Here is a 288,358-nt window from a genome sequence, read left to right on the forward strand (position 1 = left end):
GGTCCCTCATTGAAGCTGCCTCAGCGTTCCTGCAGGCGTTCCTGGGCCCATAACCTGTTGTAATAAAACGACTACAAAACACAAGGCTATTCCTCCATACCGCAGGCTACTGAGTGATATCGCTACCAGCCAGCTCCTCTCATTTATTTCATGTCTGGGTAAAGATATCTACAATTCATTCGTTTAAAATACTACCTCTACAATTCTTACCCATCGACATCTCCACTGCAGGCTGTGTGATGTACCTGTTTTCCAACAAATTAAAACGAAGCCCACCCAAAGATAGCGCAACAAACGAAATTCGACTGTAATTAGCTTTCAGAAGTTCCTCCCCAAAGAATATTGTAATATTCCTTCAGAAATTCTTCAAAGATTTCTCCAATGATATCCCAGAAGATTCCTCCAAAAAATCATCAAAGATTTTTGTCAGATATTCCTATCGAGACTCTTCCAGAAACTCCCCCAAGGCACTCGTCCAGAGATTCCTCTTAAAATTCCACCTGGAATTCCTCCGGAAATCTCTCCAAAAACTTTCCAGGATTTTCTCCAAGGATTCCTTTTGACGTTCCTTGCCTACAGAAATTCGTCAATGGATACCACAAGAATGTTTTTCAGGGATTTATTCAGATTTTACCAAGAATTACCACTTAAACTACTCAAAAATTCATCCAGGGATATCACCAGTTTCTTCAAGGGTTCCATTAGTATTTCCTTTAGTGATTCTTCCGGAGAATTCCCCAATGATCTCACTATAAAGTCTAACAGGAACCTCATAAGGAGTTTCGCCAGGAATTTCACAAGTTTTTGAATGTAGGATTCCATCAGCAAATCCATCTGAGATTTCACTGGGAATACTCACAGCGATTGAACCCGGAGAGATTCTACCGGGAATTCCAGGCGTCACACTACTATTTTCTCCAGAGAAACCCCCTGGTATTCTTACACAGATTATACCAGGAGTTTCCGCAACCACCGGGAACTTATCCAGAGAATCAATTGTTCCATAGATTCTGCCTCGGGAATTTCTCCAGAGATTCTACCAGTGGAATTTCTCCACAAAAAAATATTCCACCTTCAAGAGTTCTTCAAAAAATTTCACCAAGAAATCTTCCAGAGACTCCTCCAAGCATTAAACATTAAACAAGTTTTGCCTCAAGGGATTCAACTAGCAAATCCATCAGAATTTCCACGAAAAAAATCTTTCAGGGATTCCGTAAGTATTCACGGTAGTTGAAATGGCGTTTACGTCACTCTGTTTTCATTAGTCTATTAAGTTTTTTAGGGAAGACCTAAATTTAATCAAATTATTTCTAGTGGAATTCCTTGTCAAAATTCTGAAGAAATTCCTGAAACTAGTTCTGGTGTAATCCCTATTATTTGTTTTGTGCAATCTTTTCGCACTTCCAGGGGGAAATTTCTGGTGGAATTCCACATGAAATCCTTGAAGAACAGTTTTCCTATCAAATATCTTGATGAACTCCGAATGTGAACGTTGAACAATTTCCTGGGTAAAATTATCGGAGTTTTCCTGGTGCAATATCTAGCAAAATTCCTGCTTGAATCCCTTGTGAAATCTTTGGAAGAATTCATTTCAAAAACCCAAAAATAATCATGATTGAATCCATGTCGGTACTCCTGACGAAATCTCTGGAGGAATCCCCGGAGGAAATACAGTTTTCTTGTAGAATTTCTGGTTGTACATCTGTAAAAAATCTGATAGATTTTCAAATGAAATAGTTTGATGATGGATAAATTCAGACGAAATCGTTGGTGGAATATACGGAAATGACTCAAAAGCGCGCATTCTCTACATTCCCACGGCGACAACGCTGCATAAATTTACGCAATGTGGATGTTAAACCCATGCGCATCGGTAGTTGATGAGCCGACAATTTGACTAGATGACGCCGGTGTTTGTACAACTGCCCCACAGACAGTACGAGCAGTTCGTCAAACACTTGGCTCCGCCCACCAGCGGTTTGAGTGAAACCAAACTCGTTTGATTTTGACCGCCCGATTCGTCAACCGTCAAACATGTTTTACAACAAACTGTCAAATTGGTTCGTCAAGCAGCATCTCACACGGTCAAACATAGCACCAACATGAGCACCAACCCTGGGGGGCGGAGTCAATGTTGGTCAAACCGTCTGAGCGTCTGTGGGCTGCATTAAGAAGTAGAGCTGATTTCATAACGTCTGTAACGCCCGACATGCAAATCAAATGGAGCTGTCACTTTTCCGTACGGAAAAATGTGCCGCTTATTTTTTGATAAGTAACATTTCACTCATACCGGATCAGCTGTCAAAACTACTTTGCAAAATACCATGGTAAAGCCTGGTATCCACATCCTAAGTAGAGCGGTCAAGTACAATTTGTTGCTAATTACCAAAGTAATTTTGACAGCTGATTCAGAACGAGCAAAGTGTCACTTTTACTTACGGAATAATTGAGCGGCACATTTTTCCGTACGGAATAGTGACAGCTCCATTTGATTTGTAAGACAGGCGTTATCAATGTTACGGAATCAGCTCTACATGTCAACTGGATATCAAGTAATTTGGACAACTGAAGTATTTCTTGGCCATTACTTGTCCTATCCTTTTGCACAGTACTTACGAAATGGATACTACCCATAAAAAGGATAAATTATACCTGAGTGCTTTACTTTTCAAGTCCGTACTTGGCTTAAATGATTAATTGTGTATCCACAGACAAACAGACGTAACACTTACCTACCATATTTTTGTATCGACCGTTAAAAAGGTGGTCGATGGACAATGGTGAGAGTGTGACGTCTGTTTGTCTGTGGTGTATCTATAGTTTTATCACAGATAAATAGACGTAACAACTAGAAGTTTTTTTATTTTTATCCAAAAATTGTAAAAAAACCTAATTTACAAACTTTGTTTTGAGATGAAAAATAAAGTAAAACATTTATCTACAATTCCAGATAGTAAAGAAGACTAGAGGATTTAATAACAAAAATATTATTTATATGTTTGGATGCTAAAAAGCTGCACATGCTCAAATAACTTATTTTTTGTTTCTAAACTCTACTAATTCAGCTTCACCTAAACCCGTAACGCAGGTAGATCACCTTTACTTGGTGCGTTACGAGGTAAGATCTACCGAATTGAACCCTAGCATCACCCTCCTTTTCCTCCTAAGTAATTTTAGGTTCTGATGATTTTAGGGTTAGCAATATTTAGTCCTTCTACCGGTAACAGTTTTCGCACAGACAAACATACATCACACCTTCAACATTCTCCATCGACCACATTTTTAACGGTCGATTTAAATGTATGGTAAGGACGAGCTGTCAAATCAGCACCAAATTTTTAGCTTCACTCCGAATTCGCTCGTGGACGACAGCCGTTTCAGTCCTGTGGATAAAAAATGGCCATTTTTGACACCCACCCATCCCATCGTGACGCTTTTTGTATTAATGTTAAACTAATTTCTTATTTGCCGTAAAATCATGAAGACACCTGCCAAACAATCCATTCTAGCATTTGGAAATAAACCCTTATTCAGCAGGTCGTCCGTTGTTTTTCGAAAACACGAAATATTATAAGTTCACCATTCTCGTTTTAGTGAGAAAAAATATCAGGTGAATATTTGAGGTCTAGTAAGTAAGTAAGTAGTAAGTAAGTAAGTAAGTAAGTAAGTAAGTAAGTAAGTAAGTAAGTAAGTAAGTAAGTAAGTAAGTAAGTAAGTAAGTAAGTAAGTAAGTAAGTAAGTAAGTAAGTAAGTAAGTAAGTAAGTAAGTAAGTAAGTAAGTAAGTAAGTAAGTAAGTAAGTAAGTAAGTAAGTAAGTAAGTAAGTAAGTAAGTAAAGTAAGTAAGTAAGTAAGTAAGTAAGTAAGTAAGTAAGTAAGTAAGTAAGTAAGTAAGTAAGTAAGTAAGTAAGTAAGTAAGTAAGTAAGTAAGTAAGTAAGTAAGTAAGTAAGTAAGTAAGTAAGTAAGTAAGTAAGTAAGTAAGTAAGTAAGTAAGTAAGTAAGTAAGTAAGTAAGTAAGTAAGTAAGTAAGTAAGTAAGTAAGTAAGTAAGTAAGTAAGTAAGTAAGTAAGTAAGTAAGTAAGTAAGTAAGTAAGTAAGTAAGTAAGTAAGTAAGTAAGTAAGTAAGTAAGTAAGTAAGTAAGTAAGTAAGTAAGTAAGTAAGTAAGTAAGTAAGTAAGTAAGTAAGTAAGTAAGTAAGTAAGTAAGTAAGTAAGTAAGTAAGTAAGTAAGTAAGTAAGTAAGTAAGTAAGTAAGTAAGTAAGTAAGTAAGTAAGTAAGTAAGTAAGTAAGTAAGTAAGTAAGTAAGTAAGTAAGTAAAGTAAGTAAGTAAGTAAGTAAGTAAGTAAGTAAGTAAGTAAGTAAGTAAGTAAGTAAGTAAGTAAGTAAAGTAAGTAAGTAAGTAAGTAAGTAAAGTAAGTAAGTAAGTAAGTAAGTAAAGTAAAGTAAGTAAGTAAGTAAGTAATAGTAAGTAAGTAAGTAAAGTAAGTAAGTAAGTAAGTAAGTAAGTAAGTAAGTAAGTAAGTAAGTAAGTAATAAGTAAGTAGTAAGTAAGTAAGTAAGTAAGTAAGTAAGGGGGGGGGGGGGGAGAGTAAGTAAGTAAGTAAGTAAGTAAGTAAGTAAGTAAGTAAGTAAGTAAGTAAGTAAAGTAAGTAAGTAAGTAAGTAAGTAAGTAAGTAAGTAAGTAAGTAAGTAAGTAAGTAAGTAAGTAAGTAAGTAAGTAAGTAAGTAAGTAAGTAAGTAAGTAAGTAAGTAAGTAAGTAAGTAAGTAAGTAAGTAAGTAAGTAAGTAAGTAAGTAAGTAAGTAAGTAAGTAAGTAAGTAAGTAAGTAAGTATAAGTAAGTAAGTAAGTAAGTAAGTAAGTAAGTAAGTAAGTAAGTAAGTAAGTAAGTAAGTAAGTAAGTAAGTAAGTAAGTAAGTAAGTAAGTAAGTAAGTAAGTAAGTAAGTAAGTAAGTAAGTAAGTAAGTAAGTAAGTAAGTAAGTAAGTAAGTAAGTAAGTAAGTAAGTAAGTAAGTAAGTAAGTAAGTAAGTAAGTAAGTAAGTAAGTAAGTAAGTAAGTAAGTAAGTAAGTAAGTAAGTAAGTAAGTAAGTAAGTAAGTAAGTAAGTAAGTAAGTAAGTAAGTAAGTAAGTAAGTAAGTAAGTAAGTAAGTAAGTAAGTAAGTAAGTAAGTAAGTAAGTAAGTAAGTAAGTAAGTAAGTAAGTAAGTAAGTAAGTAAGTAAGTAAGTAAGTAAGTAAGTAAGTAAGTAAGTAAGTAAGTAAGTAAGTAAGTAAGTAAGTAAGTAAGTAAGTAAGTAAGTAAGGTAAGTAAGTAAGTAAGTAAGTAAGTAAGTAAGTAAGTAAGTAAGTAAGTAAGTAAGTAAGTAAGTAAGTAAGTAAGTAAGTAAGTAAGTAAGTAAGTAAGTAAGTAAGTAAGTAAGTAAGTAAGTAAGTAAGTAAGTAAGTAAGTAAGTAAGTAAGTAAGTAAGTAAGTAAGTAAGTAAGTAAGTAAGTAAGTAAGTAAGTAAGTAAGTAAGTAAGTAAGTAAGTAAGTATGCGCACAGACCACTAAGAATGTTAGACGAGCTCGCATCGAGTATTTTAAATTTTAGTGTTTCCATCCAATTTAAAGCTTCGGATGCTATATTTGACCATTATCAATATGGTTCAAGCACGCGTGATTCTTCAAAAATTTGCATCAGTCTACCCAAGAGTGTCCTCTTCGTGCAATGATAATGATGTCCTCGACCTTGAAAATCAAACACTACCACGGACCTCAAATGTTGTGGTGTGCAATGCGTTTTCCGACACAACTCTGCATTTCTCACCCAGTAAAGTAATGCAAACACACTCTCGGTGAACATGGCGTTGAACCATCACCGTCAGATTTTGAGTTGGTACTTTATGTATGTACAGCGGTGTAACCGATTCAGAATCACTTGTGTGTATGCCAAAGAGCACGGGAGGATTTCGAATTACCCACCCGATTAGAAGATGAATTCGCTCTCGTTGGTTTGCTGATACAGTCTCTCGCTAAAAAACGACCGGTCTGCTATGTCTGATAACACATGTGGGCCCTGTGGTGAAATTAGTATGGATCCATCCTTTGATGGGGCTAGAGTGCAATCGCCATCCGAGTTGGCTATCATTTGTTGAGAGGTGTTATTCTGAAGGTGCACAAAAGTCGTCATCTAGTGACCAGTGCGTTCTGCGGAATGCTTGAATGCAAAGTGGACTAAATGGTTAAGTAGGCTAAATTAACACAGATTTTCATCAGAAGGTTTGTGAAAAGTGTGAAACGTTTGAATTAGTAGGGTGAGTTGAAGAAGTTTTAGGTTCTATTATCTACGGTTCAACGGTGGCATTGTCAACATGACTAACAATGTGTATACTCTGAATCGTTATCCCGGTATATCTCCTATAAGTTCATAATGTGAGAGAGCCATGAGCACGAGAGGGATTTTACAGAGAGAGAGAGAGTTGGGGAAAAACGGAAAAACAGACGGTAAAGAGCGATTGGATACTGAAATAGCACTTTAGTATCGACGAACATGCAAAGTAAGAGGATATGGTCCGAGCTATCGCCAAGACCAATTTGTCGTAACCAGGCAGAGGAAGGTGTTGTATAATCGGTTTTCCTGACGGTGGTGTGCTCCCGGGTGATAGAACGAATGCTGCCCCAGTGACCCTGATGCGTGTATCGATTTTCCACAAGTTACCTATCAAACGACCGATCGTCTACATTGTTCGAGCGGAACTCCGAAAAAAAAGTGTATCTGTGCGGACAAAGTCCTATGAGATGCTGATTGTTTTGTATTAATCATCTGCCTGCTTATCAGACACATCATCCCCCTCTTACCAAAGCACACAGCTCGCGAAATTAATCATTGTATTCAATCAATAATAGCAAAAGTACAGAGTGCTGTATGTAGGCATAAATAATCTAAAAGTAGTGCAAATTGTCGACTCAGGAGTATTTCATACCGAAGCGAGACTTGGAAAGTGGAGCATCCTGCCTATTGATTATCACATAACCGTCGAAACGATCAGAGATTGTTCTGGTAAAGATTCCACCTCTCCCGAGTCCCCCTCCGCCCCTTTCGAAGCTAGTTGTAGTGAGAACGAGAAAGTAGGAAAAGTTCAGTTGCATTTTCTGAGTTATATAACAGCTGATTGAAGCAAAGGCAAAAAAGAACCCTCTTGTGACCGAGTCGAAAGAGGCCAAAAGGCAAAATACCAACGCGGTGGGGAAAAACGCATATCCCGATCGGGTGGTGCCAACGTAAATCACTCTATACAATAGTGGAGAACCAGTGGAAAATTTCCACCATAAGAAATTAATACAAAAGGTACAATTTTGGCAATGTGCTTGGAGCTAAGCCATGTGAAGTGACGGCGATTAGATGTAGAAAAGCGTGGTACAAAAAAAACATCACGAGGCACGTGAGTTCTCATAACACAGACATACGCGCGCGAAGGCGACAACGGTAGCGGAGGCGACACCGATTATGCAACGGCGGCGAAGACAGGAGTGCAGAAGCTTCTTTAAATAAGGAAACATTCGAACATCGGGCCGCCTGAATAATCGGACGTGTGTGGTTGTATGTGTGGTTCAGGGAAAAAATAGTTGTTCAGACTAAGTGGCTCGTAATACTTGTGTTTTCGCTAGCCGAATGTTTTTCTTCGATTGAATAGGTCAAAGAAGATTTGTCGCGCCCTTAGTGGACAGTTTGGTGAATACCAGCCAATTGATCGGCTAGGAAGAAGATCCATCGCAGCCGAAAGTGCGTTCAAGTGATCCAGTTCCAACGACGGCAGCGGTAAAATTATCTCCAACAATCACTCCCAATGGCGAAGGGAGCCAAGAAGAAAACGAAATGGGTGTCCCTTTCGCTAGCTAGTGCCACCGCCAGCGTTCCACCCTCCGAACACGAAGCCGGTAAGTACTTACAGGAAAATTTAAATTTAAACCGCCGTTCAACTCTCCGGCTCCAAAGTCTGGTTCTCTCCCATTGAACGAGTGTCAATCAAACTGCAAGACGTATACTCATGGGCGTACCCAAGGGGCAGGGTCGTAGGGGTCTGTGACCCCCCCCCCTCCCCCCGGCAGACCATAATAAAAATCAACACTCAAGCTATCAGTACAATCTTTGCCAAATGTCCATATATTTAGAAAGGCATAAATCAACGAACAAACATCGTTATTTTTTAATTCCTTTCATGTTTTTGCACTGAGTCTTTCACCGATTTCTTCATATGTTACTTCTAGAAGATTTACCACATATCCTACTCTCAGAGCTCTCCCACAAAGGATTTTTCAGAGTTTTTGATGAAAAATCGTTTCGACATTTTGACAAGAAACCCTACAAAAGTTCCTACGCCGATTTTTTTAAATTTATTCTGGGCATTTTCATTAGGATTCTTTTCCAAAATTCAACCACTTTGTATACACCTGAAAATTTCACAGAACACTATTTTTATGGTAAGGATAGTAAAAACATATGGGAGATTGGATTCACAAACATTATTAAATTTTGAACCGCCCTATAACCCCCTACTTGTTTCAGAGATCCTTGTAGAAATACACTAGGATATTCTTTCGAAATTCTTCGCTAATGTTTTTAACAATTTTCTTCATAACAATCTAAAAAATATCATTTGCATTTCCCTGGAGACATTCCTGTATGAATGACCGGAAATTTTTTTTAAATTCCTTGAGTAATTTATCAAAACAAAAAAATGTAGGAATTCCTCACGGAATTTTGAATTCTTGAAGGTGTTCAAACGGGAATGTTTGGAATCAATGGAATTTGAATGGAGAATTTGAAACTTAATTGAAAAATGTCTGAAACGATCTTTGGAGGGGGGGGGGGTGGCGGTGTGGCATCAAGAATCTCAATTCTGTAAAATATTCCTGATTGAATTTTATTTGAATACCTCAATTTGGTTTTTGACAATTAAATTTGTATCTAGCTTGAGTCCTAGATACTTACGTGTCCACTTGAGTAGGGGTCTGTGACCCCCCCCCCCCCTCCCCCCGGCAGACCATAATAAAAATCAACACTCAAGCTATCAGTACAATCTTTGCCAAATGTCCATATATTTAGAAAGGCATAAATCAACGAACAAACATCGTTATTTTTTAATTCCTTTCATGTTTTTGCACTGAGTCTTTCACCGATTTCTTCATATGTTACTTCTAGAAGATTTACCACATATCCTACTCTCAGAGCTCTCTCACAAAGGATTTTTCAGAGTTTTTGATGAAAAATCGTTTCGACATTTTGACAAGAAACCCTACAAAAGTTCCTACGCCGATTTTTTTAAATTTATTCTGGGCATTTTCATTAGGATTCTTTTCCAAAATTCAACCACTTTGTATACACCTGAAAATTTCACACTATTTTTATGGTAAGGATAGTAAAGAACATATGGGAGATTAGATTCACAAACATTTTTCAATTTTGAACCGCCCTATAACCCCCTACTTGTTTCAGAGATCCTTGTAGAATTACACTAGGATATTCTTTCGAAATTCTTCGCTAATGTTTTTAACAATTTTCTTCATAACAATCTAAAATAATTCATTGGCATTTCCCTGGAGACCTTCCTGCATGAATGACTGGGATTTTTTTTTAAATTCCTTGAGTAATTTATCAAAACAAAAAAATGTAGGGATTCCTCAAGGAAATTTGGATTCTTGAAGTTGTTCTAAACGGGAATGTTTGGAATCAATGGAATATTTTTTGGAGAATTGGAAACTTCATTGAAAAATGTCTGAAACGATCTTTGGAGGGGGGGGGGGTGGCGGTGTGGCATCAAGAATCTCAATTCTGTAAAATATTCCTGATTGAATTTTATTTGAATACCTCAATTTGGTTTTTGACAATTAAATTTGTATCTAGCTTGAGTCCTAGATACTTACGTGTCCACTTGAAGGTTCAAATAAAGAGCTTTCAGTTTTTGACGGAATATTATAAGTTGAGTTTCGCAAGTATTTACAAGTGCGAAAACGCTAGCGCGATTGCATCCAATCCAGTCGGTGTCTTCAGTGAACTTATTCTTCGCAGATTAAAGAATAAGCGCTCTGAAGACACCAAACCAACATAACTCATTGCAATTCCGCACTTGTATTCACATTTATGGGGGATGGCCCTGGCGTAGTAGTAAGAACTCACGCTTCTCACGCCGAGGACCTGGGATCGAATCCCATCCCCGAGATAGTCACTTACAGTCAGTGATAAAGTTAGTAACCAAATGCTGTTTTTCCATACAAAATGCCCAAGTTTGAGGTGCTGTATCTCAGCTTCTGGTAGGCCGAATTGGCTGAAATTTAGATGACGAACTACAAATAACTTGAAATTTTGCCTGAAAGGAAATTATTACATTGCAGTCATTTTACATAGAGTTTCAGAGGGTTGTTCAAAGACAAAAGTTAGTAACCGAGAGACTTTTCAATTTATTTCGAAAACGGTAAGTTGTGGAAAGTTGGTATGTTCTGCAAACTTGTGTGACTTCTGAAATTGAACAACTTTGTGGAACAGACCAACTTTTCACGACTTACCGTTTTTGAATTAAATTACAAAGCCCCTCGGTTACTTACTTTTGTCTTTGAACAACCCTCTGAAACTTTATGTAAAATGACTGCAATGTAATAATTTCCTTACATGCAAAATTTCAAGTTATTTGTAGTTCGTCATCCAAATTTCAGCCAATTCGGCCTACCAGAAGCTAAGATACAGCACCTCAAACTTGGGCATTTTGTATGGAAAAACAGCATTTGGTTACTAACTTATGTCACTGACTGTATGGTGTTAAACCTATAGAGACGATGAAAAAAACCGAATTTAGTCTACTTATAGGTATTCTACTAAACAGCTCGAAGATTTATTACTGTAGTGACGAGTTCCTTCGGAAGGGAAGTAAAGCCGTTGGTCCCGAGATGAACTAGCCCTGGGCTAAAAATCTCGTTAATAAAGACATAAAAATAAGAATTATTCACATTTTCGCATTTATGAAGTAGCCATAACGCTACAACTTTAAATCTCGAATCCCAGTCAGTAGAGAGAAGCGTCTTGAAATTTAAAATTCATCAAATCCTTGAAAAGAAATGTTGACAACATTCTTTGTCATTAAAGCTAAGTATGCTGATTCGCTCAAGAAAAGTAAAGAAATTCCTTGACTGAAAGGGTCAAGAAATTTCCTACAGAGCCCCCTTTGAAGTGACATTTCTTCTCAACTGCGTACTGCGATCAGAAAAAAAGTGATTTTCTTCACCATCTCTTGGGAGAAATTTTCCACGCATCGAGATAGGCGATTCCTTTTCTTGTCAGTAACAAACCGACCTTAATGGTGAACTTAACTCATTAAAACTTTTGCAGAGTTACGAAAAGAATTTCTGAAAAAAAAAATGATTCATGCGTTTCTGGGAAAATTTCAGGAAGAGTTCGGGAGTAAATTTACAATGATAGATTGTTTAGCGAAATTCTTACAAAAATTGTACATAAATTTCTAGAGGCTCTCGCGGGGTTCCTCGCAAATAAAAGAGGAATAAATCCCTGTAAGAATTAATATAAAATTTTGCCCTCACTTTTCAAAGCATTATCTATATTCGAAGGAGATTCGTGGAGAACTAAAGGAGGAGATTATTGTGCCATGGTAGTTGGAGAATGATTTTATACGTAATACAATATTACAGATATTATTCAGTACTCGAAGTATCGAAGTACTCGAAATATCTCAGTACCTCAGTATTCGCCCAAGCAATAGAAAAAATGAATCGAAATCGCGGGTTAAGAGGGGTTTGGCTTAATCCTTGAATTAACGTCTGAGACATTTGTTAAAATTTAAAAAAAATCTTGCATCCATTTCTTAATAATTTTTTTAAACTACAATGGGCCTAAGTCCTTAACATATTTCTGACAAACACAATAAAAAATTTTGGTAGAATTTTCAGGTTTCTTTATTTGTGGAAACTCAAAAGGTCGATCAAAGATCCCTTCAGATTATTTTCCGATGATTTTTTAGAAAAATTTACTCGAAATAAACTCAGCAGATCTATAAGGAATTATGTCGATATTAAGATTTCAAAATTAAACTAGAACTTTTATCACAAAACCAAACAATAATTTTCAATTATTCTGTCAGAAAGTTTTGCGCATTATTCACCTTAATTCTTCCAGAAAGTAATCTCAGAATCCCTTGCTTTCTAGACACTTTAATATGCTGATCGATAGAAATAGGTTTCAAATTAAGAAAAAAGTGACTTTTTAAGTGACCAGTTTTATGAAAAAAGTGACTTTTTGTTGCAAATAGTGACTTTTTAGTGACCAAGTCACTTAAAAGAGACTCGCTACCAGGCCTGATATCTGGTGATTCAATCAATCATAAAAAAGAGAGATCGAAAGACATTGGAGGTGATCAATCGATCATTTTTTCAGTTCTGAACAATGTTTGGTTTTCTAGATTTGTGCCTTTGGTGGTTGTATTTTCGGTTGAATGTTTGGGACAGTTTCACTCTTGTTATATTTGATGTAAAATTGCAGCATGAGAAACTAAACAAAAAATCAAAAATTTTGTCGAAAATACGTATTTTTAAGGCGAAGTAGGCCGTCATTGAAATTTGTACGCTTCGGTGATGATTGTTGCTAATTCATCTAACGATTTCGAATCATAGAAAATCTGTTGGTTTTGCACTGACACAGCTGAAAAAAGTATTAGCATACTTCATGCATGTTAGCGCGTACAGTGATACATTTTCAAGTCAATATAAGCTATCAAGGCTTAGTTTTATCACTTTGAAATGCAAGCTGAAAAGACATCATTGTTGCCGAAAAGAATGACGGACTACTTAGCCTTAATGGACAGGATATCTCCTGATTTTTTTCAGGTTATTTCTGAAAACAGTTTATTCAGATAATAGCACCATTCTTCAGGATTTTTACCAGGATCTTTCTTATAGGTCCGCCTAGTTTTTTTTTTTTTCTAAAAATATACTTAGGAAATTCTCTAGAAATTCTGAGGATGCCTCTCAAAATTCCTCAATTATTTTTTGGGAGTCCAGAACATCATTAGGAAGCAGAAATTTCAGGAATATTATTATTAAGAATCTGATTGATAATCTATCGACAATTTGTAAGATTACTTGGAGATACTCATAGAAGATTTCTTGGAGGATTTCCTTGGAGCATTCTACGACAAGTTCAAGAGAAACATCAGAAAACTTATTATTAGCACATTATTCAATCCCTGATTGCTTTCCGTCAAGAATATTTAGATAAATTCCTCGGGGAGGAAAGCTAAGCGTAATTAATTTCGGAATCCTAAAATATCAACTAAAAAAATACCTGTGACGCGTCATCGTGAAAAATTATTAAAAAGAAATGAAAGCATTTTGGGAAAAAAATCTATGCGATAATGGAACATATTTTTATATGTATTCCTAAAATGATCCTAGGAATTCCAAAAGGAAAGGAGAGGAATTTCTGGAAATTTCTGGAAATCTATGTGGGATTTCTTGGAGCAACTCTCCTAGAAAGTTCTTTAGCAATGGCTAGTATTTTACCTGGACAAAGAAATCAAACTTTAGGATAACTTTGTTTCGCTAAAAAAAGGATGGTGGACGATCTTAATAGTGTTGCGTCTTGTACAAAAAAGTTATAATTAGGTTTAATCAGGAAGAAGTTCAACATTGTCGTTTATGTCTGAAATTTGTGGAATTAGATCTAAGAACATCTTTGTTCATACGGATTTTCAAGTTTGAAAAGTAAATAGGTTCGCATTTGTTCAGTTTTATCATAGTAACTTGAATAAACGCTTAAGAATGTTATCTGACAGATACAAGTAGTAATCTTGATTATTTCACTTCACTTTTCAACCTGGAAATAGGGGAATACGCGTTCTGGACGATAACTTCGGATATCGCAATTTCTTTTAGATTAACTTCTTGATTGAATTAAAATATATTACTCATAAGCGAACACGACCGAACGATTGTTCTCACTGTTCAATACTGACACTGTCGTCGCAGCCTAGCTGCCTGCTGGATTTGATGGTGATTGTGTTGCAGTGCGTAGTTAGGAGGGCACCTAGGGTTGTCTTTGATGCTACTCCCACATACATATATCTCAGTAAAGTAAAAGCTTTCGCTCAGTTTATTCATACGGTATATAACATGAACATCATGTAAATCGCCCAATATGTATCTTCTTGTACAAATCGTACTTATTTCGGTTCAAATAAACCAACTCAGTGGTCTGGAATTTCTCTGGAAACCGACTGGAAGGTCAGGGAAAGTCAGGGAATTTTATTTTCAAAATTGAGTCGACACCCATTCTCCAAGCTGGGATTCCGCAAGAAATCAATCTAGGGATTCTTCCAGTAAATTACCTTCAGTAGTTATTAGATTATATTCTAGTGATTTCTCCAGAACTACTTTTTGGGCTTCTCCAACCCGACCAGAATCACATAACAAGATTATAACACATTCCTATCAGCAGCAGTTAAAAATGACAGAAGTTGATATAATTTTGTTATCAAGGTGGCTTTGTTGTCAACTTGTTATGTTTTTAGTAGCACATTTATAACAACATTTGTTATATTTTTGACATCGCATTTATAAGTTTGTTGCAAACAACATGCCATGACCAGTACCATGAATTGCAATAATTTTGTTATCTTGTAACATCCTTGCAACACATTCTGTAATAATTTTGGTATAATTATAATATAATATAATAATAAGATTTGTTATATTTTCGTGCTAGTTTTGTTAGAATTTTTGTTATTTTAGCTACTAACGATACATGTTTTATAACAACTGGTGATATAAAAAAATCATATCAGAATAACACATTCTGTTATAATCTTGTTTCTTTCATCTGGTCGGGAATGCAGCTTCCAGAATACCTTAGATAATTTGAATTGGTTCTGTACTTTCCCTGTATCTTTTAAGCAATTTTTCTCGCATCATTCTACGAAATACTCTAGGTATTTCGCCATCAAAAATTTTCCAAAGATTTAAACTAGGATTTCGTTCTGAAGTTCTCTCAAAGACTTTCCAAAAAAAATCTTCAAAACTGATTAGGGGAAGATCCCCCAGTACCGGCCAGCACCTAATGCCGGACACCGTCGAAAAATTTAGAAATCATGGTCCAATCAAGATGGTGTAGTAGAAGAAAAGGAAGCTACTTTAGAGAGGGATGGTTGCGCAGAATAACACATCCTTGAAATATGCACGCTTTTTTGGAAAAAGAGTGATGTGTGAGACCCGATAAAAAGTTGACGTTTCGCCTTCAATTTGAACTTATTTCATAATGATTTTGAATATGAAAAGATAATTTTGATCTCGCAGGAATAATGGATAACCATTATAATTTAAAAGTGAGAATGTGTTCTGTACGATATTTGAACTAAATATAGTTAAACTACAAACTAGCACCTCCTGTCCCCCAGTTTCGGAAAGCTTTATTTGTTACATGATATCATTGTAATTGCACCAATGTCTTCAAATATATTATTTTTTCTATTGGTATATAAGATGCCATGTGTTAAATATTTTGCATGCATATGAAAAAGGTTTTTTGATGAACCACTTGCACACTAAGTAAAACTCAAATTTTTCTAATGAATGTTGCAATGAATTATTGAATTTGCAGTAAAATACGAAACCTAGAGTAAAAACATTCAATGATGTACACATTTACATAATTCGAGGCATTTCGAGATCGTGTTCGGTATTGGGAGCCGCCTTTTAATATTGGTCAATTTGGTACTGAAATACGTCATCAAAATGCAATGTCAAAATTTATATTTATAGGTATTTTCAAATTTATTTTTGTGCGCTACAAAAACGATAACATTTATCATAAATAGGTACCAACGGCTTATAAAATAAATAGTTTTTGAATTACGAATTCAGCGGCTTAGGTGTCCGATACTGGGGGATCTCCCCCTATAGTGATCGCGGAAATGTTTCAATTCCTCAAATAAATATTCTTATGAAGATGTCGAAAATCTTCAGGAGTTCCTCCGAAAAAAATCGAAGGGTTCAATTACAAGTTCGTCAAGTGTTATACTTTAATTTCCCCCAGGATTTACGGCAAAGATTATCTAAACATTACGCATCTTTCAAATTTTGTCACCCCAAATGCTCGTCTACAGCACTCAAAGAAAATTTATCAAAATATTATTTCTTAGACTTCTTCTTCTTCTTCTTTTTGGCATTACGTCCTCACTGGGACAGAGCCTGCTTCTCAGCTTACTGTTCATATGAGCACTTCCACAGTTATTAACTGAGAGCTTTCTTTGCCAAATTTGCCATTTTCGCATTCGTATAATCGTGTGGCAGGTACGATTATACTCTATGCCCTGGGAAGTCAAGGAAATTTCCATTACGAAAAGATCCTGGACCGACCGGGATTCGAACCCAGACACCTTCAGCATGGCTTTGCTTTGTAGCCGCGGACTCTAACCACTCGAATAAGGAAGGCCCCATTTCTTAAATTTCACAAATTTCTAATATTCTTAAAAAAAATCATAGACACATTCTTGGATGAGTTCCTGAAACAATTTCTGGAGTATTTCTGGAATAAATTCCTTAAGAAACTCCTGGATGAATTTTAGAGGCATCCTGCTGACGGAATTTAAGAATTTAGTTATTATGAGGAGTTTAGTGTAACTATTTTGGAGGGGTTTCTTAACTCTGATATGCATTTCTGTAAGAATGTTTAGTGATCTGGACGAAATTGCTAGATTCTAGGAGTAGAACTTGGTGCACATTGTGAGAGAATCCTATAAGCTGTACCAGGAAGAACTTGTGGAAGAAAGTTTTATAGTTATAGTCTATCACATAGATTCTATTCAGAGATGTTTCAGAAAAAAAAAACTTCAAGAGAAATCCTTTAAGGTGAAGATGAATCGAAGCCAAACTTCAAATTTTCAAGAGCACGAATGTAGAGAATCGACCAGCCGTTTGAGCCTAAAACTTAATCGATTGATCACCACCAGCGCTCGTGTATAATTGATAAATTTTTTAGCTTAAACGGATGTTCGGTTCTTCAGATTCGTGCTTTTGAAAATAGGATGTTTGGCTTCGATTCATCTTCACCTTAATACATTTCATTAAGAATCTTCAGAGAAATTCCTCCAGAAAAAAAAGATGGATGGAAGGATCTTCGATGGCATTTATGGAAAATTCATGATGAGGTTTCAGAAAAAATACCAGGAGTGATGTCATAAAAACATCTTGAGAATATTCGAAGAAAAAAATTAGCTGAAATTTGGAAGACATCCTTGGGAAAATCATGAATTGATTCCTGAAAAAATAAAAATAGTATCCAAAAAAAAACAATCTTCAGAGGATTTTTGAGTATAATTCTTGGAAGAAATCAGGGGGTATATTAGGATGTATTCTCATATGAACTCTCCAAATTCTCTGTTAGTATAAAACTCATGGACTCATGGACCTCGTGTTTTTTAATCAATACAGGAAGTTAATGTTTCCTTGAAGGAATAATTCGAAAAACTATTCAAGAAAAAACTTGGAAGTTATTCCTGGAAAAAATGCTGATGGAATCTATCTTATGGAATTCTTAGAGAATTAAATTCCTATATCCCGTGTCAAAAATTGGCCAAAAAATACTTTTCCAATCAAACCCTGTGCAGCAGGGGTTGTGTATAGACCCAATTAACCACTAGCCCGCTAATTCGCCTTTTCGGGCTTATAGGGCTGTTATACAGCTAATATAGTGCATGTAAGCCGTACAATAGCTCTATATTGGCATGGAGGGCGAATTAAAGTGCTATTTGGTTACTTGGGGAGTGTCCATTATGGGACAAAAGTTCAGGATTCGGCAAATCCCGGGAATCCCGAGATTCCAGAAATAAAAATGGATGGAAACCACTAAATTTCAATGCAAAACAATGAAATTTTTCTCAGCCTTATTCGATAATTTCTGAATAAGATTGTTGCAACAAGATTGACAATTGGTTCACTGGTTATAATTGACATTTTATCTTGGAAAGTTAAATTCTCTTCTACTTCTATCTCATCAAAAATACTAGTTTATTTGAAATCTAAGAATTCCCGACATTTCTTGGGATAAGTTTATATTTTTACCCCGAATCTCAGGCCAAGCAAAATGGCCGGGAAATGGATACTTATGTATACAGTAAACTCTCCATAACTTGATATTGAAGGGATAATCGAGTTATAGATCACAGGGGACCATCGAGGTAGCCATGAAAATCAACGTTTACTATGGTTCTCGTACTTGACATGAAGATAAGGAATATCGAGCTAGCGAGAGTTGACTGTAATCATTATTTTTGAGGGAAATTGCTGAATGAACTTTTGAAGACACTCGAGCACCACCTCACTTCCATTCCAAACCAGACTCCCACCCCCCCTGATACAAAACTTGACTACGCTCATGTGTATTATACTACCTACTTCCACTCGAAGAAAGCACATGTAACTCAGTGGACAGAAATCACAAAAAATCACATGGGTCGTCTCGCGGTAATTTCTCTCTCCGTTATCCAACCTCTCCGCTAAGCCAACCAAATGGTGTTCCAGAAGCGCAAGCTAAGCGTGGCACCGGGTATATTTTTTTGTTGATTTTTCTCATTAGGCACCATGAAACCTTTCTTTCGGTGCTATATGTGATCTTGAAAGTCACGACTTAGTCATGCTGATTATTAGAAGTTAAATGCTTCTTTCTAAGTGTTAGCTATGCGAATGCATTTTCTTAATGAAACAGTCACGAAATATGTAGTTTCTACTGCATTATCGAAACCAATACACTTTCAGCGTGACAGAACCCTGAGATGGTAACTAGTATGGGGATGCAACACCAACGATCCATTAAAACTAGCCTATTTTTCATAATGGAATTCAAACGCTTATTTCCGCAGGGGTTAGCTAATCAGAAAAATTAAGTTCTGCCAAGAACAAATTCGTTCAGATATTTTTTTCTAGGAAACCTAGACCGATTTTCAAGTAATTCTTCCATCCATTTTCATGTGAACTCACTCAATAATTCATCCTCGTTTTATCCCAGGCAGGGTCTATTGAAGCTCTTCCAGGAATTCATTAATAAATTCGATTGAGCAATTTCTGCTCATGAAGTTCCTTCTTTTGTCCAGGAATTACTTTTGTTTTAAAAACAACAATTAATTCAGAAAATGTCTTAAAAAAATTGGATGTTTTCTACTATTGCTTGGAGACATTGATAAACTCTTTCAGTCTGGAACAGAATATAACAAAGATTGCTCACCACGTGCGTAGCGATTTTTTATACTTTGCATTGTATTTTTTTTTATTTTTTGAATTTTTTTATTAGTATCATTTTAAACATTACATTCATTTCTTATATCTAGGTGTTCTGTGTTATTGGACAACACTATCATCCTAATTTGGTAAAACAAATTGAAGTATTTAAGTTTAATTAACTTAACCTAAATACATAACGCATTAAACGTGGTAATAGAAGATTGCAACTACGTTTGTTTAAAATTATTCCTAATATCATTTGTCATTTGTTCCAATGTTTCAACATTGGATATCCTATGTAACTCATTGGTACTATACCAAGGAGGAAGCTTCAGAATCATTTTCAAAATTTTATTTATACTTTGCATTGCAATTTTCGAGAACTTTCTTCGTGTTTGTAAACATGGTTACATTCTCGAAAAACAAAAATAAGGAATATTTGAGTTCGTCTTTAAAATAACTGACTAATCACGAGTGGAAAAGTGCGCAACATTGTTGTCCGATGCATTCATCATGACATTTTTTTTTTTTTTGAGATTGTATTTTAGCCCATAAAAGTTTAGACAAAGGGTTATAAGCGTGCTTGCATTGTTTTTTTTTTGTCTGTTTCAATGACAATATAATTTGCAATACTGATGAGAAATTTCTTGTTTAAAATCTTAAAAAAAATCCTGAGAAAATAGTGGAAGCATTTTTGAGCAATTTACTAGTTGAATTCTCTAAGATTTCTTAAGGCTAAGTAGCCCGCCATTTGTTTTGGAATTTCAGCTCGCAATTTGAAAGTAATAAAACTCAGTCCTCATAGTTCAGATGGTTTCGAAAAAGTATCACTAGATGCGCTTACATGCCGAATGTATGGTGATACTTTTTCAGCAATATCAGTGCATAACCAACTGAGTTTCTTTAATTTGAATCCGTGGCATAAATTAGCAACAATCATCAACGACGTGTGTAAATTTCAATGACGGCCTACTCAGAGTTTGCTTAAAATCAATCATATCAACCGTTGACTAATGCTCTAAAACTATCAATATCACTTTGATTTGACAACCAACAGCAGTGATGCGACATCGCACTCTAGATCATAATCACTGCCGAATCAGTGATCACGTGGTAATTATCCATGCTATTAATATTGTTCAGTGACCAACACATAATTTCAAGCTATCTGCAGCACTGTCAAAAATAGCGTACTGATAAATTGCCATTTTATTAGTTTAATTTAAGGCTAAACTTAACCCATCAGTGAAAACATAGCCCAAGTAACCATGGAGCATTATATCATTGCATATATAATGTAGCTGCATTGCCGTAAGCCTACCATTGAAGTAGTTTAAAAGTGGAAAAGGGCCCTTTTACAGTTGCACTAATGCAAAAACGACGATAAAGCAATGAAGCAATTTATAAAGTAACAATAGTGCAGCAGTGCAATTTATAAAGTGATATTAGTGCATAGATACATTTGTAATGTAGAGTTAATGCTATATTGCTTGTCAGCTCTTGAAATATGTCGAATAAAGGCAATGTTACATCAATGTTGTTGATGTATGTTGTAGAATACGTGCAATGTTATAATGCTTGTGGTTACTTGGGAGTCTATCGCCATCAATTCACTGGTGATGGAGTAGACAGCATAATGTTGATGTGATATAGATTGATCCGAATTGTATCGCAGTGATAGTGACAGCGAACAACTCTGGGCCTACTTCGCCTTGAACGAAAATCTTAGACGAAACCCTTGAGAAATCAATGCAAATATCACTGGATAAATCCCTAAAAGACTTAGGATTTTCTTGAAAAATTTATGAAAAAAATATTTATAGGAGATCCTGAATAAAACTTGGTGAAAGAGTTAGAGCAATTTCTGGGGTTATCGTTGGAAATATTTCAGGTTAAATTCTTGAAAGTATTTTGACCGTAAAATTTTAGACAGTCCTTGATAAGTCGTTATAAGAACTGAACAATCTTCGAAGTAATACTTTAGAAAAACTTAAGGCAAATACCTGAAATGATTTCTAAAAAATTCTGGGGAAATCAATACAAAAGAAATACATAAAGTAATACGATCAGTAATTCTTGTCAGAATTTTACGAAGAATTCCCATAAAAAAAAACAGAGAGAATGTATGCACGGACCGGATTGATTGATTTTGAAACGACTTTCATAACTTGACTTGAAATGTTCTTCTAAATATAAGAATAGGTCTGTGGATAAACCAAATGTTCAACGTATATTCAAAATTTGTTAATTTTTCATTGCATTAGAAACGTATGAAAATTAGCCCATTCTCTCGTTATGCCAAATGCCCTTCATTCCAAGACTTATGTTAATTGACTTTATGCTAAGTGACCCAGACTCATCTTGAAACCAACACCAACAGTTTTAGTGTATCATTACCCCAATTTTACATTTCCCTTCTACGACCGTGATTGTAATTTTTATCTTGCAAAGTTTGAACTGGAGAAAATAATGATGGATTGAACTATGGCAAATTGAGAGAATCTCTTAGGGCCCATTCACAAATTTCGTAACGCGGAAGGGGTGGGTGGGTGTCCTTGGCGTGTTACAGTCTATCCGTGTCTGCATATTTTAATATACAGTCAACCACGCCGACCCTCAGTATGATCCGTCATCGTTGATTTCTTCTTCGTGTGAATGTTTTTTGACAATGCATCCACGAATCTGGTAGAGCATGCATTCAGTTTTTCAATCACTTTTTCTTCACTGATTCTCATCCACCTATTGACATTCAGTGACAGCAAATTCACTTTCGCTTGTGAAAAAAAAATTCCATCAGAATATTGTGGGGTAAATTTCAAAAGTTGTATATTTTTCTTGAAAGACAGTTATGATTGATCAACTGAAGGCATCACATTTTTTTATACCAGTAATATAAAATTCATTTGTATATTTTTATATTCAATTCTCAATGTCAGTGCCTCTATAGGTGAAAAAGAATATTGAAATGACACCAACAGTGGGTGAAACAGAATATGTGAGTGTGTTGCACCCACTCTCATTCTCGTCGCTCGCTCACTAAAGCTTCGTGCTAGCGGAGTTTGTTTTTGTTCGTTTTCGCACTGATACAATACTGCAGTTCATACAAAATGTGTTGAACACTCATGTAAAAAGCGTTATGAGGGAGTGAGTAGGTGTCTAAAATGGTTGTTTTTGGCGTTTTCAAATGTGTGAATAAACCCTTACTTATGCTTTCTGTAACAATTATGATCTGCTACACAATCATCTTCTGAAACAGCTCTGCCCAAGTAATCAGATAGCACTTTAATTCGCCCTCCGTGCTAAAGAGCTGACAAGCCCTATATTAGCCGTATAACAGCCCTATAAGGCCAAAAAGGCGAATTAGCGGGCTATTGGTTACTTGGGTGATTAGCTCGGGGGGACAACAGTGCATGATGAAACATAGAGTTTCCAATTCCGGGAACATTTCCCGGGAAACGTGATTTCCCGGAATTCCCATTTCCCGGGAAATGATTTTCTGTTTCCCGGGATTCTCGTATTTAAACGAATTTGAAACAAAAACCATCGCAAAATTTACTTTTCATATAATTTTAACCAATGACCTCATCAGATCACTAGTTATATTTCGATGATGATATGTTGCTTTGGTAATCAAATAGTTGTTGATGAAAAAAGATATATTTTTGACTGCATAGTTTTACAAAAAATATTGTGTGCTACCGTCGATTGGGGTGACAATGGGTCTAGGGGTGAAATTGGGTCAAAACGGAAAAATATGATTTATGAAATATTTCATCTAATAACGCTGATCTTACTAAAAATTTCTTCTGTGCAAAGTATCACGTATGTACTTTAACCTCTATCGTTATATTAGTAGAAGGTTGAAAGTCTTTTCATTACACTTCACGCGTATTTTCCGGAATCTATTTGATTTTTATACAAAAAAATCATTTTTTTTTTCGGTTCGGTGTCTGAAACATTAAAAATGGGGGTGAGATTGGGTCAAGCAAGATCGATAGTAAATGAAATTGCAAATCCACTTTTTTGACATTTGAACGGTGCCGGGTGTTCTCTTTTTTCATTAAGATGTGTTTATTCTTTCTAAATACAGCATCTCTGAAACATCAAACAAATCAACTTGAGGATTCGATGCATTGAATAACAATGCAACGCATTTCGACAACTTCTCAAACCAGTAACTGTGTTTCGTGCCCAGCAACATCGTAAAATTTTATCAAATGGATTCTTTTTTTAATTTATTTTTTTATCAGTGTTTTCATATTATAGAAACATCTCACGGAAGTACACATGAGTTATATGGCTGAAATACCGGGATTATGACGTCAACATCTACCTGAGATGTATTGATCGTGGAATGTCGCACCGAAATTTAACTATTTGCGAAGGTTTAAAATAAATACTATTTCAGTGCACCTTTGGGGAATCTGAATAGGCTTTATGGCAATGGGGGTGAGACTTTGAAGGCAATTTGAGGAAAAAAACAAGACAATTTATGTAAACTTCATGATAAATTGTGTTTACAAATTTTTTCTCATAGCTCTTCAATTTTTTGGTATAATCGTTCTTTTAAGTGGGTTTATCATTCTTGTGAAATATTATAGATATCTTTTCGTCTTGTTTGCATCGTATTTCGTCAATATTTTTCAGCTGCGTATGGTTTTGCAATCATATTCTCAAAAACAAGTTATTTCAATTAAAGTGACCCAATGGGAGTGATATTGGGTAATTTTTCACTCGCTTGTGGTGCCGCTGTGAATAAATATTTTTCTTTAATTTTAATGTACCATCAATGTACATGCACACTAAATTTGAAGTTTATTGGAGTTAAATTGCGATAGTTATTCAATAAATAAATCGTACATATCCCTTTTTGACCCATTCTCACCCTCAACGCCGGTATACAAAATAATGTATTTTTGGGGAATCTATTCCATGAATTGAGTAGGCTAATAATATATTCATGGACGTAACATACACAATTTTCAACATATAATCCTTTTTTATTAAAATGCTTGAAAAGATTGATTTAATGTTGGTATATATTATTTGAACTTTATACGATTTGTCAAGAATTAGCTGAACATGAACTTTTGCTTAATGTTATAAACTTCCTTGTTTTAAAGCCTTACGTTTAAAACAAAACGGAACGATTTTTTTTTTGAGAAACATCAATAAATTACTCAAAAAAAAAAGAGAAATAACCGTTCAAATTTGCTGGTATAAAATAAATATACATGAAATACGAATAAATTGAAAAAGAAAATTACATCGAATTTGCTTTATTTTCACGTTTATTAGTATTTCCCGGAAAATGGCAATTTTATTTCCCGTTTCCCGGGAAGTGAAATCCCGGAAAAATTGGAACCTCTAGAAACCCTTCTACACAAGCTCGGAACCTGTAGGGCACTTTTGCTATCAGATGTTTGGGAATTGTTTATCATGCCAGTAAATACTTTCAAAGGTAAAAAAGGGAGGGGGTGGGTTTTATCGTCGATCTCTCTTTGGGGCTTTCTTTCGCTACTATTATTTATCAAGCTTGTTACAACTAGCGAAACATTGCTGATCATGAGCCGATACATGTGAGATGTTTTTCTTTGCTTGATTTGATCGTGCGTCTGCAATTCATGTAATCAACTGATTCAGAAATTGAAATATAAATTGTAATATACATATTTTTCTCAGTACTGCTCTTAAAAATCTTATGTCTTACTTCAACTATGTGTCATATTATTTATAAAAAGTCATACACTGATACACAAGTACCTAGCGATTAGTTAACAAATGCTTGTTATTTCAGGCATGTCCAAAAGATGACATGTTTTTTATAACATGTGTTCCCAACCTTGGAAGCTGAGCAGATCTTCTAGTGATTGTTATGGAAATTATTTCATTTTATTTTTTCAAATTATGATACCTAGATAATAAAAAGATTTTCTTTTTGGAACTTATGATCTCATTTTCCATCACTTAATTGTACAAAAAGATAATGATAATTTTTCCTGCAATGTTGATCTTGGATGTTTCCAAAGGTGAAATAAAATAGGAATTTGACTGATTGATGGCTGGAACCATTGTTTTTTTAGATGTACATATTTTCACTCCCCTTCGCCCTTAAGATCCTTTGTTCCTTGCTACGAATGAGCCGGATATTTCGAAATATCAATTAAAGAGTTTAGGTTTACGGCTGTAGAACAAAATCAGAAATCGGAGGACTTGTTTTAGAATAATGATCTGGTTTGAGAAGAGTCTGAAAACAAATAAATTCACAGAAGCACATGTATAAAAGTTGAAAACATGGTTTTCTTATTTCCCAATTTAGTTTTACAATTAATTTCTAAAGTTTCTTTACGATGACATTAGTACAAAAGGCCAATTATGATTACAAGTACATGTAGATTAATGGATATATCTGTTTATTTTCCGCTTCATTCCACAGCATCTGAATCATCTCGAGGGACCAAAAAACCTACTTACAGTAGGGTAAACTCGTGTTCGGAGAGCACTGTTTCCAATATAGAACGGAAATCGGCATGGAACACCAACGGATATTCCCGAAGTCAGAGTACGGAGGGGTACAATGGTCAAACTTACCCCAACGGATATCAAACTCACCCTTCGAGAAACTATCCGGCTCATTTTAAAAGTCATTATAATAGGAGTAGTTATTATCACAACGGTTGTAGGAGGCCCCATTATAATAGCTATCATGATAGAAATAGATCCAATAACGCTAACGAACCCTATAGCGAACAAAATAGTGCTGTGATCATTAACGATGGTATGGAAGCTTGGTTGTGTACTTTGTCAAGGACTTGCTTAATTAACTTTCCGTTTTCCTTACGCCGTAGAAGAATATACGAAAATTACTACTCCACGACAAGATGTTTTGTTTAAAAAAGGTTACCTATCCAGACCGAAAAAGTACACAACGACACCAACGAACACGAATGAGAGTGGAACCGCAACGGGAAACAGTTCCGTGAACGGTGCAACGACTGATGGAAGTGAGGCAGCTATTGGAAGTGGAACGGTGTCCACCGCCGAATCGGTTACGTCCGATTCAACCTATCTCACCGATGGCCACCTGCTCGACTATCCCGCACCGTTGCCGTACTTTGGCTACATTGACCAGAGTGGAGTGCTAGTCATGAATGGTAAGTAAGCGTACCTACATGCTACTGGAGTGATGGCAAACACGTGTTTCGTTTGAAGAGTGGGTAAATAATAGATAAGAGACGTCGTATCACGAAAGATGTATAATTGTAGTTTATCTTGCCACACCTCTGGTGATGGAATACACTAGATTGCACTATGGTTTGAATCAACAATTTAGCAGGGAAAGTTTTCTGAAGCTTATTTTTCATGTTTATGAATTATAACACTTACAAAATATGGTCCTAAAGAAAAATGAGTAAACGTTTCAACTCATGAATTACTCAAAAATATATTTTGAAATTCAAGTTTTGTCTGACGGTGTGAACCACATTCATTCAAATCTGTCGTTTGACCATCCACAGTTGAACGTTTTGTAGGAAACTTTAGTTGCAGATGTATTGTGTAATATTTAGGGACGATGGAAATTTGCGATTTCGCGAAAGCCTCGAAGTCCGCGATATTGTTATCTCATACAAAACAGTTTGATTCGCAATTTAAACCTAAATTCTAGAAGATGAAAACTCAAATACGAATAAATTCTCTAAAGAAATTACAATCAACGAGACAAGATGAAAAAAATGCTTCTAAATTGCCGATTTTGACCATCGTGGATTGTATGCTCAAAATTTATGGAAAAGAGCTCACCATTCTGTATCTCTCTCGTAGGCTTCGCCGTAGATAACAGCGGATTCTCTTATATGAATGGCGGGCAGACGTACATCTATCCTCCGAATTACCACTGCCCCTCTTCGTCGTTCAACGAGGGTGGCCCAACTGAGAACGCCGATGAACTGGACCCTGCAGCGTCGATCTGCGACCCAAACCAAGCCACTGAATTACTGGACGGTGTCTCGGAAACCGCACCCACTATCAATGGGCTGGAAGCTTTGGAATCTGATGCTAGGTTTAACGGAATTCCCGAGGAGACAGTCGAAGGGTTGGTGAACGGGAATGATGGCGAGGATTCGAACCAACAAGTGCCACAGCAGCAGTCGATGCTTTCGCCACTAGACGGCAGTTACGATTATGCTCAATTTTATAATGCTTTATACTATCCTGGCTGCATGGTGGCTCCGTTCCCGGTGTTAGGAAATGGTAAGGATGATGAAGTGGTTTTTCGTAATTTGTACAGTCATTTGAAGGTTCTGATAATTGCAGAAATGTATTACGATCAGTTCGGTGGAGTGAGCGAGGAAGAGCAGGCCAGACAGCAGAGCTTCAGGAAACGGAAGAAACGCTACAGAAATTGGGATGAGGTAAATTACTGTGTTTTCATAAAGAATGTTTTATTTGGAGCTTGGCAGCACAAATTGGGTGATTTCTTCTAAGAGAAACGACGCACAGTTAACTCTCTTACTTTATCTCGATATCGAGTTACAGAACCATAGTAAAAGTTGGTTTTCATGGCTACCTCGATGGTCCCTTGTATCACCAATGCAACTGGTTTTGTGTTCTATAACTCGATACCTCCCTAACTCGATGATCCGTTCAATATCAAGTTATTGGGAGTTGGCTGTTTAATGAATCTAGAGTATTCGTGGACTTTATTTAGTATTATTTAATGAGAGAATATACCAAATTCGTCAACTTTTGTGGATGGATGAAGTTTTGACTTTTTTCTTGAATTCCATCCATTATTTCTTGCAAAGTTCTCTTTCCACATCATTTTCCAGAAGTCTCCAAAATAAGACTTTTTTTTTTTTTTTTTCGCTTTAACGAATTAGTTTAACGTTAAATCCTCTAATAACTCCAATTGAAATTTTTTATGCATGAGTTGTCAATCACGTATCTCATCAGTCAAAAAATAATGGATGAATTGGCTCATCTGTTTAATGAGTCTCGTTTTTTTTTTCTCACAGTTTACTCACACAAATTTTCACAATGATTTCTCTTTAGTCTGGTAGAGTTATAGGAATCTTCTCTAACGTAAACAACAGCATTCGGTTTTCACGAGTTATTGGCTGGCTTTATGACTGAATCATTTTTGATGGCTTGAGTGTGATCGAGTGATTTTGCACGAAAAACTCAAGAAATCATGAGGAAATTCCTGAAGAAAATCATTCATCTTGGATAAATTCATTACGCTTTTTTCTGAAGGTAAATCCATTAAAAGAACTCTCCTGCCGAAGACCTCGAATCCCATTATCAATATAGTCACTTGTGACGTTAAGGTTGACGATATTCTTCGGAAGGGAAGTACACTTGTTGGCCCCGAAATGAACTACACTCAAAAAAATCCAAACGCCATTGCTACGTGAAAAATCACGTAGACCATTCGAAATTCATTTTACCTCCACTTCACCTGACTAAGGTAATGCTTACTATGCCATACATAACCACCAAATGGAGATTGATGATTATCACTGGGGTTACCTATCACACTTACATGAAAATCACGTAGGCACCCAAGTTCATTTTGACATTTGCATATCGCAACACTGAATGTAGTGTTGACCTCGAATGCTAAGATGGCGTCCGCCAGACTTTCGAAGAACGTGAGGAGTTGCTGAACTCCATTTAAACATCATTTAAGATTGATTTAAAGCAGGCCTGCCCAACGTACGGCCCGCGCCTTCGTTTTGTACGGCCCGCGAAGAGTTTGAAGATTCTTCTCATAGCTGGCCCGTTGAATGAACTATCCACTTTCAATCAATCTCAAAATTTCCTCAATAAGGCAATTCTGTATTTTTTCTAAAGTTAAAAATAACCTTTAAAGTTTTGAATGAGTTAATTTGGAATAGTGAAAATATGTTAATGTTCAGCAGCTTAATTCTCAGCATTTTTTTTAGTTTGAATAACCATGAGAACTATTTTACACATAACTCTTGGGGGTCATGCACAAATTACGTCACGCTCCAAGGGGGGGGGGGGAGTCGAGCCAAGCGTGACAAGCCTTACAAAATTTTCGAAGGACTCATACAAAAAGTGTGACAAAGGGGGGGAGGGGGTTGAAAAAGTTGAAATTTAGCGTGACATAATTTGTGTACCATCCCTTGCTAGAGATGATTGATTTGGGGTTCATTATTAGAATTTTTCTGAGTATTTTATTTCTATCAGGTTTTCATTACTCTTATCACTATTTGATAGAAAAGACTAAAATTCTATCGAGTTTGAAAGAAGGCAAGTCACAAAATCATTGAATCGTAGGTTAAATTCTCTCAAAATTCTGTTCATGAGTTTCAAATAACCTTTTACCAAATTTCACAAAATTCTAATCAGGTTTGAAAAAGTCACGTTATGTTTTTCAGATTCTGTGCAGGATTTTTATGAAATTCTGGAAAGTATTTTAGAAGAATCCAGTTCATTTTTTGAATTGAGGGTTTTCACAAATATACGAGCTGCATTCTCACATAATCCTAGACAGGATTTTCAAATAACAATATGTGGAATTCTGACAGTAAATCAATGCAAATTTTTGAATATGTTTTCTAAGTAGGATTCAAACAAAATCTTGGTCATTATTCTCACAGCGCCCACATCAGTATTTTTACGAAGAATCTAATACCAGATCTCGCATAATTCTCATTTATTCCTGGGTTAGATTAAAACAGAATCCAAAACTAAATTTTAGATAATCCTGCATAAGAATGATCCTTACAATGAAAAACGTTCGATATTGGAAAAAATGTTAAAATTATTTGCGAGCAAAATTTTGGCGAACAAAGTTTGGCCCGCCGTACAATGTTATTTCACCAATTTAACCCGCAGTTCAAAAAAGATTATGCAGGCCTGATTTAAAGGTATGTACTCGTTGAACTCCGAAGCAATGTTGCTGAACAACGATCGGAAACGCGAGGCACGATGAATTTTCGTAGGCATCAAAACAGAATCTGCGAATAAACACAAACAACCGTTCGGGCTCTTCATTCGTTCGTGTTTCATTTTCGGATCGATGTTTCTCCCGACGCTATCATCAGGTGATTTTCCATCGCTCGGTAATGTGAACGGTACGCTGCCTGCTCTTCGCGAAGAGCAGGAAAATATTCATTTCGATCATCTTCATGCGGGCTCGAAACAATCATGCTAAACTTGCTCCGCTCAAAAATGAGTGCCGAGCGCACTCTTTTCGTGCAGCACAGATTCTGTGCAAAGGGGCTGTACACAGTTTTGTGCAAACGGTGGTAAATAAAATTGAGTGAGTGAAATGCGCACAGAGGAGGAACGCTTGGAATGCGGAATTCGCTTCCATTTTTGTTTTTCTGTTATTTTTTCATTTGTATAGCCGAAGCGGAAGCAAATTGGGAAAAAAACTTTCGCATTTGCGACCATCTTCCGGTTTTTTGCTAGAAAACTCCCTATCTCACCAACGGTCAACTGTTTGCTGCCGCGAAATCATTGACAGTTCCGTTTCCATCGATCCTCGCACAGCCGAAGGCCAACATGTCGGCAACTCACATAATGAGTGCGACCTACACAGAATTTTCACTCAGTCAGCCAGTTCTGCATTGGTTGCCTCATTCTGTGTAGTTTTAACACATGCGCTGCGTGGAGCTGGCTTAGCGTGGAGTGTTTGCTTGACTTTACGAGAAGAAGCAACCTTGCAATGAATCACGAGAATGAAAAGCGCGTGGATAAATGAATCCTACAAGTGGAATGGCTTCGCGAACCACTTAGGGACGATTCAAATATGACGTCCATCGTTTTTTGAGATTTCTAGACCCCCCCTCCCCCCTCTGTCACGCTTTTTCCAATACCTTCTACACGTGCTGTCACACTTTCGTAGACCCCCCCCCCCTCCCCCTAATGATGGACGTCATTTTTGGATGATCCCTTATCGGTGTGTTCATTTTGCTTCTTCGGTGTTGCATCCGTTCGCTTTTTGCGATGCTCTTCGTGACCCAAAAATGAAAAATGAATTTTGGCGAATTTTGAATCGCGAAGATGCGTCGATCATTGTTCACGAAGAAGATCCATCGCAACACTGCACCGAAGAATCCTGAATTAATTCATATTTTATACCTGATTTCATTCATATTATAGCATGTAAAGGCTACAGCAGAATCGACCAAAGAATATGGTACCAACATTGGATATCTCGCTGGATTTTTTATTCGAAAAGCTTAGTTTGAATAAAATAAATATCTCAATCTTTAAAGTTGGTTTACATTTTTTGAATTGGGAAATAGTTTACTTCAGAAGTTTATTGAAAATAAGGTGGGCTTCCATTTCAATAAATTTGAAGGGAAAACAATGTAGGACATATTGAAACACTTCCTAAAAGCTACGGGAAAATCCACGTAGCTCGTACGTGTAACGTTGGTGGATCAAACGGAGTTCAATAGTTCATGGTGCTGTGTGTGTGTGTGTGTGTGTGTGTGTGTGTACAATCCATCTCCCACTGACCGGCAGTGCTTTTATGGAAGAAAATTGTATGCATGTATTTTTGATACCCTTCGATATCTTTATATCTGCAGACAATTTTAGCCCGGGAGATGAAAGGTGATAGCTCTACTGAAATTCCAACGACCCATTTCAAGAATGGCAGTAAATACACACACATTCTGAGGTCATTTTCATATACAGTAAGCCCCGCATAAAAACACCCAGATATCAAATGGATATATGAAATGTTTTTACACTTCCCGAATCGAAAATTAAATTTTCGACCCTGGCACGTATTTAGTTTCAAATGGTAATAGGTGAGTAAATAATAATAATGAACGATTTTACCTGGATGTAATGCTCTTTTTTTTTTTCGTCGCCACACTGAGCTATACACTAAAGCTATACGCCAAATGCTATACACTTTTTCACTGCACTGCGCGCATAACATGATCGCTTCACCCGCCCCTGCAGGAGCAAGCGTCACGGTCAAAGGATCACACACTCTAGTGGATCACGCCACTTTTCTTCCCCCCACTGCACTGCGCGCGTAACAAGATTGATCCTGTCTGACCGCTTCACTCACCCCCGCAGGAGCAAGCGTCACGGTCAAAGGATCACACACTACTAAATGATCTCGTGGATCACGCCACTTTTCTTCCCCCCACTGCACTGCGCGCGTAACAAGATTGATCCTGTCTGACCGCTTCACCCGCCCCCGCAGGAGCAAGCGTCACGGTCAAAGGATCACACACTACTAAATGATCTCGTGGATCACGCCACTTTTCTTCCCCCCACTGCACTGCGCGCGTAACAAGATTGATCCTGTCTGACCGCTTCACCCGCCCCCGCAGGAGCAAGCGTCACGGTCAAAGGATCACACACTACTAAATGATCTCGCGGATCAAGCCACTTTTCTTCCCCCCACTGCACTGCGCGCGTAACAAGATTGATCCTGTCTGACCGCTTCACTCACCCCCGCAGGAGCAAGCGTCACGGTCAAAGGATCACACACTACTAAATGATCTCGCGGATCAAGCCACTTTTCTTCCCCCCACTGCACTGCGCGCGTAACAAGATTGATCCTGTCTGACCGCTTCACTCACCCCCGCAGGAGCAAGCGTCACGAAATAAAAGATTTTTTTTTTGTTATAGAAATAGCGAAGAAAATCAATATTTTAGAGACAAATTGACAGTGGCAAAATTTTATACGTCCGTCCATTTTCGCGCACCGCCTACTCCCAATTCTTTTGCATGTTTTTTAGGGGGTGAACCCAAACTTATGCACGGGAGTGTACTTACATTTTGGTTGTCTGGGAAAGGGACGCAATTATTTACAATATTTCATAATACGTCTTTAAATTGCCTTTAAATTTTTTATATATATTTTTCTTGGTTTCTGGAGTTGAATATGAGCAAGTATCCTGGATACAATTTATTGGACCTATCGGAAAGTAACAATCAGGAAAGAAAATAGACAACGATTATTACGACTGAAAGAAAAAAAAATCGATCGGCAATTAAATATTTGGACCCTAAGAGTAAGTCACTAATTTTTCATTAAAAAAAAGGAGAAAGTGAAATAGGACTAAGATAAGTATACAATCAATCGTTATTACCTATATTTTATCAGTGCTATATTGTTCATAAACAATTTCTAATAAATAATTCCATATACATCTAGAGATCAAAACAACACCGTGAATCATTACACTTCAAGATGGAAGAAAAGTGCTATTGTGGAAGGCAGATACGTTTGAAATGTGCCTACAAAAAGATTAAATTCAATATAAGAATATCTTGACAGCGCATGTTACCCCATCGGATCACCTGGAACCTCCACAAACTTAAAAGAAGCCGGATGATATCGATCACTATGCAAATAACATTACAGTTTTTATAAGTACTATTATTTCGATATAATGTATAAAACTTAGGAGAATGTGATTCGTGATTTATTGTGCAAAAATTTAATAATGCTTTTAGGTTCACACAACAAAGTACAATCTAATCAATTTAGAGAAAAGGAGAGATGTAGTAGGCTGATATTGACAAAATCATGTAAAGTAGGCTAGTCTTAGATTGGGGGAATAAATGCCATTCTTGTTTGTGCACCCAGTATGTAAAGACCTCTTTTCATAGAATACTTCAGCAATATACAATATGAATGGTTTTGCAGTTTAGAACGTATTTAAGAGAAGGGGTATTGAAAGTGTTTTTTTTTTTGTATAAGCCGGTCAAAAAATTTTTTTCTTGTAGGGACCCCTACTCTATCTCGAAAAAAAAAAAAAAAAAAATCTGGCTACACCACCACATTATATAAATAAAATAACGAAAAAAGATAATATTTAAGTTCTTTTATCATAGAAACAATTTTTTTTCTTGGTGATTCGATTATCCGGAGTGAAAAAAAAAATCGATACTCCCGGATAATCGAGTTACGGTCGGAAGGGTATAAGAGAATGACAAGCCACTCAAACCCATTTATTTGTCATAGATTATGAGGAGGTCGAAGTGAAAATAATGATTCAACCAGCTTCTGAGAGTTTCTATTTTTGAGACAAGTTCTTTCCGAGTGCACTAGACAAAGGACAAGGGCATACCGCAAAAATCAAAGAAAATTTTTTGTTGTGATTCATCCCGAACAGAAACAACCTTCCAATGGGCTCCAGAAAGCACTTGACTGAATATTATTTAGAAACCAAACCAATAATATTGTTCCATATTGGATTCGAAAGTCTTAAAACATGTACACATCAAACATCAGTTTAATTGAAAATTAAAAAATTGCAAGCCTAAGGAAAAGTATACGGATGAAAACTCGCTTAACTAAACAATGGTTTTATATTATAAACTCATTCATCCTCATTCAAGAGTTTCTAACGAAAAAGTGGATATGATTTTCAATGTTCAATTACTTTGAAAAAGATAACATATTCATCCCAAATGAGGGCGGGAGGACATATGATCAAAAATGCTGCTCCTCCTAAAGGATACTATTTGGTAAGCCTAACTGAGAACCAAGATTCTCAGTACTGTACTTTCAATTTGTCAGCACATTGCTAGACTGATAGTACAACGTTTGAAAAATTGATTCCGCGAACCCTACCCGCGACGTTATGAGTCGTATGTACCCGGCAAATCCTCCACTCCGGCACCGGCAGTTCAATAGTTCATGGTGCTACGTGAAAAGTGCGATGGAAAAAAATCACGTATGTTTCCACGTAACAATGACGTTTGGATTATTTTGAGTGTATATCTCAGAATTGGCTTGTTTAGGGTATCCAGTTTATTACACATTATATCATTCTACGTTAAGCATTGAACCAGAACCCAAAATTTCATAATTTTCTGTGCCCTGGAATTATTTTTAAAACACGTTTGAAGTTATTATGGAAATTACTTTCGAATCACTGAGAGTAAGTGAAAAGTGCCGCGATCGGTTAGTTCTGTTTGATCTTTCGACCTTGACGCTTGCTCCTACGGGGGCGAGCGACGAAGGCAGGATCAAACATGTCGCGCGTCGGTCTAGTAAGTGAAAAAGTGGCGTGATCGGTTAGTTCTTTTTGATCCTTTGACCTTGACGCTTGCTGCTGGGCAGTGCGTCAAGAAAGCCAAGTTTTTTTTCCTTTTTGGGTCGCGCGCCTTTTTTTTTCTGAGTGCTTTTATATAGCCGAGCAAACGAGTGAGGCTGAGAGTGGATTGTGGCTGCACAGTGAAGGATAAAGGATCAATTGGTGAGCTCGTTTCATGCTACTATTTCTAATCTATAAAATATGTATGACTGCACATTTAATCGTTACAATTTTGGGACGTCAATATGAATTTTCAACAAACTATGAATTGTTCGTCACTGTGAGTGTCGACACAAACTCTGATTCATGAATTATTTATGTTTCACATTTTTTATTATTTTCAGAACACCCCTTTTTACCTTTATTTTTGTGATTAAAAAAAAAAAAAAAACTATGAATGGTTCGACACTACAAGGGTAGACTTGCGAAAATGTTCACTTTATTCAAAAAACTTTGGATGGTTCGCCACTGTAAGTGTCTGCATAAGAATAAGAGTGTTCTACCAATCAAGTTTTTTGTTTCTTTTCAAATAAGTAAAATATAATAACACATGCTTTCGTCCTGACAGCTGTAGGAATGTTACATTTAGGTATTTGTTCAACAAACTTTGAATGGTTCGTCACCTCAAGTGTCGGCATAATTTTCCACTACATAGAAATTGTTCATATCATATGAAAATATTATATTTACAAATAAGCATGTATATATCTCACAAATCATTATTTATCATGGTCTAATCGCTTATCAAAGTGAATCCTGTGACCCAACGATCCTTCCCATTAACAAACATCCCTCCCAGTAACCTTTGTGGAGATGCAGAGGCAAACACGGTCTCCAAATAGCAAAGGTTACACACTAACATTCCTTCCCCCAATCCCACCTGACTGCAAATAAATAGAGGCACTGAATTATGCACATTGAAGAAGATTATGGCCAATTCCAGCCAAACTTCTAGTTGATTCTTTGTGCATTGTCACTGACTTCGGTCAATCACGGAATAGCAACAATTGATATGTGTAGTCAGTCTAAGCTAAGCTAAGCTAAGTATGGAAATTACTTTTGAATCACTCCTCGATAAATTTTACTACGGGACGAGCTGCCATTATGTAAATTGAAATGTCATTCACTCTGCAGACTGAAATCTTCATTAATCATTTATAATGTCATGATATTGAAGCGCAATAAAATTATGTTATACTTAGAAAAATGTGTTCTTTCGGTCAAACTACGAAAAACAATCACTTTTTCATCGTTAAACAACCCAATTTAAAATCTTATAAGCGTGCCTACGAATAACAGTCTGGGCATATAAGAGAGCCGAAGGAGATGAAGCGTTGTGAAGGATAATGTGGGGTCGTGACGGACATCTATTTCAGGTTGGCCGATTGCGCTGCAGAATCGTTACCCGTTCTGTGGCGTAGTTGGTTGACGCGCCCATACTAGCGTATTGGGAGTTGTGGGTTCGAAGCCCACCAGAACAATTCCATTATTTTTCACAATTTTTCATCTCAATTTGTCCAAATTGACCTTCGTGTCTACGAACCTTCAGGTTTAAAAAAAAAACAATTTAACTCGTAACAGAATCTTCTGAATCAATGTACCTGACTCATGTTCTTAACAAAAAACTTTGCAGTAGTTACGTTATTTTAAGTTGTACAGCTATAGTTAGAAAACCTCGCTTGTCTTACACAGCATCAGCGTGGTGATTCTGACTTCGGCGAAACGTGCGGCAATCGAAATCTTAACCGTTCGGCTGGTTACTGCTAGAACTAGCTTTTTTTTTGTACGTGATAAGCGCAATTTGTCTAAATCTCCGTAGTAAAAATAGCGTCACTTTCAGGATAGTTTGATTCCGAAAACTCGTTTTTATTCTGAATTATCCAAATAATGCTGTTTCATAAAGCAGCATATTCACTGCATACTGATTTCTCATGTTTTTAGAGGATAACCTGCTCGAGGTATCCGGTGTTGATGATTTCCCTTATGAGAATTCACTAAAGAAATCCATACATTAACTTCAAATCTTATAATGTCCGAAAAAATAAATGAGAAAGTAGACTAAATTACTAAAGGGTTTTTTTTTCAGAAAATACATAGCGGGAATTTCGGCATGGCAAGCAGTTTTGGCATGGCCAAGGCAGAAATTTTACCTGGTGTGAAAAAATGTAACAAAATTGACCATAGTGTTTTATTCCAACAGTAAATTCTCTCTTTGTTTTTAATTTTTTTTTAAGTATTTTCGCTGGAATAAATTTATTGCTGGAACTATATTTTTACAATAAAATTTATTATTTCATAAAATAATTGATCAATTTCCAACAGATTTGTAGCCAAATTTTCTAAAAAACAACTTTATAAGATAGTGAAATCAAATTCCTCAAGGAAGGATGAAGGATGGCTCAAAAACTTTTGCAAATCTTTTGGAAATTAGTCAAATAATGCTGTGGGACTTGTTCATACTTTTAAAGCGTTATCATATTCATATTTACAATCTATTTTGACTACCTTTACAATTGTTACCCAAGACATCTCCACTGCAGGATAGCAGCATGAAATCTCGGAGTTCAGACAAAGTTTTTTCTTAGATTATATTTTCAAATACTTTTTGTAGAAATTCTATCCGTTTTTAACACCAATAATTTTCTATCATAAGAGACTAAGAAAAAAGAACAAGATTTTTCGTAGTAAATACCACAAAAACTACTTAAGCTTTGCTGTGAGGTACAATGTAAACAAGTTTCAGAAATTTTACGGTTTAATTCTTGAGTTTTACGACTGGAATTTAGAATTTCTTTTACAAAATATATTTAAGATGCAATTTTTTCAAAATAAAAACAATGTTCTTTCATACCTGCTTTTGTATGTGTTTCTCTAGAAATCTGATATGGAGTGATTCGTAAAGGAATTTGTGAAGCAATTTAAACAATAATGAGATATTCATGGAACAGTTTTTAAACCAAAAATGAAGAACGGATAACAGGGTGTCTACTACCTGGAAAAACCTGGAAAACCTGGAATTATCAGGGAATTTTATTCAACCTGGAAAAAACCTGGCATTCTCAGGGAATTTGAATTACAATCAGGGAAAATATTTTGAGGCAGTAATTCATGGTAGAATATGTTCACTTCAAAGGATTTTTGCGTCAAAATCCAGAGATTACCATTACTTTCCAAAATACTCTCTTCAATAAAAAAAATCGGCTACGCCATCTATCATAACGTTACTTAAGTTACTTAAGTTATTCAGTGAGGATCTTTTCAGATATGGAACTTTATCGCCTTATCTAAACATCAAATATCTTCAGATATATTTGATCAGTATTGGATTCACATATCAAGGGCTGGGGGTAGGGTTTTTTTCAGAGACTTGGTCTCTATTTTTATTAAAATCTCTTATAAGTCTCTATTTATGATGAAAGGTCCCTATTTTAACCAATATGGTCTCTAAAGGATCTTTTTCCCTAACTTGCTTGTTGTGAATTCTGATGCAATATTCTATAAGGCCTCGAGAAACTTTCAGAGCTTGTTACGAGACTATTCAACTAATTCTTTCAGAATTTTTTCACATATTTCTAGAGAAAATATTCCAAGAATTTTCCTTGTGTTTTCTCCAGATATTTCATCTAGAATACTTTCAAGGACTAATGCAGAATTCTCTCCAGGAATCTCTACCAATTCTACCAGCAATTTTTAAGGGAATGTCACCAGAATTTGATTCAAGACATCCTCGAGCAATTCAACGTTACTACCTCCAGTCATTTCCTTAGAGATTACTTCAATTTTTTTTCCAAAGACTATTCTAGGACTTCCTCGAGATATTTTTTTCAATAATTCTTCAACCGAATTTTCCAGCCGTAACTCTATCAGATCTTCCAAAGATTCCCACAGAATATCTTCCAAGAAGCCCGCAAAGGTTGATTCATAAGCTTTCAGGTTTTTTTTAAAGAATTTCTACGCCATTATGCCCACATTCACTTCAAAGAATTGTTACAAAAAATCCTCGAGTTATTAATCAGTAAATCTATTAGGAACATTTCATATTCGACCTGTGTTTCGTGGTTCAGTTACTCTATTATTTATTTTTGGAATTTCCTCTGCATTTCAACCAAGGATTACAGTTGTCCCAAACATTCCTCAATGAATCAAATAAAAAAATACCATAGAATTCTCAAAAGTTCATCTAAGATTCCACATTAGTTACTACTACAACTATTTTTCCAAGAAATCCTTCGATCATTCCTACCAATTTCTTAGCGATTTCGTTCTTCAAGGAGTTGCTTCACAGAGATTCAATATTGATCTGTTTTTTTTTTCAATAATTTTAGCAATTACTCTTAAGTTTTGTCAAGAGTTTCTCTAAAAATTCCTATTTATCAAGAATGACTTAAGAACTTGCACAAGTTTTTTTTAGAGGTTACTCTAATATTTGCTTTGGAAATTCATCACGAAAAACTTATGGAAGAATACTGGGCAAACTTCATTGAGAAATTTCTTAATTTTACAGAAGGAGTTACTGATACTAGAATTTCCTGGATTTCTTGTTACTGTACTTTCCAAAGAAATTATAGAAGCTTTCTCTGGAGTAATTTCTCAATATATCCTTAGAGAAATTCGTAGTCAAAATCTTAAAAAAAATCTGAAGGACAATTATGTAGGAAATCCTGAGAAATCCCTGAAGGCATTTCAGGTTGTATATTGCAACATGTTTAAAACGGGAGCCTTGGACGATGTTCTAGGAAACTGATGGGAAAATCGCCGAAAAAAAAACCTTGAGGACTAGAGATTTTCTTGAAAAATATCTGAAATTATATATGAAGTAAATCCTGATGAAATCTTCGAGGTAATTCCTGTGATTTTTTTTGGAAAAATTCAGGTTGTTATTTAAGATATCCAAAATAAAATTCTTAGCGAAATACTTTAGGAAAATTCTTGAAGTGATTTTATGGGAAATAATTACTAAATGAACTCCTGGAGAAAAAATCAAATATCTCAAATTAAAATATGTGTCCATTTATCTAATTTGAAGAAATCTTCAGAGTTATATCTGGATGTTTGGCCAAATACCTGAGACTATTTCTGATGAAATTCTTTGGAAAAATCATTGAAAAAGCAGTAATACAAACACTATTATTTGTCGTAATATCTCAAGGAAGTTCAAACAAAAAATTATTCTCAGAGAAATATCAGGTCTGATTCCACAAAAAATCAAACTCTTTTCTCCTGGTTCCCGTTGGGTTCGATTTGTTTTTTGATTACTGTTAGGTCTCTTTTTTCAAGCAAGAGGTTTCTGAATTTTCTATTTTCAAAACACTCAGTCCCTACCAGCCATGCTTCATGAACGAATTCTAAAATTATTGGAAAATATTCATTTTCGGAAAAACCGATTCCGGATAAGTTATCTGGAATTTAAACAACTTCGAATTATTTTTTTACAATCATGATTCATTCAGAGCTCTTGAAAGTTTTCATTTCATTCGAACTAATTCGAACATTCAACTAATCATTTACCTAAATTACCACATTTGTAAATGATATACTGGTCAGATTCGATTAAACGGGAACTTTATTATCCGTTTTCTGAACACGATAATAGACAGAACTTTTACAAACAAAATAAAAAAAAAACACCATCATTATTTATTACAATTCACATGAATATTCGAATTAAGCTTTAATATTGTTAGCACATTCTTTTATAATGTCTAGAAGAGTGAATACACTTTAAAACATTTTTTAAAATTATCATTAGTTTGTTTTGGTCATATAAAATTAGAGTATTTGTTGAACCTGGAACTAATTTATAAAACCTGGAAAAAACCTGGAAATATCAGGGAATTTCATTTCGGTAAACGAGTAGACACCCTGGATAAATTTTTAGATGTTATTTATGGAAGAATCCTAAGATTATCATTCGCAAAAATATTGAGTTATTTATACAACCTAAAAGAATACTTCATGGATCTTCTGGAATTTTTTTTTTTTGAGAAATTGAAGAATGAATTGCAAAATTTTAGTAAATTTGGTGAAAAATTTCTTCAAACATTTCCCAAGAGAATCGTTAGTGCGGTTTAAAGAAAAAAATACTGAGAAATCTCTGGTAATTTTTTTTTAAGAATCTAAGGGAAACAAAGTTATAATTCTCTAAAAAATCCCTGAACAAATTACTCGGGAAATCTTTGAGTATTTTCGTGGAAGAGTTTTTGAAAGAACAATTTGGTTTGTTAAGTGATGAAAAATTCACAATTTTTTGTAGCTTGATCGAAAGAGCACATTTTTCTTAGTGTAACACGAGTTTATTGCGCTTTAATATCATAATTTTGATATAGTAAATGATTAAAAAAGATTTCATTCAGTCGACTCAATAACGCTTCAATTTACATAATGACAGCTCGTCCCGAAGTAAAATTTGCCGAGGGGTGATTCAAACGCGGTTTCCATTTTAAATTCAAACGTGTTTTAAAAATAGTTCCAGGGCACGGAAAATTATGAAACTTTGGGTTCTGGCTCAGTTTCTAACGTAGAATCAGAATATGTAAAAAAAAACAGGATACCCCTAAACAAGCCAATTGGACGTATACCGCTAGGAACTTTATAAATATTTTAGAATTCTTTAGACATTTGTTAATTAGGCAGTTTTGAAAAATTAAAATGAGAATTATTTTCGAGCGTGTTTTGAAGGAATGCGAGATGTGGTTCCTTGATTTTGAAGAAATCTAAAAATAATGACCTGGAAAATATATAGATAGATCTGCGGAGAACTTATCTGAGAATCCATCAATAACATTTTCCAAATTGAATTCTTTATATTTGCTCATGAAATTCTTGTGGAATATTACGAGGAATCCTTACAGTAACACTTTGAACAATCATTTAATTGTTTTGCAGGAAATCTGGATAATTTTTGCTGCGATTTTTTCAAACAATCCTGTAGAGAAACTTTAGGAAGAACTTCAAGTGTTTAACAAAACCGGTGAGATCTTCCTTTTATGTCCGGCACTTACAACGCAAGCAGGGGTTATTAATGTAGATTCTTATGAGGTTTTCGGTGTCAGCTGAACAAAGAAGAACACGTCTATCTGCTAGCTCTGTACAAACGAAAGTGAACGATCGAATGTAGTTTATTTCCGATCTCAGCTATACTGCTCATACTTAAGTGTTGGTATTCGACCACAGTATTTTCTGGAAACAGTGAAGGCTCTGTAGAGCGGACACAACACTTCTTATGATGAATATTATTTCATTTTATATCTTTTATAGAAAAATGGGTAGGGCTGGAACAACCAGGGTACCTGAATGAAGCATATTAGACAGGGATCTTGGGACTGCTTCCTCCCTGTTGTTAACGTTTCGTGGATTGAGGGCGGTCTCTTCGACCCCATCTATTGGCAGTAACGAGTGTATCGAAAATAAGCTATCCACATATTTTTCTTTCAAATCATGTAGAAAATTGATATTTTATTCAAACAAAAAACTGATCCTGTATTGTACAAGGTTTAACTTGAACATAAAGAAGACCGGATGAAATTAAAGCTATTCTTTTACGAACTTTCGAACTTTTGATCGAACACTCTTCATCAAGTTCCGGACAAGAGTTGCATCACATATTTTGGACGCTTGAGCCCAAATATGTTTGAATTCCTGCACGTTCCCAGCTGCTTTACCAGTCTCTTCCCTCTTCACGATTGCCCAGTAACGTTCGATGGGTCGAAACTGAGGGCAATTTGGTGAATTGATGTTTTTCTCAAAAAAATCTATACCGTTTTCCGCAAGCCAATTGAGAGTAGTTTTGGAATAGTGAGCCGACGCTAAATCCGGCCAAAACAGTGGAGGGGTACTATGCTTCTTATATAAAGGCAGCTATCTCTTCTGAAGACACTCAGATCGATAGATTTCCTCATTTATAGTTCCGGTAGTGTAAAAAATTGTCGACTTCAAACCACAGGTACATATTGCTTGCCATACCAGCACTTTTGGACCAAATTTCTCCATTTGAATCGACCTGTCCGCATCGCTCACATCTTCCCCTACGACGGCAGTAAAGTATTGTGGACCCGGAAGGGTTTTTGAGTCCTCCTTTACATAGGTCTCATCGTCCATCAAAACGCATGCATTCCAAATGCGAGTAGAACTTCCGGGCCCTTGTTGCTGCTCGCTTCTTCTGTTCTGCACTTTGTTTCGAAATTTTCTGCTTCTTGTAGGTCTTCAGATGGTTCCGCTGCTTGATTCGCTGGATCATTCCGACACTTGTTCCTGCTTTTTTGGCCAAATCACGCATTGACATCGATTTGTTCTTCATGATCAGAGATACCACTTTCCGGTCCGGTTTCGGGTTGGAAGAACCGGGTTTTCTGCCTCTTCCTGGTAGCTCATCCAAAGTATAGTGCTCCCCAAACTTGTTAATGATGGTTTTAACACTTGCATGATGAATTCCAAAGCGCTTCGCCAATTTTCGCATAGTAATACCCTTCTCACTTAGCCATGTGTCCAGAACTTTTTTTTCACTTCCTTTTCAATACGCGACATTTTGGAAATCAAGAATTTGAACCGCGCAAACAAGTAAACAAACGGAAGCTGACAGGCAAACGAACAGCACGCAGTGATGACAACATAAAAAATCATCACAAATAGGGTTTCTATGCTAGTAATGGACCCCTTAGTAGCTGAAATTTATTCTAGACGCATTTCCGCAATGATATCTCAGACGCATATACGTTTTGTGGAGTCTAACAACAAATTCAATGTCTTTACTTCATAGTACGTCTATGAAACATACAAATCATTCGATTTTTCCAGCGAAATATGCATTTGAAAAACTGTTGTTCGAATGCCTATTATGGACCCTCCCGGGATCCATAATAGGATTGTTTACAAATTTGACGTTGCGTATTATGGACCCTCCATTTGATTCCCATGTAATCCGGCTCGCTGCCGACGAGCCTATTATGGACCCACCTGGAAATGCGTATTATGGACCCTCTTGTGTGGTTTCATTTACAAAACTGTTCAAATATCTGTATTTATGCGTCTCAAACCAAATATTTTGCCTGAAACTGTTGACTAACAATGTAATCGAAGTTCCCCCGGTGGATTTTCATAGGAATAAAGTTGCTTTGAGTGTTAATTTTATGTTTTTCTGTAGGGGGTCCATAATACGCAAAGGGTCCATAACCGGCATCGACTCCCTACATACGTACAACGCAAATGTATGTGGATAGCTTATTTTCGATACTCTCTATTCTGTCAATGAAGGGCTTGATTTTACAGTTGTTTTTGAAAACTTTCTTCTGGAAGGAGATTCTCTTCTCCTGACGTGGGTTTCTCTGCTTGTGGGTCCGCATATCAATTTTTGCAGGACAATCTTGATCAAATCGCTTTTCAGATTATTCCAGTGCTACAGGCAGATGCCTTGCTACAACAGATGGTAAAACCTAATCATGGTCAGCATCTATTGCTGAAGAGAACCATTGAGAAGATTCGGGAGTAATCAGCAGCTCTTGTTGGCTGAATTTCTGGATCACACTTCTAAAGAATCTGTAGATAAGAATACACCATGGGGCAGGACACTAGATCCAGTATTAAAATATTAATATTTATTAATGATATTAATATTGATATTGAGAAGATTATCAAGTATGCATGGAGTTTTGCTGTTTGCTTGTTGCCGGAGTTGCCAAGGCAAATTGATTATTTATATGACAAAACAAGTTATGTTTATCGTCAGATCGTCTGAGCAAAATATATGAGAAATCAGTCCGACGCAACATAGACCACACTGTTTGATGCCAACATCCATCTGGTAGTCTGGCTAGAAGGAGACTGACACCTGTACGATACATCACATTCAATGAAGCTCCATTGTCATCAATGCCCCACATCTTTCTACGATTTCCGGGCCATTCCGCAACTCGATTCCGATGCAATTTATCTCCTATGGTATGTCAGATCGGCAAGACATACAATCCACAATCCCTAGCATCTTGTTTATAAACCCCCACCATTGACTTAAGTTCAAGATACTTCTGTCAGATGTCTTTGAGATAATCGTAGGTAACTCGATGATATCATAAAAATAATATATATTATTCCGTATTAACGGATATTAATACCAATATTAATGAGTGTCTTACCCCATGGAATACACACTTGGAATGGAAGGGGCTTTACAGAAATCTTTGGAGGCACTTTGAAAGAACTTTTGGTCTAATTTGGTTTCAACTTTAAAGTTGCTTAAGGATTCTATAACATTCCCCAGAAAACCATTCCCCCGAAACCAGAGTGTCGTGTTTCTCATGTATACCTAAATGAGCTAGTGTGCCATGCGATAGTTCATATCTCAGCTCGCAGATTATCACCCTCATTCTTGTTTACGGCGTATCCAACTTTCGATCGAATCCTATTCCTTCGAATCCACGGTTCACTTGATTTTGCTGGCGTAAACGAGAATGCAAAACGGTTTTCGATCGAAAGAGCATTCGAACGTAAACAAGAATAGGGGTGTATGTGAGACACGAGATGCGGATACGTACAAAATATATCTTAGTGAGCGAGTCTCATGAGACATCTCGTGAGGCTCGTCACATGCGCTTACTAGGAGTACTTTTATGCAGTTATGTTTGCCTAGTACAATAACCCCACGGAAGCATACGACTTCGGTCTATGCCTATGCTTCTTCGGTGGCCAGTCCAAGTTTTTCAATTCAAATTCTAGAATCTTGCAACCACGTCAGCCCTTTGAAACTGCCTACGGGCAGTTTGATCCATAGTTTAATCCCTTTTCCTTGCTTCTGAAACCTTCGCCTGCGATGTTCAAATGCACTGTCACATTGAGATTTTCTCATGAGACGGCGCATGAGCCAGTGCAGATGTGATCGTTTGAGCTAGTACATTGCGACATGAGATCTAAAAATATGTGTCTCACCATAGCACGTGCTCAAGCGCGCGATTATTTTTGTGCGCTCATGGCAAGCTGATCTCAAGCTCTCGATATAAAGCGCGTATACATGATGTCTGCCCCGAAACCCATTCCCCAGAATTCCATTCCCCAGAATCTCATTCCCCAGAATGTATTACGCGTTGCAAGAAACGTTTTGATTCCTGGAAAATCCAGAGCTATTGATCGCCAAAATTTTCCCCCATAATGATCATAGTCACCGATGGCTTTGAAGCTGTTTATGTTGTTTCTGCTGTCACCGTGAAATGTATGATTTCAACGGATTTCGTTGAGTTCCTCGGTATTCACATGAACCTTTCCTGGAAGGCCATGGAGATCTCGCTAATTTAGAACCCTTAAATCAAATGCACTACAGCTCAATTTGCTTAATGTAGCTAAATCAAATATTTAGCTCTCATTTTTGTCAGTATTCGATTAAAAGTGTTTGAATCATAAATACAACTACATGTGAGGCACTAATTGATACAGCGTATCTACATGGAAATCATGGACAATGTGCATTGTACGTGGAGGGACCATTGGGAACCGTTCTGATAAAGTGAACACAATTACTCATGTAAAGTGCGGTTTCTAACTTAGTTGGTCTCGAACGTTGTTACCCATGGTTTAACCGTATACATATCGGACCGTAATCTACAGGATTCGAGCATCTACGAAACATGGTTCACATCCATCAAAAGTTAATTTTGTAGAATCTCTTAAAGAATACTACATTATCATTCCGTACCTCACATACCGTTTGGTGCAAATTGTTAATGAGTTGAATTTTGCTTTAAACCGCAATGCTTACTGTGGTTCATTTCCTCTATGCGAGGATTGTTCACTGCGCGTTATTTCCGCGAAGCAATCCAAATTTTTAAATTTCCCCGCAATACCATTCCCCAGAATTTCACTCCCCAGAATGAACCATTCCCCAGAATGGACCATTCCCCAGAAAATTATATACCTACTTTAAAAAACTTGAAAATTAAACTCCATACAAAGTTGTTTGCAAGTAGGGTGCCGGTACCAATGGTTGTTATGTACCAGTAGATTGGACTATGCAATAAAACGAACATTTTTTGCTAAAAACGACATATGCTATTTTTGGTGGATGGATCGTCTCTAGTTTAGTCGATTTGCCAAATTTCAGCATTTTATTTTATCAAAAAGTCATATAAATAATTAAGTTTATGCAAAAAATTTGCTCCCTTGCACCAGTAGTTGCCGTCGTGTTCCAGTAGTGGATCAACGGATGGAAGCGGTTTTTAAAATGGATGTATAAAAATGAAGAAAAACTCTAGAGATGATCTTTATGCTTCATTCAAAAGATATTATTTGCTGTTCCGAGGGAAAAATGTTAAACCTATGTAAAAATTTATCATTTTGTTTAAAATTCCTTGTATCATTCCCGAACGTCTACTACTGGAGCACTAGCGCAACTACTGGAACACGTGTACCAATAGTGGCTCAAGCGATTTTGTGTTAAAAAAAAATAGTTTTATCCCTCTTTTTATATTTTTCCCATGTAGTAGAGGTTGAAATCTTTCTGTTGACGCCAAAAGATCTCTGTTAAGGCTTTCCGTTATTTTGTTATGATTTTTTTATAGCTTAGGTAGTCCACTAATGGCACCGGCACCCTACATGAGAAGATTAGCATTGGTGCTGCTAATTATGAACACTTTACGCATAATTCAAATTTCATTTGCAAATGAACTATCACAGTAGTTTCACTTTTATTGGCACTTATAAAAACTGATAGATCAGTCTATGGGGAAACACAATATCCAATATTTATTTAAAAGAATATACAACTCATCACTACTCTGCACAAAATAGAGCTACACCCTTCTTTCGGTATAGTAGATTCCAAATGTATAATTTCACATGTATGTCCAATTTTTATCAAATGTAGTGATGTATGCAGCTTTTCATCAATATTTTAAGAAGGTGCATCATCTCTTACTTTTTAGGGCTACACCGATTAGAATAAAGACGTTCGTAGTATCATATTATACGTTTCCGATATAATAATTACGTAAACTCGGCAGAATAAAAACTTACTATTCTGCATATTAAAATGATACGCCCTTCTTTGCGTCAAGTCTAAATTACAAATGACTTGTTTAATTTTGCACAAAATAGTGATACACCCTTCTTTCAGTCTTATCCTGTTGACGATATAGACAAAATTTTCCGTAAGGATACCAAATGGCAAGAAGGCATTTGGCATGATTGATTAAATGATCAAGGACCATTTGGTATAATGGTCATTTGGCCAATGACCATTTGGCATGACATGAAGAACATCCTTTTTGAAAAGAAGGAGCATAAGTATGGCTGGATGGCAAATGGCTTTATACCAAATTATTTTATGCCAAGTGACCTTTTGCTATATGGGCTCTCCATCGATATATTTTGCCTATATCATTAATGAGATAATACTGAAAGAAGGATGCATCACTATATTGTAACCGTTTGTTACAAATTGACAGTCTTTTTTTAATTCGTACTATTTTTTATTTGTATACTGTCACGTTCCTAGTGTTCAGTGGTGTTGGATTAGTATAGGGTTAGTAGATAAATGGTTAGTAAATGTTATCAATGTTAGTAGATTGTCAAAATGTATAAAATATGATTGTTAGTAAATTAGAAGAATTGTTAAATTTGAATTATAAACATGAAAATATTGCATGCAAGCTGTGGGTACAAGTACAAACATAAACGATAAGTGGGCCAGCAGGCGTATTACACGCAACAGGTGGTAACAACCCCCCAACCCACGATTGAGGAAATTGGGGAGGGGAGGAAAACCAGATAAGAGGGTCAAGCCAAATTCAGGAATCGCCATTCCTTGATTCTGTAAAAGGCGTACGTGTGCTCAAGTATCTCTTTCAAAGTGTCCTCAAAGTTTTAAGTAAAGTGAGTGAGTGGTAATTTTCCAAATTGGGAGAAGAAGTTTATTTCATCAGGACCTTTTTCATTACCGCTAAAATATCGCCATCTTGGCTGGTGTGGCGTGGCCTACCAGCAGCACACGTTTCGGCCTAGTAGACGAAAGTCTGCTAAGCCTAACCCGTCAAGAATCATCGCTGACCTCTGGTCATTTCGGCCATAACCATAAAGGAGGTCCACAGCTCGGGGTATTCACTCCTAACCGTAAAGGAGCTTTCCCCTCTCGGCACGGTCACTCCGGTACCGTCCTGGGCCGTGTCGATTGCCGTCAAAGAGGGACGACGCCTTAGCCAAACCCTTACGGCACTACGTCTACGGTGTCGTCGTTACCACCTGTCCAGCCGCAGGATATCATCAGCCTGTTAGCAGCATCAGCGAGCGCTCGCAGGACATCAGGAGATCGTCGGCAGCAGCAAGAAGAAGCAGTAGTACCGGCACGTGAAAGTCTTGTTAACTACCCACAAAAAAACCCCCACAAAAACTAGTAGCTTGCAATAAACCAGTAAAGGATAACCCTACAACCCACAATAGTTCAGTTTGCCCAATAAAACCCTAGAGATTCCCAGCAAGTTAGAATTCTTTCAATCTACACATTACAATAGCCCTAGTCAGGTGACGGTACACTGCATACCTTGGTCGCGTAGCCCCTCAGCTTACCCAGTAGCAAGCCGACCCTGAGACCCAGCTCGAGGGGTCTCTTGTTACTGAGAGATTGCCCGGTTCAGTTAATAAGTTACAATATATGCAAAAATAAACATATAGTCTGTATATTTTATGGGAATGTATTAAAAAAAGGGTGTATTATAATAATATGCAAAATACTCATGAATAGGGGGATTAGGGGCATATTGGACACATTAGGTAAATGCTTATTTTACATAGAATGGAAATATGTTTCTTTGCCTTAAAATAAATTCACCGCTTCCTCTGTTTTGCTTATAAACTAATTTGAAGCTGAGAAAAAAATATAGGAGAATTTCAGAGGACAAATGAAGCAAAGCGTAAACTTTTATACCGTCAAAACGTTCATATACAATACAGATTTCGTACAGTTTATAAAGTTTTGCTGAAATATGCATATTCCCAGAGAGTAAGGGGGTGTCCATTTCTCCCCGTGTTTTCATTATGTCCCTAACCCTCCTACCTACATATTTGTTTTGTCATATCAAACCTTAGCCTGTCACATAAGTGACTCTTCTTCCTCTTTTCTGGCGTTACGTCCCTACTGGGACAGAGCCTGCTTCTCAGCTTAGTGTTCTTATGAGCACTTCCACAGTTATTAACTGAGAGCTTACTATGCCATGCCAATGACCATTTTTGCATGCGTATATCGTGTGGCAGGTACGAAGATACTCTATGCCCTGGGAAGTCGAGAAAATTTCCAACCCGAAAAGATCCTCGACCGGTGGGATTCGAACTCACGACCCTCATCTTAGTCTTGCTGAATAGCTGCGCGTTTACCGCTACGGCAATCTGCGCCCCCATATAAGGTGACTCACGCAAAGCAATAATTAAAAAAAGAAAAAAAAATGGATATTCATATAGCTTTCTGGGGAATGGAATTCTGGGGAATGTTACATTCTGGGGAATGTTACATTCTGGGGAACGATTTTCTGGGGAATGGTTCATTCTATTGGAAGGAGCAACGATCGAGATGCTCTTACCAACAAGGCTGTGCTGTCAACTGTGACGCACATCAGGCAACACGCGAAAGCATCACCTACTGTGATGGCGAAAAGCTTGTTAAGCGCATCCAGCGCGCCATTCATCCCCACTCTCATTCATAAGTGAAAGCGCCATTGAAGTGTGAACATCGTTTAGAATTCATTCTCGTGTTTATTTGGTTAATAAAGTTAATTTGTGTTTCTACAGTATTTCTCGTATACTTGTTTCCACTTATTGAAAGACATTTCCAATACATTCTGGGGAACGGAATTCTGGGGAATGGTTTTCTGGGGAATGTTATAGAATCTGCTTAAGATGCTCACGCTGCAGTTGTTGTGAACTTTGAAGCCGCTTAAGAGACTTATCTTGCTAGTAAACTTTTTCCGAACTTCACAGTAGAACTCTTGTTAAACTTGAAAGCTGCTTAAGATGCTCCTTGAAACTTGATCACAACTTTGAAGCTTCAACGAGTTTCGTTCGAATCTTTATGTAGAATGAAGTTTCACAACAACATACTTTAACCTCTTAAGCAGCTAGAAAGTTCTGATCGGTACTTTTGGAACTCGGAAGTTATTGGAACTTGAAAGTGTAGATTATTTTGCGAAGCCGAACTTTCGGATACTGGAATGATAGATTGAATGTATTAATAATTCTCGGAGAGCAATCAGAATAAAAAGATTTTTGTAATGATTCTTTAAGAAAAATATAATTCAATGTTTTTATCATCTCTTCTTAAACCAAATCTTGAATATTGTCCATGTTTAATAACGGTTTAATTTTTTGAAATTCTAATATAATAAATCTTGTTTTTCTTTCAGTACCCACCTACTTTTTACCCAGATGGGACAGTGGACACAGTACGTTATTGAACTCATAGAAACAACATTCACTTGTATAACTAACAAATGATCTCTTTCAGATGTATCAATACCCCCAAGTCTCATGTTTCTCGGACAATGGAATATCCGAACCCACTGAAGTGCCTGCCGACGTTTCGGTTTCCGAACCCAACCCGAGCGATAGAACGGTGACTACTCTTCCACCAATCACAGAGAATGTCGATACCACCAATCAAAATTCAAGCGAGCTTCCTTCTAGTCATCAAACAGAACCACGTGCGTCATCATCGCGATCTTCTCATCCTCCAAACACCCAAAAAGTCGAAGATAGCTCTAATTCTATTACGGTTTGCCAACCTTCGGGAAAACCGAGATCTCACGTTCAGAAAACTCGCAAAAAGGATCTTATCGAAATGACTCGCGCCTTCGCCGAGCAAAACATAGATCTCACAAGACCTGTTAGTTTATACAAATCCTCGGACGAGAAAGCTAGTGAAACCAATGAATGGAAAACTGTCCGCAATGGGAAGGAGATCACGATCAAGGAAGATCGCCAGGTCGAGTCAAAGAGCACAATCAAGAAAAACAAGGAAGAGTCGGAACCAGTTGCTAATGAAAAACTATTCTTCGACGATTGCAAGCCAGACCAAACGATTGCGACCGGGGTTTCTGACGAAACCAAGCGCGGTAAGAAAGATGTGGCTTCGAAAAAGGGTAAAAAGACTGCCAAAGCAAAGGGGAAGAAGCAAAAGAAGCCGGGATCCTCGGCCCAGCATACAGGATTCGAAGTAATCGAACCGGAATTCTTTTCCAAAACCAAAATCGAAGAACCACCTGTGTCCTACCATGAGAAAGTAGATGCAGATGATGAAGAAGATCAAGCGTCAAATAATAATGAACATGAAGCAGTACAAATTTCAAACTCGAATGAATCCGAATCGATCGATTCGATGTTGGTTATTGAGCAAAGTATGGAAGAAGATGGTGCTGATGATGATGACGAGCAATGTCTCGAAAATGATCTCCAAGGTATTCAGTTGTCCGACTTGCAAATTGAAGAGTGCTGTCCAGAAAGTGAAGAGTGCCATCAAAATGAAGAGGAAGTAAAACAAAGCATTGGTTCTGAGAGTCAAGAGTCTGAAATTTTAAGTGTTTCAGAGCAACTGATCATACAAAATTCAACACCAGACGTTGAGGCGAATGTAGAAATGCATATAAATGTTGAAGTGCATGAGGTTCCCCCCTTAGACTCGACGGAAGCCAATGAAGCGGATGGATCTGCAACAACTTCCAACCAGGCAAATACAGAAGACATAGATCTGATTGAAACAAAATTGATGGTAGATTGTAATCTTCCCTTACATCCTACAGAATCAACTTCCGTTACTCAGTTGGACGAGTTCGAAGTAGAAGTCGAAGAAGAGGAACAGAAATGCAAGCATTTTTCTAGCGATCAATACTCGGAAGATTTCGACTCTGGTGTTCAAAGCCCAGCAGCGTTCACAAATTCCAGCAGTGACAGTAAAGATCGTAAATTTTCAGCTAGTTCCACTGGCAGTCAGGACATTCATTTGACCGATGCAGTCACCAGGTGGCTCTCTGAAACTTTGAACAATAAGAAGTTGGAGGAAATGTTTGTTCTCCCTGAAAACCCGTTACTTCTGCACCGAATCTATTCGTACAATTACAATGTTCTGAACGGTGACGATACGCTTGTGTTGTCCTCGGATACTTACAGCAGCAGCAGTGAGGATGAAGTTGATGACAGTGTCGACAGTGATTATATGAGCGATGTGCAGGTGAAGAACCGAGAACAGAACGGTGGTCCCGAAGGACAGCAAAAGACAGAACTCAAGAAAGACCAGCTTGCTAAGCAGACTGCGAATGGCCACTGCCTGCTGAAGGGAGGTGACCATTCTAATCATAAGCAAAAACGCTGTATTATTATGTAATGCCTTACGCTACAAAATCATTTCACACGAATAAAAAAAACGCGCAAAAATACTACTTAAAAATATTGCATACTACTTAACATTTAGGAAAAATCTATCATATTTCGTAAGCCTGGTTAAGTTCCCATTTTCTGTTTGTATGAGTTCGTTCTACACTATTTGAATTTAAACATAATGGAATAAAGTGAAATTACAAAACTACAATACTATTATTAACTTGTTCCAAATAGAGAAAACCCTTGCAGAAGTTTATATAGCTACAGTACACTCAGGCAAATGGACTATCGATAAACATAGGAATCCCTTATGAAAATTCGCCACAAGAAATCGGATTGAAATTCATAAATTTGACTTATGAAACCAGAATTTGAAAACAAAAAACGTTATCGCGGCGACCTGGAATCGAACCAAGAACCTTGCGACCGATAGGCCCGAGCGTACACCACGCACCTATAGACGCCTTGAAGTGAGTTGATGCTAAAACGATACATAATTCTCCCGTTTTTAAGCCATTTCGTGACATGCAACCACCATTCCATTTTTATTTATACAGACGTCGTGGTTCAAATTCAAAAGTAATGGCTATTTGTTGATTTTGGACGTGAAAGTTGTAATTTTCGGTCGAACTTCCAGTGATTGGAGCAAAATGCAAAATTCGACTTTCATTGAAAGGGAGTTTCTAGGCCTTTCACAAGGATGCTTAGAGGTGTATCAGTTTTTACATAAATGCTTGCCTAAAATCCACATATTATCTACAAATTTAGCAAAATTCACGTTTGTACTCAGTTTCGCGAAAAATTGCAATTTTTGGGTATACAGTGGGATTCCGTTTTTGGCATGCTCCGTTTTTGGCATGCTCCGATTTTGGCACCCCCCGATTTTGGCAACAAAATGGATCCGTTTTTGGCAACATTTTTCAATACCATTAAAATTTGTAAATTTTTGTAAATATTATCGTGTCTGTTGCTTTAGTCACTTGAATAGCATGTCAACTCCACACCGATTACATTCCAGATCTCCATTTTCGTCGATGTTTCCCCAAATCTCATCAACTACTAAGGACTCGCGTACGCGCTTATTTACTTCAGAATGGTCATTGGTCATACATAGGCAACGTTTCATGAGACCAATAATCTCCACCAGTATCTCAACTTAAGACCATTCTTTTTTCATAGGCATTCATATTGAGTGACCAGCCCACTTGAGTCTGGCAGTACACAGTTCGAACGAAACGTGTAAATTTCTGAGACATATAATGCACATAATCGGAGCGTGGTATAAAATGGACATTTACATGGTATGTCATGTAAACTTCAATTATATGTCATGTAATCCTGCAGGATTATATGTGGTTACGTGACATATAACACAAATTTACATGATTCAAGACTTAAATTTACATGTCGTCGTGTTTACATCGCATAAATAAAGTTTACATGACGTGTAATCTTCATTATTTTTAACTGTGTAGGTGATACAATAAAAAACCACTGTTCAGATTTGGAACAGCTTGTTCGAACAAAGCACAAGCACCGACATAAGAGCAACGAAAAATCTATGACTCACACAGAGTTACAATCATAAATTTTGTCTTGCTGTCTTTATTATTATGGATTTACAGTTGTGTTCAGAATAATAGTAGTGAAAGCCGATTTTCATACAAAATGCTCAACTTTGGCATGCTGTAACTTTGTTTTCATATGAGCAATCGACATGAAATTTTGACAGTGAACTACAAATATACTCAAATTTAATATCACAAGATTTGAAAATTTTCACACTACCGGCTAAAAAGTTAAGCACCAGGTGAAATCGCTCAAAATAATAGTAGTTTTTCTTTTGCAAATTTTTGTTCAGCAACAATTTTGTAAAAAATTGGGTTGTTTATATATTCATAGCTTAGGTGGAAATGGTTGAGACGATGAATGAGGAAAAATTCAAAAAAATAAAATACAGCATATATTTGAATTATTAAAACTACTATTATTTTGAGCGATTTCACCTGGTGCTTAACTTTTTAGCCGGTAGGGTGAAAATTTTTAAATCTTGTGATATTAAATTTGAGTATATTTGTAGTTCACTGTCAAAATTTCATGTCGATTGCTCATATGAAAACAAAGTTACAGCATGCCAAAGTTGAGCATTTTGTATGAAAATCGGCTTTCACTACTATTATTCTGAACACAACTGTATATACATTGCGTATGTAAAAACACACCGCAATAATAGATACAAATATGTACAGCAAAATGTCGTGTATCATAACTTTTTTTAAATTTCATTATATAACATGACAAATGCGACTACAGTCCAAACTACAATTTATTTTCAATAATACCATTGGAGCGTGCGATAAATACGACTGAGAGCTTTTTTACTTTTTGTCTGTGGTATTGGTGTGTGTATTGATCTTTCTGCGTCAACTATTTAAAGCTACGTTCTCTCTTTTCTAAAGACTCTATAAGGCGTTAGATTTGTTAAGAGACGATCCAGAATTCTGTACAAGATTGTTAATCAAGGATACGGGCCTCAACATCATCAAAATGTTCCTTACGAGCTGAGTCTATGAGTTTCCTAACTGTACCCTGGAGAATCCTTAAGGGATTCTTCGTTCTTGTGGGACTTTTCAGAAATTTTAACGAATTCATGAGGATATCTGCAGATTCCAAGTGGACACTGAGAGCTTCTTGAGGGATCGTTAGAGTGTATAACTGGTTATGGAGGATTATGTCCAAAATCTGGTAATTTCTAATAAACTCTAGGGCGTCTTGTATATTTTAAGCGGGATAATGTAAATTTCTAGTAGTATTTTTAATATTTTCGGCGAAAGCTTGAGGATTTTGAAAAGTTTCCCAGAGGAATTTGAGGTGTGCTAGTGGTAGCCTAATAATAATAAACTTTTAATTTTTCTCATCGGAGACTTGAGAATTTACGGCAACAACACAGAGGAATTCCAAGATGTTAACTAATAGCAAACTCCTTAGCAAGATCCTGAGAACTCTATGCGAGATCCTACGGATGCTTGGCAAGATGCTTCAGTACTCAAGCGTTTTTTCTGTAGATTTCTTATGAGAACCTGAAGATTCTTATAGGGTTCTTAAACAGTTAAACTGATTTTAAATGTTTATTTAATTAGAAAAAAAAGGTCATACCGTTTTGCAATACCCAGCGCTTTTGATTCGCAAATACGTCTTCAAAAGAAAACATTTTTGTTTTGTTTTCTCTCATAGTTTTAAGAAAATGTCCAGTTCTTCAATAAAAGTCACTTATGCGATTATTGGTTTTACAAGGCCCTCTTATACAAAAATTATGCATAAAGCTTCTAAAAAATAATTGAAAACGTTGAGGCGTAAAAACGCGACCAGAAAATCGTTTGCCAGATTTAATATTACGGAGTTATAGATTCATAGCATAGTATAACCCTTCGGGAAAATGCTTCAAAGTGAACCTTTTCGAAGTCTCAACGCCTTATGATTCCATAAAAATGATGTATTAACATTGTAATGATGCTTTCAAAACCAATAGTTGAAAAATAAAATTTGAAATATGGGTTCCGATTTTGGCACGGTTCCGTTTTTGGCAACTGAAAATTTCAACTTTGTTGCCAAAAACGGAATCCCACTGTATTACAATTAACCCTATAATTTGATTAAAATTTAGTGTGTATTTTTCTGCAAACATAATTTTATTTTATGGCGGTTCCGCGACTTTTTCGGCTGGTGAAAAATATATTCCACAGATGTGATGTTCTGCGGACACTTGTTTTTTGCAAAGTGATAAAAGTGATTTTTACTTTGTGAATATTAGGCCTGTGGCAATCTGCGTGCTAGATTTGTGAATGATTTCGCTAGTAGTTCAGCCATCCGGATTGTTGTTTTTCTCGTTTGTGATAAATGTGATTTAAAACAAAATAGATCGAAAACCATATAAGTTTTGGTTGATTTCATAGCTCCAGCTAAGTGCTTTCTGATAAAAAAATATTGAAAAGTGCTATTTGAAGTGTGAAAACCGCATTCAATAATGATCATTGTGCGCATAGTTGTGTGAAATGTTGGTCCTCAAATTGTGTGTGTGTTTTTTGACGACAGAAAGTATTATTCATGCACCTATGTCGTAATTCTATTGAAATACGGAACCGTCCAGAGCATATGAATTCAATTTCTGTACAAAATGATTGAATTTGTTGTCGAAACAGCTGCTTTATTCGACCCTAAGACCAACCAACGGATTTGGTGAGTTTGTTCTGATTAAACTGCTTATTTTCTGGGCTCTTTGTATCATGGGGTAGGGTAAACATATCTCGTTTCAGAGAGCGAGTAATGGCGCTTAAACCAAAGCTTATTAGTTAGGACACAAGGTGTCAATATCTGTGCCCCATCCCTGGATGACAATCGCGCATGGCACTTTCTTAGTTGCGTCACTCGCAACGATGATAGAAATATTGCATTCTCATTCTGATCCAATTACAAAAAGAAAAACATACTACGTACATACATATACACACATACATAGATAACCATACATAAATTACACATACACTACATTTCAATCCAGTCACATCACTCGCTTATAGTGAATCCTAGACCATTAGGCCGTCAGTGAGTCGCTGGCCTCTCTTCAAGAAGGTGTCATATCATCATTATTCTTCCCTTTCCTCGTAACGGAGAAGATGGGCGTGGCCGGCAATGGAAATTGTCATATCTTTTCATCTCAGACTTCCACTTGGATAACCATTTCTTCTAAATAGTTTTCAATGATGAATTGGAATAATAGTGGTAAAGTAGCTAACATGACAGTTTTCAGTATGGAATCTACGAAATACTCCGTTACCACACAACGCAACGCAAACATTATTTTGTTTTATGCAATAAGGATACCTACTATGAAAGAATGTATATTTAGGTTTATTCATAGATTTCATAACGCTGAAATTGGCCATTTTTGACACCAACGCACCCCCGTAACACTTTTTGTATGACTATTTTACGAATTATGTATGAGCTGTAACACTTGAGAGTTAATGAAAGAACGTCTGGTTTGGTGTAAGCTTGAAGGTGTAATGAAAATTTATTATAACTGCTTATACCTGCTAAACAATCAGGTAGCTAGGGTTGACTATAGTTACACCGGGAATAGTGAACTACTTAGGTAACTTCGTTATCTCAACACTCCTCCTTAGTTTACTATTCCTAAATAACTTCGAAATACTTCATGCTTCTGCTTCGGTAGAACCTTGGTGAAGCCATCTGCGGGTTGCCTTTGTGTTGGGATGTAATACAGCTTGATATCTCCTCTCTCCAGAGTGCACGCAGAAGAATTTCTGTATGTTAAGATTACAATACTGTCAATTACTTTTACTTACGCACAAATAGTTGTTTCGAAATAAGATTAACTTACGCCAACACAAAATTAACGTCAAATCAAATACACACACTTTTTTGATTGAGCTATCCACTTGTACTTATAACAATTATAATTTTGATAATTATCACTATTCGGAAACATTCACTTCCCTAGACTTCAAGTCATGTTCACAAATCTACTTACTTCTAACTTGCAAGGAATAGTGTAGGTGCTAAGATGACCACCTCTCATGCAGGAGACCACATATCAAGTTTGTCGACTCGCACTTTGTTTTCATTTTTGCAATGTTTTTTTAGATCGATAAAGAAGCACCGAATCTTTTCAGGTATATTGATAAAGCAGAACAAAATGCTGAGTAAACATTGCAAAATATTGTAAACTCAATAAAATTCACTTTGAGTCAACTAAAATATAGTTAAATTTTGACGTTTGACGTTTGTAAATTCAATCAAAAATATAGTTGTCAACAACTATATGGTATAGTTATGTTTAACAATATATTGTCAATTCAACTATATTTTTAGTTATCTCCAAATTAACCTTAAAATATAGTTAAATTGACCGGAAAAATGATTACGAACACTATATTTTGTTCTCCGTGTGTCCTTCACAAAATGGAATCGAATCGAAATATGCTTGGTCTTGGGGTTGAATCCTTCGTTTTGAGCAATACATATCGCGGATTGATTATCGCAGAAAATAGAAATCGAACGCTGGCTTCCGATCTCCTGTAATAGCTGCTTCCACCATAGGGCCTCTTGGGTTGTGTGGGAAAGTGCCACAAATTCCGCCTCGCATGATGATAACGCAACTGATGCCTGTCGTTTTACATTCCAGGAAACTGCTCCTCCCATCATCTTGAAGATGTAACCTGTCGTTGACTTCCTGCTGGCTGGATCTCCTCCCCAATCCGCGTCTGTATAACCAGTGAATTGTGGATCGCCTTCTCTGCTGTACTCCAAGCAATAATCGATGGTTCCCTTGAGATACCACATAATTCATTTCACAGCTTCCCAGTGGCGACGGGTTGGATTACTACTGAACTGACTGACCTTGTTTACTGCTAACAAAATATCCGGCCTCGTGCCTTGAGCCAGGTAGGTCAAGCATCCCACTGCCTCCTTGTAGGGAACGTTCTGCATTTCTTGAATCTCCTCAGCCGTTTCTTCAGATGTTGAAGCTTCCAACTTGTTACCGGGATCCGCTGGGGTTGCCACAGGTCTACAGTTGTTCAAATTGAAACGCTTCAGTACTTCTTCGATGTAATGTTGCTGATCGAGCCTTAGTGTGCCTCCTTTCCGATCACGATTGATTCGTAGCCCCAAACATAACTGCGCCGTGCCAAGGTCCTTCATTTGGAAGCGATTGTTCAAGAACTCCTTCAGCCTTTTCTTCAAGTACGCGTTGTTGGTAATGATCAGCAGGTCATCCACATAAATCGTCACGAAGATCATCTCATTCTTGTGCACCTTGAAGTACAGACATGGATCCATTCTGGAACGAGTAAGTCCGAACTGCCGCATCGCTTCGTCCAGTTGCCGGTTCCACACTCTGCTCGATTGTTTCAATCCATACAAGGCTTTCTTCAATTTGCAGACCTTGGTTGGATCCTTCTCGTAACCTTCTGGCTGCTCCATAAAGATGGTTTCTTCTTTTAGGTCCGACTGCAGAAACGCTGTGATAGCGTCCATCTGCTCCACGTCCAGGTCATACTGCACTGCAAGAGCCATCATGTATCGTATGGTTGAATATCTCACCACTGGAGAATACACTTCTTCATAGTCTATCCCAGGACGTTGTGAGCAGCCTTTCACCCAGGCTTGTGGTGTGCCTTGTACCGGGAGATTTCACCTTCTGCATTTCGTTTCGTCTTGAATATCCACTTGTTGCGTATGGCCTTCCTTCCTTCGGGCAAGTCGGTCAGTTCCCACGTGTTGTTGCTGTCTAGCGCCTTGAGTTCGTTGTCCATTGCAGCAATCCATCGTTCACGATCCGGTCTGTTGATCGCCTCATTGTAACTCAGCGGGTCACTCGTAACATCGGAAGACTCGTTCTGTGGGAATTCATCAGGGCCAGCAAAAGAACTATAACAAATATAATCGTTGTACTTGCCTGGTAACCGGCGCTCCCGACCGCTGTGCCTCGACAATTGCTGCTCATCAGCTAGTCTTGTTGATTGCGGTGGGAGCGCAACGTGCGGCTGAGCATCGGCCAACTCGTCTTCACTGGAATCGGTATCCGTGAGCAAGGGACACATCTCATCGTCATCATGTGGAACGACCTCGGGAACGACAACAGAAACAGCATCATGTTGCACGATGGGCACCACTTCGGTTTGTTCAATCTGCTCGATCCACGAATGAAGCTCCATGAATTCGACTTCACCTATGTACTCTTCATCAATCGCCGAAGATTCTCCCTCATTGATAATCTTCACGTCACGACTTGTTACGATGCTGCTGTCGTTGGGCATGAAAATACGGTATCCTTTCGACTTCTCCGCATACCCGACAAAGATTCACTCAACGGTCTTCGGGTCGAACTTCTGTCTCTTCTGCTTGGGTACATGAATCATCGCCTTTGAACCAAAAATCTTGAGATGTTTCAGCACTGGTTTTCTGCCACTCCACGCCTCTTCTGGCGTTATAGATTCCAATGAACGTGAGGGACTCCGGTTGACGAGATATGCTGCGGTCGAGACTGCCTCTGCCCAGAACTTCTTGGAGACTTTCGAATCGTTCAGCATGCACCTTGCTTTTTCTACGAGCGTCCGATTCATACGCTCGGCAACTCCGTTCTGCTGAGGTGTGTACGGACAAGTTGTTTGATGTATTATACCGTCTCTTCCCATGCACGCTTCCATCGCCGAGTTGACATATTCTGAGCCATTGTCCGACCTCAAGACTTTCAAGTTTCTTCCAGTCTGCCGCTCTGCCATGGATTTGAATTCATAAACACATCCTTAACGCTGCTCTTCGACATCAAGAAGTAGACAAACACCTTGCGACTGACGTCGTCAACGAATGTTAGAAAATAACGACTACCACCAAACGAGGGCTCTTCTATTGGTCCACAAAGATCGGTGTGTACCAAATCCATCAATCCTTCTGCTCTCGTTGTGCTTGAATGGAAAGGATCTCGAGCTTGTTTTCCTGTAGCACAGGTCACACAATCGAATGTCTTCTCCGTCCGCAGTTCAATTCCATCTGCCATGGTTTCGAGTTTCTTCATGCTCTGTTGATTCAGGTGTCCTAGCCTCCTGTGCCAGACCTTCGTTTCCGTTGTCATCAGCGATGTTTCCGGTTTTTTGCAGTTGAGCCGGTACAAACCATTCATCTCGGTCCCAGAAGCAATCACATCTCCATCTTCATCACAGACTTTACAAGAATTGGAAGTGAACGTCACCGTCAAACCCTTCCGACAGATTTTGCTGACTGAAAGAAGGTTTGTTGCCAAATCTGGGACGTGTAGAACCTCCTGTACTTCGATGGGTCCTTCTTGAAGTTCAAGGTTCACCACTCCTTTCGCTGAGGACATCATACACTGGTTATTCGCCGTCTCGATGGGGTGCGCAAAGACTTCTTGCTTCGTGAAATTATCTTCGCTTTTCGTCATATGGGAGCTAGCTGCAGAGACGAAATACCATTCTTCTGCGCTGCCCTTGCCAACAGCCATCATCGCGCACAAAGCCTTGCTCTTCGGTTTTGAATTCTGCTGCTGGTCTACATCCCTCGGAATCATGGCGCTTCTTCAACGATCAAACTAATCTTGAGAACAGGGACAAACTTTACTTCAAGCTACGGCCACGTCCTGGGCCCATAACCACTTGAGAGTTAAGGCTCAAGAATCCATCATTCAATCATCAGCAATCATTGCGAATCAAAAACCAGTTTTTTTGCTCAAACTTGAAGCAATACTTATGAAAATCTATCATTGCATTACAGGTTTTAAGTGTAATGCAATGATAGATTTTCAAAAACATTGCTTTGATTTTGAGCAAAAAAACTGGTTTTGAAAATTTGTAAAACGATGATGGTTATTTTCCTCTTAATGAAAGAACGTCTGGTTTGGTGTAAGCTTGAAGGTGTAATGAAAATTTATTATAACTGCTTATACCTGCTAAACAATCAGGTTGCTAGGGTTGACTATAGTAACACCGGGAATAGTGAACTACTTAGGTAACTTCGTTATCTCAACAGTAACATCTGAAGGACACCCACCCACCCCCTTCAGCGTTATGAAATTTGTGAATGGGCCCTTTTGTGTTTCAGCTTGCGAACTTTTGCCCCACACTAGATTCGAACTCTTGCCCCACCTTTCTCTAAATTGTTAGTCGAAATTCTAGATTGCTTAGGATTTGTATTGAAAATTTGGACTTTTAAACTTAGAAACGCAATTTCTCAAGAAGGGCTCAAAACACCTCGGGGGAGTAAACATTCATTTTGCCAATTCAAAATAGCAAAATTTCACTAGCCGAATCGAATCAAATGCGGAGAACCGACGTAAAACGTGACAGAAAATTCAAAACACAGCCACATGCGTGCACAGCAGAGCCTGCTGCAATTTTCTGTGCTCTCTTTCACCTCTGTTGAGTGCTGCAAATCACACCAATGCACACTGGTTCAGAGCCCGAAAAACGTGCGTTTTTTAGTTTTCGATGTCTATGTCGATGAGAAGGTTGGTGTCTTCTGAAGAGTTGAAGGATATACCATAAGCTTTATTTTGATATAAAAATTTTAGCGATCTATCCACCTAGCAGTGCAGTGTGAAAATCATTTTTTCTATAATTGCTCAAATCGAGTAGCTGTCTTCAGCAAAGTTGTAGATAATGATAAATGAAAGTATTTCTCTTCAGACACCAACTTTGTACAAATGTCTGTTCACGAGTTACAGAGCATTTTGTATAAAATACCCCTAAAATCAGTTTTTTTAGTATAACTTTTTCTTAAATGATTTTAGCGAAAATGTTTATTCTAGAAAGTTGTCAGCAATCAAAAATTCATGGTTTTTCTCGAAGACACTAACTTTCTATCTCTTCTTCTTTTGACGTTAATTAAGATTTTTGTTAAAAAATAGTCACTTTTTGTCTTAAAATATCATGGAAAGCGGCAAAAAGCGGCAAACCAAACAACTTCCATCTGAAAGACAATCTTTTAGGCTAACGATTACGCATAGATTCATTTTGTTCCGTCGTGTTCCAATGCTACTTAGAAACTATTTTATATGGGCAAATTTAAATCATTCATACAGGAAGTTTAGAAAAACCATTGATTAGGTTCAATCATTTTCAGCTTCAATCAAAAATGATGTTTCAAACGAGCGTTTATCTAATGGTTTATTTTTATCAATCTTATTCGAGTTAATAACAGTACAAAACATAATTCATATATGGGAAATAAACATCAAAAATTGAAATCATCAAATTGTTCGAGGATACCAGATATTCAATCTTACCTGAAATTTTGAAAAGTGAAAAGTATTTGTTAGTTCAAATATGGATATATGTATTTAAGCATAGCATATATACCTCAACTGCTCACATTTCTAATCGGCGCTATCATAACCACTTTTCGTGTGGCTACTATCGCTGTCACTATCGTCTGTATCGAAGTCAACTAGAAGAGCCTTAGCATCATCGGATAAGGGCAAATTTTTCTTACCAGGATGCGTTCTTAGTGAAGAAATCAGAGGATCCGATGTTTCTAATAATCGATTCAATAAATCCGTGTTAGTTGTTGTTCGTGAAATCTTCCGAGTATGATCAATTCTGTAGCGTTTGATGTCTTTATTCCTGCTTTCCTGGGCTTCTTCCGATAGCTGTCCAATGGGTACCAAAAACGACGAAATAATAGTAGATCCATGAATAAGCACCTTGTGTACAGCAGTTGGAAGATAATACCAGGGATTACCCTGACTAATTCTTTTGCAGTCTCAAGACAATATTCTTCAAATCTTGAACAGTTGACTTCCAGTGAGACACATGAAAGAGTTTCGAGAATAATCTTGCACCTATATATGAGGTTTGCGCTTAGTCCAGTAATTTCAGCGGATGTTTCCCAATTTTCAAAAAATCGGCGTGCACTATTTCCATCGTTAGATGTGCCAGATCCTCCTGAACGGGGCTTATCTACTATCAGACCCATTTTAATACGAAACTGTTTTTGTATACATTGTTTCCTTCTCTTCATTAGGTCCGGATCGTTTCCTCTGGCTTGCCATTTCCTTATTTCCAGTCGATATGAGACGTGCAGAAAATACTCATAGAACCTGATCCATGCATGTAAGATCGATAATCCATACTGCAAACTATCTTCGTTGATAAAACGAAGAACGCACCTTTCAATATCATTCATTTGCGAGGATGTTGCTCCACAAACGTAACATTTTTGGGCAGATTTCGTCGATGTCACGGAATTGCAGACTTTACCGTCAACCATAGTCATAAGCATTTCATAGTCAACTTTAATGTTCCGTTCGTTTACCGTTATGCAAGTTGGCTTAAACTTAGCGATTTGGCGGTCAACATACTCTTTTTCAAATATCGAGTTTTCGGCACTTTCTTTTAATAGTTGTATGTGTAAGGGTCGACAATACCTTGTCGATGATGGCCTGGGATTTTGAAAAATGCACTTGTCACCACTTTGTGCACAGATAGGAACAATTGATGTTACTAGAAATCCTTTATAAGAGAGATTCGCGGAAGCTGACATTTCTGTCAAAGTGTAAGCCAATCGAGCAGCGAGAGCTGTCAAAGTGTGAGCCAAACGAACATGCGTTATGTTTGTTTTGAACTTTTCTTGAGGAGTAATGTTATCCACTTGAAATTATTTCGGTAAAAGTAATTTTGCATGAAGCAAAATAAATGAAATATTTTTCTTTTTTTATTTTTTTTCAATGCGATTTTTAGTTGTTGATTTTTTGGGCTGTTTATTAGTTTGAATGTGTAGCTCAAAGATCTATAACGAAACAAAATAATATTTTTAACGATGATGAAGTCATGTCCGTGTTACAATATTGTTCTCGACGCCGATCAAAATCAGCACTGCTGGTCTGTTGCCAAATATTTCCATTTTACTTCCGCGTATCTCTCTATATAGGATCACTAGATGTTACCAGCATGTCCGAATCCGTTTTGTTTCCGTCATCTAGATTGAATTTCTGTTTGAATTCGTTGTGGCCAGAACTACCATCGAATCCCCATTTTATGGTCAAAAATCAAATATGATTCTATGATCAACGATGTATTTGTGATAGTTCAAAGGCAAATGAAAAAAAGCGAACTGAATCAAACGTCCATGGAAAATGTGTTATGATATAAGTAAAAAAATCATCATTCCTTGTTGAGCTACCGTGCGAGACAGTCGATAGTTCTCGTGTGTCCGGGTTCACCCCCGTTCTTCCCAAATATTTGGTTGTTAGTTAGTGCAAAGTGTGTTTATTGCAGTGAAAAGCCTTAGTTCGGCTTGGAAGCGGAACACTTTCGGCGAAGCCATTGTGTTGCCGTTAAATCGAGTTTTGCGCAAAACTGTTAAACGTTTTCGCCAACGCGTGGATTTTTCCGATCACGTGCATCGTTGAAAGCAGCCTGCACCCCGTCCCGTGTGCTACCTGTGTGCAGTGCAGTGTGTTCATCGGCTATAGTGTGTGTATAGCGTAAGAGCAGAGAGAGTGAGAGACCAACCACACATCCACAAGTACCAGTGAGCGGTTCTTCGGATCACGTGTACCGTCGAGGACAGCCCGTACCTCGTCCCGTGTGCTACCTGAGTGCAACGCAGTGATCATCGTCTGTAGTGTGCGACAGCGGAGACGCGCCAGCGAACGGTCGTCCGCCATTTGCTACCTCTCCCCAAGCGTAGACGCCCATCGGTTACAGCATCATCGACGACGACGTCTGCGTGGATAGAGTAAAAGATAAGTACCTCTCGTTGTTCTTCTCCTCTTCACGACTCTTTTGATTAGTTTTTACTGTGTGTGAAAGTTTTCCCTCTTCCCATTCCCCTTTGTATGTGTGTTTTTTCAGTTTGATTCAATTTCCATTTCTGTGGCTAGTGTTAGTTTAAGTTATTCGTGCGCCCCTTTGCGGTGTTAAGCTACCGCAATGGGTGTAGATGATGATGGCGGGGGAACGTCGTATCCCCTCACTGAGTCTTCGAATGTGTTGAACCAACAAAACACAAACACCTCTATGCCCAATCCATGTGTGTCCCCTCAATTTGATGTGTCTCAAATGGACACAAATAATCTATCATCTCCGACGTCCCCCCGCCTCAAGGCCTACCCGCCCGACTCTGATGGGCCTTTTGTTGTTTTCTTTCGATCCAAAGGCAAACGGTTGAACACTATTCAGATCAGTAAGGATCTGACTAAGCGATTCTCTTCCGTTGTCGCCATTGACACAGTGGGTTCTGGTAAGCTGCGCGTCACCGTCAGTGACCGTAAACAGGCCAATGAGATTGTGGCCTGTGAGCTCTTTACTCGTGAGTACCAAACTTATCTACCGAGCCATCGGGTTGAGATTGCGGGAGTGGTCACCGAAGGCAGTATGACCTGCGAAGAATTGATGCAGGGTTGTGGTCGCTTCAAAAACCCTTCTCTCCCATCTGTCCCCATACTGGAATGCAAGCAATTGCATTCCGTATCCCTGGTGGGAGATAAGAAGATCTATTCGCATTCAGACTCCTTCTGTGTGACCTTTTCCGGATCTGCTTTGCCGAATTTTCTAGTAATCGGCAAACTTCGTTTACCTGTGCGGCTGTACGTACCGAAGGTAATGAATTGCACCAATTGCAAGCAGCTGGGCCATACTGCCCAGTATTGCTGCAATAAACCTCGCTGTGCTTCTTGCGGAGAGAGACATGTGGATGGTGCATGTAGTATACCGCCAAAATGCGTTTATTGCAACGAAAGTCCACCACATGCCCTCGAAAACTGCCCAACGTACGTACGCCGGCAGCAACATCAGCGACGATCTTTAGAGCAGCGCTCTCGGCGTAGTTTTGCCGAGATGTTGAAAAAGGCTGCTCCGTCTGCTGAATCACAAAATATCTACTCTTCTCTGTCTCTTGATGATCAGGGCTCTGACTCTGAGGTTGGTGAAGGAATTTCCTTCGTTTTCAAGGGTTCATCGAGGAAGCGTGTGAGACTCCAGAGACCCACAAAAAAGCCTCGGAATCTGCCTAGCAGTGATGACCCACCAACCATGAAAAATACTAAGCCTGTCGCGAAAGTCTCAAAGCTTTCGCCTCCTGGATTCAAACTCCAAGAGGAAAGAGACTTTCCGCCGCTACCGGGAAAATCTAAAATCCCAAATATTCCAAAATTTCAGACTGCTCAGCCAAAAGAAAGCTCGCATTCGGAGCCCCTAGGACAACCTCAGGGCGTTCCTATGTTTACGCTTTCTGGCATAATGGATATCATCCTTAACTTCTTCAATGCTTCCGACCCAGTGAAGAACATTGTCAAAGGATTGCTTCCATGTGTGACTCCTCTTTTGAAGCAGCTGGCTTCTAGAATGCCCCTCCTTGCAACGATCATATCTTTTGATGGATAAATTATCCACAGAGGTCGAAGATATGATTTCTGTTCTACACTGGAACTGTCGTAGTATTATGCCTAAATTAGATAGTTTTAAATTTTTAGTTAATAATTTACAGTGCGATGTTTTTGCGTTATCAGAAACATGGCTAACACCTGATGTGACCCTTCCTTTCCATGATTTTAATATTATTCGCCTGGATCGATCCGACTCATATGGAGGAGTGCTTTTGGGGATCAGAAAGCATCACTCGTTCTACAGAGTCGATCTGCCGCCGATGTCAGGCATTGAAGTCGTTGCATGTCAGGTGACTATCCGAGGCAAAAGCCTCAGTGTCGCCTCCATATATCTTCCTCCGAGATCGGCGATATCTCGCAGAGATCTCTCTCACATCTGCTCAGTTATGCCTGAACCACGGTTGTTCATTGGGGATTTCAACTCCCACGGAACAGGCTGGGGGGAACTGTATGACGACCACAGATCAACGTTGATATATGACCTCTGCGACGACTTCAATATGACAATTCTCAACACTGGGGAAGTTACACGAGTGGCACCTCCAGCTCAAGATGGAAGTCCTAGGGATAGCCGTTTAGACCTCTCAATATGTTCAAGCTCGTTATCGCTGGATTGTTCATGGAGGGTAATCCAGGATCCCCATGGTAGCGATCACTTGCCGATCGTAGTTTCAATTTCCAATGGAACACAACAGTCTCCATCCATCGATCTCGCCTACGACCTCACGAAACACATTGACTGGGGAAAATACGCGGAAACGATCATTGATGGAGAACAAGCGGTAGAAGTACTTCCTCCGTTGGAAGAGTATCGATTTTTATCCGAGTTGATTCTCAACAGCGCGCTTCAAGCACAACGCCGTCCTGTGCCAAGTCCGTCGGTTCGTAAGAAGCCTCCCAATCCGTGGTGGGATGACGAGTGTAAGGAACTCTATCGCGAGAAATCCGCTGCGTTTAAAGACTTTCGGAAACGCGGTTCAATTGACAACTATGAGCGCTATTCTTCCCTTGAACGCAAGTTCAAAAGCTTGGTTAAAGCGAAGAAAAGCGGTTATTGGCGTCATTTTGTGGAAGGATTATCGCGTGAGACCTCGTTAAGAACGCTTTGGACCGTCGGAAGAAGAATGCGTAATACATCGTCAGTTAATGAGGATCGAGAGAGCTCTCCTCGGTGGATTATCGATTTTGCTAAGAAAGTTTGTCCGGATTCCGTTCCTGTTGATCGCGTGCGTCGAGATATTCCGGTGGATAGGGACGCCATGGATAGACCGTTTTCGATGGTTGAATTCTCACTTGCTCTCCTTTCATGTAACAATTCCGCTCCAGGAATGGATCGAATCAAGTTCAATTTGCTTAAGGGCCTCCCTGACGTCGCAAAGAGGCGCCTATTGAACTTGTTTAATCACTTTCTGGAGTGTAACATTGTTCCGGATGACTGGAGGCAGGTGAGAGTAATAGCCATTCAAAAACCCGGGAAACCAGCGTCGAACTATAATTCGTACCGTCCAATTGCGATGTTGTCGTGTATTCGCAAGTTGTTAGAGAAGATGATTCTCTTTCGACTGGATAAATGGGTTGAATCGAATGGCATGCTGTCAGATACGCAGTTTGGTTTTCGCAAAGCCAAAGGAACGAACGACTGTCTTGCGCTGCTTTCTTCAGAAATTCAACTTGCCTTTGCCCAAAAGGAGCAGATGGGTTCAGTGTTTTTGGATATTAAGGGTGCTTTTGACTCAGTTTGTGTTGATGTCCTTTCCGACAAACTTCACGCAAGTGGCCTTTCATCAATTTTGAACAATTTTTTGTACAATTTGTTGTCCGAGAAGCATATGAGTTTTACTCATGGAAACTTGTCAGTTTCACGAATTAGCTACATGGGTCTCCCCCAGGGATCATGTCTGAGTCCCCTTCTTTATAATTTTTATGTGAGAGACATTGATGACTGTCTCATGGAAAATTGCTCGTTGAGACAGCTTGCAGACGACTGTGTTGTTTCTGTCACAGGATCAACAGCAGCTGAACTACAAGGACCCTTACAAGATACTCTGGACAATTTGTCCACTTGGGCCTTAAAGCTGGGTATCGAATTCTCTGCGGAGAAAACTGAGATGGTTGTCTTTTCAAAGAAACACAAACCTGCCAAGTTTCCGCTTACACTCATGGGTAAGACAATCACTCATAGCATGTCTTCTAAATATCTCGGGGTCTGGTTCGACGCCAAATGCACCTGGGGGAAACACATTGCGTATCTGACACAGAAATGCCAAAAACGAATCAACTTCATGCGAACTATAACCGGAACATGGTGGGGAGCCCATCCGGAAGATCTGATCAAGCTGTACCAAACAACCATCTTGTCGGTCTTAGAGTATGGTAGCTTTTGTTTTCAATCCGCGGCGAAAACACATATGCTGAAGATACAGCGGATTCAGTACCGTTGTCTTCGCATCGCGCTAGGCTGCATGAACTCGACTCACACAATGAGTTTAGAGGTACTTGCAGGAGTACAGCCCCTGACAGATCGTTTCGCGGAGTTAACACTCAGGTTCCTCATCCGTTGTGAGGTTCTAAATCCATTGGTTATTGAAAACTTCGAAAAGCTGCTTGAACATAATCCTCAAACTCGTTTCATGAGTGTGTACTACTGGTACATGACGCTGGAGGTCAGCCCATCTTCGGTTAACACCAATCGTGACAACTTCCTAGACTTCGACTGTTCCACTGTAGTATTTGATTTGTCCATGAAGCAAGATATCCATGGTATACCAGATCACTTTCGTTCAAAGTTTATCCCTCCCATGTTTGCAAGTAAATTCGGGCATGTCAGCGAGAACCGACAGTTCTTCACTGATGGGTCAAAAATGGATGACATCACTGGTTTCGGTGTTTTCAACGTTTTTCATAGCGCCTCCTTCATGCTTCAAAAGCCATGTTCTGTATATGTTGCTGAGCTAGCAGCTATACATTACACCTTAGAGTACATCAGTTCTCTCCCACCCGAGCACTTCTTCATTTTTTCCGACAGTCTAAGCTCTCTGGAGGCTGTTCGATCAATGAAGCCGGTGAAGCACTCAGCGTACTTCCTGAATAGAATACGCCAAGCATTGAGTGCTTTGTCAAATCGCTCTTACACTATTACCCTAGCTTGGGTCCCTTCCCATTGCTCCATTCCGGGCAATGAGAAAGCGGACTCTCTGGCTAAGGTAGGCGCTAAAGAAGGCGATGTTTACGAGCGTCAAATCGCCTTCGATGAATTTTTTGCATTGGCCCGTCGGGAGACCTTGATCAGCTGGCAACAGAAATGGAGAGACGGAGAAATGGGTAGATGGCTGCATTCCATATTTCCACAGGTGTCGAAAAAACCATGGTTTAAGGGGTTGGGCATGAGCCGTGATTTCATTCGTGTCATGTGTCGGCTTATGTCCAATCACTATTCGTTAAGCGCGCATACCCACCGTATTGGGCTCTCAGAAAGCAATCTCTGTGTTTGCGGCGTGGCTTACCAGGATATTGAACATGTTGTATGGGGCTGCGGTGAGCATCGTAGCATCAGATCTGATCTGACTGAAACTCTCCGGATCCGAGGAAGACAGCAGAAACCTGTTAGGGAAGTGTTGGCGGGCCTTGATTTGGAATATATGAATTTTATTTACCTGTTCTTGAAGCGTATCAATATCCGTGTTTGATTGTCGTTTGTTCCCTGCCTTTTGTTTTCCCCTTCAAATTGTCCTCTTCTCGTCGTGTCTCCCACAAACCGTTTCTGTTTAGTTTCGTTACAGATCTGGATATCCTGTCCCATGAACATAGAAATCTAGCTTAAGAAATCCCGAAAAATCCTTTCCTTTCCTGTTGTATAAATGTATTCACTAACCTTAAAACTTCCCTATACTAACATAGTTTTTAAAATAAATAAAATGTAAACAATGTAAAAAAAGAAAAGATTTCGGCTCTGTTATGCCCTACGGCACCTGAGCCTTCCAAATAAACGAGTTAAGTAAAAAAAAAAATAAGTAAAAATTATGTCTTAAATCTTTTGAACTTTTGTTGCTTAGGAAATTTTTATATTTGCAGATAAAACAATGATTCTCTTCAATTATAAACAACTTTCATGTATACACAAAGGTGTTAAGGCCGCACGGGACGTCATCATAATCACCCTATCCATTTCAAGAAGCAAATCTCAAGAACCACTCCATATATCGATGCGAAAATGTATCACTATGATTCTATATATGTAGTGCACAACCCGATAAATTTTCAGCTTCATCGGTTCACTAAAACTCGAGATTTGCTTCTACAAAGTTTTGATGATTATTGTTAGAGTGAGACGAAAGATAGGGAAAATAACACGGTCTCCCGTGTCCCCTTAATATTTTTTTTATAAAATTATTCATAAAAATGCTTCAATTGGGCCCAGAAGTAATAGTTGTTAAACAGCATTGGAACAGAACGGAACAAAATGAATCTATGCGTAATCGTTAGCCTAAAAGATTGTCTTTCAGATGGAAGTTGTTTGGTTTGCCGCTTTTTGCCGCTTTCCATGATATTTTAAGACAAAAAGTGACTATTTTTTTAACAAAAATCTTAATTAACGTCAAAAGAAGAAGAGATAGAAAGTTAGTGTTTTCGAGAAAAAACATGAATTTTTGATTGCTGACAACTTTCTAGAATAAACATTTTCGCTAAAATCATTTCAGAAAAAGTTATACTAAAAAAACTGATTTTAGGGGTATTTTATACAAAATGCTCTGTAACTCGTGAACAGACATTTGTACAAAGTTGGTGTCTGAAGAGAAAAACTTTCATTTATCATTATCTACAACTTTGCTGAAGACAGCTACTCGATTTGAGCAATTATAGAAAAAATGATTTTCACACTGCACTGCTAGGTGGATAGATCGCTAAAATTTTTATATCAAAATAAAGCTTATAGTATATCCTTCAACTCTTCAGAAGACACCAACCTTCTAAAATCACGTTTAGACATCGAAAACTAAAAAAGCACGTTTTTCGGGCTCTGAACCAGTGTGCAATGCAATGTCCAAGTGAAGTGATGCAAGTAGCCAAACACCGAAGAAACTCCAATACTGAATAAAATCTAGAAAGAAACACAAACCAAATTTCCAGAAATAACGTGAAAAACTTAGGGCAAAGTGATAACAAAACAAAACACGTCCGTTTACGAGCCGTGACTAAAGCCATTGCTTACTGCGATTCGTTCTATTTTCGCTCATGCAATGCAAAAATGGTTTTCAATTCCTTCTTTTGCAAAACTGTCAATTTATAACCTGTTTTTTTTATTAAAAAAAAGGATTAATCACTTATAAATTGATTCTTCGAGAAACTACATTTAACCCAAAACCGGTCGCATCGTGTACTACAGTACAGGCATTATAAAAAAAATCTCACTTGTTCTACACAGCTCGAGCGTGGTGGTCCCGGCAATGACCGAGGACGCGACCGCTCTTGAGTTGAAATTAATTTTACAAATGACCTTGAATGTTGCGCGTTCAATGGCGCCACATGTACGACAGAAATTTGCTCGACACTCACGTGAATTCATCCTCCCCGCAAACACCCCCCACATGAAGGGATCTGACTACAACTCCCGCCAAAATTTGGTCCCGAAATATATTCGTTCATCTGATCGAACGTCTTCAACGTGATGCCGTAGGGGGTTAATTTTTCTAAAAATATGAATAAACTGACCGACAACAAGGATCAGCTGTACGACGCTAAACAACCACGAGCTCGTAACTTACCTTTCCCTCTTACACTGGCTACTGTGGTTGGTTTAGGTTGCTTTGTTCTTGAACTAGATCGAAAGCGCCAATGATGACTAGATGAACGCGCGCGCGCATCTTACGAACACAAGTGGGAGAACCACCACGAAGATCGTGTGCCAAATTCAAACGGCGATCTTCGCAGATTTGTTGAACTAAGTAAGCAGTTTTCGTCGCCGAATGTTGACTGGGCTGGAGGCAAACTGTTCAAGCCATGAATCGAAAAGTGCTGCACTGGAGTTATCGCGACTTCAGGCAGATGCCGGAAGAACTACGCGCATGCTGCGATCAGGTCGAAGAGGTGTACCTGAAGGAAAACTTCATTCCATCCATTCCTGTGTGGTTCTGCGAGGAAATGAATGGTTTGAAATTTGTTTGCCTGGCGGGTAACATGATAGTGAATGTGCCGGAGCAGATATCGCTGTTGAAGCATTTGGAATCCCTGAATTTGTCGCAGAATTTGATTGAAGTTCTACCGAAGAGTATTGGGAAGTTACGTAATATGCTAAGCTTGAAATTGAGTGAAAACAAACTCACTCGATTGCCTAAAGGTAGGAGGAAAGTGATTTGAAAATATTTTCGACGGTTTTTTTATTGGATATTTTTGCAGAGATTGGCGCTTTGGAAAAATTAGAGATCCTAGAATTGTCCAAAAACAGGTTCAGTGAGCTTCCTGTTGAGTTGGTCAATTGCCGTAATCTGAAAGAATTGATCATGGATGACAACTATTTGCTGTGTCGTATTCCAACAAAGTTATTCCTTATGCCTCAGATGACATTTATTTCTGCAGAGAGATGTAATCTAGTGTTACTGCCCTTCGTTGTGAACACGAGTACCCTGGAGCATGTGCGAGTGTTCAACAACTATACTCTCACGCATTATCCAATAGCGCTTGAGAGGTTCATGCAACCAAGCTATGAATCTTTTACTGCTGTTGAACCGAAAAGGTAATTGCAGAGTACACTCTTCGAAAATAATCTTAACGTTTCCGTATCGCTTAGGATTCCAAAAAGCTGCTACTACCAACGGATAAGCTGTGATGCGATAGCTCATAATCTAATCTTTCCCATCGAGTTGACAACGATTCTTGATCGCCGAAAATATACGCATGGGCCGAGTTCTCTGGTCGAACTATGCATGCGAAGGTTCAACGGCACTGCAATTGTTCGTGCAGCTTGGCTGGATAGCTGGCTACCAGATGGACTGAGTAGAAGACTTCACAACGGTCCGGTAGGGATTTGCGGAAGTGTGCCTTGTTCCAAAGAAATATTCGGTGAATGTTTTCTGGGATTGGTTAGAAGGTGATGATCACTTGTACTTTTGTAATTTATCGATCAAGCTTGAAATTATAATCAATATCTTTCTTTTCAGGCGAAAACAAAGTCGTTTGGTGGTATTGAGTGTGCTCTTCTGTTCCAAATTGTGTGCAGATTTGTGGTTCCAATACAATTGCGATGTCTATGAAGAACTTAACTGGGTGTTGATTTAGATTCGTGACTACAAAGAAACATAAAACGTTAGAATTTTTAAACTTCAGCTAACTAATTTGAATAAGACTCACCTCAATGTGGAAAGCCAAAACTCCATCCTCACCATCGTAAGGAACGTGAATCGATGCTCGTCCATCAGCTAGAACCGTTACGGATTTCCCCGTACAGGAGTGGCCTACCTTTTCGCCGGAAATGACATCACAGTAAATTCCAGCGGGAAGACCAGTTTGTAGAACTTCAAGCATATCCTGCTGCTGTTGGTTATTGAAGGCCACAAATCCGCAATTACCGCGAGCAAATGCAATCTTATTTGCGCCATTTGACCACCAGTTTTGCACAGGAGTTCCCCAACAAACGTTTCTGAAGTTGATCATGTTCGCTATTTGGCGCCAACGGTGTTCACAAACCCATCCGTTTCCACAGGTTTGATCAGCATTGATCGATGGAGAAATGATGTTACCATTGCCGTCCTGTGGCGGTCCTTGATCTCTATCATCAAAGTAGAATGAACTCATGATACGAAGTTGACCGAAAGGATGGGCAGCTGCAAATGCGGTGGCCATTTTGTAAGCCTTTGGCGATTTATGGGTCAAGGCGTGATCACGTTGGTTGTCATGATTATCCACGAACACAAGTGAATCTCTCGATGGCAAAAAGCCCCAATCTTCTCCAAAGTTTTGCAGCCATACAAGCATGTCGCCACCAGTGAAAGCACGTCCGATATAGAACGAATACTGGAATTCGGTTACCGTTCCGAGATGGGTGTATTCATATTTCCTAATAGGTTCATGATCGCCCCCATCAATGACTTCTTGCATCAGGAAAGCACGTGATCCTGGCGCAAATCCAAAATTGGTATTCAGATTTTTCAAACGGTTGAAGATCACTTCCATATCCTGTGGATACATATGTTTGGCAGCATCCACTCGGAATCCAGCCACACCCAGTTCGATCAAATGATCTAAAAACTCCACGATCTTGTCGCGAACCCAGTCTTTGCTCTGATCCAAGTCCGGCAGTTCCAACAGTTCACAGTTTCTCACTTGCCAAGCATTACCCCAATCCGTAATGGCACAGGACGGGTTGAAATCAATGATGGAGTATGGAACAGCTGGATAATCACGTGTACCGGAGTTAGCGATGGAACCACCAGTTCCCGTTCCTATGGAACCATCGTTCGGATCCCTGGACATATGATTAATGATGATATCAACGTACAAACGAACGCCCACAGCATTACAACGGCGGGACATATCGAGGAAGTCCTGTTCATTTCCCGAACGCGTGATTAGTTTGTACGAAACTGGCTGATACCGTTCCCACCATGGACGATTGCTTCCTAATTGAACGATGACATTCTCATTGACCGGTGATAACTGCAAATGTTAAGGTTCAATACAATAAAATTCCAAAATTGTAAAAAGTTCATTACCTGAATGCCTCCATAACTTCGTGGCCCCAGAAACCTCTCACACTCCAGAGCAATGTCCGAAAATTTCCACTCAAACAGATGCACTATTCCACTGTGTCCATTCCAGAAATGGGGATCATGCTGACCCTGAACGTTGGAAATCGCCAGTAAAATTGCCACAACCAATAAGGCCAATCGGGAGTCCATTATTTCCCGCTGTTCAAACCAAAGTGCTGCTGCAGAGCTCCCCAAATCGTTCTCATAAAGGGAATGTTATCATAAAATTTAATAATACCTAAATTGCGATAATGATAGTATTTTCGCTCCAGATAAGAACTGGAAGCAACGAGTCGATTGTGGGGTGGTAATCTGCGCGGCTTTATAATAAGACCATTTCAAAAGCGGCTGATTTCGAATCTCGGTGTGGCCCGAAAGTTCTCAATAATAATCATAGAACACCGAGATGATTCCCGCGCGCCACTCCGAAAATACCCAACGATTTTCACTCGTCGGAAGTGGCCATCTTGATACCGTTCCGCCGTTTTGAATTCCAAAATGGCGTCGGATATCAGAACCGTCTTGAAACATTGAACAGTTTTGTCGAAGTTTCTATGTCACAAGATCAACAAGATATTTCATGTTAGAACCTATTGACCATGACCACGATATTCCATGTTGGAATCAATTAACTGGAAACCTTCGAAACTGTCCACATAGAAAGGGCTGATCAGGGATGGAAAATAATCGCTTCTAGCTACTAACAACCTAAGACAAGACGTGATAGGTCAAAGTACAAAAATGAAACCAATTGCCTGTCAAAAAAGACCACTTCCCATTGGTCGTTTTAGCAAAGGCCTATTTTCACATCGTTGAGTTAGATTGCAACAGGGCACTTTGTTGCTAGCCCGGCCGTGTTGCTAGTTCATAAATTAGAGTTTTTATCTAAAGTTTGTAATTTTTTATGAAATCTCGTTTCAAATCTTATATTTGATGTTAAGCTCAAAACATGTGTTCCTACAATGCTAAATTAAATTAAAAATACCATATTGAGACAAATTTAATGGAAATTTGACCATTCACGCTAAAAAAATACCGTCGGTTTTGAATGTTGACCTGTTTTTTTTTTAAATATAGCATTCTCTATTGCACTAAATCAATGAAGCGTACAGGAAACAATCAAATTTTGATCCTTGATATTTGAATTTGTTCACAAGATTTGCTTTAAAAGGATACTGGCAACACTGGCTTTTGTATCGTCAAGGTTATCGACTGAAAAACAACGAGGCAGTCTTAGTTGAGCTGTCACGTCCTGTCCTAGCTAACAACATAGTAGGGCCGTTGTTAATTGTACCACGATTTTCTGGTGAGTTGCAAGCTTAGTGTCAATGATGATGTCGCGCTACACGATGATTGTTCATCTGCAACAACCAGACAGCTCACCAATCCACCAGGAGGTGGATCGTGCTGAGTTGTTGAGTTGAAGGAGAGCGAAAGAAGGAAGGCACAAAAGTCTGTTTGACAGCTCTGCAGAAAGCGCGTGCGCACGGAAAGAGCGCCAGTTCGGCTCGATTTGCAATGATCGGTTATTATTATTATTTTTCCGCTATTGGATATTCTATGGTTTGGTTGATCGATGTTAAAGTTTGTTTTAAAAGCAGCTCCACTTATTTTGAAACATGTTGCCGTGTACAATAGTAGACAACACAACTAATTTAATTAAAATAATTTGAAATTATAATAAGTACATAAACAAAAGGGGAAGAACGTTTAGGCTGGTTGTGCATTACGATAAAATCTCTTAACATAAGCAATGCTCGTTGTTGGTTCTTGTGAAAGGATCAACATGTTCGGCTTAACGAATCTTATTTTAAATATCGAATAACACAACATGCAGTTGAACAAAAAGGATGTGATTACAATAGACTTTTGATATTTTCAATTCTGAACCACCGCAAAAATAAATATTGGAAATCAAAATTCTCCTGAGAGGGATGATGTGGTGGAGGCTCATTCTAATTATTATTGTCTTTCAATTATGGGGATAAATTAAAATTGTTATTGTTCTATACATACTTACTTATTATAATTACCTGTAAATATTGATACAGCACAATTCAAGTATTTAAATATCAAATAGCAAACATAGATATGGTCAGTGTTCAGACAGACTGAATCAAGTGTTTTTTTTTTAATCGAGTAAGAAAAATGTACCCCAAACATGTGAAACATCAAAATAGTATAGATATTTACTGTAATAATGAAACTTATCTATTTGATGATACATTTGTATCAAAATAACATGGAAGATTTAAAATTGATGGAGTTCTTTACGTATCCTTAGAGCTCCAAAATTCATCTAGTCTGGTCTGTCTAAACACCGACCATATGATCCTCAAAAACTCATGAGAATGGTATTTTACTCTTTGAACTGTTATTCAATTTGGAAGTTCTTAAAAGATTTAAAAATTAAATTTATTATTGATGTTACGAGCTGTGTCTGCAGTGAAACTTAATGCTTCACAAGAAATATATTTGAATCAGAGTATTTTTATATATAAATCATATGAAAAAAAAATTGTTCCAGAAATTACTCTAGAATTCTTTGGCAGCGACTCCCGGGATTCTTCCTTAAATCACTCATGAATCCTTCAAATCTTCGCTGGGATTGTTCTGAAAATCTTGAGATTATTTCCGAATTTTCTTCCAGATATCGCTTTGATATTCATCCAAAAAAAAACGTTACCATTCCGGTATTACTTCTGAGATTCTTCCGGATATCCCATTGCGATTATTCTGGACATCTTTTTGGATTTTTTTGCAGAACTCTGTATGTGATTTAGGATTACTTTTGAAATCCAGGAAATTAAATTCTATGAAATTCTTGAAAATTGTTTTCGAAATACTATGGAAGATTTTACCATAAATCCTGATGCAATTCATTTGGATATTTAAAGAGGATTTTATCAAAAAATGTACGACTCTACTAGAAATTCTTCGAGAATTCCTCCGAAAATAACTCTAGATTTTTTTTCCGGAAATACTTCTGGTATTCTTATGAGAATGCCTCTGGTATTCTTCCGAAAATGACTTGAGATGCTTTCGGAAATCTTTCTGAAATTCTTCAAGAAATTCCACTGAGATTTTTACGCCAATATCTTTGAAATACTCCTGGGACTCTTACAAAAATCCTGTTGGAGTTTTTTTTCGGATATCTTTCTATTCTAAATTTTTCAATAAATTTTGCTGGGATTGTGCTGTAAAACCTGCTAAGATTCATCCAAAAATACGACTGTCATTCTTCCGGATATCATTCAAGAATTTCACCGGAAGTTTTCGTGAGATTCAACCGTAAATCGTTCTGGTATTTTTCAGAAATTCCATTGAGATTCTTAAAAATATCCTTCTGAAAAATTTTCTGAGAATTGTTTTGGGATTATAGAAGGATTTCCAGAAGAATTCCAAGGCGATTCACAGAAACATCACTTCTGTATGAAGGATTTTCGTTAATATCTGAAATAATCCCATGAGAATCCTAAATCCAAATTACAGTGATATTCAAAAGAATCTCAGAAGTTATTTCGCAAGAATCCCTGAAAGATTTAAAGGATATTCACAGACATCCAGAAGATTTCATGAATATTTTCCAAAATAATTCCGATGTCCAGATGAACTGCAGAAAGATTCATGGAATAATTTCAAACGGGATTTTCGGAATCATTTGAAAGTAACTTTTAGAAGATCCTCAGAAAAAGAAATCAGTAATCAAAGTAATCGAAAAAATCTCGTTATTTCAAGCAATGCTCGTTGGTTCATGTCGAAGGATCAACATGTTCGGCTTAACGAATCTTATTTTAAATATTGAATGACACCACATACAATTAAACTAGTATGTGATTACAATTCTGAATCACCGCAAAAAATATTTAGAATCACAATCCTTCTGAGAGGGATGATGTGGTGGATGCACATTCTTATTAAAATTGTCGTTCAATTATGGCGATAAATTAAAATTGTTATTGTTCCATAAATACTTGTTTATTATAATTACTTGTAAATATTGATACAGCATATAAAAAGACATTGGTCCAGAAATTACTCCAGAATTCTATGGGATTTCCCTCCTGGGATTCTTCCTTAAATCACTTATGAATCCTTCAAAACCTCTCTGGGATTGTTCTGGAAATCTAAAGATCATTTCTGATTTTTCTCTAAGTTCTTCTGGACATCACAGAATACTTACAGATATCGCTTTTGAACTCATCTAAAAACATCGTTAGCATTCCGGTACTATATCTGAGATTCTTTCGGATATCCTTTGTGATTCTTCTGGACATCTTATTGGAATAGTTGCATAAATCTGTATGTGAGTTTGCGTTTATCTCCTTAAGGATTATTTTTGAAATCCTGGAAATCAAATTCGAATCGAAATTCTCGAAGATTCTTTCGGAAATTCAATGGAAGATTCTAACAAAAATTCTGATTCAATTCTTCTGGATATTTTTAGAGGATTTTGCCAAAAAATGTACTACGACTCTACTACAAATTCGTCGAGAATTCCTCCGAAAATAACTCTGGCCTTTTTCCGGAAATACTTCTGGGATTATTATGAGAATACCTCTGGTATTCTTCCGGAAATCACCTGAGATGCTTTCGGAATCCCTTAGAATACTTTCGAGGATGCTTCCGAAAATCTTTCTGAAATTATTCTAGAAATGCCACTGAGATTTTTACGTCCATATTCTTGAAATTTGTCTGGGACTCTTCCAAAAATCCTGTAGGAAATCTTCCAGATATCTTTCTAGCATTCTTTCGGGAAGCCTTCTGGGATACTTTCGAAAATCTTTCTGAGGATCCTTCAAATCCTTCTATTAAGGATTCTTGCAGAAATTATTCCCGAATTACCTCTAGACTCTGGAAGTTTCCTGAATTGTTCAAGAAAACTGTTATTATTTCGACTATCTCTCTAGGATTCTTTCGGAAATTCTTCTACAATACCCCCAGATTTCTTTCTGTTATCCTGCTGGAGGACTTCGAAACATCTTTCAAAGATTCTTCCAGAAATTTTACTGGAATTTTTCAAGAAATTCTGCAGGGATTCTTCCGTAAAACCTGCCGAAATTCATCCGGAAATACGACTGGAATTCTGCTTGAATGATAAGCATTCAAGAATTCCACCGGAAGTTTTTGTGGGATTCAACCGTAAATTGTCCTGGAATTTTGTTTAAATACATTGAGATTCTTAGGGAAAAATATACAGGATTCCTTAAAATATCCTTTTGAAAATTCTTCTGGAAATTGCTTTGGAATTAAAGGAGGATTTCCGGAAGAATCCCAGGTCGATTTACAGAAGAACCACAGAGAAATCACTAAAATATTATCAGGGAGATTTCTAAAGGAATTATTTTAAGGATTCTCGTAAATTCCTGAAACAATCTCAGGAGAATTTCGAATGGATTTTGAATGTTTTTTTACAGTGATATCCAAAAGAATCCCAGAAGTTATTTCGCAAGAACCCCTGAAGATTCAATGAAAAGTCACAGACATCCAGACGATTTCATGAATATTTTCCAGAATAATTACGATGTCCAGAAGAGCTCCAGAAAGATTTACGCAATAATTTCAAATGGAATTTCCAGAACCATTTGAAAGTCACTTTCAAAAGATGCTCAGAAAAAGAAATCAGTAATCAAAGAATCTCATAGGTATTTTTTTAAAGTCCTAGTGACTGTCCGGTAGTTTTCTTGGAGGATTTCCATTTGAAGTCAAGAGGGATTTTCAGAAAATTCTGCCAAGGATTTAAGAAAATTTTCAAGGAAAATCAATGATAAATCACGAAAAAAATCAAAAACACTTCCTTATGAATTTCCAGAAGAATCACAGATTTTTTTTTTTCTCAAAAAATCTTAGAAAAAAATTCTAAAGAATCACGAAGGAATTTTCGGAATAATTCTGGATATACAAAATTATCTCAGGCAGAAACAATAAAATCAATAGCAATACATCTGTAAGAATATAAGAAGGATTTCTGTAAGAATATAAGGAGGATTGACAAACAATTACAGAGGAATTTTCGGATGATTTCCATAAATAAATATTTAAAAAAATACCTGTCATCTGGAAGATTCTTAGCAGGATTTTCGGAAGTATTCCACAGGGATTTCTGGGAGAATTCCATTGGGATTTACAAAAGAATTCCAGAGGAATTTCCGAAAGAATCCCAAGAATTTGCACGGAAGAAAGTAAAGTGAAATAATAGATTTTTTTGACTATAGTCTCAGGCGTCTTTCCGAGAGTATTCTAGAATAATAGGTATAATCTAAGACATTTTTCGGAAAGAATCTCAAAGGGATTTTGAAGAACTTTCAAAGAGTTTCACGGAAGAAATACTGAAGAATTACGAGGAAAATATCAGAATTTAAATAATAATTTCGATTTGATTTCCAGAAGAAATCCCGAGAAATTTTGTGAGAATCCCCGAACCCAGATTTTTAAAATAGATTCCATTAAACTGGAAAGCAATCATTAAATCATTTTCGGCAGAATTCCAGAATTTTACGGCAGAATTCCAGAATTTTACAGCAGAATCCTGAAAGGATTTCCATAATAACCCAAGATGGGTTTCTGGGATAGTCCAATAGGAAGTCCCAAGGAGGTTATTGGAAAAATCAGAGCGATCAAAGTAATAATTACATATCATAATTTCAGAAGGGTTTCTGAAAGAATCTCAGTGAATTTTCAAGATGTCCTCTAGTAACACAACTAATATATACTAATATTTACAACTCAATACTTAATTATAAATTGCGTGAGGGTGATTATAGTACAAAGCCACACCTCAAATTTTCAAAAGCACAACTCAAGTCTTGTGCCAAACCAAACAGCTCTCACCGTTGAAAATTTATCCCATTAGTCACCACCAGCAAGCAAGCAGATTGATTGGTTTTCAACGCAAACTGTTGTGAGATTCTCCAGTCTTGTGCCCTTGTTTGGCTTCGTTTTATAATCACCTTAAGCTGAGTGTACGCCATCCAGTTTGGGGGTGGATTGACGGTATCGAAGTGGATTAAAAACAATTATAGGAGAACGTGTAGAAAATACATATGAACTGCGCAGAATACATCAGACCGATTTAGCATTGCTGCGCACTTCTAAAAGCATTTTATTTTTATTAAAATGTTTGATAATAGTAGAACGACAATGATCATCAGTTGATTTTCCGCTACTGTTTTTTTTTAAATCACAATTGTTATTTCTTTCCGTGCACGCGCTCGGGAAATGAATCTGGCCATGGTGCAACAACCGCGCTACATTCGATGAATCCTATGCGACAAAAATTGTCGGCGCTATCCGTCAAATTCGCTCACCAAAGCTATTTTGGTGACTTTAACATCACAGCTAACATAGTATTTGAACGGTCTAAGAGGGCCGTTGCTCTTGCAGAAGCATGATTTGAACAGCTCATCACGCGCACTTAGTAAGGATAAGGGCGCGGCCAGGGTAGACGCGAATTGCGAAGCGAAGCGAAAATTGCACGGGAAGGAATAACAATTATTAATAATGAACTGTCAAATTCCAAAGGATTTTCGTGTCGCGTGACGCGTCTACCCTGGCCGACACCTAAAAGGAGCTTCCGATGCACTGTTTGTCGCAAGACAAACTGTTTGTCGGATGTTGTATTTAACAAGTCGCGATTAACATGAATCAGAACGCGTTCACGGCATAATTTTTCACCCAAACCATACCCGATTGACTTTCAAATCTTAAATGGTATACCAGAAGGCAGACTATGACTTTGGTTTGCGAACAAGTGGATCATTAGCACACATGCCGAGCGATTCATTTTTCGCGAAGCGGAGTTTGTTATAGGACTTGACGATTAATGTTTTATCGTTGTTGCTATGCTCGCATGATAAAGAACAACCGCGATGTATCATTGATTTTGTCATTTTCACTACACTGCAAAAATTGTAATAATTTTCTATATGTGTATCGACACATTAATTTAAGAATCTATCTCACACATTGACTCCATTTAAATGAGATTGAATGAACCTTGTCATTATAAATCGAAAATATGTGTGAAACCACATAGCAAAAATCAGTGGCGCGGGAAGTGGGTAGGACAGGTAGGACATGTACTACGCACGAAAATACTTGGGTAGGACAGTCGAAGGATTGTCCTACCCACGATTTTACAAAAAAAAGTAGATCAGTGGAAAGCTTGAAAAATAAATTAAATCATTTATCATCTGCTTTTTCAAGCATATTAAGTTTGTCCAGAAAACTTTTGCGATTACCCAGGATATTTTCAGTGCATAGAAAAAAGAAACTATACTAACTCATAGAATTTTTGCTGTTAGCTAGAAATAGATGAAGACATTATAGCAACCTCAGTGGTTTTAAAGGCAAGCTTTTGACCTTGTTTTGTGGTATTTGTTTAATAAAGTTGTATTAAAAAGTATATAAATATAAAGAATATGAAAGAATGTTTTTTTTTTAATGGATGATAACGAAAGTAAAGTTTCATTGTAGACAGTTGGTCTCTATTTTAATGCAAGGTACAAAAAAGTCTCTATTTTTCAATGGAAGGTTTCAAAAGTATCTATTTTAACCAAAATGGTCTGTAAAGTCTCTGTTTCCTTATTCTGCATGCATTGAATCCTGATGTTAAATTGTACAGGCTCCAAAAACATTCGGAGATTATAACGGGTTCAACAGGAATTTCGTCTCAGATTCCCCGAAGAAAAGCATCAGGAATTGTCATAGTGATTTTATTAAGTATACTTTCAGGATCTCTTACAGGGATCTATCAAGAAATACTTTTTGAAATTTTGCTACTGATTCTCCCAGTGGTTTTTCAAAGGATGCTTAGAAAAATATCTCTAGAATTTGATCCAGAAAATCCATGAGAAATTTTTTTGCAAAACTATCCTAGAATTTCCTCCAGATATTGTTCACTAATCCTTCAACCGAATTCTCCAATTGTTACTCTAGGAGATCGTTCCAAAGATATCTACAGAATTTCTATCAAGAAAATTCATAAAGGTTTAGTCCAGAGTATTTGAAAATAAAATATCAAGGGCTTTTTACACAAGAAGCTATGCAAGAAATCATTTTGTGGATTCTTTCAAGAATTCATCTACGTTTTCTCTCAGAAATCGGAAATTCATTCGAACAGCAAGTTTTGCCAAGCATGTATAAAAAATTTTCACAGTGCACAAAATATTTGCTAACGTATGTCCTACCCATGATTTTGAACGTGGACGCGCCTCTGGCAAAAATCTATATAGTTTCACACATAACGCGTATATGGAAAATGAACTCGTGAACATCAACAACGAAAACGACGAAAACAGATTGAGAGCAGATCAACCATTTTGTAAAACCATCTTGTTTAGTCCAACAAGTAGTTTGATGAGTTTTTCGACTATTAATTGGAAACTTGAGCACTTAATTGATTGAATTATTAATGTTTGCAGATAAATCATGGGAGTTCCGTCTTCCTGGAAGCTGAAACCACAAACGTCTGAAACTAAGACGAAACCATGGACGTACACGAACTCCTCATCTTGCGGTTACATACCTGGCAGAAACTTCTCTACCAAAGATGGAAAAAAATCGCCTCTAGCGACTAACAACATAGTACCGTAATCTGGGGTAACATTGATCATTTTTTTGAATATTTCTTAAATGTTTCGTGTGACAATGCAAATGTTGACAATTTTATATTTTTAAAACAAGTACTGCCACCCATAGCTTGTGACTGTATACTAAATTTTGTTTTTTGAAAGATTTAAGCATGTTTAAAAAAATGTTTTGAGCGACTTTTTGATTTAGCTGATATGGGGTAACATTGATCACCTTTGTAAACAACGTTTGGGAATATTGAAAATGTCGTTATTTACTTAAATCATGGCCCCTGGAGCCGAATATGAAGGCCAAACGCTTACAAGTCATTTACTTTTTGAGTTATTTTAAAATTAAAAACACCTCGAACCACGGAATACGCCTAAATGTAGGCAATTGCCTAAGGGAGTTCTGCATTATTAACAGTAATTCGTTAATGTTGCCTATTTGAGCGTACTTATGAAAGTTTTGACAACGGAATCGTTTTTGGCGATGTCATTTTAAGTGAGAATCGCATTTTTGTTATTCATATCGTTTGCATAGCTTATGTGAGACATGGATCTTCGGTAGTGTAATCTTAACCATTGAAATCATTGTTTCGAAAAGTTGACAAATTTTCGCATAAGGTAAACGCAATTTTTGCAAAAATCTTCACTTTCATTAGCTCATGAATATGAGAAAGCGAAGCACCATTCATGATTTGGAAATGTTCCACCAATAAATGATGATACGAACTTTTTACGAGATAAGACATTCCGATCAATGTTACCCCGCTGATCAATGATACCCCGGATTACGGTATTTGAATGGTCTAAGAGGGCCGTTGCTCTTGCAGAAGCATGATTTGAACAGCTCATCACGCGTGCATAGTAAGGATAAATGGGGCATCCGATGCACTGTTTGTCGCGGGAAAACCGTTTGTCGGATGTTGTAACAAGTCGCGATTAATATGAATCAGAACGCGTGCACGGCATAATTTTTCACTAAAACCATACCCGATTGACATTCGAATCTTAAATGACATACCACAAGGCAGATCGCGGAATAAAAACGTAAAAATCCCCCAAAAGTTATGACTTTGGTTTGCGAACAATTGATCGTTAGCACACATGCCGAGCGATTCATTTTTCGCGGAGCGGAGTTTGTTGTTAGGACTTGGCGACTAATGGTTAATCGTTGTTGCTATGATCGCACGATAAAGAACAACCGCGATGCATCATTTATTTTGTCATGATCACTAGATTTCCATCCTTGTTCTCTACTCTATTTCAAAAGACGATACACTTGGAGCATCGCTATTGAGGGTTTTCCGGCAACAACACTCCAAAGAAGGCCGCCAGCTAAACCATCCTTAACCATTACAACGGTCATCATTCCCTCGAATAATCCCCCATCACAAGAAATTCTTCAATTTTTCTCTATTGGCTGAAACATAGTGACAAATGTATTTTTTCGGAGGAAATTATTATAATTATGAATTTCAATTATTATAATTGAAATGTTAATAAATAACTACTATATTTGTATTGTTATATGTGATCAAGAGTTTTCAATCTAAAATACGACCTAAAATTAATAATTTTATTCATAAATAATTTTCATAAATCTCATGGTTTTCAGTAATGATTACCATGTGGACTGACACATAATTTCAATATATTTTGGATGAACTCCAATTATTTGTCTCACACATAATCATCATGTTTCGACACAAATTGCAAAATACTATGTGTGAAACAAATACCAACGATATGAGGAATTTTTCTAGTGTAGATTTCCATCCTTGGGGCTGATATAAGGTTTCTTTTCAGCGAGTTGGTCTGTATTTCGGCATAACAATTTATTGGTTTGGAACTCTCGATTGAAATAAAGTGGCTGAACGGTAGCGGTTTCATTAACCCGTATAGGCCTGAGTGAAAGTAAAAATACTAAAACCCTCATCCGCTCAGCGAATACCTACCGCATTCAAATATTTTTTTGTCGGTATACTGGCCCACATATCTAGTTCCTAAAAGTGGCCAAGGGATCTCGGGAATGTTCCTGTGGTCGGAGATATTTTGGTGGGTCACTGGGTCAGGTCGGGTAAAAAAGGACTATTTTTTGGGACACGCCAAGTTGTCTTTATTTATTTGCAATGGCAATCATTTTAATTTGCATAAATCACTAAGATCTGATATTCAACATTATAAATGAAGAGGTAAGCACCGTTTAGAATGTACTGGATGTGGCCACTCGGGCTTAATTCCGTAGAGAACCGGCTATAGATTTGTTGGATACTAAACCGTTTCAATCATTGAACAGTAGAGACTAAACATAATAATTTACTGAAATACGTTCCCATGGGCTTGACACATATATTTAGATACAAATTGGCCACTTTGCCGTAAATTTGAGGCAATGGTTATTTCAAGGGTCAAACAAATGCAGGACACAAGGTTATCCAACTCAATCGTTCCTCAGAAAGTTTACGCTGATGCGTTTTTCATGAAATTCCTCGATAGAGTGGCCACATTGAAACCGACTCAGGAAATTATTTGTAACTTGAAATGTGCCTACCTCCAGGGGCACAGAAGTACAGCACCCTTTTCAGCCGACCTGACCCAGTATCCCACCTGAATAACTCCGGACACATGAACATTCGCGAAATGATTTGGCCACTTTTAGAAACCAGATATGTGTGCCAGTATACTGACAAAAAATAATTTAAATCCGTTAAGTACTCGCTGAGCGGTGAGAGTTTTAGTAGTTTTTCTTTCACTCAGGCCTATACGGGTTAACAAGAATCGTCGCTCTGAGCAGATGGAGGCTCGTATTCAACCTAAGTTGAGTAAGGTATGTGATTGTTGAATTATTTGAAGATATCACACCTCATGGTATTTAATACATTCAATGTATAATATACAAACAATTCTCAAAGAATATTTCTCCAGCTTCCATTTTTTCTAATGGAGTTTTTCATACGATTCCTTAATGTTCTACTGCAAGAAGACTCCATATCCCTATTATCCACTTCCGTATTATAGAAATTTATGTTGTAGAAAGCACAAATAAGGGCAACATCTATGTGTCATTTCTAGTGTGTTGCATAAACGTTGACGGCAAACGATCGCAGCAATCTTTTTTCTTCTACTTCCAATAAAATTCGCTCTCTTGGCGTGAAGTCTTCTAGCACGGTATACTATATTTAAGAAGGTGATATATAGGCCTATTCACATGACGTTCCAAAACAGCTGATGTGGAAGCTCTTTGACAGTTCTTCTATGAAAATGACAGCCTCGTGTATGCACCGGTCCTCCACCGATGTAAACAAATGCAAAGACGGACCTGTCACATGAAAAGGCCTATTCCGAAAACTGACAGCTACTTGGCGACGTCATTCCTATCCACCTCGAACAAATTTGCGATAAAAATGATCTAGTGGTCCGGAAGGTGTATGGTACGATAGGAGTGACGTCACGTGTTTACAATCAAACTTGATATTTACATCAGTAAAGAGCCTGCCTTGTTAATTTTTATGCCGTGGTCTTTTAGCAGTAAAGACGTGCTTTTAATATTTGTTTCTGAACCTGGTTCTGACTCTGCTAGTTCTCAAACAGGTTAAATTGCGAAGCAGATGCCGCTTCAGCAAATACAACTCAGGTGAGAAGTTCCCTGTTCTCCGGAAGCTGTCTGAAGATTGATTGGGCACGAATCGTGAAGCTGGTCAACACGAACTACTAGACGTGGTGTTTCTCGATGCAAGCAAATGTGGAAGTATGTTGACTCTGGTACTCCACTCGACCCGGCGACGGATGCATGGCGTGAACGAGATAAACGGCAAGGGACACGTGGACAGCATTGAAGGACTATCGTCAGAAGTCGTCGTTGGGACAGAGGGTAACGTTGCCGAAAAAAACTACGGACCAGAATTAGCATTTTAGGTGACGACATGGAGGCATATCTAGCTGGCATCGAAAAGTTATACGTTTGTCTCGAGGACTCTGGCTTCAAAATGAGAGAGTGTTTCAAAGTGGCATTAATATTGCGCAGCTTGCCGGATTGGTTCGATTCGCTAACTACAGCTCTGGAGGCACGAAACGAGGAGGAGCGGACTCTCGATTTGGTCAAGGTGATGCTGATAGAAAAGCAAATAAGCAGGGGAAACAGATCAGCAATTTCGACAAGTAGGTTTTGCAGACCAGCGGAACCACGCGTCGGAAGGATGTAGTTTGCTTCTTTTGTGGATAGGAAGGTCACATGCGGCGAAACCGCAAAGCGTTTCTGGAAGAAAGATGATGTTAACACACATGATGTTATGGTTAGCAGCGGTGCACGTGACGCGAACACGTGGGTGGTTGACTCCGGCGCGACGTCGCAAATGGGTAATAATTGTAAAGCGTTTTCGATGTTGGACACTATAGTGTTTGCCCGGTTTCTGACCGCGAATGGGAGAAAGATACATACCGGTGAAATTGGGGACTGTACGGTGCCCAGATAGCCGTAGCGGTAAACGCGCAACTATTCAGCAAGACCAAGCTGAGGGTCGTGGGTTCGAATCGCACCGGTCGAGGATCTTTTCAGATTGGAAATTTTCTCGACTTCCCAGGACATAGAGTATCTTCGTACCTGCCACACGATATACGCATGCAAAAATGGTCATTGGCATAGTAAGCTCTTAGTTAATAACTGTGGAAGTGCTCATAAGAACACTAATCTGAGAAGCAGGCTCTGTCCCAGTGGGGATGTAACGCCAGAAAGAAGAAGAAGAACGGTTGACTGCGGAGTTTTGTATGCACCTGCGCTGAAGGAGAACTAAAACTAGCGACAAAGATAGTTAAAGATAAATTCTAGCCAAGCTTCTAGCAATATCAGCTAGTGTTCAGTGTTGAATCCATTTCGATTGCAGATAGGTAATGTTAAGGATTGTATACTTCGAACGTTTTGAATGAGATTGCCATGATGGTTGACGTGATTGGCTCAGAGGTGATTAAGAAACGGAAGTATCGAAGACGCAAGATTCAATACGCAATGCTCTACTTTTGCCTTTCTTGGTTGGTGAAGAGTCTTCGATAGTTCACATAACCAGGGTTGCGCTACCTACATCGTGCTAGAGGGGCTGCTTCCTCGGTGCTGACACGATACAACAATGTCCGTTTGTTCTTTACATGATGACCACGGTCATAGCCATCACAACCATCCACCTTTATCAGGGCTTTGGACCTGTGGCTCTGGTTCTCAAAAGTTTCAAGTTCTTTCGGACATGCTACTAGGGTGAGCCGTCATGCGCTAGCGGAACCACTACCGTGAAAAACCAATCTACGAAACGTTGCGACGATGTAAATCATTTTGTTTCTGGTGGTTGTCGCGACCGCCGTCTGATGAGTCCATTTTGTGCCTTGTTGCTGCTGCTGATGTTGTTGTTGTCACGATCCGTTCCTTTCCGAGTCCGCCAACTGAATGACCCGACGTCGGATTGGGGCCACTATTTATAGGAGACAGCTGCAGCGAGTCAACTCTTTAAACCTCGCTACAGTCTGTCTGCTACTAGCCACTCGCCTTGCTGCTGCTGCTGATGTTGTTGTTGTTACGATCCGTTCCTTTCCGAGTCCGCCAACTGAATGACCCGACTTCGGATTGGGGCCACTATTTATAGGAGACAGCTGCAGCGAGTCAACTCTTCAAACCTCGCTACAGTCTGTCTGCTACTAGCCACTCGCCTTGCTGCTGCTGCTGATGTTGTTGTTGTCACGATCTGTTCCGTTTCGAGTCCACCAATTGAATGACATTGGTGTGGCTTAGAGGGTCGTATTTATTGCATTTTGTCTTGCGTTCGTTTCGCAATTTCCCTCCACTTTTACCCGTACAGACAGTGAGAGGGGTGGCTTCGGTTGCGTGCGAATTGAAGTATACGTGTTTTCTTTCTCGAAAGGGATACAATGGATTTGGCAATTTATGAATATGTATACACGGTAAAAAATCAGCACGTTCGATTGAATAGATTGATCACTTGACTCAATTCAAAACACCAATCACCATGATTTGAAGAGTTCTAACTTTGGATTTGCTCTGCTGTCTCTAGAACTAGACTCTGAAGTGAAAAGTCGTTGATTTTGAACATTGTGTCTATTATATGAAAGCAATCATTGACAGCTCGTTGTAGAAATTGATTGAGATCAATTCAACCTCTTTCAACAGATGCGAGTTGGTGTCGAGGTAAGACACTAGACTTGCAGTCCGAAGATTGGTGGTTCAACTCTGGGTCAGGCGGAAATGTTTATTTTAACTTTTTTTTTATTTCAAATCAAAACATGCAACGTTGAATTCAAGCGATGTTACCTTGATTTTGCCAAGATTCAACAGTAGTGCAAATCCAAGTGCAGAACTATTGATAGCATGGTGCTTATTTTTTACCGTGTATATTTTTTTTTGTTCTGCAATGTCCGCTGCTACAGTGGTCAGCGATGACGCATTGTGAGAATAAGGTGACAGTTGATGTTGAGGAGGAGTGTTGGAGAAAGCACAATTATGTGCAACATTAATGGCCGGTACGCTGATCATAAGTACTGTGCAAAAGGATAGGACAAGAAACGGTCAAGGAATGATTCCGCTACCGAAATTACTTGAGCTGTACGCTGCTGAGAAGTAGAGCTGATTTCGTAACATCGGTAACGCCTACTGTACAAATCAAATGAAGCTGTCACTTTTCCGTACGGAAAAATGTGCCGCTCAATTATTCCGCAAGTAAAAGTGACATTTCGCTCATACTGGATAAGCTGTCAAAATTACTTCGGTAATAAGGAGAAATTTTACTTGAGCGCTTTACGTTTCAGGTGCATACTACGCATAACGTGTCGTTTCTAATGTGCTGTTAGGAGCAACATGGCGGCACAAGCGTTGAAGGCGATGCCATGGGAAACGATCGCAGCAATCTTTTCTCTTATGCCTGGGAATCTATCTAAATAAAAATGGAATGGTGTTTGTATGTCACGAAATGGCTTCCTCACGGGTCAACAGATTTGAATGATTTATTCTCCGTTTTGTTCGTCAAGGGTTCCGAGGTGGCGAGTTAGCCAATTTTATTTATCTGAGTATGGTGAATTTCCAATTTTATTTGTTTGTGGAAAGTATGGTGAAATTGCCAATTTGAGTTGAACTAAATGGTTCTTTAGAGCTGACGAAATTGTCGTATTGTGAACATAGTTATTCTTTTAAGAAGCGATTGCTGTATCATGAGTTGAATGAAATTGTTCTTTAGTGTTGACGAAGTTGTCAAATGTAATGTTGAGAGTAGTATCCAAAGATTTGATTGCTTTATTGTAGCCATGAAATGAACAAAAAGGCACTTTTTGAAGATAAAATGATGGAATTTTCGGGATAAATTTCCGGTTGTTCATTGTATGAGTTGTTTTAACGTGTGACTACCTTTTTGAAGAGTTATTAGAAAGTTTCTAAAGGGGAAAGGACTGTTGTATCTACCTATCTTAAGAAAGCTGTTTACACTACTTTACTATTCTGGTACATCTTACTAGTTCGTACCTACACACAAAAAAATTGTGCGGTAGAAACTACCATTTTAGGGGGTTAACTTAAGCGCTCGCACCGGCAATTTTCAGCAGACCAGAAATGCGCTTGATTTTACCATGGCTGTAGTTGGAATCAGATTGTTGTAAATTATTTCTGTCAAATGTACCAGTAATGCGGTGGGGTGTACTGTAAACATAGTAATTTGGTCTGAATTTCCATGGTAGTTTTAAGAATGGGCGTAGTCAGCTAAAATAGTTATTCTTACCACACAATTTTTTCCCGTGTACTGGATTTCTATGCTATATATACTGGCTGCCGTAGGTGCAGAAGAGAGAGACTTCCCGGACTGTGGACTGATTAACATATTATTTTATTCTTTATTTGCAGGATATAAAAGCTCTCAGTTTATAACTGTGGAAGTGCTCATAAGAACACTAAGCTGAGAAGCATACTCTGGCTCAGTTAGGATGTAACGCTGGTCAGAAGAAAAAGAATCCAGGTGTAAATCCAAAACGTTCCAGAGATTCCCACACGACTCTGTTGGTGGGGGCGATATTTATTAACGCCACCACTGCGATATCCGATGATGAGTCGACAGAGTCGACGAACAAGAGAGAAACAGTTACGAATGTACCGCGATCGAATAAAGTTGTATTTAGACCGAGCTCCGTGTGTTAAGTTTTTTCTTTTCTTCCCTCGTTACGTGTCTCCCGTAGAGAAGACTTTTGTCGGGTATTTTCCGCTACGTTAACCTGCTGGTCGTCGGTTTGCCCACAGGTTATGAGCCCAGGAGAGGCCGAAGAAAAGTGCCAGTGAGATTTTCCCACGGAAAATTGGAAAATAGTGCGAGTTGTGCGAGGAAACAATTTGGCTTGCTTTCGGCATGGGGAAGCGGAGCGCTAGTTGAGTCGGTGACGTTGGCGTCGGTAGCGTCGGCGGCGGTACGAACAGTTGCCTGTGTGTGTGTTGCTCGATCGGTTGGGAGTCGAACCGACGCAACACGAGAAGAAAATTCGAGAACGTTAGTTGAGGTTAGAGACGAACGTGTTCGGACGTGTCGCGCGTGTGTGAAGAAATAACTTTCTGCAGTGGATTCGATTTGAATCGAAAATGGCTGAGAAACAAGTGCTATTTCCACGCCTCAACAACCAGAATTATTGTACGTGGCAGCTGCGGATGGAGATGCTGTTAAAGCGGGACGAGTTGTGGTTCGCGGTGAACGACGCGAAGCCGGAACCGGTCACCCCCGCTTGGGTGACAGCGGATCAAAAGGCGTTGGCGTCAATTGTGTTGCTGTGTGAGGATAATCAGCTCAATTTGATTAAAAACGCTGAATCGGCCAGGGATGCGTGGGCCGAACTAAAAAAGTTCCACAGCAAAGCGACAATGACATCCCGTGTGTCGCTGCTTCGGAGGATCTGCAGCCTGAATATGCCGGAAGGTGGAAATGTGGAGCGACACCTCTTCGATTTGGAGGAGCTGTTTGATCGGCTCGAATGCGCTGGTCAGAAGCTGGAGACTCCGCTAAAGGTGGCGATGATTTATCGCAGCCTTCCGGAATCATATGGCGGATTGGTGACGGCGATGGAAAGCCGTCCGGACGCGGATCAGACCATCGAATTCGTCAAGCAAAAGCTTGTTGACGAATATTTGCGCCGAGTGGAACGCTCTGGCGGGGAATCAGGTGAGAAAGTGATGAAGCTGCAGAATAAAGGGCAGAAGAAAAAAGTGTGCTATGGTTGTGGCAAGCCTGGCCATTTTCGTCGTGACTGCCAGTCGCAGCAAGAGAAGAAAGAAGAAGGTTCTCGAAGTGATAAAAAGAAAAGTGCGCGTAAAGCCAAGCAGGCTGTCGAAACGGAAATCCCGATTTGTTTCACGGTCGGAAGCAATCGGAGCAGTGGTTCGTGGTACGTCGATAGTGGCTGCTCGAGCCACATGACGAACGAGCGAGCATTTTTCCGCGAACTGAACGAAAAAGTGAAGATTGACGTTGTGTTGGCTGATGGATCGGTGACTAGATCGGCCGGTATCGGAAAAGGAATTGTGAAGTGCGTTGACAGTGACGGCCGCGCGAGAGACATTACCTTCACGGAGGTTTTGTACCTTCCGAAGCTAGACAGTAGCTTGTTGTCAGTGCGAAAATTAACGCAAAAAGGACTGAAGGTGGAATTCGGCGGGTCAAAGTGCACGATAGTGAATACGGATGGGAAAGAAGTGGCAGCGGCAGTGCTTAGTGGAAACCTGTACGAGCTGAGTGTGGCGCACGATGCCAAGCTGAGCAAGGAGGCTCGGCATTCGGATAGCTGCCAGCACACATGGCACCGGCGGTTTGGACACCGCGACCCGGCGGTGCTGCAGCGCATCGAAGCAGAGGATCTCAGCGATGGCTTCCAGGTGACAGATTGTGGAATTAGGCAAGTCTGCGAACACTGCCTGCAAGGTAAACTTTCTCGTACTCCTTTTCCTAAAATGTCAAATAACAGAGCAGGTCGTATTCTGGACCTGGTGCACACAGACGTGTGCGGCCCCATGAAGTGTGTCACGCCCGGAGGTTGTCGTTATTTGATGACCCTTATAGATGACTACAGCCGCTATACTGTGGTCTGTCTTTTGAGACAAAAGTCTGAGGCGGCCGGGTGCATCAAAAGGTTTGTGGCATACGTAAAAACGCATTTTGGAAGAGCACCTTGCGTCATTAGATCCGACGGCGGAGGCGAATACGTGAATGAAGAGCTCAAGGATTTCTATGCCTCGGAGGGAATCCAAGCTCAGTACACGGCTGCCTACTCCCCACAACAGAACGGGGTTGCAGAGCGGAAGAACCGCAGCCTCCAGGAAATGGCAACCTGCATGTTGCTGGATGCAGGCCTCGATAAGCAGTATTGGGGAGAGGCAGTCATGACGGCAGGCTACATCCAGAACCGGATGCCGTCGCGATCAGTGGACAAGACGCCGTTCGAGAGATGGTTTGGAAGGAAGCCATCGCTGAAGCATTTTCGGGTGTTCGGGAGTGCAGCATACGTGCATATCCCGGATGTCAAACGTGGCAAGTTGGACGCGAAGGCTCAGAAGTTGTTGTTTGTGGGCTACTGCGAAGACCGCAAGGCTTACAGATTCCTCGACCCGGAGACCAACAGGATTACCATTAGCCGAGACGCTCGATTCGTGGAGCTGCAGAATGGTTCCTCGACAGTGGATCGTCGGAACGCCCAGGATGGTGAAGAGTGTGTGGTACTCGACTGGGGAATGACCGAAGCTAAGGTTCAGGAGGAGCAGGCCGCACAACAGCAGGTTCAGGAGGAGCATCAAGAGTCGGACGAGGAATATCACGATTTGGAGAGCGAGGATGAAGTTCCTGTTGGCCGAGCCGTGCAAGACCGAAGTCAGAGACCTGTTCGGAGCACAAGAGGTGTGCGTCCGGAGCATCTTCGAGATTATGTGGTGGACGTTGCAATGGCTGTCGAGCAGGAACCTACTAGCTACGTGGAAGCGATTAAGAGTTCCGACCATGCGTTGTGGAAGGTCGCAATGGAAGAAGAGTATGACTCGCTCATACAGAACGGGACCTGGAAACTTGTGGAATTGCCTACCGGAAGAGAGCCCATTGGATGCAAATGGGTGTACAAACGGAAAGAGGACAGCGTCGGTAACGTGACCCGTTTTAAAGCTCGTCTTGTTGCGCAGGGGTTCTCACAACGCCCTGGTGTAGACTTCGACACGGTTTTCGCTCCGGTGGCAACCCAGAACACTCTACGGGTTCTGCTTACCGTGGCGGGGCACAAACGGATGAGCGTACACCATATCGACGTGAAGTCGGCGTATCTCAACGGGCGGTTGCAGGAAGACCTGTATATGGAGCAACCGAAAGGATTCGTACAGCCAGGCAAGGAGAAGCTAGTCTGCAAGCTTGAAAAGAGCCTATACGGTTTAAAGCAGGCGGCTAAAGTGTGGAACGAAACCATCAACGGGATACTGAAGGAGTTGGGGTTCAAGCAGTCACATACTGACCCGTGCTTGTATGTTAAGGTATTGCGAAATGGCGAGCGAATCTATTTGTTGATATATGTGGATGATATGTTGCTTGCGAGTACCGATGCTGAGGAGATACAGCGAACCCAAAGGGAACTGGCGAAGCGGATGAAACTTTCGTCACTTGGAGAGATATCTTTCTTCTTGGGGATACGCGTTACCAAGGACGCAGATGGGTTCTACAACCTGGATCAAGAAGTCTATGTGAAGAAGATTGCGAGCCGATACGGATTAAGCGAAGCCAAGGGATCGAAGCTGCCTCTAGATGTTGGTTACTACCAAAGCCGGAAAGACAGCAAGAGTTTGCGGGATAACAAGCGATACCACAGCCTAGTTGGAGCGCTGCTCTACGTTTCGATTAATACTCGGCCGGACATCGCAGCGAGCGTTGCGATTTTGGGAAGGTGTGTGAGCAATCCTCTGGAAGCTGACTGGAACGAGCTTAAGCGCGTGGTAAGGTATCTGTTGAGTACAAGCCACTACAAGCTGAAGTTGTCTACGAACAGATCTGAGCCAATCAAGCTAATCGGATATTGCGATGCGGACTGGGCTAGTGATAGTTCAGATAGGAAATCGAATACAGGATACGTGTATCAGGTCGGACAAGCTACAGTGTGCTGGGCCAGCAGGAAGCAGGCGAACGTTTCCCTATCCAGCATGGAAGCTGAATACATCGCGTTGTCCGAAGCTTGCAAGGAGGTGGTATGGCTTCGGAGACTACTGGCCGAATTCGATGCGGAACAACGTGAGCCGACTGTCGTCTACGAGGACAATACCAGTTGTATTAGTTTCGTGGAGGTCGAGCGCCAATCAAGACTATCCAAGCACATAGATACGAGAATGCACTATACCAAGGACATAGTACAGAACGGAGTGGTTACCCTGAAGTACTGCCCCACGGAGACGATGATTGCCGATGTTCTGACCAAGCCGGTCGGAGGCGTGAAGCAGAGAAAGTTTGCGACTGCTTTAGGTTTGACTGACGAGGATGGTCGAGCCGAAGGTGGTGCGTAACATCAATATCGAGGAGGAGTGTTGGTGGGGGCGATATTTATTAACGCCACCACTGCGATATCCGATGATGAGTCGACAGAGTCGACGAACAAGAGAGAAACAGTTACGAATGTACCGCGATCGAATAAAGTTGTATTTAGACCGAGCTCCGTGTGTTAAGTTTTTTCTTTTCTTCCCTCGTTACGTGTCTCCCGTAGAGAAGACTTTTGTCGGGTATTTTCCGCTACGTTAACCTGCTGGTCGTCGGTTTGCCCACAGACTCATCCACTGGTTCTTCAAGAATCCCATCACAGATTCCAGATTCCTACAGGAAAAGCTTCAGGAATTCTTTCAGCGATTGTTTCAGGAATGTCGATCCTAGGATTTTCAACGCTGATACCCTTCAATAATTTCCAGAAGTATCGTCGCAAAAATTTTCTCAAGGGTGCTCTCAAAAAAATATGTTTCATCAATTTCTCTTTTTCCCTCGAAGATTCCTACATAAACTCTTCCAACAAATCCTACAAGAACCCCCTTTGAAGATCTGACGGCGATTTTTCAAGTAAGCTAATACTTGGAGCTGACGGTCTGGCCTGTAAGTTTTCCTAATTATTGTTCCAGCAAATTATATAAGGTAATCCTCTAAAACTTTCTTAAGGGTCCGAAGTTTCATCACATATGCTTGTAGGAGTTCCTTTCAACAGAAGATATATTTTTCAAAGGCTTTAAACATAGATTGCTGTAAGTTTCCCTTTAGTAATATCTTCCGATTTTTATCTTACAATTTATAAAGGACAACTGTAAAGAATTCATAAACAATTTTTTTGAGGACTCCCATGAGAGGTTTCTAGAACAATCTATAAACGAAATCTTTGAAGAAACGCTAAAAAAAAATTTCAAAAAAATCCCAAAAAATCATGGAGGCTACTGGATGAATTTATGGAAAAATCCCAGAAATTAAACTTGTTGAAAATTACGATACGCTTTCTTTGAGAATATCTGTGGAAATTTCTGAAAGAATTGCTGGAGTACTTTCTGGAAATAACGTAGGAGAAATTACTGACTTAATTCTTGGAGAAGTCCCAAGTAAATATTTTGAACGCAATTCCTTTCAGAATAGTCCGAAAACCCACGATATGATTTCATTGAATTAAGAAACCTCTGGAGTAATTTTTAGGCATAGGTATTCTCAGAGAAACTACCAGTTAAATAATGAGAATGGAGAAATTCCTGAGGAAATCCGTAAAAGATTCAAAACTTTCTCAATCTATTGCTGATGAAATTACAGTACAAATTCATGACAAAATACCTGACTTAATTCATGAGGAATCCCCAAATAAAATAATAGAAGTGTCCTCAAAAAGTGTCGGGTTGGATTCTTGAAGAACCTTTTGAAAAACTCTTCTTCAGTAATTCTTAGTACCTGATTGGTCTAGTTTGCATTATTTCGGAGTGATCTCGTTGTGGTCTCTAAAGTTCCTATTTATAGACATTTAGGCGCTATCAGCTCTGCGTAGAAGAAGTATGTCGTAGATCAGACCATACATAGCTTAAGGTGAAACATCTCAGAATCCAAAGATGGCCGCCCCAATAGCCCATATTTGCCACTACTTTACTTACAATCATGTCTTTTATATTTTTTTCTCAAATATTGATTAAACTGTTATAACTGACCATATTCAAAACATATTGCAGCGTAATCTTCTTAGCACACTAGGAGATAACCATTATGATTAGATAACGAGTTCGGCAGATAAGTCTAATCAAATTTCACCTACGATTGCTAATTTCAGCGTGACTTTTATCACTTATTTCAGACTTTTCTATTGAACAGTTTAAAAATTATCATTTCCTGATAACGAAACATCTATAAATTAAGTACGGCTACCTAAAACAGACCGAATTGCCTGTTGGACCTCCCGCATATCGCATACGGACATTTTGGAAACGAACATGAGGAATTCTTTGCGGGCCACTTTGGCCTTGGCGATTCTTGTAGTAATCGTAGGCGTACACGGTCAACATGATCCTCATTTTTGGGGTGGACACAGCGGAATTGTGCATCTTTTCGAGTGGAAGTTCTCCGACATTGCATTGGAGTGTGAGAGATTTTTGGGACCACGTGGCTTTGGAGGAATTCAGGTAAAAAGTGATGGTTTTTCATGGCTTCAACTTTGTTTTACTCAACTCTTTTAATTGCAGCTTTCGCCAGTGAATGAGAATGTCATCATTCATTTGGGGAGTAATCGTCCATGGTGGGAACGGTACCAGCCAGTGTCGTTCAAGCTAGAAACCCGTTCAGGAAACGAGCAAGATTTCCTGGATATGTCTCGACGCTGTAACGCAGTTGGAGTTCGCCTGTATGTCGACATTATCATCAATCATATGGCTGCCCAACCAGGGGTTGGAATTGGCGGTTCTATCTCTAATCCTGGCGATCGAGATTTTCCAGCTGTCCCATTCACCGCGCTTGATTTCAACCCATCGTGTGAAATTACTGATTGGGGTAATGCTTGGCAAGTGAGAAATTGTGAGCTGGTAGGACTGCCAGATTTAGATCAAAGCCGAGAATGGGTTCGGGACAGGTTCGTAGAATTTTTGGACCATTTGATCGAGCTTGGAGTGGCTGGATTCCGAGTTGATGCTGCCAAGCATATGTACCCGCATGATATGGAAGTGATCTTCAACCGGCTGAGAAACCTCAATACGAACTTTGGATTTGCTCCAGGATCACGTGCGTTCATGATGCAAGAAGTCATTGATGGGGGTGATCATGAGCCAATTCGTAAATGGGAGTACAATCATCTCGGAACGGTAACTGAGTTCCAGTACTCGTTCTATATCGGACGTGCTTTCACTGGTGGCGACATGCTTGTTTGGCTGCAAAACTTTGGAGAAGATTGGGGCTTTTTGCCGTCCAGAGATTCACTTGTATTCGTAGATAATCATGATAACCAGCGTGATCATGCCTTAACTCATAAATCGCCAAAGGCTTACAAGATGGCTACCGCATTCGCTGCCGCTTATCCTTTTGGCCAACTTCGTATCATGAGTTCATTCTTCTTCGACGATAGAGATCAAGGACCGCCTCAGGACGGTAATGGTAACATCATTTCTCCATCGATCAATGCCGATCAATCATGTGGAAACGGATGGGTTTGTGAACACCGTTGGCGTCAAATTACTAACATGATCAACTTTAGAAACGTTTGTTGGGGAACTCCTGTGCAAAACTGGTGGTCAAATGGTGCAAATAAGATTGCATTTGCTCGTGGTAATTGCGGATTTGTGGCCTTCAATAACCAACATCAGCAGGACATGCTTGAAATCCTTCAAACTGGTCTTCCCGCTGGAGTTTATTGTGACGTTATTTCTGGTGACAAAGTAGGACATTCGTGCACAGGAAAATCTATCACGGTTCTTGCTGATGGTCGTGCTTCTATTCACATTCCTCATGATGGTGAGGATGGAGTTTTGGCCTTCCACATTGAGGTAAATCATGAATTTATTATTGATTCTAGACACCCTTTCTTAACTTTTTTTTCCCATTCCTTGCAGTCTCGCATCTAAGCCAACGTTGGATTAAGCACGATAGATGATGCCCAGAAAGATGGAAACCTAAACTTATGTAAAACACAAGCTTACTGTTGTATATATTGGTGTTGTTGTATTGATATAGATCGTATCTGCTATCATTCATTTTCATTATGGAAAGGTAGCCTGATATTCGTCAAAAATAAATTTCAAATGAATCTTACTCTTCTGGTAAATAGAATTTTATTAATTTTCTAGCAAGTAATCATGTAACAAAAGCAAAGTAAAGCAAAACAAAGCAATGCAAAGCAAAGCAAACTAAATTAAGCTGGTAGGCAGTCGTGTTACAACAAGAATAAGAATACAATACAATAAGAAGAAATGAATGGGTTTATGAAATGTGAATTTCATTAAGAGGATTTCAACTGGATTCCTCGGGATTCCGACTGGAATCCTCGGGAATCCGACTGGAATCCTCGGGAATCCGACTGGAATCCTTGGGATTCCGACTGGAATCCTTGGGATTCCGACTGGAATCCTTGGGATTCCGACTGGAATCCTTATCAATCCGACTGAAATACTTACGAGTACCACTGGAATTCAAGTCGGAGTCCCAAGGATTCCAGTCGGAATCCCAAGGATTCCAGTTGGAAATTATCAACCTGAAATGATCTCCATTATTTTAAAACCCAATTGTAGTGAACGAAAGATGATTGAATAAAATTCAAATCTGATCGCTTCTACAGTGATCAATAGAATGCCGTTCATCGCCTCACGTTCCACGCGCCACCATCATTCACAAATTTCATAACGCCAAAAATGACCATTTTTGACACCCACTCATAACGCTTTTTGTGTGAATATTTCATGAATTTTGTATGAGCTGTAACATTTCAAGGACACCCAACCACACCCTTCAGCGTTAAGAAATTTCAAGATTAACAATTCAAAAGGCCTCATCTCCAAAAAGTAAAAAATTAGAAAAATGCAATCTTGTTTTGTCAAACAATAAATCAAAATTAAATTATGAATTTAAGCATTGTATGTTATTTTATCGTCCAGAAAGTCGATCGATAAACTGATTTATAGCTATGAATATTCATTACTATCATTTCAGCAAAAAATCCTGCTAAAAAAACAAGTGAAAGGAAATGAGGCTTTTATTTCACCAAAAGCTGTGCAGCCCTTTTCATTTGTGCCCATAGACGCCGGCCGACGCTGATGAGGCCTGTGAGTTGACGCCTTTGTTTACTCTAAAATGTGTTGAGGCCTTCTAGTTGTGGCTTGTTTTTTCATCATCTTCTGATGTGGGCTTTTGAAAATCATTCAAAATTGATGATGAAATATGAAATTTGAAATGTAGAAGAGTGTTAAGTGGTGAAGTAAAGTACATGGAGATCCCTACAACAAGAGAAGATTCGTGCGGTCGATTAAATATGTGATTGATTGAACCCTTCGTCATCCATGAACATTATGTATGTGCTACGCGAGTTTGTCGTCGAGAAAATGCAGTACAGACAGAAAATGAAGTACAGACAGGCTGACACAGGTATTATTAGGTAGTATGATACAAAATACATCAGTCTATAGGAACCCGATAATGTTCGCCGTTTAGACAACCACTGTATAAAATAATACAAGGAGCAGTCGCTCCGTAGTATAACCTGCATCTTCTGAGTTAATTCGGAACGTTTTTCGCAATCTACATTGCAATTTTGATGTTTGTTTAACAGGCCTCAACTCGGTTTCCGTCAGATATAGAAATGAGGTCTTTTTGAAAAAAGGCCGCATTTGCGATGAATATCCTGATTAGCGGAAAATAAGATGGGGCCTTTTAGAAAAATGTTATTTTTTCAACTTTTATGCATATTTTTAAATGACTATTGTGACTGTTGTGACATTGCTTTTATTCGACAAATTACAAGAGCTGTCAAGCAAAAGAGCATTAACGCTACATTACAAATGTTTCAATGCACTAATATTACTTTATGAATTGCTAGGATTCTTTATAAACATTCTTGCATTAGTTCGACTACATCAGGGCCTTTTCCCACTTTTAAACTACTTCAACGGTAGGCTTACGGCTATGCAGCTGCTCTATATAAGCAATGATATTGTTCATTTTGTTGAGGAATAGATTCTCGTGCACATTTTGAACGTGGAAAAATAAATACTCACACGTCAGTTTATATGGCACCACAGACAAACAGACGTCACACTCCCATCATTGTCCATCGACCACCTTTTTAACGGTCGATTCAAAAATATGGTAGGTGGCCAATCCCCCACCCGCAGCGCTCGCATCGTTTTTGTTCGCGTTTGACGTTTACACACTACAGCCATCTGTTGGCCCGTCGACCAAACACACTAATTTTAGCATTGGGCGTACATGTCCTCGCGACTATGATTTGGATCGAGATTTGTTCTAAGTGTTACGTCTGTTTGTCTGTGATGGCACTTTAATAGAAGCACGCAACTTGCTTTCAATGTACAATCCAACATATTGCGTTACATGTGCGTTACTTGTTGGTTTTGTTAGCTACGACGCCATCCAATATATGGCAAACATGGTGGGAGAAATCCTCAATATAATGCTCCATGGTTGCTTGGGTATGGTAGCGGTGAGAATGAGTGATTAAACTAAAATGACAGCTCAGTGGGTGATCATTTTAATCACCCGAATGGATCGATGCACGAGTTCAAACGTCAAATAGTGAACTCGTGAAATGGACCAATGCATGAGTTCATTATTTGACCTTTGAGCGGTGCCGTGTGATTTATGTGACCATGGCAACGAGTGAATATGGCACCGCTGAAACGTCAAATTAGTGAACTCGTGCATTGGTCCATTGGTCCATTGATCCATGCACGAGTTCATTAATTTGAAGCTAAAATAATGAACTCGTGCATTGGTCCATAGTCGCCCCCGTTAAAGATGCTTCAACAATCCCACATCTTGTCACCTTTATTCACAGAAGAGAGGATCGATGAAGAGAAATCGATCAAGCAGCTTACGCCCTTATTCTAGCACACGCTTGGAATAACATTTTCATATGGGGCTCTGCACTGTTTTGATTTTGCATGGGATTTTGACGTTTACTGGCCTTGCTGTTTACAAATTTTGTGAAGGGCTGAAAGAGAGAGAAAGATTTTTGTGCAGAGCCCCATAAGCCATTTTACGAGACAGTCGGTTGACGTTTTCTGGCGGGCCGCTCATTGTTATTGTTTTAAAAACTAGCATGATATGTGAATGGCGCTGGCAACGTTTTTGTTGATGATGACATTTTCGCCTCTTTCTGGCTATTTTTACGCGATTACATGTCTGATGATACCAGTAAATAAAATAAATTCTTCCCTGCCTGCTGATTTTAATTTTACTGGGGAAGATTGAAAAGCTCGTTGCACGCCATTAATGAATGAGCTCCTCCCAAATGTGGCGCTAGAAAAAACGTAAATAAATGGGCCCGCCAGCAAGTTTCAAAGCTGGTAAACAAATAAAAAACATATGATTTGAAACGTCTCATAAAATGGCTTATTGTAAACTGCCGTTATACGCATAATTGTCCCATGATCCAAAATATGCAATCGAGAAAAACGCGTTTTAAGATTTTAACACATATTAGGTCATATGAATAAAACCGAGTACTTGCTCATGCTCAACCCGATTTGAACGAAGTAAAGTCTCTGAGCATTTACTCAAAACGGTATGAATAAAACGATACTTTGCTCAGAGTAAGTTCGAATTTCGAACTTAGCATTTACTCTATCAAAAATGTTGTTTTGTTTTGACCCGCGAGGAAAAAGAATCCTTGCGGTGGAACAATTTAGTGCCTTTGTGGATCTTTTCCGTCTTTTTTGTTGTTGCCGGCTGCTGGAGTCATACACAAAAACGGGAAAACACAACCGGGGAGAATTTATAGCCATCCTGTGCCACCTGTGGGGGTACAAACGGTATACCAAATGCTGCAGTGTGACGATAACTGATTCGTCCGCGCATCGATCCTACCTTGCTCCGCATAAGCCACCGATGAATGTAATCGGTCCGTACGCAACTGTAAGTATTTAACACTTAACTATTTTGTAGTTTAATTACAATAATTTGCAATATGTTCTTTCCTTCTCAAACAGCTCCCATCGATGGGTAGAGAGCCAACAGGTGTCACAAGTTTAATAAGCAACACGAGTCCCAGCGGCGCAGCAACATCAAAAAACGAAAGGGAAACCTCAGTATTGATAGCAGTTGTTTGACCAGTAGTGAAGAAGGATCCATGGGACAAAGCAATGGGCCCGTATTCAACGTTGAAATGCCGTAGAGTCCTGATTGAAATAATAAACCAAATATGCTGCAAAACTTGATCGCGTTGAATTTTCTAAAGATTTTCTCAAGTGGATAATGGATTATGGATTTGATAGTTTGATCGATTGGTCACCACAGGTCACCACCAGTGAGAGACCAAACGGTCAAGTGTTCGGCACTCTGTCTCTCTATATTTGTGCTCTTTTAGATTATTGAGGTGTGGCTTCTATGTATCTTCACCTTCATGAAACAATTCTTGTTTAATTTCCAACATTTTTCAAGAATACTCTCAGTAATCTCACCACAATTTCTTCCTTAGATTGGTTAGTTAAACACTAACCAATCTAAGGAAGAAATTGTGGTGAGATTACTGAGAGTATTCTTGAAAAATGTTGGAAATATCTAGTACAATCCCTCAAAGGTTCTTGAACGATCATTCTACAAATATTTGAAAAGAAATTTCTCAGAAGGTACTTTCCATGAATTCTTGAAAAAAAAGGATAAAAAGCTCTAAAACTACTTTGATTATAGTTAATGTAATCTCTAGTCTAAAAGTTCAATGATTCCCATGAATACGCCTTTAATAATTTAAGTTCAGTGAAGACACCAGATCGATCCGACGTAATTCCGCACTTTTATTCACAATCCTGTACTTATAATGTGCGCAATGCGCTATATTTGTAAGTATTTCAGAGTTTTTATAAATTATTTCAACAATTTCTTGAAAATTTTCTAAATAGCTCATCGGAAGATAACTCCAGAAATTTTTTAAGGTATCAAGTAAATCCCTTGAATTATTATTATTATTATTATTATTATTATAGCTTTATTAAGGAGATTTTCAGCCCTAGGCTGGTTCATCTCCAAAATCCCTTGAATGTAGAAATTCATAAAATGTGAAAAGACGATATATTTTCAAAAATCGATTAAAATCTTAAAATATTTCTTATATAAATACCTTAAAATTTCATAGCATTGAAGAATTTTCGGAAAAGTTCCTCCGAATTCCTAATTGAGTTCTGGAGGAATTCCCATAGAAACTTTCTAAGATTTTTGAGAAAAAATATTTATAAATCTGCGGATAAATTTCAAAAATATTTCCTACTTCTTCCTCTTTTAGGTGTTATGTCCCAACTGGGGCAGAGCCTGCTTCTCAGCTTAGTGTTCTTATCAGCATAACGTGTGGCAAATATTTACAAGGCTGGTAGCGAGTCACTTTTTAGTGACTTGGTAACTTTTTTGAGGCCAGTCACTTTAAAGTCTCTTTTTTGAAGCCATTTCAACTAAAGTCACTTTTTTCGTCAAAAAGTCACTTTTTTCAACTATTTTGAGCTAATTTTTCGGGAGAAAATTTTGAATCGGCCTTCTTAATTTAGGCTAAGTTTTAAGTTAGCAGGGTGTCTACTACCTACAAAATCCTGGAAAACCTGGAATTATCAGGGAATTTTATTCAACCTGGAAAAAAACTGAAATTATCAGAGGATTTCGGCTACACAGCCAATTCAGATTACCGACCCCAGTAAAATTTTACTGGGTTTTGGAACTACGGTTTTTTCGGTAATTTTTACGATTACCGAAAAAACCCAGTAAATCAAAATATGTTTTGATTGATGGAAATTACTGACTTAGTCAGTAAAATTGTAAAGCGTTTTTACTGGCTTTCCAGTTTCCCATGCTCCGATTTGCTTCTCCGGATACTGTTTTTTCAGAAATCAATTCAAATTAACACCCAATCGACATGAACATGGACATCGACATGCATTTTTCGTACGAATAAACATCTACGGTATGCTCATATCTCAGTGGAAGTAATCGAAAAATGTGTGACAAAATCATTATTTGGATGGTTTGCATACAAGAGGCAAACTCAATGATGCAGATGACTTCACCTCTTGTAAGGAAACCATCCGAATTTACCAACGTAAGCAGTCCTGAGCCTTTTTGGTTGCTTAAAATGGTTGAGTTTCTCACTAAATTTCGATTACTTACCACGGGAAAGCGCAAAATAGGTGCAGGAAAAGCTTGATTGCCAAAGCCGTGACTCCCGGCGCCGGACGATTTTACAGCAGGAGATTCTCATTTGACACTTTCCCGCATGCGCATCAGTTTGTTTTGATTTGATTTTGACGACAAGTCAGTAAAAAACATCAACTACTGAATAGTCGGTAATTGTTTTTACTGACTTTTCGGTCTGTTCGGTAATGTTGCAAAATTGGGTCTGACAGCTACCGTAGTTCAGTAAAAAGTAAAATTTATTACTGAACCTCAGAAGTTTTCAATTAAAAAGCTGAAAGTTCGGTATTTTTTATGATTTACAATTCATACCCAGTATAAAAAATTACCGAACAAGCAAATCGTGATTGAGTGTGTATACGCAGGAAAAAAACCTCGAACCAGTAATTATTATGACAGAATATGTCCTTTTTGTAATACAACATTCCTTCAATAAAAAAAAAATTCGGCTGCGCCGCTGTTACAACTTGAGGTATTCAGTCAATTCACTTTAAATTATTTTTAATATTTCAAATAACTTGTTTAAATAAGGAAGTAGGACTTACACAGTTAGATTAAATTACTGGGGTTGGTAAAATTTTACTGGGTTTTGGAACTACCGAAAAAGTCAGTAAAATGAAAACTGTCGCCACGCGCAATTGAAATGCAAATTTCACCATGCTTTATTTTTTATCGATATATGATATAAAAAGAAAGCTCTCTGCAAAATTTCAGTGGAAAATCTCTGTATTTCGATTTCTGACATTTATTTTTAGTTTACTGACTTTTTCGGTAGTTCCAAAACCCAGTTATTTTTACCGAACAGATTGAGTGTGTAGGATTGCTAAAATGGGAAAGGCAAATACGATTCCCAGTTCTAGTTGGGTATCTTTCATGAGCATATGAAATAAATAATATTTGTAGGAAAAGATGAAAGCTATTACAAATAGTATATTTTCAGGTAGGCAGATCTTTTTTAAAGGCTTGGATACTATTTCAATGCATATCTCTAAAAAGTGTTTATTTTTAGTTAAGGTCTCTAAAGACATTATAATCAATATGGTATCTAAAGTCACTTTTTTGCAATAACCCTTTCTTTCCCATGGTAGTTCCAGAGCTCAATTATTTTTGACGAACTTGAGGCAAACCGAACCAGAGGAATACTATGCATTAGTTTCTACAGTCAACTCTCCATAACTCGATATTGAAGGGGGCATCGAGTAAGGGAGGTATCGAATTATGGAACACAAAACCAGTGCAAATGCGATCCGAGGGACCATCGCAGTAGCCATGAAAACCAACTTTTACTGTGGTTCTCTAACTCGATATCGAGATACGAAATATCGAGTAAGGGAGAGTTAACAGTAGATTATGATTCTATACTTATCAAATTAATCCAAAAGTAAACTAACTTTTTGAATAGTAAAACTATTGGTAAGCAATCAGTTTACTATTGTAAAACAACCAACAAATGTTAAACTGATTTTAAAAAAAGTAGCCCCTTGAAATATTGTTTTTTGAATTACCTTTTATAAAAACGCTTTTTCATAAAGAAACTGTCGATTAAGTCGTCGGAAATAGATGGTTAATCTGTTTGCAATGAATTCTGGTGCAACATTCTAGAGGCTCAAGAGAAACTTTCAGAGACTATTACGTAACTATTTATCCAGAGATTCCTTCTGGAATACTTTCAAGAACTCCACCAGGAATGCCCCCAGCAATTTTTCAATAGAAGCTCAGAGGAATTTCTTCTCAATTTTATACTAAAAATTTTAGAGCATTCCCACGCTACTACCTCCAGTAATTTTCACAGAGATTACTCTGAAGAAAAAATCTCAGTATTTCCTCCAGATCACTGATTCTTTTACAGATTTCTTCAATCGCTACTTCTAGGATTCTTCCCGCATGCCCTACAGAAGTTTTTACCCAAAGGTTTATTATAGAGTTTTCGAAAAAAAATCAACATTTTTACAAGAAACCCTACAATAATTCCTACGCATTTTTAATCCAGGTCTTTTTATGAGGATTCTCTTAAAAATTCATCCATAATAACTCTCTGGAATTTCTCCAAACTTACTTAAGGTTTTATTGGATAAAATCTTTTCCAAGAATTGCTCGACGAATTGCATCTGGGATTCCCCATCAGATTCCTCTAGAAATTTGTCCAGCATTTCTTCAAAATATTATTACTGCGGATCAAACACTTCACTGATATTTTTTTAAATACAAGACCTGCATAGATTCTTTAAAATTTCATTCAAGGTTCCACACTAGTTAATACTACAGCAATTATTACAGTTATTGCTCCGACCATTGATGAATTAATATGCTTTTATTATCATAGCAATTTATCAACAAATATATTCATCAAGAATTTGAGAGATCTTTCAGTTATCCTTGTAGGTATTCATCATTATAACTCACACAAGCTTCATCAGAAATTATACTAGGATTTTTTTTAGAAATTCCTCGTAAATTTTTCAAAATTTCTCATAAAAAATATGATTTTTTTTAATTTTGTTTTTTTTTCGTTCGTGGTTTTTCTTTAAAAAAAAATCAGATTGAATACATGAAGGTATATAATTTACGGCAAAACGAAAAATTACTTGTCGTAATTTTACGAGGAAGTCTTAGAATGTGAATACCTTCCATTAAACTTACTGATGGCAAATTTCTTTCTTAGTCGGCGTTTAAAGGACGCGATTTAAGCAGTATTCCAATCAAATTCGATCTTCTGTCATCATTTTTTATTTGAAATATCGATTAATGCATAAAAATATTGACTTTATTAGGTAGAAGAGCTGGAGTTTAAATGGAAATGTGAAATGACAAAAAATTTAATTTTACAAATGTTCCAAATTCTTATTAAAATTTTCAATATAAAATACTTTGGTAATATAAAAGACACAACATTTTGAAAATATTGAAAATCTACTAAAAAGGATTATTTACGTAAATATAAACAACCCTGTTTGAAAAAATTCTAGGCGATATCTTGTAAATTTGGAAGCACAATAAATATGTCCAAATATGGTACTCAACTACACTCAGGCAAATTAACTATGGATAAACATAGGAACCCCTTATGAAAGTTCGCCACAAGGAATCGGGATGAAATTCATAAATTTGCCTTATGAAACCGAAATTTGAAAACAAAAATAGTTTTCGCGGCAACCTGGAATCGAATCAAGGACCTTGCGATCGATAGGCTCGTGCGTACACCCCGCGAATATCGATGCCTTGATGTTGAGTGATGCTAAAACGATACATAAAGCGTTCCTATAGCGATAATCGTTCCATCTTTCATAAGGCAAAATGTATGAATTTCGATAGTCCAGTTCGCTGCGTGTAGACCTACTACCTGCAGAAGATCATATGGAATATTTATGGAATATCATGATTGATATTGATCGTAAAACAGTATACTAGAATTGAAATAAAATTGATTACGGCTTGCTTTTCAAGTCACTTTTTCGAGAATAGAAAGTCACTTTTTAGTCACTTATTTCTCAAATTTGGTCACTAAAATAACTTTTTTCGGTACCAATTCTTGCTACCAGCCCTGAATATTTAGAAACTCTAAGCCCTGGGGGAAGTCGGAAAAATTTCCATTACGCAAAAATCCTCGACCGGTGGGATACACAACCCAAGACCCTCAGCTTGATCTTGCTGAATAGATGTGTGTTTACCGCTACGGTTATCTTTCATTCTTAGGCGAATTGAAGGCTGATGGAATTTCTTTACCATTTTTTAGAGAAATCTATGGAAATGAATAATTTAAAATGAGTAATTCAAGAACGTTACTACAAAAATCTTGGAAAAAGTTATGGAGTAATCTTTGCAAGAATTCTTTGACAGGTAATGAATTTTTGAAGGAAGTCTCAAAAACTCCCTGAAGAATTATTATTGGAATATCTGAAAATATGCCATTAAAAATATCTAGAGGAGATTTAAAAAAAAATCTTGTTTATTTCCTTAAGTTTTTTTCGGCAATTGATATTTTGTTATAGAAAAAGCCAAAAAATATATTTTTTTTTTCCACTGAAATGAGCAGGTATAATCAAAGAGACAAACAATCGTTTTTGTCATAAATTTTTGAAATTATTTCTGAAGTTGTGCGCTATTTAAAAGGAAATTCTACAGTCTTGCCAAGATAATTAATGTGCTGCGGTCAAGTTTTTAAATACTGTTGAAATTCTCATCTGGTTGATAGCTTGAATGTAGGTCCAAAGATCCGGCATTTCCAATCATATAAATAAGTACCTGATTTACTTGCAGGTACATCAACACTCTTTCCCCAGTTACAGAATCTGGAAATAAATCACCATAATCCAAACGAGGAAGATGTACTTTCAACTTTCGCGTTCGTTTGTACTGCACTGAGCATGGTCAGTAGGTGACTCAGGATTTTCTGAGCATTTACTCAGCTTTTACCGCTTTATTCATACGAATTTGGATGTTCGAAAAGTAAATGCCCAAATGCTCAGTTTTATCATACCAACTTGAGTAAATGCTCAGGAAAATGATTTGACAGGTGGATTTGAGTAAAGTAAAAGCTTTTGCTCAGTTTATTCATACGACCTATTTATGTCGGTATTCGATGATCACCTCTCCACTATACACACACCTTGGTTCGCCCCTGGTGTTGCCATACCTGACACATCGCCTCATATTGAGCGCGGGAACATAGAGGAAAAGTTCATTCCAAACCAAACTTTCAACGAAGCAAGTTCGTGCGTGTTATTTCCTTTCTTTCAATAAAAGTACAGTTACTAAAGTAATCTCGCGTGTGCAAATTCTTTCTGTACCGAATTCCTTACGCTGTTATCCACTGTGTGGTTTGCTCTGTCCGCTCGTCAATTTAGGCCTCGTATTGACCAGATATGTGGTAAATTAAATTAAAATCTTTACAATAGTACAAAGAATAGCGTGTTCATTAGAGTCAAGAGTTTGTATTGTGGGAATAAAGTAAAATTAGCTACGAAATTAAAAGTGGGACTGTTATGCGTAGGAATACGGGGCTTTTGGTGAATTTCTACGCATAACAGTCCCACTAAGTAGTAAGTAGTGACCAATTATGTGCTAAGCACACTGCTGTAGAAGACCGTTCTTACGTATAGATTGTACTGAATGTAGAGAACGTATATCCTCGAGACTATGTTGAGGCACCTAATGAAGGTTCAAGTGCCATGTGCCAAACGGAGCCACGTGCGGGGAAGTGAAGAAATACGATTTTATAGTTTGGGTGGAAATCAAAGCTTTCTGTATGTGTGATAATGAGAAAAAGTATGAGTTAGTGAAAGAAAGAGTGGATGAGTAAGTTTGAGGGTTTATCAGATGTAATTAATTCCTATATCGACTCTTCCAACTGAAGGCTTGACAGAAACTCTTCTGCAAATTCAATGTAATTCTGCGAAGAAAATATTTAACTCAAAATTCACGACACAAATCTTCCAAAGATTTGACATTTCTTTGGACTTGATTTGCAAAATCATGACATTTGATACATCACAAATTAAGTTTTGAAACCACCAACATATTTGCCACTTTCACCGAAAAACTAATTATCCGGAAAAACCCAGTATGTGGCCAGGTCAACCAAAACCTCTTGAACTATTCTTCTTTTGACTTGACTTTGACTTCTTCTTGACTTCATCAAGTTTCAAATGTTGCAAGCTAGGTCTCAGAACCGCCAATATAATGGACACTTCTTCTGGGAAACAGGGTCATTCAAATACATTTGAACAACCTTTAGACTTGATTCGCAATTTCATGAAAATTGATAGGTCGCAAGCCAGGTTTCAAATTCGCCAATATAATGGCCACGTCTACCAGTGAACCGGTATAAACAACCCAGCATGTGGCCAAGTCATCCAAGACGGTCGAACTATTTTTATTTAGACTTGGTTTGCTAAATCATGAGGTTGATGTGTCGCAAGCCATGGACTCGAAATTAAAGTGATTACTGATTCTTCAAGAGGGATTATTTCAATACTCCCCGTGATAATTCCAAAATTACGGTAAATTTCTAATCGACGACTGTGGTTCTAGAAGAATTTTGTGATCAATCCTGAAAGTTTAACTGAAATTGATTGAAAAACGGATGGAAAATAATATTTTGAAATTGAAAATTTCAATCAAATTTGACGTCAGGCTCGCATGAATGATGAATGTATCCCGATAATACAAACACATATATAGGTTATGTTCCACATGGGGTGTAAATCCAACGTAAGAAGATATTCAAAACGATTTTCCCAAACACCAGCTAATTAAAAACTGCCTACTGAATATTTTGTTCGAGATCAGCGCAGCGAATTGTATAGTGTGACAGTTATGCGTAGAAATACAGTAGTGGGACAGTTATGCGTGGAAATTCAACAATGGGACAAATTAACTTGGCTTGCTTTTCGTTGAGTTTCCGAACAAATTTAATTTTTGGTAAGTGTTTTCTAAAACTATAGGCTAATATTTTCAAAGCTGAACGATCACTTCGACATCTGGTGGCTAGTAGGAGAACCGTCATAAAAGAGGTTGGGTTGAGAACGCACCGTGTGCAGCATAGGAAGGAGCACACATATTACACTTTTTCTCGGAATAGTTATGTTGTAGACGATCAGAGAGCATTGAAAAACATGATAAACTTTTTTTCCTTCCAGAATGTACAGATCCGGTCAGTGTTCATGTACGATTTGTGGGATAAAATTGGAAAATTGGTGTTTGGCTACATAGGTTATAAACTTCCGGATTCTTTGTTTGTGGCTAAATTTGTTGTGAAATCATGCATATCGCAAGAATAAAGGGTCAAAATGATTATGCCAACGGAAAATAGTTTAATAATTAATTGATTATGAGCTAATTTTTGGGTCGAAAAATTGAATTTTGGACGTAAACAAACATTTTCAATGACATTTCTCTCCTTCTTACCTAGCGACCTCTATGCTGGTGGCGCATTAAATTTGCCTATACGTAAAAATAAACGGTTTGAAAAATCGAAATGCACAAAGAGTAACATGGGACAATTATGCGTATAACGGCAGTAAAGCCCTCGCAAATCCCTCTCGATTTTGTATGGCACAGCCCTGTTTGAAATTCGTCGCGATATTTTTCCGAATGTCGACTCAAATCCGGCAACACTGCTGTCACTATCGCGAGAAAAAAAAGAAGAAAATTAACCTCCAAAACAAACACGCAAAGTCGTCCATTTTTTCGTCACCCCCTAAAACAGTGGAAAAAGTGCCGAAAAGCTACGTTTTCATTGGAAAATCCAAACCAGCGCTGCAGAAATGGTCGCTACCAAAACGACAAAGGGAAACGAAGCGCAGGAAAAGGATGCGGACAGTGATTTGAGCAAGCAAAACCCGAAAGCCGGATTGGCGTCATCAAGTGTGAAGGAAGCGTCATCGGCTTCGGTGGAGGTAAATAGTGCTTTGTTTTGATTATGGTTTTGGGGGATGTTTGGAAGCCAAGGAAATCGAATGATTTGATTATGATTTTGCTTTCAGGGTGGAGATGGCGAAGACAAGCTAGTGATTGGAGCGGAATACCTGGTACAGCGTCAGGATGGCTCTTGGCATCCGGCTCAGCTGATTCAAAGCCGGCAAAATCCTTGCGATCCGAAACAGCAGGAGTATTACATCCATTATGAGGGATTGAACCGGAGATTGGACCAGTGGGTTAGTAGGGATCGTATTTCCAGTGCCGTTGCGGGAGGAGATAAGAAAGCGACCGGACTTTGTGCTCCGCTAGCGCAGGATTACAACGGGAAGAGTCCTTTGGTGACTAATGCCGGGAATGCAAAAGATTCTCCCAAAGTGGGAAAACCCAGTACAGAAATTGATTTGGGAGATGGAGATCCGGACAGAAAGATAACTCGGAATCAGAAAAGGCGTCACGATGAAATTAATCACGTCCAGAAGACCTACGCTGACATGGATCCGACTACGGCAGCCCTGGAGAAAGAACATGAAGCCATCACAAAAGTGAAGTACATCGATAAGCTGCGGTTTGGGAAGTTCGAAATCGATACCTGGTACTTCTCGCCATACCCGGAAGAGTACGGGAAAGTGGGAACTCTGTACGTGTGTGAGTACTGCCTTAGATATATGCGGTTGGCCAAAACGCTGCAGCATCACAAATTGACCTGCACTCGACGCCAACCTCCGGGTAACGAAATTTATCGTAAAGGAACGGTTTCTATCTTTGAAATTGATGGAAAGGATCATCGCTTCTATTGTCAGACCCTTTGCCTAATGGCAAAACTGTTTCTAGATCACAAAACTCTCTATTACGATGTCGATCCGTTCTTTTTCTATGTGCTCTGTGAGATCGATAAGGATGGCCAACACATTGTCGGGTACTTCTCCAAGGAGAAAGAATCCCCCGAAGGCAACAACGTTGCTTGCATTTTGATTCTACCTCCCTATCAACGCAAAGGATATGGAAAGCTGTTGATTGCCTTCAGCTATGAACTGTCGCGCCGCGAAGGAATCGTTGGAAGTCCGGAGAAGCCACTCTCCGATTTGGGCCGATTGAGTTATAGGAGCTTTTGGGCCTACACGCTGCTCGAGCTGATGAAGGATTACCGCACCACGACGATTAAGGAGCTTAGTGAGCTTTCCGGGATCACACAAGACGACATCATCTACACGCTGCAGTCGATGAAGATGGTCAAATACTGGAAGGGACAGCACGTGATTTGTGTTACGGGGAAAGCCGTACAAGAACATCTACAGTTGCCACAGTTTAAGAAGCCCAAGCTAATGGTAGACCCTGCCTATTTGAAGTGGATCCCTCAAAAACGAACCATTCCTGTGAAGCAAGTGAAGAAGGCGTAAAAGTTCCATTGATCAAAATCTACCATAAGTAAGTATGTTCCATGTTCTATTTTATGTGTATTTACGACTACCCATCTCGGTACGCTACGTATTGCTAGAAGCCTAGTTTATCTTCGGACTAAGCCTTTCATGATCTGTAGAATATATCTTCAATTCATTCATGACGTAACAGCAGCTCTCGTTTGTGTTTGAAAGAACCGCCTTATTCTTAGGGACCATACGCACATGACGTGACATATTTTTACTGTTTTTTAAAACATTTGGCCGCTTTTTGAGACTTGGTCTCTATTCTAATGAAAGACCCTATAAAGTCTCTAGTTTCAATGAAAGCTCTCTAAATCCTCTTATATGAACGACTTCATAGACTAAAGTCATTTTTCTTTATTCTGCTTGCAATAAATCCGGCTGCCAAATTCTAGAGGCTCAAGATAATATTACGTAACTATTTCACAGGTTCTGCAGTAATTACTTCTCAGATTTCTCTTTGAAAAGTTCAATCCTGGGCCCGCTGTTATGGAATGCGATGTACGATGACGTACTGAGGCTGCCCCTTCCGACGGGTGTTAAGATTGTTGGCTTCGCCGACGATATCACCCTAGTGGTCTATGGTGAATCGATGGAGGAAGTAGAGTTGACAGCAGCGCACTCTATTTCCCTGGTTGAGGAATGGATGAAGTCTAGGAAACTAGGACTGGCCCGTCACAAGACTGAGGTGGTGGTGGTCAACAACCGCAAGTCCGAGCAACGGGCGCTTATCTCGGTAGGTGATTGCACCATAGAGTCCAAGCGATCCCTCAGGCATCTTGGGGTAATGATCGATGACAAGCTGAGCTTCGCTAGCCACGTTGAATATGCCTGTAAAAGGGCATCTACGGCTATAGCGGCGCTTTCGAGGATGATGTCTAACAGCTCTACTGTAATTGCCAGCAAACGCAAGCTGCTGGCAAGCGTGGCGCTATCCATACTAAGGTATGGAGGACCAATCTGGTCAAAAGCGCTTAGAACGAACAGAAACCTAAAGCGGTTGGAAAGCACGTACAGGATAATGTGCTTAAGAGTAGCAAGTGCATACCGGACGGTATCTAAAGAGGCCGTGTGCATCATAGCCGGGATGACGCCCATCGGGCTCATCATCAAGGAAGATGTTCAATGCTTCAACCAAAGGGGTACCAGAGGAGTCCGCGACACGTGTAAAGAGGAAACGCTCAGAAGCTGGCAGCAGGAATGGGATAACTCCACTAAGGGTAGATGGACCCATCGACTAATACCAAATGTGTCAGATTGGTATGGTAGAAGCCATGGGGAAGTGAACTTCCACCTGACGCAGTTTCTGTCAGGACATGGTTGCTATAGACAGTACCTGCATAGGTTCGGGCACTCAGAATCTCCTGCGTGCCCCAATTGTGCTGGTGTAGAGGAAACAGCGGAGCATGTCGTGTTCGATTGCAGTAACTACGGCTGTCACTCACATTATGTTAGAATTGCAGCGTCTATGGCGCGCCGACCAAGAGTTGGCTGCAGAGGATTAGCCCTGCCGAGGCTGGTCCCTTGTAACATTGTTTAAGTCGGCTAGGAGAAGCAGTTTGCCTAGGCTACTTCTGCTACACGTGTTGTGCTATATGCACTGGTCCCTTCCCGAAGAAATACCGTAAGGTGGTTCCGGGGAGATGAGGGTCTGAGTCCAAGGGTCATGTCGATGCACTGTTCACCACTTGAGCAATTCTAAATGAATTGCTCATGCACAGTGCATAGGCTGGTTTTAGCGGGTCGTCGTTGGTGCGTCATCCCCGCATTCCCTGAGTTATCTTCTCAGGGGATCTGTTTGCAGATTTCCCCCTTGTAAAAAACAAAAAAAAAAGTTCCAGGAATTCTTCTAGTGATTTCAACAAAGATTCAATTAGTTTTACTTACTTCTGGCATACTTTCAGGGATTCATCCGGATGTCTCTCCAGAAAGTGTTTCCTTCATCAATCTCCCAGAAATTCTTTCTGCGATGCACCGCATGGGTTTCTTCAGAATTTCAGGGTCTCTTTTTAGAGACTTTGTATTTTTTCACAATTTCCAATTCTCTGAAAAGTCATTATTTTTAATAGAAGGACTCTGAAGTCTCTAAAGTCATTTTTTCTTCATCCGCTTGTATTGAATCCTGATGCAAATTCTATAGGCTTCAGAGAAACTTTCAGATACTACTACTACAGCGCGATTGTTCAATAGGTGCTTTAGGAATTTCATTTCAGATTCCTCTAGGCAAAGCTTCAAGAATTATCCTAGTGATTTATCCAGAGATTTCATCTAGAATACTTTCAGGAACGCCTTGGGGGATTTCTACAGAAATTCTTTTAGAGATTCCTCTACCCACTCCCCTAGAATTTTTTTTCAGCAATTTTCCAAAGGATGCTTGGAGGAATTTCTTCAGTATGTCCTTGAGTACTCTAGTTACTACTTCCAGTATTCTGCAGATACTATCCACTAATATTTTCCCCAGATATGTTTCCACTAATTCTTTATCCGAATTCTCCAGTTGTTACTCTAATCCACAGAAACTTATTCCTAAGTCGAAAAAAAATAAGTCAGATTTTTTCAACAACAAAAAAGTGCAATAATCCCTCTACCTGTTCATGTGTATTCCTTCAAAAATCCATCCACGTTCACTAAGGAAATTTACTAAGAACTTTTCCAGAAATGTATTCTTTAATAAATTCAACCCCTAGGTTCATCATGAAGCTCCAGTAGAATTTTTTGTAAGGGCTGGTACACAAATTATATCACGCTAAATTTCAACTTTTCTGACCTCCTCTTATCCCCTTTGTCACGTTTTTTGTATGAGTCCTCCGAAAATTTTGTAAGGCTTGTCACGCTTGCCTCCCCCTTGAAGCGTGACGTAATTTGTGCATGACCCCTAAGAGTTTCTCCAAAATTTCATTCAAGTGTTACTTCTATAGTTTTTCCAAACATATCTCAAGGAGTTTCTCAAAAAAGCCCCATGATATCCTTGAAAGTTTATTCGAGGTTCCAGTTCAACAATTTTTCCAGTACCTCCGATCATTCCTACTCAAAATTCTTTTGGGATTCCGTCCGACATTTTTCGAGGAATTCCTTTAGAAAATCCTGAGGGATATTATCTATTTTTCAATAATCTTAACAATTTATTCAGGAATTTATCTAGGAAATCTTGTAAAGCTACCTCAAGAGATCCTTGTTAATTAATGACTTTGTAACTTGCACAAGTTTCATCAGAGTTTGTTTTATGATTCTCTTGACCTTTGACTGGAGCCATTCATGGAAGAATACATGGAAAAAATCTTTGAAGTTTTTCTTGAGAATTACTGGAGGAATTTCTGAAGAAATCTTAGGATGAATCTTTGGAAGTTATTCCTGAAGGTATCCACAATAGATCAAATTAATGGTCGCAGTGGTATCATGTCCCCACAAAGGAAAAAAAATCCTTAGAGAAATTCCTAGTTAATTTTATAGGAAACCATAAGAAATCTTTGGAGGCATTTCTGAAGAAGTTATAGGTAGTTTTTTAGTGTTTATTCTTAACGGAAATCCTTGAGGATGTCGTAGGGAAATCATGGAGGACTTAGGACTTTCATAAAAATAATTTTTGAAAGAATTTTGCGGATAAATTCGCGACCATTGAAAAAATTAAGGTAGAATTCAAAACAAAGTTCGTGGATGAATTTCTAACGAAAATTCTTTGGAGAATTCCATAGGGAATAACCACTAAATGAATTCCTGAAGAAAACTTCGGAGAAATGTGTGGACTGATTCTGTAAAAAACCATACTCTTATTTCCAGGTTCCTATTAGGTTTCGTTTTGGTTTATTGGTATAAGTTTGATCTCTTTTTCGTTTTTTTTGTTCATCTTAGCTCTCTAAGGGCCGATTTCTTCACCTTAGCTTAAGCCGTAAACCACGTTTACCCATACGATTGAACCAGGCTTAAGGCCTAAGCGGTGGTGAAGAAACCGCTTATAAGTGCCTATTAGACGGGTTTAATGGTCTAATGGCTACCGCTTCTGCTTGATAAGCAGAAGGTCATGGGTTCAATCCCAGGCCCCTCCCTTACCTCGTACTTTGTAGTAGTATCTTCCACTTGCTTCTGTCGTTCACTATCTCACTCTCAAAACTATTTGTACATAGCAAACGCTAAAACCGGAGACGGACAAGAAACCGTTTCACTACGCTTCCATTCTTCTATAATTATAGCACGCCTTTCCTTTCGCCTGATACATAGGCAGTCTGCTAACCAAATAGCAAACCTCTCTGCCATACCTTTCCTTTAACCTATACACTCCCGTCTGAACTGGCGTAGTACAGTGGGCCAGTATAAGTGCAACATCATTTAATTTCCACGATGATTACTGTTAAAATTTTCCCAGGAACTATCAGTGTTTCCTCCAGATATTTTTTGACTAATTCTTCCACTGTTTTCCCCAGTTGATACTATATAAGATCTTCCAAAGATTCCTACAGGACTGCTATCAAGAAAATTTACAACGGATCATTCCAAAGTTTTTGAAGAAAACGGTTCAGGGGTTTTTTCAGGAAGACCTACGAGAATTCTTACCCAAATTATCCTTGCAGGCATTTGCACATGGATTCCTTCGCATTCCTTGTACTTACATCAGGAATTAATTCAAAAAATCCTCCAGGAATTATCAAAGTAAATATAATTAATACTCTCTCAGAATTCTTCATGAAGTTCTTCCAAAAAAATATCTGGGCATTTCTCCACCATTTCGTCCAAGGATTACTCCTGCAGTTCTTCTAAATAATTTCTCGGGTGTTTTCTGAAGTATAATCTTCATGGCTTCTGAAAAATTCACTTAAGGTTCCACACCTGCTAATAGCAACTATTTAAGCAGTTTATCTACGACAATCCTTAAGAGATCCTTGCGGGAGTTCATCAAGGGCTGATTTAGAAATAAATCATCATCAGATGATAATAAATCTTCGAGCTGTTTAGTAGAATACCTATAAGTAGATGAAAAAACCGAATTTAGTACTATACCATTTAATTCCACTAGAGTTTGTATCCTTTGACAGATACGCGTATTTCGACCTCAACTGTAAGGCCGTCTTCAGTGTCGTGTACTAGACTCGACTTGAAGAAAACCATCGTATGCACACATTATATATTAACACTAGGTATAAACGTATTTCCCTACCCATTATTATTTTTTAAACTTAAAATTTATGAGCTTTAGGTACATTCCATCCCTCTTTTGTTGAAACTTTAAATGCTGAAAGGTACATCACGGGAACGATTAGTACAACTTGGTACCTACTAATCGTTCCCGTGATGTACCTTTCAGCATTTAAAGTTTCAACAAAAGAGGGATGGAATGTACCTAAAGCTCATAAATTTTAAGTTTAAAAAATAATAATGGGTAGGGAAATACGTTTATACCTAGTGTTAATATATAATGTGTGCATACGATGGTTTTCTTCAAGTCGAGTCTAGTACACGACACTGAAGACGGCCTTACAGTTGAGGTCGAAATACGCGTATCTGTCAAAGGATACAAACTCTAGTGGAATTAAATGGTATAGTACTAAATTCGGTTTTTTCATCTACTCATCATCAGATGTTACTCTCTGTAGTGATTCCTAAAGATATTCTTAGAAAAATGTTGGTTGAATTGTTAAACAAAAACTGAACAATAATTTTGTAGGATATTCTAGCAATTCACCGGAGAAAATTCTTGGAGATGTTCTCAACATGAATTTTGGTGGAAGTCGTGAGAAAACGATTTATTGGGTAAATTCCTGGAAGACTTATGATTGTCTTTGATAAAAATCAGAAAGAATCTTCGGAAGAATTCCTGATGGATTCCCTGATATGACTTCTGTGGTTATTCTTAGAAAAATTCCAGGTGGAATTCACGAAAGTATCTCAAACGAAACTCTTGGAGCGATACCATAGACAGTTCGTAAAAATTCCAGAACAAAGTCCTGATGACATCATTGGGTATCATCTGAAGCAAACTTTGGCCAGGGCTAGTAACAGGTCTCTTTTAATGACTTGGTCGCTATTTTAATCCAAGTTTCTGAAAATCTGAAAAAAAAATTAAATTACCGGGTTTAGTACAGAGAGTTTTTTTTTCAGTAGTATTGTAGAGTTTTTTTTTGTCTTTTTTTTATTGAGGGATTTTCTACTGTAGGCAGATTCATCCCCAAACTGTAGAAGATCTTCTCTCCCTATAGCAGATCTTCCAAGGATTCCTACAGGAGTTCTTTCAAGAAAATCCTCAAAGATTCAAGGCAAAGTTCCCGAACAAAATCGTTAAGGATACGTCTTTCAGAGATTATTCCAGGAAATCTATTATGAATTCCACGAATTCCTTAATAAATTTGACCATCATTAAGTTCTTCCAGAAATTTAGTTTGAATTTTCTCGAAAATTTTATCCACGAATTACTCTTACAGTTCTAGCAAACAATTATCAAGTGAAATCTCCATTACTCATCATTTCTTACCTGTACTTCAGCAATTATTTTGACCATTCCTACACAAGTTTTATCATAGTTTCTGTTCAAAATCTTTCAGAAAATGTCACAAGAAAATACTGTTCGATGTTATCCAGGGATTCAACTGATTATTATTCAAAAATAACTATCATAATTATCTTAGCAACTTATTTAGAAAAAAATTTCTCAGGAGCTAGGGAGTTTTTTAAGAAATCCCCGCATGAGGGGACGGGCCTGGTGTAGTGGTTAGAACGCACGCCTCTCCCGCTGAGGACCTGGGATCGAATCCCATCCCCGAGATAGTCACTAAACATTTCAAAGTGACAACTTCCTTCGGAGGGGAAGTAAAGCCGTTGGTCCCGAGATGAACTAGCCCAGGACTAAAAATCTCGTAATAAAGATTGCAAAAAAAAAAAAGAATTTTTGCAAAAGTTCAGCAGGAATTTCTACAAAAATTTATCAGCGAATACTAAGTACAGGATTTGTTAAAGCAATGTTCTATGGATTTTTTTCCAGGGATTTCTCCAAAAATATCTGATATATGACAATTTCCTGGGGACATCCCTTGAAAAAATTCTGGATAATTTCTTAGAGACCTTCCGTGGGAAATTTCTCGAAGAATTTCCACAGGTCTTCCTGAAGAAATCATAGAAGGCATCTCGGGAGTAATTTCTGAAGGTATCCTCAGAAAAAAGGAAATTTTAAGTAATCACTGGGGCATTTCTGGAGAAATTATGGTTTAAGTTCTTTAAGATAACCTAAAAGTAACTCTCGAACGAAATACTATCGAAATCAATAGAAAAAAATCGCTAGATCGAATAGAATCAAAACAAAACACTACTTGAGTCGATTTTTCACTGGTACAAAAACGTCGCAAGTAACTGATTGAAACGGCATCATTTTATCATACAATTATTGTGGTAAATGATAGAAACTACCTAGTGTTTTAACGCGAGCTGATTGCATGCAAAATTTAAGCGATATACACGGTAAAAAAATGTTAAAAGGGGATTCATTTTAATTCTGTTTTACAAGAAAGGTTGTGAATCTTCTTAATTAACTTTCTCAAAACCGTATGAAAGTTACTTACGTCGATTTGAAAAAGTAATCGAGAAATATCTTTATCAATTATTTGCTTGTTCAAGAAACCGCAGATAAGAAATCTTTAAGAGCAAAATACAATATTTTTACTAAGTATGTCTTTTACTTAGGAGGATAATATTGTGTATTTCTTTCACTACTGGACTGCTAAGTGCGGCCTCATAAGTGCGAAAGTGTGAATAAAAGTGCGGGATTGCATTGAATCCTGTTGGTGTCTTCAGAGCACTTATTCTTTGATTAACGAAGAATAAGTCCCCCGAAGACACCGAAGACACACCCGATTTGATGCAATTGCGCACTTTTATTTGCGTTTCCGCATTTGCAAAAACTTCTGCGATAGACCAGTGGTGAGAGAAATGCGCAATAACCATCATCGTTTTACAAATCTTCAAAACCAGTTTTTTGCTTAAAATTGAAGCAAAATTGCACTGCACTTACTATCTGTAATCTGCCGAGAATCGCAAGTCAGTCCTATCTGCATTTTCGTAAAAATTGAGTTGAGTTCAGTTTTCAGCATATCTACCGATGCTCTTTCAGCTGCCCCCTAATGAGATAATAAGTTTTGTTCGGAAAAAGTAGGGGCCCAGGTGGGTTACTGTCTGAGTTTTCCTCATAATCTACGAGGAACAGAATATCTGTGCCTTGTGAGATGTGGTAGGATGCATTTACCTTCCTTTCGATTTCAGGGATCAAATTAAAGTTTTGAAGACCTTCCCGTTGATTGCATTGCCGGGATGGATTTCTTCTCTGCTTTCAACCTCCACATCTCACAAGGCACAGATATTCTGTTCCTCGTAGATTATGAGGAAAACTCAGACAGTAACCCACCTGACTTCGTTGAGCTCAGCTCCGAGCAGGAAGCGGCACTGGAAATTGTTAAGCAGAAATTCAAGCCAGCTATGTCAGACCAGCTCGAGGTTACCTCACTAGTCCAACATTCTATACAACTGACGGATGAATATAAAGATTCTCCACCAATACGGGTATCTCCATTCCCGTATTCACCCGCTATACACAAGGCTTTGAACGAAGAGATAGACCGTCTACTTCGCCTCGGAATTATTGAAGAGTCGTCTTCGAAATGGGCTCTCAATGCAGTTCCGATTAAAAAACCTAATGGTACTGTACGTTTATGTCTGGACGCGCGAAAGCTTAATGCTCGGACCAAACGAGACAGTTATCCGTTAGCGCACGTCGGTCGTATTTTAGGACGATTGGGCAAAACTCGATATCTGAGTACAATCGACTTGAAGGATGCATTTCTTCAAATTGCTTTGAGCGAAGAATCGAAGCCGTTAACAGCGTTCTGTATACAAGGTCGCGGAATGTTTCAATACACGCACCTCCCGTTCGGCCTCACCAATAGCCCTGCAACTTTGTCCAGACTGATGGATAAGATCCTCGGAGTTGGAGAGCTGGAGCCGTGGGTGTTTGTCTATCTAGACGACATCATTGTGGCCAGCGACAACTTCGAGGACCATATCCGTCTTTTGGAAGAAGTAGCACGAAGGTTAAGCGATGCTAATCTATCGATTAACCTCGAAAAGTCCAAGTTTTGCCGATCCGAAGTTCCGTTTCTGGGATATCTTTTGTCCTGTGATGGTCTCCGTCCTGACCCGTCAAAAGTTCAGGGCATCCTGGATTTTGAAGCTCCCCGAACCATCCGTCAAGTCCGACGCTTTCTTGGAATGGTTAATTATTACCGGCGTTTTATACCCGACTTCAGCACCCTCTCGGCGCCGATCTCGGCTCTGTTGGCCGGAAAGCCCAAGAACGTGCGTTGGTCTAAAGAAGCGGAGGAAGCCTTCCGAACGATCAAAGAGCGGTTGATCGCCGCTCCCATTCTATCAAATCCCGATTTTGAGAAGGAGTTCATAGTGCAAACGGATGCGAGTGATCGCGCCGTAGCGGGTGTACTCACTCAAATTCAGGACGGGTCGGAGAAAGTCATCAGCTTCGTTTCCCAGAAACTTAATGCGGCTCAGCAAAATTATGCGGCTACCGAAAAAGAGGCACTCGCTGTACTCATTTCGGTAGAAAAATTCAGGGGTTACATCGAAGGTAGTCACTTTACCCTAATAACAGATGCTTCGGCGCTCCAATACATCCGCAACAACAAGTGGCGTCCGTCGTCACGACTTAGTCGCTGGAGCTTGGAGTTGCAGCATCTGGATATGACCATTGTCCACCGCCGAGGTGTCGACAATATAGTGCCGGACGCATTGTCCCGCAGCATTTGCGCTATTCGAGCTTCCAAGCCAGGAATATCATCGTACGAGGACCTGATCGCTAAGGTGGAGGAAGAGCCGGATAAATACTCAGATTTCCGTTACGAGGACGGACAGTTGTGGAAGTATGTACCGGTCGATGAGGAACCTTACGATGTACGGTTTGAGTGGAAGATGATCCCGCCGCCTGGAAACCGACAGCGTATAATTGAGCAAGAACATGAGGGATGCTTTCACCTAGGAGTAGAGAAGATGCTGAACCGTCTACAACTTCGTTACTATTGGCCACATATGGCGTCCGAGGTCCGGAAATGCATTCAAAAATGCGCCATTTGTAAGGAAAGCAAACCAGCGACTGTCCCAACGATACCAGAAATGGGCAAGCAGAAGCTAGCGGACCATCCTTGGCAGATAATTGCCTTGGATTACATAGGCCCGCTGCCCAAGAGCAAATCAGGAAACATCCATCTACTGGTGATCCAGGATCTATTCAGCAAGTGGTGTCAGCTTCACCCAGTGCGAAGGATCGAGGCCGGAAACCTCTGTAAGATTCTCCGGGAAGGATGGTTTCTGAGAAACTCTATACCCGAAATCGTGTTGACCGATAATGCGTCAACATTCCTTTCGAAGGAATTTAAGGCATTATTAGAACAACACGGGATAAAGCATTGGACCACATCTCGCCACCATAGCCAAGGAAATCCGGTAGAAAGACTCAACCGGTCCATCAACGCCGCAGTGCGAACATACTGCCGGAAAGACCAGAGAGATAACACAATGCACTCAGCAACTGGATTCACTCCGTTCTTCGTAACGAGAAAGCACGAGTTCGCACGGAGCGGAGAAGACCACCTGAGAATGCGCCGAAAAGAAGAGTACTCACTCCATGATCAGCATGACAACCAATCCGATATTTGTGGAGAAATCTACGATCTCGTCCAAAAGAATCTGAATAAAGCATACGCAACCGGCGCTCAGCGCTACAACTTGCGCAAACGCGTGAGGCCGGACGACTTTCAAGTGGGTCAGCAAATGTACCGACGCAATTTCAAACAATCAAATGCTGGGGAATATTACAATGCCAAACTGGCCCCCATGTATCTACCATGCAAAGTGATTGCGAAACACGGATCTAGTTCTTACGAATTGGAGGATCTTGAAGGAAAGAATCTGGGTACATGGCCAGCAGAGCACATCAAACCTTAAATTATCCCTTCCGTTACGCTTGCAACCAATAGCTATTTCCTTTCTAAACTGTTTCCTGTTATTTCCAAACTTATGTCGAATTCGTTTTTGAACCTAGGTTGGAACTGGCGCAACCCGTTCTGAATCACGGTTTCAACCCCAACCCGATTCAGGTTCGACCGAACTACAATTTGTTTGACATTGGTTTGTTTATGTGTTGATCACCGACCCAGTTCCTAAAAACGAAAACGACATTAGATTCTTTAGCCAGAGAGTAAGTGAGCTCACTCTCCGAGTCACTCAGCAACTGCTGCTGCGCTCTCAAGTGCACTGAGAGCTTTTGCATGCTGTGAGTGGTTCAAGCCTTATATGTGACGTCTATTGTACCTCTCAGTGGGAGTAGGGTGAATAAGAGACAAGCATAGGAGATCTTTTTCCCGTCTTATCAGACGGAGATTAAAATTTTAACGGCCGGCCGATACAAAAATAAGTTTTATTCCTATTCTAACACTAACCGATCGTGAGGAAAACCTAATGTGTCTTTTGAATGAAAAGATGGGGAATTTCTGAACGATCAAAACCAAGGGGAGTATGGCTTATGAATGGTTTAAGGTTTCTATTGTGAACGGGACAGTAATAGAAGAAAAGAGCAGTTCGATCCACTTGCGGAAAGTTTTCCACCATTGCCAGTACTTGGAGGTTGCTGTAACTTATCTATTTAGGTGGGACGAAGATAAATAGTCGACCAGCACCACTCTTGCCAAAGGCAGAGTGATACGAATGTTCGAGGAGTTCGATAAACCCATCTTTATTTTGTTATCTGTTTGTTTATTTTGGTTCTTTAATATATAATCACAGACAAACAGACGTCACACTCCCATCGTTGTCCATCGACTACCTTTTTAACGGTTGATTCGAAAATATGGTAGGTGGTCAATCCGCCACCCGCAGCGCTCGCATCGTTTTTGTTCGTGTTTGACGTTTGCTCACTACCGCCATCTTTTGGCGCGTCGGCCAAACACATCGATTTTAGTATTGGGCGTACATGTCCTCGTGACTATGAATTTGATCGAGATTTGTTCTAAGTGTTACGTCTGTTTGTCTGTGATATAATTATGTCGTTTGATTATTGTGTTGATCCAAAAAAAAAAGAAATCTTTTTTTTTATTGTGCCTTGGGGGAAATGTAACATTTGTCAATGTCCCATTAAAGTAAACGAAAAAGAATTGTAAATAATTGTATTAGTTTTGCATGTTTAGGAGTTAGCTTTCTTGTATTATATAAAGTTATTCAGAATACATCCGCCCATCGACACGCCGTGCGCTACCAACATCGCTGGCTACCAGCTACCACAACCACGATATGGTTGGTATACGTGGTTAGCAGGAAATGCGAGAGAGTGGGAGAGTAAACGCCCATAGCTGGGGGTTTGTTGGAGCTCGAGCTCGATGGCTGGGGCAATTAAAATTCAGCTAGCAAGGTGTGCGGATCACAAAAAATCAGCCGAAGTGCTATAAATCGTGTCCGTGACAAAGTACCGGGTGTGCGGTCGATAACCGGGAGTATACTGTGTCCCCCGAGTGCAATAATCCTTCAGAGGATTCGAATAGTGCGACGATCGCGTGAATTATAAAACTAACTCCGAAATCAACGAACGAAGTAGTTAAACCATCAAAAACTCCGCCCCTTTAACTGTGACGCGAGTGACCCACGTTTCGCGCTAAGAATTTCCGCGAGTGCCCCTAGTGTGTGGTGGTCGCTGAGACCGCGTCCCGGTGCCCGTACCCGACGCCCATTCGTGCACCGGCGGCGGTGACATCGCTGCGAGCGGAGCGGCGGCGCGGGCGCAACGTAAATTGCTCACGAGTGGCAGAGTAGGCAGCCCCTGAGGTTAAGGTAGGTTGCATGAACCTCTAATTTGTTATAAAACAGCAAGTCAAATTGTCCCATAATGAAAAGTAACCGCATATCAGTCCCACTACAGGTTTCCGCACCGTGTAACACAAAAATGAACCGTGTTTTGATAACCTTTATATTTTTTATAGAAAGATATCGTAGTGAAAAGCAAATTGTGAAAGTTTCATTATGATTTGAACATATTCCAATCCTCTGGATTTTTTTGAATATTCATATGGAAAACGATTTTGGAAACTTCACAGCCCATTTTCTGCCCATACTCGCATAACAGTCCCATTTATATAGGAAATCCCATATAATATGGGACTGTTTTGCGAGTATGGGCAGTTTTCTCAATGCCTACTTTTTACAGATGGGACTGACTTGCGATTCACGGCAGTAATGTGATGATAGATTTTCAAGAGGATTTAATTGAAATTGAACGAAAAAACGGGTTTCTCATTCCTGCTGATTGCTGATGATTGAATGATGGATTCTTGAGCCCAAAGTGTGTAATAACCCATGGACATCCACACGTCCTGGGGTATCGACGTCCATACGCCTCGGCCAGCTATCTTTGGAAGTTACCCCAGGGTCGGCTTTAGACCCGGGAGGACTGAGAAACCCCACACTTACCTGCCAACAATCGGACGAACTAAGGGAATGCCAAATTAATTAGAGGGATAATCTCTCGCAAACAATAGTTAAGGGAACCAATCAAATTTGATCTAATAAATCTATACTCCACTGCACTGTGACGTTACGCATCAATTTTGACAGGTACTGGTCCTGTTGTTTACAGTTTGGACTTAGTACTTTTTTCGAATCATTCTTAATTTCGTGAAAGTTTGCTGCGAGGAGAGGACAAATCCACTGCAGATACCCACGGATCGTATTATTCTATCTTCCTACCGTGAAAAATCGTCACCATAAGCATGCTGGTGATAGAAAAGCGAAGATGAAAAAATGATGGAAAAAACGACTAAGTCCTAAACGTAAGCAACAGGACCAGCAGCTGTCAAATAAGTGAGGTTAGGCTCGTCATATGCAGCGCTCTATTGGTGTTTAAGGGTTAATTACAATTTCTTTGTTCGTTGGGGCCCACAGCGTCATGGTGTTTGGTGGTGGAGGAAGGGAGGAGATGATGACGTAGCTGCTGCAACACGTGCTAGACTTCGTTGGAGAGACGTCGGATTGAGTGGCGTCGGCATCGCTCGCCGGCGGAGAGTTTACTGGGTTTCGCACCGACGGCCGAATATGTCGTTTCGTTGGTCATCTTCGCACCGCCCCGCGGCTTGTTTGAGGCGGTCACTTTAGGGATGTGTATCGTACACACGAGGATACACTGGGAAAAACTATTACGATCCGAAGCGTGTTTGCAGCCCTTCTTCTGCAGGCCGTTAACACTGAAAGGGGGGGTGGGGGTCCTGGTGATGTATGAAAGCACCGTTTCTTTGGAGTCCGTGGTCTCAGCAATTACACACGAAACAGTCTTCCACACCACGAACTCAACTATCGGTCTTAGCACCTCACTTCTATTGTTCCAGAGGAACCTTCGCTTAACTTCTTGTCTGCTTCCGATCTCGGACTTAAGTGCTTGAGCTCCCCTCGATCGATCTCCACTCTCCTTTTACAAGTCCCCATCTCCATCCTCCTCCTCCCATTCCTCCCGTTGCTCCACTCCCTTCCTCATTTACAGGATTTAGGGTTGTTGTGTTTTTGAAACATTTCAAACCGAGGGGAGTACAATGATTTCTTTAACTGGGGTTTGAATCCAATTTTAGCCTATAGCAGTGGTTCTCAATTTAACTTAACATTGCTTTCTTTTATATATTTCTTTATTTACTAACAACCTTTTTAGGTCAAACACTAAGAATAGGATAAGTTTTATTTATTTAATATCATATGATAAGTTATTTTAACTAATAAGCTAAGGGAACACTTATACAATTATTTATTGAAAACTCAAATTAAGAAGACCTCTATTGTTGCCGATATCGTCGGTAACAAGTGTTGTAGCCAATAAAACAGAAAAGTAAGGTTTGTTTGGATATTTTTAAAGAAGCTTCTACCATAAGCAAGTCCGCCACTAAGATTTGTTGGCGTAGAAAGACTTTTTTTGGACTTTTGTTATTTCTCAAACATGATTCAAATATCAGTACTTTTCAACAGCATTATACGGGCTTGCTTGGGCACGTCAGGAGTTAATCATCAATATTAACCTCCTTTTCCCGAGCAGCCTAGATAGCCGCGTAGTGTCGGTAGCGGTTGTTTCAACTGGCTAAGAATTAACACTACGGACTGCCTGTTCCGATGGTAAAAGTCCACCTCACAGGTGACCCCTAATTTATGGTGTGATGCGTACCGTGCCTAAGAATGAATGGTTAGGGGGGTCTAAATAAAACCTAACCGCAAACGGAGCCTGTGGGGTACCAGGGCGCCCTCCACAGTATTGAGTCCTTCCTGTGCTACCCGGAGCAATGGTGCAGGTGACCTTGTGTTTCTCCGAGATAATCGGCTGCCCTTCTTCAGTCTCTATCCTGAGGCTTAATAAGGGTGGGATTATGAATATGTTGACATTTAATTTAAATTATCACCTATATGGATTCGCATTATGCGTTTTACACAGTGTATTCTGTGCTCTTTCGCCTTTGGCGACTTTAAATAGATACCGATCTGGTTTTTTCGTTGCTGGTCTTTTTCGTGCTGAGATTGCAAAAAGCTTAATCCTGCCTAGTTTGGGTAGTGGCTACGGTTAGGTTAGCTCAGATCAATCTTCAGCATAAAAGAACAGCAACGATCAATCTTTGCAGACTCATGCAAAATGGTGCAGCCCAAGTGGCGCTAGTTCAAGAACCCTACTTTCGTAGAGGGAACTTCTATCTAGGTAACCTTGTGGACCCAGTTTTTGCTTCTTTTAGCAAGCTTGAAATGGCTAACTCGCGCTCCATGCCCCGCGCATGCGTGCTCGTTAATAAAGCAATCGTTGCTACACTCATTTCTGAGTTAACTACCAGAGATGTATGTGCTGTCACAATCGATGTTTCTGTTGGTGACCTCAACAGGAAATACGTCTATTGTTCGGTATATTTACCACATGATGAACCATCCCCAACGGATGACTTCAAACGAGTTGTCGTACACTGCGTAACAAAAGGCCTTCCGCTGATTGTGGGTAGTGATGCCAATGCTCATCACATCATCTGGGGCAGCTCGGATATCAATTTGAGGCATGTATCAGATGAGGAATCATTATCTGATCATCGCTACATCTTCTTTGAACAGTCAAATGTAACTGCGCAGACTTTGCGTTTTAGGAATCCCCGGTCAACAAACTGGGAACTCTACATTGAATTGGTTGCGACCAAATTTCATGGATATTCTCCGTCCATTGAAAATCCAAGTGATCTGGATGATGCTGTTGATACTACAACATCCTACATTATGGAAGCTTTTGAAGAAGCATGTCCTCTGCGGTCTGTAAAGACTACAAGAGGGACCCCATGGTGGAATTCCGATCTGACTAGACTCAGGAAACAATGTAGAAGGAGTTGGAACAGACGCCGTTCAGCTGGATCAGAGTCGTTCAAGTCAGCTCGCAAGGCTTACAAGAAGGCTCTTCGTTCTGCTGAACGATCCGGCTGGAAAAACCTTTGTACTAATGTTTCCAGTTTGAGTGAAGTCAGTCGGTTGAACAAAATTCTTGCAAAATCTAAGGATTTCCAAGTGAACGAAATTCGCTTACCTAATGGTGACTTTACTTCTTCCGATGAAGAAGTTTTAGAATGTTTATTCAATACACACTTCCCCGGATGTGTGGACATAGCATCTACGGATGAACCAAATGTCTTTTCATGTAGTTACGAGTCTCTGGCCTCGGCTCGCAGTATCGTAACTACTGAATCGATTCAATGGGCACTTAATAGTTTTGCTCCTTTCAAATCTCCAGGAGCGGATGGGATTTATCCTGTTCTGCTCCAAAAGGGATTTGAGTTTATCAAACATGTTTTGAAACAGCTACTTGTAAGCAGTTTTGCTACCGGGTACATTCCCAAATCCTGGCGTGATATTACTGTAAAGTTTATCCCAAAAGGAGGACGTGCGTCGTATGAGGAAGCGAAGAGTTTTAGACCAATCAGTCTGACCTCTTTTCTTCTGAAATGTCTGGAACGCATTATCGATCATCACATCCGTGATGTTTATTTGGCAAACATGCCTCTTCATGTGAATCAACATGCTTACCAATCTGGAAAGTCCACTGTGACTCTTTTACACAAAGTTGTATACGATATCGAGAAAGCATTCGCTCAGAAGCAATCGTGCTTGGGTGTTTTCTTGGATATTGAGGGTGCCTTTGATAACGTGTCTTTCGATGCCATATTGGAAGCCGCACGAAACCATGGGCTACCTACAATGATTACCAATTGGATTCATCAAATGCTCAAAAACCGACATCTCTTCTCGACATTGCGTCAAGCAGCGATTCGAAAATTGAGTGTTTGCGGATGCCCCCAAGGGGGAGTCTTGTCACCACTTTTGTGGAATCTCGTAGCAGATACGCTATTGAGGCAACTCAATAATTGCGGTTTTCCAACTTATGGATTTGCCGACGACTATCTAGCTCTGATAGTTGGTATGTGCATAAGCACCCTATTCGACCTGATGCAAAGTGCTCTTCAGGTAGTCGAGAGTTGGTGTCGCCAATATGGCCTTTCGGTTAACCCGAATAAAACATCTATTGTTCTTTTTACGGAAAGACGAAACCGCGATGGAATTCGACCTTTACGTCTTTTTGGCACTGAGATTAATGTGACTGATCAAGTAAAGTATGTCGGAGTCATTCTAGATTCCAAACTTTTATGGACAGCTCACATTGATTTCAGAGTCAAAAAAGCTTGTATGGCCTTCGGTCAATGCCGGCGAACCTTTGGTAAGACTTGGGGCCTCAAACCCAAATATATCAAATGGATTTACATAACAGTTGTTCGACCAATATTGGCATATGGATGTCTTGTGTGGTGGCAAAAGGGCGAAGTGAGAACAATCCAATCAAAATTGGGCCATCTCCAAAGGATGTGCTTGATGGCGATGTCTGGTGCGTTCTCTACAACTCCCACAGCAGCGCTCGAGGCCCTTTTCGACGTTGCGCCACTACACATATATCTTAAACAAGAAGCACTTTCTTGCTCTTACCGTTTATGGGTACTGGATCTACTGGAGAAAAATCCAGTGAATCGTAGATCTACACACACTTCGTTGTTTCCACTTTTGGTGAATTGGGACAAAATTGTCCTTGCTCCAAGTGATCTCACAATTGCTTGTAACTTTCCTTACAGGACATTTATCACACAATTCCCTTCACGGGAAGAGTGGACGTCTGGCTATTTGGAAAGAAGTATATCAAACAATATAGTATGTTACACTGATGGCTCCCTTCTTGAAGGTAGAGCTGGTGCAGGAGTATATTCTCGTGAGCTAAGGCTGAATCAGTTTTACTCACTTGGTAGAAACTGCACCGTTTTTCAGGCGGAAATATTTGCTCTTATGTGTGGAGTGCAATCAGCACTTCAACAGCGCGTAATGGGTAAAGTCATATACTTCTGTTCAGATAGTCAGGCTGCTATAAAAGCTCTCGCTTCGGCCAACTCAAGGTCGAAGCTTGTTATCGCATGTCGAACTCAAATTGAGGAACTGAATTCAGTCAACTCTGTAAACCTTGTATGGGTACCTGGCCATTCTTCCATCGCTGGAAATGAATTGGCTGATGAGCTAGCTCGCGATGGAGCATCGCATGACTTCATTGGCCCTGAGCCGGCTATTCCAATTTCGAAGTGCTGGGTGAAACTTCAGATAGACTCTTGGGCGGCAACTCAGCACAAGCAATATTGGAATAGTTTGGAGTCGTGTCGTCAAACAAAATTGTATATTACTGAGCCATCTCCAAAGGTGGCGAAGTATTTAACAAATCTGTCAAAGCAGAATTGCAGTCTCTTGGTCAGAGCGTTGACAGGCCACTGCCGACTCAACTATCACATGGCAAATATTCAGCGTGCTGACTCATTTGTGTGTGATAGTTGTGACTCCGATTATGGAACTTCGTATCACCTGATATGTAACTGTCCAGTTTTTGCGCAAATGCGATTCCAATTACTTGGTAAACACTTATTAAGTGAAACTGAATACAGAAGCCTGAATCTTCAGGACATCCTGTTATTCTTAACCCGCTGTGGTAATGAGCTATAGGCTCTCTTTACGCTCATGCGTTTTGCAGTGCCCTTTTTAGGGCGCTGTTCGAATCCATTGTGGTATGGAGCTACATGCTCTCATTTCGCTTATGCGATCTTCCCTCTTCAAGGGACCCCACTCCTATTTCCTCCCATCTTTCCCTTCCCTTTCCTCTCCCATCGGGTAGATGATGAAATAGGCTCAAATATGGCGATGGCACAAATCTCCCAACTGGTGGGGAACGTGCCTTTGGAGCCGGCCTTCTGATACCTGATACCAGCTCCTCGCTACCAGAAGCAAGCTGTTGTACGAGATGGCTGAAGAAAATCGACCAAAGCCGCTTGTTGAAGCGCACATCGTCATGCGCATCGCAAATCTCATCGGGCGAGGAGGATTGAAACCAGTGCGCCGTCAAAATGTGTCCGTGTTACGCAAATTCAACAATTCAATCGGCCCTTTTCAGAGCCAACAAATGTGTTTTAAAGAGTTGATTGTGTAATATTCCCAAATTTGTTCGAGATGGCTGAAGAAAATCGACCAAAGCCGCTTGTTGAAGCGCACATCGTCATCCGCACCGCAAATCTCATCGGGCGAGGAGGACGCAACCAGTGCGCCGTCAAAATGTGTCCGTGTTACGCAAATTCAACAATTCAATCGGCCCTTTCCAGAGCCAACAAATGTGTTTTAAAGAGTTAATTGTGTAATATTCCCTAATGTGTTTACCACATACTTGCTATAATTTCTTAATTCATCTCATAGCAGCATACAACAATTGATTTATTACGAATAATTGACAATACGGCAATTTGAGGATGGTGGGGATTGCTCATCAAACCTTCCGGTCCGCCTCATAGTTACGTACTATTTGGTGCTGGGTGTAGTTCTTGTTTTTCCAGCTGTATTGAAAAGCATGAGCCATAGTCTTTGGCATACAATCGGATCTATCTTTAGCAGAAAAGAACCGAAATGTCTATCGACGACCGGTGATTGCTAGCAGATATAGTGGAGAGCTTGTCTTGAAACGTTCATCGCTTCAAGCTAGTTGAAAAACTGAATACACTGATTGCCTGTCGATCAGAGCCGAACTAGGCATAGATCGTATACATACATCTGAATCTACATGTCTCCGATGTATTACATCGTTCCAGGTGGGAGTTATCTGATATGTGAATATTGTACCATAACAGAATTTTCCATCTGAACGAAGTGATAAATCATAATATTCCGCAAACTGTATCACACATCTACAGAATGTATTGCGTGAAGTTAAGACACAGCAGAGTATTGGGTACATAGGACCAAGTCCCTGCCGGGTGGCGCGAAACTGATGAGCGATAGACAATAGAATCAACAACACTGCCATAAGGGATAGTAAGCATGTGACTATTGTCGAAACTATGATTAGGAGGCAAATCAACATCCCAAGATCAAATTTTTGTTACAACCCAATGTAGGTATCATTAAATTAGGCTGTAGAAAATGATAAATTTCTGATCACTTAGGAACCTTGCAACAGGTAATAAATGCTCGTAGTCTGTTTTCTTCGAATACACATGTATAAATTGTTAAAATTGCCGAATCATACGCGGAATTTATTAAACGGATCATGAAATTAGGACTGAAATCATAATAATGATAGATTATCAACTTTCCTTTCGTCTTGCTATTTGTTACCGTTAGAATCACCAAACTGATTGGTTTCCCACTACTTACACCAATACAACAGCACGAAAACTGAAGTATTATAATCGCGCGTTGGAACTTTCAATATCCATATATTACATCAATAGTGAATTCTTGTATGTAGCCAGTATAAATAACAGAATCATCAACTTCTTGAACATTCTTTAACTGAAAACAGGATGCTTGTTTTATCAAACATGCTCAATCTGCACCTAAAATCTCGGATCCAAATAGTTTTCTAAATAAAAATTGTGTCTAAATAAAACGTGTAGGCCAACAAAACGTAATTGAGTAGGAGTTTACAAGTTACTTAGCACATGAAAAGCAGTTTAAATTAATCTATTACTAGATCAACACTAATGCTCACATTTTTATATTCTCATTTCATCATGGTCCTCATTGCTCGAGCGGAGACGAACACCCTGGAGATGAAAAAATCGACAGCGCTACGATAAGGAAACGTAACAGATGAGAAACTATCGATACATTTATCAATTATAAAACCCCGTTTTAATGTTAACACTTTGTTTCTGTTTTTTCTGTTTTTTTCGTTTCAGCAATCAAATAACCGAACCAACTCTACTATCTTTTCATTTCTTCTTCGTTATACTTATAGTCCTTCTGGCACTGAACCGAGTGGTGCGCCTTCCGCTTTCTTACTGGTGCTGTTTTTCCTGTACATTTGGCATAGTGTCGGAGGTGGTGTACTGTATTTGCTATACAACGCGCTACTTTCGATATTGTGCTTGGCGTGTGGGGAAGCAGTACTAGTGGTGAAGCGGAGGGCGCCATTCGGTTTAGTGCCAGAGGGACTATATCTATTCAATGTATCTGAAGCTTGTGGGACCGCTTTAATTCCGGCGCCTGCTTGTGGAAGATCCCGGTGTGCTAAACGGTATAGGACATGTTAACGGGGGAGGCTTGGTAGGTCCTCACCCAGCCCGTGTCTAGATGGGCGGATAATTGTCTGCCAGGGTGTGGATTGAGCAATTACAATTACAATTTTCAACAGCATTATCTTTATTTTATTTTATTTTTTTCAAAAAATCACGTTTTGTTTTGGTATGACAAATTTTTGAAACTTCCTTTTTCTTTAAACCAGTAAAGCAATATCTACCTGAGAAATATTCTTCTGGTAAATAAGCATAATCTAAACACATAGGCTGAAGCATCAACATAAATCCAAAGTATAACTACGTCTTCTACTTAGGGCGACCCTTTATTAATTTAACGTTTTACTTATACATTCTACAACGGCACTAAAGTTTTTGAAGATTCCACTAACTTTCGGAAGAGCATCCTTATCGTACAACTCGTGTTGAAATTTCCCCGTTTCCACTAGGAATCCTCTCATTCCTATTGCCATGGCTCCTAGGCAGTCATCGTTCGGGTCATCGCCGATCATTACACACTCCTCTGGTTTCAACCCATCCGGCATAGCTGAACGAAAGAAGTAAGCATTCGGCTTTCCAATGCACTCACTTTTCAACCCGGTGCTGTATTCCAAGCCCTTCACGAAACATCCAGGACCTAGGCTAATCCCGTCCTTCGTTTTGTAAAACTTTCCTTCGTGAATGGCCACCAGCCGAGCTGTCCCCTTGCTGTTGTGCAAAATCCTGAAGGCCTCATTAAGGTACTCGTACGAGAATCGTTCAGGGGCCAATCCGACCACAACCGAGTCGTATTCATTGGCGGAGTCGTTTGCAGGGAAATCTTTCCTCGCGTCGTCTGTTAGGATGTAATACGGATTGAGGTTGTTACTTTGCACAAAGCGAGAGGCGGCCGTCAGCGAACTGTAGATCTCGGTTTGTTCCAGCTGGAATCCAATCTTGACCAGCCGAGCGTATAGAGATGAAACGCTTTCCTTCGTTGTGTTCGTTACGAATTTCACCGAAACTCCCAGTTGTCGCAGTCTACCAATTAGGTCAGTTAGTTCCTTATCAATGCTTAATTGTTATAGGTGTACCTTTTAAGAGCTTCTACAGCACCATCGGTAGGTTGATCTTCGACGTGAAGCGTTCCACTCAGGTCGATGAGAGCGGCCTTTATGGGGATCATTTTTGAGTTTTTTGTAGGTAACAATACTCCGAACTAATGGGCACGTTCTGACTAGCATTGATATGGGCGAATCACTCTGTTTTGGACGATTCGACCATATATGGCATGCGCAGGGCTGGTAGCGAGTCACGTTTTAGCCTTTTTAGTGACTTGGACGTTATTTTTAAGTTGATCAATAAAAAGTGTGAATTCATGATAATGAATTATAGGCTGGATCAGCTTCTTGAACTCAAACAAAAAAAAAAATGTTTCACAGATCTATGTTACTCATAAGACAAACATAATGTGATTTATAAATTTAGATTCAATAAATTAAGAATTCCTTTCTATTTTTCTGGATTAATCTACGTTAATATTCCGTATACATTTCTGATGAAATTCTTGCGAATGTGTGACAGAAGAAGATCCTCAATGGTTCATTTTATAGTTTTTTTTAAGGGATTTACCAAGTACCCTGCAAAGATTCCTTAAATCCTTAAATTCTTAACGCTGATTTTCCTGTTTTCTCAATGAATTTTATATGAATTCCATCATGAATTCATCAACGGTTTGTCTCAGGAAATGGTAAAAAATCCTACAGGTGTTATTCCTAGAAATCTATAAAGAGCTCTTCCAGGAATTCTTCCATAAAGTTCTTGCAGTTTTTTTTCTAGGAATTTCAATATTTGGAAGATAATGGGAGGTATTCGAGTAGTTCGATTCGAATGACTATTAGGGGAATTTACGTATTCTCGGCAGTCTAAGCCTGTATGTATTTATTAAATTTATCAACAGGCTTCATAGCCCCAATGATATTGTTAAAACTAAGGACAGCAATACAAATTAAAAAAAAAAACTCAATCACGAACATAATCTTGGTCACAGACTGTGCTGGGAATGGTAATAGTAGTAGGCTTGACTTTTCGCGAAAATCACGTGGCTCTCCCAGTACAGTAGTTCAAAAACGTGAATCTCATCAAGTAGCCTCTGTTGCGTGCACGAATTTTCTAAATCATGAGTGTCATTGAAGGCTCTAAATGCGGGAAATGCAGCGGGAAATAGAACATTTTTCTACAGTAATTTCGGGTTGCCCTTAGCAACGGGTGTTTTGCAATTTTCAAGGCATTTGCTTACAGCAGCGATGGGCGTGAGTTTCACTGGCTTCGCTGACTGTGATTGGCTTTGTTTGGCTACTGTAGAGTGAGTTTCAGATTTTTTCCCAACCCTGGTCACAGTCTCAAACATAATCATAATCTTTGTCAGGCAATTAAAAAAAAACACATTTAACATATAATCGTTGTCGTTATCCGCTTCTACCAGCAAAAAACTCCGAAAATCTTTGACGAAGCGATTCACGGGTGAGGTGGAAGTCAAACAGTAGGGCAATCCTGTTGAAGACGCGCTGGATACCGATGATCGCCCCATGCATTCCGTAGTTAGTTCTTCGTAATGGCAAGCGTAGCATAACATTGTTCCGGAGTGATCGTGACTGGGCGTGTAAATCATTTTTTTCCAGGATGAAGGCACAATCTATCCGTCCTTGTAGCGTGTCTGCAACCGTAAGAGCTCTGCAGACGTCCCTTCTGGTGCGAAGTAGCTCTCTAGATCAATCAGCTGGCATCGACTCTCGTAGCTTGGCAGTTGGAACGGGTTTCTCCATGGCAGTTTCCGAAGTGCAAACCGAAGAAAACGGTGCTGTACGGACTCAATCCTTTCGGAGCCGTTGTCGTAAGCGGGGCTCTAGACCGCAGAACAGTATTCCAAAGTGGAACGCACGAGCGAGCAATATAGGGACTTTAAGCAGTAGACGTATGTGAAGTTCTTTGCAATCCTGAAGATGAATCCCAATGTTCTGGATGCCTTGTCGACAATGTACGAAACATGCGGCTTGAATGTCAGCTTTGAATCCAGAATCACCCCGAGATCCTTTACTTGGTTCACACGATCGATTGTAGTTCCCAGCAGGCAGTAGTCAAATATTATCGGCCGTCTTTTCCTTGAAAACGTTATAATGGAACACTTCTTTGGGTTAACTACCATACGGTTCAGGAAACACCTATCGGCAAAGTGATCAAGCTGTTGTTGCAAAAACCCACAGTTGGCAATGGAGTGGATCTTAAGAAACATTTTGAGATCATCAGCATATGATAGCCGAGGACTTCTGATGGCCGAATGAACGTCATTAAAATAGATTAAGAAGATCAATGGCCCCAGGTGACTACCTTGGGGTATGCCAGACGTAGCATAAAAGCTGCCAGATCTGCAGTCTCCTATCGCCACCTTCAACAGGCGACCGGTTAAATAAGTTTTGAACCAACTAGAGAGACTGCCACAGACGCCGAGCCTTTCAAGCTTAGCGATCGCAATAGTATGGTTCAGCTTGTCAAATGCGGCGGACAGATCGGTGTAAATAACATCCGTTTGTGATCGTTCTACCATGCTGTCGGTTATAAACGATGTCAAACAGAGCAAATTGATGGCGGTGGAACGACCGGCAGTAAACCCGTGTTGATCAGGACAAAGATGTTGCTTGCAGTGCGACAGAAGTGGTTTCATGATAACGAGTTCGAAAAGCTTCGACACGGCACATAGCGACGTAATCCCTCTGTAATTGTCAACGTTGCGCTTGCTTCCTTTTTTGTGCACCGGAAATATGTGTGCAATCTTCCAGTTAGAAGGAAATATGCCGTTCGAAAGTGACGAACGAAATAAAAAAAGAAGGGGGCTCAGCAAGCCGCCGATGTGTTTCTTTATGAGTACAGACGTACTCCATCAGGTCCAGGATTGTTGGACGCTTTCAGTTGCTTTGCTGCTTCTGAGATCATTCCTTCGTCTATTTCGATTGCACCTAATGCTTGGTCGTTCAAAGGAACATTTCTGGCTGCAAGTGAAACTTCATGGCTGCTTAAAGTCTCGCTGCTAAAAACAATAGAAAACTTTTCTGCGAATAGCTGGCAAATTTCCTGAGTAGATGAACCCGTTCTCCCATTCAATTCCATTGAAGATGGCAGCCCGTACGTCTTCCGCTCCTCGTTAACGTATTTCCAGAAAGATTTTGGCTTCAATTTGAATTTACGTTCGATTTCACGTTGGTATCGCAAGAAACATTGACGACTTAAGCGTTGATATTCGTGGTTCAGCCTCACGTAATGGCATCTTAGAGAGGGTGTTCGAAATTTGGTATACCTGCGGAGAGCTGCTCTTTTAATTGACTTCATTTTTCGCAGTTCTGCAGTCTGCCAAGGAAGTCGCGAAACTTGATGCACTCTTTTTGGGACGTGCCTGTCAATGACGTATGCCAAGACATGTGAAAAGGTTAAAGCAGCAGTATCAACTTCGTTATGATCCAAAACATTGTCCCAGTCAATGCTACTCAACACTTCCGCAATACTATGGTGGTCGGCGTTCTGGAAATCATAAGATACAGTTGCTGGACGATCGATGCAATTGACGGGGAGGGTTCTTTCGACGGAAATATAAATAATAAAGGGAGGGTTATGAGGGACATCCTTAACTAGTGGGCATGGGGCCACCAAAATAAAGGGTGCTTCATCCTGGGTACTGACGAAGCAAAGATCCAAGCTGCATCCGTTCTCATTGACTACGTGATTTATCTGGGATATCATAGCGGCACTATAGCTGTCCAAGAGACCGGCTACACAACTATGGATTACGGAGCGTTCGGGGTCCGGATAGAAGAAACCATTGTGCGATAGTTTCCACGAGACGGTTGGTATGTTGAAGTCACCTAAAACGAGGACCTCATCGACAGGTGAAGCAGTATCGATAACAGCAAAAACTGATTGAGAGTGAGTTCCGAAGGCAGCATTGTCTCGGGTCAGATCGGGTGCAACATAAAGCGCGCATAGAAACAGTTTTCGATCGCGGAGATCAACACAAAACCAAACTTGTTCTAGGCATTTCCAGGCTTCGTTTTCGACGGCCCTCGCTTTCAGTTCTCGTCGAACGGCAACGAGTACGCCACCACCAGTAGATTTCTTGCTGTTATCTGACTCCGATCACAACGGAAAACTTCGTAATCTGGTCCAAAAATTTGGCTAGACAAAGTTCGAGAATCAAGCTACGTCTACGTCTCTCAAAACTGGAATTCGAAACAGCCAAGCGGTAGTCCTCCACACATGAGTAAATTCCACCAACATTTTGATAGTAAACTACGATGTCCTCGAATCGTTTTGGTACGGGATCGCTGATGTTCCTGAAATCTATGTAAATATCAGGCGACGACTGAGGGCGTACAGAAGGAAAATACTTGCCGTGATTGGATGCTTGGTAGACCCTCTCTCCACATCTGACTACAGGACCGGAACGACTTTGATGAACGGAGCCAGCAAAAGGCAGGACTGCGTCAGAGGGATTAAGGGCTTCCATTGGCCTTTCTCGGACATCAGCAAACAAATTACGTGTCTGTCTGTTTACGTTTATGCACTGCTCAATCCTCTATCGACTCATACCGACAGATTTGGTAAAACCTTTTTGGAAACATTTACAACACCTCGAACATCTCTGTGTGACTATCGTCGACAGCATCATTCTCTTCGGCAGCTTTCCCATAAAAACTGCAGGCAAATCTGTTCAGCAGCAGCGAACCAGTCGTATTTTCAGGCGTATTCATTTGAATTGATGACATCTATGGCGAAACTGGTTTTTCAGTCTAGCAGATCTCGTCAGCAGGAAGCTGGCAGAAGAAAGAATCATCTGAATGTTAAAGGATTTTCCAGGTATCCTACAAAAAATCCCCAAAAATTTCTCAAACGGATTTTTCCAGTTCTTTCAATCATTTTCATATTAATTCCTTCACGAATTCATCAACGGTTTGTGTCAAGATTTGCTTAAAAATCCTCCTTGCTATTCCAAGAAATCTATAAGAAGCTTTTCTAGGAATTCCGTCGCCAAGGGCTGAAAGTCTCGTTAATAAAGACAATTCATTCATTCATTCTAGGAATTCCACCATTAAGTTCCCGCAGTTTTTTTTTTTTTTTAGGAACTTCACCTACTTTTTTTCCAAACATTTCTCTAGTAATTTTTCCGATTAAATCTCCATGAATTCTTCCAAATTTTATTTAAGGTTCCAGACTAGTATTCAAATACAAATTTCTTGCGGAATTGCGTTCGAAGGTTTTCTAGATTTTTTTAGATGATTTTTCAATAATCCTTGACAATTCCATGGAGACATTCCTGGAAAAAATCTTTGATTATTTCCTTAGACAATTTCTTAAAAAATCTTGAGAGGAGTATCTGAAGGTATCCTTAGAGAAATTGAAAAATTAAATATTAAAAAAAAAATCGAGACATTCAGTTCCTACCACTCCTGAGTAAGAAATGCGTGCAGTGATTTTCACTAGAAATTTCAACAAATGAGCCAAATAATTCTCCTCTGATTAGGCCTTAACCATGTGCATTTCTATAACAAATGCTTGAACAAACTATGTTAAATGATACAAATTGTCAATCAGTTCTTCTGCTTCTTGGCATTAACGTCCTCACTAGGACAGAGCCTGCTTCTCAGCTTAGTGTTCTTATGAGCACTTCCACAGTTATTAACTAAGAGCTTTCTTTGCCAAACTTGCCATTTTCGCATTCGTATATCGTGTGGCAGGTACGATGATACTCTATGCCCAGGGAAATCAATGAAATTTCCATTACGAAAAGATCCTGGACCGACCGGGAATCGAACCCAGACACCTTCAGAATGGCTGTGCTTTGTAGCCACGGACTCTAACCACTCGGCTAAGGAAGGCCCCAATTGTCAATCAGTATTTGATTGAAATCTAGATTTTTCTATATGTTATCATAGAATCAGTTTCAGGGTTAGAAGCAAAGGGGTGTAAGTAACAAAAACCTAGTTGTGCAAAAATCGACTTAGAAGATTTTTTTTTAGCAATTTTTCATTTTATATAAATCGTGTGGGAGTCACAAAAACTAGCCAATATTCTATTAATGAAGCTATTTTTTTCTGTTATACGAAAAAATCACTCAAAATTACTGTTGGAAAGCTTGAAAACAGTATTATTTTGTAGTATACTTCACTCAAAACTGACCAAAATGTCGCTTACATCCCTTTGCAGTAGCGCAACCAGGATTTGGTTCTGGAGGGGGTTTTGATATCTTGAAGGTAATAATAAATCTTCGAGCTGTTTAGTAGAATACCTATAAGTAAATGAAAAAAAACCGAATTTAGTACTATACCATTTAATTCCACTAGAGTTTGTATCCTTTGACAGATACGCGTACTGAAGACAGGCCGTCTTCAGTGTCGTGTACTACTAAGTCGAGTCTAGTACACGACACTGAAGACGGCCTTACAGTTGAGGTCGAAATACGCGTATCTGTCAAAGGATACAAACTCTAGTGGAATTAAATGGTATAGTACTAAATTCGGTTTTTTTCATCTACTTCAAGGTAATAATTTTTGGGAAAGTAGGAAGCCAAACCCCATTCTTGGCTCACTTCGGCAGTGGTGTTTTTTTTAAAAAGCTAGAGCGCTCATATTTGGCCAAAATGTGCATCGTACTGATGCGCTTCTTACACCAAAGTTTCAGACAATTCTACCGAGAAAAACCCCTATGCCAAAGTGAATCAAGGAAGTGGGAAGTGGTTCTGCACCCTATGTTTCAACAAAAAAAAAATGGGTTGTAGAGTTTTAGTATATTTTGTTTTGAATGTGCATACTTGGTTAAACTCATTAAACAAGATTAAAATACATAACGCGTGATAATGCTCAATCAGCATTTACTTATCTGTGTTCGTTGAATAATTACCATAACATTCGTTGTCGTCCTATGTTACAGTATTCGATATGCAGAAGGAGAAAACATTATCTGCGTAATTTTTTAAAACTGATGAAACGATTCTCCGGAAATCTATAATCTGAAGGTCGGGAAAGTTTGCAATGTAATGAGCAAATTGAAAGATTATTTATGCTGTGGATGGGACCTTTTTCCCAATATATTTAAATGGATAACCAACTTCTGACACAAATGCTTCAGTTAAGTTTTCAGAAAAGGCAAAACAATATTAGGGACGAATGACCTTCGGGTTAAAGTCCCTCTCAAACAACAACAACAGCAAAACAATATTATAGCCTTACAGCACTGAACAGAACAAATTGCCCACGGGTCACTTTTCATATTAAAGGATCAAACTTGGAGACCTGGGTCTTGGCTTCTAGCGGGCTTTTTGTAATTTGCACTGAAATTCATAAATAAGCTTTCACTCACTTCACTTAATTTCACTCAGCAGAAAATTCATGATATTTCAATCACAAACTTTTTTGTCATCGTATGTTTCGAATCGTGTGAAAAATGTCTTAACTTTCACTTTGATTTTATTTGAATACAAAATTTTCACTAAATAATATAGTTCTAAAAACAAGTTTGAATTAATGATCAATTTCGCAAAATAGTGGAATGAACAGTTTTATTTTTGTGTTTTTGATAAATTTTTGTTTTGATAAAACGAACAACTTGTACTATATTTTGTTAAGTACTGTATTATAGTACAAGTTTGCAAATATTTTTGTTTTATTAACCTCTTCAGGGGTCTAAGAATTTAAAGAAAACATAGAATAAGAATGTTACTGTTAAAACCACTGAAACTCAGAGTGTTAATACGAGCCTAAATTACTGATCCATAATTGTAGAATGTTAATGAACTACAGAAATATACAAGATAAGCCTTATATTTTTTCGGCTCTGGGGGGGGGGGTTTTGACCCCCAAAACCCCCCCTTGGTTGCGCCACTGTCCCTTTGCGTTTTGGGCCCCCCAATTACAAATTCACAATTTGTAATGATTCAGTTCGTCGAAAATAAATGACACTCTCAAACTACTTATTATGGAGAAGAAGGGTTTTAACTTTATGGAAATTCTACCACAAATTAATCCTTACAAACCGTTATTTTTTTAATTTAAGATTCTGGGTTTTCACCAGAATCTTCTGAAATTTATCCACAATTATTGTTTTTTGAAAATTCCGCTATTTTTGTATAACAAATTTGTCCAGAATTGCCAGAAGCAAATCGTTTTACATCTCATCGGCATTTGAAAATCTCATCAAGTTCCACATGAAAAGCAATCTTGACACGACTTTTATACCAACTGAGATCACAGATTCGAAATAATAGCCTATGCTTAACTTATACTGGTATTGTAAAAAATGAGGAGTGTGATCTCAAACGCCCCATCTTATTGGAACGATCTTTCTCATCATGATGATTCTAACCTATTTTAATAATGTGACCCGATAACTAATAACAAACCATTTATGGCCAATAAGTCATATCTCAGACCGATAATATTATGAAATATTTCAAATTACTTTATATGAAATTTTATACAATATGAAGATTGATTGATACCCAAGCCTATAAGGAACGTATTTTCATTTCTAGAAGTTTTTTGTACTAATACTCGTTGTTTTGAAGCCGCTTTTTATTCACAGTTGTTCACTATTTTGATAATTTTAGTCACTATTATGTTACTGTATAGCCGCTACCAGCCCTGCATATGGCCGATGAACTAAACACAATAGGCCTCTGCACTGTTTTGATTTTGTATAGGATTTTGACTTTTACTGGCCTTGTTGTTTACAAAATTCATGAAGGAGTGAAAGGGAGAGGTACATTTTTGTGCAGAGCCCCATAAATTTGACGTTGACATATACACTCAAAATTATCCACACGTCAAGGCTACGTGAAAACATACGTAGTTTTTTTCCATCGCACTTTTTACGTAGCAGCTACGTGGATCATAGGTGGCACTGAATGAACTCACGAGTTAATGATTTTTTTTTTCGATCCACCGGAGTTTCACGTAGCAGTTATCAGAGTTGTGAGTACCTTTTACGGAGCGTAACATTGGATTCTAAACATTTTTCCAGTATGTAATACGGGAACTTTAGATAGGAAAGACATTAATTTCAAGTTTCTTTGTCACTGTTCTAAGTTTTTTTTTTTCAATTACTGGAAAGAAATTAAAATTGAAACTAACAAGCTATAACATTTAACCATTTATTCAAACACGAAAAAAAAACACTTTAGCTACACATTGAAAAAAAAATCCGTCTGCCATCGTGGTCCAACTCATCGTCTCCAACTCCAAATCCGATTCCAACTCTTTTGTAGACCAGTAGATCCGCTTTCAATGTTGAGTCCGGTGCATGGCTTTGCATGTCGACGATGCTGCTTTTCGTCCGAAACCGGATACATTGCAGGTGGATCATCAAAAACGCGACTGCCGTTGAAAGTACTGCTCAGCTCTATTATAAGAAATAAAAAATATAGCAATAAAGGGAAAGTCTATTTTAAACAAAGTTTACTTACCACTATTTTTCAATATTGTATGCGGTTCTGAAGTTCTTGCATTTTATTATCCATGACCGGCGTTTTTTCAACTCACCATCACGGAGACGGAATTCAACTCAATTTTGGGTTGTTTCAACGCAATTCCGAAGTTGAGCCCAATAACTTAATTTTGGCTAAATTTCCAAGGTCCCCACTAGGTAGTTTGGCATTAATTACATTAGAAAAATATACTTCATTTTGGGTTGATTTAACGCAAAATTGAGTTCTTTCGACCCAAACATAAAAAAAGTTGCATTTACCCAAATTTGGCTTATTGGGCCAAAGTACCCCCATTGGGTAGATGCAGCTCTCTCTATTTTTGACAACATTCGTGTGGGAGAAAGAGAAAACCGAGGGATTTTGGATTGAAACTATAATCGATATACTTAATTTTGGGTAAAGTAAACTTAAAAATTAGGTAAAAATATTTCTCCGTGATAACACATAATGAACTAGAAGTTGAACTGTCAAAATTTCGGTTCATTCACCCGTACGTTCCTTTCACGTAAGGGTGATGTTCTTCAATAGTAAATGTTATTGAGGGTTCATTTCATATATATCTGCGTCTAGGTGATTGTTACTGTCGTCAGGTAAACTGAAGAAAAATTCATTTTTTTTGGAATCTACGTGATTTTTCACGTAGCCTTGACGTGTGGATTTTTTTGAGTGCACAATTTTGTTTTGTTTGCTATAGGCCTATTCACAAGACGTTTGAAATCAGCTGATCGGGAAGCTCTTTGACAGTTCTTCCATGGAAATGACAGCCTCGTGTAAGCACCGATCGTCCACCGATGTAAACAAATGCATAGACGGACCTTTCACATGAAAAGGCTTATAACCCGACTTGGGGCGCATTCATAAATTACTACCGGCCTCAAAATTCGGAAGGTATCTTAAATTTTTTTAAAAGCATTTTTGCACAATTTTAGATAATTTTTGTATAAAGAGCAGGATAAAAGTGGCCATTAATGAACAATTTTTGTGTTACGTAATGTACACTGAGAAAAATCCACACGTTTGATCCGTGCGCTTAAAATTATGGATCGATTCATGAACGTCTATATCGATTTGTTGTGATTTTCTTACAAACCTCGTGTGTGTTACACATTCAATTCTTAAGTTTTGCTTCATGGACCGATTCATCAACCGAAAACATGAATTCCATAAATTTCCACATAAGTTCCTGAAGCTTTCCATTTCAAATTCGTGTGTGTCAACCTATGGGTGCATAGATCATCATCCAACACGGATTCAGTGTGTTTAACTTATGGTTATCTTGTGTCATGCTCATCATGTTCAAGTTGGTCGATTTGAAATCGATGAGCTTGCTGTCGATTTCCGTGTTCCAAATTTCTAAATTGTTAGTGATCAACCCATAGTGAACTAAATTGCGGTCGGACCTCGTGTCGAAAGACAGTCATCATCATGTTCCAAAGAAAAGAAGCAAATTCTGAAGCTGAAAGTGTTAGAGGAAAATTTTCGGATTCGTTTTTCTTTCAATTAGTGAAGATATCCGAGTGAAGATGATGAGTTCATTCTAATTTTCTATAAATGAAATGCATTACTTCCAGCATTGGATATAATGTATGGTGTTAGAGAATCGAATTCCACTAACAGATTTTCCTTGCTTTCAGCTTCGAATAAAATAAAATATGCTAATCCTGGGCTTCCCAAAATATGGATTTGCGGCGCCACGCTTGTTGCTGACTCACTTGCTTGAAAAAAAAACATTCAAGTGAGCTTGCGACAAGCAGAGGAGCCTCGAATCCATATTTTGGGGAGCAAGAGTTCTTCTACCAGATTTCTTCTTTCAGTCTCATGACATTCATGTTCTATCACACATAACTATCTAAAGCCACTACATTTCGAATTCAATAAGCAAATCAGTTGGTTTTCATGATTCAATATTTAGACATTTATGTTTGTTTCACATGACAACCTAATGTTGATACACATGTTATTATACCGTGAAGTCAATTACGAAATCCATATGGCTACCACACTCAAGTCATGTGGTTTTCCTCTTTGCGCAAATCTATTAGTAAAACACACGACCTAGACGTGTAGATTTTTCTCAGTGTATGCAAGACCCATTGTTTATAAGGGATTGCTGCCTTGAATTGACTTCCTAATGCTACCCTTAAAAATTGAAACAGATTCTTAAAAAATCATCGCGGTAAAACCACAGACAAACAGACATAACACTTTGATTTATTTCATCGTACAGTAAATTTCAACATACAGTGCTCAATTCTAACATTTGCTGTGTTCTCTCGTTCTTACAAGGGAAGGTCACGACGGTGTTACACGGGGTTTTCAACCGGACTATTTTTGTTAGGTTCTACATGTCAAAATATGAAAAACCTCAAAGCCTTTCGGGTGATGGACCAGTGGTGTAGCCAGGAGTGGATCTGAAAGGGTCGATTTTGTACGAATATAATATTATTGAGTCAATGGAAAGTTTGTCAAAAACATTTTTCTCAGTATTTATAACGATAGTAATGAACAGAATTGACACTAATATCCCTCTAATACCCAACCCCGCCTTTAGACGGGGTACACTTTGGAATTTTGTGTATTTTTTCGTAGCACGGAAATCCAAATGATTTTATTTTTGGCTTATACCTTGACTCATAACACGCATATAAGAAAAGTTTTTTATGACTTTTGAAACTTTTTTGTATTTTTAGAAGTTGTTTGAAAAATTGCATTCTTATATAACCTACAAATGCCTGGGCTTCATTTAACGTGTAATATAAAAAATCGTACCTTTTATATTTTTCTACGATTAACCTATCACAAACGAAGAGCCTGGTGGTATTAAAATCATTTCAAACCTGTTTTTTCGTTAGTTACACGGAAAATAAAATACGCTCCGAAAAAAATTAAAAATTTAATATTTTTCAAAATACTGTAACAATTAAAATTTTTATTATTGCCAAAAATCAACAACTAGAAAAGGCTTCAAGAAAAAATGAAAAAAGCTAGGGATGTTCTAAAATAAAAATTATAAAAATCAAAAACCAAAATTTAAAAATTTGTGAATAAAAATAAATAAATGCCCAAAACGTGTTTAGAACGATTTTAGATAACGAAAAATAATACTTAAATCGAAAATAAAAATTTGGGTATTAGAGGGATATATGTTTGTAATGTATTTTTATGCCATTTGGCGTAACTAACATGGAATATTGACACCAAAACGAATTTGGTTTTATTAGAATAGTATACCAACAAGAAACCCATCCCGATTGCGCCTAAGGAATGGAAAATTCATTTTACACATACATTAATGTCAATTCTGGTTTCTACCATCACAATAAATACGAAAAAAATATTTTTGCCAAATTTCCATTAAGCTTAATATTATAACATACGTACAAAAGGGGTAACCCTTTTAGAGCCCCTCCTGGCTGCACCACTGGTCCATCACCCGAAAGACTTTGGGGTTTTTCATATTTCGACATGTAGAACCTAACAAAAATAGTCCGGTTGAAAACCCCGTGTAACACCATCGTGACCTTCCCTTGTTAGTAAGAAATTCTTACTATGGTTCATTATCGTCAAGAATGAATAGCTCTATTGGCTCTAAACCAATGAATCATTACGCAACTGATATCAGTAGGCTGATAAAAGTAGGCCGATTTATTACAGTACAACGATTAATTGCAAAATAGTAGTTTACGGAACAAGTTGCAGAATGATGATTTTTACAGTAGGGGGACACGGGGCAGTATGGACACCCTAAGGAATTTGCCTATTTTGACTGTAAAAACATGAATATTATACTGTTTTTTATGTGCATTCTGCTTTTTAAAGTTCTTGAGCATTTGTTAAACATGGTTACATAATCAGGAAAAAAATATTTTGTTTTCAAAAAAAGATTTGAAAAAAACTTATATTTGGTAGTCGCCATCAAGCTAGCGGGGCAAAGTGGACACCCCCACGGGGCAGTATGGACACCTCAATGTTTATAGGAAAATTGGGTCCTAAAATTTTTAATGAAATCTTGTTTTTATTTAATAACACGAAAGAGCATCTTACTGCAACTAATTTAGCAATATTTCCCGCTCAAATAACGGCTATATCATGTTTAAACTTTAATTTAAAAATTGGGTCTTTAAATGAACCTTGACACTTAAGATCATGTTTGACGTTTGCTTATTCGACAAAAACACCACAGGGGTTTTAGTTTTACCACTGGGGTTGTTCCTATCTGACATTTCGGAAGGGACACGGAAAACAAAATACACCCAAAATTAGAGTTTAAGCCAAGGAGTGTGACAAAATCTAAAAAAATGTTTTTTGGACTCAAACCAACGGAAAACATTAGAATATTGAGTAAACATGTGTTATTGGCCTAAACTTAAGCGTTTGGCACTAAAATTGGGACAGGGCTTTAGGATCCTATTGTCCTGCGATCGTTCTCAAAACCTCGGAAAATGAAGTACATATTCAGGAAACCATAGTGACAGGTCACTGTGCCACTGAAAATATGATTAACCTTTACGTTACCGGCCTCCGACAAGGCATTTTCAAATGGCTGCCATTTCGTCAATTCCCATTCGATTTTTTTGAAACCACCGTCAGTTTACTTTAAAAAGGTTTCAGTTATTTGTCATAAATGGAGAATGCTGAATTCGGAACCATGCCGGAGATATTCCGGATTGTAGTGGGGTCACGAGGGTGCCAAATTCGGGAAATGTGATTATTTATTTATTTATTGCAGTTACAACACTAAAGTTTTTATGTAAAACGTGAGATAATGGTCGATTGTCATCATTTCAACATAATTTGAATAAGTGGACCGTTCCGGAACATCGTAGCCGGTTTCGCCAGGGCCAGTTTGGGGACATTTCCGTATCATGTCCAAAACACACTGTGCGACGTCTCAATCTTCATGAATTCGGGAGAACATGTCAATAAAGGAAGAATAAACTAAATTTTAATGGATTTGGCCACTCCAGAGCACCTGACACAGGTTCCGCCAGGGCCTCTTTGAGGACATTTCCGTTTTTTTGTCGGAAACATACCGTGCGACGTATCAATCTTCGTGAATTCAAGAGAACATGTCAATAAAAGAAGATGAAACCCGTTAAAAACAGATGTGGCCACTCCAGATCTCCTGGCACAGGTTCCACGAGGGCCTATTTGGGGACATTTCCGATTTATGTCCAAAACATACCGTGCGACGTCTCAATCTTCTTGAATTCAGAAGAACATGTCAATAAAGGAAGAGTAAACTAAATATCCATAGATTTGGCCACTCCAGAGCACCTGACACAGGTTCCGCCAGGGCCTCTTTGAGGACATTTCCGTTTTTTTGTCGGAAACATACCGTGCGACGTATCAATCTTCGTGAATTCAAGAGAACATGTCAATAAAAGAAGATGAAACCCGTTAAAAACAGATGTGGCCACTCCAGATCTCCTGGCACAGGTTCCACGAGGGCCTATTTGGGGACATTTCCGTTTTATGTCCAAAACTTACTGTGCGACGTATCAATCTTCTTGAATTTGGGAGAACATGTCAATAAAGGAAGAATTAACTAAATATCCATAGATGTGGCCACTCCACAGCACCTTACACAGGTTCCGCCAGGGCCTCTTTGAGGACATTTCCGTTTTTTGTCGGAAACATACCGTGCGACGTATCAATCTTCGTGAATTCGAGAGAACATGTCAATAAAAGAAGAAAAACTCCGGTGAAAAAAGATGTGGCCACTCCAGATCCTGGCACAGGTTCCACGAGGGCCTATTTGGGGACATTTCCGATTTATGTCCAAAACATACCGTGCGACGTCTCAATCTTCTTGAATTCAGAAGAACATGTCAATAAAGGAAGAGTAAACTAAATATCCATAGATTTGGCCACTCCACAGCACCTGACACAGGTTCCGCCAGGGCCTCTTTGAGGACATTTCCGTTTTTTGTTGGAAACATACCGTGCGACGTATCAATCTTCGTGAATTCGAGAGAACATGTCAATAAAAGAAGATGAAACCCGTTAAAAACAGATGTGGCCACTCCAGATCCTGGCACAGGTTCCACGAGGGCCTATTTGGGGACATTTCCGATTTATGTCCAAAACATACCGTGCAGCGTCTCAATCTTCTTGAATTCAGAAGAACATGTCAATAAAGGAAGAGTAAACTAAATATCCATAGATTTGGCTACTCCAGAGCACCTGACACAGGTTCCGCCAGGGCCTCTTTGAGGACATTTCCGTTTTTTTGTTGGAAACATACCGTGCGACGTATCAATCTTCGTGAATTCGAGAGAACATGTCAATAAAAGAAGAAAAAGCTCGGTACGAACAGATGTGGCCACTCCAGATCTCCTGGCACAGGTTCCACGATGGTTTCTTGGGGAACATTTCCATTTTATACCCAAAAACATACCGTGCGACATCTCAATCTTAAATAATTTTAAATAACTTGTCAATAAATAAAAAATAACACGGTAATAAAAGATTTGGCCACTCCAGAGCTTCTGGCACAGGTTCCATAAGGTTGGGGAGTTCCATTCTTTGGTGATATTTCTACTTTTGTCTCAATCTTTGTGAATTGTAAAAAAAACATGTCAATAAAGGAAGAATCAACTTATTAGCATGTGATGTGGCCACTCCATAGCTCCAAGCACAGGTTCCACCAGGGCCTCCTTGGAGATATTTCTGTTTTATATCCATAACAAACCATGTGACGTGCCAATCTTCGTGAATTGGAAAGAACATGTCAATTAATGAAGTATGAACTCGGTATCAACTAGTTAGGTCACTCCTAAGTACCTGGTACTGGTTCCGCCAAGGCTTCTTAGGGGACATTTCAGTTTCATGTCCAAAACATATTGTGTAACGTTTCAATCTTCATGAATTCGACAGAACATGTCAAATAATGAGGAATAGACCCACGGGTAAAGCATAATGAAAATTCTGAAAAGTATTCAAATAAATCTAGGATAAAATACATACATACTGATGTGGCTTCTCTGTCAGTCTTAGGCAGGATCTTTCTTAACAGATGTTTACCCACGATTTTTGGAAAACCTGTTATGCAGATCTTCATGAATACGCCATGGCAGGAATGCACTGAGCAACTAGTTAAAACTCATCAGAAATCCAACAAGAATCCTAAAAAGGTTTTAGCTAGAATGTTACCAAGAATCTATTGTAAACTTCGAAGATAATTTTCTATTAATTACTCAATAAATTTGATGATAAAAACTTAAAAAGAATTCGCTTTTAATACACCATAAAAACATTCTTATGATTTATGAAATCCCTTTGGCTTACTGACCTTTGGCATATTTACTGCCAATAATTGTTTTGACGGTATAAAAAAAGAACCAAACGTCAGTTCCGTCAATCGTACTGCTTACTAATGAATGGAGGAATTCCACGTGCAACAGAATCAAAGTTTTGCTTAGATGTATGTTAAGGATTTCATCAGAAATTAAACAATAATCTAGCCAGAAATTATCTAATTTGGAACCCTTTCGAGATTTCATCTATTACCCGCAATTCCTACAGATTAGTGTTCGGTCCATCAATTGTGTCGCTTGCCGCCCCTACGGGGGAGAGCGATGCAATAGAAATCAGACGTGTCCGGTTCGCGCAGTGCGAAGAAAAAGTGGTGTAATCCAGTCATAAATGTTTGGTCCATCGATTGTATTGCTTGCATCCGCTGGAGCGAGCGATGGGACCGACAACACCCACAAACCCAATGTACTTGTCAAGACAATTGTGGAGATGCAGAGGTATATTCAGTCTTTGAACTCTCGATTCGTGCTCCTTGAGAATGGTTCGCTAATCCCAAACCCCATTCATTAAATCTCTGTACATCTTCGACTGCTCTGGTCAATCACGGAGTGCAACTATGAAGCGGTCATCTATGCTTGAGCTCATGCTCATTAACCGCAAAGGTTTTACTTACAAATTCTTCATGCATTTTTTCTTTTTTCAATTTTTGATGCTTAAAACTCAATAAACCAGTTCATTCGCCCAAATTCAAATTGTATTGCTCTGGAGTGGACAAATATTCTTTTATTGACATGTTCTCTCGAATTCACGAAGATTGATACGTCGCACGGTATGTTTCCAACAAAAAACGAAAATGTCCTCAAAGAGGCCCTGGCGGAACCTGTGTCAGGTGCTGTGGAGTGGCCACATCTATGGATATTTAGTTTATTCTTCCTTTATTGACATGTTCTTCCAAATTCAAGAAGATTGAGACGTCGCACGGTATGTTTTGGACATAAATCGGAAATGTCCCCAAATAGGCCCTCGTGGAACCTGTGCCAGGAGATCTGGAGTAGCCACATCTGTTTTTACCGGGTTTCATCTTCTTTTATTCACATGTTCTCTCGAATTCACGAAAATTGATACATCGCACGGAATGTTTCCGACAAAAAAACGGAAATGTCCTCGAAGAGGCCCTGGCGGAACCTGTGTCAGGTGCTCTGGAGTGGCCAAATCCATTGAAATTTAGTTTATTCTTCCTTTATTGACATGTTCTCCCGAATTCATGAAGATTGAGACGTCGCACGGTATGTTTTGGACATGGAACGGAAATGTCCCCAAACTGGCCCTGACGGAACCGGATACGATGTTCCGGAACGGTTCACTTATTCAAATTATGTTGAAATGATGACAATCGACCATAATCTCACGTTTTACATAAAAACTTTAGTGTTGTAGCTGAAATAAATGAAAAAATAATCACATTTCCCGAATTTGGCACCCTCGTACAATCCGGAATATCTCCGGCATGGTTCCGAATTCAGCATCCTCCATTTATGACAAATAACTGAAACCTTTTTAAAGTAAACTGACGGTGGTTTCAAAAAAATCGAATGGGAATTGACGAAATGGCAGCCATTTGAAAATGCCTTGTCGGAGGCCGGTAACGTAAAGGTTAAAATCAATTTACGACATTTTTCGTAGAGATGCTTTCAATATTGCCTCCAGGTTATTTTTAATCAAGAATTGACCAGAAAAAAAACTACTATATTTTTGAATATAGCATAAATAATTGAAGATTCAATCAAGAGCTACATTATCGTTATCGGTCAACTTGCAGTCATTTGCTTCTGAAACCTTATTTAGTGAGGTGTGAATGTTATAATTTCCGAACCAAATAAAATCATGCTCAATTTTTCGATTTAAAATCAATGTTTTGAACATTTTTTCTGAAATTTTAGTGGATAGTTTACTCTTCCGATAGGCAACTGAAATATTGTTTGCATTGAAAGTGTAAAAGTATTCGCCTATGCAAAGATACAGGGGGTGTCCATACTGCCCCTGGTACCCCTATGAGTGGTACACTGAACCAAGTATTCATGTCAGATTTATCTGAAAACACATATAGTTTTTTTCCATGTAGCTTTTCACATAACGTTCATCAATTCGCAATATGAACTGTTGCTTTTTAATTTTAATTACATCCATCAGATAAAACACATACATTTGATTATAAATACATATGTGAGTTATTGGATTTTGTTAATGAATTCCATGTGAAATTCAGATGAGAAGTATTCCTTTTGTTCGTGATTCTTATATGATCGTTCAATAAATATGAAAAACAAAATTTCAGATTTTAGGGTTCTACTAAATAAAAAACACATGATTTTCGTTAAAATTTATTTTTCAATATAATATTTGAGTTTATCCGTATCACTATTTGCATTTGATAAAGATTAAGTTTGATATTATTTGAAGGCATCAATAATATCAACAAAGAATATTAAACTATACGATTCAAAGTTTGTTGCTTCCTGTCATGATCCATCGCCTGAAGATTGTACAATTTTGGTTGATTGGTTCCTCTATTTTTCTGTAAATTTTGGATTCAAAACGAATTATTATTTATTTATTTTGTACTTAACCCTTGCACTTACCTTTTGAGTCGTTAAACAATTAATTTGCTCACAAATTGTTGTGATTAGCATCTCAAGAATCCTAAACCTGCAAAAATCCAATACACCAAATACGCCATCTTGAAAATACTGTTTTGAAAACCTAAATTTTCATATCTGCAAATCACATGTTTATTATCGGATAACCTACATGGCTTTTGTTCATATACAATTCACAATATTGACCAATAAATATGATAAGGAATTTTAATGAGGTTTATTTACTTATCAAATGAGTGTTAATGGATGCACATAACATGGATAGGGTTTCAATGATCCTTGATGTATGTGACTTTTTTAATACTTTTTATGATATTTATTGGTTCAGTGTAAATTTATCCTGCGAGGCTTATCGAGTAGGATAATTACGACGAGTGCTGCACAAATCGAGTTCTGCAACAAGTTACGTACAACATTTTTTGCAATTTCGTAGAAGACTACTTGAGGGTATCAGAAATTATGTAGGAATGCATTCACCATTATTTTACAATTTCTGAAAAAATGTTTTGTTATGATTCATTACGCAACTCAAAAGCGAAAAACAGCCTATTACGATGAGAAATTGCAAAAATATCTGTTTTGTGCAGGTTGGAAAAATCGTGCAAATCGTGATGAAAAAATAAACTTAATTTTACACTGAATGCATTGACCTAGATCATATCTCCATAACTTCAAAATAATGAAGGGAGCATCGAGTTAGGGAGGTATCGAGTTACAGAACACAAACACGGACTATCGAATGACTGTATTTGTTCTAAATTTCAACCCTATCACAGAAATAGTTGTCAAGCAACTGTGTTCCAATAGGGCGGTTCAAAATTTAAAAATGTTTGAGAATCCAATGTCCCATATGTTCCTTGCCATCCTTACCATAAAAATAGTGTTCTGTGAAATTTTCAGCTTTCTAGGTGGTGATTTGAAGGTGGCCCAAGGCCAATATAGGTTTATATGGAAATTACTATGGAGAAAATTTGTAATATGTTCCAATCACGCTAGTACTGTAATGTAAATACAAACTTATTATCCTACAGTAAAAACTCATTCTTCAAACCATAATAAAGAAATTTGCTGAAGAGAGGATTTCAATCCGACGGACAGCAGAAGAGATATTCATGAGTTTGTTTGCTATTATTTAGCTTAATATGGGACTATAGCCCTGCAAACATGTACAAAAATCCCAAACAAAATTAGCTCAAATTGGATTTGTTTCTTCAGCAACATCCTTCATTAAGGCTTGGAGAATGAGTTTTCAATATGGGATGAAAAGTTTCTACTTACATTACAGTACCAGCGTGTTTGGAACTTTTTTCACAATTTCTCCATGGTAATTTCCATAGAAACCTACATTGTCTTTGGGCCACCTATAAATCAACACCTAGAAAGCTGAAAATTTCACAGAACACTATTTTTATGGTAAGGATGGTAAGAAGCATATGGGAGATTGGATTTTCAAACATTTCTAAAATTTGAATCGCCCTAGTGTTCCAATCGCCTTATAGGTTTGATTGAGGTAATCGTTTTTTAAGGTTCGATAGAAGGTAATAAATCTAACTGCCGATGTGCTGATAAGATTATCGAGTGCTATCCTCCCACCCAAATCTGGCCTCGTAGTACATTACCTACTTAACAGTATCGGCTGAGACAATAATTGCAGTTACTCTTAATAATTTCATCCCTTTTATGATACCAATATTCTCTTTTGTGCTCTTTTTCTTGCTTGTCTGTCCGAACAATATATCCCCAAAAGTAGTAGGTAGATATCAGTTCACTCTGAAAGAGTTGAAATTAATTTTAGAAGCGATACAACTCACGCCTAGCTGCATCACAGTCACAACACCAGAGGGTATAATGTGATAATTGCTTTCGTGCGTGTTTGTCGAATGCAACGGAGAAAAGAAGCTCACTCGAAGCCAATCATTCGGTTGTTGGATCTCGGACGCTCCGGACAAATCATCGGCGTACTCGTAGTAATTAGGAAATTGGCGCGTAACTACTTGGAGAAACAGGCGCCTGGAACGATGCCAAGCGTGGGCGTTTTGTTGATCGCTTCCGTGTTGTGGCTACCGGCGGTTCGCATGAGTGATGACGTTTCGATCTTTCCCGCGGATCGTTTGACGATCGTCGATGGTGCTGGATTTCTCGCGTATCTGATTCCCGCCAAAGTCGAGGATTACAACCGTTGGATTCACTGTTCGGTGACGGTCGGTGGATCGAGTTACAGTTTGGACAGTGATCAAATTCACGTGATTGATGGATTGACTAGAGTGCAACGCTTCAATGCCACTGTTTGCGGAATTCGGGTGCAAAAATTGTACAAATCGGTCTCATGGGTGTTATCTGCATTGGATTCAGATTCGAAGAGTGTCGAAAAAAACGTTAGTGTGGAAGTGTTCAGTAAGTATGGGTGTAATTATTTTCGAGGATATAAAACCACACGATGCCTTGGTAGACCGTTATTATGAATAAAGTCCGTATAAGCTCGATCCTTGAGGTCATTTTACACCTCTGGACCATTTCTTCCCAAAAATTGTCTAGAAGGGATCTCGAGAAATCTTGTTTTGTTATTCTAGCTAAGGGATTCCAAAATAATCCATATAAGAATGACTCAATAGCAGCAAACCCTATAAAAATAGACAACAGTTTTGTAAACTTTCCAAATATTTACAACTAACTTACCAAACTGACTTAAGCACTAATTTAAGTTCAGTGTAATGGAATTAAAGGTAAATAATTACACATTTCTTTTTTTAATTGTAAGCACTTGGTATCATCATTTCGCAGTATAAACTTCTTTCGGATTTATGAGATGTACATTTGACACTCCGTGTCCCTTCCGAAATGTGAAATAGGAAAAACACCGGTGTTATAAGGTAAAAGTACTGTGGCAATTTTATCGATTAACTCAACGTCAATCATGATCAAAAGCGTAAAAGTTAAAATTTTGATGCAGTATTAAAATTATAGTTTAAATATGGTCGGTGATAAGTCAGAATGGACCAAGTACAAAACTTAGGAAAATTAATTTATTCTTTCATTAGATTCGAAATGACCTTACCTCCATTTCACTTTGAACAGATTTGATGAATGCTGTAAAGTGCGAGAACAAAACAAAATTATTTGGATGATCAATAAAAATCGATAAACGTATCCAGTCAGAGTGGACTCATTGCTTATTAGCATAACAGCGAAAATCATAAGCGCGCTGAGGAATGCGAGTAAATGAAAGGCATTCCAAATGATTTGTAAAATTTTTCATCATCGAATGATTCTTCTTCTCATCCATCAATTAATATATATTAATATTATATAATTCGATGCATTGATTTTGAATTTTGACTATTTACCATGGAGGGGCGGTCAGAAATCACAATAACTTATGTGCAGACAGAGCGGACCAAGTGACGAAAAGCAAAAAACTGTTTGATTATTGCTTTTTTGATTCTATTTCTGAGTTCGATAGTAGTTTTTATTAGTTATATGGTGTCTATATGGAATGTCATAGAACCCGATTATTGGACCAGTATATTTTGGCCGGTACTCAAGATTTTCACTTGGTCCACTCTGACTGAACGCATATTAGAATATTTCTGGTCTTCAATGCCCTGACCCTGCAAAACCTTAATTTTCAAGTTATCGTAATGTCAATGATTTCGGGTTCGAAGGATGTTGATAATCTGCTTCTCTTAGAGACTCTTCTTGTCTTCTTGACCCAGTTTGACCATGCAGGTATTAAATGATTGTTATTTTCCTAGAAATTATTCAGTGAATCAAATCAATAAACGGTGGTCTTTAGTTCAGTCAGAGTGGACCAAGTGCACAAAGTCCATCAGACATCATTCTATTAGATGGTTTTGATTATGTGTTTTCATGATTATCACTTCACATTATATTGTTTGAAGGTATCACAAAAATGTGTAGAAATATTGAATCAAAATTTAAACGAGTGAAAAAAATAGACTTTAAGCGTAATTTTCTTAGAATATGAAAATTGTCACTTGGTCCACTCTGATATACGCCGACCATATGGTCGGTGTTCAGACAGACTGGACCAATTGTTTTTTGATGTTTCAGGAAATAAATAGATGGCGACGTGCGACTTTTACATAGATGCTTCCCTCACTGTCATCGGACGGCGAAACAATGATAGAGATTTTCTGCAAATTCTCTTTTATTTTTCCATGGCTACGGCCTGTGACGGAATCACAAACTGAACTATTTTTATTTGCTTATATGGTATCATTGTTATTTATATCGCTAGAATCAAGGAAGGATATCTACTTAACGTATCAAGTACATTTACTTCCCGAAATTCTCCAAAATTAGATAGAAATTTCAATTACAAAACCATATTAAAATTGCTCTCCTGAGAGCTCCGTTATTACGACTTGACGAAGTGAGCACATGAAATATAGCTTCGACTAGCGACAGTGAGAAGTCTCGTTTCGTCAGTGTCGCAAGACGCCCTGAACGTACCCCAGACATTCGAAATATCTAAATACTTGCATTATCTGCTGTAATAATGGAACTTATCTATTTAATGATGCATCTGCATCAAAATAGCATTGGAAAAATCAGATTTGGTGGAGTTCTTGTCGTATCTTTAGAAAGCCAAAATATCATCTAGTCCGGTCTGTCTGCACACTTAACATGTGAGTCTTTATTTATTTTATTTATTTTTTTATTTTAACAAGAATTTGGAAGAGGGAAAACCCCTTTTGAGTGATTTCTTTCTTTTAATGAAATGCTTCTCAAAAGGGCGCAAAACCTCTTCATCTTTTCGAAAAACGTTATAAAATAAGTAAAACTAATATTAAAGGCTCGACCGGAAACGATCCATAACAGAGCCAAAATCTTGAAGGGAAACATCGATGAACGAAAGCCGAGGGACAATATGTTTCTTGAACTCTGAAAAGAAAATTTGAAAGGCAGTATCAAACAGTAAATCGAATTTCATTTAAAAATCCAAAAAGAATTTTCATCATAACAAGAGATTTACTACCAAGAATATCTCGAACCGATGTAGGTACAGAATGATTTAATTTTTGAAAATTTTCAAATTTTTTTTCCTGGGCAAAACATAATTCTGACAATGAAAAACAATGTGATCGATATCTTGATAAGATGCACCACATTCACATAAATTAGAATCTACAATATTAATACGATATAAATGACTGTTGCAAATATAATGGTTGGACATGAGTCTTGAAAAAAGACAAATAAAATTTCTAACAACAGATAGATGTTTAAACCAAGGTTTTCTATCTACTTTTGGACATATGGAATGACACCAACGACCTTTATCACTAGAATTCCAATCAATTTGCCAAAAGTTGATTGAATTTCTTTTTAATTTAGTAAAATATTCTGAATAAAATATGTCACGTTTGAAAATAATGCCACTAGATGCACCTAGTTTAGCTAAGGAATCAGCTTGTTCATTACCAAATATTTGACAATGAGCTGGAACCCAGACAAATTTAATGATAAATCCTCGAGACTGCAAATCATATACTAATTTGCGTAACAATAAAATTAAATGATGTGATTTACAATTGAAACTAACGGATTTAATAGCATTCAAGCAGCTCAAGCTATCTGTACATATAACATAAATGTTTGGAGAACATTCCCTAATTAAATTACATGTAAAATATAAAGCACATAATTCAGCAACAAAAATAGAACAAGGTGATTGCAATTTAAAAAAATGTGTATTATTAACATGGTAAACACCAAACCCAGAATTATTATTAGTGAAAGATCCATCTGTATAAAATATACATTGAGGATCGAACCCATCAAATTTCCGCTCAAATAATAATTTAGCAAATCGCAAAGACTCATCAATTGGAATTTGTTTTAATTCTATTTGTAAAGATATATCAACTAACGGATGAAAAGAATGAACATTTATATCACAATTATAAAAACAGTTGGAATGAAATGGAACAATATTTTCTGTCGAACAATAATCAAATGCGTTTATCATTTTACATGTTGGATTAATTTCTTGTAAATCTTTTAATGTATTAATAATTTGATGTTTATTATTAAAGCATTGAACTAGGAATTTACAATTTAATTCATTAAAACGAATTTTGATAGGAACAACACCCGCTAAAACTTCAACAGATTTAGTATGAGTAGAATTCATTAACTTTAAACAAATCCTCAAACAACGAATTTGAATTTTTTCAAGTTTTGAAAAATTTGTTTGACTAGCGCAGCCAAAAGTAAAACATCCATACTCCAAAACTGAGCGTATTGTAGTCTTGTAAAGTGTTATCATATCAGAAGGATGGGCACCCCACCAAGTGCCCGTAATGATACGAAGAAAATTGATTCTTTTTGAACAAACTTTCTGAACATATTTGATATGTGAATTCCAGTTTAATTTAGAATCAAACCAAATACCAAGATATTTATAATAATCTACTTGTTCAATTTCAAAACCATTAAGGTATAAATTTACACTTATGGTGGAATATTTGCGTGAAAATATAATAAACTTAGTTTTTGGAATTGAAAAAGTGAAACCATTATTGAAAGCCCATAATCCAATATTATCCGAACAAATTTGCATATAATGTCGAATGATTTCTCTATTTTTACCACTAACGGAAATGACCTTATCATCGGCAAATTGATAAAAATAACATCCATTTGGAATTATTGCTGATATGTCACTAGTGAATAAATTATATAAAAAAGGGCTTAAGCAAGAACCTTGAGGTAGACCAAAATAACTATAACGGACCATTTTAGAAGATCTATTGTGATAAAAATGCATTATTTTGAAAGAAAATAATTTGTAGAGAAAATTGGATAAAATGTGAGGAATTTTATAATCATTCATTTTTTGAAAAAGTAAATCAATAAGTACGGAGTCATATGCCCCGGATACATCCAAATAAGTGGAAATAGCATCCTGTTTCCTGTTGAAACATAATTGAACTTGAGATGCTAAAAGTGCTGTGCAATCACGGGTTCCACAACCTTTTCTGAAACCAAATTGAGAAGTGGAAAAAATTTCATTCTTTCCTGACCATAATTCAAGGCGATTTAAAATCATTCTTTCCATAAGTTTTCGAAGACAAGACAATAAACTAATTGGTCTACGACTATCAGCCAGAGAGGGATCTTTACCAGGCTTTAATATACTAACTACTTTGATTGCACGCCATTCTAATGGAAATATATTTTGTGAAAGAAAACAATTATATATGGAGAGTAAATGAACTTTTCCTTCATATGGCAAACTTTTAAGAACAATAAATTTAACACTATCAATACCCGGAGCAGTATTGTTAGTAATAGATAAAGCTAAATTAAACTCATCTATTGAAAATGGAGAACAAAGCTCAGGAAAAAAATTGATGGCCTGTTTGTTTTTAAAATTTATATTATGAGGAACAAAATCAGGACAAATTTTAGATGCAAATTGATTAATCCAACTATCTGAATATTCCAATGTATTTGTAGTAGAATTATCATAATTTCTTAATTTTTTTGCAACAGTCCACAAGGTTGATAATGAAGTTTCCCTATCAAGATTTTCAATGAAATGTTTCCAATAATTCCTTTTCTTAAATTTAGTAATACGAGTAAACATAGCTTCTTCTCTACAGTATAACAAATAATTTTCTCTATTGCAAGAGCGACGAATTTTTTTAAAAGCATTCGATTTGGTTTTCAAAGCAATAGAACAATCTTCATCCCACCAAAATGTAGGACGCCTATTTTTTTGAATTTTAGAAACTGACTGTTTTTTCTGTGACTTTTGTAAACACTTTACTAAAATTTTAATGAATTGATTATAATTTTCAATTGGTGAACAAAGGTCTTCTAAATGTATCAATGAAGTGGACATCAAATCAGAAAATTTCATCCAGTCAACATTTTTTGAATAATCATGAATATGGGAATTATCTACATTTGTACTACATGTTGAACTAGCAACTTGAATCAAGATAGGAAGATGATCGCTTCCATTTGGATCATTTATTGTTTTCCAAGATGATATGAAAGCTAAATTACTAGAACATAAAGATAAATCTATACATGAATTTTGTAAAGGAGGCACAGCAAGTCTTGTAAATGAACCATCATTAAGAATATTCAAATTGCATTCATCAATAAGATCCATAATTAACAAACCACGACCATCAACTTTATCACTTCCCCAAGAATAATTGTGGGCATTAAAATCACCCAATATAAAAAAGGGAAAAGGAACATTATCAATAATCATTTTCACTTCAGATATTGAGAAAGACGAATTTGGAGGAGCATATAAACAAATAATACAAAAATTAGAATCATTTTGTTTAACGGAAATTATAATATGTTCAAGTTGTATGTTTAATGATAAATTCAAATACTTAAACTCGATGCCACTTCTAATACCAATCAGAACCCCTCCAAATGGAATATCCCTATCTTTCCGAATAATGTTGAATGATGGAAAACATAAAACTTTCGATTCAGTCAACCATGTTTCATTTAAACAAAAAACATCAATGCTGTTATTTGCAATCAGAGCTTTTAATCTATATACTTTAGGAATAATGCTTCTGCAATTCCATTGTAAAATATTCAGAGGACTTTTATTATTATTAGCCATTACGAAGAAAATAATGAAGCAATGATTGGTCCAAATGAATTCAACTTATCAAGTATTGTAACCAAAAATGGTAAAATCATCTTTATTATTTTCTTCCAAATATCACTAAAACCTAGCAGTTCTACTAACTCTTCCAAAATACCTAACATTGAATTGTTGTCTTTAACATTTTTGTTTTCATCAGAAGCATTGCTATTTGCATTAAAATCATTATTTGGTGGATCAGACTCAACACGTTGAAATCCTGGGATAGTACTAGAAGTAGAAGGAATCAAACAAGGAAAATTTTTGTCAAATGATTTTACTTTAGAATTATTACTTTCTAGAGGTTGACTAGATGATTTGAGAATTCTTTTTCTTTTAGGAGGTGGCTTGTAAACAAAATTATCTGAATTCAATGAATTATCCGGTTCATCATCTGGTAAAGACTCATAAATATTACGAGTTGAAATTTCTTTTGAATTCTTCAAAATCTCTGAATATTGAATTTCTACTTTTAAGTTTTTGATTATGTTTTGATTGATTACTAATGTATACAGGGCAATCCTTCAAGGCAATTTGTTTCTGATTACAATAAACACAACATTCTGAATGTAGGTAGGAGGTAGGAGAGAGCTCTGCTATTAGTGAGGCTAGCTGCCTGCGAAGAGGGTCAGTTTGTCTCAGTCACCATCTGATACTGACGGAGGATGGATGTGCTCCGTGAGGCGTCTTCTGGTGGCTGGACGGATTTTTGTGGAGGGGCTGGGAATCGAACCCATTACCTTCCGCTTATGAAGCGGAAGCGTAACCTCAAGGCTACAGACCCCCCTAACATTTAGGTATATTTGAGCAAAATTGTACAGTGTGTCCGAAAAGAAGACATCGTTCACAGTGCATCAATTTAGGATAATAAAGCCTAACTCGAAAAATAACTCCATCAACCTCTACAAAGTCTGGAATTACTGATCCAGCAAAAGTAATCTTAATGCAATTGGAGTGAACATATTGAGCTTCTTTGTCATTTAAAAAAAGTTTAGATAATCTGTGGCAATCTAAAACGTTAACAGCCGGAATAGCCTTATTTTTAAATATTCCAATGCCATGATTAATAATGTCATTACATTCTAAAGATTCATCGTATATAACACCACTGATTTCACAAAAATCACATGGTGCGTATACACGATAAGATCCCGCAAAAAGCTGAGATTCCAAAAGGGAGTTGGCGTCATCACGAGAACCAAAAACAACTCGTAACTTGTCAAGAGAAACCTTTTTGATTTCTTTGACAGACGAGTATTTTTCATAAACCTTAGACGAAATTAATAAAACATTAATAGGTTTATCTCTTTTGCGAAAAAATACTATAAAAGGGCCAGAAAATGATGGAGGGTAAATTTTAATGCGCAATGGCTTTGTAACAGAAGACGGTCCTGGTGGAGGATCATCTTCTTTTGAGTCAGAACCTTTATCATCCACATCCATAGCCGTGGTAGAAAAAATCCAATGAAGAAAATGAACTAAACTAAACTAATAAACTGTAACAAAAATGATACTTAGCGGAGTTTTGAAAAAAAAAACAAATTGACCTGGGAAAGCTTAAACTTTAAAATGCCAAACAAGTCCTTTGAAATTGTTTCTCCACTTGCACACAAAAAGCTTGAAACTTCGAATGGGTCCGAAACCAAAAAATCCTTCTTGAAAAATATCTTCTCCCACACCACACAGGATGTCTCCTCCTACGCGCCACACAGGAAGTCTTCTTCAATCGCTCCACAAAGGATAACTTCTTCTACGCGCCACACAGGAAATCTTCACCAATCGCACCACACAGGAATCCCAGTAGTAGGAAACTTGAAAATTTTTTCACCTGAAAAGGGAAAAAATGTCAGCCGATGCAAAACAACCTTTTACCAGTTCAAGGCCTACCACCAATAAATGTGAGTCTTTATTTGTGTGGGAAAATTTTCCAAAGTTGGGAAAAGTTCTAAGATTCACAAACTGTTGTAGGTTACTTGATGAGATTCACGATTTTAAACTATTGTAGTGAGAGAAGCAACGTGATTTTCGCGAAATTCAAGCCTACTACTATTACCATTCGCAGCCCTGGTATAAACACGCTTTTTTTAGTTTCCCAGCAAGTATTGTCCACAGTAGTTTTTCACTACGAAAAGATCCTGAACCGACTGGGAATAGAATCCACACACCTTCAGCATGGCTTTGTTTTGTAACCGCGGACTCTAACCACTCGGCTAAGGAAGGCCTTTTTGGTTTTTGTAATGATTCATTAAAACTTGAAACACGGAAGACTTTGCGGTCTGCTGATTTCAAACGAACGATCAGCGTCTTACACAGGGAAAATCTCGTTTGCAGGTGACGTAATTCGTAAAAGGTTCTATTCGCAATCAGAGCACGTGCTTTCATTTCACGTGAAACATCATTGTCACACTGTCAAGCTGGAGCGTTTCGCGGGCCAAATCACAATATTTCATCAGGGCTGCGGGCTGCATAAATATCAAACAAATGTTATAACACAGTTGTTAGAATAGAGTATAATGAGAAATAATTATTTCAGATTCACGGCAATGGAATATGGGGATTCCTAGCGAGTTTATGGGCTCACGTTTCTTAGTTATTTCGACGAGTTTTTCAAAATTGCTAGTGTAATCTTATGGATTCTCAATGAACTTTTGGAAAATTGTAATGAAATCATGAGAGCTTTCAATGGAATCTCAACGGATCTCCATTGGGATCCCGTACCCAGTGAACCACGTATCGTATAAGAATGTGCAACCAAAATCACATATTAGTACGTCAAAAATCAGAATCGCACAAGATGCCAAATTAAACGTTATCAATGTCAACACAAGTTGTATATAAATCCCCAATACGATTCATAAACGACAATCTGTGTTGACAGCAAAACATGTTGTAAATAGTGCAACATAGAATCGCGTTATGTTGTATAAATTGACAGATATATCAATACAGATAGCATCATATGAAATCGCAATAACTTAGCAAAAATTGCCACCTAAACTTGGGATCGGCTGACGATGGGTCGCAAAAAACATCACAGCAAGTGTCGCTGTCCATGCAGCATGCATTAATATTGGCAAATAATCACACTGCTGGTAAGTAACTCTTGATGGTACAGGGGTAAGGTGTCCGATTGCTAAACCAGAGGTATTGCGTTCGAGGCTTGATGAAAACTTTTTTTAATTTTCTTCCAAATTTTGTAGCATCGTATATCTGATCGCAGAAAGTCGGAAAAAGTCGTGCCAAGTACGCATATAGCCTCCACTTTGGTAGGTATATAGCCTTTTCATGCATTCTATACAAGTAAATTGATTCATATATAATGACAAAAGTTATACCGATTAAAATGTTGACTGGGTAGGTTTTAACCCTCTAATATCCAAATCGTTTTTTGCTATCTAAAATCGATCTGAACACGTTTTGAGCAACAAATTAATTTTATTCGCAAATTTGTAAATTTTAATTTTTGATTTTTCTTATTTTTATTTTTGAACATTCCTTTCCTTTTTATATTTTTTCTTAAAGCCTCTTTTGGTTACTCACTTTTGCAAAAATAAAAATGGGAGGTTTCACAGTACTTTTGAAATATGATTTTTCTAATATTTTTCTGAAACATATTTTATTTTCCGTGTAACTAACCCAAAAACTGTTTCAGAGTAAATTTAACCCTAACGGGCTCTACTTCTGTGATCGGTTTAACGTGGGAAAATAGAAGATGTACGAATTTTAAGATTACACATCAAATTAGAATCAAGTTGAAAAAAATCATTGGTATCTCGTCTAAAGATGGGTTTGGGTTAAGTGTGATCCTGATAGTTTCCAGCTAAATTGAGCTTATATTGAGGGTTATGTTTGGCTTTTCGAGGATTCCTGAAAACAACCAGAGTTATCCCTGTGGAATCTGTGGATTCAAGCTTCCGAATTCTCACTCACTCTCACGATAATGGATTTCTCCATCACCACAATTTTCAGCGAAAAGCTGCCTTGCGAAATTATCCGTCTACAAAACAAAGCGAAAATAGATAATGGCACAACTCCACAGCTGTGAGAATTTTATTTTATCATTCTCCTGTCCATGGAGAACTTTTCATGTGTCCATCGCCACAAGCAGCAGTTGCTTTTATGCATCAAATTAACTGTTGCTCTCGTCAAGTTGATGTGGTAGCATGGATAGCGTGCACGCAACGCGGCTGTTTTTAGCAATGTTGTAGGTTCGAATCCCTTCGGCGGCACCAGTTTTTGTTTATCCACATAGTGATAATTCTCGGGAAAAGTTGGTGAGCGAAAATATGATGGGGTGAAAAAGAAATTATCCCCGAAGTGGAATGATTTTCGGTTATCCTCCATCGTAACTCTAGGGAAAATAAGTGTGAGCGAAAAAAGATATTCACGTGAGGAAGCGAAAAAGCATTCTCCTTAAGTGCGAAAAATCGTAGATTTCGCATCATTGATACGATAATTTAGAACCCTGCTGTGGATTCTTAGTGGACTCCTTGAGATGTCTAGTGTAATCTTGAGGATTCTTGATGATTATTGTGGGATTCCAGTAAAATCTGAAGATTTTTAGCAAGATCCTGCAGATTCCTTAACCCTCTAATACCCAACCCCGCCTTTAGACGGGGTACACTTTGGAATTTTGTGTATTTTTTCGTAGCTCGGAAATTAAAATGATTTTATTTTTGGCTTAAACCTTGACTCATAACACGCATATAAGAAAAGTTTTTTATGATTTTTGAAACTTTTTTGTATTATTGAAAATTGTTTGAAAAATTGCATTCTTATATAACCTACAAATGCCTGGGATTCATTTAACGTATATAAAAAAATAGTACCTTTTATATTTTTCTACGATCAACCTATCACAGAAGAAGAGCCTGATGGCATTGAAATGATTTCAAATCTGTTTTTCCGTTAATTACACGGAAAATAAAAAATGTTCCAGAAAAAAAAATAAAAAAATCATATTTTCAAAAGTGTAGTAAAAACTCAAATTTTTATTATTGTCAAAAATCAGTAACCAGAAGAGGCTTCAAGAAAAAATTGAAAAGGATAGGAATGTTCAAAAATAAAAATAAAAAAAATCAAAAACCAAAATTCAAAAATTCGCGAAGAAAAATAAATCATTGCCCAAACCGTGTTTAGAATGATTTTAGATAACGAAAAATAATATTTAGATCGAAAACAAAAATTTGGGTATTAGAGGGTTAAGATTTCCAGAGAGATAATGGGGTCTGAGAGGGTCACTAGTGAAATCTGGAAATTGCTAGCGAACTAGAGAAGCTTTCAGCTCATACCTGTAGATAAATAACCGGAACCTGAAATTCAGAAGAGATTTTGCACATTTTCAGCGGGACTCCAATGGAGTCTGGCAATTCTCAGAATGATCATAATTGACGATAAGCTAAAACCAGGAGATTCCTGTCGTATTTCAGAAATTGTTGGCAGTATGCTTTAAACTTTCCGTGGAATCTACGGTTTTTCTTGAACATTTTGTGAGATTCAGAGAATTCTTAGTTTGATCCAGAAGTCTGTTCTGCAAAGGTTATCATTTCCAGGATTCTTTCAAGTACTGGCTGTGTATTAGTAGACTAGACTAGACTATAAAGAAGACACGGACACGTTAAAGCTTCCAGTGGACGGGTTATGTCCTTTGAAGGAAGCACCAACCAAGTCAACGGACTCGCATGCATCGCCCAGTGGCACAGTCGAAATACGTTCCAGACGAAAAGTTTTTCGGACTGAAGTGAGAATCGAACCTACACTCCTTGACAAGATGCGGCTAAATGCTTGGTAACACTAACCGCAAGGCCACGAAGCCCACGAAGCCTGTTCGATTTCAATAAAGTCGCAGGGTGACCACCGAACCGGGAAAAGCGGGAAAATCGTGTTGAACGAACATTTTGGAGCTATAAATCTATAAATCTGCAAACCGGAAGTTGCGTTGCGTTGCGTTGCGTTGCTTGGTAACGGAGTATTTCGAAGATTGCATAAGGTACCGTGGGGCAAGTGGGTAATGGAATTCGCATAGTTGAGATTATTCAAATTCTAGAGACTTTAAATTGAAACAAATGAGGTGGTATATATTTTTTAGCTTGACTCCCACCAAATATAAGCAGCATGCTGAAATTGATTTTTATGAAAAATTGAAGAAAAAAATACAGAAAAAGTTTTTGAAAAATGTCTCCTTACTTTTCACTTGCCCCAAAAGTGGGGCAAGTGAAAAGTTTACCGTTTTGAACAATAAATTCAAAAACAAACAGTTATATTCACGATTTCTATTAGCTTTAACATTTGTTAAGGCTTCCCAATGAACAATAACATACATAACATGTAAACAAAGAAAATTTTATTTTTTTCACTTTAATTTTCTTCTGTTCAGTTATGTTAGTTGAAATGATACGACAACATTATAACTGCAACATTTCCAATGTTAGTTCTTACATTATAGGACAGCAGTTGCATTTCTACTTTGTAGAATTTCCACCGCTCGTTATTTGTTTGTGAGGAAGTCGGATATGACGTCGGATAACTCTTCGGGAGAAATCAAACGGAATCCTTCAATAACGTATTTAGAATCTTTTTTATGTGGATAGACCTATACCCCATTTTTATGGTTTGAACTAGCTTTACATAGACATTGCAACTTTTCAGTCAAAGTCTCCTTTTAATTGGCTGCCCGAAGTAGACATATTAATATTGTAATGTTTGGCAACATATTTTAGAGAAGTTCTATGATTTCTAATAGCTTTTAACGCTTGAGTATAGTGTTTCTTGAATTATCAGCACGTTATGTTTTTCTATGATAATTGCGAACCATGTTTACTTATGGCTACTTAAAGAGAAAACACAAATTCAATCTCTAATGATAAACTTTTCACTTGCCCCACCTGATAAGAAAACTGACGGTGTTTAAATTTAGTTATTTTTAGGTCTACGTCGAATTAATTCTAAAACTTTTTTTATTGCAGTTTGAAACTGTCACAGAGGACAACTAAGAAGTGGTACAGGAAATTATTTTCCGCAACTTTTTTCCACTGAAAATATTAAAATAAGATTGTACGCCGCCAACTTGTTACGGAGTAACAGTTGACAGGTTAACAATTTTTCGCTCTATTGTGCAATAATGGCTGAAAAATCTCAGAAATTTCTTACCTATCGTAATGTTCTCAATTGCCTCGAAGGTTTACGCATGAGTTTAAAACGTTCATTCACATATTCAGTAAAATATATCAATTGTTTTCACTTACTCCATTTACCCACTTGCCCCTCGGTACCTTACTGAAAACTGTCATGTTACTTACTTTAACACTCTTATTCCAATTGCTCATGGAGAACTATTTTGGATGGAATAGCTATCCAATCGGAAGTCAGAAATGAAAAGACATGACAATGTCCATTGCCGGCCACGCCCATCTTCTCCGTTACGAGGAAAGGAAAGGAAAATGATGATATGACACCTACTTGAAGAGAGGCCAGCGACTCACCGACGCCCTCATAGATGTCAAGGAGTTGGATGAAGGGAAAGGTGATGGTCTAGGATTCACTATAAGCGAGTGATGCGACCGGATTGAAATTTAGTGTAGGTGTAGTTTAGTATATATTTTGTAATTGGGTGTAATCGTTGGGAGTGACGCAGCTAAGAAAGTTAATGTCACTCCATGCGCGTTCGTCTTCCAGGGATGGGACACAGGTATTTCCACCTAGTGCCCTAGCTAAAAAGCATTGGTTTGAGCGCCATTACTCGCTCTCTGAAACGAGAAAATAAATTGGCCCGTCCCCATGATACAGAAAGAGCCCAGATTGCATTAATATATGTGGTCTAATCGGAACAAACTCACCAAATACATTCATATGTCTAAACGCCGAGTTAAAAACCGTTTCCTCAAAAAACTTGAATGATTCTATTGGGAATTTGAATCGACATCCTCTGAATGGTTTCGTATATCAATAGAACTTAACGGCATGGCAATATACCCATCATCTTTTCGTCACACAATAAATGAAGAATGGTTTGAATATTTCTGCGTAGCACAATAATCATCATCGAATGCGGTTTTCACACTTAACACAGGTTTTTCAATATATATTCAATTTTTAAAAGTATTCAATTAAAAAAAGCATTAAAAATTATGCAAATCTCACAACCGTATGATTTTTCTTCTTAATTTGTCAGAATCACTCTTATCCCAAACGAAACAAAACCAATCCGGGTGGAGTAGCACCGACGGGATCATGTCTACACGCCACAAGCCATCTTCAAAATCTTCGCTAAAAAAATACACTTCGATTACAGCACAATCAGCCTGTTCTATTGCAGCTATTTAGCGTTGCATAAAGCATCACAATCCAGATAACATTGCATCTGCTAATATCGGCGTAATTGCGAACAACGAGAGCACGAAAAAATTTTCAGGTGGCATAGCACCATCAGCCGAATCTATTTTTCACTATCCGAAAACGCGGAACCGAGATAAACGTGACAGAAAATTCAAAATTCAGCCGCCCGCGCGCACGGCTTGCTGAGATCCTCCTATAAATCTGCAAACCGGAAGTTGTAGAAAATCGTTATGTTTGAATAACACATTGGAATGCTTAATTTTGTTTAATGATTTAATTTCTACTTTTTACACACTGTTATGAGTGTGTATCGCTAACCATATTTTGAAATCTCTCCACTGCTGTCAAGGTTCTTGACTCAGGAATAACATTTTTTTAACCTTTACTCTAACTTTTTTGACTCGATGTTTCGAATCAAGGTTCAATAATTTTTTTACAGTCATTTATTTTCGAAAGGATCTAATATTCCATTTTCCAAAAAAAATGAACAAAAATTTAAAAATGTAGAGATACATGCTTCTACACGTGTGGCTTTGTTGAATTTTCACCTTAAACTTCATGCTTAAGATTAATCCCAATTTTCTGTGTAATTTCACCGAATATTGATGTTTTATTTCACCTTGAAGCTGGAAAAAGCTCAGCTGTCAAAAATATTGAATAGTTCGGTGATATTTTACGAATTTCCGGTGATTTCTTCTTCTGAATAGCGAGAACAAAATTAGACTTGTGATGATTGAAATGAAAGGACTCAACATTGCAAGCTATTTGGAATTTCAACTTTTTTAAGACACTGATCGTTTTTTGAGCGGAATTCCATAAATCATTTATAATTACAAAAATATCTAGCGCTTTATCTTGTTTTTGAAATCCAGTATATTTATATAAATATACAAAAATATAAACTGTACCGGGAAAAAAGTGAGAATTTCAAAATGGAAATTTGGTGGCCACCCTGAAGACGACATCAACTGCATAGCCGAGTAGTATATGCGACTAAATGCATGTTGAACTGTAAATTCATCTTCTTATTTTAACTCATCTAGTTGCACAAATGAAGTTGAAACTTCGTCTGCCAGCTCCGAGTTTCCCAGTTCATATTAACATCTAGTCGGCGTGTGATTGACTACCATCAGAAGCACCGCGCTGATGCTGAATACTAAAAGCGAGGTTTTTCCAGGTGTTGTACAGAATACAACAGCGCGGCTACTGACGTGTTAATACATTACATGAAACAGCTATTTCCACTGAGTCATTAGCGAAATGAATACGGCAGACCGCAGTGGGCTGATCGTGTAGTGTAAATATGTATTCAAGAGGGAATGTTTAACAACAACAATAATTAAACTAAACTTAAACTAGTAAGCCATAGAAAAAATACTTAAGGCTACGTAGCCCGTCATTCGTTTTGGAAACCATGATGGAATTGTAGCTCGCAAGTTCAAAGTAATAAAACTCTGTTTTCAGTTCATATTGATTTGAAAAAGTATCGGCAGATGCGCTTACATGCCAAGAGTATGCTGATACTTTCTCTGGAAAGTCAGTGCAAAATCAATTGATTTTCATTAATTCGAAACCGTATGAAGAAATAGCAACAATCATCAAAGACGCGTAGGGTTTTGTTCTTCTTCGTCGTAAGCGCTACTATTCGTCGTATCAAACTTTAAATGTTCCACTACGGCGGATATTCAAACTTACCTGCAACATAGATTCATTATCCAAGTGTAATTTTGTGAAAGCTGCTATGGTTTGTAGATTTTTACACCAAAAATGCAATAAAACTACTGTATTTCGGTAAATAATTTCAGTTCAATTATCCACTTTGCACTTTTTCACCGAAATCGCATGGACGAACACGATTTGAGAGAAATGCTTAGCGATCGACTGAGCCACACCACTTTCCAACACAAGTTTCTTCCCGCCCCCGTGGGTGACTTACTTCGCCGGGCACTTATTTTCACTATGGAAAACCTTCGTACTTCTTCACTGAAGGATTTCATTCCAATCACACGCCGTAAAACTTCTAATAATCACCAAATTTTACGAAATTTCCTCAACCGCCGCGTATAATTGAGAATGTAAACAAAGTTTAATCCGTCGTACTGAGAAAAAAAAGCTTGTGCGCATCAATGTGTGCGCGACGCTCGATGTAAAAATACAGTTTCTTTGATTGTGTTGTTTCCGCTGTACTGTGAGCAAATGCCATAATTGTACGGTCAAAAGGAATTGTGTTCATATGTTTGGGCTGAATTTTGATAACGAACAATGAATTTTAAAGGAAATTAATATATTCCATCATGCTGAAGGAATGGAGGGAGATGCCAGTAGATCTATATATTCTAGTAAAACCTTTTATTATAGCGTTGATATGTTGTGTTTTAACCATTGTTTTAACAGAGTGAGCCGTAAGTTGTGAGACGAATTTGGAAACTGATTGCGACGGAGTTGAAAACGATACGACGGACTGAGAATACGGTAAGATGCATTTTCTTTGCATTATCTCCAAAAAGAGATCAAGATTTATCAAAATGTTATTGTACAATGCTAAAGCCGTTTTGAGAAAGAATTGTTTGGCATCGGTTTGTGTCAGCATCATTCACTGCAATACTGAGAAAATTGCAGTTCTCACTGATCAATGCTTAATACGATGGATACTAGCACATCACCCTACAAATTCCAATGACAACTTATTTCACTAGTTTGAAAAGTTTAGTCAGTTGTTAATATTTCTAATCATAACAACGGTAATGTGTATGATAGTTTAAAACAGCTTGGGCTACATTTTGGCGCTCTTGTAGGATTTTTTTTGCTATCGAGTAATTCTAATGTGAAATGTTTTGACATTTCTTACTCAAACATTTTAAATCGAGATTTTTTAGATTCATCATAAGGAACTAATCCAGAGGTGTAGAATAACCTCAGGAATCGAATCCTGTACTTGGTTTTGATGAGCAATGGATCATTAAAATAACCAAAACGGCCGCTATGGAAAGCATAGATAGCGCCACCGTAGCCTTGTGTGTTTGACAGAACAGCAATGCTGTCACAATGTTAAATCCCATATACAGTGGCGCCTTTGTTTTGATGCGGTGAGCACTGGCAAAAACTACCTTCAATGATCCATTATTTTCGTAATGACCGTCTAGGGGACCACGGTACTCTGTTCTAATCCGTTTAATCGCGCATTTTTTTTTTTGCAGCTCCCAAAAAGGTTGACGTGATGAATGTTACCATCAGTGATACGAGTCGATCCTACACAGTGAATTGTCCTGATGACACTTCGCGGCGATATTGTCGCATACTGGACGAGGACGACAATAGCTACGATGGATGTTCGAAGTCATTCGACATCACTTGGGATACGGCTCGGTTTCGATGTCGGATACTCTACTGGGGAGATATGGATGAAACGGAAACTGTAGTCAACGTGATAGTGGAAAGTAAGTTAGTTGCACGTTGTCATGCATCGGTTTTTTTTTTCTCAGGGAGATAAGAGATGTATCGTTTCGTTATGATTTTATCGTTGCAGAGAGTATGCGAGATGTAACTTGGTCGATCGAGGAGAATGACGCACACATTGTGCTGAACTGCCACTATCGTTCGTCAGTGAGTCCTTGTCGGGCGATATCGGCGGCCAGCAAAAGACAGATGATGCTGCTGGATGGCCATTTGGCGGAACGGTATTCTGCGTACAACACCAAGTATGTATTTTGTTGTGTCATGTTGTTTTTTACGTTAAAAAAAATATGCAAATTTTGATCAATATTAACTATTGGAGAGGGATTGGGTAAAAATGGGGCGTCAAATGCATTCTACATTACATGTTGTAAAGAGAGTATGAAAAAGATATTCGAGAACAATTAACCCTCTCTTTTACATGATAGCTCCATAGTCCACTGGTTATTTTTTATTTTTTTAAACTGATTTCGAAAAATCTAGCCCATTCCTAACATTGTTTGTTCAAGTATTTTTTATAAAGATGCTTTTTTACGCAAAGAAATAGGCGATCAAAGTCGTGGGAAAGAAAGGGTTAAATGGTCTGTAGCTCTCGTGGGTGGTCCTAGAAGAATACAGTTCACCCCTAAGTCTAAGACGATAAAACATATTGTTGCATCAGTTACACTATCTTGCGAGCACACACAGAAACGATGGAAGGTAAGGGGAACGGAAACAATCTCTAATGACGAACTACACAACCGTTGATTGTCTTCGTATAATGTTGTGCTATAAACTTCAATTTCCGGATGTAGCGAATGACTTGTTTACAATTAGGTAGTTATTGCCGAGTAAAAAAAGCGATAAAATAAGTGTATGTACCATCGTTGTGATGAATTGGCGCCAAAAAACCTTTCACGGATTATAATGAAATGAGAGAAACGGCAGGGATAGTCTGTAACGTTTTGGTCTATTTGTGCGAGATGAGAATGGACGGACTATGGAGAATTATTTAATGGGTCAAAAACGTATATATCTAAGTTTATTGTTGATTGACTCTCGTAATTTGACTTGAAATAATTTTTCAAGAATTACATTTCTTTTATGAGTTACGCATTTGAAAATGTTAACTGGAATTAACTGGAATTGGCTTTTTTTTTTTTGTTTTTTACAAGGGGGAAATCTGCAAACAGATCCCCTGAGAAGATAACTCAGGGAATGCGGGGATGATGCACCAACGACGACCCGCTAAAACCAGCCTATGCACTGTGCATGAGCAATTCATTTAGAATTGCTCAAGTGGTGAACAGTGCATCGACATGACCCTTGGACTCAGACCCTCATCTCCCCGGAACCACCTTACGGTATTTCTTCGGGAAGGGACCAGTGCATATAGCACAACACGTGTAGCAGAAGTAGCCTAGGCAAACTGCTTCTCTTAGCCGACTTAAACAATGTTACAAGGGACCAGCCTCGGCAGGGCTAATCCTCTGCAGCCAACTCTTGGTCGGCGCGCCATAGACGCTGCAATTCTAACATAATGTGAGTGACAGCCGTAGTTACTGCATTCCAGCACTCGGCATCCGCACACATTCTCTCTATAATATTGTCGGGGGACGTGTCCCCTCCGCATGTAGTGAGCATGCGACCTCTCACAACAATGAAACGGGGGCAATCGAACACGACATGCTCCGCTGTTTCCTCTACACCAGCACAATTTGGGCACGCAGGAGATTCTGAGTGCCCGAACCTATGCAGGTACTGTCTATAGCAACCATGTCCTGACAGAAACTGCGTCAGGTGGAAGTTCACTTCCCCATGGCTTCTACCATACCAATCTGACACATTTGGTATTAGTCGATGGGTCCATCTACCCTTAGTGGAGTTATCCCATTCCTGCTGCCAGCTTCTGAGCGTTTCCTCTTTACACGTGTCGCGGACTCCTCTGGTACCCCTTTGGTTGAAGCATTGAACATCTTCCTTGATGATGAGCCCGATGGGCGTCATCCCGGCTATGATGCACACGGCCTCTTTAGATACCGTCCGGTATGCACTTGCTACTCTTAAGCACATTATCCTGTACGTGCTTTCCAACCGCTTTAGGTTTCTGTTCGTTCTAAGCGCTTTTGACCAGATTGGTCCTCCATACCTTAGTATGGATAGCGCCACGCTTGCCAGCAGCTTGCGTTTGCTGGCAATTACAGCAGAGCTGTTAGACATCATCCTCGAAAGCGCCGCTATAGCCGTAGATGCCCTTTTACAGGCATATTCAACGTGGCTAGCGAAGCTCAGCTTGTCATCGATCATTACCCCAAGATGCCTAAGGGATCGCTTGGACTCTATGGTGCAATCACCTACCGAGATAAGCGCCCGTTGCTCGGACTTGCGGTTGTTGACCACCACCACCACCTCAGTCTTGTGACGGGCCAGTCCTAGTTTCCTAGACTTCATCCATTCCTCAACCAGGGAAATAGAGTGCGCTGCTGTCAACTCTACTTCCTCCATCGATTCACCATAGACCACTAGGGTGATATCGTCGGCGAAGCCAACAATCTTAACACCCGTCGGAAGGGGCAGCCTCAGTACGTCATCGTACATCGCATTCCATAACAGCGGGCCCAGGATTGAACCTTGAGGTACTCCCGCGGTAATTCGAACGCTTTTCTGCCCCTCCTCTGTGTCATACAGTAGAATCCTACCATCAAAATAGCTTTCTAGAAGCTTACACAACTGCACCGGTACCTTGAGGCGGTGAAGCGCGTGTGCTATTGCTTCCCAGCTTGCGCTGTTGAACGCATTCTTCACATCCAGAGTGACAACCGCGCAGTAACGGATGCCGCTCCTTTTATGCTCGATTGCCACCTCAGCTGTTTGAACGACCGACTGGATGGCGTCCAGAGTAGATTTACCTTTTCTGAATCCAAACTGGTTGTTGGACAGGCCGTCCGCACTCTCCGTATACGGTACTAGTCTGTTGAGAATCAACCTCTCCAATAACTTGCCCGTCGTATCTAGTAGACAGATAGGTCTATACGCCGACGGGTCACCTGGTGGTTTCCCCGCCTTTGGTAGTAGCACCAATTTCTGTCGCTTCCATACATCCGGGAAGATTCCTTGATCAATGCAGCGTTGCATCGTGGTTCTGAACATGTCCGGATCCGTGTTCACTGCCGCTTTTAAGGCAACATTCGGGATACCATCGGGTCCCGTTGCCTTGTTGGACGCGAATGATTTCACGACTTCTGCCAGCTCTTCGTTCGTCACTCTCGCCACTTCTTCTCCTTCATCTGCCGCATACGGCGCTGGGGGCCATGGGCTTATGGGATGGTGCGGGAAGAGTACATCGATTATCGATCGCAGCAACTCGGGCGATTTCTCTTGGGGCGCTATGGCTCCTTTGGTCTTAGCCATTACCACTCTGTAGGCGTCACCCCATGGACTAGAATTGGCACTCTCGCATAGACTTTCAAAGCATGCCCGTTTTCGACTTTCCTTTTTGAGAGCCAACTTTGCCTCTCTGAATGCTGCACCGCGTTCCTCTCTTTGTGCTTCTGCGCGTGCGCGTTGCATTCTTCGTCTAGCCCGAAGGCAGATTGCTCGAAGATTTGAAATTGATTCGCACCACCAATACACTGGCGGCCTGTTCTCTCTAGAAGGGGCTTTTCTCGGCATGGAAGCATCACACGCTCGTGATATCATAGCAACTAGCTCTTCACCGTTTTGGTCCAGAGTGTTTCGTTCGCGCCTCAGGGCTTCAGTGAATACTTCGCCGTCGAAGCGCGCTGTTTTCCATCCTCGGGCTTGGGTCGAGTTACCGTTTTGATTCATATTACGGACAGCTTCAAATTCCGGACACTCTCGTTTGTATGGGAAACATTTCACACGAAATGTTTCAATTTTCGCCGTCCAAAAGTTCTCATTTTCGAGGCTCATTTTGTTAGGTTTTTTCCATAAATATCTCTGCAAATTTATAATGCCCAACTACCTTAGATGTCTCTTAAGTGGTTGAACGATTTCAATTGATGATTTGACTGTTGCATTAATGATTATCATGAGCTGTCCGTAATTCGAATCAAAGCGTCCGGAAAATGAGGCAAAAATGAGGGAGCGTCCGGAATAAGAATCATGAAAAGGCCACACGTTTTGATTTATTTAAAATTATTCAAGTTGCGGACGCGTATTCTTTACCCACCATCCGAATGTTAAGGGCTTCCGACGCTCGATAACGTTAAAAAATCATACAGAATGATTAATTTTGTATGGTCCAAGCTGGGTTATACTTCACTGAGGCCTTAAGTGTCCGTAATATGAATCAAAACGGTACATCGCGCTGCCTTCTGCCCGCCTGGTATTATACTATAGCGAATCGATTGATGAGCGCTATGAGTATAACCGTCATCAACGCGCCAGTTCATGGTTCATGTTTGCCATATATTGGATGGCGTCGTAGCTAACAAAACTAACACGTAACGCACATGTAACGCATTATGTAGGATTGTACATTGAATGCAAGTTGCGTGCTTCTATGAAAGTGCCATAGAAACTGACGTGTGAGTATTTATTTTTCCACGTTCAAAATGTGCATGAGAATCTATTCCTCAACAAAACGAACAATACTCACTGTACCCACATTTGCCAGCTCTACATTTAATGCGGCCAGGGATTCCAACAATAGCTGGCCTCTTTGATTGGTGCAGCGGCTACCCCACTCCACTGCCCATGCATTAAAGTCGCCAGCTATCACTACTGGCTGCCGATTAGCTAGTTCGGCCATCATCCTGTCAACCATGTGGGAAAATTCCTCAATCGACCACCTTGGGGGCGCGTAACAACTGCAATAGAACACGCCGTTGATATTTGCTATCGCAAAACCGTCATTTGAGCTAGAGACTACTTCTTGGATTGGGTATCGTCCTGTCGTCCCTATAGCTGCTAGCTGTTGAGACCTATCCGCCACCCAGTTCCCGTTGTTGGCTGGTATGCGGTATGGGTCCGATAATAACACCACGTCAGTCTTGGTTTCCGAGACTGACTGCCAAAGCAGCTGCTGGGCTGCATCACAGTGGTTTAAATTTAACTGTGTTACTTCCGTTTTGGCTGCTTTGATACTCCGCTTGTGCCCGGACATTTGGGTCCGCCCGTTAAGTGTCCGTTGTCTGCTCTGTCGACACATATTAGGCACTTAGCGATTTGCTTACAATCGCTTGCCCTATGGCCTTCAGCGCCGCATTTTCTGCACATCTTACTTCTGTCGGGACCATTGCAATTCCACGACTTATGGCCCTTCCCGAAACACTTGAAGCAAACTTCAGGAGGCTGTTGTATGCTCAGCCGGCAAACCGACCAGCCTACCTTGAGTATGCCCAAGTTCTTCGCTTTGTTGGCCTCTGCGACCGGCAGCCTGATCGCCGCCACCTGGGTGCCCTGCGGGCCCTTTCTAAGGTGGATGGCCTTACTGGCTACGTCGATGTCACACTGCTCTTTGAGGGCAGCCGAGACCTCCGCTGCATCGGTGACCTCATCCAGATTTTTACACTGGAGAGTCGCTTCAGCAGTAAGGGATCTTACATCAACCTCGTCACCAAGTACTTCTTGTGCCAGTTGCTTATAGACTGCACCCTTTTCCTTGGCGTCCTTCTTTAAGACTAGGATCATTTCACCAATCCTAGTTCGCCTTATGCTTCGCACGTCTGCGCCCAATGGCGATAGCTTCTCTGTGCTTCGCATCGCCTTCAGAACCTCGGCGTATTTTGCTTCCTCCGTTTTGATAACGAGGGCTTCGCCTAAATTCCTACGTTTCGCTGTTTTCGGTTTAGCGCTCTCCTTGGGCTCCGTTTTCGGTTTCCTCTGTTTTTTCTTATTTCCAACTCGTATCCACGGGTTGCTGTTGCCTTGCGCCCGTGGTTCCTGTGGATGCACTGCCTGGTTCCGGTTAACCCGTGGCTCCTTTTTCTTGGCTTTCTTGGCCTTAGGATTGGTGTTGGCCTCTCCTTTGTTGCCATGTCCTCTTGATCGCGGGGCTTGGCTCGTGCCAGCTTTTCCGCTTTGGAGGACGGCCGCGTAGGTCACTTTTCCCTTAGCAACCATACGTCTTTTCGCCACGTATTCATCCCCGGAAGCTTCCCTCTTCCGCATCGCGTATCGAATAATATCATCAGATATATTCGCGTTGCCTGTGAAGGAAAACACTTCGGTCTGACACGACCTAGTGTCTTTTTGGCCTTCTACCTTGCCCAGTTGTTCCTTGGCTTTCTCGTAGTCCTGCTTTGCAGCTAGGACTGATTGTCGCAATTTCAGTAGACTTGTTTTCAAGTCTTTGCTAATATTTGTTTTGCTTTTAACATATTCGATGATGACATCAAGTTGCTCAGCAGCTACCTGCATTTTAGGGAGGTACTCCCTATTGCGATCCATGGCCTCGATTAGTCCCGGGCCATCGGTCACCACACATGTTGCACTGGAGCGGCCAGTGCCTGCCGTCGTCACAGTATCTAGGCTTTTGCCCACACTGTTTTCAATAAAGTTGGTCGCCTCCTTCCTTGGCGGGAACCTTAGCCGGTTACTGATAGGTCCAGAAGCCTCTCCTTCACATTCCGCTAGTTGTTTGTTTTGGTTGATCATCTCTTATGGGTCCCCCTAAGAGCCGCTATCCATCTCCGCTGGAATAGTCGCCTTTATAATCCCATGGTTATCTATGCAAGCAGGGAGGCCATGCTAGGGTTGACATAGTCCTTTATGGGGTACTATGTTCAGAGCCGGATCGGCGCAGGTCAGGTAATGGCATCTGAGCGCAGGTCAGGTAATGACATCCCGCCCTGTTGGAACAACCAGGCGACGGATTTGGAACGTACTCTAAGGCCTGCCACGGTTTTACGGGACGGGGGCAGCCTGCGCCAGCTATGAAAGTATATTTACCAAACTGTGTTTCAACAGAAACACCTAAAGTTTCAAAAACTTTAGTTTCAAATGACGAAAACAGTTGATTTTTTATACGCCTATGAATGATGATAGCAACTCCCCCACATGCCCCATCAAGTCGATCATTACGATAAACAAAAAAGTTAGGATCTCTTTTGAGTTTAGATCCAGGTTTTAAATACGTTTCGGTAATAACTGCTATATGCACGTTATTAACCGTAAGAAAATTAAACAGCTCGTCCTCTTTACCATTCAGAGAACGAGCATTCCAATTTAAAATATTTAAATTATTATTTGGATCCATTAGAAAAACGTAATCCAATAACAATTTGATTTGTAAATTTTACACCTACTTGGACTGCTTCAGTCATAGTGGTGGCTTTGAACATTGCATCAATCATTAGATTCAATTGCTCAGTTAGGAAATTAAAATCAGAGGCAGACATATCATCTGATGATTTCCCATTGGAATTTTCGGTAGACGAAGAAGCGGGGTAGGAGTTACCTGTGGCGGTAGGGTTTTTTCCATTTGATTTGAAACAAGTAGAATGGGTACTCATGGAACGAATAGGGGAAGAGTTCAAATTACCTGCTACGATATCGGCAAAGGATTTACCGTGGGTAGATACATTTGAAATTGAAAGATTCGAACGGCTACCCGACGGATTAAAATTTGTATGTGAATGAGCATGATTATGATCTTCCTGGTGGGTATGATTCCTAATCAAACGATCGTTAACTGAAAAATGAGCATTGTTCGATACTCTTCCAGGCAAATTCCAGAAACGACCGTTATCGTAACGGATATTACTGTTCATCTGCCTGGCACTGTAACCTCTCAAAATGGTTACATTTGTTTTTTGTAAATATTCCCTGTAAATAGTTTTTTTGTACATTATTATTATTATTATTATTATTATTATTATTCTTATTGTTCTAATTATTACTCTTATTATTATCCCTATCATCATTATTATTTTTCTTATTACTACTATTATTATTACTATTATCATTTTTATTATAATTACGGCTGCTTAAAATAATTATTTCAAAATTTAAATACTAAAGAATTATATACACTGAAATTGAATATGAAGAAATATCGAATTTATGCACTCCTACATGAACATCCCCATCCCTATTCCCATTCTACTACCATCCCTATTCCCATTCTACTACGACACACCACCGCTACCAGCGACAACTGTCACGACGTTGGTAGCAAATCGAAAGCAGCGATGAAATAAAACCGTTTGTCAACAGACAAACGGTCTCTATTAGGTGAACGAATTTGATCACGAAAAGTTGTGCGCGAATTTAACCCGTTTTGTTCCACTCCACCAGGGAACGAAAAATTGAGTGCATCAGTGAGCTGTGAGAGTCCCGGTGTGCCTTTTCCTCCATTTTGGCCCGGTCGACAAGTGAAGTTCGCCTTCGGAAGTTATCAAGAGCCGCCGTCGTCCCGGTGTGCCATCAGTGTCGTTTGGCTTGGCCTAGTGCAACGATATGCCAACCACCCCATTCTGGCCCGGACCCTAGTGTAGTGAGCGAAGAAGAAGCCGCCGGTGTGCCATCCAGGTCGTTTGGCCCGGCAGACAAGTGATTTTCTGAGACCTCTCTCCTGAAGACTGTCCCCGCCGACGTTGATTCGCCCTGTTTCCTGGTCGTCTTCGTGGATAGCGCCGAGACCGGAACAAACCAACCCTGAAGCTGTGTCGTGGTAACGTAAAAACACCCAGAATCCCTAATTTCCTTCCATTAAAAAAAAAAATGAAAATTAAATCTGTAAATAATGAAAAATTAATCTCTTTTTATAATCATTAAGCTAAGCCCTGAATATCCTCCATCTCCTGATTTCGGTTTTGTCCACCTTGGAATCGTAGATTTTGACGTAGGACTACGTTTGATTTTTTTTAAAGGGAAGTTTTTCCGCCCATATCCCCAATTTCCTCTTGGAGCAGCAAAAACGACCCTGAGGCCCAGGACAAAAGCCTGGGTGGGAACAACAGAGGTTCCCAACCTTAAGAATCACTAACAGCACGAGCCTCAACGACTCTTTTGCGTGAAATGCATTCCCAAAAGTTAGCTTTGTGAGGGCCCTTGCAATTGGCGCATTCAAACTTTCCGGTATCTTCTTTCACAGGACAGTCGTCCTTAGCGTGAGAAGAACCTCCGCAAATCATGCATTTAGCATCCATGCGACAATTTTTTGTACCATGACCCCACTTTTGGCACCGACGGCACTGAGTGGGGTTCTGGTAATTTCCTCCAGGTTTCTGGAAATGTTCCCACGTCACATGGACATCGAACATAAGTTTAGCTTTTTCTAAAGCTTTAATATTATTCAGTTCTTTTTTGTTAAAGTGAACTAAATAATATTCTTGAGAAAGCCCTTTCCGAACAATGCCAGATTGGGTTCTCTTTTTCATAATGATTACTTGGACTGGGGAAAATCCAAGTAAATCATTTATTCCATTTTTGATCTCTTCAGGTGACTTATAGTCACTTGAGAGACCTTTCAAGACGACTTTGAACAAACGTTCAGTTTTGTCGTCATAAGTAAAAAATTTGTGCTTCTTCTCTTCAAGATATCTGAGAAGAAGTTCGCGATCTTTAAGAGATTCCGGCAAAACGCGACAGTCTCCTTTCTTTGCGATTTGGAAGGAAACCTTGATTCCCCTAATGTAGTTCAAGATCTCCTGCCTAAATCCCCCAAATTCGGAACAACTGACCACGATAGGCGGTACTCTTTGCTTCCTCACTTGAATCAAAGAGCCTGGGCTAGAGGCTGCTTCGATTTGGTGTTCGGAAAATTTGTCTAGAGCATCGAACTGATTGCTCATTTCGGTACAATTATTCATTTCACCCTTGGAAGAAAGTTCGCATTCCGGGGAAGCGTCCTTTCTTCCATTCTTGCCACGTGTAGTGACAGTTTTAAAACCCACTTTTTTGGAAGGAAGTAGTGAATTCAGAGATTCACCCTTCCTTTTGTTTGTTGTTGATACCATGTTTAATTAATAAACGAAAGAAGACGTGACCTTCGAAAGGTTTTTTCCCAAGACGGTGTCCAAGAAGGATTACCACCGCTAGCTTTCGCCAACGGGTCCAACGAAAAATCGAAGGCACGGGTCCAAACAAGGATCGTAAAGGGATCAATAGTAGAAAAAATAGTACTGAAAAGTACTGTTTAAGTAGCACTGAAAAGTACCGTTTTTAATTTTAGCACTGAAAAGTACTGTTTTTGTAGCACTGAAAAGTACTGTTTTATTGCTTTAGGTAGTTTTTAAGAAAACTTCCAAGAGCAGAGAGAATTCGTGTACGCACAGCACGAAGGTACGATGCGCACTGTATGTTTGATGATTCCTTCGTACCATCGTCGTGACGTTGCTTCCCTGGTACCGATATATTACGTCCAAGCTCTGGCGCAGTTGTCTGCTCGAGTAACTCACCATGCTCTTTCTCCGCATCTTGATCAGCAGTTGAACCTTCATCAGATTCGTTACAGTGCAACTTTTTCAGGTGAGATGAATTCCGACGATATCTATCACCAGTTGGAGTTTCAACGACGATTGAGTTCCCTTCTTTTTCAATAATTTTCACCGGTTGAGGATGGAAATTTGCTGTGAGTTTATTTGCTGGGTTCATATTCTTCATAAGAACCTGATCACCGATGCGAAGGTCTGCCTCAGCCGTTCTTTTAGCTCCATCGTAGTATGCCTTAGAGTCGAATTTATAGGTCTTGTCATGATCTCGAACTTCAGCATCTATAAGTCCAGCTGGTTGGAACATGTGTGGAATCCAATCACGGAATTTTCTGCCGAATGCTATTTCCGCTGGAGAGTATCCAGTAGCGGGATGAGGAGTCAGGGCATAAACATAATTGTGCTCTTCCAGGTCTCGCTTCCAATTGGACTTGTTGAGCTCGGCGATTCTCAAAATCTTCAAAATACTTCTATTTTGGCGCTCAACTTCGCCATTGGCCTGCGGCCAATAGGGCGTTGTGTGCCGAAGGTTTACACCAAACTCTTCGCAGAAATCATCCATCACCTTGCTTGAAAAATTCCTCGCATTATCCGTCACTATCACGCTAGGGATACCCAGCCGCATGAACAAAGGACGCAATCTACTAACAATGTCAGCAGATGTAGTTTGTCTCAAGACCTCGATCACCTTATATAGTAGAAGCATTAGCCGTAGAATGCTAATGTCGCGACTGTTCGTGTGACCAACATCTAGTTTGCCACGCTCTGACAGGTTGAGTACCGGGTCTATAAGTGTCAAATCAATTTTTTCGACCAAAATAAAACATTCTCTATAACATGGCACTAAACAAGCAATCAAAAACTTCAACAGTAAGTAATAATAAAATAATGCTATTTTGGGATAGTAGCGCCACTAGCGTTCTACTACTTATATTTCTATTCCTTATATCGACTATACGCATCAATAATCACCAACAGGGACTCTCCTGACGGCAAAGGGCCTAGGATATCCAAATGCAACAATTCCCACGCTTTTTCTGGCATTTGCCTCACTTCCATTGGTTCCGGTGGTACAAATTTCCCAACGATTTGACAATCCAAGCAACTTTTGACAGTCTTTTCCACGTCTTTGTCCATGGATGGCCACCACACTTTTGATCTTAAACGCTGTTTGGATCGTTCGATTCCGGGATGCCCAATATGGGCCAAACACAACACACGCTTTTGTAGACTGAATGGAATCACCAGCCTGTCACCTCTTAGAAGTATCTGCTCACAACAATATAGTTCTTCTTTGAACGGTGCATATTTCTTAACTGAAGGATTCCAGAGGCCCGTACGAATAGCTGCTTTCACCTCCTGCAATGTTGGATCATTTTCCGTTTGCATCGACAGCTCCTCGATAGACAACGCTACAGGTTTGGCATTTTGCATGATGGCTTGTATTGTTTCTTCTCCGATGCAGTCATATGTGGTACAGTGCTTAAATTCAGGTAGTCTTGACAGGGAATCTGCAATATTCACTTTTCCCGGGATGTGGACGATTTTGAAGCGAAACGACTGCAATCTCATTGCCCACCTTTAGATTCTTGGACATGAAATGTGCCCAGGGCCAAAGATAACTTTCAGCGGCTCATGGTCCGTCAACAGCAAAAATTCCATTCCTCTGAGATAGATTTGGAGTCGTTCGGTTGCCCAAACTAACGCCAGGGCTTCCTTCTCGTTTTGAGCGTAGGATTTCTCGGCATTAGATAGGCCCTTGCTTATATAACAAATAACCCTTTTTTCTCCATATTTCTCCTGTAGAAGAACGCCACCAAGGCCCGTTGGACTGGCGTCTGCGATCAGAATGGTTCGATCATGTGGGGAATAATATCCCAATGACTTTGGATCCACTAGTATGTCCTTGATTTTCTGGAACGCTTCCTTTTGGGGCGATCCCCACTCAAACTTTGAATCTTTTCGCAAAAGCTGACGGAGTGGAGAAGTTAGCGTTGACAAATTTGGTATGAATCTTCCAAGGTAAGTGATGGTCCCCAAGAAGCTGCGTACTTCCTCAACTGAATTAGGTTCTCGAAGGCGGCGTATTGTTTCAACTTTATCCAACGTTGGTTTGATACCATTCGCCGAAAGCACGTGGCCCATGAAGGTAACTTCTGGTTTACCAAATTCACATTTCTTCAGATTGATGGTTATTCCATATTCTTCCAATCGCTGAATTACTTCTCGGAGTGTGACGTCATGCTGACGTTGCGTTGAAAAAGTGGTGATAAATCTTGATTCCTCTGCCAACGGTACTTGGTGAAATGCTTTAACAAGATCAATTTTTGAGAACCACTTGCAATCGTTCAAATGTGGCACGATGTCATCGAAGGTTGGGAGTGGATGATGTTGAGGCACTATTGCTCTGTTAGCAGCACGCATGTCGACACAGAGCCGGACAGTCGATGGATCACTTGCCTTTGGACTGACGACGAGACGAGATATCCACGGTGAATCCCTTGGAGCTGGTTCAATGATGTCTTGCTCCAATAAATGATCGATTTCCTGCTGCACCTTTTCTTGAAGTGGAATGGGAATATGGCATTTTGTGTGCTGTACAGGTTTTACGTCGTCGTTGATTTGTAGTTTCACTTCGAATCCCTTTATGATGCCGATTTTGTTGTTATCGGCATGAACTTTCCAGACATTCGTTGGTTCGGCTAGGCCGAAGTTATTTTTTTTTTTTAAAGCGATTTTCAAGAATAGAAGAACTAGCAGAGACTGGTTCCTTCTCAGTGTGAAAGGCCTGGTCAATGGTTTGTAGCAACTATTGATTTGAAAAACCGTTTGGAGTTCGGATCATTCGAACGAGTGTCGAATTAGTTGTGAGCTATTTTCCTTTATTGTCAAATGCTATATATAGTGTCCTTAAATCTAGTAGGTACAAAAAATGAAAAGAGAGTATCTGCTATTGACCGAATGGAAAGTAAACGGAAAGAACGAAAGGAAGGCGGGCGACAGAAAGTCCCGACTGAATTTGGCTAACAATACAAAAATGGTTATTAATCGCTACCTCCTATCATCGTGTCATTTAAACTGCCTGCATCCTTTGTCTATATTTTGTCTTCGATACGCATTACCTAAGTATGATGTATCGGTGCCATTGGGCGTAAACGAACATAATTATTATTGGATTCTATTACATCCCTAGAATGATGCGAAGCAAAACAAAAACAAAACATTTTCATTTGTCTTATCTGTGGCAGGCAAATTCTAGACTGTATACAAAGCAGGATCTCTAATTGCTCTTATGGATTTTTCCTATCCGATCGTAAAATAAGTTTGGCGTCGCAACATTCGTGTTGATGCTCAAAATGTTAAGTTGGGTTGCCGTTTCCCGACTGAGTAAGCTTGCCCCTCTGTCTTTCACAACAAAAACTTCCGCCACTACGCTGCAATGTTTGGTAGCGATGTCAGCCGTGAACTCCCCGACAACGTGAAGATTGTTGTTTCCGTATACCTTCAATGTTCGCTTCGATTGTCTGGTCTGAGAAAAAACGTCGATGTTCTGTTTCTTCAAATAGGACCATGTTTCGTTGTCGATCACATTGATTCCTGCTCCTGAATCGACTACCCACTTAATTTTCACGCCGCCCACGCTGCAGATGACCGTTTCTGCCAGGGTATCATTTGTTTCCGCTGCAAAAACATACTTCACGTCATGTTGGACTTCGGTGACATCGATACTGCTGTCGTCCGAATCATAAACACTTTCGCTTCCACCCGATGCTTCTTCGACAACTTGACGAACACGCCTATTTCTTTGCTTCGAACGGTGATTTTCGCTGTCGCGTTCCTTCGTCTTACAGCATCGCTTAAAATGTCCCATAAGGCCACATTTTTCGCATTTCTTGTCTTTTGCCGGGCAACGATCGTCGTTTGCATAATGTCCGACGCGACCACAACGGAAACATTCGGATTTGGATGTTGATACCTTGTTGATGTCTGCAGAGTGCTTCAGCTGTTTTCGAACCTTCTCAATCGTCTCCAACGAGCGTCCTTCGTTTATAATCTCTGCCAAAGTCATTGCTGGTTTCGTCAGTATTTTCGTTCGAAGTTCGTCCGAAGCTCCTTTCTCAAAGATTTGCTCCTTGATATTCTCATCTAGCCAATCACCGTATTCACATAAGTTACCCTGCTCCCGTAAACGAAGTACAAACTTTGAAATCTTTTCATCCGGTTCTTGCTGTAAATTTCGGAAGATGTGACGCTCCTGGGGCAAACACTTCATGGGGAGAAAATGACCATGTAACACTTTTACAGCCTCCTGATAAGCATCCAATCCTATTGGTACCACTGGTTCGCCGTCACCGACTAGACTGTCGTATATATCTTGCACACCTTCCCCAGCGAAATGCAGCAAGTAAGACTTCTTTCTCGACGGAAGGGCCACATTATTAACGCTCAAGAATATCTCAAAAGACCGCTTCCATTTCTTCCACCTCGTACTGACATTCGTCGTATCGTCCGGATCGAACGGTGGCATTCCGCCAGCTACTGGATTCATCTTCACAACTGTTTATTGTTCGTAACTTGTAAACACGTTCCGTTCCACAGTTTTCTTTCTCAAAACTCGCTCGCTGCTCTGTTTGACCTAGAAGAACCGTTTATTGTTGATCACGAATTCAATCACTGATTATACACGAACGCGACCGCGAAATCCGATCCTCGATCGCCAATGTTATATCTTTTAAATCGAGTTAAATGAAATACGAATTTAATCAGCAATGCGAAATTACGTTTTATTTAACATGGCGTTGTCAACATTCTCCTCTTGTTTGATCAGTCTCTCCTGAGGGGTCTATCAATGTTGTACACGCTAATTCAAAGGATCACAACAGCTCCCAACAGTCAGCCTCTTTAAACGTCAGAAACTTTGCTTGGAAGAACTTTCATTAATTGCATAGATTTTCCAAGCAATATATTGTATCCTCTCATCGTTCCAGCCCCCACAGCAATGGGCAAAAATCGTTGCCAGAAAGCGGCTTCCTTTGCCTCCATGAAGTACACGGCATCCTTTTTTCTACCCAGCAAAAAATAAAATGCTTCTGAGTGACCACCCCCAGGATGACCCCGATCTCCCATTTTCAAATACAAGTTGCCAAAACTTAACGACAGACAAAAGTTTTCATTTAAATCGAAACTGGCAATGGCCGTGGAACAGATTTTCTTACTTGCAAGACTGTGGAGCCCACTAAGAGGAAGTCTGTTAACATTCCAGAAATACTGCAATAAGATCACGCATATTTGTCTTTCAAGGACATGTCATGTTTCAGAGTTAGTTATTTTTAAATACATCACATGACAAAAGTTATTAATTTTTTTAGACATCAAAATCTTCGTTAACGTTGAAAATAACGAAGTCGTTGACGTTAAATCAACGCTGTACGTTAACGTTATCGTTAAATCGATTTTCGAACGAATCAACGCAAGCTTCGTTAATCGTTACTGATGAACGTTAACGAATTAGCGAAACGGCGTTAATCGTTGATTAACGTTAACAACCCTGTTCTGAATGGCCTCAAAGGTTTACAGGTTTACGCATGATTTTAAAACGTTAATTCACATATTCAGTAAAATATATCAATTGTTTTCACTTACCCCATTTACCCACTTACCCCGCGGTACCTTATTTGTAGTTTGTCATCCAAATTTCAGTCAATTCTGAAAACCAGACGCTGAGATACAGATTTCCAAACTTGGGCATTTTGTATGAAAAAATAGAATTTGGTTACTAACTTTTGTCACTGACTGTAGGTGATTCATAACTGTGTAAGTTACCCAACTTACCTTTCTTTCGGACGCATTCAACACCGTTGCTGCTTTTGTTGTTTCAAGCTTCAGGCAGATATTCTACCATCAGTGTCTATCTTATCTGCGAAGCAGACAAACTGAATGGATCTTATGAACATTATGCCTCTTACAGAACCATAATGACACGTCCCAATTACTTTCAGGATATCGCAAGGAATCTGTGCTCTGGAAATCCGCAAACCATTGCTCAAGGAAGACTACGGAGTGTGGCGTATCTATCTGCCCATAACACCGACCGACAACAGTGGATGCGTATTCAATCTGAAAGACAAGCAACACGATCAGGATGATGACGGCGACCTACACTTGATGGCGCCACAAGCAAAGCTAGTGGAAGTGTTCCATGATCCACTCTCGTCCACGACGTCGACGACCGAACTAAGCTGCGAAGCACCGTACTCGATCGAATATTGCTACCTGTCTGGGCCTCAGGGCGGAAACTATGTCCCCGACCGATTCGATCGACAGAAAACTTTGGGCATATGCAACTTCAAAGTGTCGAACATCACCAGCGGAATTTGGGCCTGCGGTTTCAACGATGCGAGTGGCGGCGAGGATCGGTTGAATTACTTCGATGTAAAAGTGTACGATAAGCCTGGAAAAGCAATTACCCCTGAAATCAAAGCCAGCAAGGGAGACGAGGATAAGCGGATGCTTTGTAGAACGATTTTGGATCTACAGATTGAGATATGCCGATTTATCAGTCCAAGTGGAGAGGTGCACGCCCTGTCGGAGAACTTCGTGCCGAGTGATGATAGTAGATTCAGATACCATGGAGCAGGTCTACGATCCGGCGAATGCGGTGTGGAAATAGTTGAGGTGGAACGAGAGGATTTCGGCCGGTGGAAATGTGCCATCAAGGTGCAGGGAAAGGACTACGCGATTGAGATGGATCTGATTGAAGAAGGTGAGGTGAGGGCGCTAACGATTTCTGGATGTTGTGGATTCAAACGATAAGTTTCTCATTTAATTTCAGTTATAAGCAACACTGCGATATTGGCCATTTCAATCAGCGCGACCGTTTTGGCGTGCGCAGTCGGGGGTTTCTTCGCCTACAAGAAACTTAACGCCAGACGACGCGTTCAATACCAAGTCAGGCTGGGCAGCTCGACTGGGGGACTTTCGACGGCATCCACCGGAGCCTAGGAGGTATGTGTTTTTTTCGGTGTTATTTGTTTGAAACGTTTTGTACATTGATAGTAGTCTTTTGTGAGAAATTGTTTGTTCATTGAAGAGTTTATTTCAGTGTAAGGTTTTATCTTTTCGTGTTCAAATAAATAATTGTAAAACGAAACTATAACTTATTTCTCCAATCAATTGCGCAATCGTCGTCATATGGTACTGTAATCGGTTCGACTGCTAAGGAACACCAGAGTTCGGGCGAATTTGCCTTTATGTCGGAAGCAGAGAATTTTAACGCAAATGAAGAAAGCTAGCAGGCAAAAAGCGTATACTCCGTTTCGGACCATTGTCTTCCGGGCAAACCAAGCCCGATAATCGTCGTAGTATTGAAATCTATTGCGATAGTTGTTTTCCAACTCAAACTGGCTTCGGACCGGAAAGAGCGAGAGGTAGAAATCTTCCAGGAGAGCTGAGATCAGTTGATTCTCCTCGGAACTGTCTTCCGAGAGGTTGTCATTGATGCAATTGAACTTCTTGGGATTCTTGCGCAGCTCATCCAAAGCATCGACGACCTGCGTGATGTTTGAAGTCAGCATCTTGAAGTTGCTGTAGATTCCCGTCTTTTGATTAACGTGATATTTGTACAGTGGAGTTTGGGCGAAATTCATCTTCATCATGTCCGTCAGCTCGCGGCATGCCAATACCAGACTTTTCGTGACCGTGGGCTGGAAAGGAAGATTAAAAAACTTACTTATCAAGGTCTGGATCATTTGGCATATTGGACATTTGGTATAATTTGGAACTATGTGAAATATAAGGATTATTTTGGCATAATATGAAATCATTTTCTCGACTTCCCAGGTCATAGAGTATGTTCGTGATTGGCACACTATATACGAGGTCAATTGACAAAGAAAGCTCTCAGTTAATAAGTGTGCGAGTGCTCGTAAGAATATTGAGGAAACAGGTTCTGTTTCAGTTGGGACGTAACTCCAGAAAGAAAAGAAGAAAATATATTCGAAAACCATCACTCCGAATGGTTGTGTAAAAAGTCCGTGTTTCCGAATACGATTTTCTCTGAGATTTTTCTAGGTTTTCTTCCAATAATACCACTACTATCTCTTTTTTCCGAAGAATTCCCACAGGATTTCTTCAAGCATTCCTCAAAGCATACCTAACTCCTGACAACTCTCCTCTTACATTCCTCTACAGATATCATTTTACGAATTATTTCAAGTAGTTGTCCAGAAACTACCAATAGAAATCCTCAATGATTTATTTTTCCAAAAATCGAGTGATTCATCGATAAATTTATTTGAATATAATAACGGTAATGCATCTTCTTGACAAACTCCTGCAGGAAAATGAAAAGATTTCTGAAAGAACTAATGAAGCCTCGGATGATTCTCTAAATAGTGACTGGAATAATTACTTGAAAATTAAACGAACGCAGTCCTGGATTTCTAGAGAAATTATTGAAAAGCCTCACAAAGAACCACTGGAGAAAGCTGTATAGGAATTACTAGAATAATTGGTGTAGCAATTTATATAAATCTCTGATTGGAATGGAATACTGGAGAAATCTCCTGAGAAAATTGCTGGAGGAACTTTATGAGTAATCTTTGGATGAATTTATTGAGAAATACTGGAGAATTTTTTGTTCAAATCCCTGGAGATTTTCCAGATATCTTTGGATGATCTTTGGAATGTTGGAACGTTTCTTTAAGAATTTCCCGCAATACTCCTTGGAGGAACTATCTAAGTCGATTTGCCTCAACAAATTCGATGAAAATCAAAGAGGCTCTAGAGCTAATATTGGAAAAGGATGGTCGAAAAAAAACTTTACAAGCCTTTCTTTTAAATATACTAGCATTGAAATAGTGCCCACGCTCTAAAGAGATCTGCTATGAGCCCTGTTACAGTCACCCCACAGTTATGGATAGCACACAGATATGGATCAGAGTTGGACTAAAACGGGAATATCTCATCAAATACAGGTGCAATTACGCAGAACACATTTTACCTACGTGAACCATAAATCTGTACAGTACCGTAATCAATCATAATATACTTAAGTAAATATTTTCCGTCCGTAGCAAATAAAATGTCAACCGTATTCCCAGAAGCGTAGATTCATATCTGTGGGGCATTGAAACCCATACCACAGTTATGAATCAAAGATAAGACGATTCCGAAAGAAACGTCAAAACGTATGCTTTCACTAACACACCATTCGTTTATTTCGCAAATAAGTTGCTGTTATAGTGTTTTGATCCATAATATGAGTCGATTTGATCCATAATAAGTGAATGATTTGATTTGTTTTTGAACACCTGAGGATAATGTTAAAATAAATCACTGTTATTAGTATCAACATTTGCCTCAGTGTAGTAAGGTAAAATAATCTTGGCACCACTGTATCGAGAAAAAGTCAGTTAATAAAAAAGCATTGTTCACGACGGTCACGTTTCATTTTCGGTCCGAAGTAAAAACTCCATTCCTCCGCGTTTTGAGCTATCGTTGAGCAGACAATAAGGATCCTCGCCTCCTACTGATCCACATCTGTGGGGTGGACATCGTTTGAAATTTCTTTTGAAATCGACACTATTTGGTAAATAACCGAGAATTTTGAGCTGTATTCTCGAAAACAACTATATTCTGCAGGGTCAGGAAGGTAATTTTAATTTGTACAGCGTCACCATGTTATTTAATCATATTTTGTTCTAAAAATGACCCTTAGTTGATCCATAACTGTGGGGTGACTGCACTAGGGAAATAAAAATACAGATAAGTAAAACTTAATGACAAAATAAATTTGATTCAATAGTTTTTCAAGATTCCAGATTTTTTTTGTAAATGCGAGTCGAAGTTATTTTAAAAAATTGAGGTATTTTATAAAGTAAATTTTGAATTGACCTCTGATGGTCACCCTTGATAAATGAGGGTTACTAGAAGAACTCATAGAGCCTTAAAATATTTTAGAAGAGTTCTTAGTTAAATTGTTAGGATGATTGAAAAAACAAACGAATCGATCGAAACTCTGGATAATGTCATGTAGGATTTTCTGAAGAAATTCCTTGAAAAACATAGATCAGTATGAAACCTTAAATAAACTTTTTTTTTAAATTCCATTAGATTTTTTTGTTTTTCATTTGAGAAGAACTGCAGCTGTAAACCTTGAATGGAATTCTGGAGAAATTCATAGAAAAAAATCTCAAGAAATTCAATTATGAAACACGGTCGAATTTGAATAATACCTCGAGGAATTTTGGGGAAATTCTTTGAAGATACCCTGGACAAAATGACGTAAAAATTCTTGTCAAGTTTCTTGGAAGAAAAAAGTCCCTGAACATTTTTCTTATTTTCAAAAACTCTAGAATCAGCCTTTGCGGGTTTTCTTGGAAGAAATTATGTCAAAATCTTTAGAAGATCTCCTAAAACCTAGAGTAACAACTAGAAAATTCGGTTGATGGATTAGTGGAAAAATATCTGAAGGAAGTCCTAGGATAGTGTTTGGGAACATTTTCAAAGTAATCCCTGAGCAAACTGCAGGAGTAACGATGAAGTGCTCGAGAATTTCCTGGATGAATTTCTCAAGATAATCGAAAAATATATGGGAGAATTGGTAGAGAAATCTCTAGAAGAATTTCTGCCTGTAGAAGTCCCTGAAAGTATTCCAGATGAAATCTCTGGAGAAAATACTAGGATAATTCCTAGAGCTTTCCTTGAAGAATCAGTTTAGTAGTTTCGTAACAATCTCTGAAGGTTTCTCTGATACCTGCAGAATTTTGCATCAGAATTCTCTGCAAGCAAGCTAAGGAAAAAAAAACAAGCCTTTAAAAAAAGAGATCTGCTACCAATCCTGAAATAGATAAATTGATAGTTTCGACTTTTTAAACTATGTTGGCATTAACGTCCCCACTGGGACAGAGCCGGCTACTCAGCGTAGTGTTCTAATGAGCACTTCCACAGTTATTAACTGAGAACTTTCTTTGCCAAAGTTGGCATTTTCGCATTCGTATATCGTGTGGAACGTACTGATGATGATACTCTATGCCCAGGGAAGTCAAGGAAATTTCCCTTACGAAAAGATCCTGGACCGACCGGGAATCGAACCCAGACACCTTCAGCATGGCTTTGCTTTGCAGCCGCGGACATTAAGGTGAAGATGAATCGAAGCCAAAGTTCAAATTGTCAACAGCACGGATCTGGAGAACCGAACATCTGTTCAAGCTGAAAACTTAATCGATTGGTCACTAGCTGGTGGTGACCAATCGATTAGGTTTTCAGCTCAAACGGATGTTTGGTTCTCCAGATCCGTGCTCTTGAAAATTTGAACTTTGGCTTCGATTCATCTTCACCTTGACCACTCGGCTAAACGCCCTATGTCCACAAATCAAATCTAAGTTAATACTTACAATAGTAGAGTCTTCGTATCGTTCATACACCAGGGTTGGGTAAACTAGCCTCTGCTCTTCCTGGTGCTCCAGCGGCACGAAGTTATTCTGCTGCAGGGAGCAATTGGTAACGACCTCCTCAAAGTACCGCACTGCCGACCAATCCAGCGGCAGGTTGTAGATTTTCGTGAGCAGTGTTCGAATCTCGCGATCTGACCAAGTGCTAGAAAATAAGTACTACACTATTGAGGACATGTTCAAAGCGTCGTCGTCGCTTAATACCTACCCAGACCCATCCGTATCGAAATCATCGAATATCTCCGAAACGCTCTTGTTCCTGCTTTCGCTCATCAGAAAATGGTAGTACGTGAAGGCGTACTGGAGATCGTTCTTCTCCCGAAATCGATGGCTTTTGGTAACGGAAAATTCCCTCCTGAATCGAATCAGCATAGCCTCTATGATGTTCACGTTTAGCAGGAATCCAACGTGAGCTAGGACTTTCCTGTTTTTGAACCCGTACACCTGGTTGAACATCTTGTTCGTATGAATCAGCGAATGCGCAAAGATATCCTGCGAATTGGACATCTTCTCTTCGCTTTTCAGCTCCCGGTCATGATCCTGAGCGGAACCTTTCTTTGCGCTCGACTTATTGCTTTTAAGCTTTTCCTTGTTGAACTTTTCGACCAGCTGCTTTGTGGAAGAACCATTGGATCGTTTAAACATCTCATAGATGTCCCTTATGTTATCCGACTTTTTCCCATTTTTGGGAAACGTCTTCGGCACATCGATAAACGTATCTTCGCCTTCCTCCGGGGACATGTTGTAGTCTTCCATCTCGTGCATATGGTTCTGATAGTCCGGATGGTCACAATCTCCGCCATCGAATTGGCACTCCTCCACATAGCAATGGCTATCGCAGGATCCATCGCCGACAAACATCCAAGGGCAATCTGGCGCACAGTCCGGAACCTGCCAAGCTGTGAAAACCTTCACCCCCTCGGAAAGCGTAATCAGATCATCTGGGAACAGCGCAGCGCCCAGAAATATATCATCATTCAGATATAGAAAGTTCTTCGAAAGTCCCGGAATTTTGTGAATGAACGTCTCAATGGTCGCGCTGGAAAACGTTGGCAGCACGGCGTCCTCATCCGCTATATCAGCATGCTGGACAATTTGCACCCTCGGATTGTCCAGATTGAGCCAAAATGGAATCTGCCCGTTGGTTACAATGTAGACTTTTCTGACCCAGGGCGCAAACTTCTCAAGCGAACGCAACGAGTATTTGAGTTCGTTTTTGTCGTCGTAGCGAGCTTTGTCCCTAACCAGAGAGTAGAGTTTCAGCTGATCCAGGAATCGCTGGTCGCTTCCATTGACCCACGTGTAAACCACGTCGATGGGTTCGTAGCATTTTGCGCATTTGGTGTTGGATGTGTGCTGTAAAGAGAGTTTTTATAATGTACCGCATTCAATCGCAAGGCTGGTAGCAGGTCTTTATTTTAAGTGGAATAATCTCAAAATGCAACTTCAATTTTGTGCAGAAGATTCAAAGGCACAAATCTCACAAAGGAAGCAACAGACAGTAGTGCAATTTTTATTTTAGTCTTATGCTCTAACAGGAAGCTTAGTAAAAGAATCTCAGCTTCGTTGGCTTACTATATCTTTGGCCTTTGAAACGCGGCCGTTTTGACGACATCTTTGGATTTAGCGTTAGCGTTAGCGTAGTTACGGTATCCTTCGTAGATTGGATACTAGCAACATTCATGTTTCTTTTTAATAATCTCATTCTGACTACTTTCAAGAACAAGGCAGGGGAGTATACCTTGTTCAAATTATAAACAAAAATACTAAAAGCATGAATATCACTAATCCCGGCCACGCCCATCTTTACCGTAACTTGGGATTGGGGAAGGAAATGTTGATGTAGCACTTACTTAATGAGATGCCACCGACTCAGCGACACACTCATAAGTGCTACGGAGTTGGAGATTGGGGAAGGTATATTGTCAGGATTCCTAGAAAGCTGGCGATAGACCATAAACATTTGTTGTTTAAGTGTTCTCAATTTGATCTTTTGAATGCCGGCAATCAAAAGAGAAAACAATAGTTTATTTATAGTATCAATAGTCTTTCGCGAAATGCTTGTCGATTGGCTCATTGCCACTCAAATTTTGTAAACAAAAGTTTTCCTCTGACAGTTGGTACAGGTGTTAACATCGAGTAGAAATTGTAACATTTCAGTTTCGTGCATTTTGTTTTTAGTTAAAAGAAGTGATAAAATCGAATTGATATGGTTTAAAAATGAAGGTAAGTTCTTCTATAGTATATTTTTTTTGGTTTACTAACATTCCATTGATTTCAGCTCGGATTTCAGGCAGCCGGCAAAAAAAATAACATTCCGCTAAGACAATAAAATATTTCAGAATGAATTAATCGCAAACCGAATCAAATCAATAAACGTGTGCTATTCTATTATGTTTCAAATCTCTTTGCTTTATTTTCCTGAATTTCTGAAAAACGAAATGAAAACCCAATATAAATCCAAACCACTATTGCATACCTATGAAAGCTATCAAAACAATAACGTAGCTGTTACGTGAAATCTTAGTCACCTCGAGCTTCGCGGAATTGAGTTCCGGCACTCACCATTCACGTAGCTGTTACCTGAAAAGTGCGATGGGAAAAAACTACGTATGTTTTCACGTAGCCTTGAGTGTAGCATACACTCAAAAAAATCCAAACGTCATTGCTACGTGAAAAATCACGTAGATCATTCCAAATTCATTTTGCCTTCACTTCACCTGACTAAGATAAAGATCACTAAGCCATTCATAACCATCAAATAGTGAATCGGTAATTGTTACTGAGGTTACCTATCGCACTTACGTGAAATTCACGTAGGTGCCTAAGTTCATTTTGACATCTGCATATTGTACGTACATTCGGTGTTGAGCGCAAATCCTAAGATGGCGCCCGCTTGATTTTTGCAGAACTTCAGAAGCTGCTGAACTTTAAACCCTGTTTAAGATTGATTTCAAGGTAAATATGCTTTGAATACCGAAGAATCCCTGCATTACTTCATATATTATACCTGATTTATAACCTCTATCAATTATAGCACGCAAAGGCTGCAACAAAACAGAACATACAACATTTGGGAAACAAGATTTAATGCTCAGATTGAACATAAAAATATCACAATCTTTTAGATTTGTTTACATTTTCCAATTAAGAATTAGTTTTCTTCCAAAGCCTATTAGAAATAAGATTGGTCTTTATTAAAATTAAATTTAATGCAAAACCATCTAGGTCCTATTGAAACGCTTCGTAAAGGCTACCGGAAAATCCACGTAGCTCTTACTTGTAGCGCCGGTGGAATGGACGAAGTTCAAAAGTTCATGCGTTCATTCTGGGCTACCTATGATTAACGTAAGAGCTACGTGATAAGTGCGATGGAAAAAAACCACGTATGTTTTCACGTAACAATGACGTTTGGATTATTTTGAGTGTATGTTAAGAGCACATTAAATTATTGAGTAAACTCCTGCAAGAAAATATGTAGGGTAATTCGCTAATTGTTGAACGCTACCCAAATGTTGAACGATCTGTACAAACCATGTTAAAACAGGAAATTGAACCATTTTCAAACAGTTTCAATAAATCATACAGATTATTTTGTAAGTTAGCTGTACTATTGGACACAATAAATTTAATTAGCACATCAATTTCTGAAACGAAATAGGGAGACTTACGGCTTCGGCGCCATTCGACTATTATCGGCAACCAAATTTCAAACGCCAAATACACAGTATTTTTCTGTCAAAACACACCAATGGAAATATTCAGATGATTCTTTGCTCTGTCAGCTTCCCGCTGACGAGATTTGCGAGACGGAACAAACAATTTTGCCAGAGATGTCATCAATTCAAATGAACACGCCTCAAAATGCGATTGATTTGGAGCTGCCGAACAGATTCGCCTGCAGCGCTTATGGGAAAGTTGCTGAAGAGAATTAGGCTGCCGACAATAGTAACACTGACAAGAGATGTTCGCAGCGTTATTCGAGTGGACGAAGGTACGGTGCTGCCATCTGGGAAAAGTTTGCTCGATGCGTGAAGCGTCGAAAATTTTACCCGGCAAGGTATAGGAAGCGAAATTTTAAATGCTCATATAAAATTAACTACAATAGTTATTTAACATCTTTTCAGTATATGTTGATATACTTTTGATGGGCTACATTATGGGCATATAATTTTGAGTTTTATATTTTTTCTCAATATACTACTGATTCTATAGTTGATCAATAGTCTAACTCCGTACACTTAACAGAATTTAATTAAGAAGTGTTTTGAATTTTTTAGAAGCATTTGAAAATTGACTTCCTATGCTTTGCCATGTAAAATAATCGGAGCTTCACGCATAGGGTCAACTGTGGTAATTACCTTCGTAGACGCGAATAGAAACGTTTCCAGAAAAATTTTAACAAGTCTGTCGGTGTGAATCGATAGAGGATTGAGCAACGGATGAATGTAAACACACAAACACGTAATTTGGCTGCTGATGTCCGAGAAAATTACAAAAGAAGCGCGACATCGGCTTAGACTGCCGAGAATACGTAAGTTCCCCTATTTATTGAAAATTTTTATCGGTAGGTGGAACGAAAACTTCAATTCTCTTAAAAAATAACTTAAGCTGGGGCTGCTATGAAATAAGCTGTGTGGTAAAGCATACTACGTATATTGGGTTAAGCACCTATTCACGATATCAGTAAAAGTCTACTTTAGTTATTTTCTAAACATCCGTACAATTTACTCGTATCTATTAATTACATAAAATCATTTGCAATTGCACTTTCGTTTCACGTACATTTTCCATTTGTTGAACACTAGCATAACATGAAAGGCTTGGTTTCATCAACAGTATTGCCAGATTTTTTATTTTCGTACCAAACACCTATATTGAAATGGAATATTACATTACACAATATAGTATTGTTTTTTGCTTTAAATATCTGTTGAATAATTATTATAAAAAATCCTATTATGGTGTATGGTGCAATGGTGAAAAAGGCGATTCAGAAAAGTATAATTAATTGCATCCCATTCCCATAGCCATTCTGATTCTTTTTTTTTCGAATTTCACTATCTTCACTATGGCATCAATGCCATCACCGTTTGTTTGTTTACACCATAGGTCGTATGAATAAACTGAGCAAAAGCTTTTACTTTACTCAAATCCACCTGTCAGATAATTTTCCTGAGCATTTACTCAAGTTGATATGATAAAACTGAGTACTTGAGCATTTACTTTTCGAACATCCATATTCGTATGAATAAAGCGGTAAAAGCTAAGTAAATGCTCAGAAAATCCTGAGTCACCTACTGACCATGCTCAGTTGAAAACTTCAATTGTGAAAGTTTAATTAAAAATTACAAAAACGGATGCACTCGGATACTGAATCAAAAATGTTTTCACTAATTTATGGGGAGCAAAGGGGGGGTGTCGAAAACAGTATTTTTTGAGAAGTGTGATCGAGGGTGGAGGTGAGGAAGTGTCGAAAATATTAATTTTTGCATGATGTAGTTAGGGCCCATTTTCATATTTCGTAACGCTGTAGGGGATGGTTGAGTGTCGTTAGGGGGTGTTCATAAACCACGTGATATTTTTTCCGATTTCAAGAGCCAACCTCCCACCCCTCCTCGTGGTCTTTTTTCCATTCACACATTTTAAAATTTGTATGGCCCATCATGGTTTTTGGGCAAAACGCGCATCCCTTCTTATATAACCACGCTACAAACAACGCTTTAGAGCCCGTCCATTAATTCCATAAAGGTTTATGGAATGAGGAAGAGTTTAAGATTTCTCATACATACATACATACACAATATTTTCAATTTTCAGGAATTGTCAAAATTGTCTTCCGTAATTAATGGACGGCCCCTTATGATATTACAGCTCATACGAAATTTGGAGAATTTTAATACAAAATGCATTACAAGGGATTGGGCGGGTGTTATAAATTTTGTGAATGAATCCTTATTGGATGCTCCATAAGATCATTCTCTTCAATAAAGAGTCTTTATTATGGATTAAACTTCGCCCAGAATTTGGTTCAGATCTAGGCATGGCCGAAGAAATTTTGCGAATGATTGCTTTAAGGAATTTAAGAGGGATTTTTTCTACAAATTCCTTTTGAGATTCTTAAACATTTTTCGGGAATAGATTCAATTTCAGTTCCCCTTCAAAAATTCTTCCATAGATTTCTTAACATGTTTCATCACATATATTTCTTAAAAATCACAAGAAATTATTTAATAAAATCATCTCAGATCTCTAACAACGATTATTCCACAGATTAAACCAAAAATCTTTCTAAGAATGATTTGACAGTTTTCATGTACCTTTTCACCTCTGCATTCCACTAATCATATCACATACATATATGTAAAACAAATCTTTCAACCATTTCGTCCTGAATCCCTTCAAGAAATTTCTCCACGAGTTTTTGTTTTCTTAGACTCCTTCCAATAATGATTGTTCATAGGAAATTTATTTTTGTTCATATTTATGTGGGTCCGATATGAATTTTCCCAAAGTTTTGTTTCCTGGGGAATTTATCTAAGAATTCATATTGAAATACATTCAGGAATTATCTATAAAAATCTTTCCAATCAATAATACCACCTCCAAGGTTGAACAAACACCTAAAAGAAAACAGCATTTCAGATAAGCTACTTGAATTCTTCTATGTATTCTCAAAAAATATTGAAGAAATTCAATAGATTCTCGATTTTTTACATTCTATCGATACTCTGGATTTCAAAAGAAATTTTTTGAGTAACTATTTCGAAAATGTTAAAGGAATTTTTGACGTTATGGGTGATCAAAATATTTTGGACAGACAGTTACGCTTATATAATTTGTCCATTAACGGAAAAATCAAATGTAAGTGGCCAAATTATATACGCATAACGCATTGTCCAAAATACATTAAACACGCTTTATCAGGTAAGTTTAGAAAGAATTACAGAAACATACTTTAGGTTTATTTTATTTTTTATTTATTAGCAGAACTTTATGAAACATCCCTAGTACAATCTTCAAAAATTATGAGGAATTTCTTGAAATGTTTGTTGAAAAACAAAAATAGATCTATCTACCGTTTTGCTTTATATTATGGACACTGGACAATGGAATATAACTTATCAAAAAATCAAATAGAAAAAAAAATCATTTTGTAGGATCCGCATCCTCACTTTGGTTTATATTCCAGACATCGCGATTCGAATTTCGGATTAATTAAAATAGTTTATACAAGATATAATTGTAATTAAATCAAACTTCGAAAGTGGAAACTTTTCTACGGGAAGTATTAAAACATTTCGTGTAAAATGTTCCCTAAACAAAGTAGAGTGTTCGGAATTTGAAGCTGTCTGTAATTCAAATTAGAACAGTAAAAGAAAGCTTTTGAAAAAAAAACTTGCTTGGACAAACGCTAGAAAAATTCGCGGAGGAAAAAACTTTCTGGAGCAACCCATTGAGGTATTCTTAAAAGCATAGCAAGGATCATTATTATATAATTATAAAACTGAGGTTATACCATCAAAGGAGCTTCTTTAGAAATCCTTCGACAAATTTTAGTATTCTTTTTTCTTCGGTGGAAAATATCTAAAAATATCAATGCTCAAATTTCCTGAAAATTTCCTAAGAGTAATCGCTTCATGAGCTCTGGAATTATTCCCTCGAAAATGATTAAGGTGCGTTAAATGGATTTTTTAAATTAATATTTACAAAATTAATATAGATTTTTTTAAAGAATGCTGGAAACAATCAATGACATAAATTTAGCGTATTTTAGGGCATTTATTTTATTTATTTATCCTTAGAGCTGCTGGATGTACTTTCTGAGAAATTTCTCTTCAAATATTTATTATGTGCGCCGACTATCTTAAAAAAACGCTTGTAGATCGCCGCAGGTACTTTAAATCGTTTCGATGTCTTCTGCGCGATCATGCCTTGGATAATCAGGAATAATCGCGCAGAAGACTCCAAAACAATAAGTACCTGCGGCGATCTACAAGCATTTTAAGAAGTTTTCAAGATCGCCGTCAAGATAAATAATCGCGCAATGCACAGTATAACAATTTCGATGATAGTAAATCTTCGAGCTGTTTTCTGGAATACCTATAAGTATATAAAAACGGATATCATATACCTTCTTCTTCTCCTCTTCTTCTTGACATTACCTTTCCCGGTCCTGGACCGACCGAGAATCAAACCCAGACACCTTCAGCATGGCTTTGCTTAGTGGCCACGGACTCTAACCACTCGGCTAAGGAAGGCCCCATCATATACCTATAATATTTAAAAAAAAAAACTCGAATTTATAGAGAGAATCTCTAGAAGAACTACCTTAAAGATTAGTGGACGATTCCTTCAAAGAATTCCGTCTCTTTTTAGAAAACTTGGACAAAGAGTTACTTGTGAAGTGCTATGATTCACTTTGGTATGTATTTTCCACATGAATTATCTTGAACTTTACAATGAGAAGCACTCTCATTGTTAATTGTGGACAATATGAGCGCTGTAGTTTTTTTTTTAATAAAAAAAAATCCCTACCGAAGTGAACCAAATAACTAGAAGGTTTAGCTGAAAAAATGTCTTATAAATCTGAGTCCCTGGGCTTGGGATTATATTTTCCAGGGAGAGATGAATTTTGATAATTGATCGCTGTTGTTAGTAGCTTTGATTAGATGTTGGGTAAATTTCAAAGCAATGGCAACCTTTTTATTACAAAATTTAGATTTTGTCTTCTGACCTAAAGATTCTGGTTAAACTACTGCATAGTACGGCTATCACTCATCAAAATTACTTTCACTTCGGGAAAATATAATTTCAAACTGGCGAGAAGATTACAAACTGAGGGTGGGTTAGGAGCACAGTCAGACCCTTGAATGTGCAATGTGGGGTAATAATTGGGAATGCCATTGACGGTTTGTAATCTTCTACGAGGTTTTCGAAAACCAACAGGGCGCGTGCACCGGGTTGCGGATAGGAGCAAAGGGAGATCAATAGCATCTACTTAAAATAATAGAGCAAAAAGCCGTTCCATGATTAGGTAATGCTTAGCGATCTTCTATGGTGTTCTAGTACTATAAAATTCTTCACTCACTGGGAATTCTGGCCTTGATAATATCAATAGTGATAAAAACACAAAATAATACCTAATACTCAATAAGTACAATGTAGCTTCATGTAGTCATAAATGAAATACAATCAATTTTCTATACTTGACAAGGTTTTGAAGACAATCAATGAGTGAAAGAACTACCTATTAGAAAAGCCACATCAGCTAAGGCTATACATATACAAATATTGGTCATAGGGTCATGGCGAACATTCGGTATGTATGTCTATGACTGATTCTGATCTAATAGGGGCACTAGAAGACCACGCGGACAATTTCGAAACAAATTATTTTTATACATCGGTCTTATGATCCGAAAGGCTCAGCTATGCTGTAATGTCATTTTTTAAGCTATTCATTAGTGCTGTTTAATTGTTTATTATTCTAACAAAACTACATAATTATTCATTACTCATCACTGTTCCTATATTCTCTCTTTCTCACCTTCTTATCTGTTGCATGATTATGATCATTACTAATATAATGCATGAGCATGCACAATAAGAATAATTTCAGAATTGTAAGCAGTCAATGGATAACTGGATAGAATGGCTTCGAAAAGGATGCTCAAAACAGAATAATTCTGGTCAGGGAAGTATTAACAACATGAGTAAGTAACACATTTCATTTTAATAATATCAAATATTTTTATATAAATCAGCACCGCCAATCAGTGAACCGAATTATAATTTTATATCTGTACATGATAAAAACAGATAAAGTTTGTAAAGTTGTCACCATCGATTGAATTGCGTTCTTTATAGTAATGCTCAATCATTATCAAAAGCTCCTAAAGCGTCGCATCGTGTCATCAGCAGTTCTTAGCATCACTCTCATATTGTTATTACTTTGTTGTTTATTAAATTTATATAAAGCGATCAGCTCATTCTTTCTTACTTGTACAATTGTTTGAAATTTTAATAAATCAAACTAAACTTCAAAACTTAAATTAAATTGCTCTCAGCACATTTACATTTTGCAGCATTAATCGCATTACTGTGTCAAGTCTTCTCCAATTTCCTATACCCTACCCCAACCCTTCCTATCATTTCCGATGGTGTTCAAGTGGTCCGCATAGACTATTACGGCCATTACCTATCCCTGCCCCCGGCTTTGGACTGACTTGCGCTCTCATTGCCCCACCAAACGCTGCAAAATGAAAATGAAAATGAAAAATGTCTTATAAATCTGAGTATTTCTTCAATTAATTTTCGCAAAATCGGCCGTCCGGTGATTGTTTTGGCAGAAACCATTTTTGAGAAACTCCAAGAATTCTCAGAGAAGTTTCTTTTGACAAAATTATTTCATCAATATGACTTCCTAAGTGAACTAAGCGGCAAACTCACCAAGGTCTATAAGCCACCTAAATAAAATAAATAAGAATAAAAATAATACGTGTTAAGAAAATCACCTATCTTAAGTTCGTACCACAATTTATTCAAATATATTTAGTAACGGCCTAGAGTGGCCGTAGCATATTCCAACCGACATGTTCACTCATCACACTGGAGCGGTTAACTTCGATGTCGCTGCCTTGTTCCGTGCCTTCTTCACCGGTCGCCTGTGGTGGTATGTCGGACCCATTTATGGCAACCGAATTGACCGCTAGTTTGGTAACTTGCCGTTGAGTGTGCGAAAAGTCTATTCAACAAATAGAAACAAATAGAGTTTTCTTCAACAATTGCAGCTGGTTTGGGTTTTGACGACGGAGCTACTGTTTTTCAACGCTTGTAATCGACTCGCAGGGACTCCGATGGTCCTTTGGTGCATATATTTATGTTTGTTCTTGGGCACCGATTCCGCTGGATAGTATGGGCACCTGTTGTTTCGATAACTGCCTGTCCACCGATGAGGGCTAATTGGGAGGAACACAAATAACTAAATTGCTAGATAACACAAGTGCAAAACACTTACCGTTACGGACGGACGAATTACCACCACGCGTGTACGTACACTGCAGCAGAATCATAACTTGGGGGTTCTGTGTATATACCGTTCCTTGGAACACGATGGTTGAGTTTCTCCGGGCAGCAAACAGAAAAAAATCGGCAAAAAAACTATCTATCTAGCACCGCGGGCATTCTATTTCCTCTCAAAACTCTGATAGTCAAAACATAAACAACATTTTTGACAGAGTAAAAGCTAAGTTCGAAATTCGAACTTACTCTGAGTAAAGTATGGTTTTATTCATACCGTTTTGAGTAAACGCTCAAAGACTTTACTTTGCTCGAATCAGCTTGAGCATGAGCAAATGCTCGGTTTTATTCATATCACCTCATGATTGAAATTACGCATCGGCAGCCGATTTATCCGGAGTATAACCTCAATCTCGCAATTGATGCTGTAATGTCGAAAATAATGTACATTAGGAGAAGCCGCTTAAGTCTATGGAGTGTCGTAGGGGACGATTCACTTCCGTTTCAGCCCAGAGTGGTCAGGGAAAGTGCTTCGCGGACCTAACCCTGGCCTCACAACCGACGAGGAGCGCGAACTTGCAAGTTGAATGAATGCGGGAGTAAAACGGTCAACATTTAGCGATAATCGTTCAACAATAGGATAAGATGGGTTATGTATGTGTTCAACAATTGGGTATAGAACTATCTTATTAAATATATATTTTTTCAATTAAAAATGGACATTACCGTGCTAAAAATGTTACAGAAATAATGTTAAACAATCGTCTACGGTGTTGAATGCTTTTTTAGCAACCTTTCTATCAAAATTTCCATGAAAATCAAATAACAAAAAAACGTCTATCTTAACCGTTCAACATTTGGCGATTTACCCTACATTGTTTTATTTTTAAGTGGAACTTGTCAGAGAACTTTTGAAAGATATTTAAAAAAAAAAACCGATGGAATTTACAGTCGATATGGCTAGAAACAAATCTACATAATGTACTGAATATTTTAAACAAAAAAATTCGTTAAAAATTTTGTTGAAATACAAATTTTCAAAGAATTTGTTTCCAGGTAGAATTTTAGATCTTTTTACCTTGACGAACGGGAAAGAAATTTAAGAGCTTACACCAGAAAAAAAAATTTGAAATCCACAGCAACTCCTTACCAAATTGAAAATGTTACCAAGATTTAGTATTGTTATTGTAAAGAGTCTCACAGAATCCTATATACAAGGTTCATTCAAAAACTTGAAAGGATTATTATATAATGTTAGTTTAACCTTTACAGTACTGTGTAAATTCTTGAGCAGTATTCTCAAAGAATCCAGCACATGATTCTGACAGAATTCCAGAAGGATTTTCAGAGGCACAATCGTATGCGAATTGGTGACAAAATTCTGAGTAGGTTTGTTATAAAATCCTGAATTCCATTTTTGTAGAGTCCAGGGCTAGATCTTCAAAAAGCTGGACTAAGGAACGAAATTCTCAAAAATTCCTCTGTAGGATGCAAATAAATTTCTTCGTTTGCTCCAAAAGAAGCTTTTTTTTATTGTCTGATTTTTGTTCTATTTTATGAAAATGGATTTTGGTGGCACCAAACACAGTTTCTAAGATTTGACCCGCGCAGGGTGTCCATTCAAAATCAGTTTTTCAATTCCCGGATTTTTCCCGGATGTTCAAGAAATTTAAAAAACAGATTGCAAAAGGATCCTGCAACATGATACTTTCGTTTTTATTTTATTTTTTTCATACAATGAACAAATTTGGAGGACTTTATGTAACTTATTTATGAATTATTTTTAATAAAATGAAAAAAAAAACGGTTTAAATTTTAGAAGAGTTTTGGACAAAATATATAAAATATTTGTTGAAATATCTAAAATACCGTTTCTCCTCGAATTCATAAGAAGTTCATGGAATAAGATTTTGGAATAATATACACAAATCGTCAACCAATTACCTTCTAAAAATGTCTTAGGAATTATGCGTTAGATATGGCTTATGCCTGGTTCATGGAGACATTGTTAATCTGATGAAACTCATGTTGGATCCAAGAAAACATCTTTTTTACAGAAACGATATTGCCAAATACATATAATTGTTCTCCTATGAAGCTGGCCAAACCCAAAACCAAGATTGCATCTTCCAAGTAATCTTCAAAAGATTTGATCAAGATATCAAAAATCTTGTAAAAACTTAACAAAAATCTGACCAAGAATACCTAAAGGGCCTCGTTATTATTCATTAATCAAAGACCTAGCCATGAAATTTGTTTTGGATTATCAGGGTGTCTACTCGATTACCGAAATGAAATTCCCTGATATTTCCAGGTTTTAGAAATTAGTTTTAGGTTAAAAAAATACTCTAATTTTATATGACCAAAACAAACTAATGACAAGTTTAAAAACATTTTAAAGTGTATTCATTCTTCTAGACATTTTAAAGCAATGTGCTAACAATATTAAAGCTTAATCCAATTATTCATATGAATTGTGTTTAATAATGATGGTGTTTTTTTTTTTATTTTGTTTGTTCTGGCCATCGTCGTTTTTAAAACATGGATAATAAAGTTCCCAGTTAATCGAATCCGACCTGTATAACATTTACAAATGTGGTAATTTAGATAAATGATTAATTGTTTGCATTTTTATTCGAAAACTTTCAGAAGCTCTGATTGAATCGTGATTGTAAAAATAATATTGAAAGTTGTTTAAATTCCAGATTACTTTTCCAGAATCAGTTTTTCCGAAATTCAATATTTCCCAATAACCTAATTTTAGAAATTGTTCATGAAGCATGCCCAAAAATAATTACAGAAATTACCTCGAATATTCCATCAGGAATTACTTCATATATAATTTCAGATATTTTTCAAGAAAATCTCTAGTCCTCAAGGTTTTTTTCGATGGTTTTCCCATCGGTTTCCTAGAACATCGTCCAAGGCTCCCGTTTTAAACATTTTGCAACATTCAACCTGAAATGCCTCCAGGGATTTCTCAGGATATCCTACATAATTGTCCTTTAGAATTTCTTTAAGATTTTGACTAGGAATTTCTCTAACGATATCTTCTAAAATTACTCCAGAGTTAGCTTCTAAGATTTCTTTAGATTTCTTTGAAAATTATAGTAACAGGAAATCCAGGAAATTCCAGTAACAGTAACTCCTCCAGTAACTTTAAGAGATTTCTCAATGAAATTTCCACAGATTTTTACAAACATTCTTCCAAGAGTTTTCGTGTCGAATTTCTAAAGCAAATATTAGAGTAAACTCTAAAAAAACTTGTATAAGTTCTTAAGTCATTCTTGATAAATAAGGATTTTCAGAGAAACAAAACTTAAGAGTAATTGCTAAGATTATTGAAAATTATTGGTATTTTTGTATTAGATTAATTGAGGAATGTTTGGAACAACTGTAATTCTTGCATGAAATGCAGAGGAAATTCCAAAAATAAATAAAAGAGAAACTGAACCACGAAACACAGGTCGAATATGAAATGTTCCTAATAGATTTACTGATTAATTTCTCGAGGAATATTTGTAACAATTCTTTGAAGTGAATGTGGACATAATGGCGTACAAATTCTTAAAAAAAATCCCTGATCGTATTTCATTAAAAGCTTATGAATTAACCTTTGCGGGCTTTTTGGAAGATATTCTGTGGGAATCTTTGGAAGATCTGATAGAAGGCGGGGTTGATGGTCTGCTGGCTACCGCTTTTGCTTCATAAGCAGAAGGTCATGGGTTCAATCCCAGGCCCGTCCCTTTCCTCGTACTTTGTAGTTGTATATCTCTCATTTGCTTTTATCTTCCATTCTAAATCTATCACACTCAAACTATTCGCTCATAGCAAACGCTAGAACCAGAGACGGACAAGAAACCGTTTCCCTAACGCTTCCATTCTTCCACACGCATGCCTTTCCTTACGCCTGATACATAGGCAGTTTGCTATCCACAAAAGCAAAGCTCTCTACCATGCCTTTCCCCCAACCCAAACACTCCCGCATAAACTGGCGTAGATGCAGTCGGAGTTACCAGACGTACTCTTTTTAGAGTACATGTACTCTTTTTTGCCTTAAAAATTTGCGTACTATTCTTTTTTGCTAAACGGGCTCAAGTGTACTCTTTTTCAGATATTACTGACGATAATTGAAGGATTTTTTTTTATATAATAACCTGTTGAAGAAACCAGATCAGTGGTGCAAACAAGAAGGGTTTTGGGGGTCATCCTTGGGGTCAACACAAGAGAGCAGAATTATTTATATGATTTACCATGTTCAGACGTAGTAGAGTACATTTGGACAATTCATTAACAGACATATATGAAACTTAGGTAAAATTAAAAGAAATACCAGTTTTTCAATGATTTTTGCAATAACATTCATAACTTTTAAACTCTTTTGAAATGTTATTTTTAAACAATGTAAACCAAATTTTCGTTCTAAACAACAGTATAAGGTTAATTTCAAACTTACCTGTAGGAAGAATTTTAACTACGAACTTCGTTTTACAACAAATTACCCTACACTAGGCTGTACATACCTTTACATAATTGTTGTTATCTCAAAATCCAATTATTTTTGAATTTATATTCAAATTATACCCAAAATAGTTCCCTATTCTGCAGTTTATTGATTTTATAATCAAAATACAAAACATCTTGAGTGTGCAGAGAGCATTGATATACTTTTGACTGGAACATATTTTATTGTTTTCATCATTTCAAAAAATGTACTCTTTTCTGTGAGAGCAAATATGGTAACCCTAAGTCGGACCCCACGGTCTACAAAGGCCAGTATAAGTGCAACATCATTTCCTCCCCCTTCCCCACATTGGTCTGCATTTTGACGTGGCAGGTACCATTGTCGCCTAAAAATAGAAGATCGCCAGCACTTATACACTGAGGATGCCTGTTAGTCCCAAGCAGTTATTCGGTTGGTTCCTTGTGCAGATGATCTGGCTATACTGGAGTAGCATCCACGGGCGGCTAATCAAGCGTAAGCGCAACCGCAAGGAATCTTTGGAAGATCAGATAGGATAACAGCTGGAAAATTCGGTTGAAGAGTGAGTAAAAAAATATCTCGAGGAAGTCCTAGAATAGTCTTTGGGAAAATCTTCAATGTAATCCCTGAGGAAATGACTGGAGGTAGTAACGTTGACGCGCTCAAGGATGTCCTGAATCAAATTCTGGTGACATTCCCTTAAGCATCCTTTGAAAAATTGCTGGTAGAATTGGTAGAGGAATCTCTTGAAGAATTCCTGGATAGAATCATATGTATCAGTCCCTGAAAGTATTCCAGATGAAATATCTGGAGAAAACACAAGTAAAATTCTTGGAACTCTCTAGAAATATGTGAAGAATTTCTGAAAGAATTAGTTGAATAGTCTCGTAACAGGCTCTGAAAGTTTCTCGAGGCCTTGTCGAATTTTGCATCAGAATTCACTACAAGCAAGATTGGGAAAACATATCCCTCAGAGACCTTTCATCATAAATAGAGACATATTAGAGATTTGAATAAAAATAGAGACCAAGTCTTTAAAAAGAAACCTGCTTCCAGCCCTAGATATGTGAATCCTATACTGATCAAATATACCTGAAGATATTTGTTTTTTTTTCGTCAGTAGCGATAGGGGTAGTACTGGCACTTTTAATCTGCTCTAAGCTCCTTCCCAGCATTTGCTTTGCGTTCATCACACAGACGTTCTTAAGCAATGTTGCTCAAATGGTCACTGAGTACCCTAACAGCAATCAGCCCTTACCGTAGTTTTGCAGTCTAGTAATTCAGACTACCTACTATCATGGCCTGAAATGCTACTAGAGTGGTTAAAGTGAAGAACGAAATAGTTTTATTAAAAGGTCCTCATTCCCCATTTTATTTTATCATTCACTGTCACATAATTGCCACATTTTTACTGTCTACACTTTTGTTTTTGACACTGTCATGAACTTTCGATATCACTTTCCGCTATCACAGCTACAAGTTTCACCAATATTACATCACGCCACTTCAATACCAATTTATTTTATTGCCAATAATTGGAGGATGTTTAATTTTATTTAATTGTTTTTGTTTTTACTATTTAAACTAACTACGAATTATCACAACGACCGTAACAAAAAATAAATTCGATCACTTCTATTGCACTCATAATCACTGTCTTTGTAAAGATGTAAAGAACTAGGCAATAGTGTTTTTGTTTGAAGAAATAAGTGCAAAATGCATACTGTTATTATAGGCTAGGGGAAGTGGTTCATCTAGCTTGAATGAGGGATGAACTTATCGCTGAGAAAAAGTAGATTTTGTATGAAATTTGACAAGTATTTGAATGACAGATTCATCCTTGTTCATCCACTTCTCCTAGCCTATTATGTTTGTGGTATTAACGTAACCATCACAATCACTTCAAATGCAATTTCAACAGTTTATCATCACTATGCAACTCTTCAAGTATTATTATCACCCTCACAATCATTAATTTTATAACGACGATTGTTACTCAGAAACTCACCGAATACTCACTTTCAAGTCACTTCATAAAAAGTTGGATCATGCGTTAGCTTCGAAGTTTATTCACCAATACCGATTAGTACAAAGGATGCTACAATTCATCTAACAAACTGGAACAACAAGCAGTGGATGGTTGTTTGGTTTAACGAGGCTTTAACCGCAAAAGCGGTCATTCGCCTCTCAGAACAAGCAGTGGAGCATAAGTAACTACTAAGCCCTGGCGGTCCTTCCATTCGAAGAGTACCTGATATTATGCAGAATCCGTTTCATGATAAATCATGATCCGTTAGAGGTGTGCCAAAGTATTGGAAAGGTGATATGTTATACAGACGGATATTATTTTACGGTGCACCTTCACTTTGGCACCGTCAATCCCCATGATCCAGGTCAGGGAAATATACCTGAAGATATTTGATGTTTAGATAAGTTGAATAAGTTCCATGCCTGAAAAGATCCTCACTGAATAGCTTAAGTAACGTTATGATAGCGGCGCAGCCGATTTTTTTTTATTGAAGAGAGTATTCTGGAAAGTTAATGGTAATCTCTGGATTTTGACGCAAAAATTCTTTGTAGTGAACATATTCTACCATGCATTATATTTTCCCTGATAGTAATTGAAATTCCCTGAGAATTCCAGGTTTTTTCCAGGTTGAATAAAATTCCCTGATAATTACAGGTTTTCAAGGCTTTTTCCAGGTAGTAGACACCCTGATTATTGAAAGAATTCGCTGTCAATCTGCAACAATCAATACAAAATCTAGTCAGAGGCCTCATCTCGATTCGATCTCCCAATAAATGCCATTTTTTTTGCTTAGCTTTTTGACAACCTCTACAAATCTACTAAGAATTTCGAGCAAAATCAGCCAACAATAACTTCAATGATCTCTCAGAACGAATTTGAAAATATTGGTCAATTATCGGTTCGATTCCCATTAGGATTCCATCAAAGATCTCATGAAAATTTGCCATGAATATGTAAATCTAACAAGTATCTCGCCAAGCACCTGACAAGGACACCTTAAGTACCCTTCTAGAAATGTTTCAAAGATCCTAATCGTTTACTATCTCTCACCAAAAATTAATCATATTGTACGAAGTACGAATAACAGACGGTGGTGCATCTCCTGGGAAAAATTCTAGTTTTACTTCATAGTACTTGAAATTTAAACAAACCGGTAGTCTTATTTTTGAAATGCATATTTTCCCGGGTTGTTCTTCAAATTCCCGGGTATTTCCCGTATTTTTCCCGGTCATTCGTAATTCCCGGGTTTTTCCCGGTTTTCCCGGATTTCCCGGATGGATGGACACCCTGCCCGCGGTTCAAACGGAAGTTTGGCAGGCCTGTTCTAGAGGATCCAAAGTTTTATCAGAGATTCTTGTACGAGTTCTCTTCTGCAGATATTTCTCATGGGCTATTATCAGAGATTACTCTAGGACAACCTTCAGAAATACTTTTCAAATGTTTTCAGTTTTCTGGTTTTTTTGGCAATTTATAAAAAAAAAACTTGAAGAATTGCCAAATAGATTTCTTGAAGAGTTCCTTGGGAATCTGGGAAGGAAATCGTTGTAGAAAAGTATACTCAGCATATTTCTTGGTTGTAATCTAAAATAAATCTTAAAACAAACAAGTTTTGAGGAAATCCCAAAAATCCGTGGATACTTGATGAATTTTTTGGAGATTGGAGATCCCAGAAATGAAACTCGGAAGGTAATTTCGGGAGATATCGTATTGGTTTTATTCTTGAAGTCCTAAATGGAAATCTTGAACTGCTAGAAAAATCTAAGGAAGCATCAGTGGATGAATTTTTGGAGAAATCCATTGAAGACTTTGAAATTTATTTCCTTGGGAAGTTCTAGAAATATTCTTAGAGGAACTCCCAATTCTATAATGCCAAAATCAACGGACGAATCATTGTTTAAGGTACCACGGGGCAAGTGGGTAAATGGGGTAAGTGAAAATAATTGGTGTATTTTACTGAATATGAGAATTAACGTTCGAAATTCATGCGTAAACCTTTGAGGCCATTCAGAACATTACGATAGGTAAGAGATTCCTGAGATGTTTCAGCCATTATCGCATAATAGAGCAAAAGATTGTTACCTGTTAGCTATCACTCCGTATTGAATTGACGGCGTGCAATCTTGTTTTAATATAATAGTGGAAAAAAGCTGCGGAAAACAATTTTCTTTACCACTTCTAAGTTGTCCCCTCTGACAAATTCAAACTGCAATAGAAAAAGTTTAAGAATTAATTCGACGTAGACCTAAAAATAACTAAATTGAAATACCATTCATTTTCACGTGGGGCAAGTGAAAAGTTTCTCATTAGAGATCGAATTTGTGTTTTCTCTTTGGGTAGCTATCAGTAAACATGGTTCGCAATTATCATAGAAGAACAGAAAGTGCTGATAATTCAAGAAACACTATCCTCAAAGCGTTAAAAGCTTTTAGAAATCATGGAACTTCTCTAAAAGATGTTGCCAAACATTACGATATTAATATGTCTACTTCGGACAGCCGATTAAAAGGAAGACGTTGATTGGAAAGTTCCAATATAAGGGAACGCACGGAAATCTGGAGGAATGTGTATGTAAAGCTAGTTTTAAATATAAAAATGGGGTATAGGTTTTTCCACATAAGAAAGATTCTAAATACTTTTTTTAAAGGATTCCGTTTGATTTCTCCGAAAAGTTATCCGATTTTTGTTTAAAAACAAATAACGAGCGGTGGAAATTCTACAGAGCAGAAATGCAATTGCTGTATCATTATGTAAGAATTAACATTGGAAATGTTGTCGAATCATTTCAGCAAACATAACTGAACAGAAGAAAATTCAAGTGACAAGAATAAAATGTTCTTTGTTTGCATGTTACTTATGTCATTGTTCATTGGAACGCCTTAACAAATGTTAAAGGTAATAGAAATCGTAAATATAACTGTTAGTTTTTGAATTGTTTAAACCATAAACTTCAACGACATTTTTCAAAAACCTTTTCTGCATTTTTTTCTTAAATTTTACAGAAAAATCAATTTCAAGGTACTTATATTTGGTGAGAGTCAAGCAAAAAAATATACACGACCTCATTTGTTTCAATTTAAAGTCTAGAATTTGAAGAATCTCAACTATGCGAATTCCATTACCCACTTGCCCCACGGTACCTTACAATTCTGGAGATCTGAAGACATTTTTTTTTTTCGAAATTTTAGGAATATTCTTTGTAGGAATCTGAAGTAGTTTCTGAGATACCCTTAAAAAACAAAATACTTTGTTGAACTGTTCATAAAGTATTCTAAAGAAAAATGTTGGAAGAATTTCAAAGGAAATCCGCGAAACATTCAATGAATGAGATTTCAAAGAAATTTCAGGCAACCGCCTATTTTATTTATGAAATTTCTAGAGAAAATAATGAAAAAATTATGAGAGTAACACTCGAAGTAATGTCACGAAGAAAATCTTAGAAGTGTCTGGTTCTCCAGATTTATGCTCTTGAACATTTGAGATGTGGCTTCGATGAATCTTCACCTTAAGTATTCCCTAAATCCTGTTTGGTTTCTTGTTTCAAACATGCGGTCTCCAAAGTTTCGTATATCCTATACCAGCCCTGCAATCATGATAATCAAAAGAAAAAAAAAACTTACCGTTAATATCAAATCTGCTATCAGATAGTAGGATAAAGTGATGAGTGCCAGGATGGTTACCAAGCAGCAACACCGAAGCCGGACTGTTCCGGTCAGTCGTGGCAGGAAGCAGAATCGCATAGCAACTGTTGGCCGCTTTCAGTGATTAGTGCGGCTTTTGGACGAACGACGATTTCGATTACAGCTCGGGCATGGAAAACTCTCGCTACTTACTGCTATCATTTTGACCGGGATGAAATCTAAGATTTACCGTTAGATTTGTATCTCGGGAAGCCCACCTAAGTTGGAGGAAATCTCATTTTCTTTTGAAGAATTTGCGATACAAAATACGATAATAACGCGATAAACACTCTGCCAAACTGGACGTGAAATCAAAACAAAAACTCAGAATGTCAGTGTCATCAAAGTGACAATCTGTAGACTTGCGAAGTAAGTAGACCGGCTACAGAGTGGATTTTGTGCTGTACTAGATTATTTCTCGCATAACAAATCGAAAATACCCCACGCTCTGCACACACATTTTCTTCTCTTTTATTGTAATTTTCACGAATGATTAGACTTTCATGATGAAATTGAGAAGCTGCCAATAATGTACTGATGGTACATTTTCAAACACCATCAACCTTTCATCCTTGATTTCAGTCACTACCAGCTAGGCAGAGACGCATTTTGAACGCTCATGTTCTGTGAGCGTTCTCAAATGATCCTTTGATTGCTCTCGTGTTCATGTTCAATTTCTTTTTTTTTTTTTTTTTACCAATTCATTTATTTAAGGCTCTATCGCGTTTAACGCTTTACGGAGCCGAGATTCATTTTTGTACTTTTTTACAATTGTTTAACTTCTTAAGTACCAAGTTTAGTCCGGGTTGGAGCCAGGGTACTCGTGGCAACTCGAGGTTAGTGGTCACAAATATTTTTAGGAAGGGCTAGGTTGGGATTGGGTTACAGGGTTCTTTGCAGCACATCCGGGTGGTATTTCATGGTTGCTCGTTTGTCGTATCATGGCGTATACCAACTTCATGTGGGTTTTCGATTGCCGGATGGCCAGGAACATCAATCCAACACAAATGGGACATAACACAGAGAGAAAAAAAAAACTGGGGAAGAGAACACAAGAGAATTAAACTTTTATACAACACAAGCGAAGATAATCGTAAATCGACAACATGTAGACGAGATCGCGGGAGCCCAACACATCTCTAACTGAAACATAGGGTTGTCTACCTCGGGCCACAAGGGTATCCATAAGTTGTGCTCTGGAGGCGTCCATATCCGGGCACTGCCAAACTACGTGATCGATGTCATCATAACCGGAACCACACCTATTACATATATTGCTCAGCGCGAGGTTGATCCTGTGCAAATGTGCGTCTAGCGAGTAATGGTTGGACATAAGTCTTGACATCACGCGAATGAAATCTCGACTTACATCCCAACCTTTCCACCACGCTCGCAAGGAAACTCTAGGGATTATGGAATGTAACCACCGTCCCAGTTGGTCATTTAGCCAGTCGCTTTGCCAACCGTGAAGAGAACTTTGACGTACTAAATGAAACAATTCATCGTGTGAAATTCTTCTATCATATATCTCACCTTCCTCAGCGCCCACCTTTGCGAGAGAGTCCGCCTTCTCATTGCCATAAATTAAGCAATGTGAGGGGACCCATACAAAGGTAATCTTATATGATCTTTCGACCAGTGCACACATCTGCTCTCTTATTTTTGTAAGAAAGTAAGATGCATGCTTTACAGGTTTCATCGATCGGAGTGCCTCAATAGAACTGAGACTATCCGAGAAGATGAAGAAGTGGTCTGCGGGCATGTTAGAGATCATCCCCAAAGCGAAGTTGATTGCTGCCAGCTCAGCAACATAAACCGTGCAAGGTTCCTGAAGTTTTCGGAAGGCGGAAGAGTTTTCATTGAAGACACCGAAGCCAGTGGATCCATTTATACGTGACCCGTCAGTGAAATATCTCCTGTAGGAATCGACATTCTGGAACTTTGCGTTGAAAATACGTGGAATAGTTATACATCGAAGTTGATCTGGAATTCCATGAATAGCTTGTTTCATGGACAGATCATATTCAACAGAGGAACTGTCATTGGTGAAGCGTACACGTGGAGGGTTATAACATGGAAGGCTAATGTCAGATGACATGTAGTAGAGATAAACTCTCATGAATTTTGACTGAGTGTTCAGTTTGAGCAATTCTTCGAAGTTTTCAATGACGAGTGTGTTGCTCACTCCACACTTAATAAGTATTCTTAGCGAGAGCTCCCAGAATCGGTTTTGTAGCGGTAAAACCCCTGCCAGAACCTCTAGGCTCGCATTATGTGTCGAGTGCATACACCCTAAGGCAATACGCAAACAACGATATTGAATTCGTTCCAATTTAATCAAGTGGCAGTTTGCTGCTGAGAGAAAACAGAAAGAGCCATACTCTAGAACAGAGAGAATGGTTGTTTTATAGAGTTTTATGAGGTCTTCCGGGTGAGCACCCCACCATGTTCCGGTAATTGTTCGTAGAAAATTGATCCTTTGTTGGCATTTTTCCGTTAAATACCTAATATGAGTTCGCCAAGTGCCTTTTGAATCAAACCAGACCCCAAGGTATTTTGAAGTCAAAGACTGGTCGATGTCTGTTCCCAAAAGCTTAAGCTTTAGTTGGGCAGGATTCCGCTTCCTTGAAAATACGACCAGTTGAGTTTTTTGCGGAGCAAACTCGATCCCTAAATTTCTAGCCCAAGTGGATAGATTATCAAGGGAATTTTGCAATGGTCTTTGGAAGATTTCCGCTCGTGGGCCCTTCATAGAAACCACAGCATCATCTGCAAGTTGTCTTAGCGTGCATGGTTCTTCCAAACAGTTGTCAATATCTTTAACATAAAAATTATAAAGCAAGGGACTCAGACATGAGCCTTGGGGAAGGCCCATATAGCTAATTCTGGAAGTTGTCAGTTGACCGAGAGTGAAGCTCATGTGTTTTTCTGACAACAGATTGTACAAGAAATTATTCAATATTCCAGGTAATCCACTATTGTGCAGGCTTTCTGACAATATTTCTATGGAAACTGAATCAAAAGCGCCCTTAATATCCAAGAAAACCGAAGCCAATTGCTCCTTGTCCGCAAGGGCTAGTTGAATATCTGATGAAAGCAACGCTAGACAATCGTTTGTTCCTTTGCCCTTGCGAAAGCCAAATTGTGTACTGGAAAGCATGTTGTTTGATTCGACCCAGTGATCGAGTCGGGATAGGATCATTTTTTCTAACAATTTCCTTAAACATGATAACATAGCGATCGGGCGGTACGAATTATGATCAGACGCTGGTTTCCCAGGCTTTTGAATAGCTATTACTTTGACCTGTCTCCATTCAGGTGGAACAATGTTGTGCTCCATGAATAAGTTGAACAGGTCAAGCAACCGTCTTTTAGCGATATCAGGGAGATTTTTAAGAAGATTGAACTTAATCATATCGCGTCCCGGAGAGGAGTTGTTTGATGAAAGAAGAGCCATAGAAAATTCCAGCATAGTGAATGGTCTGTCCAACGCATCGTCTCTCTGGGTTTCCCAGGATGGCGGTTGAGCTGGAACTGAGTCTGGACAGACCTTTTTCGCGAAGTTGAATATCCAACGATTGGAGTATTCGTCACTCTCATTTGAGGATGAGCGGTTTCGCATGTTGCGAGCCACTCTCCAAAGCGTCGTCATTGAAGTTTCTCGTGAGAGGCTATCGATGAAACGTCGCCAATAGCTACGCTTCTTCGCTTTAATAAGATTCTTCAGTCTTTTTTCGAGCTTCGAGTACTCTAAATAAAGTTCTGAGGTACCATATCTACGAAAAGCTTTAAAGGCATTGGATTTTTCTCGATACAACTGAGTGCATTCATCATCCCAACCAGGTGTGGCTGGTCGTCTTTTGAAGGATGCACTTGGAACTCGTTGCTTTTGGGATTCTAATGCACTTTTATAAATCAATTCTGTTAGGAATCGATACTCATCCAACGGTGGGAGAGTGTTGAATGATTCGATACCAAAGGTTACCGCTGATGCAAATTTTTGCCAATCGATATTCCTAGTGAGGTCAAAAGGAACCTGAATTGACTGTTCTGACCTTTCAAAATTATTTCTGATAGAAGTTATTATGGGCAAGTGATCACTACCATGGGGGTCATCGATCACCTTCCACATGCAATCGAATGATAGTGAACTTGATCCCAAAGACAGGTCAAGGCGGCTTTCTTTGCCATCGGATGAAATACGTGTCACTTCACCTGTGTTCAAAATGTTCAAGTTGAAATCGTCGCATAAGTCATAGAAAATAGCCGCTCTATAATCGTCATAAGATTCGCCCCATCCAGTACCATGTGAGTTCATATCACCCAGTATTAAAACTGGAGATGAGAGCATGGAGACTGCATTCCAGAGATGACGGCGGTTTATTGAAACTCTTGGAGGAATATAAACAGAAGCTACGCAAAGGTCTTTACCCTTTACGCTTATTTGGCAAGCAACGATTTCTATGCCTGGATGAGTCGGGATGGGGATTCTGTAGAATGAGTGGCACTTTTTGATCCCTAAAAGCACACCCCCGTAATTATCATCTCGATCCTGGCGTATAATGTTAAAATCGTAGAAGTTAAGATCATCTTCAGAAGAAAGCCATGTTTCACAGAGTGCAAATATATCACAATCGGAGTTGTGAAGCAAAAACTTAAATGTGTCTAATTTAGGTGTTAGACTATGACAGTTCCACTGTAGCACAGTGATCATATCTTGTACCTCACTCGATGAATTATCCATCGAAAGATATGATCGAAGCAAGGAGGGGCCACGAAATAGTCAATTCCCTGAGATACTCTTCTATTGCGGGGAGAAAAAGGTCGAGTATGCCTCTGAATGAGTCTGAAACTCCGAGGGCATTGCATATGCGATCCACAAGGGCCGTAAAAGTTATCAGTCCTCGCTTGGCCCCGGGGGTTTTCGAGGAAGAGCGAGGGACTTCAGTAGCTTTTTTCTTGCTATCTTGTCTAGAGCTTCTTTTTGAAGTATATTTAATCGGTGGAGGCGGGGGCGGCAGATCTTTGCTGCAACACGGAACGGAAGCATCAAAGACCTGTTTCTTCGGCAATTTCAAATTTGCCCCACCTCCTTTTGAATTAGGCAAACTTTTGAGGGAAGATTTCATTACCTTTCGGCGCAGTCCCGGAGAAGATTGAGACTTTCGTTTACCGGGTGCGTGTACCTCCGAAGAATCTCCCCCATCGGTTTCGTCGTCGTTCGCTTCATCGGAAGACAACTCTTGAAAAGAGTTACCAACTGGGATGGCTGATGAAGACTCTTTTGCGGACGGATTTAAAGATTTTACCATTTCCGCGTGTCTTCTTGGAGCGCTTCACAATTGAGCGACTCTCATTTCGAATGCGTCTTTTATAAGCCGGGCATTTCTGCAGGTCATGAAGTTCCTCGCGACAGTAGCTACATTTTTCGGCTTCCTGTGTGCAAGCATCTTCCAAGTGAGCTTGGTTGCATTTGCCACAACGGGGCTTGTTGTCGCAATAGCTAGCACTGTGGCCAAGCTGCTTGCAGTTGGTACAATTGAATACCTTCGGCACGTAAAGACGAACTGGGTAAAAAGCACTGTCAATACAAACAAATTTCGGGAGGACGGAACCGGGGAAAGTCACTCGAAACGAGGCTGACGGCGAAAACACTTTCTTATTTCCTTCCATGGAAACTGATTGTAATTGTTTACAATCCAGTATAGCCACATCAGGAATGGACCGGTTCTCAAAGACGCCTTTGCCAGTCTTAATGTCTTCGCATGTTAGACTCGCGTCGATAATTTTCCCTTCCACCTCGACTTCTCGTGCCGGCACATAGACGCAATATTCCACAGTAAAAGCCTCATGCTGAGCAATTTCATTCGCTGCTTTGTAACTAGGTGCAGTTACACGCAACTTGGATTCTTTCACTTGGTGAATAACGGTCCCAGGATATTTACGCGTCAGCTCCCGAGAAATCGAGAGCACGTTCAAAATCTTCTTTTTGCGCCGGAAATAGACAACCCAAGGCCCAGCCGAAGACGGTTGATAGAACCGCGTTCGAGCAACGAGATCTCTAGGAGGCGTATCGCCTCCATCCGATTCATCCATGCGGAAAAAAGCTTAACCGCAACCAAATGAAGAAAAAAAAAAATAATAAAAAAAAACAAAAACAAAAAAAAATATGTGTAAAAAAAATTATTAATCAGTGGACTATTTTGTACACACCTCCCCTAAATGGGTAAATCAAATTCACAAAAAAAAAAGAAAAAAAAAATAACCAATCAGTGGGCTATTTTGTACCCAACTCCCCTATACGGGCAAAATAGCACCGGGAGAGAGACAGAGGAGAAGCGAAAAACAACCTTGAACTCAACACTGTTGTTCGGAGATGCGAAAGCAATTCAATAGATAATGTATACTTATCCGTTCTACAGCAGGAGAACGTCCACGCGCCGTAGGTAGTAGACCGACCGGGTCGGCCTTCTGCCTTGTTGTTGTTCTCGGTGCGGGAGAAAAATCAATCACCGATAATTGATGATGGGCGATGATTTTATTGCGGTGGAACGATACTAGTTTCACTAGTTCGCTTCCTTCGCAAAGCGCAATCGTCTAAGCACTCACTTTGCACAAAACTGAAACTTGTTTAACTCACTAATTAAACCAAAAACCCACGCGGGCGGTGGGGAAAAAGGCCTAAATGAACTCTGCAAAAAGTGCCGTACGATGAGACCGGGATCCTGTCGACCGACTCGTTCAAGCGCTAAGCAAGGAATCATGTTCAATTTCTTGAACAGACACATGATGACTAGATTGCTCATGAAGTTGTGATCTCCAAAATTTTCGACGAACGTGCAATTACGTTTTTCGGCCTTAGAGCTCCACCATGCCATCTACGGATTTGATGTTTGATTTACGACCGGTGAATGGTAGTGGCTTGTACGATCAGGGGCAACTTACAACTGGGATAACATAGTGAGATAAAAGTCTATTCGGATAGTGTGTTGCAATAAATGACGAGTTAAATTCTTAACGGGTAGTAAAGAAATGCGATTTTCATAACTGTATAACGTTCGTTTCATTCATGAAATCATTCAAATTATCCGGATGAGATTGTAAAATTGTATTGATTATAATTTGTGCCTAAACAGGCACTGACCCGTAACCGAATACATCCAACCAAGGAAAACTGCGCATGACATCCCGGACTCTCAAGCTTAGACATGCCGTCCCAAACACCACCCTTTGTTTAACGAGTAATTTCGTTACTTTTAGATTTAAAAAAGTATGATCCTGAAACAAAAATGATAATCTAAATTACTCTTAAATTAGTAACAAGTAATGAGTTTTACTTACTAGGACTAATCCAACGATGAATCGAAATGGTTTTCTGTGTCTTCAGTACACCACATAACAAATAATGAAATTAATGACGGCAACGGTTGCCACGAGATGAACAGCGCACTGTGATCAAACATCATAAATTGTTTGAACTTGAACACGGCTCACGTGAGCACAGGCTTTGAACAGAACATGAACAGAACGCGTTCAAATGCATCTCTGCTCTAAGGTGTCCCATTATGCTCACTAATCACTCACAGTTTTGGTTATTTAAGGGCCCATTCACATATTTCATAACGCTGAAGCGGGTGGGTGGGTGTCCTCACGATATTACGGCTCATACAAAATTTGTTGAATATTCATACAAAAAGCGTTATGAGAGGCGTGGGTGGGTGTTCAAAATGATCATTTTCAGCGTTATGAAATATTGGGCCGTATGAATAAAATGTAGTAAAGTTGAGTTCACTACATTCTCGGTAGTAAACGCTATATGTGGAACACGAGTGGACCATGTTTGTGTCATTTTCCTTTCTACACCTTTCGAACATACTACAAACAACGCATTGCTATGAATAAAGGTAGCATTTACTACAAAGCTACTGGTAGTTATCTTCAGAGGTTGCTACACATGCTTTGAGTTTGCGGAATTGAATGGAATAATTTACTTTTGAGTAAAAATCATGAGAAAACGTTGAGTTTTGCAAAGGAATTCTGAGGTTACGAAAACTTTCGCTCCGCCAATTCTGAGATTCCGGTAAGATTACCGGCAGTAGCAATTTGTAATATCCGTGTGAATTCTGGCATTACGATAATTATGTTATTTTCTAGGAATTTTAGGATGTCGGTAGGAATTCAGATATTGATAAAGTAAATCTGAATTTTACGTGTAAATTCTGACATCTCAGATTTCCTTTTGAATTCCGGAATTCCTGTAGGAACTTTGAGATTCCGATAGGGATGTCGGATTTTTTATGATAATTCTGAAAATTTAAATACCATTCTAGGAATATTGCGGAAATATTAGGAATCTGGTTAAAACTCTAGAATTGGGGTGGGAATGGGATTCCGAATATTAATCTCTTGGAATTCTGTGGGTATCTTTGAGACGATATTTCTGTAAGAATCTATGAGATTGCGGTGGGATTCCTGCGAATTATTGTGTGAATATTTGTAATTCCGAAAATCAATCTTTGTAATTATTGTAAAAACCTTTAAGATTCCGTTGATCTCAACTGGTTATTTCAATTATGTGTAAAATTTATATGTTAATAATATAAACGTTTTGAATGTCGGTAAATATTTTATAGATTTCAATGGGATTTTTTTGTGGAATCGTTAAGAATTTTAATAATTTCAAAGGGAACCTGGTGTTTTAGGGGAGATCCTCATAGAAATCTAACGACTACCAATGGAATCACTACAATTCTCATAAAAATCTCTACATTCTAAGTTCTAGACATTCCAAGGATACTATCAGAAACCCCACCAAAATAACGAGAATATCACAGAAACACTTAGAACCAAGGGGGTGGTCAATCTACGCAGTGTGCCTTGCACAGCTACGGCACATTTCGGCACACTGACTGGCACAGATTTTTTATAGTGGATTGCTATAAAAATCACAGTGAACTGAAATTTTCGTCTCAGCAATCATTGAGTTTTCTGAGTTGTTTGCAATCTGACAAAAACGAATTTCGTAAAATTTTCACGTTGTTTTCGGCTTTAAAACGATCGATAACATTGAAAATGTTTATTTTACATTCATAAACCTTATTTTGATTTCAGATTGAAGCTATAGAGGAGCACCAAACCAAACTGGAGGTGAAGTAAAATCTGAGGAAGTAAAAAATATAATAATTAATGCCAATCCTTACTTGAGCAGTTAAATGACGCATCGTTTGCGCAAAACGTTTTCATAAATATCTATTCAATATCTAGTAAACAAAAATAAAAGTTTATACATGAAAGTCATGCAGTCCCCCTTATTGAAGGCCCGAGCTCAACGACTGCGAAATGCCCTTATTCCCCCTCCATTAGACAGTCTTTGGTTCAGACAAATTTTCCATTCATTAGGGTGTTTTATGTATTTTTACAGACGTACTTATATAATTCGGCTATTTTCATTTGATTTTGCCGTAAATGACCAAAATGTATACTAGTAACGATCTATCAGAAATACTTTAGTTATCCTAGTCTTAAATTTCCACGCCCTCGTACACAACAGTTGACGCTCCGTTCCGCAGTTCCAATGTTGTCTTTGCAACTAGCGTGGGCCGTTTCCTAAGCCTTACCATTGAAGGTTTACATACATGACAGGGCTTTCCCGTCAATTTCTCGTAATAATGTAAAAACCAAGTAGGAAGTAATGAAAACATCAGAGCATCTTAAATGTTTTGAACGAGAGGAAACAAGATAAATATTGCATATGTCAATGCTTGCTGAGATAGTTTTTTCGTAATTTCAGTTCATTGATCTTTTATGGCATGTAGTATTATAGCACGTTTGGAGCGCTAGGCACACCTTGGCGCTTTGAAGGCACAGCTGTGCCGAATGAAGTGCGTAGAGTGACCTTCCCCTTGCTTAGAACATCGGAATTCAACATGCTGTTAAGAAAACACACGGGGAGCATCAAAATTCTACCGCAATTTTACCAGAATCTCAGTACTGGTGCTAGAAAATATGTGGTTCCTAATTTGATGGCTTTAATCTCAAGATCTCTTCATAAATGTTAAGCTAGTATTTAAAAAATCATCGGCGTTGGTGAAGGCCGAAAACCACCCAGAAAATTCTTTGATGTACCATCATCATAAAATCATAGACAAAGACTAATCGCAAAATTACACTACAAATCTTGTCAAATAACAGCACCTTCATGATTTGTACAAATTGTCGCGTAATCGATTAGATTCCATGCATTTTCTTCATATGCATGATTGTATTAATTTTAAGCGTCACTCTGAATAGATTATTCTTTACGTGCAGAATCACTCTGCACTCTGAATGGAAATTTCTTAACGTGCAGCTTCAGTCGCTGCTCATGTTCGAAAGTAGTATTGTAAGTGCAGATAAAAGCAAGAACGAACACAAACTTCGCTCAACTACTTCGCGCGACCAAAACGTCGCTGGTCGCTGGTGACCTCCTCAAGTTAGTGCTCGAGCGAAATAGGCTATTTCAATGCTTCGCTGGAGCACTAAACTGCAAAGCGCTCAACAGTCCAGTGACGCGACAGTTGAGCGACGTTGCAGCGATTACTCGGATGCACAATATTGTCGCACCGCCACTAAACCGGATCGCGCCAGTGAGACTCGCGACGCGCCTCAACTTGCCGCATTTTGAAATTAGTTTTTTAGTTTGGCGCTACATTCTTACGATGTATATGAACACAGAGCACTATTTACATATTAGCTGCGACGCACGGGGCCCGAGAAAACAATAATTATGAGTAAATGTTGGTCTTGATTTCTACCGGATACATAATAAGGGTTCATTCACAAATTTCATAACGCTAAGAGGGGTGGGTGGGTGTCCTCAAGATGTTACGGCTCATCTTCTTCTTTTCTGGCGTTACGTCCTCACTGGGACAGAGCCTACTTCTCAGCTTAGTGTTCTTATGAGCACTTCCACAGTTATTAACTGAGAGCTTACTATGCCAATGACCATTTTTGCATGCGTATATCGTGTGGCAGGTACGAAGATACTCTATGCCCTGGGAAGTCGAGAAAATTTCCAACCCGGAAAGATCCTCGACCGGTGGGATTCGAACCCACGACCCTCAGCTTGGTCTTGCTGAATAGCTGCGCGTTTACCGCTACGGCTATTTGGGCCCCTATGTTACGGCTCATACAAAAGTTGTAGAATATTCATACAAAAAGCGTTACGAGGGGGTGGGTGGGTGTCAAAAATGGCCATTTTTGGCGTTATGAAATATGTGAATGAACCCTAAGTACTACATGTTCGAAAAGTGTAGTAAACTTTGTGGATTTTGTTTTTGAGTAGATGCTACATGTAGTAAAGTTCAAAGTTTTTTATTCATATCACCCATTGTCGGCGCGGTGAAAAGTTAGAAACAGTTTCTCATCGAAGTTGGATTTTTCTTAAAATCTTTGCGAGATACCCTTGGAGATACCTAACTTCGGAAGTTGTGCATTCGATTCGCGTCCGGATGCGCTATAATGCGCCCTACTTCCGAAGTAGGGTATCTCGTATAGACCTTCCAGATTTGTCTGGAATATTCCAGATTTTTGAGGCCCCATTTTACAAAAATCTGGAAGATCCAGATAAAATTTAATATGAATTAGTAAGGTTTTGTAAATAATTTGTATGATTCTCCATATTCGACAAAAGCAATCCAGACTTTTCCAGACAAATTTTCAAAATCTTACAGATTTTTAAAAAATTGACTTGGCATCCTCTGCGTCTACCCTGGCCGACAGCAAGCAAAAAGGAGCAATAGGGTCCTAAAGCCCTGTCCCAATTTTAGTGCCAAACGCTTAAGTTTAGGCCAAAAACACATGTTTACTCAATTTTTTAATGTTTTCCGTTGGTTTAAGCCCAAAAAACATTTTTTTAGATTTTTTCACATCCTTTGGCTTAAACTCAAATTTTGGGTGTATTTTGTTTTCCGTGTCCCTTACGAAATGTCAGATAGGAACAACCCCAGTGGTCGAACTAAAACCCCTGTGGTGTTTTCGTCGACTAAGCGAACGTCAAACATGATCAAAAGTGTCAAGGATCACTTATGGACCAAATGTTTAAATTAAAGTTTAAACATGATATAGCCATTATTTGAGCGGGAAAAATTGCTAAAGTAGTTACAGTAACATGCATTTTCGTGTTATTAAATAAAAACAAGATTTCATTAAAAATTTTAGGACCCAATTCTGGGTAGCTTTGAAACACCGTGCGCACCTGTCTGCTCTAGTACTGCATCAATTGCCGTTGCCAACCGCACGGCACCAAAAAGGCAGTCGCCAACCAATGAGAATATATACCGAGGTGTGGAAAAGGCATTTAGTATGCGTGACATCCGTGTACGGTGCAAAATGTTTCACAACTACAAGCGAGCGAGCTCCCATAAGAAGCCGTGTAAATTAATGACGTAGTTATTTTTGTTTACGTTTTTTCTCCTTACTAATACATAGCCATTGCTTCTTCTTCCACACCTTAGTATATATTCTCATTGGTCGCCAACCATCTCATGTCATGAAGGAAAGAAAAAGTTGCAGCCGTGAGCTTGTTTGTCCAAAATCCGAAAGTGAAAATTTACCCCGGAAAAGTGCCGATAATGCATCCGTGAATAACGGGAATCGTCTCTCCAGTGCATCCGGCGTTCGAATGAGATGTTTGTTGGATCCGCGCTCCGGTCAAAAGGTAAGTTTCGACCCGTTGCAACATTCGCTTCGAAGGGAAAATTTCTCCCCCATTGCTGCTGCCTGCGGTTTGGTATGCGGTAGGGCAAAAGACTGTCTTGTCGCGTTGACCTGTTGTCGCTGGGTTTTCACTTGTTTGACGGTTCGGTTGGGCTTTCCGAACATCCAAGGGAATGTGGTTTTCGGAATGTGCGTTGTGAAGGATATGTGGCAGAAGGCGACCTTCAATTTTCGACCTAGCGCTAATTTCTAACCCATTCATACGGGTTTGGCCTACTTTGTATGGAAATCCGAAAATTACCATAGACATTTTGTAGGTCCAAATTAGTGCTTTTCCACAAGTAGGTTCTAGCGAGACATTTGAAAAAGGCCTAACTGCAAAACGTTAACATTCGTGTAATTCTCGATTGCAGATTCGGTACCATTATTCACAACTATTTTGTACGTGCTATTTGCACATCCTACATAAACATTTCAAAATCAGCTTCCTTGACCTTGTAAAAAGTTTAAAACTAATAGGTTATCGTCACAAATAAATAAACATATATACACTCCCGTGCATAAGTTTGGGTTCACCCCCTAAAAAACATGCAAAAGTGTTCTGTCCATATCTCTGTGATTACACGTCCAATTGAAACTCTCTAAATCGCATTTGAAAGGCAAAGAGTTATTCTTACTTCGTATGTATTTTTCCAAAAACATTCTTTGAACTAAATTTTTACTTAAAGTAGTGACATTTTTCAAAAAAACACTGAAAAATCATATCTAGTTTCCTCAGCATTGGGTCGACCAAAATTTTAAATCAAAGTTTCATTAGAATCGTAATCTTATATTCTTTGAAGAGACCCCACGAAATTTTTGCGGAACAATCTGAAAAGTATTCAAAATCAATGAAACAGTCAGTCAAGTCATCGTGCAAAAGTTTGGGTTCACCCCTCAGTATGGTGTATCGTGCAAAAGTTTGGGTTCACCTGAACTTACTTAAATCTGTGAAATCTCAAACCAATCATGTACGTGCCATTATTTGCGCTCAAGAAAGCTTTAAACTATTAAAATCGGTTGAAAAATGGCAGAGATATTGACAAAAATGATGTGCGTGCGGCTCAGGTGAACCCAAACTTTTGCACGATTTGCATCATACTGAGGGGTGAACCCAAACTTTTGCACGATGACTTGACTGACTGTTTCATTGATTTTGAATACTTTCTAGATTTTTCCGCCAAAATTTCGTGGGGTCTGTACAAAGAATATAAGATTACGATTCTAATGAAACTTTGATTTAAAATTTTGATCGACCCAATGTTGAGGAAATTAGATATGATTTTTCAGTGTGTTTTTTGAAAAATGTTACAACTTTAAATAAAAATTTTGTATACAAAATTCAAAAAATGTTTTTGGAAAAATACATACGAAGTAAGAATAACTCTTTGCCTTTCAAATGCGATTTAGAGAGTTTCAATTGGACGTGTAATCACAGAGATATGGACAGAACACTTTTGCATGTTTTTGAGGGGGTGAACCCAAACTTTTGCACGGGAGTGTACATGGACATGGACAAGTATGTTCAAAACTCATTATAGTGGCCTATTATGTGGCCCATAAAGTTTTGCATTTCAAATAATTTTAATAAAAATATTATTTTTGTTTCCTTTAGTCATTTTGTTTTGCTAATTAATTTTGTTAATTTCAACTTCAAAATTCATTTTCCTCAATATTTCCTTGACTTGATAAAAAGTGTAAACTAACAAGTTATCGTAAGAATAAATAAACAAATTTCAAATTACAATAACACAATTATTCATGAAACTGGTCGGAATCAAACATCATCGGCCGATTGGTTCTTTTACGAGACTTCAAATAGTTGAATTAAACATAGTTCCAGTTTGATTATTTTTGAAATTTGTTAATTTTATTGATTATTGAAGTGATTTGCATAATTCTTGAACAAACTCAAAGATTATGTGAAAAAAAAAACAATATAATGGCTATATAAAAGCATATCAGTTCCATTTCTGCTGGATTTCCTATTCACATGGGACAATTATGCGTTTATGGGCAGTATACATTGAGCAAAAAAAAAATAAAATAAAAATGTACGAAAGCGTCTATTTGATTTTGACGGAAGTTTTCAGTTAGGCCTTTTTATGTCAAGTTAGGCCCTTGTAAAGACCCATTATTAGGCAAACCTTTAAAAAAAAAAATGAAAAAAATACCTCTAAAAAAGTGTTTCGCAAGCTCGTGAGAGATTGTAGGGGTAATTTACGTAAAAACGAATAATGAAAATCGAGTTGGTTCACATTTTGCAGTTAAGGCTTTTGTCTCTAATCTAATTCCTCCAGGAAATTTAGCAATTCTTCTAATGATATCAACAGATATTACTTCTGACATACTTTCATGGACTACTTCAGGGTTCCTTCAAGAAATTCCTCTAGAATTCTTCCAGTCTTTCTACCTGCGATTTTTCAACGGATGGTTAGAGGTATTCCTTCCGAATTTGCTCCATGAAATCCTTGAGAACTCCAATGTGTCTACCTCCGGTAATTACTACAAGGATTACCGTGAAAGTTATGGACGTATCTCAAAGGGATTCCCGGGATAATTGAGGAAAAATGTCAGGAAGTATAAAAAAGAGTCAAAGAGGGATGTCCGAAAGCATCTCAGAGAGGTTTCCAGAAGAATCCTTGTAGTAGAAGAATCTAAGGAGGATTTCCGGAAGAACTGCAGAAGAATACTACTAGAAGCATATCCAGAAGAACCTCAAAAGTAATTTCAGAAAAGCCCCATGAACATTTTCGGAAGAATTCCAGAGGTATTTTCTGAAGAGTCCTCAAGAAACATCCGGAAGTACTCCAACGGAATTTCTTACAGAATCTTAGGAACATTTTAGGAAGAGCTCCAGAGGAATTTTCGTAAGAATCCCAGGGGTATTTTCGGAAATCCAGTTTGTTTGAAATTCAAGGACTATGGGCGAAACTATTTATTTTCCTTGTCACTCGTACTTCGCACCATGACTAACTTTTGGTAAGCTGGTATACAGATAGATTAAGCTCTTCGAAATATAACAAGAAGGGTATTTGGGGATTCCTGACAAGGTTACTGGCGAAATTCTTGTTTAATTTCCATGCAGGTTCATAGCAAATTTTTGATGAGATATTTGCTGAAATCCTTACGGATATCAAACCGATAATTGATATTGAAATTATGAAAGTTATTTCTGAGAGATCATTGAAAACATTATCACTAGATTGCTATTATGGTTTTGAGTGGGTATTAGAAAAGACCCTTGGCGAATTCTGCCTGAAATTCTTAACAGAAAGCTGAAACAAAAAAAAATGGCGAATTTCTTGCTACATTTTTTTTTTGAAATTATGTTCAGATTAATTAACAATTCCGTTTGGAGGATTTCTTTGGTTGTTGATGATACTTATGAGGTCCCTGAAGAGATTTTGCATGGATTTTTCCATATTTACAGCGAATTCTTTTTATCATCCTTAACAATATTTTTAAAATATTGTTTATAAATTCATGGCAAGATATTTGATGGATAAATAAATAGCGAGGTCCTTTAGGTATTCTAAGCCATATTTTTATTGAGCTCATCACGCGATTCATGAGAGATGTAATTTTTGTTTTATGTTAAAATTGTTAGCCAACTTCATAGGATGCCAAAAAAGGTATTTGGGAATATCCTTTCTGTTAATCTCTTCTTGGATTCAGCATGAGTTTCACCAGATCAAGAATTTCTTAAGGAAGAGCCATAACTAACGCATAGCTCCGAAGACATTCTCAACAGGTGATAGATTGACTATTGAACTTTGCTTTTTTGTGGACATATAGTCTTCATTTACATACCCAGAGAAGAAATTTGTTCATATGATTCCAAAATCTCTCTGAACTTCCCATGAGCTCTAGTGGCTGGACAGGCTTTAGATGTTTCAACAAATAGTTTAGATATTTTTGACCAAAACTGTTTCTAAAATTAAAAACGTTTGAAGCTTATAGTGTTTTATAAATATATGCTTCATGAATAAAGTCCTTCAAATTTGCATGAGGAAAAAACGAAAATATCAAGTCCAAAGATCATTTGTTTGTTAATAAAAGAGTTTGTTAATATTTTGAGCAATCGGGAAAAATCCGTATATTGCAAAATTGGCATTGAATGGCCCCCTGATTTCTGGAAGGCATCTTAAACGAAATCTTTGGATGGATTCCTTAGGTAGTTCGCGAAAATCACTCACACCTAATTTAGAATGCCGAATCTCGGCTAATTTTAACCGCTGGACAAATAAAGATCTAGAAAACTCTAAAAAGCCTCATTTCGTAGTTTTCAGATTTCTCGAAGAATACTTAACAGACTCCTTATTACCTGCCATTGTGTACCAGGTCCCTACGCACCATATGTTCATCGATTTCAAGGTGGTATACGATAGTATCGACCGCGTAGAGCTATGGAAAATCATGGACGAGAACTGCTTTCCCGGGAAGCTCACAAGATTGATCAGACCAATGATGGACGGTGTGCAAAACTGCGTAAAGATCTCGGGCGAACACTCCAGTTCGTTCGAGCCCGGCGGGGACTACAACAGGGCGATGGACTTTCGTGCTTGTTGTTCAATATTGCGCTTGAAGGTGTCATGTGGCGAGCCGGACTTAACAGTCGAGGCACGATTTTCACGAGATCCGGACAATTTGTTTGCTTCGCGGACGACATGGATATTATTGGGAGAAAATTTGGAACGGTGGCAGATTTGTTCACCCGCCTAAAACGCGAAGCAACAAGTGTCGGGCTAATGGTGAATGCGTCGAAAACAAAGTACATGCTGGTTGGCGGAACTTAGCGCGACAGGACCCGCCTAGGAAGCAGTGTTACGATAGACGGAGATACTTTCGAGGTGGTGGACGAGTTCCTTGTTGACGGCTGACAACAACGTTAGTCGGGAAACAGAAAGGCGCATCATCAGCGAAAGTCGTGCCTACTAAGGGCTCCAGAAGAAACTGCGGTCAAGAAAGATTCAACCCCGCACCAAATGCACGATGTACAAAACGGTGGTAGGTCATTTGGCATAAAGTCGTTTGGCATAAAGCCGTTTGGCATAAAGTCGTTTGGCATAACGGTCATTTGGCATAATGTCGTTTGGCATAATGATCGTTTAGCATAATAGTCGTTTGGCATAATGAGTCTGAAATCAAGAATTTCTTAAGATGACATTCGTTTTTACTTTTCTATTGAATCTTTCTGATGATATCACGCTTGTTTTTGGAGTCATGATACAAAATGATACTTTATTCAACAATCATATGCTCTTTATTAAACTAAAGCATATTAGGAAAGTTATTGTCAATAATATTTTGATACCCTTCTTTCAAATATTAATGCTTCTTTTATATTTCGCTATTGGAATAAATTTTTCACCCTTCTTTCAAACGATCAAGGTTTTTTTTCTAAATATGATGAAAATATAATTATAGGTATAAAAACCGTTGATTTAAAATTTAAAAAATTTCACCTTCTTTTATACATAGGCTGTTCTTTGGAGCTATATTTTTTAAATATTTTATTGTTTCCGAGTGACAAAAGGGTGGCTTTCAATAATATTGATGTGTTCAAGTTATCAGCGAACGGAGACATCGTTTACTGCAGATACTTCGATGGGTTGTACTACACTGAACCAAGGAATCATATCCGATTTATCTGAAAACACATATAGTTTTTTTCCATCTAGTTTTTCATATGACGTTTATCAATATATCACATGAACAGTGTCGAGATGGTTTTGATTGGATTTATCTGATGGAACACATACCTTAGATGTGATAAATACATACGAATTATGGGATTATGTCAATGAATTTCATGTAAAATTTAGATGAGAATAATTGATTTGGTTAATAATGTCCATGTGATATTATAATGAATTTTAAATGAACTTTATTTTTGTTTCACTAAATTGAACAAACAAAATATTTGAATTTCGAAATGATTTATTGATAATCTGCTTTTGCTCCTAAGCTCTAATTACATTTTCATTGAAATCAGGGTTGAACCAGAAAAAAAAGTTGTGTTTCCTGATTGCTGATTTGCTGCACCAGTAACTCAAGCGATAAAGTTCTCAGAACTGCTTCTTTTCTGTAATTTCAAATACAACATATTAATTTACTCCAATTAGTTTTTTTTTCTAAACATTCAACTTACATTTCGTTATCAAAAATTCCAATTCACGTCGCTCTGACCAGATGAACCCGAAATTTTCAATAAAATTCTGAAACGCATTCTAAAAGATAATTGTGCTTAGTTATTTGGCATTTTACGAAATTTACATTTAAAAGCTTACCATGAAATCTCCGAGAATCCCAGATCTGTGAAGAGTGAATCAAAAAGATGCGCCATCTTGAAACTCTGCTATAAGTTTTCACATGTGCACATCACATAGACTTTATCAGGTAACATCCATAACACTTGGTCATGTATAATTTACCGGTATAACAGATAAATATTATTAGGTATCATATTGATTTTTACGTGTTTTGTACATAAAATTCGATGGATACACATAAGATGAATGTGAATTCGATCATCGTTCAAGTATGTGACGTTTTTAATACTATTTATGATATTTCTTCGTTCAGTGCACTTTTCCCCGAATGTCGGTTTCCCGAATGTCGTTTCTCCGAACGCCAGTTCCCCGAATATCCCGGTTCCCGAAAAGTTTTTAGCACTCATAATTGTTGTAACTTTATACATTTCAGGGTGGTGAACGAACTGGCCATCTAATGTGCACCCTTCTTTATTTAATTCGCGGTTCTTTCGAATTTTACCGTCCTTAACATTTTTGCCAACATGTGTATAACCAAGAATGACAGAATACCTCCTTCTTTTGATCGTTTTTCGTTTTTTCTCGTTCACTATCCAGCCACTGAAGACTATTATAGCACCTATTTAAACTGCACCACTTTTCAGGGAAACCGCTTATTCGGGGTAGTGGCATTCATGGAAAAGGGTCATTTGATGAACAGGTATTCCGGGAACCGACATTTGGAGAACCACATTCGGGGAAAAGTAGCACAAACACTTCGATGATTCTGAACGCAATTGTTGATGTCTTTTCGTTTTATTTTGCCGCAATATTTTTTGTCGTCCAATCTTCTATTGATTTTATCATAAATTTTGCCTTCTTTTAAAAATAGGTTGTTCTTTATATTTACACTGTTTTAAATTTTATTATTTAGTAAAGTTTAATGTTAACCATTTTTATGTTTTGCTGGTCTATCAATTTTTGCAAGACGTGCTATTGTAATGATAATTACTTTAGAACCTGCCAATATACCTGCTTCTTTTTTGCAAACGCATGATCTCCTTTCGAAATACGCTGGAAAAATATTATCTCAATCACAAATTTACCCTTCTTTCGATAATAGACGGTGGTTTTGATGTACATTTCAAAAATTAGCAAATTTATATTGAATGGTTGAAAAGTTTTTCCACAAATGTTTTCTTTTAAAAATGTGTTGTTAATTGGAGTTATGCCGTGATAATTTTTTTTTGGCGTTAGAGCCTTAAGCATTTTAATCGAAAAATAATCTGTTCTCATATATAGGCTATTTTTTCATTATGCTGCAGTAATAGATCTTTGGGGCTTTTTATATTTTGCAAATAAATTTTTCCTTCTTTTATCAAGTAATTTTAGTGTTACGTCCAAAAAGGAACAGAGCGAACTTTTTTTTGCCAATTTACTATATTCAAATATGTATATCGCAACAAGCTCAAAGATTCTCTATGTTCTGGGATGTAGAAAAAAAATCTGGAGAGATCTTCCACCAGACCCATCACGAGTATTGTTTAGTAATGCTATCCAATGTCACAACAGTTTATTTACATTTATAGCTTGGAAAAATTCTGAACGAACACCACATGTGTTGAGAACCTACCAGAAATGTTTGCTATGGGCTCGGTGGTGTTGATCTCGGCAAAAGCTACCAAAATGCGGATATTCATTCTAAGTATGATTATGCCAAACGGCCATTATGCCAAATGACCATTATGCCAAACGACCATTATGCCAAACGGCCATAATGTTAAACGGCCATTATGCCAAACGACCTTATGCCAAACGGGGTACAATCGTACAAAACGCTCATAAAACCGGTAGTCCGCTACGGGCATGAGACGTGGACTATGCTCGAGGAGGACAAGCAAGCTCTGAGGGTTTTTGAGCGCCGAGTACTAAGGACCTGAGAGAGACTCGCGAAGAGGAAAAATATCAACGTCATATGCAGCCCAGATTCCCCTCTCACGAAACGTCAAATGCAGCCCACCGTTTTTATGGCTGAAAAAGTGAAAAGTATTGTGTTCAAAGTAAACTGTTATTAAAAACCTCAGTCGGAGAAGCAGTTTTTTCCAAAGTTGCTGATAAATCTAAGCAGAAGATTAATTATTTCTAATGTCTGCTACGTTTGCTGGCATGAAATTTCACTCAAATGGCTATTTATGATTCGATGTGAGTCAAACTTAATCATTTTTTGCTGAGAGGTTCATGTGAGGATTTGAATAGCATGCGCATAATTGGTATGCACAAAGTGAAATAAGAAAAAAACTCAGCAATCACAGAAAAAGAAGACCGTCTTCGCGAGTCTCGTCTCAGCTAAGGACGATCTTCGGCGGCGTACAGAAGAACGGCGTGTGGCGGCGAAGGATGAATCACGAGCTCGCTCAACTATACGGCGAACCCAGTATCGTGATGGTAGCTAAAGCTGGAAGGATATGTTGAGCAGGGTATGTTGCAAGAATGCCGGACAACAACCCTGTAGAGATGGTGTTTTCGCTACGAATCCGGTCGGTACAAGAAGGCGTGGAGCGCAGCAAGCTAGGTGGATTGAACAGGTGCACTAGGATCTGGAGAGCGTGGGTCACAGTCGAGGATGGAGAGAAGCGGCCATGAACCGAGTGAATTGGCAAAATATTGTTTTATCAAGATAATTGATGTAAAACCTGTTGAGTACGCCCCTGGCGTAGCTGCGCATCTTCCATCCAACAATCTGGCCCACTCATACCAGCCCAACCAGGTATAGTACAGTCCCTCTTTTCTCTAGAACGTTGGCCGAACGTCATAGGCAATATGTTATTGTAGGAACAATAGAGCGAACAGAAGACAACCCACGTTGAATTAGATGTTGTGCAAACCAAGAAATTAACTAAATCTAAACATAACTTTATTGTATATTTACGTTGATTTGTAACGTGGCAACTTATAGGTAAACTATTATTGAATTAGTGCTTACTTGAAGTTATTGAAAAACCATTTCTCTACAGTAGTGCCGGCTTAAAACTAAATGAATTCATTCTAACCTAAAGCTACGCTACTCTAAACATACATGCAAGGTAATTATAAATAGTTAAAGTAGTTCCAATTGAGTATTTACACGATATTGTTCCGGTACAGATATATGTACGATCACAGAAGATAGCATAGACAGCGCCAAGCATCGACCTTTATCATTGACCCTATGTACAAACTTACCGTGGACCCTGCACAGTGGGACTAAACGTAAGTAGTAATGGTAAAAAATTGTTTAACTCCGTTTGATCTTCGATGGTAACATCGCCATATAAAATTGTAGATTAATTTAAGTAAAATGCCATTCCAGGAATATAATAATACTCCAATTACGAACGTAATACCCATTGTCCCGGTTGTTCCTACCGGTATTATTATTTCGGAAATTATCCCGTGCAATTAGTTGGCAAATCCCAACATCTTATTATATTCGTTTATATTAACGAATCGGTCAATTCAGTCATGTCGAGCCGCGGTCGGTCAAATAAAGGCAGTAATGCCGGTGGGGGTGATAGTGATGCGAATGGTGGTGCAACTAATGGTGCGATTGGTGGCATAACTGAAGGTGGTGCAACTGGTGGTTTAAGGGTGGTGGTCACCGACGAAACCGTGGAACCGGAAGCATCATTTCCCGGTCAATCGTGTAGAGTTTGCCGTCGAGAGGACAACGAACAAATGGTGAGGTGTGATAAGTGTCTCAAGTGGTTTCACTTTATCTGCGTGGGAGTCACCCAAGCCATCGAAGACGTTCCGTGGAGCTGTGCTGGCTGCGAGAGCTCGACACAAAATGCCAATTTGCAGTTGAATCCAGCTGGCGTTGCTGCTTCTCACGGAGGTACCAAGAAGAAATCAATCGTTGCAGAGGACAATAACGCTTCAACGCATCTTCAGCCAAGCGTCCAGGTAACTCCAAAAACCTCAAACACGATCAAACCAAGCCAAACGAAGCCGAAGAAGACCACCAAGAAGCTCCCTAAGGATAAGTCTCCGATGTTGGAGTCGGTACCTCCGAAGGACGGGCATTCCCAGATGGACAGCTACAAGTTTCCGTCAAAGAAGATTGAACCAGCGCTGGAAGTCGGTGAGCAACAGTATTATAGCAGCAAGTATCCGTCGAAGATCGTTGAGCCACCGGTTCGAAAGGCTAATTCTGTGTCATCTCATACGTCAAGTCATGCGTCCATTAGATCTTCGCAATCTATCGCCAAGCTGAAGCTGCAGAAGTTGGAGGAAGAACGAATTCTTAATTCGAAGAAGTTGGAGCAAGAACGCCTCTACTTGGAGGAGAAATATAGACTTCTGGAACAGATGGCTAGTGATAGCGGATCAGATGTGCACAGCCAGTTAGACGTCGTAAGCAGATGGCTCCCTAGAGCAGAATCGAGTCAGCGGTCGTTTGTTCCTGAACCCGTCCACCTCGCTGCCAATTCCGTCGTCAACCTTCGACCCAGAGCAGGCGAAGAAGCGCTTCGTAGCGCGCAGCGTGAATTACCGCAGTATCAGCCTGCTGCCAATCAAGCCTTCGAAGACGAACACCGTAGTGGCGTCCGAGAAGTTCCGCAGCATGCTAGTCGCCTGCCGGAGTATGATGAAGATCGCTGTCAGTTAACCAAGAAGCAGCTAGCGGCGCGACAGGCCGTTTCCAAGGATCTGCCCCCGTTTTCCGGCAACCCCGAGGATTGGCCTCTATTCATAGCGACATTCAACAACACGACGGCCATGTGCGGCTTCACAAACGACGAGAACATCTTCCGATTGCAGAAAAGTCTGAAAGGACGTGCCTTCGAAGCAGTGAAGAGCCGATTAGTTCATCCTGCCAACGTTCCCGGCGTGTTGAAGACTTTGAAGATGATGTTCGGGCAGCCAGAAGCCATTGTTCATACGCTGATCGAAAAAATCCAAGCTTTGCCGGCCATTAGAGAAGACAGACTGGAAACTCTGGTGGATTTCGCCGTCAGTATCGAGAACTTCTGCGCGACTGTGGATGCCTGCGGCTTGGATGAATACCTGTACAACTCTACTCTCCTGCATCAGCTAGTTAGCAAGCTACCACCAACTATCAAGCTGAATTGGGCGCAGTACAGGATCGCACTTCCGGGAGTCAATTTAGCGTCGTTTAGCACTTGGATATACTCCCTCGCTGAAGCTGCTAGTGCAGTTACAATCCCAAACATAGTAAACTCCAGACCAATCCGGAGTGAGAGTCGCACAACAAAGAAGGGAAATGCCTTCGTGAATGCTCATTCCGAAAACGCCTCTTCAGAATCTCGTTCACCGAATCCTTCAAGTGGGAAGCGCTCGAACGCCAACGGAGAATGTCCCGTTTGCAAAGGAGCCTGCAAGGCGGTCGACAAGTGCAAGCGGTTTCTAGAGTTTTCCCGCGATTCGCGCTGGTCCACGGTACGAGAATTCGGACTCTGTCGTCGTTGTCTCAGCCGACATAACGGCGAGTGTCAAGCCAAGCTTTGCGGAAAGGATGGTTGCCAGTTCAAGCACCACGCGCTGCTGCACAAAGACCAAAAGCAACAATCACCCGCTTCACCAACAACGCAGTCATCTCCTGCATCGATCCCAACGACGACGGACGGTACGGAGCCTCCTAAGACAGGAGCCGGTCCTTCGACGCATAGTTGCCACGCACATCAGACTAAATCGAGCGACATACTGTTTCGCTATCTTCCGGTTGTGCTACACGGCAAGTATAGATCGATCCGTACACACGCTTTCCTCGACGACGGTTCGGATCTCACGCTACTCGACGAAGAGTTAGCCGATGAACTAGAGCTAGATGGAGAAGTGCGATCGCTTTGTCTTCACTGGACCGGTGGCACGCAACGTCAAGAGAAAAAGTCTCGGATCGTCGAACTCGAGATAGCTGGTGTACACAAAGGAGCTAAGAGTTTCACAATCAACGGTGCACGTACTGTGAACGAACTTATGCTTCCGCACCAGACGATGGACACCGAAGAACTCGCATCGCTTTACCCTCACCTAATGGGACTGCCGATCGAATCATATCACAGCGTTCGGCCACGTATCCTCATTGGCCTTAAGAACCAGCATCTCAGCCTTGCGCTCAAGTGCCGCGAAGGTAAACCGAACGATCCCGTCGCTATCAAGACCCGTCTAGGATGGACAGTTTGTGGAGGAAGATCCACAGATGTAACCAGCCCAGTGCACTCTGTTTATCACATCGGTTCATGCGAGGATCAGTGCCCAGCGGACGAAGATCTACACCAAGTTATCAAAGACTACTTTGCGTTGGATAGCTTGGGGATCATGAAGCCTTCTGAAGCACCTCTCTCCGTCGAGGATCAACGAGCGCAGTCCCTTCTCCAGTCGCTAACTAAGTTCACAGGAGAACGCTATGAAACCGGTCTTCTCTGGCGATACGACGCCGTTCGCCTGCCGGACAGTCGAGCGATGGCCCAGCGACGTTTCCAGTGCCTGGAAAAACGCATGCTAAAGGAGGAAACATTGGCAAAAACGTTGAAGGAGAAAATGAGCGACTACCTGAGGAAAGGCTACATACGAAGGTTATCTGACGAAGAATTGCGGCAGCCATCTCCGCGCGTTTGGTACCTCCCAGTGTTCCCAGTGACAAACCCAAATAAACCAGGGAAAGTAAGAATCGTATGGGACGCTGCGGCTAAAGCATTCGGAGTATCGCTGAATTCTACCTTGCTGAAAGGTCCCGATCATCTTTCGTCGTTGTTCGCTGTGTTGATCCGTTTCCGCGAACGTCTCATAGCCCTGACTGGTGACATACGGGAAATGTTCCACCAGGTACGGATCCGGCCAGAAGACCAGCAGTGTCAACGTTTCTACTGGAAGGACGATGATGGAAACGTAGCGGTCTACGTGATGTGCGTCATGACATTCGGCGCCTGTTGCTCTCCGAGCAGTGCCCAATATGCGATGAAACTCAATGCTCAGCGCTTCGCCCAGAAATACCCTACAGCGGTGGAGGTTATCGAGAAACGGCACTACGTCGACGATATGCTGGTAAGCGTCGATACAGAGGAGGAGGCGGTCGAACTTGCCAAAGAAGTGAGGTACGTCCACTCACAGGGTGGGTTCGAAATACGGAATTGGACCAGCAACTCTCAACGCGTCCTGGAGGCCCTACGTGGAAGCAACACGGAAGAGAAGAATCTTGACCTTTCGCCAGAATTGGGAACGGAAAAAGTGCTTGGAATGTGGTGGTGCACAGCTTCAGACATGTTCACCTACAAAGTCGGCTGGAACCGGTATGATAGTGATCTGTGGAAAGGTCGCCGCAAGCCTACGAAAAGAGAGGTTCTACGGGTTCTGATGACGATCTTCGACCCTCTTGGACTCATCGGGCCATTCCTCATATTTCTCAAGATCCTACTTCAAGAAATCTGGCGCAGTGGAATTCAATGGGACGACAAGATCGATGACAACGCCTTTGCCAAATGGTGCAGCTGGCTGCGAGTGCTGCCTCAAGTCGAACAGGTTCAGATACCTCGATGCTTCTGCTCCCAAACCTCTTCGGAGTACGACGACGTTCAGCTGCACACATTCGTAGACGCGAGCGAGAACGCTATGGCTGCCGCATGCTACCTACGATTTGAGCGGAATAGCTTCGTTTGGTGCCGTTTAGTTGCCGCCAAAACAAGAGTAGCACCTTTGAGATACCACTCTATCCCGCGACTTGAGCTAATGGCAGCTGTTATCGGTACACGACTTTCCCAAACGGTCACCGAATCTCTGTCAATCACTCCAAGTAAGCAGTTCTTCCACTCGGACTCCAGGGATGTGATCTGCTGGATAAACTCGGACCATCGTCGTTACACACCTTTCGTTGCCAGCCGTGTTGGCGAGATTCTGGAAGCTACGGACCAGAAACAATGGCGGTGGGTCCCGACAAAGCTTAACGTAGCTGACGAAGGCACGAAGTGGGAGAAATTTCCGGACATGACACCAGAATCCAGGTGGTTCATCGGGCCAGAGTTTTTACAGCATTCGGAAGAATTATGGCCGTGCCAATCAACGAAAGGCAGCAAGACATCAACAGAACTCCGTCCTTCACTGCTAACTCACTTCTCCGCACCAGATCCACCAATCAACGTCTCCAGCTGGAAGCGGATGATCAAAGTAGCCGCACTCGTATACCGTTTCGTTACGAACTGTCGCCTGAAGGTCCAGAAGAAGTCCACCATTCATGGGCCTCCTTCCACGGAGGAAAAGCAAATTGCCGAACGCTACGTGATTCGTCAAGCTCAACGAGAAGCCTACCCAGACGAAATAGCAATTCTGCAGAAGCCGTCGAAACCCATTCCCAAAACCAGTTCCTTGTTTAAACTATCTCCTTGGATGGATAATGACGGATTGATGCGGATGCGAGGAAGAATCGACGCCTGTTGTCAAGCCACCGAAGACGCTAAGAACCCAATTATCCTCCCACGAGACCACCATACCACCAAACTTATTATCGCACACTATCACTATAAGTATAACCACCTTAACCACCAAACCGCTATAAATGAGCTCCGCCAAAGATACTGCATACCGCGACTACGAGTGGCCTACGCCAAGGTACGGTACAATTGCCAACACTGCAAAAACCACCGCGCCACACCGCAGCCACCTATAATGGCCGACCTTCCTTCAGAGCGACTCGACGCATTCGCCCGTCCCTTCACCCATATTGGCGTCGACTATTTCGGCCCCCTCGAAGTCGTTGTAGGACGCCGCGTGGAGAAACGATGGGGCATGCTGGTTACATGCCTGACTACGCGTGCAATCCATATCGAAGTGGTGTACACTTTGAGTACTGATTCGTGCATCATGGGTCTTCGCAACTTTGCAGCACGTCGAGGCACACCCAAAACGATCTACAGTGATCGCGGCACTTGCTTCATCGGAACGAGTCGTGAAATGAGAGATGCGGCAACAACGATTAACCAGGAGCATATGATGAGAGAATTCGGTACTGAGACTACATGGAAGTTCAACCCTCCAGCGTCACCACACATGGGTGGCAGTTGGGAACGCTTGATCGGTATCGTGAAGCGTAACTTAATGGCAATTCGACCTCCGCATAAGCCTAACGATGAGGTACTACGAAACCTTCTAATGGAGATCGAAAGCACTGTTAATTCAAGGCCCCTAACTCACGTCCCGGTCGACGACGAATCCGCACCCGCTCTCACACCTAATCATTTTCTCCTGGGAACATCCGACGGTACGAAACCATTATGTACCCTAGATGACACCGGAATGACTCTACGGCGGACCTGGAAGATGTCTCAACAACTAGCCAACCTATTCTGGAAACGTTGGCTTACTGAGTACTTGCCGGAGATCACGCGAAGAACAAAATGGTACACCGATACGAAGCCAATCACCATTGGCGACGTCGTTGTGATCGTCGATCCGAAGCTGCCTCGCAACTGCTGGCCTAAGGGCAAGGTCATCGGAACCAGCATCAACCAAAAGGACAAACAAATCCGGGCCGCAACCGTACAGACTGCAACCGGAGTGTTCGAGCGTCCGGTAGCCAAGTTGGCGGTGTTGGATGTACGGCGCGATGAACTGTAAGCCGTTTAGGGAACCGGCGTACCGGGGGGGAGTGTTGAGTACGCCCCTGGCGTAGCTGCGCATCTTCCATCCAACAATCTGGCCCACTCATACCAGCCCAACCAGGTATAGTACAGTCCCTCTTTTCTCTAGAACGTTGGCCGAACGTCATAGGCAATATGTTATTGTAGGAACAATAGAGCGAACAGAAGACAACCCACGTTGAATTAGATGTTGTGCAAACCAAGAAATTAACTAATTCAACGTGGGTTGTCTTCTGTTCGCTCTATTGTTCCTACAATAACATATTGCCTATGACGTTCGGCCAACGTTCTAGAGAAAAGAGGGACTGTACTATACCTGGTTGGGCTGGTATGAGTGGGCCAGATTGTTGGATGGAAGATGCGCAGCTACGCCAGGGGCGTACTCAACACTCCCCCCCGGTACGCCGGTTCCCTAAACGGCTTACAGTTCATCGCGCCGTACATCCAACACCGCCAACTTGGCTACCGGACGCTCGAACACTCCGGTTGCAGTCTGTACGGTTGCGGCCCGGATTTGTTTGTCCTTTTGGTTGATGCTGGTTCCGATGACCTTGCCCTTAGGCCAGCAGTTGCGAGGCAGCTTCGGATCGACGATCACAACGACGTCGCCAATGGTGATTGGCTTCGTATCGGTGTACCATTTTGTTCTTCGCGTGATCTCCGGCAAGTACTCAGTAAGCCAACGTTTCCAGAATAGGTTGGCTAGTTGTTGAGACATCTTCCAGGTCCGCCGTAGAGTCATTCCGGTGTCATCTAGGGTACATAATGGTTTCGTACCGTCGGATGTTCCCAGGAGAAAATGATTAGGTGTGAGAGCGGGTGCGGATTCGTCGTCGACCGGGACGTGAGTTAGGGGCCTTGAATTAACAGTGCTTTCGATCTCCATTAGAAGGTTTCGTAGTACCTCATCGTTAGGCTTATGCGGAGGTCGAATTGCCATTAAGTTACGCTTCACGATACCGATCAAGCGTTCCCAACTGCCACCCATGTGTGGTGACGCTGGAGGGTTGAACTTCCATGTAGTCTCAGTACCGAATTCTCTCATCATATGCTCCTGGTTAATCGTTGTTGCCGCATCTCTCATTTCACGACTCGTTCCGATGAAGCAAGTGCCGCGATCACTGTAGATCGTTTTGGGTGTGCCTCGACGTGCTGCAAAGTTGCGAAGACCCATGATGCACGAATCAGTACTCAAAGTGTACACCACTTCGATATGGATTGCACGCGTAGTCAGGCATGTAACCAGCATGCCCCATCGTTTCTCCACGCGGCGTCCTACAACGACTTCGAGGGGGCCGAAATGAGCTCCGCCAAAGATACTGCATACCGCGACTACGAGTGGCCTACGCCAAGGTACGGTACAATTGCCAACACTGCAAAAACCACCGCGCCACACCGCAGCCACCTATAATGGCCGACCTTCCTTCAGAGCGACTCGACGCATTCGCCCGTCCCTTCACCCATATTGGCGTACCCTAGATGACACCGGAATGACTCTACGGCGGACCTGGAAGATGTCTCAACAACTAGCCAACCTATTCTGGAAACGTTGGCTTACTGAGTACTTGCCGGAGATCACGCGAAGAACAAAATGGTACACCGATACGAAGCCAATCACCATTGGCGACGTCGTTGTGATCGTCGATCCGAAGCTGCCTCGCAACTGCTGGCCTAAGGGCAAGGTCATCGGAACCAGCATCAACCAAAAGGACAAACAAATCCGGGCCGCAACCGTACAGACTGCAACCGGAGTGTTCGAGCGTCCGGTAGCCAAGTTGGCGGTGTTGGATGTACGGCGCGATGAACTGTAAGCCGTTTAGGGAACCGGCGTACCGGGGGGGAGTGTTGAGTACGCCCCTGGCGTAGCTGCGCATCTTCCATCCAACAATCTGGCCCACTCATACCAGCCCAACCAGGTATAGTACAGTCCCTCTTTTCTCTAGAACGTTGGCCGAACGTCATAGGCAATATGTTATTGTAGGAACAATAGAGCGAACAGAAGACAACCCACGTTGAATTAGATGTTGTGCAAACCAAGAAATTAACTAAATCTAAACATAACTTTATTGTATATTTACGTTGATTTGTAACGTGGCAACTTATAGGTAAACTATTATTGAATTAGTGCTTACTTGAAGTTATTGAAAAACCATTTCTCTACAGTAGTGCCGGCTTAAAACTAAATGAATTCATTCTAACCTAAAGCTACGCTACTCTAAACATACATGCAAGGTAATTATAAATAGTTAAAGTAGTTCCAATTGAGTATTTACACGATATTGTTCCGGTACAGATATATGTACGATCACAGAAGATAGCATAGACAGCGCCAAGCATCGACCTTTATCATTGACCCTATGTACAAACTTACCGTGGACCCTGCACAGTGGGACTAAACGTAAGTAGTAATGGTAAAAAATTGTTTAACTCCGTTTGATCTTCGATGGTAACATCGCCATATAAAATTGTAGATTAATTTAAGTAAAATGCCATTCCAGGAATATAATAATACTCCAATTACGAACGTAATACCCATTGTCCCGGTTGTTCCTACCGGTATTATTATTTCGGAAATTATCCCGTGCAATTAGTTGGCAAATCCCAACAAAACCAAATAAATAAAAAATAAGTTTAAACTTTACAATAATTATTAACTGCAAGCCAGTATGCTAGGTAGTTTCATCCCCAAATCGCTTCTAAATCAGTCGTCGGTTCAGGAAAAGCACCGAACCCCATTCAAACTATCCAGCCATCATACGTCGTCGTGCTTTCGTTTGTCCTATTGAACCCCACCGCCGCTGCACTCATCCCCACGTCACTCGAAACAAGCCTACAATCATCGCCATCATTGCCCATAGCCTTCAGAACGCCCCAACCTTCCACACCACCCTTGAAAAATTGGTGCGCGTCGCAAAATTTCAATATCACGGCTGCAGCCTCCGTGGCAATGATTATATGCGCTGTCGTTCTTTACCGGCGTCGCGCCGCCACCAATTGCAACCACTGCCACACTGCTGTTATCCTGCCGGCATTCCATGGACGAAAAGAGAGAGAGAGAGCACGAACACGAATGCAGCACCCAGGTAACCAATAAGCCGTATATTGGGCCAAAATGTTGATTTACGGCTGATATAATGCCAATAAGCCGTTGAGTAGTATATTAGCCGTAAATGAGGGATTGGGCCCGATATACGGCTTATGGTTACCTGGGCACATTCGGTTCTCTCCGGGATCAGAACGACTCCCGGTTTCTGTATGTCAAGGATACACTTGGCCAGTGCTTCCCAAACCGTGTATCGGGTTTATGCTGACACCTAAAGTGACGAACCATACATAGTTTGTGTACTAATTTTATTTTTTTGATAAATTGACCAAAAACAAAATGGCCGCCAAAGACATTTTATATGAAGAATGTCGGTCCCCAAAGAAACATCGGAATATTTTCAAAACTAGATCAGCAATGATTAATATCGACACGGATTCTTAAACTAGAAGAGTTTTTTTGAGATCTTGTGAAAAAATGGTGCAAAAATATCAAAAAACAAAAAAGTTATCGCGATTGGAATATTTTTTAGTGGTAAAAAAATGAAGCTGCCGGTAAAGGGGTTAAAGATATTATTCCAAATTTTTTGAAAAAAAGCGGGATTTTATCAAGGATGCCGATTTTTTCAGTTATTCATCTTGAGCTCCTTCTCAAATTATTTCAGGATTTGTCTCAGAGATGGCTCTAATATTGACCGTTGCACGAATTTCTAGATTCTATTGAAATTGTTCATGTCTTCTTCTTTCTTTTGCTGGCTCTACGTCCTTCAAGACATGACCTGCGCCACATTGTTACGCCGATTAACTCGGTCCATGGCTGCTAACCTCCAGTTTCTCGATCGCCCCACACTTCCAAGATCCTGCTCCACTTGGTCAAACCACCTAGCTCGTTGCGCTCCCCTTCGTCTTGTACCGGCCGGATTTGAGGTGAACACCATTTTTGCGGGATTGTTGTCCGGCATTCTCACAACGTGTCCCGTCCATCGTACCCTTCCAGCTTTGGCGACCTTCTGGATATTGGGTTCACCGTAGAGTGTGTTCATCCTTCTCCTCCATACGCCGTTCTCACATACTCATAAGTACACGTCGTTCAAAAACTCCTAGCGCTTGCAGGTCCTCTTCGAGCATTGTCCACGTCTCATGCCCGTAGAGGACTACCGGTCTTATCAGCGTCTTGTACATGGTACACTTAGTACGGAAGTGAAGTTTACCAGACCGCAAGGTCTTGTGGAGTCTGTAGTAAGCACAACTTCCGGCAATGATACGTCTTCGAATTTCTCTGCTGCAGTTGTTATCCGACGTTATCAATGATCCGAGGTAGACAAATTCGTCCACCACCTCGAACTCATCCCCGTCGATCATCACGCGCCTGCCAATGCGAGCTCTATTGCGCTCGGTTCCTCGAGCCAGCATATATTTCGACTTCGACGTATTTACCTTCAATCCAACCCGATCTGCTTCACGTTTCTTCACGTTTCAGCTTGGTATACTGTTCAGCAACCACCTGGAACGTTCTTCCGACAATGTCCACGTCGTCAGCAAAGCAGATGAACTGGCTGGATTTATTGAAGATCGTGCCCCGCATGTTGAAGCCCGCCCGTTTCACAACACCTTCTAGCGCAATATTGAACAGGAAGCAGGAAAGACCATCGCCTTGTCGAAGTCCTTTGCGTGTTTCAAACGGGTCTGATAATGCACTCGATATCTTCACACAGCACTGTACACTATCCATCGTTGCTTTGATCAGTCTAGTCAGTTTCCCGGGAAAACCATTCTCGTCCATAATCTTCCATAGCTCTTCGCGGTCGATGGTATCATACGCCGCTTTGAAATCGATGAATAGGTGGTGCGTAGGGACTTGATATTCGCGACACTTTTGGAGGATCTGCCGCAACATAAAGATTTGGTCTATCTTCAATCGCCCGTCCACAAAACCGGCTTGTTAACTTCCCACAAATCTGCTTGCCAGTGGCGATAGACGGCGGAAGATGATCTGGGAAAGCACATTATAGGCTGCGTTAAGAATGGTGATCGCTCGATAGTTCTCACATTCTAACTTGTCACCTTTTTTGTATATTGGGTATATTATTCCCTCTCTCCTGCCTTGCTGCAGCATCATCGCCCGTGCTGCATTCTTCTCGTCCAAAACCGTCCGACACTCCTCGTTGAACCAATCGTTCCATCGATTTCCTTCCACAAACCCAACGGCACCTTCCGCTGCGTTGTTAATGACTACTTTGAGACTACTCCAGCAGTCCTCAAGAGGGGCTTCGGTGAGCTCTCCCTCTTCCGGCAACGCCGTTTCAAGGCTTTGCGCGTAATCAGTTGCGACTTCGGGTAGCTTGAGTCGTTCCAGGTTGTACCGTGGCGGGCGTCGGTACCGAATGTTGTTCACAACGGAGAGTCGTTGGCGCACTTTAACCGTCACTAGGTAGTGGTCCGAATCGATGTTTGCGTCGCGATAGGTTCTGACGTCGATAATGTCCGAGAAGTGGCTTCCATCAATCAAACGTGGTCGATTTGCGATTCAGTCTGTTGGGGTGATCTCCAGGTGTACCAATACGGGAGGCTGTGCTGGAAGTAGGTACTACGTATGGCCATGTTTTTGGAGGCGGCGAAATCAATCAGTCTAAGGCCGTTTTCGTTCGTAAGCTGGTGAGCGCTGAACTTCCCTATTACTTATTTGGCTTTACATCAATTATCTTGATAAAGCCTCGCCAACAATTATTCGCCAATTCACTCGGTTCATGGCCGCTTCTCTCCATCCTCGACTGTGACCCACGCTCTCCTGGTGCACCTGGTCAATCCACCTAGCTCGCTGCGCCCCACGCCTTCTTGTTCCGACCGGATTCGTAGCGAACACCATCTTTACAGGGTTGTTGTCCGGCATTCTTGCAACATGCCCTGCCCAGCGTATCCTTCCAGCTTTAGCTACCTTCACGATACTGGGTTCGCCGTAGAGTTGAGCGTGCTCGTGGTTCATCCTTCGCCATAGAGGACTACCGGTCTTATGAGCGTTTTGTACATCGTGCATTTGGTGCGGGGGTGAATCTTTCTTGACCGCAGTTTCTTCTGGAGCCCATAGTAGGCACGACTTCCGCTGATGATGCGCCTTCGTATTTCCGACTAACATTGTTGTCAGCCGTCAACAAGGATCCGAGGTAGACAAACTCCTTCACCACCTCGAAGGTATCCCCGTCTATCGTGACACTGCTTCATAGGCGGGCCCTGTCGTGCTCAGTTCCGCCAACCAGCATGTACTTTGTTTTCGACGCATTCACCATTAACCCGACTTTTGTTGCTTCGCGTTTTAGGCGGGTGAACAAATCTGCCACCGTTTCAAATTTTCTCCCAATAATATCCATGTCGTCCGCGAAGCAAACAAATTGTCCGGATCTCGTGAAAATCGTGCCTCGACTGTTAAGTCCGGCTCGCCACATGACACCTTCAAGCGCAATATTGAACAACAAGCACGAAAGTCCATCGCCCTGTTGTAGTCCCCGCCGAGACTCGGACGAACTGGAGTGTTCGCCCGAGATCTTCACGCAGTTTTGCTCACCGTGCATCGTTGCTCTGATCAATCTTGTGAGCTTCCCGGGAAACTGTTCTCGTCCATGATCTTCCATGATCTTCTTGAGTTATCTTTAAAATAAATCAGGGTTGAATTCTCGAAGGTATCTTGAATATTTCTTGAGAAATCCGGTCAAGAATCAGCCATAAAATTTTTGAAGGAATTTTCGGAGTAATCCTCCAGGTAGCTTTTTGAAAATATCAGAATTAGTTTCTGATTTAATTCCTGAGAAAAAAATTCGAGAAAAAAATGAAATACGGTAAAAGCAGTAATACTTGTAGTAAATTCACAAGTAATACACAAGTAAAACTTTTAAAGCATTCGGAAGATTTTCAAAAAAGCTTTCTATTAGACGGTACGGAATCTCATAACTACTCGACGACGATGAAGAAAGATGTTGTGCAAGTTGTTTCAACAATTATATCGATTTTCACAATTTCCAGTGAATAGCAGCACTCGAAGGTGGTGATTGGGGAAAAACGACGGGAAATGTCCTCGACTGCGGCCGGCGGATCGCTCCCGGCGAGCATCATGGCCAACGGAAGTGGCAAGCCGATCAAAATGGAAATGAAACCCATCGTGGGGACGACGGCAACTGGGAAGGGCCACGGCGGATTGCTGCCCGGGTCCGGAGATAAGCACGAATCGTGGCAAATGGAGCTACTGATGGAGCGCCTCAGGAACAAAGCGAAATCGTCACAGTACAAATCGTTTCAGGAAATGTCCAAAGCCGTTCGGATGTCTTTATTGGTGAGTGCGGGGGAAATTGCGGCTTCTGTTCTGTTGCTCATCAACACTTGCTATTTCCAGGAAAAACGTTATGCCTTAGATGCTGTGGAAAAATCTAATCTGCAGAAAACATTAGATAGCATGCAGTATTGTATAAAAGTAACATCCCGACAGGGCCTAGTGGAAAGGCTGGATTGCCTCACCCGGCAACTTGGGTAAGTTCTTAGTAGTTATAATCACAGGGTGTCCATTTTTATCCGGGAAAAGCGCCAAATGCCAAATGTCCGGGAAAGATAGGCTGATAATTGAAAAGAATGATTTTAAAAAGTACACAAAACAAAAACTATTCATGAAGCTAACTCAAAGTGATGTTTAGATTGGAAGTATAGTATGAATAATGGGAAAGAGCATAGAGCAGATTAAAAGTCTTCTACCAACACTATCGTCTTTTTTATAAAACTTTTGTATTTCATATTGCAGGATCATGTCATTTGGTTTTAAATTTTTAGGCAATTTGTGATTTTGAATGGACACCCTGTAATCCAGGTCGATGTTAACTTTTCCCTTGGTTTTTCAGTTTGAAACTCAGCGAAGACACTTCAGGATTGTTCATTTCATCAGATATGTTCTACCTGGAGATTATCTTGGACCCGAACGGAACCGTTCAGGACGTGAAAGTGCACCATGAATGTAAAATGAAGCAGCAGAGCTGCAGTGAACTGGTTTCCTGTTTGCAAAGAGGCGATTTTGTGGACTTCACCACGCAGTTAGAAGGTTTGGCCTCGATTTATCAACTTAATGCAGAGAAGAAAATCAAAGTGAATGCGTTCGTTGCCCTGCAGGCGTTAGAAACCGATTTGTATAATCTTTACACATTGTCGACTCAACATTACAACGATATCCACTCACTGTTGCTGAAATCTCCCCTCGGAGTGGTTCAGAAGCGTCGCGGTGGCCACGCCATGAAGCTTACCTACTACATTGCGCCGTACGATTTGCTAGATCTAGAAGCAAGGAAAATGAAACCCCTCAATACCGAACTTATCTCAGCGGAGAAAATCGGATACAGTGTGGCTGTGAATTTGGAAGCATCCACAGCGAACAAGTTGCAGATTCAGCCGCTTCTGGTGCAGCAAGGAAACTCCCCAGTGTACAGTCCCATTGAGAAGCATAATTCCACTTCGCTTCCGGCGACCTTCGTGCTGAGATTGAACAAACCGATGGCCCTGAACGTGGCCATGTTGAAACAAATCAAGCACATTACTGGAGATAGTTCGGCGGTGACGATTGACCCAGCCACCAGCAATACCTGCCTGATGAGTTTGATTGTACAGCATGCCTCCAACGGTACGGTCAACAACATCGCTAAAGGACTGTTTGTGACACTGCCCGATCAGTATCATTGCTATTATATGACTGAGAATAAGAATCTACAGGTAAGTTTGCCATCATTAATTATCTTGTTCTATATATGGTTTGTTAAAAAGCTCTAATGTGTTTCGATTTGATTTTGGATAAAGACAACAATGTGATACAATGATAACTGCCCATTAGACTGATGCAAATTTTGAAGTTTTTGCTCCCCTATGCTTAAACGGTGTCAATTATGATAAAAATCATTCTCCCTAAATTTGAAATGATTTGGAACAAATTTGATTGTGCACACGCCATTTGAAGTTTATATGTAAATTACTATGGAAAAGGCAAACCTTTTGTGTTCAGTCCTCTAACTTCTCGTCATAATAATCTATGGAAAAGTGAACAAACTCTTTGCATGTGAAATCTTCCTCGCAAAGGCGCGTGATCGGGTGGTGGTCGATCAACGAAAGAATGTGCAAGTTGAGGCTCAAAGGCCGGTTCTTCAACTTTAGCATCATAAAATGCATAGCCCTCACTCCGGAAGCACTGATGATGACAAGGACGCATTTACGCGCAGCTCGAACGCGAGTACGACCGCTGCCCAAGTCACGACGTCAAGATCATCATAGGAGATTTGAACGCTCAGGTTGGCCAGGAGGAGAAGTTCAGACCGACGATTGGAAAGTTCAGCGTTAACCGGCTGACGAACGAGAACGGCCTACGACTGATAGATTTTGCCGCCTCCAAGAACATGGCTATTCGCAGCACCTACTTTCAGCACAGCCTCCCGTATCAATACACCTGGAGATCATCACAGCAGACGGAATCACAAATCGACCACGTTTTGATCGATGGACGGCACTTCTCCTATATAACCGACGTCAGAACCTATCGTGGCGTTAATAAAGCATAATAATAATAATAACTATCTAGTGATGGTGAAACTGCGCCAAAAACTATCCGTCATCAACAATGTACGGTATCGACGCCCGCCTTGGTATAACTTAGCGCGACTGGCCCAACCGAACGTCGCCGCCGCATACGCGCAGCATCTCGAGGTAGCGTTGCTGGAAGAGGGCGAGCTTGACGAAGCCCCTCTTGAGGACTGCTGGAGCAACATAAAAGCAGCCATCAACAACGCAGCCGAGAGCATCGTCGGGTAGGAAAGAAGGACATGTAACGATTGGTTCGACGAAGAATACAAGCAGGTTTTGGAGGAGAAGGATGCAGCGCGGGCTGCAATGCGCAGCAAAGAACGTGACAAAACGTGGAGCGATAGAAAAGAAAACGAAAGCAGCAAACCCGCCTATTCCGGGACAAAAAGCGGGAGCGGGCCATTTGGCATAAAGCCATTTGGCATAAGGTCATTTGGCATAACGCCATTTGGCATAAAGGACATTTGGCATAACGGTCATTTGGCATAACGGACATTTGGCATAATTTTTAACTAAGTGAAAGATGAGGGTCATTTGGCATAACGGACATTTGGCATAATTTCAATATATTTTCTGTACATACTTAAATTGAAGATTTTAGCATTTTATTACTGTTTTATTTTAGTAACAGCTGAATCTGTTCTATAATAATTTATTTATTCTCTTCTCTGGCAAGCCGCCGAAGAAGCCAATAAGTGCGATATGAATCCATCAGAAGATTCATCGCGTCAAGATTCTGAGGTGACGGTTAATTCGCCTCTGGATTACCAAAGGTATAATAAGGTTTCAAGTGTTTTATTGATCTCATCAGATTTTTTCCTTCTTTTGCACATAGACTATTCATTCGAGTTATACTGGTTTCATTACTATTGAAAATAGTTCAGCTTATATTTTAATTGGGAATTTTACCTTCTTTAAATAATCGGAAGTTCTTTGTAGTTGTCCTGATAAAACTATTATATGCATTAAACTTGCCTAAATTTTCATAAGAGATTTTTCCTTCTTTTGATCATAGGCTGTTCTTTCAAGAGTGAAGTATTTCTCATAGTTATTGATGTTAAAGCTTATAATAAGGGCATCAGGGGTAATATGCACCCCAGGAGTAAAACTACTTTTTGGGGATTCTATGAATATTTTAGAAAAATTTAGACATTTTCCTGGAAGTTGAATTTGTAAAATCGCATGTTGTGGGCAGAGCCGTAGCGTGGGTTCATGGCGCCCTTCCATTTAAGCGCCTCTCAATCAAAACTGTACACATCTATTTAACATGGTGAGAGTTAACGCGAACTATATCATTAGAATTCATTAGAAAAGAATCGTAGGGTGCTAGAAATTTAGAACATATTTGATTATTGAGTTAATTCCTGCAGGACAAAACGCAAATTCTTTTTTCTATTAGGGCAGATTGCCAACTATTGCACAGACTAAAAACGTGCCAATTATTGAACAACCCGTGTATTCCTTATGGATGTGCAATAATTGAAGTGTTTTTAGTCTATGCTATATTTTGCTATCTATCCTAAATGTTATTTGAAAAATTCCCAAGAATATTACAATTTATATAATAAGAAACAAATATGAAAAATCGGTGTTCTAACAATTTTTTGGTGGCAATTTTAGTAAAATGTTTATTTAAAGAAAAATTCTTCTAAACATTTTAAAAATATTGATTAAAAAAAATAAAAGCTTCTTTATCCGATATTTATATCATATGACACTAATAGTACAACCTTGAAAAAAACCAAAGCCATACGCTTATGTGTTACACTTTTCACCACACTGCTGCCGTATAAGGCTTGCGAGCTTTTCTTAACAGAGTTGTACAAAATACAACAGCACGACTACTGAAGTGTTAAAAACGTAAATAAAAAAAATCATTTTTCATAAAAAAAAAATTAGTGCTAAAAAGATTTTTTTTCAATTCACGTTGTCTTGGCCAAGACATTTTCATAAAGTATCATTTAAAAAAGTAATTTTAAATGAATTTTTAAGGAAAGGTACGATGGGTTACGTCATCTATAGCTTTCTGAAAACCAAAAATGAGTATATCAATCCTACTGATTCAATTTTTTTTGTAAAATCAAATGGCTATCAGCTAGCGTACAATATTTTTAAGTGTTATTAAAAATGTACCACTGATTTGGGAAGAATAATTCGCAGAATGCTGTGCGGATTTGTTAATTTCTTAGAAAACCACACCCTGGATTAAATATGTCATCAAGATGGTTTAAAAAGTTCAAAAGTGTCGGTGAACCGCAAAGCGTTCTATCATAACCACACATAGTTTATATAGAAGACCTTGATTATTTGAGAATCTCGACATTTTTTTGGTTGAATCCAGTCAAATACTATGTTAGATTCATGCTCAGTATTTCATGAAAATTTCTTTCAGGATCCATATTGTGATTCATAGAGATTGTGTTTGAATTCAATATGTATTTTCAAACTTTACCATTTGTGTCACGCGTGTTGGCGCCCCCTTAAGGCTTGCGCCCTTGGCGGGTGCCAACCTGGCCAACCGCACGCTACGGCACTGGTTGTGGGTCACTCCTATCCGCCCTTGACGAATCTTTTCCAATTGTTTTACAAATACTCATAAAAGGCACCGTGGGGTTGTTTTGCCTCAAGAGTGCATATTACCCCAGAATGCCTTACGTCTTATTCAATTTGTTTTTCCTCAACTTGGGTGAGATGTCATTCTCCTCCAAGTTTAAGATTGCAACTTGTGAACTGAACTCTGCATCGTTGCTTGCGTATAGCAATAAACTACTCGGGGAATATTTAAGTCAAAGAAACCAAGACTTGTGGTTGCTAGAGCTATGACATATATTACTTAGTACGATCCGAGGGATCAAAGCAACCCGATCTAGCAGAAGGACGAAAAAGTGTTAAACCTTTTTGGTTACTGTCAAAATCTAACTACAAACATCTGAAGGTGGCTATCACCGCTAGCAGAGAAGTGAATAAGTGCTTACATTTAGGATGTACTTTTTTCAGCACGAACTGTTTCTTGAGCTACTACTCAAAAGCTAATTATGTGTATATCAATGATGGTGTAACTTTCTTCATGAATAAGCTGAATAAGTTCGTTGAAATTCATTATAAATCCATGCTAACAGTAGTTCACTTTTGTTTTCAATTTCGGGCGAACGGCATTCGGCCAAATGATCCGGAACCGAAAATGCTGAACATATTATCAGAAGCAACTATGGCTCTAAAATCAATAAATCGAGACGAAAACCTCATGTCCGCCTAAACTAGCTTCCTGAACCAGTGTGCAGTGCTTGATCGGGTTCGTTTTTAATTTCAAATTAAGAAATATTGCGTCACTGATTGACACCCTAGCTCATCTTCTGTTATCCTGTTTAGTCATGATATTTATCTAGAGATTTACCCTTCTTTTAAACATAAGGTATTCTTTCGAGGGTTATTGCTATAGCGATTCGACGCGTTATTTTATTATATAGGAATTTGCCCTTCTTTCTAACATGACTTTTTCTTTTGCGTAATATTTATTACAACAGTTTTTTCACATAGAAGAAGGAGTATCTGAATAAAATATAAAATACCAATAAATCATAAATACTAAATAACCCTTACTTTTCAGATGGTTTGATATTATGCCAAATGTCCGACATGCCAAATGACCTTTACTTCACATATGGTTTGATATTATGCCAATTGATTCTTACTTTACATATGGCTTGATATTATGCCAAATGTCCGTTATGCCAAATGACCCTTTATTTTCACATTGTTCAAAATTATGCCAAATGACCGTTATGCCAAATGGCTGTTATGCCAAATGTCCTTTATGCCAAATGGCGTTATGCCAAATGACCTTATGCCAAATGACTTTATGCCAAATGACCCAGACCCACAAAAAGCGCCGCCTGAAAGAAGCGGAATGTGAAGAAATGGAACAGCTGCATTCATATGGTATGCCCTCTTCAACATCTAATCCAATTTCTCTCGCCGTTCCCTTACGGTACCTATCCATCTAGTATTCATTGCTTTCTTCTCCATGCTCCCTCTTACATCGAGCAAAATAGACCGATATGCCGATAAACAAATTTAAAAAATATGATACCATCGACCGCGAAAAGCTATGGAAAATCATGGACGAGTACCTACAGCTTTCCCGGGAAGCTCACAATACTAATAAGAGCAACGATGGACGGTGCGCAGAATAGCGTGAAGATTTCGGGTGAACATTCCAGTTCGCTCGAATCCCGCCGGGGACTTCGACAGGGTGATGGACTTTCGTGCCTGCTGTTCAACATCGCGCTAGAAGGTGTCATGCGGAGAGCCGGGTTCAATGACCGAGGTACGATTTTCACCAGATTCAGCCAATTTGTTTGCTTCGCGTTTGATATGGATATTGTCGGCAGAACATTTGGAACGGTGGCAGACCTGTACACCCGCCTGAAACGTAAAGACAAAAGTCGGCCTGGTGGTGAATGCGTCAAAAATAAAGTACATGCTGATAGGCGGAACCGAGCGCGACAGAGCCCGCCTGGGAAGCAGTGTTACGATAGACGGGGATACTTTTGAGGTGGTTGATGAGTTCGTCTACCTCGGATCCTTGTTAACGGCTGACAACAACGTAAGTCGTGAAATACGGAGATGCATCATCAGTGGAAGTCGCGCCTACTAGTGGCTCCAGAAGAAAGATTCACCCCCGCACCAAATGTACCATGTACAAAACGTTTATAAGACCAGTGGTCCATGCTATGGACATAAAGCATGGACCATGCAAGCACTTGGAGTGTTTGAACGAAGGGTGCTTAGGACGATCTTCGGCGGAGTGCAGGAGAACGGTGTGTGGCGGTGGAGAATGAACCACGAGCTCGCTAGGCTCTACGGCGAACCCTGTATCCAGAAGGTTGCGAAAGCCGGAAGGGTGCGCAGGGCATGTGGCAAGACTACCGGACAACAATCCTGCAAATATGGTGTTCGCGTCGAATCCGGTTGGCACAAGAAGACGTGGAGCATGGCGGGCGAGGTGGCTTGATCAGGTGCAACAAGATCTGGAGAACGTGGGCCACAATCGAAGTTGGAGAGACACAGCCATGGACCGAGTAAATTGGCGTAACATCGTTAACGAGGTTTTATCAAATTAATTGTTGATGACCAACTAAATAAAATAATAATTTTGTTGATAACTACCGTAAGGACGCCATCCACCGCTCATTTAAGATCATTTCCAAACAATTTTTCATTTAAAAAATTGGTGCTTAAAGATATTGTAACCCGATTTGCGCTAAAAGCTAGATAATTGTATTGGTTCTATGGTAAAAATATTTATCTGGCTTAGAAATATGCGAATCCCTAAGAAAAAATAAAAAAGTATTACCCACTTACGGGTCCTATTACCGCTTATCCAGAAAATAGGGACCCATTCACCGCTCATGTGTGACCCATTTACCGCTCATTTTTTAATTTGTTTCTTTAAAAAATATAATAAATGGAAAACACGATTTTTATTCGAAATGTACCCTTTATGAATAGAAAGGCTTTGCAACAAAGATCGTGATATGCAGATTTGAATATTTATTTACTTTTTACATGTTTTTGACGCACATTTTAAAATTAACAAAGATTGATTTTTTTCTTCGATTAGATTTCCGATTTTTTCTTATTTCTCTCTGTCCCTTTCATAGTGATTTATGGTTCAAATTCAGTTTTTATTTGTCAAAATGCTCTGTACTAAAAACATCAATTACAATTCAGTTCTTTTTGCAGGATTTTGACAATGACTTCCTCCTGGCCTTCAATTTACGCTTCATCTTTTTTTCTTCATTTTTGATTTCCTGATCCTTTTTCGTCTTCTCTCGTTCTGTCCGTTTTTTGAGTCTTCTCGCATTCAATTGCTATTTTTTCTTGCTCTTTCGCATTCAAATATGCAATAAAAGTCTGACTTGTCGCTACCGCAGGAAGGTGAAAATTTTGTGCGTGATGATCGTGAGATTTCTGCATTTCCTTCGGAAATGGAAAAACGCTTTGAAACATTTCATCTACCGCACAACTTGAAGTAGGAACCATTACAGACGAACAAGTATTTATGGAATCTTGGACGTTTGTCGCACCTGCAGAATCTTCTAGGGCAGCAATCGACACGCCCGTTTCCTCACTGATCGGCAAGGTGTATTCTGCCCATACTCGCAATACAGTCCCATCATGAAAATTATCGTGTCGAGAAAAAAGCATTTAAACATGAGTGCCCTTTTCGTCTTTTGTCGCTACTTGTAGAAGTTGAAATTAGTGACATTGCTGAACATGTTTTCAATGCAATAGAAAACAATAGTTAACAACTAAAATAAATTGAATCATTGGATTTTAATTGCCAAATAAGGGAATTAAATCAAATGGGACTCGTTATCCGAGTATTTCTTTAGTCAAATGCAAAAATACCCGCATACCAGTCCCATTACATGGGGCTCGCTTACTTTGTTATCGCGCACCTTGACACATTGATGTTCACAAACAATTCCAAGTCACTTTTTCTTCTAAAGCTGTATAGTAAATGCACTCGTATATTTTAGTTATAAAAATGTACCTTAAAGTTATCAAACTGAACGGAGGTGGTGTCAGTGATATTCAACATGGTACTGATTAAATGAAGATTTGATTCAACCGGTGTGGTCGCACTAAACGGACTGTTTGCTGAATCCACTCACTGTACGTGGGTGTTGAATTTTCATGTCAAGGTAGCACTAGCAAGAAAACTAGCAAGTTTTGGTCAGCTTAATGATGATGAAGGAATTCCTGGATAATATTGCCGTGTGTAGATTAGATGAGAAAAATTAGGTGCTGTAGTGTAAACAATCCGTTTGATCATAGAAATGCTACCGATAATTCAAAATTCTGCGATGTCCGAAAAAGCTGTCACTACATACCGTTAGATGGTGATCCTGCCAGCGAGTAAGTTGATTATGGATCAGAGGGCGATAGATAGTCTGCGGTAGCATTGACTCAGAGGAAATTTATATATTTAATTCATTTTGCTATAGTTGATGCTGGCAAGAACAAAATCTACCCCTTCAGTGAAGATGGCATTAAAATACTACATAAGAATAAGTAAAGTTGTTAAATATAAATCATTTCTATCACCGTTATTGTACTTTTTCTTCTTTTGTAGGAATGAAAATCATAATGCAAAAGTCTAGAAATCCTGACGGGAGTAGATTTGTTTCAATATTTTTGTAATAAAATAATGGGACTGTTATGCGGGTACTTTTCATATGGGACGCACCTGGTTTGGTATTTTTTTCGCATTTCATCCATACAAAAATAAAATTTTAAGATTGATTTTAGAAAGAACTCTAAAAAATAACACTATTCCTGAAGCTAACTCAAAAGTGGTAAAAATTCAAATGGGACTGTTATGCGAGTATGGGCAGTATTGTCCATCTGCAAAAAATAGGCACAAGTTTTTTAATAAGCTGTTTATAATTTGTGTATCAGATCTTTACCTTCTGGAAATCCCATAAATCGCTCTCATCGTCACTTTCGGCGTGAGTGTTTCCTTCAATTTCACGTTTCCATTTTTTTCCAAAATTGGAACAATTTGGTTTCTTCCTTTGCTCCACTGCCTAAAGTCTTCTTGTTTGCGGAATTCTCTTAGCTGATCTTCGGAAAGGCGTGCTTCAAACACGTCGAAAAATTTAGTATCGGCCTGTTCAGCCTGAACAGGTTCTGCCAAAATATTGTGTTCATCGAGAGTAGATGGGTTTGTCGGCATTGAAGCAAAGTTTACAGCTTCTGGGTTCCATGGGTACAAACCGCTCTTTTGAAATCTACTTTCAATTACTTGCTCCTTACTATCGAAATTATCGAGAGCTGTTTTGAGTAATGGGCAAATTTCTGACTTCGTGATGGTACGCATTCCGTGTTTACATCGGAAATCCAACAATGAGTCCTCCCAACGTTTTTTCATTGGCCTGAAAAAACTTACATCCAATGGTTGAGTCAAATGGGTTGAATTGGGGAATAAGCAGATGAGTATTATTTGATGTTTTTCACTAAAGTTTGTGCTCATAAGCGTTGCATGGCTTATCGACAAATAGCAGTACGGGTAGAGCGACTTTTTTTTCTAGCCATGGTTGGAAAATGTTTTTTAGGAACTCATAAAATGCATTCCCTGTCATCCATCCGCTATCGGTTTTGCCTTTTCCCCAATCAGCTGGAGCACTACGGATGATATCACCAGGGAGTCGACATTTATACGGAAACATCACGAGTGGTGGAAGCAGTTTGCCATCAGCACTGGCAGTGAAGAGAGCAGTGTAGCTTTCTTTCCCGTTGTTTCCGAAGTAGTAGGTATGCTTAGACTGCTTCATGGCCAAACACTTACTTTTTCTGACAAAAATTAAAAATTCTGTCTGGACAATCCAGAAGGTAAACCAGATCTTCTTGGTCCAAGTTGGTATGCACTTCACCAAACCATCCCAAGTAACAATTTTAGTTTTACGAATTACTTCCAGGGTGCTATAAATAAACGTCTATAAAACCACGGTCAAGGCATTGTTGCCTTCATCGCATCCCCCAAAACCTCTTGCAGATTAGAACGTGACTAGTTGGCCCACTCTGAAAGAGGCTATGAAGTGTATCATTATGCCACACTAATAAAGCAAAATAGCATTTATGGTAGCTATTTTGAGGCCACCTGTTCTAGATGAATGTCGCTTCATCTTGAAAATGATTTTATCATAACGTCGGTCTTGACGGATTTGTTCTAACGTAAACAAAACAAAATAAGATTGAAAACACATATGTGATAATTTATTTCGTAGTGCTTGCTAAATATTTGAAGTGATTTATTTTGATATAGTGTTCAAATCTTTAGTGCCGCGTGAGATTTACTGTGAAATTTGATGAAAAAGAAGTTAAATTACGTGTCCTCCCTCTGAAAGTGGTTTATTTTAAGTTATTTAGCATTTGCTAAAAGAAACCGCCAGGAGAAGAATAAACCATATTCAGCATTTCTTGGTTTGTTTGGGCAGTAATTGTGCTAAAAGTTATATTTAGTCAGTTTAATCATAGAACCGTAGCATTTTATGAACGAATTCATGGAGGAAATTTGATTTGAAAATAGTGAAATTGTGGAAACCGGTGTGAAATTAATATGGCGGAACCATAATTGATTGATTGTTATTGACAAATGCTGTTTTGTTATCATAATTACATTAATAAGGGCACACTGTTATGATTCGGCATTTGTGGATGTAAAATTGTCTCAATAAATGCTGATTGAAGATGATTCAGCTTTTTTTCGCTTTTTATGGTAACTCAGCAGCATTTATCAAAGTTTGACAGTTCGGGCGTGCTGTTTCGAAGAATATACCCAAAAATATGAAAACGGATATCAGTTTTCCCATTAGGAATAAGTGTTCTTTAGGAATAACGCAATATTGGTGACGTTATATTGGTGTGACATGTATTTAATTTGCTATGTTAATGGTGTTCTTGCATCCTATGAGTCAAAGTACTGATTTTGGAGGTATAAATAAGGTAAGTCATCCAAAACCAAGTGGAAGTCATGTAGCTTAGAAGCGGCTTTTTTGGCAACAAGCTGTATTATATGCGTCTATTATCATAACCGTAACAAATAAGAGTCGTTCAGCCACGGCAAGCAGTTGAAATAAGGTATTGTATGCTGCAATAAAGCTGGTTTTGTAGCTACAAAATTTTGACTTTATGTTTTGGCTCTAAAAGGTTTTGAAAACAGCCAAGAGCCGAATTACAAAATATCATCTTTTGGCAACGTTAAATGTCGCCTCTAAGTATTATAGCAATCACGTAACTGTCATAAAACATCAATAAATCCACACGAAAGCCAAGTTGCTGTGGAATTGTTACTTGGGCATGCTTCGATTTGCTCCTTTGTGATTGTTGCTCTGTACCGAGCTAGGACACTGGGTTTTCGGAGAGATATTTCTGGGTGCCGCTTCAAGAAAAGGCGAACCCATTTTTCCCCGGTATACCGTTGTTGAATGGAGTGCCCTTTTTTGTCTGCCTTACGAATTGTCCTACGCTTATTCGAAGCTGCTTCATAGTAACGGGAAATCCCGCTTGGGCGAGAGAAGTAACCCAATTGACAATTTTAGATTCTTCGTGTTCTGTCAACACGGACTCTTTGCCTGGTTTGGAACCGACTGGATATTTCTCTCGTAGTTTGTCTCGAAGTGTTCCAGCGGATATTCCATGCTGTATCGCCGATTGACGGATGGACATCCCGCGTCGAGCAACCATCAAGGTATTTTGAAAATCATTTTCAGAGTATGCTTTTCTTTTTCGAATCGAAGCCATTCTAAAAAGAGATAAATAAAAACAAAGATTTACAAGCGGTGATTGGAGACATCTGGTTCCAAAGGGGCACCATTTGCCGCTCATACTAATTAGCACTTTTTCCGTATAGAATAATTCATTAGCGTAACTTGAACTCAAATCTAGAGGGGGCTTGACCCTTCTGATCGAAAAAATCTCTTAAGTAAAGCGTATACTTAGCATGAGAATAAAAATTTTCTAGGGGGGTCTTGAACTTTTCTAGGGGGGTCTAAGCCCCCCCTAGCCCCCCCCCCCCCGTTTTTACGCCAATGGAATAATTGATTTATCCAGATAAAAACACTTCAAATGAACAGTACGTACCTAGATTATGATCATTGATGGAAACTTTAAGATCAAATCGACGAAGCAATGCTTATTTTAGCTTAAATTCACGGAGGTCACTTTTGATCGGCCATAAGGCTGATACGAATATTAATTTTCTTTTATATAACCCCCCCCCCTTCAAAAATCCGAAAATTTTGAAGGGGAGAAAAAAAAAGATTCATCATTTTTTGACATCAGTTAGTTTTTTTCAATTTACGAAGTAAAAAACAAGTAAAATGATGATCCAGAGGGCGATTAAAAACAGTTTAACAACTATCATTAAAAATAAAAATTCGAAAAAAAAAACTTTTTTTTCAGTTTTACTTTTTTGTTCCTTATTTATTTTTATCCCCCCCCCCCCCCCCCTCGTACCTTCCAAGTGGTCTCGGACATAAAAGAAATTTAATATTTGTATCAGCCTAATAACAATAACAAAACAGTGACAATCATTGCAGTGCACCGCAAGAAATATTTTTTTTGGTGAAAACAAGGTGATGTAAACACTCCCTGGGCTTGGGATTATATTTTCCAGGGAGCGATGAATTTTGATAATTGATCGCTGTTGTTAGTAGTTTTGATTAGATGTTGGGTAAATTTCAAAGCAATGGCAACCTTTTTATTACAAAATTTAGATTTTATCTTCTGACCTAAAGATTCTGGTTAAACTACTGTACTATGCAGTTGGGCTGCACTACGCTATCACTCATCAAAATTACTTTCACTTCGGGAAAATATAATTTCAAACTGGCGAGAAGATTACAGACTGAGGGTGGGTTAGGAGCACAATCAGACCAGAATGTGCAATGTGGGGTAGTAATTGGGAATGCCATTGACGGTTTGTAATCTTCTACGAGGTTTTCGAAAACCAACAGGGCGCGTGCACCGGGTTGCGGATAGGAGCAAAGGGAGATCAATAGCATCTACCTAAAATAATAGAGCAAAAAGCCGTTCCATGATTAGGTAATGTTTAGCGATCTTCTATGGTGTTCTAGTACTATAAAATTCTTCACTCACTGGGAATTCTGGCCTTGATAATATCAATAGTGATAAAAACATAAAATAATACCTAATACTTAATAAGTACAATGTAGCTTTAATGTAGTAATAAATGAAATAAAATCAATTTTCTATACTTGACAAGGTTTTGAAGACAATCAATGAGTGAAAGAACTACCTATTAGAAAAGCCACATCAGCTAAGTCTATACATATACAAATGTTGGTCATAGGGTCATGGCGAGCATTCGATATGTATGTCTATGACTGATTCTGATCTAATAGGGGCACTAGAAGACCACGCGGACAATTTCGAAACAAATTATTTTTATACATCGGTCTTACGTTCCGAAAGGCTCAGCTATGCTGCAAAGTAATTTTATAAGTTATTCATTACTGCTGTTTAATTGTTTATAATTCTAACAAAACTACATAATTAACTTATTACTAATCACTGTTCCTATATTCTCTTTTTCTCTCCTTCTTATCTGTTGCATGATTATGAGCATCACTAATATAATGCATGAGCATGCACAATAAGAATAATTTCAGGATTGAAAGCAGTACATGGATACCTGGATAGAATAGCTTCGAAAAGGGCGCTCAAAATATAATATTTCTGGTCAGGGAAGTATTTCATCAAGGGTATGTAAATTTTTTCCATTATTAACACCTAGATCACACAAACAAATGAAATAATATCAAATATTTTTCAAATATTTTTATATAAATCAGCATCGTCAATCAGTGTAAAAACAGATAAAGTTTGTAAAGTTATCACCATCGATTAAATTGCGCTCTGTATAGTAATGTTCAATCAGTATCAAAATCTCCTAAAGCGTCGAATTGTGCCATCAGCAGCCCTTAGCATCACTCTCATATTGTTATTATTTTGTTGTTTATAAAATTTCTAGAAAGCGATCAGCATATTCTTTCTAACTTGTACAATGGCCGATCTATTTGGAATTTTAATAAGTCAAATCAAACTTCAAAACTCAAATTAAATTGCTTTCAGCACATTTACATTTTGCAGCATTAATCGCATTAATGTGTCAAGTCTTCTCCATTCCCTATACCCTACCCCAACCCTTCTTATCCTTTCCGATGGTGTTCAAGTGGTCCGCATAGACTATTACGGCCATTACCTATCCCTTCCCCCGGCTTTGGACTGACTTGCGCTCTCTTTGCCCCACCAAACGCTGCAAAATGAAAATGAAAATGAACTAACTCTAATCCTAACATAAAATTAGAAAGTTGGTAAAGACAAGTACAGTTCCCATTTACAGTTGGGCGTCGTTCATGAGCATATGAAACTTGGTTGAAAACCTTCTAAATTTGTTTACAAAAATGTTTTTCGACTATTCCATAAGTTCTGGAGGAAATTTCAAGAAATGATTTAGGTATTATAGTGATTCTTTCTGGAACACCTTTATGAACTTCTCAAGGCATGCTACCTGTAATTTTGCAAGGAATACTCAAATAAATTCTCTCACAAATTTTGTCAAAAACATCGTAGAGCACTGCAACTCACCGATTTTTCCAGTTATTACTTCTATGTGATTTACCACATATCCTAACTAAGTTCTTCCTTGTTCAATGGTTACGGTTAATGTAAATAAAAATAAAAAATTAAGAGTTGACCACAAGGGGAAGGGGATGTAAATTACCAAAAATATAACCACGTGGTTCATGGAGGACCCCTTGCAGATTATTTTATGTCTTGTTTGTTTTGGAAGACCCCGTCTCCGTATCCGCACACAGGACCAGGACTACTGAAGATCGATGGCGGGAGGATAAGGGGCTTCCATTGAGCAAACGTCTGTGCGTCCCGGTAACTGCATAATGGTTGAGGAGTGGTCGATGTTTGTAGCGGCACTGAAACCAATGAGTGGATCAGGAGCTGTACTGATTGAATTGAAAGCGTACTTGCCTAGAGTAAGGTGGTTGGAAAATCACCTGGCCTCAGCACACATAGGGCCGGGACGACTGATGAGCGCTGACAAGGAAGGCACGACTATGATGAGAGGTTCGGTGGCTTCCATAGAGCCAACAATGTTGCGTCCCAGAGCCGGATTCGATGGTTTGAAGGAAGAACAGGTTGTTGAGTTTAACCTTCCAGTCGTGGCGCGGTTTGCAACCGTCAGAACCGCCACGCCGCTGCTGTGTACGAAAAGCGAGGTTTTTTCACCAGTGTTGTACAAAATACAACAGCGCGACGACTGAAGTGTTAAGTTGGCTTCACCGGCATTTTGATAATAAATGATTTGTGGGCTTCGTAGTCGTGCGGTTAGTGTAACCAGGCATTTAGCCGCATCGTGCTAGGGAGTGTGGGTTCGATTCCCGCTGCAGTCCGGAAAACTTTTCGTGAGGAATGTTTTCGGATAGTGCCACTGGGCGTTGCATGCTAGTCCGTTGTCTAGTGTGGTGCTTCCTTCAAAGGGCATAATGCCCACTGGAAGCATTAACGTGTCAGTGTCTTTCTAAAAAAAAAAAAAAATGAACACGCTATTCTCGTGAGGCTGGCTTTCAATCGATAAGATCGTTGGTTCGTTGGAGGGACTGGAATTTGATAAAGTTTCTACAGTTTGGGTTTGGTCCACGACATAGCGTTCATTCTAATTTTGACAGAGAAACAATTAAACGATATCAGCATATGATGTTCTGAAAATGTTGTTCCAACGTCTTACCGGAACCAGTTGCGGAATGTTAGTTCATTGAAGTTCAGCATTCATCAAAGATCAATAAAATTATTTCATTTATTCTGTTTCCGCATTTCCAGGGTACAATCATCAGCAGCATTCCATTCACCGAGCCGCAGCACGTGTCGAAAATTTTGGTGTTCCTGCGGCAGCAAGCTCTCTTCAATCAGCTACTGACCAGCTGTATCCGGAATAACGGTTCGAGCAGCACCCGGATGAGCGACTACGAACATCTGGTGGTGTTTGAGGTGGCCGCCCTCTCGTGTCAGTACATTACGGTTTCCCTGGAGCACCCTTTCGAGGAATCGATCGCCATGGTGGAGTTCGATCTGCGGAACATCCTTGCGATTCAAGTTCGGGTGTTTTGCAACGGTTACGAAAGCGACGAACGAATATCCAAGCAGGTTTCTCTGATCGTCCAGCGCACGATGTCGATTCCGGTGACCCTGCGGGGGTTGATGAAAATCTGGCAAGAGGACTACGAGGTCAAATTTAAAGGCCAAGGGAACGGCGGGGGAAATGGCACCGTGGATGAGGGAAATTTTAGCTTGTCTATGGGCCCGGATGAAGGCGGAGGGAACGGTCCAGCAGGACCCGGCGGAGGAGGAGGAGGAGGAGGATCGGCTATGAACGGTCAGCATAACGGAAGCTTGAATGGATCCGGCATGGAGTTTTGCGATGTTAAAAAGGTGAAACTCGAACCGATGGATCAATCGAAGAAACGCCGTGGAGTGGAGGATTTTTGTAGAAGCCCAAAGAGTAGTAAGGTAGAATCGGAAGAAGGTAACGAAGCGATGGATGAGGAAGACGATGATGATGAATATGACGAGTCGACAAACTTGAGCAGTGGCGACTCGAACTCTTTGGGTGAAAATCAACAGACGAATGCAGGACAGTCATCATCGTCGACGGCAGCAATGGGAGCACCGGCCCCAGTAAGTACCGTAGGACCAAGGAACTCGGTTTCAGGCAATGCCAGTGAGAGCTCTGGAAATAGTTCCATTCTTGGGAGCTTGGATTTTTCCTCTCTTGACCCCGATCTAATGCGATCGTCGAATAGTTCGGATCTGGACGACACCACCGAAGTCAGTGAACCGGAAGTTAAAGTTAAGTCAGAAGAACCTTCCTACGCCACATCGGTCAGTATCACCCCGATCGGAGTGGGGAAATCTACGAGTTCGTTGACAAATTCCGTCCTGAACAACATCGGTCTGGACAAACGACCCGGAATCGAGATTATCCCACTGGCCAATGCTGGTACAAATGTGCCCTCCTCGATTACCATTACCCCCATTCCAATGGGTTCCTCTGGAGGGTCTTTGAAAAGTAGCAGCGATAACAGTGGGGACAAAAAGCTTAGCAGTAGCTCTAGCGGAAGTATCCATCGGAAAAGTGGAAGCAGCAGTAGCAGTAGCGAATCCGATCGAGCAAAGCTCGAGAAGAAAAAGAAACGAAGACATGAGGAACAACTGGCCCAACTGCAGCAAATGGGACCACCGCACAAGATACTCTCCAAGAGCACGGATGGTCCCGCTTCGCCATCGGGCAGCTCTCGAAAATTTTCCGTTTCCCCTGTTCCGTTGAAGAGTGGGAGTGGCAGCTCGTCAAGTCAAATATTTCTCTCCAGTGGAAGCCCTGGTTCGGGGAGTAAATCCAGCCCCAAGCACTCGCCAGTACATCACAGCAGTCCAAAGCATCAGGGCAGCTATGGGACGTCCTCTCCGAAGCATATTTCCGGTGGAAGCTCTGGTGGGGGAAAGCCAAGTATGTCGGCACTCAAATCAGCCACCAGCAGCGGTTCTCCCAGCTCGAAAAATGGCTCGTCCGGTATTGGTGGCAGTGGCAAAGACGAAGGTTCATCCGGGAGTGGGAGTAAAAGTAGTGGGAGTGGTGGATCATCATCCTCCAGAGATCGCGACAGGGACAGAGATCGAGATAGGGGCGAGAAGAGATCGGGATATTCTTCGTCATCTAGCTCGTCCAGTCCAAAGCTTAAAACTCCTGCTGTCAAATTGAAGCAGCTGGATTTGACCAATTGTGGTTCTACAGTGAGTGCCGGCGTTCAGCTGGAGTTAATGAATAGCAATAGTAGTGGAGGAAGCAGTTCCGGAAGTGGTAGTATTGACCTGACAGACAGTGGACTGTTTGGAATTGGTGCAACGGATCTATCGAAAAATGCCTCGGCTGCTGCAGCTTCTGCCGCCGGAATGCTTCTGCTCCAACAGGCAATGAAACGGAAAGGCTCTCTCAGTGCTGTGATCGACAAGCTCAAATCCGCTCAAGGGGGCGACGAAAGTTCCCTGATGCTACTCCCAGAGCTAGCTCAACAAGCGGGATTTTCCTTGAAAGATGCCTCCACACCCGGTAAGACTGCTTCCTCTTCTCTACCAGTAGCGTCATCATCGTCTGCATCAAGCTCAACCTCTTCGACTTCGGTTTCAAGTGAGTTTTAAATCAAACCAAAAAAGCCATTTAGACAAATCACTAACCTCTCCTGTTCACCTCATCCACAAAACAAAAATCAGTAGAATTAAGGTTCGCTAACATCAAGTCAAACTCATATTTAAAGTAATCCTTGTGTGCTTCCACAGACCTCACTGGCGCTTCCCTTGGTTCGGCATCAGCAGCTGCAGCAGCGGCTCTGGCAGCACACTTTTCCTCAGCAGCCGCTGCAATGCAGGGTAAGACCTCGGAATACATGGTCAAACCCAGCTCGGACGGAATCAAACTTACCATTCAGAACAAGAAAGGCTCGAAAAGTGGAAGCAGCAGCTCTTCAACGTCGTCGTCAAGCTCCAAAAGCAGCAGTTCCAAATCTGGAACTAAACCGAGCATTTCAAGCGGATCTCTGCCCCCGAAGAAACTACCAAGCTCTCAAAGCTTCAGTGGCGCTTATCCTCCAACGTCTGGAAGTAGCAGCAGCAGCAGTGGGAAATCTTTCAGCTCTGGTTCATCATCATCATCTTCTTCCAAAGCACCGTTTCAAAAGTCAAGTTCATCCGGATCGTTATCGAGCTCTGGTAGTTCGATGAGGCCATCGTCTAAATCGAGCTCGTCGTCCTCTGGGAGCAGCAAGGACAAGTCTCGAAGTAGTTCCAAATCGTCATCGTCCTCGTCGGCTGCTGCTGCCGCTGCTTCTTCACTTATGGCCACAAACGCTGCCATGGCAGCAGCAGCCCAAGCCGCCGTCAATGCCAATGCTTTGAACGTGATGAAAATGCTTGGCCTCACGTCCTCCATTCAAAACATGGAAGGCTTCGTCAAGACGTTGGACACCAAGTTTCAAATTCCGAAGCTTTCCGCCAGATCCGGTGGTTCATCGGGAAGTGGTCCCGGCGGAAGTGACATCGAAAAGCTGAAGCAAGAATCTCGCCCTTTATCTTCTTCTTCGGCACCTACCACTCCACTGTCGAATGTTGGCCAATCGCCGACCGGAAGTAACGATTTTTCCCTCCCATTCAACAAACTGCCAGGTGATGTTTCGCCTCTGCATTCGACCCTATTGCCGAACGTGATGCAGAAAATGTTTTCCGGCCACGATACGTCGATGCTGATGAGACGATCTCCGAATTTGGACCATCAGTCCTCGAGCAATAGCCGAGATGGATTCTCGTCAATCTATGGAAAAGGTTCTACTACTCCAACGACCCCCACTGGGTCCGTTCCGCCTCCCTTTCCATCGCCAGGCAATGTGCAGAGCCACGCAATGGACTTTTCCAACAGCAGTGACTCTGCCGATGCCAGTTTGATGCGACCTCCGTCTCGCCCCAGCAGCACCATGTCAAATCACAGCTCTTCGGATAAGCTCATCGATGCCACCACCAATAGCAACTCAATGGACGGTCTTCGGAGCACTTCGCCTGCCCAAGCCTTGGCCGCGGCAGCCGTTGCCGCCCAGCTAATGAACAAGCTCGACAATACTCAGCAGTTCGTTGCTGCGCTGAAGAATCATCACCATCATCTCAGTGCTCTCAGTCTTAGTAATGCTGCTGCCGTGGCCGCGTCTCAACTTGCTGCAGCTGCTGCTTCGGCATCATCAGGTGGTTCCGCCGGTCCGGGACCTGTAACGTCGCCGACGTCTGTTTCGGTTCACATCATGAAATCGCCCGTTCCCAGCCCTCTTCCCTTGCATGGTGGCGGAGGTGCAGCTTCCAGCAGTTCCGTTGGAGGTCCTGATGAGGACGAAACGCTCGTCGGGGTCAGCGGCAAATGACAATATCCTGTCGTCGCCCTGTGCTGTACATAGATTGTAATCAAAAACGTATGGAAGTTTCTTACGTGAAACTCAAACACTGTTCAATACATATTTAAAAGTATCGAGAGAAATTAGTATGACCACTTAAGAGTCGTTTCATTTAGCGAAGGAGGAATGTTCCGCAAATTGAGTCGCGTTCAATTTGGTGATTTCCCTACCGAGAGTGTGTTTATCGACGATAAAATGTAGTCTTTCTGAGATTGTAGCAAAAGGGACAAAATTTTAGGCAAAAGAGAAAAGAGAAAAATCTTTAGATGAGATTTGGGTACCACGTGGCTCTTCTCCAGAGGGAAGGAACGTTAGGATTAGCTATTTGAAAAGAGTGTTCTGGGACAGCATCGCCGTTGCGAAAACAAATTAAGGAAAAAAAGTTTATTATTTAGTGAGTATTACTGAGAATAAAAGGAATGAGAACAAATCAAAACCGCGTTTGAGTAGGTATGGAACGCTTCGAAATATTTGTGCCTGTTGCTGCATCCGTCCATTGGAGCAGTCCTCGAAAAGATTTAGTACATCCCTTACTGCAACGCTGGGGAAAAGAGCCGCTATGTCGCTATCTCGTTATTCTCGATGTTTCCTGACTCCTAGTGGGAAGGGATTCGGCATATTCTGGAATTCCTTGACTAACCATTTCACATGAAAAGGATAGGTCAGAACATACATGAGGTTGGCAAGGTTGTGTATGTATCAGAGGCGACTCGTAACCTCACTTATTACCTGTTCTACGAATCTAGAAATGGTTAATTCGGCAAAATTAAATTAAAAAGCAAACAGTAAATCATTGGAATCGTCCTTTCTAAGAGATCTCTTCGCAAAAGGTGCAAATTTGTTGCTCTATTCGTGGAACAGGTAGATTTGAGGTTAAGGAATCGCCACTGGTATGTATGGACACTACTTTCATTTATGAGGAAACTTCTACAAGCAGAGGAAAGAAGCCCCCATGGGAAACCAACTCTCCGTTTTTGCGCGAGCCATTCACGGCGAATCTAGAGGAAAGTTTAAAGAAACAAGGAGTATTACCGGATAATTGGTGGAGATATGTCGACGACATTTTCAGCGTTATCAAGCGGAACGATCTAGCTAGAATTTTGGATACAATATACAGCGTACACAAGGATATCAAGTTCACCCACGAAGATGAGAGGGATGGAAAACTACCGTTTTTGGATCTACTTGTCACCAGAGAAGAAAGATCTTCCTACAACTTAGAAATCTATAGGAAGCCTACAAACACCCAGCGAGTCATCCCCTACACATCGAATCATTCGTTCCAGCGGAATACATCTACGAGACGGCAAGAATAAACGGATACAAGAAAGGACGATAAACGCCATCATCGACAACCTCACCCCTATCACCGAATCCATGAAGAGAGTCTCCATCCCATACGACATGCACATTAGCAAATAGCTCCGTCCAAAGCTAAAGAATTTCGGAATAGATTTAATGTTTTCCACCAGAGACAATCAACCAAGACTTCGATAGGCTCTACCAAGGATCCGGTTAACACCCTGGTCTGCTTGTAGGCTGGCGTTTACATACTCTGTTATTCTGGGAACTGAAACGAGTTGGGATGAGAGTATACGGAGTGAAGAAATTTTCGGAAATAATTACAATGTTTATAGAGCTGAGCGTAATTATCAATGGTCTGAAAAAAAAGTCGGGTGGCGGAGTTTTAATCGCAGTTTCAGCAAAATTGAACTCTGAAATTATCGTTACCACTAAATTTAAAGAATTTGAGCACGTGTGGGTAATTGTCAGGTGAGACACATATTTTTGTCTCCGTATACTTTCCTCCTAACAATGCGTGCAAAGAAACATACGATAAGTTTTTTAGTGTAGCGGAAAATGTTATGTCTAGTTTACCCCCTGAAGTTAAGGTTCATATTTACGGTGATTTTAATCAACTCCCAATCATTGGAGAAAGCGAATTGCTACAGTTTATATTTGACAAAATTGCAAACTTAGGGCTTAATCAAATCAACCATGTAAAAAATCAACAAAACTGCTATCTTGATCTCTTGCTAACGAACGTCTCTGATGACTTTTGTGTTAATAAGGCATTGACTCCTTTTTGGAGAAATGAAGTGTTTCACTCGGCAATAGAATTTTCTCAGTTTATTTCTAATACAGATTTATATATTGACAATGAATTTGAGGAAGTATTTGACTATAATTCAGCAAACTATGACAACATTAGAAATAAATTAAATAATATAAACTGGCAATCGATTTTGAGAAGTAGAGATGATGTAAATAATTCAACTGGAGTTTTCTACAATTGTTTGTTCAAAATCATATTAGAAGAAGTACCAATCATTAAAAGAAGGTGTAATGGTTTTTCAAGCCATCTTGTCTGGTTCAATAAAGAAATAATAAATTTGAAGAATCGTAAACAGAAACTACATAAAATTTACAAAAATCATAAAAGTCAAGAGAACTTACAAGTATATCTGAACATGAGTGAACAGCTTAATTCAGCAATGCGATTGGCATATGAGAACTACAACTCCAAAACTGAGCAAGAAATCAAAAACTGTCCAAAAAATTTCTTCAACTATGTTAAATCTAAACTTAAATCCAATAACTTTCCTTCTACAATGTATTTTAATGATAAGGTTGGCCATACCTCACAAGAAATATGTAACTTATTTTCAAATTTTTTTCAAGAAGTTTACACAACATTCACTGAAGCTGATCGTGATTATGAATATTTCGATTTCCATCCTGAATTTTCTAACGATGTTGGTATCAGTCATATAAATGTTCATGAAATATTGAATGGTTTGAAAAACTTGGATGCAACCAAAGGTAATGGACCGGATGGAGTTCCACCAATTTTCATGAAGACTTTAGCAACTGAATTAACCCTCTAATACCCAACCCCGCCTTTAGACGGGGTACACTTTGGAATTTTGTGTATTTTTTCGTAGCTCGGAAATCAAAATTATTTTATTTTTGAAAAAAAAAAATTGCCCAGAACGTGTTTAGAACGATTTTAGATAACGAAAAATAATATTTAAATCGAAAATAAAAATTTGGGTATTAGAGGGTTAACTACTCTTTTATTTTGGCTCTTCAATACCCAAGTAACAATGAAAGCTGAACAGTGAGAGTATTTGCTGGATATTAGCTGGTTAAGGTGAAGCGGCGTGTAAGTCAAAGAATCATTAGAATCATCATTGATGTAATAGTAGTAGTGTCGACTTTTCATGTATATTTTCAAAACAAACAAACAAAAAATATAACATGTGTGTTAAGCATATTTTTATGTAAACTCATGGGAAATTAAGTAGATTGACGAGTATTGGAAATCAAAATCAACTCTTCAATCGTACATATCAAAAGAAAACATTACAATTTAATGAAGGGCAACGAAATTTCTCAGTTTTTAATTGGATTTATCTCATATTTTTGTTATGCATCGGTACGGTTTATGTTTGTAAGGGATGACGGTGTTGCCAGGTGATTGGTGACAGATTTTTCTAGCAATTTTTATATGCTTGTTTTCGGAACATTTGCTGCATATCATAAAAACTTATCATTTTGCAAATAGTTTTCCATCACAAGATCACTGATTTAATAAAATTTTAGTGATTTTTGTGATCAATTCACATTAAATGCTATGATTTTACAGATAGCAACTCTGACATCACTGCGCTCAACGATCGCGATGATTGTGCACACACGATAGACGCGTTTCGACGCATCCCGACGCATCGCACTGTGGAGCTTTTCAATTATTTTGGGTGGTCCAAATTGATAAACTATTGGTATGATTTTATGCTTCGTAGAGATGGTTTTTGTAATTTGAGAGAATCGAAAAACAAACAACGTATGAATTTCAAGTTTCTATGCTTTGCCCAACCTATCCGCACTGAAAATTAATACAACAGAAAAAAAGTTGGATATTTTAGACTATAAACACAGGCATGTCTCAGTGTGCGGTGGCGGCGTCGATTCGCAGCAAGTGAAAACCACCGCCATAATAGTTTTGAGTGTTGCGGTTGATAAAACTTTATAAATATTTGATTCCCGTTTGAAATGTGTTCCTTTAAGGGAAGTAAATGAAAGATTTGTTTAGTGGAAGTGTAGTGAACGCAATATGAAATCCAAAACACAATTGTTTGCTGCAGAATTACAATGGAAAAGGTAAGCACCTTCTATTTACAAGTGTAGTTGTGTGAGGCAATGAAATGCGGCATAAAATCGGAGATTTTTTTGAGAATATAAATCTCATGTATATTGTCGCTAAATTGATAATGCTGTACCTGAAAGTGTTGAATAAATATTGAAATACCACCTGAAGCATTTTTCTTCGCATAAATTATCCATTAAATCAGGTGATAAGCAGTTATATTTCATCGATGTTGCAAATACCAATACTATCATAGCAATATGTTAATGATTTTGGAAGAAGCCATTTTGTGATGACGCACCAAAAGGCCTTAATGGTGTCTATGGCTGAACACGGTGATAGCTGAACACTAATATGAACAGAAGCTTATTCAGTTCTTTTATTCAGTAAAACACTCAAAGCTGAATATCAAGCTGTATAAAATATGGTTCAGCTTCATCTTTCACTTCAGTTCAGCTAACCTCAAAGATACTGCTTACTGGTTGTTTAAAAGTGTAATCAATCATTATCAAAACAATGTATCACCATAAATAAATCACCACATAGGATATTCAACTAGATACTTCAGCTATCGAAACGTACATAAAGGCGTTGATCTTAAGGCTGTTGATTTTAATTTAAAACAAGTTTCAATCAGTTTCCATAACTTGAGTGAAAAATTTCGATATTATGAAGCGAATATTCCGAAAACTCCAACCTATTTTTGCCAACCGATATTGATACTCACCTGATTGGAACGCATTCCAATCCATGATTCTCCGGTAAGCGCTTCTATTATCATATATTATGATTGATAAGTAATAAAATATATACACTTCACGCGATTCCGGTGATTTAAAGTTAGGAAACGATTAATGATTTTCAAGTTTACATTGAATAAGGTCATAATTACATCAATTAAACGCTAATTTGAGAAAAAAAAAATTAGGATCGTCTAGTTTGACTTGTATAATCGTTGTTCTTCTGCATATGATATTGCAGAAACACAAATCAAAACAAACTCATGACAGTTAATCTCAGAGTGTTCGCTTAGTGTTAGTACCACTTCTTCAGCCTAAATACAACCTCAAATCAAAAAGTATACAGCTGTTGTTCAGATAAGCTAATTAGTCATGCTCTTCCATTTACTAATTTCCATACAACCTCAGGTGGAGCAGATACTAAGGAGATCGGCTATAAATCAATGAACCTCAGTTCGAATCCCAACTTTTCATAATTATAAATCAGTACATTTGAATTTCAGCGTATATATATATATATATATATATATATATATATATATATATATATATATATATATATATATATATATATATATATATATATATATATATATATATATATATATATATATATATATATATATATATATATATATATATATATATATATATATATATATATATATATATATATATATATATATATATATATATATATATATATATATATATATATATATATATATATATATATATATATATATATATATATATATATATATATATATATATATATATATATATATATATATATATATATATATATATATATATATATATATATATATATATATATATATATATATATATATATATATATATATATATATATATATATATATATATATATATATATATATATATATATATATATATATATATATATATATATATATATATATATATATATATATATATATATATATATATATATATATATATATATATATATATATATATATACATATATAGCGTGTATAAAATGATTAGCTCCATTAACACAGTGGATGTTACGAATTTGTAAATATTTTGAACATCTTTTTATTAAGTATTGAATTAAAGCTGAATAATCGATTCTCAAGCTACCCAATGTTGCTTCCTGCTAAAAATAGAATCAGCTACATTCAAGTATATTCCGTTTAAACGTTTGATTAGCTTTTATTCAGCCTATTAAATTGCTACAAATCTGCTTCAGGCTGAATAAAATCGCCAAAATCAGATGCTTAGAGGCTGAACAAACGGTTGTAAGCGCTATGCTCAGTTTTTGTTCAAACAAAGGCTGAATTCGATTAGTTGAGAAAGCGTTTAAACAGCATCAAATTGTTACCTGGGTATGTCACTGGAGTCTGGAGTCTTTCCAAAACTTTGGAAAAGCTCATACCTTGTTCCCATTTTCAAATGAGGCAAAAAATCTGATGTAGTTAATTATCGTGGCATTGCCCTTATTTCGTGCATTCCGAAGCTCTTTGAGGCCATCATAAATGAAAAAGTGTTCATCCAAATCAAAAATAGAATAACTACATCGCAGCACGGCTTTTTTAAAGGGCGATCGACAACCACTAATTTGCTTGAATTTGTAAGCTATTCGTTGAGTGCTATGGAAAATGGAAATCATGTGGAAGCTTTGTACACAGATTTTAGTAAAGCATTTGTCCGTGTTGATATACCCATGCTTATATTTAAACTGCGGAAAATGGGTATTGAAGCCAAACTGCTGGAATGGATCGAATCATATTTAACCACTCGCGAGCTAATAGTGAAATTCAAAGGAAATATGTCAACTCCCATACATGCCACTTCAGGGGTTCCACAAGGCTCTCATTTAGGTCCGCTCTTGTTTATACTGTTTGTGAACGACCTGTCTTTTATTCTTGACAAACTAAAAGTATTAATATATGCTGACGATATGAAACTTTATCTGGAAATAAAAACTGCACAGGACATACATACTTTCAAATATGAAGTACAAATTTTCCACACATGGTGTCAGAAAAGTCTACTACAACTGAATGTAAAAAAATGTAACCTGATATCTTTTAACAGGAAAAGAAACATTCCTAATATAACAATAACTTTAGGCAATCAGAATGTTGAAAAATGTAATAGAATCAGAGATTTAGGCATAATTTTAGATTCAAAACTTACTTTCATTGATCACTATAACACTATGGTAAATAAAGCCAATTATATGTTAGGTTTCATTAAACGCTTTGCTTATAACTTCAATGATCCATACACAATAAAAACATTGTTCATTGCCTATGTTAGATCAATACTTGAATATTGCAGCATAATTTGGTCACCTTTTTCAACAGTACATGAAGAAAGGATAGAGTCGGTACAAAAACAATTTTTATTTTATGCTCTTCGCAAATTAGGTTGGACTGAATTTCCATTACCATCTTACAAAGCTAGATGTATGTTGATTGATATTCAAACACTAAGAGAGCGTCGCGAATATGCTATGATTTCATTTATAAACGATATTGTTTCTCATAAAGTTGATTCACCAGAATTATTATCTAAATTAAACTTTTATGTACCATCAAGACGTTTACGCCATCGAGAACTATTTGCAATCAACTATCACCGTACTAATTATGCAAAATTTGGGCCAATGAACCAAATGATGACTACTTATAATAAACATTATGATTTAATTGACTTAACTTGGTCCAAAGCGAAGCTAAAACAATACTTCCGCACATTATCTTAAGTAGGAAAATTGAATGTATTAGTGAAACTAGCACATAAGGAATTCTATGTAACGGTCTACAAACATGATTGACGACAATAAATAAATAAATATAAATATAAATACATGTGGGGAGCACCCCCATTCGTGACAACTGGAACGGTCAATGGACAATGGACCTAAAGGAATGCCTCCAAAAGCGTCTACTTCATCTTCTGAGGTCACACGATGGTCCTCGAAAGAGGTTT

At 39.1% G+C, this 288,358-nt stretch overlaps 9 protein-coding genes and 2 long non-coding RNA genes across 20 annotated transcripts; 7 read left to right on the plus strand and 4 right to left on the minus strand.

Annotated features, from left to right (window-relative positions):
• The first annotated feature begins 6,060 nt into the window (after positions 1 to 6,060).
• LOC5569487 lies at positions 6,061 to 53,844 on the plus strand. 5 transcript variants are annotated; one of them, XM_021855977.1, is made up of 8 exons: positions 6,061 to 6,290; positions 7,671 to 7,914; positions 25,685 to 26,026; positions 26,097 to 26,402; positions 27,070 to 27,498; positions 27,562 to 27,659; positions 51,668 to 51,706; positions 51,769 to 53,844. In XM_021855977.1, the coding sequence occupies exons 2-8, from the start codon at positions 7,824 to 7,826 to the stop codon at positions 53,638 to 53,640; spliced, it is 3,177 nt and encodes a 1,058-aa protein (XP_021711669.1). In that variant the 5' UTR covers positions 6,061 to 6,290; positions 7,671 to 7,823; the 3' UTR covers positions 53,641 to 53,844. The 5 variants fall into 5 exon arrangements, with proteins under 5 accessions (XP_021711669.1, XP_021711670.1, XP_021711672.1 ...); XM_021855978.1 differs by having other exon boundaries at positions 6,061 to 6,255; XM_021855976.1 differs by lacking the exon at positions 6,061 to 6,290 and adding an exon at positions 6,315 to 7,036.
• A 20,094-nt stretch (positions 53,845 to 73,938) lies between these two features.
• On the plus strand, positions 73,939 to 75,683 carry LOC5569490 (plant intracellular Ras-group-related LRR protein 7). The gene is made up of 3 exons (XM_021855981.1): positions 73,939 to 74,893; positions 74,953 to 75,289; positions 75,344 to 75,683. The coding sequence occupies exons 1-3, from the start codon at positions 74,557 to 74,559 to the stop codon at positions 75,645 to 75,647; spliced, it is 978 nt and encodes a 325-aa protein (XP_021711673.1). The 5' UTR covers positions 73,939 to 74,556; the 3' UTR covers positions 75,648 to 75,683.
• LOC5569491 (alpha-amylase A) lies at positions 75,677 to 77,487 on the minus strand. The gene is made up of 3 exons (XM_001658526.2): positions 77,265 to 77,487; positions 75,904 to 77,208; positions 75,677 to 75,839 (listed from the first exon to the last, which is right to left on the minus strand). Exons 1-3 carry the CDS (start codon positions 77,448 to 77,450, stop codon positions 75,828 to 75,830), a joined length of 1,503 nt encoding a protein of 500 aa, XP_001658576.2. The 5' UTR covers positions 77,451 to 77,487; the 3' UTR covers positions 75,677 to 75,827.
• Positions 77,488 to 101,280: 23,793 nt separating this feature from the next.
• LOC5569492 (alpha-amylase A) lies at positions 101,281 to 103,165 on the plus strand. Its single transcript, XM_021855986.1, has 3 exons — positions 101,281 to 101,537; positions 101,598 to 102,887; positions 102,954 to 103,165. Exons 1-3 carry the CDS (start codon positions 101,349 to 101,351, stop codon positions 102,963 to 102,965), a joined length of 1,491 nt encoding a protein of 496 aa, XP_021711678.1. The 5' UTR covers positions 101,281 to 101,348; the 3' UTR covers positions 102,966 to 103,165.
• Positions 103,166 to 104,326: 1,161 nt separating this feature from the next.
• Positions 104,327 to 198,125, plus strand: LOC5569133. 3 transcript variants are annotated; one of them, XM_021855989.1, is made up of 5 exons: positions 104,327 to 104,478; positions 180,341 to 180,580; positions 180,670 to 180,841; positions 196,975 to 197,738; positions 197,808 to 198,125. In XM_021855989.1, the coding sequence occupies exons 1-5, from the start codon at positions 104,394 to 104,396 to the stop codon at positions 197,975 to 197,977; spliced, it is 1,431 nt and encodes a 476-aa protein (XP_021711681.1). In that variant the 5' UTR covers positions 104,327 to 104,393; the 3' UTR covers positions 197,978 to 198,125. The 3 variants fall into 3 exon arrangements, with proteins under 3 accessions (XP_021711681.1, XP_021711680.1, XP_021711679.1); XM_021855988.1 differs by lacking the exon at positions 104,327 to 104,478 and adding an exon at positions 161,893 to 162,553 and having other exon boundaries at positions 196,975 to 197,743; XM_021855987.1 differs by lacking the exon at positions 104,327 to 104,478 and adding an exon at positions 161,894 to 162,553.
• LOC110679890 lies at positions 106,539 to 107,285 on the plus strand. The gene is made up of 2 exons (XR_002502782.1): positions 106,539 to 106,983; positions 107,058 to 107,285. It is a non-coding gene; the product is annotated as an uncharacterized LOC110679890 (long non-coding RNA).
• Positions 116,368 to 118,224, plus strand: LOC5569493 (histone acetyltransferase KAT8). 2 transcript variants are annotated; one of them, XM_021855991.1, is made up of 2 exons: positions 116,368 to 116,645; positions 116,724 to 118,224. In XM_021855991.1, exons 1-2 carry the CDS (start codon positions 116,505 to 116,507, stop codon positions 118,053 to 118,055), a joined length of 1,473 nt encoding a protein of 490 aa, XP_021711683.1. In that variant the 5' UTR covers positions 116,368 to 116,504; the 3' UTR covers positions 118,056 to 118,224. The 2 variants fall into 2 exon arrangements, with proteins under 2 accessions (XP_021711683.1, XP_001658578.2); XM_001658528.2 differs by having other exon boundaries at positions 116,369 to 116,636.
• Positions 140,043 to 140,998, minus strand: LOC5569494 (haloacid dehalogenase-like hydrolase domain-containing protein 2). The gene is made up of 2 exons (XM_001658529.2): positions 140,815 to 140,998; positions 140,043 to 140,761 (listed from the first exon to the last, which is right to left on the minus strand). Exons 1-2 carry the CDS (start codon positions 140,904 to 140,906, stop codon positions 140,071 to 140,073), a joined length of 783 nt encoding a protein of 260 aa, XP_001658579.2. The 5' UTR covers positions 140,907 to 140,998; the 3' UTR covers positions 140,043 to 140,070.
• Positions 159,900 to 160,249, minus strand: LOC110679891. The gene is made up of 2 exons (XR_002502783.1): positions 160,142 to 160,249; positions 159,900 to 160,077 (listed from the first exon to the last, which is right to left on the minus strand). It is a non-coding gene; the product is annotated as an uncharacterized LOC110679891 (long non-coding RNA).
• On the minus strand, positions 198,049 to 223,969 carry LOC5569134 (N-acetylglucosamine-1-phosphotransferase subunits alpha/beta). Its single transcript, XM_001652688.2, has 4 exons — positions 223,580 to 223,969; positions 202,637 to 203,784; positions 202,372 to 202,573; positions 198,049 to 198,678 (listed from the first exon to the last, which is right to left on the minus strand). The coding sequence occupies exons 1-4, from the start codon at positions 223,697 to 223,699 to the stop codon at positions 198,163 to 198,165; spliced, it is 1,986 nt and encodes a 661-aa protein (XP_001652738.2). The 5' UTR covers positions 223,700 to 223,969; the 3' UTR covers positions 198,049 to 198,162.
• A 12,185-nt stretch (positions 223,970 to 236,154) lies between these two features.
• Positions 236,155 to 280,919, plus strand: LOC5569131 (mediator of RNA polymerase II transcription subunit 1). Of its 3 annotated transcripts, XM_021848430.1 has the most exons (9): positions 254,069 to 254,173; positions 254,239 to 254,362; positions 254,421 to 254,489; positions 254,551 to 254,655; positions 259,314 to 259,620; positions 259,681 to 259,814; positions 260,177 to 261,035; positions 276,321 to 278,682; positions 278,832 to 280,919. In XM_021848430.1, the coding sequence occupies exons 5-9, from the start codon at positions 259,360 to 259,362 to the stop codon at positions 280,451 to 280,453; spliced, it is 5,238 nt and encodes a 1,745-aa protein (XP_021704122.1). In that variant the 5' UTR covers positions 254,069 to 254,173; positions 254,239 to 254,362; positions 254,421 to 254,489; positions 254,551 to 254,655; positions 259,314 to 259,359; the 3' UTR covers positions 280,454 to 280,919. The 3 variants fall into 3 exon arrangements, with proteins under 3 accessions (XP_021704123.1, XP_021704122.1, XP_021704124.1); XM_021848432.1 differs by having other exon boundaries at positions 254,239 to 254,655; XM_021848431.1 differs by lacking the exons at positions 254,069 to 254,173; positions 254,239 to 254,362; positions 254,421 to 254,489; positions 254,551 to 254,655 and adding an exon at positions 236,155 to 236,336.
• The last annotated feature ends 7,439 nt before the right edge of the window (positions 280,920 to 288,358 follow it).

This window comes from Aedes aegypti, chromosome 3 (assembly GCF_002204515.2).
Source record: "Aedes aegypti strain LVP_AGWG chromosome 3, AaegL5.0 Primary Assembly, whole genome shotgun sequence".
NCBI classification, from domain to species: domain Eukaryota; kingdom Metazoa; phylum Arthropoda; class Insecta; order Diptera; family Culicidae; genus Aedes; species Aedes aegypti.

Bases quoted from the DNA above. Each gene is read 5' to 3' on its own strand.
- LOC5569487 (XM_021855977.1), top strand. From the start codon at position 7,824: ATGGCGAAGGGAGCCAAGAAGAAAACGAAATGGGTGTCCCTTTCGCTA. The intron at 27,499-27,561 runs GTAAGGATGATG...TGATAATTGCAG, and splicing joins GTTCCCGGTGTTAGGAAATG to AAATGTATTACGATCAGTTC. The intron at 51,707-51,768 runs GTACGTTATTGA...GATCTCTTTCAG, and splicing joins CAGATGGGACAGTGGACACA to ATGTATCAATACCCCCAAGT.
- LOC5569490 (XM_021855981.1), top strand. From the start codon at position 74,557: ATGAATCGAAAAGTGCTGCACTGGAGTTATCGCGACTTCAGGCAGATG. The intron at 74,894-74,952 runs GTAGGAGGAAAG...ATATTTTTGCAG, and splicing joins ACTCACTCGATTGCCTAAAG to AGATTGGCGCTTTGGAAAAA. The intron at 75,290-75,343 runs GTAATTGCAGAG...CGTATCGCTTAG, and splicing joins ACTGCTGTTGAACCGAAAAG to GATTCCAAAAAGCTGCTACT.
- LOC5569491 (XM_001658526.2), bottom strand. From the start codon at position 77,450: ATGGACTCCCGATTGGCCTTATTGGTTGTGGCAATTTTACTGGCGATT. The intron at 77,209-77,264 runs GTAATGAACTTT...TAACATTTGCAG, and splicing joins GAAGTTATGGAGGCATTCAG to TTATCACCGGTCAATGAGAA.
- LOC5569492 (XM_021855986.1), top strand. From the start codon at position 101,349: ATGAGGAATTCTTTGCGGGCCACTTTGGCCTTGGCGATTCTTGTAGTA. The intron at 101,538-101,597 runs GTAAAAAGTGAT...TTTTAATTGCAG, and splicing joins GTGGCTTTGGAGGAATTCAG to CTTTCGCCAGTGAATGAGAA.
- LOC5569493 (XM_021855991.1), top strand. From the start codon at position 116,505: ATGGTCGCTACCAAAACGACAAAGGGAAACGAAGCGCAGGAAAAGGAT. The intron at 116,646-116,723 runs GCTTTGTTTTGA...TTTTGCTTTCAG, and splicing joins CTTCGGTGGAGGTAAATAGT to GGTGGAGATGGCGAAGACAA.
- LOC5569494 (XM_001658529.2), bottom strand. From the start codon at position 140,906: ATGATCCCCATAAAGGCCGCTCTCATCGACCTGAGTGGAACGCTTCAC. The intron at 140,762-140,814 runs GTACACCTATAA...CCTAATTGGTAG, and splicing joins GCTGTAGAAGCTCTTAAAAG to ACTGCGACAACTGGGAGTTT.
- LOC5569133 (XM_021855987.1), top strand. From the start codon at position 162,040: ATGCAACGGAGAAAAGAAGCTCACTCGAAGCCAATCATTCGGTTGTTG. The intron at 162,554-180,340 runs GTAAGTATGGGT...TTTTTTTTGCAG, and splicing joins CGTTAGTGTGGAAGTGTTCA to CTCCCAAAAAGGTTGACGTG. The intron at 180,842-196,974 runs GTATGTATTTTG...AATTACTTTCAG, and splicing joins TATTCTGCGTACAACACCAA to GATATCGCAAGGAATCTGTG.
- LOC5569134 (XM_001652688.2), bottom strand. From the start codon at position 223,699: ATGCGATTCTGCTTCCTGCCACGACTGACCGGAACAGTCCGGCTTCGG. The intron at 203,785-223,579 runs GTAAGTTTTTTT...CTCTCTTTACAG, and splicing joins TAGCAGATTTGATATTAACG to CACACATCCAACACCAAATG. The intron at 202,574-202,636 runs GTAGGTATTAAG...CTTATTTTCTAG, and splicing joins TTCGATACGGATGGGTCTGG to CACTTGGTCAGATCGCGAGA.
- LOC5569131 (XM_021848431.1), top strand. From the start codon at position 259,360: ATGTCCTCGACTGCGGCCGGCGGATCGCTCCCGGCGAGCATCATGGCC. The intron at 259,621-259,680 runs GTGAGTGCGGGG...TGCTATTTCCAG, and splicing joins CCGTTCGGATGTCTTTATTG to GAAAAACGTTATGCCTTAGA. The intron at 278,683-278,831 runs GTGAGTTTTAAA...GTGCTTCCACAG, and splicing joins CTCTTCGACTTCGGTTTCAA to ACCTCACTGGCGCTTCCCTT.